The sequence below is a fragment of the Thunnus albacares genome, chromosome 9 (genome assembly GCF_914725855.1).
Source record: "Thunnus albacares chromosome 9, fThuAlb1.1, whole genome shotgun sequence".
Classification (NCBI taxonomy): Eukaryota; Metazoa; Chordata; class Actinopteri; order Scombriformes; family Scombridae; genus Thunnus; species Thunnus albacares.
Window position 1 is genome coordinate 9,117,310 of NC_058114.1, and position 288,358 is coordinate 9,405,667.

Below are 288,358 nucleotides of genomic sequence, written 5' to 3' on the forward strand. Positions count from 1 at the left end.
CTCCTCAGTGGCAAGGTGCCAGGTGTGGATTAGATTTGTCCTGAGATGCTGAAGGCTCAGGACATTGTTGGGCTGTCATGGCTTGCACACCCCTTCAGTGTCACATGGAGTACAGGGACAGTGCCTGTGAACTGGCAGACTGGGGTGGTGGTTCCCATTTTCAAAAAAGGGGACTAGAGGGTGCGCTCCAACTATCAGGGGATCACACTACTCCTACACCTCCCAGGGAAAGCTTATGCCAGAGTGCTGGAAAGGAGGCTCCGGCCGATTGTTGAACCTCAGTTTCAGGAAGAACAATGCAGATTCCATCCTGACCGTGGAACAGTGGACCAGCTCTTCACCCTTGCAAGGATAATTGAGGGTTCATGGGAGTTTGCACATCCAGTCTACAGCTGCTTTGTGGACTTAGAAGCCTTAAGACCATGTCCCTTGGGGCACCTTGTGGGCAGTGTTGTGGGAGCATGGGGTACCGGGGCCGGTGCTGCGAGCCATTCAGTCCTTATATAACCATAGTGAGAGCTGTGTCCACATTCACAGCAGTAAGTCAGAATTGTTGTTAGTGGACGTTGGGCCCTGCCAGGGTTGTCCCTTGTCACTGATTTTGTTTGTGATTTTCAAGGACAGAATCTCAAAGTATAGTCGGGGGGATGAGAGTGTCAGGTTTGGGGACCTCAGGATTGCTTCCCTGCTTTTTGCAGACGACGTGTTTCTGTTGGCTTCAATACTCTGGACTGCTCCTTGTGCGTTGGGAGTGAGTTGCTGCCCCAAATCAAGGAATTCAAGTATCTTGGGGTCTTGTTCACAAGTGAGGGTAAGTTGGAGCGTGAGGTTGACAGGCAGATCGATGCAGCATCAGCAGTAATGTTGTACTGGACCGTTGTGATGAAGAAAGAGCTGAGCAAGAAGGCAAAGCTCTAAATTTACCAGTCGGTCTACATCCCAACTCTCACCTATGGTCGCAGGCTTTGGGTAGTGACTGAAATAATGAGATCACAGATACAAGTGGCCAAAATGAGTTTCCTCCAGAGAATGTGTCTGGGCTCAGCCTTAGAGATAGGGTGAGGGTGAGGGGCTCGGACATCCTGGGGGAGCTTGGAGTAGAGCCGCTGTTCCTTTGCATTGAAAGGAACCAGCTGAGGTGGTTTGGGCACTTGGTTAGGATGCCTCCTGGACGCCTCCCTCTGGAGGTGTTCCAGGTACATCCAACTGGTGGAGACCCCGGGGCAGACCCAGAACACACTAGAGGGACTACATATCTCTTGTGGCCTGGGAATGCCTTGGGATCCCCCAGGAGGAGCTGGAGAGCATTGCTGAGGTGAAGGATGTCTGGGTTTCCTTACTCAGTCTGATGCCACCGTGACCCGGTCCTGGATAAGCGGCAGAAAATGGATGGATGGATGGATGAATGGAGGTATTTAACAGTAACAGTAAGTTGGTTTAGTTGGAAAGTTTTCAGTGTGTAGTTTTCTGTGTGAACCTACACATTAGCAAATTAGGCTGTTTTTTTTTTTTTTTTTTAAAAACTCTATAATATAATGAGCACAATTCCCATATACTACCAAATTACATAACCCTTTCAAAGAAATATCCTAAAAATGAACAGTTACACAGCAGATACTTTAAGGAAATTGCTGAAAAAAAACTAACATACACTGTGAAAATGGTGAATTTAAATGATATGAATATTTGCCAGTGTCCCTCGCACGACTGTCAAACATCTGGGCAAATATCTCAACATGTGTCAGTGTGTAAGTAACATGTTACTGTTGTAGCTGCTGGAGATGAAGCTAGTTTGAACTACTTTACATACAGTTAGCTAGTTTAGTCCAGTGGTTCCCAGCCTAGGGGTTGGCCTCTCCAAAGGGTCACCAGAGGAAAGAGGAAAAAACAAGGTTCTGATGCACAAATCTGTTTTCAGTTTTTGGAATTTTTCTCTAATCTTTGATTTTTGGTGAAATATTGGATCATTTGAACATTTATTGAAATGAAAACCATGTGAGAAGTTTAGAGGGAAAAATCACTATTTGGTGGAGCTGCGGACAACTCATAGACATCTGAAATGTGACCCCGACTACACACCGCTTTTTGTAAGACATCAAAAGCCAAAAAGGTTGTAAACCACTGGCTTCATCTTTAACAATGTGTTGTATTTTAAAAGCTTGTTATATTATCCAATGTACCAAATCTTCATCTGAAAATGAACTAAAGCTGTGAAATAAATGTAGTGGAGTAGAACGTACAATATTTCCCTCTGAAATGAAGTGGAGTGGCAGTATATTTTAAAATAGAAACACTCAAGTAAAGTACAAGTACCTCAAAATTGTATTCAAGCACAATACTTGAGTAAATCTATTTAGTTAATTTCCATCACTGCTTGTTTTTCATTGAGTAGTCACTACTCAGTATTTCCTTAGCCATCACCGGAAGACGTTGTAGTTCTACTCTACCGACACCGGGAGGCGCCAATGAGCAGCTTTCAAACCGGATCTTGTGTCCACGTGCTGCCGGCGGAAGTGGATTTGTTTTGATGCGGAGTTGAGCTGCTGTGTGTCCAACGTGTGGCCGCAGTGCTCTTGAAATGTGCTCTGTAATTTTACCAACAGCAAACATCATGTCAACTGTGGAGACTCAAGCGGACAACAGCGGTCAAGAAGAAGAGTCGAAAGGGAAGAAAAGGAAGATTGCTCTGTCCAAGTAAGTGTTTTAACGGTCAGAAACAAACTGCTAAATTAGTCAGCTAACAGGTTCGTGCTTGTTTTAATGTTTGTTTAAGTAATGGTCAAGCGCGGTTTTGATACTTATTGTAATTATAAACTGAGTAACAGATATTCTCCGCAGCAAGGCGCAAGTAACCGGTAGGATGCTATCAGACAGCTAACGTTAGCTACGTCAGTTAACGCTGCCGGTGTCTCGGGGTAATGAGTGACTGTGGGTACATCCCAAGTCTCTTAAATTTTATCCACGTTTCCCTTACTTGCGTCCTTTCGTCTTAGTCCCTCCCACCGTGGATACATGGAGAGACGCAAGGAAACCACGCGAGGAGAGAAGAAACGAGGAAATATGTTTTTAGATAAATGAGACGTTCTTTCCTCTTAAGCGTCATGTGGAGCGACGTCCGTTTCTGATGACGGCGGCAGCTGACCACAGCTGGATCAGCTGTCAGTCGGCTTTAACAGCTGTAGAGACTTTTGATGGAGTTGTTATCTGCCCATATGTGCACTCTGATAATACTAATAAAGGTGCACAGTTATCACTGCCAGCATCTGTTTTCTCTCTGTAGACTTTTACCTGTTTGACAAACACCTGCACATGAATGAAAATCTGCATTTTGTGTTTATATTGTGTACTGTGTCCTGCTCAGAGGCACATGAGCCATTAATACTGGCAGAATGTGTTTATATTATTTATTAATTATCTGTGTCTGTATTTAGTGTTGTTAGTTTGTTGTTTAATGACTCAGAATATGATTAGAGTGTCTTTTGAACACCGGAAATGATCTATTTGGCTAAATATTTCAGGGAAAATAGAAATTATGTAACTCATATCAAACTCGATGATCAGGAATTTTCAGCCTCACATGTGACTGAATGGAAATGACGACAAATTACGTACAATATAAATGTGTTTTACATTGTGTTTCTTGGTGACAGACAGACTCACTCTGACTTTAATTTCATCCATAATAAAAGTCAATAGGGGGAAACAACAGATCATGAAAAGAAAAAAATCTTTCTAATAAATGAGGAAAGTTGTTTATGGTTCTTTTGTTGATCAGATTAACAGATTTTAAACTAGATGATGAATCAGAAAACAAATAAGTTATAAAACCTGGAAGTGATATACTTGAGTTTAATCTGTAATCTGTCTCCACTTTTCTATGAGACTGCAGTGATGTTGTGATGTATCAGATCAGTCCGATCAGCTGCAGCGTCCAATCAATAGCTGATATCTAATAAGGGGGCTTGTCGGCTGGTAAAAGACTTCTGTGAAGGCAGCTCTCGTGTATCCTTGTCATGGCTCCTCAGAGATCCCTCCTCGCTCCTTGGAGCAGAAATAAGATACTTGAGTCAGCCTTCAAAATGGCGGACCAGAACAACTTCTGGTTCAATAAGAGACTTGGTGACAAGTGTCAAATTCCTCATAACGCTAGCTGCTCTGCTAATCTAAATTTTTCCCCCCATAAAAAGTAACTTCAATAAAGGAGAATGCTTCTTGTTGTAAGACAAAAAAAGACCGGATGAATACAGACAGGTGCCAAATTGAAGGAAAAACCAAACATAAAGTGTCTCAGTAAGCTGTTGGGCCACCATGTGCCACCAGAACAGCTTCAATGGACCTTGTCATTGATTCTACAGTCTCTGGAACTCTACTGGAGGGATGAACACCATTCTTCCATAAGATATTCACTCATTTGGTGTCTAACACATCGGTCCAAAATCTCCCATAGGTGTTCAGTTGGGTTGAGATCTGGTGACTGCGAAGGCTTTAGCATATGAATCACATCATTTTCATACTCATCAAACCATTCAGTGATCCCTCGTGCCCAATGGACGGAGGCATTGTCATTCTGGAAGAGACCACTCCCATCAGGATAGAAATGTTTCATCATAGGATAAAAGTGATCACTCAACAACTTTGTATTGATTTGCAGTGATCCTTTCCTCTAAGGGGACAAGTTCCAGTTCCAGTACCAGATCCCCTCATTGTAGGGGTCAAGCATTCAGACCTGTTCCAGTTTTTCCTTTCATTTGTCACCTGCCTGTATATTGTATTAAACATTCAATTAAGAGAATTTAATGCTTTGAGGAGGACGTTTTCGTGTTCTGTTTGTGTTTTCAACAGCTGCCGTCACTACAACAACCACGGACGCATTCAGCCGAAAGTCACCACTTAACACGGTCACTCGTTAAACCGAAACACCACCCCGAAACTCTCAGACTCTATGTATCTCTATGTCTAACTCTATCCTTTTATCTGTTGTTTCCATGAGTTGTGAGAGTAAGAAATTTCCATGTGTAAAGTTAACTTTTATTCAGGTGGCTTGTTAATTGTATGTCCATTTTGTACAGCTTTTCCTCAGTATCACTGTAAAACTGCCCACAGTCTGTGTTTGTACTGTGTTGACATTTTATCTTTCCAACAGCTGTGGTGTGTGTGGATCAGAGGAAGCCAAGTACAGATGTCCTGCGTGTCTCACACATTCATGCAGGTAAGATTATTGACCTTAAATCCAAAGTAATACAATTATTTTTTTATCTGAAAAGGTCCTGCAGCAGTGGTTCCCAACATGGGAGTCGAGAGGCCCCCCAAAGGGTTCCTAAATAAATCTGACAGGTCACAATATGATAAAATGTATAAGAGAGACAAATGGTTATCTTCCACGTTGTTCTGACTCTTCTTTGTGCTTTTTTTTATTGTAAAATATCGAATGCTTTCACCTCTTCAGGCCTCTAAATATCTAAGAAGTGAAACACTTGGTTAAACTGATCTCAACTGATTTACGCACTAAAGGCAATAACTTGTGACAACTTAATTTTAAAGAGTCACAAACCCTGAAGGAAATTTAATTTGCTTATTATGTCACTTTCTTAATGGTGCACAGGTCAACATCAGCATGTTAGTGCTATTTTCTGGAAAGTTCACTCAACTGATCCCTTTAATACAGAGACTTGAGGCTTTTTTGCACTAATAGAGCAGCCCATATCCTGTCTATAATTCTGCTGAAATCCTTATATTAAAGATTAGAAATGCTGTGAGTTCCATGAGGCTTGGCAGAAAGCACAGTGTAGCATGAGTATGTTGACAGAACTGTTGCATAGCTTTTGCAAAAACTCCCAACCTGGTCCAAAGCTTTACTAAACGATCTCCCCCAGGGGCTGTAAAACCGTTAGAGCTGCAACTAACAATGATTCTCATTATCTATTAATCTGACAGTTATTTTCATGATTGTTGTTTCAGCTTTAACATCTCCTGACTTTAACACCCCCCCCCCCCCCCCCCCCCCCCCACACACACACACACCACCACCACCACCTATTGAGTGGTATCATTTGCAAACATAAAGATATATTACATGGATGGTTATGGTTACATATCATGTTTAGTCATTGATTTGAAATCTTTGACTTTTTTCTTCTTCAAAAAGACAACTCGGTTGAACTCAGCTAAATTATCAACAGAAAAAGTTGAAGTTTGGAAAAAAATATCCAGAGTTATTATGCTGTAAGAGTTTAACACGCTAAAACAAAAGGTTTGATTGACAACAGTCTGGCAACATGAGCATAACATAAGCAAACAGCCCCACAGCTATCATCGCATTTTGATTCAAATACGTCACATTACTTTTTTTTTCCAACTTTCCAACCAAGACCTGCTCACTTCAACCCGTAGATGTTCTTACTTTGGCACGAAATGTTGTATTCATGCAGGACCTTGTTGCTCATAGTAAGAAGCTGATTAAGAAAATATGCTTTCAAGGCCCTCGAGTTATGTAACCTGTGAGCTGAGGGGACAATGGGATTGGTATTGCCAAACGATGTGGCTTGTGCAGTTACTCAAATAAGATATTTCTGTAGAGGAGAGCGAAAGTAAAGCAGGGAGAGAGAACGGGCTCCGAACAGATTTAAGGTTCATGGTAGATCTGATAGTCTTCCGTCGTATTGAGCACTCCTGGACTGTGTTTGTCCTGACTTGTCTAAAGGTTTTGGCATTTTTGTAACTGAGTCACAGATACATTTAATGTCATTTCCACCAAAACAATTTGCATTTGTTCTCTTTTTCCATGACCTTGGGTTTTGTGGTAGTTTGGAGCACAATTGCATACAGATTTTCCAAAAAAAATAAACCAAAACGGCCAAAACCCTCTATCATGCCAACAAAATAACAAATAAAAAAAATACTTGTTTATCACATGAATAAAAGTTTTTTTTTTTGTCTTGTGAATGGACTTTCACTTGAACCTCTGTTATATCTCTATGATGAGATCATATAATTTCATACTACATAAAAGCTGTATTCCATCTGTGTCTGATACTGCTAATAAAAATCAAAGAAATAGTTCTGCCTTTTTCTGATAAAAAAAACAATAATCACTAAAGAATTATGTAAGGTTGGTTATAAAAAAAAATATCTTCTGCCTTTGCATGCGGTAACATAATATTTACGATTGACTTGTGGCCATGTATTTGTTTTTACTGACTATTTATTTTGATTCATGGCCGGGAACATCATGCCACAGTTAATGGCAACAGTCCGTGGCCTATTCCTCGAATTCTGTGGATATGAAAACATTTACAACTCAACCTTTAAGGAATTAATGGCATGTTGATGGTCATATTTGACTTTGTCGTTAAGATTTATCAGTGGGCAATAGAGAACGTCTCTCATGGTTGCCTGTTGTTTTGGGCATTATTCAGCATTCCTTTTGCATAGTTTCGATGGATACAGTCTTCATCTGACTCTGGCCAAATACCTTTCTCTAGGTAAGTGTCTGAAAATGTGTCTTTCCATGCTGGAATTTATTTTATTCAGTAAGATCCTTCATAAAGCGAATTACAGGCATTTTGAATGATAGTAAGAGTTTTGGTAATATGCTAGTGCTCGAATACATTTCAGTCAAAGGTTTTTTTACTTAGGTAAAAGTAGCTAATAATACTACCATGTGAAAATACTCCTTCCCAAGTAACAGTCCTGGATTTCAAAATCTTATTTAATTAAAACTACATCGGTTTTATCAGCAAAATGTACTTAAAAGTGTGTTATTTTGAGCTAGTTCATCTTAGTTAATCAACAGAGTATTAATCGGCAACTTTGGGGGTCGATTTAACCACTTTTGTCCAGACCGAAAAGACTTCAGCTATTGGATGATTGCCATGAAATTTGGTCCATATATTCATGTTTCCCTCAGGATGAATCCTATCGACTTGATCCTCAGATGTTTTCTCTACGGCCCCCATTAGGTTGACATTTTTGGGTTTTATAGAATTATCACAAAGTTAATGGATTCCCGTGAAACATGGTAAATGATCCCCGACTTTAATCTAGCGCCATCCTCAGGTCAAATGACTGATGACATTTCCATCAGTCTCAGTATTCAATATAGCACTGTATATTTAGTGCTAATTAGCAAATGTTATCATGCTAGTATGCTAAACTAAGATTATGAGCATGGTAAACATTATATCTGCTAAACATCAACATGCTAGCATTGTCATTGGGAGCATATTGATGTTAGCATCATTATGCCTAAGCACAGCCTCAAAGAGCTGCTAGCGTGGCTGCAGACTCTCAGTCTTGTTTAAATAAAAATGCCAGTGAAAGCTTTAAAGGCCCACTGCTGTTCAAACTTTATTGAAAGTGCGTTTAGCTTGAGAAGGTAGAAGAGTTTCAGCTGGTAGTGGGAAAGAAGTGGAGCACAAATGTTCTCAGCTTCTTATGATTCTGTCTTTATTGTCTTGGCGAGGTGCCTATGGCGATAGTCCGCATAATCATGAATCAGGAAAAAATTGGTTGGGTTTTCTTTGGATCTTACTCCTCGAACACGGATATTGAAAATCATTCTGGAATGATGATAACCACTTTATATAACGAGGGAAATCTAGTAGTGTTTGTCCACCTGCGGTGCTAGTTATTTGTTTAAATTATTCAGGGGTTTTTGCACTGTTGTACGTCTGAGTTCAGCAGACCAACTGTCCTTAGATAATAGATCTTATATAACAATTGTGAAAAAAATCGAAGCCTTACTTTAAAAATCTCTTTTTCTGTGTCCTCCAGCTTGCTGTGCGTGAAGAAACACAAAGGCGAATCGGGATGCAGTGGAGTTAGAAATAAAACTGCCTTTGTGACCCTCTCACTGTTTGATGAAATGACACTTCTCAGTGGTGAGCATCTCCTTCATAGACACAGTTTTCAAAATCATCGGGTTACATCAGACAACATCAACATCAAGAATAGTTCAGCAGTATTTATGACAAAACACTTTTGGTATAATGTGACAGCAGGTGTGTGTTTACTATTTGTTCTCTACCTGTAGACTACAGGTTTCTGGAGGACACAGGGAGGTTTGCTGATGGTGCAAACAGGGACAATCTCATCCGGACACCCCGTTCTACTTTAAAAGTAAGCCCTTGATTCATTGATGAAATCATCTTCTATGACTAATGTTGGGTACTCTGCATCAGGAGTAGATTATGCTGGAACCACTTTAACTCTTAAATTTATGTGACCATGAATTAAGCTAGCAGTATAGTAGAAAAAAAAACAAAATTGGCCACCTCAGGATGAATTGTAATAACTTTAGTGATCCCTTAACTTTTCATTTAGTGCCGTCATCAGGTTAGAATGTTAATGTGTTCAGTGCTTTGTTTATTACCAAATGCCAGCAAAATAAATTACATTCTCATCAGTTGTACTTTCTGTTTTAGTGCTAATTAGCAAATGTTAGCATGCTTGCATGCTAAACTAAGATGGTGAACATGGTAAACATTATACTTGCTTAACGTCAGCATGTTAGCATTGGCAGTAGAGCACCACTGTGCCTCAGTGCAGCCTCCCAGAGCCACTAGCCTGGCTAGAGACCCTTGCTTAACTGGTAAATCTTATTCAAGAAAAACAAGGAAAAAAGCTTGTTTTTATGATCTAGATACATCCAATATATCTGGATGTACTATTAAATTTCACACACCATTAGGGAAGGGCATTCTAAAGTTATTGTCTCATTTTGTTCAAATAATAACACATGTATGTTCTTGATACATAGAAGAATTGTTTTGTTATTTAATGACTAAAACCAGATGCTGCTCTCTGCAGTGTTGTCACTACTGCTCATGTGTTAGCTGTGAAAAGGGCAGTGGTTCGTAGCTGTTCAGCCAGTTCAGCAAAGACTGTTCTCCTGAGTGTTGAAAAATGATCTTAGCATAAAATTATGGTCAAATTGAAAGTTTATACAAGGTAAAATTTAAAGCTTCTGGGTACTGAAAGCACTGTTGAAATGTATCACAAACGAAATCATTTTCATCCAAAGCAAGAACAGACTGACCCCAAATTCTGACCGTGTTATCTAAAGACCGGTATGTTAAGCCAATATCTTTATTGACACAGTTAATTACAGGCAGTTAATGTCTTTATCAGGATCACTTTTCAGAAATTACTTGAATAGAAGAAGAAATGATAAGATAATTAAAATAAATTAAAATAGCTTTTATAATTTTTTTTAAACCCTTAGATGCTTTTGGGAAATTACTTTTGGCCGAGTACAACATTGCTACTTGCATTATGTACATGTATATGTGTGTGTGTGTATATATATATATATATATATATATATATATATGAGAGAGTTTGTACCTCCTTGAATTCAAAAGAAGTAAACAATAATTATGCACAGTAATTCTAATAAAAACTTTACAATAGTAGGAACCAACAACACCTAATTGTTTTTCTCTTTGTGCTTTTATTGCTTCACTGGTCGTTTGTGGCTGCAGTTATGCAATGCTTTCTGCAGTTGCTCCAAACCACAGAAGACATTAATTTATGTAACATCCAGTGTCCCTGCCAGCTTTCACCTGTACTGTTACCACAACACAAGACAAGTAATATTTGATCGCTTGGATTAATACACGCTCTTTTATGGGATTTTTAGAGGATGTGACTGCTTCAGCGGTCACAAATCAATCAAAATAATGAGGCTTATTCTCAGCGAGAGATAAAGGCTTGGCACATGATGAGCTTTGGGATTTGGGTCTCCTCCAGAACATTGCAAGTACTGTGATCTGTTATTAGCCTTGTGTAGCCCTACCTTTTAATAAATCTCTTTTAATGTCTCTCACTACCCGCCAATATGAAGTCATGAAAGAGCTGCATGAGCGCCAGAAAGGAAAGGCCTGTCCTTTCAAATTTAGATGAGGGAAGTAAAGAGAAGTTCAGGTCATCTTTGGTTTAATTGTTAATGAAACTTGCACAGTCAGATTTATTGATGCAGAACAGATGTTTGGTATTTAGACCTATTTATTCTTGCAGAAGATGCCCCCCCCCCACCCTCACTGACTTTTCCACTGAACTGAAATGTCAGCCGGTCTGTGGTCCCAACAAATCTGTTCAGGCTCAAGAATAGGAGCTTTCTGTTACATCCTGTTTCACCGAACAGTTATTTTGTCTGGAGCAGTCTGCTGTGAAATCTTTATTAAAGGTCTTTAACTGTTGCGTTGTTCAGTTTGGTTGTATGAATCTTGATGTGCTCTTTTGGCCTCTATATAAATTCTTGACCATACCTTTAGTATACCTCTGTGATAACACTGTACACAGAATATGCTGTCTCTGTGTCCTAATTCCATACTACAATTTAATCTACAGGATGTACTATATAGTAATTATGACAGTATACTTGTTTTGCACTTTGCATACAAAAAATCGGCATACTTTAACAGGAAATTATGTAACGTGTGCTATTGGATGTCGACCAAACTATGACTTTTGAATAACAAATAAAACTTGACAAAGAAAAGAAAAATGTTTTTTCCAAAGAGTTAATACTTATTTTTTTTTGTTTCCCAACACCTGCAATCTATTTAAATTTTTTGTTGCTATGAACTGTTTCTTTCTCTTTGTGCCTTGCGTAGTGTCCATCAACAGCACTTAAGTGTTTTTTTTTATGCATACTGACGGTTTTGAGTATACCTACTTTAGTTCTAGTGTGAACACATAACATACTCTAAACCTACTTCAGATTAGCATGTAATATGTAAAAGGGACACATCTCTAGTTAATATTGTACATACTATATAATATCTTTACTTTTCTGTTGTTCAGGCAAAGAAGCTGGCAGCCAATGCCAGGAAAATGAACATCACGTTGAGGTTCCTCCCCATCACGTTCACCAAGAGCAGAGAAAACTCCACCTTCTTCCTTACAAAGTAAGAATACAATCTCTCTGATACAGACAACAAATTTAGACTGTGCACAGAATAATTTGAAACACAGGGCTGGCACTGTGTTATAGTATTTGTGTCATCCTTTGCTGAGTAATCTCAATTTAGTTAACATCGCAGACTTGCAGCTATTTAGTGACTCAGACTGTTTTCGTAACGTAGGCTGTGAGACAGTGAGTCTCTTTTCCACATTGGCACACTTAAATCAACATTCATAATGTTAGACTTTCACCGATTTATAATCATATCAGCGATTGAAGAGGAAATTGCTGATGATTTATTAGACATGCAACAATACAGACACTGATATCGGTCCAATAGTGACTCAAATAGCTGGATCAGGTATCAGTGACAATGGGCCGATTTATTTTTAATAAATAACTATTCCATAAATTTACATCCATGTGTTTATTTGTCACATTTTGTTTTACAAAGTTAGGAATGTTCAAGTCAAGTCTGATGTTGCCTTACACATAAAAGAAATGATCCCAGTCTCTTCCACACAGTGAGGCATACAGCTTATTAATAACACACTGGTATGGGATTGATACTCGGTATCGGCCCAAAGCCCAGGTATTGGTATCAGTATCGGGACTGAAAGAGTTGGATCGGTGCATCCCTATGATTTATTTATTTATTAGGCAATGGAATATAATAATGAACTGTATAAAACTGAGTACGTTCCGTAACTAATTCTAATGATCATTCTAATCATTCTAATTATTATTTATTGTTAGTGGCGGAGTCCATCGTTTCCTCACTGGATTGAAATTGCCTTCACATGCAGACTCTAAACCATAACCTACTGCAGGATTGGGTAAATAAAAAATATAGTTAAACCATTACTGCTGTATTTGTAACGAGTCTAAACTCTTCTTCATCTTCCAGCTGTTCATCAATAGACTTCTATTTAATTTTCAGGTATTGGAGATCAAACATAATGATGAAAGGATGATCAAAAAGTCTAGACAATAGCCCAAGCCTTTATGCACATGAAAAAAACCCCACAAAACATTCTTTTTATTTTGCCATTGGCATCTCGAGATAATGCTGACTGTGATGAAATATTTGAACAATTGTGGATTTTTTTATTTCCTAACAAGATAATAATCTTACACAGATGCTACAGTATCATAGAAAAATACAGAGCACAAACACAAGTAATACAACAGCACGAGTGTTTGGATTTCCATCAGAGCAGCACCACTACGGATTTTACCCAAACATTGTGAGACTGTTTATGATACGCTCCGTCACAGTCAAAGACAACACTTCACGGTCGTCTGGTGAAGTCCTGCTTAAGTCTGTAGCCAAATGAGCTTCTGATTAGTGATGTTTAACTTTGCCACAGGATGGCACTCTTGTTAAGCCCTAACAGTAGTTGTATCTAGTGCTGGCGCCTCTCAAGTTATCTCCTGACTCTGCATGGTGATGAAACATGGGGCATCTTACCTGTGTCTGTTAAATATGTGAGAGATAAGTTATCAGGAGTAGCTGAGGAATCGGCGATATTAGCATTCTCTTACAGACTGAATGAGTTGAAGTTAGAAAAATTGTCAAGGGAGATGTGGCCAGTTACATATGACAGATAGTGCAGTGATGCTACACTTCATAACAGTTCTGGTGTAAGCAGTGATGTATAGCAGGGTACACTCCTCCACACTGGACAGTTGTAGCCATTCTGTCGGCCCTTGTCAGATGTGTTGAATCCTGGATATGCAGCTTCTGTGCTTCCACCAGCACACAAGACAAATCCATACACAAATGCACACATGTAAATACAATAAACATTCGTTATGTTGCTCCAGGCAAACTATCATTGGGCATTTGTCTTCCATTATGATAGTAACCCAGTTAAATTTATAATCCTTCATGAAGTGAAACCCCAAATGTTATGCTATTTATTGTATTCATTTTTCCCAGCAATAGCTATTAAATGTATTCACATTCTGTAATTACTTCTTTATATGTTTATTTTGTATTGTTCGAACTACTGCAGGACTAGGTCAATTAAAAACCATAGTGAAACCCTTTACTGTATATGTAACGAGGCTAAATTCTTCACATTTATATCAACAATGTATTACATCTTCCAGCCCATTCATCAATAGACTTTTATTTAAATTAGTGCATATTAAACATGTCATTAGGTAAGTGTACAGGTCTATCCTTTTCAGCCTTGGGTTGACAAATAGATAAGTAGAGTCAAGTAATATCTCGCTCTGTACCAAATGCACAACTAGATTAGTCGCAGAGGATCCATATAAATTTTCAGAAATGGTTGGTCAGTTTTATTTGTATACTCCAATATCACAAATCACAATTTTGCCTCAGGGGGCTTTAAATCACCACCCTGTTGTGAGATCACTGTCCCACTGTTCCTAAGCTGTCAACCTCATCTGCAATACGTTGAGAGCCAGTTTCATCGTTATTGAAATGCTCGATATTTTCCTACATGTAAGTCATTTTCTAATGTGCTATCTCATGAAGCTGAGGGGTAGGCATGGAGTTATTGGCTCAGGTTAGTTATGACGATCAGGAAATGTGAAACATCTTTCACTAAGCATCGTCATGTGGGACGTTAGCTTAACTGAGGAAAAAAAAAAAAAAAGGAGAGACAAAGCATTTTTATGATTCGTGTATTGTTTAGATTACGATTAACACGCATCATTTTAAAGGCATGTGTTGTTATCTAACCTGTCCCTAGTGGTTTTGGGAGAAGTTATTTAAGTGTCGTCAACATGCATACTTGTTGTGATTTAGAGACTGCAGTCTATTACTTCTTTTAGACCCTGAAGTTGTGAGCAATTTTCCAATTTACTCAATTCTACTGGTGGTCTTGTCATGTCTGGCACCTCTTTTCCTTCTTGGACAACCTTCTGTCACTCATTTTCCCATTTCTTTTGAGGCTGAGCCCTGCCACTCTAATCCCTCAGTGGAAGAATAGAGGGGGGGAGAAGAGGGGAAAATGGTTATTGAACTGCATATTAAAGTTTTACAAGTCTGAAATGCCCAGGGACAACATTAGGTGCCAATCAGGATTGCCACTAAAAGAATCCTTTGTCAGTCTCTCCAGCTGGCTTTATGTTGTTACTTTCCCTCTCACCACCCTCTTTTCCATCCTTAAAGTCTACCACTCTGTCATGTCTGTCTCTGATGTTTTGCAGGCAGTGAGTTAAATGTGCACGTCACATCTCAGGATGAGGCAACATTATGTCAGGTTGTAGTAGCAGACTCTGCCCACCCTCCGACCCAATACATTTCCAACTCAACACCTGTGAAACGGTGACGGTTACAAGGTTTTTTGTAGGATGAGACCAGTATACCTTTTTAAGTTTTAGTCATTTCATACGTGAAATACACCTGGGGAAATGTGCTAAATCCCCACAACAGCTCCAGCAAAAGCCACACTGCAGCTGCAGTCTCCGTCCAGAAATCCCGAGCCAGCTGCACAGCCTCATTGCTTTGTTTAGTCTGGTAAGTTTCAGTATGTCTCATTGCGAAGATTTTTCAACTAACCACAACAGTGTCCCATTCACAGAGCAGCAAGCGGACACAAGGGATGGGATGAAAGGTGTACAATAAATTGTGAGGGCTAGAGAGAGAATGTGCTTCAGAATGTACCAAGTACATAATATAAAAAGCAGATGTGTGAGCAGTGTGACTGCAGCTGGTTAGCGACATATTCATGCTACGCACTCGTACTGCCAGAGAAGGATCATTACTGGCAGACAGCTGACTAGAGGGCTTTCATGCCTGGCAAGTGTGTGTGTGCGTGAGTGAGTGTGAGTTTGTGAGCATGTGTCTCTTTGATTAAATGTTTGTACGCAAAATAATGGTTTGCAACTATTTTCTTTCCACCTCTTGGCTGATGACTAATTTCAAAAACAAGGCACGAACAGTAAAGAGATTGATGAAAAATTACAGGCTGCCTCTCAGTCCAGCCTTTGGAGGGTAAGTATATAATAGCTGGCATTTGGCAGAACATTGGGAGTAGTTGTGTTAGGGTGGAATTATGTTTTCTACAGCCTCAACCTGGCATGGCAGGGCATTTTCCTCATAGACAGATTGAGTGGACTGGACAACATATTGCAGAAGCAGTTACTGTAGATAATTACTGAACATATTTCTGTAATAACTTGAAATAATTAGTAATATGAGCTGGTACATACTTTTATGCCTCTGAGCGGGTGACAGCCGTAGCCAGAGGCATTATGTTTTTGGGTTGTCTGTCTGTCCCATTCTCGTGAACGCAATATCTCAGGAAAGCCTCGAGGAAATTTCTTCAAATTTGGCCCAAACGTCCACTTGGACTCAAGGATGAACTCATTAGAATTTGGTGGTCAAAGGTCAAAGGTCACTGTGACCATACAAAACACATTTTTGGCCATAACTCAAGAATTCATATGATAATTATGATTTAAGTTTCACACAAATGTCTAATAGGATAAAATGATGAAGTGGTGCCATTTTAAATCCAAAAGGTCAAAGGTCAACTTCACTGTGATGTCATAATATTCTGCAAAAACACTTTTCTGGCCAGTACTCAACCCCATAACTCAGTAATAGAAGGGCAGATTGTGACCATTTCACATTTGGTTGGATACTGAATTGGTGACACTAATCTTGGGTGCCCACCTTGAAACTGTCATGATTTTATTAAATTCCTTCAAAGTCTTCACTACAAATATTATGAGTCTGGACAGACACGGTTGGAAACTGCAACTTGACTTGTTGGCGGAGGCATACGACCACGAGGCAGCATTTCCAGTTGCCATATGTGTCAGTTTCTCATATATTGGGTATCAGCCTCAGTTAACTCTACTCTCTGTGACAGAATTTCCAGATATTGACAGGTGTTCAATGATTGTGAAGTATTTTATTAGACAAAAATTATTGTTTTGCAAATGAAGTAGAGTCATAATCACCCACAATTAGATTCCTGGACCTGGTGAACTGGATGCATAGGCCTGTTGGAGCAATATCTGTGTTGGCGTGCCTTATTTAAGGTGCCATTTTAGGTTGTCAAACCTCCTTCCAGTCATCCTGAAATATTCAAAATGCACCGTATCATTCACCGTACACATTTGTTACACTCGCATGCTAAACTTTCCTTCTTTGTTTTCTGTTCGGCATATGAACAGAACATTTCCTCTTCCATTTCTCCAGCTTTACATGGAGCTACAAAAGAACCAAGATCATCGCCTCACTCCTTGTCATCATCCGCTTGTTCTTCCTGCAATTCTTTTATCCATAAAAGTTTTTCCTCAATATTATTGTGTGAAATGAAACGGATACATGTTCTCATTCTTTTTTTACTGGTTGCATGGTACTAAATGGCATGTTTCTGCCACCGACTGATTACTTGTACACAGCAGGACTACAATTTGGAAAAGGTACTGATACATTTGCCTGCAGAGAAGCATACTGAAGCCTATCCTATATACAGTAATGATAATTAACTGTAGAGCTGCAATGATTAGTCGATTAGTTGCCGACTTTGACATTAATCGCCAACTATTTTGAAAATTGATAAATTGTTTTGAGTCAATTTTTAAGAAAAAAATATCCAGCTTCTCAAATGTGATTTTCTGGTCGAGAAAATAGAGAAATTACATGCGATGAATAAAAATGTATGAAAGCAGACAGAACCATATTTTCTCCCCAGATTTCATCAGATTTCGACTATTCATCACCCTCCACGCAAACATGCACTACGACTGCTACTTTTCAATTTCAAATTAAGTTCACATAAAACAATCAGCTTCAACTTTAGTCAAATGGTTTTAGACTCCAACAGACAACCCTCTGGCTGTCATTGGCTTGATTAACCGCCGCTGATGCAGAGCAGAGTCTGTGCCAGCTGCCATCCGCGACAAGCTCCACATCAGAATGGCAAGCAGCAGTTTCATCACTGTTGCAAACTCTGTCATCACAATTGGCCACACAACAGAGGGCTACATGCTTCTCTCTGGTTCTGAGTAAAATTCCAAACTGTAAATTCACCAGAAACCTGAGTGTGCTGCAAGAGCTAGCGAGAATATAAACCTGTCATGTGTCATGTTTGATTGACTAATAATTTAGTTTCCATGTGTTTAAAATTAATTGCATAGTTTTGTACAAAGAAGAACAGAACAGAAGAACTCCAATGCGATAATGACTTTTGGCCATGAGACATTTCTCATTTTTAAGCCACACCGCTACTTTGGCTCCATCTGTAAATTGGCCTGTTGGTCCACCACTTTGGTTTTGAGCAAAATACTTTGACAACTTTTGGATGGATTGCCGTGAAATTTGGTACACACCGTCATGGTACCCAGACGATGAATTTTAATGACTCGATTATCTTCTGACATTTCATTTAGCGCAACACTGGTCCGTATCAGTTTATGACAGAATACCTAAAGCTGATGACCAGGCACATTAGGCCCAAATATACATTTTTTTTGTCCCTTAAGTGGTAAAATTCTTAGAATAGCAAAGCTGTCTCCACATTTTTCATTCTTTCAACATAACAGCAAGGATCATCACAGCCTCATTGAGCATTTAGCATGGTTAGTCTGTACGTTCACACACATACCTAGACCCTACAAGTGATACATCTTTGTGTTCTGGGTTTTCCAGGGATAGCAGGCCCATGTGTTAACATCTGTCCAGCAACTGAGGCTCATGCCAGAACTTAAAGAAGGATCTTAAGATGCAGCTGCCTATAATCTTTGTCTTCTCTCCCTTTCGTCCATCAGCCTCTCTGCCGTCCCATCCTCTTGACGTTGGGGATCCAACCGTGACTTTGGATATTGGCTTTATTTGTTGTATCTCAGTAGAGAGGCCCCAAAGTCCTGTCATCTCATTCTACCGGCACCCACTTGCCACCCAAATGCTGGCATCTGCCTCTGATGGGCAGATACACAGGACACACAGTTTCATATGTTACACCATTTTTATTGGATCTGTCCAATCCTTAATCCAGCCAGATGGAGTTTTGCTCTGACTGCCAGACCACCAGTCAGGCTTTCTGCTCTCTAGTGTTGATGGCACAAGCAAACTCCAATTCCGCGTTTAATCAACAGTGTGTGTGTGTGTCCTTGTTAATGAATTCATCTTTTCTTCTCGGAGTCTGCTTTATTTCTCAGTCTCCCTCAGGGATGCAGACAGTTGCTCAGACTTACTTCACTTAGTTTCAGTTTAGAGAGACAGCCAAAATTTGCATCCTGGAAGGCTAATGGGTTCAGTGTGCTTATAAAAAAAACTACCGTAAATTCTCAGATTGTGTCCGCGGTCTTTATTTACTTCAGTGGCCTTTAAATGGTAGGTTTAATTGCCTATATAAGAGACAGGCATTTATTTCTTATTTCCCCTGTTCCCCAGTTAATGCTCAACTCAAAACCTCCTCCATGTTGACCTGTTGTCTTGATAAACTGTTATTATTATTATGCCCATTTTCACAGCACTAACTCCATCAATACAGCAAGAGTCATGTCAGGTGTTCCACTTTTTGCCTTTTTCCCCTGAACAAAGTGAACTAACACTATGATGCACTTGATTGACCTAAATATTGTAGCTTTCATTTTTACAAATCCAGCGATTACTGTATTCAGGTCATGATATTAAGTTCTGCTCTGTAAGGCTGTAGGCCTACATTAAGGGTTTTCATATTTCATAGGAAATTCAGACTACTGATTTTTAACTTTTTTTATTGTTTAAACATAGAAGGTATCCAAGTGACGGAAACAAATAACCATTGCCAATTAAATGAGGAAACTGCAACCACTTGGGAAGCAATGAGAGATGACATCCTCTCTGCTCAACTAAGGTGGCTGAAAATTATTTGAAACCACATTTTTTCCCAGGACACTGGGGTTTCAGGCTCTTTGACTAAATTTAACTCCCCTCACAATGGGACTAAATAAACAGAATCTGAATCCGGAGCTCACAGTATTACTTCCAGAGCTGAAAATCCTGATCATTAACTGCCCCCGATACCCACAGAACCTGGACTCTGGAGAATATTGTTTCCCACATTTGTACAAATATAGAGCACACATACACCGTTACAGTTTTGACACTGTTTTAGTGGCTCAGTTATGAACAAAGAGATCTGAAGGAAGTAGTCCTGGAAATGAGAAGTTAATCAGTGGTACAGTATTAATAATGAAACATGTTTACATTTTTTCCACTCTATACTGGCTATATGCCAATCCTGTTTCATATAGTTAGGCTTAATTCTTTTGGTCCAACAAGCTGTTTGATGAATAATCCCACTTACAGGAAAGAATGCCCTTTAATGCAGGCCATGTAAATTAGCAGATTGTGTATCGCATGGAATCTTGTTGGGGTTATAAACCTTTCAACATAATCTTTGTGTGGCTTAAGCGCTTAATCGCATTTTCAACAAGCATGTTTTCAGGAGGATTTGTATTCCTCATATACACAATGACAAATGGGAGCTGCCATGCTTAACCAGCTTTTTGCTGTTTGCCACTGAAGGAGAGTCCTTTAGAGTTTAAATGTCTTGCTCAAGGCTCTTCAGTAATAGCTGTTGAAGGACTAAGCAGTGCGTCCTGATACTTTTCAGCAAGTTCTGGTATTCAGAGCAGCCGTCCTCTACTGTGGGTGCTTATGTTTTGACTTTTTTATGCTTCTCTCTCCTCTTTTTTCCCGACAATGAATGATGGCACTTATCCCAGGTATGCACTGTGGCCTTGCCTGAAATGATTGCATGCATCTTTGGGCAAGCCCCTTTTCCATCGAAAGACATAGTTTCCATTTGCTGTAATGACAGAATAATGGCATCACACCTGGTGCTCCACCCTCATTTTCTTGCACGTACAAACACATACACACCTGCACGCGTATACACGTGGACACACATTGACGCACCAAAGAAGAAACTCAGCCAAAACTAAGCAAACATATAAATTCCTGTGACTAAGGGGTTAGAGGTGTTAGGTACCTCCTACAGTTGCGTAGGGAATCCCCACCCAGCCCCTCGCCTACACTCCCAACACTGCCTGCACTGCCTGCAGCTTTACCCCTCACCCTCTCCTTACAACCAAGTGGAAACTCATAACCACCTTTCATTGGGTGTTTTGGCAGTACTGTGCGCATTTTTTCACTTTTGAACTCGTCCTACCCACCTTGTTTCTGTTTTCAAGGGAAAAAAAATGCCCCCTGTTGTATAATGCTACCATCTGGATCCGCAAAACATCACAAACATTAGAACCATGTCTGCTGTCCAGAGACACATGGAGTAGAGCTGAGTGGCTTGGGCCAGTGATAAGGGAGTTTCTCGGAATATGAATTTTATGTCTTTGCTTTTCTTTATTTCTCTAACCAGTGTTTCGTCATGTTAGTCCATTGCATGCTAATAGCTGTTAACAACAATAGCACAGGAGTGGTTCAACATAAGAACAATACATGTTCAGATCTTGAGCCAGTCTTTGTCAATAGGAAAGAACAAAAAACAAGACCTTATCAACAACTCTTGGCAAGTACTGTAACTCTGTTAAGCTTTCTCACTTTTTCAGTGGTAGTACAGTACATGGAATAGGGTTTCCTGTGTTTTACATTTTGGCAAAATTTTGAATTGTGGCAAAAAGTAGAATCCACCCACTGTTCTCTGCTCCCCTGTTTATTTATTTACTGTTGCTATAGAATGTTTCCATCAATCAGATCTTCCTCAGGCACAAACAGACTACAAACATCACATTATATATATATATATATATGTATATATATATATATCTCAATTCCTGATTCTGCTTTTTGCCATGATGTCTCAACTGGTGAAGAGGTTTTTTTTTGGACAGTACCAGTCAAATTTTGGACACACTTTTTTTATTCAAGTGAATGGGAAGGTGTGTCCAAACTTTTGACTGGTACTGTATGCACTTTTTACTTCACTTTTTTTTGGACAATTGGACATTTAAACAAAAAAGTAAGACCAAATACTTTGACAGACAAACTCATAATGCTTTGTCTGTCAGCCTGATGGTCCAACACATTATCCCAGAGGAAAAATATCTGCACCACTACTGGATGGATGGATGGATGCCATGACAAGTGATATCAATTAGACAGGATTGGAAAAACTGGAGAAGAAGAATGTTTGGCATTTTTGCTTGAAAAATTATTGAAACAATTAATCAATCATCGCAATAGTTGATATTCTGTCGATTGGCTAATTTTCAGCCGTATTTGAAGATTAATGCTAAAAAAAAAGCAAGCTAACACGCTAAACCATAGCATGTAACCACGAGTTAAGAAAAGAACGACACAAAAGTCTTTACATTGCAGATATCAAAAGAAACCTCCAAGTTGTGCTATAAATCTCTTTTGGCGAATACTGAGCCCTAATAACAAGGTCTTGTATGCGCCTTACAATTATGCTTTGCGTCTTTCTGAGGGTATGTTTCATCTTCATGCTTAGATCCATCAAGACCTCAGTCCTCATACTCTGCTGGAGGAGGGGCCGATGAATCAGCTCCGTCCTATATATGGCAAAGTCTGTGGTCTTGGTCAGCAAGTCCTTGTAGTTAATTTCAGCTCAGTATGTGGGGCAAACGACTCTGGTAGAGCACGAGTTATTGATGCCTGAGCCAATAGACTATACTCTATTTCTTATAGGCAGAAAAACTTAAACATTCTGTGACAAACTTTGACAAACTACTGTATATTCTGGCATTATTCAAATGACCAGTGAGACTGTGAGTTACTGGTAATCAATCCATTATTGTAAAAGCATAAAGAAGTAGGAATTACATCTTGTTAATCATATCTCCAAATTGATATATTGCATATTGTCGACTATTACCGCATAATGAACACATTAGGAAGCATGAACACAGCAGCTGTTTAGGGGATAAATGTTTGGTTGTAGAGCACGCCCAGCAACCCCGAAAACCCAACCACATTTAACAGTTACTGCCCAAAGCATTACCCCAGAATAAGTGATCATTATGTGATATCCGCCAGCTGGTGTCCGAGTATTGAGTGTATATGTCACGGTCTCCATGGCGACTCTGGTTTATTCATTTACACACACACGCACACACACACACACACACACACACAGTCACACAGATGGACAAGATCTTGGAAGCAGCCGGGCGTATTGTCTCGGACAGATTAAGGCTGAATCCATTTTATGCTCTGAATTTAAACAAGGGCATTTGTGTTTGACTGTGAAGGGAACAATGGTGACCTCATCCGTCTGTGGTGAAAAACAAAAAAACATCAAACACTACTGTTTTCGATAAGCTCAAACTAAAGATGAGTTTCTATGTTTCTGTGTCTCATTTAGAGAAAAACAGTTCATGTGGCACTTGAAGCTCATCTTTCCTCAGAGCAACAGCGAGTTCAGTCAGAGGAGGTGAGTTACACAATAAGATTCAATTTCTTCAATGATTCTGCCTAAGCGCTCAATGTCTTATTAACTATATCATGCATCTACCTTGTTTTATCATTTTTAATACTCAGAGTGAAGTTCTTGTCGCCGTGGAGAACATTTTAGTAAACATATCATGTGGGTGCACAATCTGCAACTTGGCAAGACTGAGCGTTGAGAGATCTGCATGTGTTTATCCAGGATTATAAAAGCTGCAAAGAGACATTATTCATTACCACATTGATTTGACTTGATTTGGATGCTAACATGCATCTGTTTTCTCCTACATTTGTTTCCTCCTCCACAATCTTTTTGTTTTTTCTTCTTCTTGTTTTAGAGTGTCCGACGGGAAAACCCTGGAGCAGATCTTGACCCCTTATATTCACCCTACAGAGTCGGACCCCGTGACACGCCAAAAGTGAGCTTTGTCTTCTTAACACTTCATTTCCTTGTGGTATTTTTGTTTATGTTATTAGAAGTGTTTGCCTACCTGTTTTGGAAAATGCTTCCATGTCCAGCTGTGTCACTGCTGTGTGGCTCTGCTTTAGATACCTACCGCAGAAGTTTTGGTTTACAGTTCGGTGATGATTTCACCCGTTAATAACACCACGGCAACGTTAGACAGATGTATCATACATGATCAAACCGTATCATGCTCTGAATATTCCCCACATTAACTGTTGTTACATTCTTCCATTTACTTTGTGATACTTTGTGGTTGGCACAGATACTTCTAGAACTGGGGTTATATTATTACTCATTACTTAATAGGAAATTACTGCCTACAATCATCATGCTTATGTTCTTTGTTGTAGAGAGATGATTGCGGTGAGCAGAAGGTTTGCAGTGAAGATGACTTTGCTAGATGTGTGTTAGTGAAAAGAACAAAATAGCCTTTCTTAAATGTGCTTAATGTTATTTACACTATCAACAATCTCCACCGGCATCAGAAACCTGCAGAAGAAAATACACGCAGCCCATGCTGACAAATTGTTGCAGTATCCACGTGGTATCTCCGTGGCTGCCGTAGCCCCGACAAGTAGTTACATTTTTGAGGAGCTGCGCGTCAGCTTTGGCGTGACTATGGCAGCTACACGTGTGGGCCACATTAGTACATCGTAAACTCTCAACGCACAACTATAACTCAAGCTTAAACCTGCATTAACCGTTTTTTTTGGCCACATGGGGCCAGAGTGAACAAGTCGTGAACACAGCTGAGGCATATCATAACCTTTTATGTTGATATGGGGGAACTTACACATTCAGCAGTTACGGAACAGTTATCATTCATTCGGAGTTGTGTTTCTGGCCACCTAGTGAATGTAAGTCCAATTTTCAATCTCCTTTAAACTCTGTTTCTGCTCTCTATTGACTCCTGAGGGTAATATCAGGCTCTTTAGCTGCTAAATGCTCCACTATGTTCGCTAAATGTGTCTGTTCACCATTTGGTGCTGCGCAGGTAGTGTACAGTGGGGTTTTTAGAGCTTTTTCTCTGAAAACAGCCGCCTGCTGCACCGAAAACGATGCTATGAGAGTGCTGAGAGTGAACCAAAACTGTAAAGTTGCAGCTGGACAGCTCAATAATGAGCTGAAACTGGCTATGAAGCTCTATAAAGCCAAGAGGAGCTGCAGAATCGGTTGATAATTCATCACCACGAATGACATGTCTGACGTTACACGTAGTCATTTGATACATTGTTATTATGAAAAATATCGATTATAGTCACTTTAAGGTTATGCCAGGGCCATGTATTGTATTCAGCGGTAGACGTTTCACTAGGCAGTGTTTTATTGTCATCGGACTTATGAATAGACATAAAAAAAAAACTTAACAATGTGACGATAGAAATCACCGCCATTATGGTTTAGAGAATCTCATTTAGTTTAAGTTTAAGGATAATAACTGCTGCTTAGCCCATCATTCTCTCTTGAAAAGTTCAAATAAGTTCAAATGAGCAGTTTTGCTGTGAAGCTGTGTTTAGTTAGTGGCTTCTCTTGTTCATAACACATGGGAGAGAGTGGTGAAAACAAAGCTAATTGAATTGCTCAGAATAATTGCTGTTGAAATGCAGATCCAGTGATATCTGCACTTCAGCAGAATAGTTTAGACTCGAACAGCAGCATGACGTAGACGCATTCATCTGCTATTACATCGTAGCGTCCTGGGAATATTACATAGCATGGAAGCAGCTTGAACATGCATGCATACTGTATATGAATCATGCTCCTATAGCCTGTTCTATTTCATGTAATATCATACCAGTTTCATCATTTTGTTCTGTAAAAAGACTAATTGTAGCCACGACTACAGTTTTGGTTTTGATGATTTGTAGCAGGTCCACTGTCGCCTGCATGCCAGACCAGAGCCCCTGTAATTGAGTTTGGCAGTGGTGTGTTTTAAGGATTATGCCTCAGTTACAGACTAACTACAAATCAGTCTGCATGTACAAGAGTCCTGTATGAGAGGGAACGGGTCAAGGAGCAAATATAGCTCTCAACTGATTCATATCATGTTTACGGCCACTTTGCTCTCATAACAAATTTCAGATCTGTTTTGCTATTTCCAATTGAAATAAATTGAACCTGTATGAATTAATTTTACAATTAACACTCTGTTGATCTATGCTCCCTACACACACTTGTCGCGGTCGTGCTGGTTTTGGTCAACACTCACAGTCGTGCGACTTTATAAGAAATACATCCTCTCAGAATGTGAATGTTTCCTATTGAGATCCTATATGAGAATGTACAGATTCTGTTATTCAAAGGTCATTTTCTGTCCTGACATTTCATATTAACCAACTCGATCCAATTTCAGTTAGAATTTCGTTGCGCTCTCTCTATGTTTCCCACCATAATTTTGCTCTCGCTTCACTTTCTTTTTGTACTTCCCAAGCTCATGTTTCTCCCAACATGCACTGCTGTCTTAAACAAGGCATGTTCTTTGATTGCTACTAGACCCACTCAGTATTTCTAAGCCGAACCTCTAACAGAACAGTGATCTGACTCCTCTGACTTAATGTTTGTACTGATAACAGTCAGCAGTAAGAAAGTCTACAGTGAGAGCATACTGTAGACTGTTGTATCTATTTAAATAGACACCTGACCTGGCCCAGTGCCAACCATTTAAACACAGCCTCTGCTTAGTCTAGTCAAGTGAGTGGGGTTTAACTCTCCATGGCCCATTAGCTCGCTGTTTACAGCAGGCTCAGGTACCATGGCCATCACTGGCATGGAGGATTGTCTCTTACAGAAACCTCAGTCAGAGCGCATACATATATCTGTCAGCATACACCAAACAAGTGTACATTTGGTCTCTGCTGTGCTACACTCAGTGACCTTTGCAGAGACCACCTTAAAATACCGCACAGCCTATGCACGTGTACCTTTTCTTGTCTTTTTTTTAGGTAAAGTTGGGAGTCGAGTCATTAAGCTCCTGTGCTGATGTGAATTTCTGTTTTTAGGTTGAAGATGTACGTGCACGCCTCGTTTGATCACGTGAAAGTCTTCATGAAGGCAGAGGGGAGAAAGGCAAACTCTGTGAGGTGAGATTTACTCTCTACTCATCTTTTTCATTTCCCACAGTGACTGTACGATTCTTTCCCGTAGGGCTGCAACTAAAGATTATTTTCACTATCAGTTAATCTGTCCATTATTTTCTCAGTTATTCATTTGGTCCAAGGTGATTTCCTAGCAATTAGTGTGTAAAACATATGCATGTCTTTCTTGTCCAGGTGATGAGTCCAAAAGAATTTGTAGTTACTCTGTATCTCTCAAAGACTCGCAACATTGTAAAATGCTCCTGTAAAAACAGAACGTACAATTTTTGAGGCTCAAACAAAATTCTTTTTGATATGTAATAAAGAAGAATATTTTTGCAGGAGCATTTTACGGTGTTGCGTGTCTTTGAGACATCGAGGTAACATCCTCAAATGTTTTTTCCCCCGACCAACAGTCCATAACCCAACTATATTTAATTTATTATCATAGAAGACTAAATAAACTAGACAATATTCCAATTTGAGATGCTGAATTAGAATTTGTTTCATAAAAAAATGATTCAGAACAATTAATCCATTGTCAAAACATTGGCTGATTAATTTCCAGTTGATCAACTAATAGATCAATTGACTATTTGTTGCAGCTCTACTTCCTTGATGCTCCTTCATTGCAAATGTGGGTGAAGGGTCAAAATAGAGATCTGAGTCTAGTAGGACTGAACAGCTCGGATGTTTTCAGACCTCGTGGCTAAAACCACATTCATACCGCAGCCACAGACACAGACTGGATATTTAAAACATATATTTATATGTGAGAGTTTAAAAAAAGTCTTATATGTCAGCCAATATTTTTTCCCAACATAAAAACATACAATACACATACATTTCAATGAGGGATCCCTGAATTTTTTCTACATTTTACAGTTGAAAAACAAAATTTTCAGTGGAAAAACTTCTCGAACATATTGTATCTTTGGCATTTCTGCACTGACATGTTTTGTTCCTTATCAGCTGACATACCCACTGATATGAATATATCCGTGATGAGCTAATATCAGTATATAATACTAGTATCTAATACAGAAGATGGAGTTATATTGGAGTTACAACTGTTGCCCTTCACAAAAAAACAAAAGTAGTAAAACAAACTATTATTATGGACAAATAAATAATTTAAAATAAGACACAGGGGTAATATTCATTTCATATTTTTGAACTAGTATAAAATGAAATGGAATACACTTCTATTATCTCCAGAAGTGTGTCAGCATCCTGTCATTTCTCAGGCATCCTTTCCGTGTGACCATTCTGACCATTTGATTAAGCTTGCCAGTCATGACAGATTTATTTGGTGTGTATGAAATCGACATAATTTATTTATCAACCTGACATCACTGCCTTGTAAATTCCTTCAGAGCTACTCAGACTTTTGGCAGCGAGGCCTCAACGGGAAGGTTTTTCTCTTTCCTTTTTCGCTTTAACTCCAACATTGACAGCGCCTTTGATCAGGAAAATTCTCTGGAACTTTTTTTTTATCTTCAACCTCTTGTCTCATCTTTCTTTCACTTTCTCTCTCACTTTCTGTTTCCATAGTTTATGTCATGTTTGCTCTCTCTCTCTTCCCATCCTATCTATCTTTCTTTCTTTTTCTTTTTTTTTTTTTTTTCATGGGGGTTGGTGGGTGGTGTCGATAGCGCCCGTTTGCCTCGCCTACTTTTGGATTCTTTGGCTGTCTTCCATTTCCACTTAGTCACGGAGTAAATGATGATCCTCGGTGCTCAAAATCATTACCCCCCCTGGCAAGCATGAAACGTCATGAAACCTCCCATCCCATCCTTCATCCCTGTAACACACACATGCTCCTTTTGTTTTGCCCGGTGGGCTGGGAGCCGACTCTAAGCAGATAAATTATATTTTACGGCAGCATATAGAGAGGAATTACTGAATGAAGAGTGTAAATATGTGACAGATTAATGCGAGCCAAGATTTAGCAGGAACTGTCACCTTTTACCCTTTTTATGAATCTGATGAGAGTTTGAATGCTTTAAAATGTACCATTATCTAAGATGCTGCACACCTTTACAATGTCGACTTTATAATGACAGCCATTACTAGGTAGTTTATAACGCTGCATAATCACAGATTATTAATACATAATCCTCTTCGGTCAGATAGTTCCTACAGATTTTCACCCCAAATACCCAGATTTCTTAAAAGTTGTAGATTGGTATAAAGTGAATTTCACTTCTCATGTGTCAAAAAGTTGGACTTCCTGCTGTTAGGAAAACCTGTTTCTCACCACAGCTGATGATAATCCGGTGATGAGAAATCCTCAGAATCATGTATGAAGAATGAAGAGAAAAATGGGTTAAAGTGACCAATATGCAGATTATGCTGCAGATCAGTCGGCTACTAGAGAATTTATACCACAGCTCTTTTGAGTCACTGTCTACTCTAATGCTTGATTGTCTCACTTTACTTGTAAGTTGCTTTGGATAAAAGCATCTGCCAAATGACAAAAATGTATACGTATATTGGGAAAACAAAACAAAAAGAAACTGAGAATCGTCGACAAACAAATGTCAATAAATACTGTGCATTTTTACAAATAATTACCAAAGATAATACGCCCTAATTGTACATAAACACGCAATTTATGATACTGATTGTTCCACTTAATTTGAATTTGTTTCAAAGCAAAAAATGTCGGTTGCTACGACACTGAATCAAATTTTGTGATTAATGACCTTTTGAATTGGGCATAGTGGCTCATTGTCCATGTTTTATTTATGCTTAGATGATATTCACTTATACATGAATAAAGACTTTGTTCCACACACACCACTAGGGCCGTACCCGAATCAGAATTTTCCAAAGACGACTCTGAGTTGGCAGTTTTGGCTGAATATTGGGATTAGTCAGCTGCTTGTGGTTCTGGTTTATAGTAGTTTTTAAAGTAGTTTAGCCGTCATCACTAGCATTCAGAGCTTCACAGTAGTGAACAGAAACAAGTCACTCTGCCCTAGATTTCCACCACCTTTCTCTATTTCCATTACAGTTAGTTTTTCTAGTTAGGTGATCTTGCAATATGACTCCGTTTGGAAAAGTTTACTGCCTGCCATGCTGTTATCCCGTGTTGCCCCGTGCACAATGACACAGCCGAAATAAAAATGTAGTGATTCGACTGAGGGGCTTCTCAGCTGATGATTCAAATCATCGATCTTTAAGGGGCAGCCCTACACACCACAGACAAACAAGGTGCACTTGTGCCCCTCCATAACGTTATATAAGTCTGGGCCAGAGAGTAGGGATTATGAAAGCCTGATAAACCCAGAGTTTTCTCCACATTCTTGTACACATGAATACTGTGTGTAGATTCCTCTGCTTTGGTAGTGGGCTCTTTAATACCAAAAGCCCCTCAGCTCTAACTATATTACACTACATTAAATCATTTTAAATTTATAGTAATGATACAGAAGTTGAGTTTTGCTAAGGTATGTTATAATAGCATCAAGCACAGATAGAGTGGAAATGTTTGTAGTACTGCAAATTCACACTTACTGATCTATACAAGGGAAATATGTGATATCACCCAATGTGGAAATTCCCATGGTCACTCCCACCAGGGTGGAAAACATGCAACAGTCAGCAGTTGGCGTCATGCTTTCACAGGGAAACATACATCACTGCTAAAACATAAGAAGCTGTTCTGCAAATCAACTGCGTAAACAGTTACAAAAAGAGGTTTTCACAGACAGACTACTGGCTAAAGAGAGGAGGAGTGCTAACCAAGCATATGGTTTTCTGAATAAAGTAATTAATAGAATAAAAGTTTTCCACAGACAACCAGAATATCATGTCATCATGTCCAAAATCCTACTTTAAGATTGGACCAATGCTTCGTTACAGCAGCACAACAAACCACTTCACTGTTCACTTTAGTTTCTACTCTGTATTGCAGCTCTCCCAATTTATAGTAGCCACCTGTTGTTGTTTTGTTTGGCCAGTCGGTGGTAGCATGGGGGGTTGTGGTGTCACATGAAATGGTCACTTCCAAGATGGAGAGGTACGTAGACAAAGGCATTTCCTGCTGAGAATTTCTGATAAATGAGTCATTTAGCAGTCAGAGATTGTTCCTGGGAAATGTTTTATACATGACTTGAACTGCTATTAGCCTGATATAGTCACAGTCGTTAATCAGAGGTTTGGAGAAAGAATGTTTGACTCTTGTCTTGTCAAGTTCGTAGAAATGAGTGATTCAGTGGCATAAATCTCTCTCTGTCTCCCTCTTTTTCTCTCAGTAACCTTCTCCTGTCATACCGTAATAGCTTTGAAAATGGGGGTTAAATAATAAGTGCTTGTCAAGTTCATAATTCAATTCTTAGTACGTGTTTATTGTCAACATTATATTGAGGGTGGATGAATGGAAGTAGGGCAAAATTAGGATGCTTGTCCAAGGGGGAATTACCTTACATTAGCTAGGTACAGTTACATAACAGGAGCATGGCAGACTATAGCTCTGATGAGAGGAGAGGGCCCCCACAGACTGAGGCCACATCCCATTTCAGGGGTCCCAAACAAGGTCAAAACAACGCAACCACAAAAGGGCCTCCTCTTTTTGAATAACACAGTCTTAGAGGTAAACCCTTAATTTTAAACTGTATTATTAATGTTATGAAGTCATAGCCAGTGGTAGTCATGGCTACGTAAAGGTCAAGTCTAACACAAAGGCTATGACTGCATGTTTTTCGGTGTTGAAAATCTACTGGAATATCAACCCGCTCCAACAAAAAAGCTCTTGTGCTAAACTAAACATAGCTGTGTAACCAGTCAACATCCTCTTACTGGAAAGGAGACAGTCTATGCATCAAGAGAACCATTCACACCCTTCTGGATGTTTGTTTGTGTTATTTTTTTTTTTCATGTTTATTTTTTTTATTCATGCCACTCCCGAGATCCAGAGGATGCCCTTAACTCCTTTCCCTTACCCCTTCTTTTCCTCTCAGTCAGCCGAATCCCGCAGAACATCTACGCCTGTTGACGAGTCAGAAGTAGAAATGCTGTTTTTACACTCGCAGCCAAAAAAGGAAGTCTGTGTGTTCATTGTGTTTTTTTTTAAACCATAAAACACTGATGTTTCTGTCCTTCCAAGCTGTGCTTTCTCTCACATATTTGTGGCAAACCCTCTCCTTAGCCCTACTGAGCCTGTCGATCTGCTCTCCCTCAGCTTGCCCTAAAGCTACGTTCAAGTTTGTTTCTGTGCAACAGATGCTTCCTCACTGGTCTCCTGCAATGCTTGACTAGTCTTGGGTATTTTTACTAAAATAGCAAGGCATTCATAACAACAGATATTATGTAATTGTTCTGTGTCACAGTGTTATTGTGGTAATATTCCCATTTATTTTGATTTGTGTTCATCCCTATTCATTGCAAGTTCCCGTCAGCCTCAGCTGTACTGAGATTAATGCTAGCGTAACAAGCTAAATGTTCATATGTTATCATTTAGCGGGTGTGTTCAGTGGTAAAGAGGGAGCTAAAGAGGACGGCTGCATGCCCAATATCAGAATCATCAGTGCGCACACCACAAATACATATCAATGTTCCAATGAAACAGCCATAATGTATCTGCCTTCATCGTCATCATAAAACAATGCAGGTACCAACTTTTAGATACCATTGTATATTGTATTGTATATTTCCACCAGATTAACCCAAGTTTTCACTACATCCACCACATTAACACTGCTATCTTCTCGCTGATGGGTTTCAGTAGTGCAGGGGAAAACAATAGGAACCTCCGTGGAGAGAACATCAGTCATGCCCTCTGTTCATTCACAAGAACATTATATAGAGACCAGATGTGTGCGTGTTCTTGGCCCGGCTTTCTAGAAATGGCCGGTGCCTTAACAATCCCATTGACACTACAGGGGGCTGCCATCTGCTTTGCCATCAAGCCATCTTGCACTGTTGTTTACAAACACTTATGTTTTAGGTTAGCTTGTATATCCACAAAATAGAAAACATCCGCGAATATTCATCTATTACAAACTAGACATAAAAACAAATTAAATGAAAGTGGCACTTGTCTGTTCTGCACAGTGCAAACTGATGCAGGCCTTCTGGAAATTCTACTCTATTGTCTTCTAATTTCACTGCTTAACCTGCGACACAATCTATCATACCTTTTTATTTTTACCCTAAAACCCATGTACCAATTAACGTTGTCCCTGCAACAGTTTTGTTGTGCTGTGGCAATACATTTTCCTGTGTGTTTTGAGACCCACAAGCTATTACTTCTTTCCTTGATCCTGTACTGTTTTATTTGTGGGATTATGTGAAATAATCTTTATCCCACCTAAGAAAGACTTATCCAAGAGGGAGGGCTTCTTGGAAGTTGGCCCACCGGTAAAGACCTGTAAATGTCACATTATAGCAGGGTGCTTTGATTGGCTTGAGGAGTGGGTGTCTACTTGGGCATTTCTAGGTCTCCTTGTGATTTTAGCAAAACAAACAACGAATGGCTCAATAACCCTTATTCTGTCACGGGTTTGAAAATTGGTGGGGATGGTGCCAGTTACTGTTCATATCCAGAATATACCGTATATTGCTTAATATGTTGGTGATGACAGCCTTAACTGGATGATTCTGAATCAGTTGAATGTAGAGATGAGCCATGTTTCCTCAGAATCCAGTTAACTATTTAGTACGGTTATTTACGACCATCCCTAATGCATGACAGGACAACTTAGAGACAAGACTAGTCTGATGTCATCTCATAGAAAGAGGAGGCGAGAGAGCTGCTTAATGTGCTCGTGAGAGATGTTGTTGATTCTCGGTAAAGTCACTTTCCATCTCTTGAGACGAACACCAAGCAGGATCTTCACTGTGCCAAGCTATGACTTAAATCTCTATCAATCCTCAAAAAGTTTCTCAGCCATCATCATGCCACAAGCGGCTGGCAATAAAGAGCTTTAGTCACCAGTTAAAAGGTTTCAACTACAATGTCTGTCTTTGTTGCACCTAAAAACTTGAAATTACCAAATATCCATAATTATGAACAGAATACCACGTAATATAATTTATCCAGCATGCTGTAATTGAGTCCGTTTTGTAATCTCCTGCTTAATTTTTTTTTAATACCTGAAATAGGTACCACAAGTTGGACCTTCAGAAGAGCCTGAGGGACAACCTGAGCTACAAAACACTGATCGAGTATCCTGTGCTGCATGTTGTCCTCAGAGATTATTGGAAGGACTATCCACTGAAAGGACCAGGTAAATAAAACAACTTTTTTAAAATGTGATGAATGTCAGTCCTATCCTTAATCCTGGACCAAAACTAACCCACTGATGCTTTGCTTCACTTTTCTACTTGTGGTCTAACACTCATGTTTTCTGTAAGTAAACAGAAGGCGGACATAGGGCATGAGTCAAAACCAAATGACAACCCCTTTGGACTCCCCTGATTCCAGCAGCATTGTATCATGTCCTGGTTTCTCCATCTGGGACTTTAAAAACTGCCTGTTCCCTTATTTTTCACTATGGCAACATGCTACCACAAACGGAAATGAGTGTGTTCTGCACAGCATCACACACACCAGCTCAACCTCAACAGCGACCTTGGCCAAAAAGAGGATCAAACATGGCTTACTGTTGAACAGTGACCTCATTAGTTGTGAAATGACAGAGATGAGAAGATGAGAAAACAGTAGAACAGGAGGTCTTCTACTTTTTCTCACCTGTTTGTCAGTCTCCTCCACTGTCGGGTGTTTGGGGCCAAGAGGTGTCAGTGTTGTTTAAGTAGAAGTGCTTATCATGAAAAAACATACAACTATTTGTTCCTGCATGTATGTGCACAGTGTGGTCAAACTGAGTATATCTCAGAGGGGTTAGTATGGTCACAAAAGACCACATTAACCCAGTATCATTATATTGTCATTCCCAGACGGCCTGAATGACGAATGAGGTCATTTTAGCCTGTGTGTGTGTGTGTGTTTTCAGTGATAAGGCCTTGGTGCCATGCTGTTTTGCTATAATGTTAGTCATAGAAACATCCTGATAATTTCACATGCCACGGCCTGGGAAGCTGGGCAGGATGTGATAACAAGCAATCGGACACTGTGGCAGCAGCGTGACCAGTGAGGATAAAGTAGCATTGAGGGCCTAGCAGGCTCCAAACACGCAGCATGCAGTCAGTCAGTGTTCTGGTTCAACTACATTTCTTGCCTCACTGACTCTGAGCCAGCATTTCTGTGATTACTTTTTTACCTTGCTCTGAACAAGTTTAAAATCCAAATGTTGTCACCCTCTTGTAGATGATCTGTGCTCTACTAGAAGAGAAAGGATTTAGGTTATAGGTCATGAACAAAATGTAAACAGAGAGTTAGACAATTAATCAAAATCAAAACACAATAACTTTGAGCTCTCTATTATAGCATTTTTTTATAGATGTCTCCTGATGGAATATGCCCATCATCAGAGTGTTTGCACTGAGGTGAGTGTAGGCTCCAGGTACCATTGGCTTGCTATGCGTAGCCAAACCAAAGCCACAGTACTCTACTGTTTGGAAACAGACCAGGAGTAACTTGCAGTGAAGACAGACTGACCCAAATCCCTGGCAGACTAGGGTCTGACTTAAAGAGGTGTTTGCTCTAGTGGGAGGAAAGTTACGCTACCTAGCCTTGGGATACAGGTAAAGAGAGTGTTTAATTTATGAGTAACGGTGCGTCGGCCAGGGTCTCGCTGTTGACGTCATTTCTCACGGCTAGCGTAATGGAATAAGTGTTTCTGTGAAAACGGAAGGGGCATTTAGTGAGACATCTCACTCGTTCTACTCAGAGAACCAGGGTTACACAGTTAACCTTAAAATGGATTGGATTTTTTAATGAAAGGACAAACAATAAATATAAGATAGTAATGTTTTCTGATCTTTTTTAGAAATTAGTAAACAGGATAGGGCTACAAACGACTATTTCATTATCAATTAATCTGACCATTATTTTCTCGATTAATCAATTTGTTGTTTGGTCTATAAAATGGTGAAAAGTGTTGAGCACTGCTTCCCAAAGCAAGATAACGTCCTCAAATGTCTTGTTTTGTCAGGACCAACAGTCCATAACCCAAAAATATTCAGTCTACTTACGGAAGACTAAAGAAACTGCAACATATTCTGGGAACAGAGAATTTTTGGCATTTTTTCTTAAAAATTACTCAAAACTACTAATCAATTATCAAAATAGTTGCCGATTCATTTTCCCTTGGTTTACAAATCAATTAATCGACTAATCATTGCAGCTCCAAGCACTAACTGATGTTGAGAATCCACATACTCCATCTAAAACTCACTCAAAACTCGCTTATATACATTACCAGTCAAAAGATTGGAAACACTTTGTCATTCAAATGAATGGGAAAGTGTGTCTAAACTTTTGACTGGTACTGTACCTCAATGAACCTCAAAATTATATGGACAAAAAGACAATTGTATGGCCTTTAAATTCTAATGGTAATGGTCCGTGGCACAGATAAATGGTTGACTGGAGGCAGGCATAGCTTTTTAATTGTGTCTCATGTTACAGCTCAAGGAAGAAAAGCTGAATTATATTAATTTTTCATCTTATAGGCTCAGCTGGATAACTGTTTTTTCAGATACAGGCGAGAATGCGTTGGCCAAAGCGTCTGAGGTTTAAAGTGAATTTTATACAAATGGGTACATACACATAATCACATGCATTTTATAATTCACCGGACTGTGGGGAGATCATGTTGGAGAGCTATTGCTTATAATTCACAATTATCATTACAGTTGTTATTCCACAGCCTTTCTTTCACACATGTCCACCCTACTTTATTGCATAACAACATTAATTGCTTGGCATGCTGCCTCCTCCTGAAACAAGCATGGGGCCAAACCATAGCGTCATCACTCCCTAACTGTCTGTAATGTCCCTGTCTTTCTCACCACTTCTGTATACAATTGACCCCAGCTGTGCTCATACCAATTCTCTGCACGTACTAACTGATCACTCTGATCACTTTTGTACATGTTTTGACATAGTTAATTGTTCTTCTGTTGCAACAGCTATGTTTCATAATGCTTTTTATGTACAAATGGGGTAATATTGTTTCAGCTGAACCTGCATCAGCCTGCAGTAGTTTCGCGAGAAAGAGTAAAGGGGTGGACCAAGTGGAGGAGGATCTGACCCAAGTTTCACCATCAGGATCTCACATCCCAGAAAGAACCAACATCTGGATGGGAACCTCAGAGACCAGTCCTGAAACTGAGCCCCCACTGGAGAAAAGAGCCAAGAAAGAAGCAGGGAATGGAGAGCTGGAGGAGGGAGAGATCATAGACAGTGGTGATGAAGAGGAAGAGGAAGAAAATATTGAAGAGAATACCCCATGTAATAAGAGCTGTTATAGTGCCAAAAGCCCCGCTAATGACACGGACTTTACGAAAGATGAGTTAGCAGACAGTGTGGATAAAGTTGTTGATGACGGTATTAATAAACACCGCGACAGCAGCAGGGATCAGTGTGTAAATAAGGACATTACTGGTACTATTGATGACAATAGAGCTGCCAGAGAGAGTACTGAGGTCAGCATGACTAAGGAGGATGTTTTGAAAGAGCCGGGGGCTGTTCCTACCCACCACTGTCATGATGAAAATGAGTCAGCTAAAACTACTGACAGCTGTGGATTGGAATGATAATGCCGATTTTGCAGATGCTCAGGATGAAATGAGTGAGGGGGCAGACATATTTAACAGGAAGTCAGCAGTCCTGCATCAGTATACAGCAGACCAATGGAACCCGATAGTGTTTTCAGTATTTTTATACAGGTTATTTTAAGAAATGGATTTACGAACTGTATCATTGTATATACATAAAATCACTTCAATGATATGTTTATAATTTAGGTTTAACTGATCTGTCATTGTAAGCATGTTTTCTTAAATAAAGGCATTTTTTGGAAATATTTTTGTATTTGTGTTCCATGACTGCACATTAATGGTGGATAATTAGACTAGTAACAAATCAAACACATATCAAATATAATTTTTTTATATATGTATTTAATAATTAGCATAGAACGTTTAGGTTTTATAGCTCATTCTTGACATTTGAAATAGCAGCTAACAAAACCATCTCACCTCAAGGCCCATCCACTAGCTATCCTGGAGCTTTTGACTATATCACATGATCTTCATCAGAATGAAAGTTGCTAATGAAAATGAAAGTTATGTTTGTTTTACCAAAATCGAACTTTTAAATCTTTAAGAAGAGCTTAAGAAGTCTTTAAAGTGCTCAAAAAAAAAAGTAAATTTGACCATATAGAATTCCAATTTACAATTAGGCAAACTGTGATGATTGTGTAATATCATCAAAAGCTTCAGATACATTATCTTGAGGTGAGATTGTCAGTAAATAGTTTGTAAAAGAAGTATGTATCCTTCTGTTTGTGTCCCTTTATTGACCATTTGTTTTAATTGAAAACCAAGGGGAACCATCCCCACGCTGTGCCTCCATCACCTTTCAAGTTCAACAAATTTCTCCACTCTGTCAAGCTAAAGTAAGACCATTAGTCTCATTTTCCATCAGCTAATAAAAGTTGATGTTGACATGCTCGTTTTTCTGACACCTCTGGGGTGTCTCCCTGTGTGAATGTACTTACGCATGTGGAGTCTCTACATACCGTATTCTTACCTAATGTTAGTTTATTACGACAGCAGAGTGCCAGTAATAACTGACAGTGTAGCCCATTGGTGGGGCCTGTGTTTATAGATGTGTTTTTATAACCCATGCTAACCTCTTTTGGATGTTAACCCCTATGGATCGGCTTTCTTTGATGTCTGGCCTGTGATGACGCATTTTCCACCCTTTTGCCGTCAGGGGCAATGATCTCACATCTGACTGCGCATCCCTCTACAATGGAGAACTTAGAGACCAGAGACCCCCGACTCCTTGTCCTCAATGAATAATGTAATTTTAATGTTAATGTTCAAATGTTCAATACATTTTGTTCATATATCCCACTGGGACCTGATTAAAATACATAGTTTGCTGAACAAACATCATCAGCCCAAAGCATGGGTTAGTTTTTGCTGCAGAGATGTTTCTTGCAGCTTCTTCTTGGGACTTTTTAATTTACAATCTCGAGAAAAATGTTGGAAATGTTAATGCAAAAGTTTTCTACATGCAAAGGGGATACCATGTCCTTTGGCACCATAGTGTGTTATCTCTTCAATGTACTAATCCATTGGTGATTGTATTACTAACGTTGACTACTGGACCAGTCTTAAATTTGGATAGAAGCATACAGTATTACATACAGTACTTTGATAAATGGTATCTTTTCAGCAGACTGCCATTTGCACTGCATAGAAAATGACGCAACATATCGCCAAGTGGATGAAAGTAGTAGTAACCATACGCGTGCCTTCTTTTATCATGGCTTTGCCTGTGTTGAATTACCACCCATTTTATTTTAGCAGTTCGCTTAATTTTCTATCTCAATAAATTCACTCATTGTGACCACACAAAAGCAGTGCTTTTGTTTCTGTTTGCTGTTAAAAGTAATTCTGAGCTGTTTTTAGTCTGTGGAGAACGCAGGCATTGGAAATAATGCCTCCAATTTAACTAAATTGCCCATTGAAATTTCTGAAGTTGGTTTGCACTTAATTAGTCTTGATTTGGTGGGCAGGGCTCAATTGTGCTGCGTGCAGAGCTGGTTTTTATGAGACCAGCTTTGGGACACAGCTCTGCTGTGGTGGCCTTATCCAGAATCTGGCTAATGTTGGCAGAACTCTGTATCAGGAAATGCAGGTACTGAAGCACAAAATCAAGTCTCCAGAGCCTGATGTCAGCCATTTTCTCATGACACATGGAGTGGTTGTCATTAGGCACACTAAGAATCATTTATCAAGAAGAACCTCCAAAAGTGCATGGAAAACATTTTGTTCAAAATCAAACACTTTTCATCTGCAACCAAGTATACAATTTTGCATGCATATTTCACGTTTTGAATTGACATTGAACTGATTTTTCGCTTACCTCACTGTTCCAAGCTTAGAGAAGTACCACTAAATCAGGCCATCTGCTTTTCCTAAAAATAAATGCTGTTCTGTGACATTTTGGAACACTCCACCATTGTGGTTTTCTGTTGCCTGTTAATTGTTGAGCTCACAGTTATTATAAAATCTAAACAGTTATTATGTACAGGTTATCCATGGTCAACAAAAACATTACCTTGTCATGATGCACAGGCACAATTTTTGGGATTTTCCCAAATGTTTCCCTCATAAATCCGTTCCCACGAGGTGGAACTCAGATGTAAAAATAAACCTTTTGTGGAAGGACTGCAGTGCAATTTGTACACTGCACAAGTATCACTAACATATTAAATCATCCTTTAGGACAGATTGAGGCCGAAGGCTCCAGAGCCTTCGGGTGATTGAACTCATCCTGCGTTAAGGATAAACAAACGTCACCACCACACTTCAACACACACAGACCAGTAATGTTGTCACTGCAGTCACCTCGGAGACTGGTCCCCAAAAGGTTGTTTAAAGAAAGTGATTCACTTGCTCCCTTGCACTTGCTTTTGTCTGTCTTGTATCAATCTGTCAGTCTAAATTAAGAGGACCTGCTTGTTGTCTGTGTTTTATTATCAGCCTCAAGTTATCATGGTGAAGTTTTTTTTAGCGCACCTGCTGTTGCCTCATGAAACATTCTGACCATGTTTCGTCTCTGCTATATTAGCAAAGCAATGTTGTCCTAATTTAATGCAGACCTCACCAAATAATTTTCAAATATAACAGTTTGTTGGTATGCTGTTCTGTTCTCAACTCTCACTCCCCATCTGCATACCTGATCATTTCATGGAGAACAGCATCTGGTGGATATAATGATGCAGACTTATTGCCACCTTTTATATTTCCTTGTGACCATGGGAGCCATATTGTCAATAGCTGCTGGTAGGGTCTCCCAAAGCAAACCAGTCTTGGATGAGGGGCCTCGCTAGGAGCGATTCAAAGACATAAATGATCATCATTTTTGAGAGGAATGACCATGCAACATCAGGGAGATCAGGACCAGTGGAACTGGGCCTGGGAGGGGTACCCTCTGGCAAATACCTGATAACTGGGCTGCTACCTGTGGGGATTAGTCAGGGTTCTGGTGTGTTGGCAGTTTAGCAACATGGGAAAGCAGGGGCTTTTGCAGCCTTAACTCTGGTTACAAAAACTGGGTCTTTGGATATGGAATATCACCTTGCTGAAAGGAAGCAGTGGGAGCTACAGCAGTGTGGGATTTAAGCATACCAACTAGATATATCTGGGCTTCCCACTGCTCACAGCACCAGATCTAACACCAAACTTGTTGATAGGCTGGACTGTCTTTGTTCCTGGAGATACTCATTAGCATGATGCACTTTTTCCAGAGAACAACAGTGTCACCACTGTCCGATTATGTGTGGCAGGGAAAAAGGCGCCATTCAACATTTTAAAGTATACAGCCTTCTTGGAGTCCCTGTGTAGGGATCTTCTTAGCTCTGTAAGAGGACTTGCTAGTGGATTTTTATGCCTCTTATGCAATGAACTGTCCATTACAAATTCCATGTTCAAGTATAATATCTCGTTGATTGTTCCACAACACTTTAGGCCAAAGATGATTGATGGCTGGTGATGATTTACTTTGAAGTCAAATCAATCTTTTTGGCTATGGTTGCTTTTTAGGTTTAGTCGGTGTGTCTGATCATGTCCTGGGGTGGCATGCAGCCGAATATGAAGCAGCTGGGATGATATTCAGTGCTGTCAAGTGTCCAAGTCGCTGCCCCATGAAAAGTAGTTTAAGTAACCATGAGATCAACAGGTGTATTGGTGCAGGGTTGGCATCAACAGGGCTCCGTCATTTATGTTGATGAACTTATATTAGTGACTCAAAAAATAAGGTTGCAGATAAAAGCAGCTGAAATGACGTTCCTTCTGGGCTCGCCCTCATTTGCTTTGAAGGAAGCCAGTTGAGGTATTGCAGGCATCTGAGCATGATGCTTCTTGAACAGATCTCTGTTGAGGTATTCTCGATGCGTCCAATTGGGAAGAGATGCTGGGCAAGCCTAGAGTATGTTGAAAGATATTACTATATATATCCTTCCTGACCTGGGATATGACATTTAAAATGCCTGATATGTGTTGAAAACCTAACATTCTGCGGTTTTTTATCTACTGACTCTGGCATGAGGACTACAAAATGTTAGGCCACATTTGATGTGAGTGTATGCGCTTCTTTACTTACATATATATCTTTTTATTTGTGTGTTTACAGCGGGGATTTTTTTTAGTGCATGAATCCAAGATTCACAGTTGCCACTCCTCAGCTACATTTTCATGGCACAACCATAGCTGGCTGCAGAGATCAAAAGATAGAAAAGAAATCAAAAAATGTGTTACTGGGGAAAGTGGGTGGCAATATATGGTCTTACAAGCCATTATTATCTCACAATAGTGGAAACCAGGCTGCAATTACCCAGCATGAGGGAGAAGAAAAGAGTAGGAAAATTTATCACTCTTGTCACTTAATGTTCCATAGGGACATCAGTAAAATCCCGAAGTCCACCACTGCTCAGGTCTTCAAAGCAAATTTAAATGCTAACCACAAAAAGTTTAGTGTGTTTTCTCAGGATTATTAAAGGCTATAACACTTACTGTTAAAAAGAAGAGTTCACTAGAGTCTGTTTTTAGATTCTAATGTTAATAAACCTTATAGTTATTAATTATATCAATTGAGTGTCAACAGGTGCGACAATATTGTGTAAGGCAGTCTGTGGATAGTCAACATCTGAGATATTCTGTATATGAAACATTGAAAGTGTATGGATTGAAAATGGATTGTAGATACAAATTAAGGCATTATTAAAAAGTTGAGGTTGACGCGCTGAAGTTTAACATGCCGCAAATATTAAAGTCAAACCTCAGTCAGAATTCACTTTGTCGCCTGTTTTCTGAGTATCAACACTAGACTCCTTATAAACTGATGTAATTTAATATTTACAGTCTTCTAATAAAACAAATAAGCATTTAAAATGTATGTGTTTTTTTAATACTTTTATTAATCATTGCTTTAATTTCGATCACTTTAACTGACAAAGAAAATAGTCTTGCATGAACCACAAAGCCAGTGAGCAGAAGTGGCATTCAATACCATCTCTGCAGGGAAACGGAAAATGAAGGAAAATGTACAGCTTCTGATTATGTGATCTCATTGGTCTACCCACGTCAGACAATAGCGAGAGCAAATGCCAACATTAGCTCAACTGTCGATTGTATATGCCCCCTTGAAGACTATTCAGTGCAGCATTGTCTCCATTGGTCTGAGATTCAAGACGCCCAAAGGCTCAATACCTCTTCCATCAATGCTCAGCTTGTTTGAGCAAATAATCACTCCAGTAGCCAGCGGCCCTCAGGGGGCCGACAGTACAATCCAACAGCCTGGGAGGGAATTGACTCTGATTTTCCCCTAATCCTGTTCATCAGTTATTCTTATGTAATTGCGGATGGGGATCTGATGGGTGTGTCAGAAGACTTGTTGTGTGTGTGTGTGTGTGTGTGTGTGTGTGTGTGAGAGAGAGAGAGAGAGAGAGTTGATACTGATTACAAGAGGGTCCCACACCCTGTCAGGATTTGGCAAACGGATGTCTTTTACATCACTGTTTTACAGTGAGAAATTTAAAATGTAAAAGGCAAATACATAATTTAAAATAGCATTGTAATTTTATAGCATTGTAACATTTTATAACGATGAGGCAGGTGCAGGTGTCATCAGGTGTGTAGATCTAGTTAAAAATCACACAGAATGCTTTTTCCTATTTTGTCCAGCAGATGGTGCTTTTTAAAACAAGAGGCTGGTTCTGCATTTGTACTTGGTGGCCAGCCTCTAACCCTTCTTGCTTCTTGCCACTGGGTTCCTTATAACAGTGAATATTAACCTGAGGTTATAGACAAGGGGGCTGTAAAATAGCTGACATCAGTGCTCAGCAGCTTCCAGCATGCTGTAATGGCCTCTCCCGAATCTGTTAGCTTCTGGTTGCACAGCATTACGTAGTGCTTGATGAAGCTTTAACGCTAATGTCTTTGTCATATAAACACATTTTGGGTTCAGGGAATGAGGTAGTCGCTGAGTGATTTAATTGCTGGGGCGCCTGTGTGTGAGAGCCTTGTTTGCCTGTGTGTCTGAGAGCGATAGTTTTTACAGGTTTGTGCACTGTTGGCCGGGACACCACAATTTATTTCTCACAATAAACATGGTCTTCGGGTTCTCCGAGACAGTTGAGGCTGAGGGATTGTGAACCTCGCTACTGTGCTTGTCTGTACGTTATAGAGGAATGCTACGGATGACCGAAAGGACTGCTCACATAACATACAAATACCATTACATAACCAAGTTAGCTGCATTGTGTTAACAAGACAAATGACAGTCTGATTGCATGGCACTTTCCAAACTATGAAGAACTGAGATGGAAATTTTCTTCTTTAGGAACCAACAGAAAGGGAAAGAGCAAAAACAGGACTCCCTGAAAGTGTTTTGACTGTAAATCATGGCTGCAAGGGGCAGCCACACATCTTTGTGATTAGGTAAACCTCAGAAGCCTTTCATGTGAGCAATCTGTAAAACCTCAGTGGGCACATCCTGTGCGGTATGCAGCTCAATCAAAGGCAATGTGTCCTGCTCAACCTCTTATTAAATGCACTCGATTAAGACTTATTTCCAGCAGCAGTGCAGGAAAGTTGTGCAGAAGTGCCATGTAGATTGAGATAGACACATTTTTATAGTTGTTTGTGAGGAGGTAAAATGCCCTTTGTGGATACAAGTGAGTACTCTGGAGTGTTTGTGTATATTTGGAAAATCTTCTTAGCTAAAGTGAACATGTTGCTCTGAAATATTTTCCAACATCTGCCGCCCATCAGGATGTCTGCTTTCTGAGCCACTGCTGCATTCCTGAGCCGCTCCCTCTACCTGGATCAAAAAAGAAACCCTTCCCTGTCGTTGCCCCTGAGCTCTGCTCTCACTACCCCAGTTCAAACCTTACTGTCGGTATTTTGCACCAGGTGCAAACCTTTGCCATCAGACCCTGTGTCTGAAATAGAAGAATAACACACAAGGGTAAACTCCATCCTTTTTAGACTGGTACTTGTTGTTCTTTAATTATAAATGTAATATTGCACTGGGTTTTTTTGCACTTCAGGGTCATAAAACTTAAAGCCACAAGCATACAGAACCAATCTGAGCTCAGGTAAACATGAATAATGAAAACGCCAAAACGGGAGTCAAGTGGTGTTTATGTGACAGTAGCAACACTGTTTCAGTAGCTGGAAAACAAAACTTGAAGTTTCTATGACCACATGAGCAACCATGTTACCCCTGTTTCCTGCCCTTCCCCTGTTTCTACATCATAATAGTATTTCTTAATGCCTGTTAAACTGAAACCTTAAAGGGAGACTTAAGCCTCCCTTCTTCGCAGGACTGTTTACAACTGTTTAGCAGACCCCTGCAGTTTAAGAGTCAGCAGAGGCCAATGCAGCTAATTCACTTTTAAAGGCAACTGCTAATGAATTAGGTCAATTTGGTAGTGCTATTCCACTGTGTGAAAAAAAAAGCATACCCGGGAATGCATTCTTTGTATACAGCTCATTGTGTACAATAATAGTCTTTGTCCTTGTTGCATGGTGTCTAATCCCAGCCCATTCAGAGCAGCACTTAAGATTCTTGGCATACTCCCATACTCATTGCTACTCGTGGACTTAATCTTTTTTTTCCCCCTCTCGGAATCAGTCAAGTGTATGGCTTAGCCAGATCAAATAAAAGAAAGCTAGCTCGCTTCAGAATGGCATTCCAAAGCACAGAAAGTCAGGGGAGAGCCTCCAAGGTTGTGTTATATAAGAGCAGACTGACCCCGCTCAGTGTCTGTCTGAGAATCTGTTGGGTCTACAGAATGATATAACAGGAGGATTTTCTCTGGAAATAGTGACTTAAAATAACTTCCCCCAGCTGTGTGCATGTGAGCATTGTACTTTGAGTGCAGGTTGAACATACTGAACTCAGGCAGTGTCATATTTCATAAATAAATCAGTTTTATTTGTAGCATATAAAATTAAATCATTTTACAATTTATTCCAGTATGACACATAATATCCAAATAAAGTAGCTACATTTTTGATAAATAATATTAATAACAATAATAAAAACATTCATTCATCCTTTGACATGTTTCGCTTTGTCTTTTTCATGAAGGGAGTTCAATAGCTGCCACAAAACATGAACAATAATGCCCACGTCAGGAGGGAAAGAAACCATACACTTGTTAAACAAGTCGAGAGGTGACATTTCGGTGTCTTGTTCTTAAGATACAGGATGGTATGCTAATTGATGTTGCGCATGTGCATATGTACATATACACACACAAGTCTACAGTCTGGGTCATGTCTGATGTTAAGGATCAAAATATACACAGTGAATTGATATCAGCGACTAACATAAATGTACAAATATTAATTACATCTTGCTCCATAACGAAGCTACCTTGGATGCTCCATTAATACGAAGCAGTTCTTAGTTAAGAATGCTGATGTAGTCACAGCAAACAGTGCACTTCATAAAGTCCTCATGATGTAAGCCCACAATTCCTTGGGAATCTAGTTACAACAAGAAGCTGGTAGTTGATTGGTGGTCTATTTACACCCCTGCATTCATCTGGACTGCCATTGGCTGCCATTGTTGCTGCTGATCTCTCTGGTTTAGGGGTTTGGGACGTTCACTTTCACCAATCAGTCTCTGAACTTGTGGATATCGTTGGAGAGGCGGTAGAAGGGGTAGGAGGCTTCGTTGGCATGGGGGCAGTTGTAGGTGCACTTGCAGGACTCGATCATCATGATGTTCTTGTTGAAGGTCTCGCCGTCCTCGCAGCGGAACTTGACACGGATGGTTCTGGTGTCGTGAGGGCTGCAGCAGCGGCCGTCCACGCAGGCTCCGCAGTATTTGGGCCTGTACTTCTTCAGGCTGGAGCAGCCGGCGTAGGTGAACTTCACTGGCTGGCTTGACTTCTTGGTTCTGCTGCACTTCTTTCCTTTCTGCAGACAAATGAACAGAGAGAGGGACCATCAGTCATGCACTCAGAGCCAGCAGGGATGTATTTTCAGTATCATGCATGCATCCATCACTTTCAGTCATGGTGGCTCAGGCTTACCTTCAGACTGGAGTAAGGTGACTGGGTGCATGGTCGCACTTCACAGATTCTTGTCTCTTTGACCAGCTTGCACTCGCTGTTGTTATTGGTGACTCTGGTGGAGATGCCTGTTCCACAGCTCTTGGAGCACTGGGACCAGGGTGTGGTTTGGACGATGCACTTCTGGCTGTCAAACATGTGGACCTCAGGCTGTGCTCTGAATGCTGTTATTAAAAGAAAAGAGGAAAAAAAACATAACATTAGCAACTTAGAATCTTCTATATTTTAAGATCTTCCACATAGATATCCAGAAAAAACAAATAACTTGCAGAATGAAAGACTACTTTTCTTACCAGGTAAAGACTTGAGTCCTCCCTTGACAACTGAGATGAGCTCGTTCCTGTTGGTCAGATCTCTTTCCTGCTCATCAGTCATTGTGTCTTTGCCAAAGATCCTCTCCAGGATGTCTGTCTCCTTGCCATCATCGCACACCCACTCTTCGCAGCACTGGCCTGCTACCTTGACCAGTCTGGGGTTGGCACATCCCAGGTTGGGCAGGGAGAGCTCCTGTGGGCACAGTGGGACACATCCCACTGCCCCATCGATGCATGTGCACTGGTGTTTACAGTTGGGCTGGAAGCTCTCTCCGTTCTGGTAGATCCTGCTGTTGTACTCGCAGGGTCTGCCCTCTGACTTGGCTGCAGCAGAGAGAAAAAACAGGAGGAAAGGAATGTTATTCTTTCCTGCTCTGCTCAGAGACTTCTGCTGAAGACATCACATGGCTGCCAGATAAGGATCAGTTAAACTGTGAAATTCTTCAGGCTGCCTGAGGAGTCTCTGTCCCCCCACAGTGGGCTGTCTGTGCTTTGAGGTTTAGTCTAAGTTTCCTCCTATCTGCATTCCACAGAGCTGAAATCACACAGGTCCCTATACTCCTAAATAAAATCCCCCCTTATTTAAAAAAAAAAAAAAACTACTTCAGACTGAGAAGCATGCACATCTGGAGCTGGAGTTTCATACATACCTCGGCAGATGCCACGAGTAGTAGCAGCAGCAAAGCTGGCCCCAAAGTTACACTCCAGCCCTTTAGTGTGGTCACACGGCTCGGTCAGGCTACAGTCCTCGTTCAGCTGCCTGGCGCAAACTTTGCAGCAGCTGCAGCCGTCCAGGACGACGCTCACGCCGGGTGCGCACTTGGGCATCTCCCGCGGACATTCACAGATGGAGGGGCAAGAGGAGGAGGCGGCGGCGGAGAAGACCTGTACAGCCAACAACAAAATCATATATTAAAGACTGAAACTTTTTAAAATCACGCCACACAGAATATCTCACAACTAGAAAAACCCTCTCGCTATTTTCATCTAGTTATTAAAAAGATTTGTTCAGCTTCTCCTCTTTAGGCCAAGAACAGATCATTATAACAGCATGCTGAAACTTTCCCCCTTCCAGAAAGATAAAATAAAGAAATAACTCACCAAGTTGAGGCTTCCAAGGAAGGTAACGACAACAGTAAGCATCAGCATCTTGGATAAATTTCTTGTGCGTGTTCAAGAGGAATCCTTTTCCCTGTTTATGAAAGGTTGATATAGTCTGTCTTCGGAAGAGTCCTTAGGTATTCCCTCGCTCAGTCGTCTGTCTCTCTTGATTTGTTTGCTGGTAGTCTCTAGTGTTAGAGGCTCCTTTAGAGTAGATGAAGCTCTCGGTAAAGCGGTTGCAGTCTGCTGAGGTCCGGCCACCTCCGGACTTTTATACCGTAGTGGGAAGCTGACGTCGTTCCTGGGCTGCCTGCTGAACTGTTCCCAAACTATGCCAGGAATGTTTCTCGGCGCATTTTCCATCCAAGACCTAAGCTCCACCCTGTCTAAACCTTTCTTTTTTTCTCTCTCTAAAATGGATTTTTCCCCCCTGGATCCCATCTGAACACACTTTTCCGTCTCACATTTTTCCCTCCTTGTTTATCCCCCTTTCATTTTCTTCCTCTGCTCGCTTCTCACATCTATCAACCCAAGTTCAAGTGACTTTTTTTTGTGGAAGCGTAGAGTTTAGGTGGTTTATTGCTACTTTTTTTTCCTGTTGTGACATTTCTCCTCTTTTCTTTATGTCAACAAAAATGAAAGAAATGACTGGATATTTTTACTTTTTTTGGTTTAAGTTGACAACTCCGACGTTTTATAATGAAGTAGACTGATGGTTTTACGCACTATTGCTATCCTGTGATTTAAAATAGGCCTGTCATAAAGAATGCATAGAATATTTATATTATATATAATAGCCAAGGGTATAGAAAACATGCCAAAAAGCATTAAAAAGTGACTTATTTAAGTGTCAGTTGTTACAGTGTCTGAATGTGAGAGTACTGCTGAGTTTTGTGTCAGTAATGCTTTTGCTGATTAAAGCACTTTGTTAAATACACTTTTATAGCTTGTTGCAGTGGTCACATTTAAAATAGCTGTAGGTTTTTCTATGTGAGTCTTAAAGGTGTGGGCAGAAATACGTTTAACAGCGTCTATTTCTGGCTCTCCAGTGCCTTTATTCAGAGGAGCTAAGCGTTTCCAGATGCGCACCAGAGCTCAGACGTAACAATATTGCCATATTTGGTATGGCAGTAGCCTACATTATTAACATATTTCTCTCCCTTTGGCCAGCAGACCACAAAGCATTCCTGACAGCTTAAAGGCTTGTTAAATATGTTCTTCATGCAGGGAAATTCCTTTGAATTCATTCCTTGAGGCAATTGAACATTTTCACGCAATCTGTCCATCACGTTTCGGGGGGAAAAAGTGGGTCCCGTTGTAGGTAAAGTGATCCAATTTTCCACAAGAGATGTTGTGGTGTTGGTGATGTTGGTGGGGGGAGACAAATACTTGGTCTTTGTCTACTTTTTACATCAGGGGTCTCAATAAGTCCACCGAAGTTTTCAAATTATTCCGATCGATGAAAACTCTCACCAGACGGAAACGAAGTGCGTAAAGACCCAACATAAACCATTATTATTGCCATGAACGGCTGGCAGATTCCAAAGAGGACATTTTGCATGAGGGCAGAGTGTTTATTTGTGTTTATGAGGATCGGACATTTAACCACCACCTCTCCCCTGTAACCTCATGTGTAGAACAATGTCAAGGCGGCTGAAGAGCCTCTCCGGTGAGTTTGTACATCTTTTGTTTGTCAGTTTATTCTTGCGGACTGTTGTCCGGTTGACTTTGACGGGTTGTGAATCAACGTTTAACTACAAATCCTGAATCATATTCGTATTCCCTTTATAAGAGAATAAATCATAGCAGCGGAAACTAACTCTTAAAACTGTCAATTCTGGTAGAAATACTTTTAATAATTTATCCAGGTCGCTCTGTACCTGAGGTGGACAGCAAGTTGACATTTAACACTTAAGACTAGTAGTAAGTAGTTTTTAAGTTTGTCCACGCCGGACTGTCTGGGTTTAGGTTGTGATTTTTATGGGCATATTTTCATACTTCCCGTTCAAGACACTAGATGGTGATGTGTAAAGGATAACTTTGTGCATGTTTTTTTTTTCTTTTTTCTTTTTTTTTTTAAAGAATGACCAATACAGAGATGCCAGAAATCCCTGCATACTTCAAATAGAATATTCATATGATTACATAGAGAACAGATCCAGAAAGCCTGTATCTGTCTGAGTATTTGAATTGGAGGTGTGCCTGTCTGTGTGCGCGCTGCATATTTGGACAGGGGGTGTGTCTGTGTGAGCACATGTGCATCGCACTGTTGTTTGTATTTCCAAACTGTATTATGCAAATGTGTGTGTGTGTGTGTGTGTGTGTGTGTGTGTGTGTGTACTTGCCTATGTAAATGTCAAATTGAAGTTATTAAAGGGGCGCTCTATTGGTTTTAAACATCGAGATCAGCTTACATATTATGGCAGGTGTTACTCAGCCTATGGAAACACTTGTATGCTATGGTTCTGGATGTTGCTTTTTGAACTGATGTCATCAGCAGCGTTATCCCGCTTTGAAAGACTGAGCTTGATCCATTCAAGGCACTTAAAAGTTAGGATGCTCTATACTTATTTTGATCACACTGTTTATAAAGGACAGGTTCACAATTTTTCAAGTCTTAATAATACAATAACAATCCGTAACCCATATGAACATCGATTGTAATCATTCCTCCTGTTCATATTGACCATTAGAGGATCCCCTCCAAATGTGCTTACAATGTAAGAGATGTAGGACAAAATCTAGTCCAATCCTTGTTTTGAGCAAAGATGTATGAAGCTAATATGAGACCTGAGCTGTCTGAGTTAATCAAATAAAGTGGATATCTTACAGTTACAATCTATTCAGTAAAAAATTCCATCTTTGGGTCTCGATGGACAGTGTTTTCCTGTTCAGCTGCAGTGGAAGGATCATAACAAAAAGAGGGAATTTGGCCTTGAGGTGACTTTAACTTTCTAAGATATTGACTTGATGTGACTAATATGGACGGCTGAAGCTTTATATTAACTTCAGATAAACTTCATTTTTTGCACAGAAAGAGGACTGTGGATTTTGTCCCCCATCATTTATATTAAACGTTCATTATGAAGGGATCTCAGTATGAACAGCAAGAAAAATGTGTTAATTGGACACCCGACTATAACAATTGTGAACCTATCCTTTAATATGTCTCTCACAAGTCCCCCCAGCTTTGTGGAAGCGCATCATTAAATCGCTGGAACAGTGCGTGTGAATATTTGAGTCTACTTGCGTGTGAATAGCTCCATGTGTGCATCCTACCATCTGTATAGGAAACACTGTTGCCATTTTACGTCAATGGAGAATAACATTCAGTAATCTTCATGCCATAATTACCCATTCAGTTCAGGAAACATTCCAAAAGCTGGACATGCGTCTCCGTGTTGTTATTTCCCTGGCATAATAGTTTCCACTAAGGCTGTCTAACGACCACCGTTTCTCACACGCATACAGTACACATACTCCCTCACCCCCCCCCCCACCCCCCCAAATGTCCCTTATAGAAATTATCACTGGATTATGCTTGAAGTTCTGTAATGTGGGTGCCTCCGCAGCTTCACAGCCTCCAGCTGGGATGCTGAAGCGATTTCACTGTTCACACAAAGTTTGAGGAATTGTGCGTCGTTTCGTGGCTCAATGTAACGGAAACCCATTGTCAGATCCCACCAGGAGCACTCACAGTTGAAGCGACAGAAGCCCTCAGAATCAGTTCTCAGGAAGTCTGTGGCGAGCTTCACCATTTATATCCAAGTGACAGATGGAACAGAACAGGACAGCACAGCGTGTTTAAACAACAGATTCCATTGTACTATATTCAAGATGAATGTCGTAACTGGTATGCAGTGTGTACTAGCAACACTTCCTTTCTCTGTCAGTTCATGGAGCAGCAGGAAGCCTGCTGAGTTATGGCTCGTTTTCATGTGAACGGGGGCAAAGATGAGGGCACTGATTAAAACACTGAGTGGAGTTATTTAGATCTGAAAAGACTGCAGGAAGGTTTAACTCTTAGGATCTACCCATCACAATAGTTTAATTCACTTTGTTTCACGTTTGTGAGTTTTGCTGTTTCTTTAAAGGGAGACAGAGGTTCTGTCTCGTCTTTGGCTCCACATGGTCGACTGTTTTGTCTTTGTTATCTTGATGTAAATAAATGTAAAGGATGACTGAGACATAATCTTGTTAGAGCACACTTTCTATGTATCCCCACTTGTGTAATCTCTTCCTTCAAGATTATTTTGGGGATGCTTTAAGTTGAAGAGTGCATATTTCTACTTAAATGATTATGAGATACTCTGCAGTTCACCTTACTCTTGGATCTTGGTCTACTGTATTTCATCAGTTTGTGTCTTCAGTGATTTTCAAGCCACTGAGGGACTTACAGTAAACTTTCGCTGTGGGCCTGTGGAATAGGATAGTGGCTAGCACTGACTTGATGTCTGATTTTAAGGCCCTGAGAGAGCCAGGCTAGCTGTTTCCCGGTTTTTATGCTACGTTATGCTAACTGGCTGTAGCTTCATAATGACTGTACAAACACGAGTGTGGTGTCAATCTTCTAAACTAAATCTCAGGAAGAAAGGGAATAAGCACATTTCCCAAAATGTTGGACTATCCCTTTAAGAGTTTCTGTAAGTTGAATTACAACAACCTGTGCAGTAGTGTCGATGTCTTCCAAGCTTGTTGTCATTTTCTCGTCGCCATTTTTAATGGCTATAGCTTGGTAACTAGATATGAAGAAAGATGACATCACCATTTGTAAACCTGCCTATAAAGCTCTTTTTGGTGGAAATAACCATCAACGTCCCTGACACCAGACTTATATAAATCACACAACTAATCAGAGAGATGTGGGTGGCACATATTGAGGTGAAAAATGTAATGCCTCCACCGCAGCGATTTTAATATCAGGCAGAACCTCTACTTGAGTGTGATGTGAAACAGAGACGAACAAAAGTAATCTTTGTGAAACAGGGTCAGTTTACATCCACATACCAATCCCTCACTGTCGAAGTCTGAAGAATCCGCGGCGTTGTCGAAAAAATGTAATCTGCAGCCATGATTGTGTGGAAACATGTCCGCCATTTGTGTCTAAATTAATTATAGTAACGACAAGTTCAAGGAAAAAATCCTCACTCTGATACTCTGACAAGATATCATCAATCTGCGGAGCTCGGCGCATTCCAGGAGTTATTGTGTGATGAAGTCTTGAATTTCCCTCAGCTTGTCATGTCTAGTTTTACATAATGGATGTATGTACAGATATTCTAGCCGCACACCTCCCTACCTACAGCGTGTCTCTCCTCTTGATTGTGGTTCCCTACGTTTTCGAGAATACTTTTTGGCAGCTCCGAGGTCCTTTTAAGATGTTGCTTTCACTGAGCATGAGTGCACCTAAATAGCTAAACTGCTAGTTTTGTGGAAAATGGTAAGTGGTGATAAATCTCACTGTATCCTTTCCCTCTAAATGAAACATGTCTTTCCATACAGTAGACTTCTGAGAGGCTTTATCCAAAAATTTCCTAGATAGCTGAAAAACCTCTTGTATCTGACAACAGTTCTAGCTGCTGTTGAAATGCCATAGCTTACGTTTTCTTCTTTTGGTCAGCTATCTACAAAAAAAAAAAAAAGAAATATCTGCTTTCATTTCATGTCATGTCCTTTGGTGGTAATTAGGCTCATGAATTCATCCGACTGCTCAGGATTAAACGTGCCCACCGTGCACCTGTGTAATTCTGCAAGTCTTTGTCACTTTAGAAATCTCATCGTGAGTCCAATCATAGCAGACAAATATGAGGTGCTGTTTTTGGTGCCGCTTCATCCACAGCTGGAGGATCGTGTCTGCTTTCACTCATTTCTTTTATAACTGCACAATGTACCAGCCAGGTGTGTCTAAAGTATGAGGGCTTTCCTTCATCTAAAGTAACCCAAATTCCTCAGCGTGGAGAGAGAAAAGAGAAAGAGAGAGGGTCTTTTCTTGGGCCACGTCCATCTGTGATGAGGAATGATGGAAAAAAAAAAAAAAAAAGACGTCTGGGTGGGGGCAGGTGTTAGTGTTGGGAGGGTGGTGGTTGGTGATCCTGGCTGGAGTGGAAAAAAAGGAATGTGGGGCTCCTGGAATGTTTAGAGCAGTCGGGGATAATTGAGTGAATCTGGAACAAGAAAAGACAAACCGAGGTCCCGCGGTGGAAGAATGTGCTTCTGGGACGTCTGAAGAAACATTCCATCCATTCAGACAGCTTCACCGGGCCCAGAACCTGCCTTAGATGGCACCATAGGGAATATAACCCCCCCCACCCCTCCCCTCCCCTTCCTCCTCCCATGCACACAAACACACACACACACACATACACTTTGACACAGCTCCTCCTTTCACACTCTTCTTGCCCTACACTTCACACACTGCAGGACAAGAAGAGATCCTCTTTTATATATTTTTCGCCTTTGAAGTTTGTATTGTATTTCAGAAAGTCTGCCAAGAAGAAACACTTACATTATGTCTCCAAAATCCCCCCACAAAGTTGATGAATTGTCACTTTTTTTTATTTTATTTATAGCCATGTAAAGATATTTCACAAAAGGAAGAAACAAACATCAACAAAGCATGGAGACCAAGTGGGATTTACATTTCTAAGTCCATTATGTTTATGTCCTCAGGTTTATCCAGATCCAGATGTGATAGCGTCTTTGTTGCTTGCAGTGAAGGTGATCAATTTCTCCCATTTTCTGGGGAAATGTCTGTCCATTGTCAAGGACCATTTTATACCAGTTGTTAGTTTATTTCCTCTTTGTAGGCAACCGGTACAGTTTCACAGAATAAGGTCGCCTCTTAATACTTCTCCCTCTCTTATCACATCAAGATAAAAATATCTTGCTGTCCTTAAGACCTTGTTTCCTAAACTGTCATATTTTTCCACCCAAAGTATGTTAATCTTCTGATGACCAGAGGATGTGGGAATGATTGCCATCCATGTTTATCTTTAATGTGAGGTGATGAAAAAGATGAAATTGCAGTCTTCTTGTGTTCAACTTCATCTGTTGAAGGTTTCTGTTTCTATAAAGCATCCTATATAAATCTAATAATAGCAGGCTATACAGAAACATTTTATGAGGTGTATTATAGATGCTCAGACACACCACTATGTGGACAAGGACACTTCTGTCTGTTGATTCCTATAAATATAGAAATATGGAGACATAATTGGATATGCATTTTTCTTTTTTCTTTAAGGGACTTTGAAAGCATCAGAGAGTTTGACTTGCAAGCCCTCTTTAATGGTTCAGTGTGAAATTGATTGAGCATTAGGTTCAGTGTGTACAGACTGTCACTTGTTGGGCTGAACGCCTCGCTGAGGGCTGACAGACTCGTAGGCTACACGTGATGGTCGGTGCGCGTCACCGAAGCGCTGTCGCTCGCCTGGAGACTGAAGCAGGGCTGACTGACACTGTATGTAGGCTACTGTAAATAAAGAATAAAAAGCAAACAAAGTAAGAGGGAATCAATAAGCAAGCCGGGCAGAATCGGGTTAGCTGACAGCACTTTCTCTCATTCATTCGCTGAGTTGTGTGTTAGGGTGTTTTTCGGTCCTTTTTTTTTTCTCCCAGATCTGAGCGTGCCAAGTAAAGGGAAAGCAAAACATGGCTGGTTTAATGGCAGGTTTTGGTCATTACACCCACGCCGTCGTCCGGGGAATCCCTGCGTCCCTGGCTAAAGAAGCGCTCCGGAGCAGCCAGTCGGAGGTGGACCTGGCCAAGGCGCGGAGGGAGCACGAGGCTTACGTCGAGGTCCTGAGGACGCGGGTCGGGCTGGAGGTGGTCGAGCTCCCCGCGGACGAGTCGCTCCCGGACTGCGTGTTCGTGGAGGACGCGGCGGTGGTGTGCGGTGACACGGCGCTCATCACCAGACCCGGGGCAGAGAGCAGGAGGAGAGAGGTAGGGAAGTGACAGCATATGCTCCACAGCATGATTCAATACGCCGAAAATAAAAAGTTTGATGTGAAAGTGGAGAGGAAGACGTCCTCCACTCCCCCCCCCCTCGTTTGCCTGTTCTGCTTACTTGGCATAATAGGCTGCAGAGATGCATGCTATAATGATAAATATCAGGTTGGATTAATTATGCAACATCCTGTCGGTGATTAAATGTATAGGCATTACAAATGTAAACAAAAATCCATTCTGTTCTCGTAAAAGCTTGATTTCCCCTCGGAGGCTTTGAGTTCATTCATAATTAACTAAACGTTTATAACAGCTCTCTTAGGACAGGTTAAATGTATGAAACCTTAGTTTTGGATGGGGGGGTTACTCTCCACTAGGCCTATATCTCAGAAAGTATATGAGCATCAATGCCAACCCAAGATTACATATGAATCATATTGTGCACCGTGCAACAGCCTACACAAAGAGATATGGTGATTAGGCACTAAGCAACGCCCATTTGAAGGAGGACAATGCTTTTTGTATACATTATGTGCCTTTGCTGCACCATAGATATTCTTATTAAGGTGACAGTTGGAAAAAGATTGAGTTTTTGCATGTTTTATGGTCTAGACAATGTAATTTACTTGGTAAAGCGTGGGGCTATATATTGTTAGTTGTCACTTCAAACTGTTTGTAGATTGTCAGTGGACTTGATGGGATGCTTTGGAAGCATCCCAAGAGGTCTCACTTTATAATTCACACAGTAATTGGCTGTTACTTAAAGAGGAAAAGATGAAAAATGCAAGAAATGATGTTTAGGAACTGAGAGGCTTTACGCTTAAATGAATGAATCCAGTTTTTGATTTTTTTGAAAACAAAACAACAGTATGTTTGCACTCGCAATGTAGGGTAGCCGTGTGCGTCTGTGTGTGTGTGAGTGAATGACAATGAGGGAAATGGTAGGACGGCTATGGTGAAAGCAGCTGTCATTTCACATCAGAGTCACTTTACTTGGCTCACTGGTGCTAATGGTCCCCACCCCCCACTGGCAGCAGGGTTATTGATTGAAAAGCTCAGTGCTGTTACCTTCACCCCACCACGTTTTATTTATGCTGAACATGGTGCAAGTCACATTAGCATGCACATGTGTGCACGCCATCAGCACTCTGCCAAAACCCTGTCTCACATTTAAATTGTGAAAGTTTTCATATTTCATATAGAGATAGCAGTGGTTTGGTTTTTCGCCAGTAGTCTGCTCATGGGAGATGTCAGCTGTGATAAATGAAAAATTGGCAAGGTCTGAGGTACAAGAGCATAAATAATATGTTTGCACAAACAGGACTCTATAAATCACAGATGGATTCAGATCCACAGATGGTTTCCAATGAATGACCTTTTATTGTCTGGGGTAGAATAACAAGTCATTCAGCTGGATAGGACACTTTTATTTATAGATGAGATATAATTTTCTGCAAAAATGACATTTCATTATCAATGTGTGAGCTAAAGCACTGTGGCCTGCTGGATGCACTGTGAAAAATCAACAGAAATGACTTCACACTGAAGTTAGAATAAAGGCTTTGAGGTTAAGTGAAGAGAGATGATAATTATCCTGTATATAATGGTTCTCTATGCTACAATCCATGTTTCCAAACTGATATTATCATTTGTGGCTGTTACCACTACATAATGTGTTGTTCATAATATACACAGAGTGCAGTATGATGCATCTTAAGCACATTCTTTAGCATTATAGTATTATGGTAATAAAGCCTGGGATGTTTCTGCCTGTTCCTTGTGATGTGGGAGCTAAAAGATGTAGGTATCTAAAAAGGGTTAGAGTTGCCAAAGTATCTGTAAAAAAAAACATCATTATGTTCTTGAGCTTTTATAACAGATCTCAGTGCGAATACAGTCTGAAAAGTTTCCTTCAGACTCGTAATTAGCCTTCTGTTTACAGCAGTCGCCACGGCAACAGATACGGTAGAACTATCAGTAATGCTGGAGCATATCTTTATGCAGTCAAATTGCTTGCCTGAACCTCCCTGGTGTGTAATACATTACTGCATGTCAAAACAATTACAATGCTTGTAATTTGATGTAATGTTATTAGAGTTTAAAAATAGTGCATTCACTTACAGTGTTTGAGCGGTGTCTCATTATTCACCTGCGAACAGATGGTACTGTAATTAGTTGGTGCATCTTCCTCTGACCTGAGAAATTATGGAAAATGGGGAACAGTAGTTTGCCTTTTTTTTATCAGCCCTCTTGGAATACGTTCTCTGCTCGTGAAGTGTGGAAGTGAACATTTTGTGATCAGTTACATCCTTGTAGTCTTGATGAATGCTTTTCCAGCCTGCGTATACGTGGTCAGTTACAATTGTAGCATCATGTTTGAAGGTCTCACATTCCCTGTTGATTGAATAGTGAGGGTTGATTTTCATCACGTAATTCCTCCTGACATTTCAAAAGCCTTGCATATAGATCAGGCTACAGCACAATGATGCATCTTAATGCTGTGTTGCTAGTTCAGTAATGGACTGAGTCAAGAGAATCAAGCTTGAGTCTCAAGAGTCAACAAACATAGAGTGTGACTTTGATGAGTCTGTTTTCTAAGCCAAAAGATTAATGAATGACTATCAGGAAATGGTTTTTCTATCTACTGCATAAAGAGCCAGGGCCCTGTCTGTTCTCTCTGCCTTGACTCTCATATTTTTCGCTTCCCATTTGTTGCTGCTGACAATTTACTGCCATGATGATCGTGGGAAGCTTCAGTCGGTTCCAGTTGCAGTCAGAAGGAAGAGACCAGTCACTGCTTGTCATTAATATGTCCGCTTATTTAACTTTTGTAAGTCTATTCGGAGTCATACAGACATTAATATAGAAGTAGAGGAGTCATTTTCTAATCTTGACCAACATAAATTTAGGTTTCTTTATGAGTAGCCAGGATAGTTACATGTGCTGCCAGTGAAAACTTGGACTTTGTCCAAGTCCTTTGGACTGTCAGGGGAGAACAAAACTTCTGAAGTAGTACTTAAAATCTTTTGATCAGGCGCTGGAGAGTGCAGGTGTGTAATGGAGCAGGACAATTGATGTGGGAATTCAGAGGAATTCTTATCTAAATTGGGAGGAAACATTTGTTATTGTTTATCTCTTTAGTGTATTCTGAATGCTGTGGGATTAGTTAGGGATTTAGGTTTTTTGATCTATTGGCCTTTTTCATCAGGTCTGCTGCAAGTTTTTCTTCCATACTGCTAATCTTCTTGCAGAGTCACTACAGGGGAGATGAAGTCATTGGTTTCCATAATTTGATATTTCACCTTCCTGCAATATATATATATATATAATACTGATTGTAAGCTTTGTAGAAATCCTCAATGTTCGATTCCGTAAGATGATATGGAATAAGTTAAGGTTCCGGGAATCTTATCCATTAGGCTGTGGCTTAAAAGCTTTATTATTAGGGTAAATGCTTGTCTAAATGGACTACATTATTGTGGACTGCAGACTACAGCATTGTCTAAAAACACTCCAAGAAAGAGTCAGAGTTAATTTTTCCATAATACTAAACAGTCTGATAAGCAGTTTAACCAAATCAAGCTTTAACTGTTCACCAAGCGGGATGCAGAGCTGCAGCTTGTAAGATGATCTTTACTTCCTTATTATGAACCCATTTAGGAATCACAATGAAGAATGTCAGCAAGTTAACCTGCTGTTACTGTATTTTATGCTTTAAAATTGACATTAAAAGGGGCTTTTCTCAAAGCACACAAGAATATGTTTCTTAAAAACTGTTTAGTGCTTTGAATGAATTGCATAACCCCCATATATCATTGCACGTTTTTAATTTAAACTTATTCAACTGTTGCAAGTTAACAAGATAAATATTCTAAACTCAAGGTTTATTACTAGATTTTTGTGCAGCTTTTGACCATATCCCACAGCCTTCTTAAAGGTATACCATGCAGGATTTGTCTGTCTGTGTTTGCTTTATGTTCTAAAGCACAAATAAACACGCCCACACCTCCGAATAACCCTGCAGGAGGATGCAGCATTTCTGGATTTTGTGTGAGTGCAGAGCTTCATCCTGTCTGCTGTGGCCTCTCTGCTCTGTGTGTGTGTAGCTCAGCCCCACCCTCAGTCAAGCAGGCACACAGACCTGCCGCTCTTTATACACCCATGACACCGACATAGAGAGCAGAGCGGAGCAGAGGAGAGAGATGGAGACAGCAATGTAACCCGGTCACCATGCTACGAGTCCTGACCTCACACCCTGCCCACTGTTATTGGCTGAGTCTATACATTGTTTTTTAGGGAAATCCTGCATAGTATACCTTGTGATGTATTCTGTATGCACAGAATGACTGACTTGAAAAATTCTCCCTGGCTTGCTAACTGAATTTTGATTTTTCTGTCCTGACCTTACACATTGTCTGCAAAGAAGCAGATGTTGCCAGACTTTCCTTCCTGTGATCTTCGCTCTAAGGCTGGATATTGAATTCAGTCAATTCTGATTCTGCCTATCAATTCCAGTTCTTATGGATCCCCTTTCACAGTACCAATATGGTAAAAAAAAGAGAGGTTAAATGTTTAGATAACAAAAATATCTTTATTCTTTTAAGTGATTACTTTGACTTTTATTGTCTCATTAAAATAAGTAAATTCAAAGTTTTTTTAACAGAACATTCATAAAGTTCATACATACAGTAAAAACGTGTGATGCAGTCAGTACATACATTTTCTTGTGGATGCTGTGGTATTTGCACACTGTGAAAAAGGTAGCAGTAGGGTTCCTATTGTCGGACGGATTCCGATGCTTGACCACCTCAAGTTTTGTTGTTCTATTAAGCATTTCCAGTGTGAAACTGAAATAAACTATTCATGTCTGTCACTTAACAAGGCCCTAAGGAACACTCCAGGAAAATAGAGCTATAGAAAGACATTGTGCTAGTTTTTCCTTGGTAGTGTATCCTTGCAATGAAACACAAAAAACGCAAAATGGCTAGGTATCCCTGGCTCTACTGGAGGTGCTGGCTGATGACACACTTGAGCTAAGAGACTGCAAGACATCAAACATTCTTTTAGATCAACACCATGCTGTCTAAAATGTTTGGTCTAATTTGATGTGGATCCTGACTTCCAGCTAATTAGCTTCCCACATGCATTGCACTTTGCCTTGTTGTTTTCTTTAATAAAGTGAAGCCACACTTCTGAGTGTTTACCGTGATCAGTCTTTCACTACTGTTGTGATGTTAGCCATGCATGCTCGTATCAATGAATCAACACACTTTTGGGTTGATGCATGAGGTAGACAGCCAGATAGCCACGTCTTTGTAGATATGTAGCTTTTTTTTGCAATAATAAAGGGTTATCATGTCTAGGAACTGATAAGCAGAACTGAAATTTGATTTCTCAACAGGCACTTGGTTCTTGGCATTTTGGATTCAGGTCTAATTTGGAACCGGTTTTCTGTTCCCAACCCTACTTCACTGTCTGAGTTACTTGTCTATAAATTTAACGAAGCGTGACTCAAACAGACTGATAATGCTCCAATTAAAAATGTCCTCAAGTATTTATGTTTGGCAGCGAGCAGTGTACAGCTGATCTTTATTGTAGCTCATCGAAGACTTTTGTATGAGTGTCATCACTGCTCTTTGTAGATGATCTGATGCATGTTTTGAACTGCCGGCATGCCAATTAAAATTCCAGTTTTTGCTCACTCACATATTTTATTGATCGTTTTTCAGCTGCAAGTCAGGTAAAGAAGTTCAAGTGTCTGGAGGTCTTTATAATGAGGGTTATTGGAAGAATTAAATATTCAGGGAGATAAAGGTACGCGTCGGTTGAGCCTGAGGGGCAGTTACCAAAGTCAGTTAAGATAACACATAGATTGGGGTGCCCAGCAGCAGTAGTTTTAGCTCTGCAACCTTCTAAAATAATTGGTATATTAGGTGGTGTATGGGTGGGAAGCTGGTGAAGGACAGATCCAAAAGTGGGAGTTAGCAGCAACAATGACTACAATACATGGGAATTGGTCATTCCAGATTAAGAGGGGAAAAAGCTAACACTGTGAGCTTCTCAATATTTTCTATTGATTGCATTTTTACTACTTTTGTACAACCAAGGAGTCAATACCAAAAGATGCTTCTTCTTTACCATTTTCTGATAGTAAGCTGAGCCAGAAAATTATGTTATCAATTTACCATTCAGTCTTCAGTCACTATGGTTACAAGCTTGTTGTAGTGACTGAAACAGATGTGATGGACAAAAGTCGCCAAAAAAGGGTTAATCACAGGATGTCTGGGTTTACTCTCTGTGACAGAGTGAAGAGCTGAGCAGCCACAGTCAATCTGCTGCTCCTCCACATTCAGACTAGGCAGTTAAAGGGACAGTTCACCCAACACACACACAAAAAAATTCCTACTCATCCTTAGTTATCTAGCATCTAGCAGAGCAAATATCAAAGTGAAAAAGGTGAAAGTCAACATACGTTTAACTGATCTTGTGATTTTGGAAATGTCTCTGTGTTGTTTTTGAAGGACACAGTGGTCAGAGCAGGCAAAATGCTCAAAGCTCAATTTTAAGCCAAAATGAGTTGCACTGCACTGCCTGATTGCATTGCATTGCCTGATTAGCATAAATACAGCTTTAGCTTTGCCACTTCATCCACCTTTGTGCATGGAAGTTGTTTGGAGCCTCAAAGTCCCAAGTAAATGCACCCAGCTTTGCGTCTGCATGTTAATAGAGCCCAGAGAAAACAAATTAGCAAGTTGTGATAGTGTTGGTTCAGCAGACAGGTAGTTCAGTTTTTTTGGAGAACAGTAGGCTACACCTTAAGTGATTGCTGATTATTGTTTTGAGGCTTCAAGTATTCAAGTTTCTCAGAATAGAAAGGTTCTCATCTAGCTGAAGATGCTCTCAGTACTGTAGAAATTTTAATCCGGTTGAGGTTCAGGTGAGGTTGCACCTGTCTGTTTGACTGTGCTAATTCTATTTAACTTCAATTCCATTTAATCACTTCAGTAAATAATATTTGCAAGCACATAACCTGGTCAATCAATTACATTTTCACTGCATTCTCAACAAGAACGTGGTAAAGTGACCTAACAAATGCAAAACAAGAATCTCCATCATCTTTTTGAGAAAGATGTGGTTTGTAGCTTCAGACCTTTGGAAAACTTTCAAAAATATCAGTCCACATGAATAACTGTGTCCAGACAGAGATTTACAGTACAAGAGCTTAATTAGCCAAGCTGAAAGTATTTTCTCTCAGTGTTGTTGAAATTGGACCAAGTACAGCAAGTTTTTCACCTGAAAAACACTTCTTGAACACCTAAATAGAAAAATGAACAGATTTTAAAGACAGAAGCAATAGTGCTGTCAGTCAAAAATGGACCTCAACTGAATCCAGCAGCCATGATAGTGTTTTTCTGGACTGATAAACAGCTTCATATAATCTTGGCTGTCCCAGTAGCTTGATGCAGTTGGGTGACTTTTCCTCTGTGTTCATTTCCTGAACTTCAGGTCGTGCTGGCGGTCTCTCGGTCTGACACTGAAGTCAAAGTTAATTGTGTAGAAAGAAAATCCATTTCTGATCCTCCACTCTCACTTTTCAGTTTTCCGACAGTGATTTACTGAAGTAAAGAGACCTTCGTTCAGAAAAAATGAAAAGGGCGGTGATGTGTGATGTGGTCTTATCAACCGAATGAACTTTGGTTTAAATCCTCCATAAGGTGATTGCTAAACCTTCCACCTTTTACTGATACTGCTCAGACACTGCTCAGACTTTAAGTGTGGCCATTAAGTGTTTTAAAAGTGCCAATTCTACAGTTGACACTGACTGTATCTTATAATGGTATACTGCTGTAAGCAGTTACTGTACGTTAAGCTTACTGTGCCCTGAAAAAAAATGCTTGTTAAAAAGTGCTAAAATCTGTCATAACAAGTGTAAAAGGCCTAGGTGTCAATTTAGGTCTGGAGACAGGATGGAAAATTCTGCTCCACAGACACAATATTTAGGTCATGTTTTTATAGACGTAATATTTAGGTTCAGTCCTCGGAGTTTATGTGTCCGTGTGGGCCCCTTTCCGGTCATGCCTCACGTAGCTGCCCCCAAACTAACACCACACAGCACAGAAGCCTTGTTTTGACTAGACGGCCTGCAGATGCAGATTCCTCGCCGTCCTCCCTGCTCTTATATGACTTCCCTAACGGAACCGACCTGGTTTCCTTCAGGGAGGCTTGACATCCATGTGTGAACGGGGGAGGAGGGTGAGACACCTGGAACCCGACAGTAGCATGTGGGACGGGGTCAACGTGCTTTCCCCAACTGTCTGTCACATTCCTACCACATTTAACCTGCCCTTCCTCTCACTGTTTGTCTGTCTGAGTCCTCGTCTGGCATGTTCATTCGTAACATCATGGTGCTGCTGCCTCTCCCATCCTCTGTCTCTCATTCATTTTCTTACAAAGGATATTATCAAAGGTCCTCTAAGGTCTCACTCAGAGGAACCTGGTTACATCGTTGCCATGAATCAACCACTCAGTGATGTAGAGTGGTCTGTCAGCGAGAAAGTAAGAATCTGTCTTTGACTGAGCAATATAGATTAGCCTACTTTCAAGTAATACAGGAAAAATAAATTATGATTTCAGTAATATGATAATAGCGATAGTAAATTGCTCTGCTGCCGAGATGTCTTTTGTTGGCATGAAAAAGTGCTCACATTGAAAACACATTGAGAACCAGCAGTGGAATAGAAATGAGGTATCTGCATTCCACAATAAACTGTTTTGCAGTTAGCCAGACATCTTAACCTAACCTCTCATAATTTTTTGTGACACAGGTAACACAGGTAAACACAAAAGTTTGTGTTTACCTGTGTTATTCTTACCAAGCAGTAATATTAACTTTCCCTAATCACAATGAGTAACCGGGTTAATAGAGGAACAAGAATGCAAGTCGAAATTCATAGAGAATAAATGTCAAGACCCTAACATAGTGTAGTTATAACATAATAACTTAATAATAATAAACTAATTGGAGATTTCCACATTATTAAATTAAAACAGCACAAGCTAGTCCTTACGTAGAGATTAGTTGTTACTAAATATTCATACCCAGTAACTGCCAGGTCAAACTGTTATGACCTAACTGAACTAACTGACAAAGCAATGACTTGTCTGACCTTACACTTGATCAAAACTCTGTTTGGTAATGTGATAATGTTTGACTGGTATGATTTTTAATTACTTTCACAAAAAACACAACATATCTCAAACTACAACATTTTATACCAGTTAAGTTATGACCAGATAGAGTTGATTAGGTTAAAATAATCCATCATTCTAAATGGCATGAATATTGCTAACTATGAAACACACATATTTCTCAGTGATTGCATATATGAATAAAATCAAATCATGCCTACATTTACAAAGGCTCATTCTTTGTAAAAAGTGTTAATTGTGGAAATTACGCTGCAGCTTGTGATTCTACAGTGACTTCCTGTTGACATAGTTGATCACAACCTGATTTAATCACTAGTTTGAAACTAGAGAGTGGTTATTAATAACTTAAGAGGGACTTTACACACAAATTCAGTGATGGATGAATGAATAGTTGGTGTTATTTTCTTGTGTGAGCATTATCACAGTGTGTTCTCTATGGGTCGGACATCACGTGCCTGGACTTTGCCTCTCGTGCGTACCAGTGAGTCTTGCGAAAAGACAGGGCAACATGACCAGACCAGGACCATGCCCTCTTTTGGCCCCGGGTTCACCCACCACAACCGCCTGCCTCCTCCCCCTCCTCCCCCTCCCAACCCAGCATAGCGCAGCAGCCTGCGAGACAGCTGCAGGAGACTTGCGAACAGGAACTCCTCACAGCCTTGCAGGATGACCCGGTCACGCTCAGCCGTCACCGTGGGTGTGTGAATGTCTGGTTTGGTATGTGAGACGGAGCAGTGGAACACACAGGAAGTGGTCCAGGCACGGTGGTGTTGAGAAAAGTCACGTTAAGGTCAGAGAGGGCGCCGCATAAGCTGAGACAAACCCCCCCCCCTCTTTTTTTCATGCAAAGGTTTTTGGGATGAAAGGGCCATTCATTTTTAATAAAAATATTATGCTTTCCTTCATTTTCTCCCCTCTTTCCAGCTTTTGTCTGCTGTCTGACACAGATTCATCATTGCATAAATGCAGTGAGGAGTCTTAGAGGAGATACCGTAGATTCCAGGAAGGTTTGATTCCCAGCAAAGCATTGCTTTTGCATAAATGGGATTTTGTGAATTTCAGAGCGAAGAATGATTTTTAAATATCCTGTCGTGTCGTGTCACATTAAACATAAATGCCACGCATTCGATTGCCCCCCCCCCCCCCAAGAATTTTGCAAGGTTGTTTGTGTTTTTCTCAAGAGGTGCCCTTTGCATTGTGGAGCAGGGTTTTTGGAAATGATTGCAGAAACTAGAGCTTTACAACTCGGGCTTTGTTATTTCATCATTTCAAGTCTCAAGTCTGAAGGACGGCCTCGTTGACCTTTGATTCCAAGAGTGTTGATGTGAGTAAATATATAAACCCACAACCCCTCTGAGCACCTGTATTTAAAGACTTAGCACCCCTAGCTACAGAAATACTGTTTTTTGATGGATTTTCACTGCATTAAAGCACATATTAGAACAGTAACAACATCTCTGAAATACTAAGTCTGTATTAATTTGTAATAGGTTGCAACGCCTCAGGAATGTTGGCCAGATTTATTCTATTTAAACAAAACTGACTGATGTTGTTTATAGGCAGAGTATGAAACAAACACCTCTAATACAACTCAGTGGATGCAGTAGGATTGCATTCGCGTAATTAGTAGTGGCCCTCTCTTAACCAAACAAATACTTCAGTGTTAATACCATGATTGCTTATGCCACATTTTGTAAACACAGAAGAAATCAGTCAAGACTAATTGAGATAAATCTCTCACTCTCACCCCGTCCATTTTGTTCTCACTCTTAAGAACACAACACACTCCCTGAGAGACACAAGCTGTCAACATCAATTTCATTGATTGCTGGAAACGCAGAGCCAAAAAGAATCTCTTACATCTCGCAGGCTATAACTATCAGTCTTGCCTGTCAGTCCAGTTGACAGTTATGGTTAAATGTCCAGCTTTCTACTCCGCCGCTGAACAACGACAGTCTTAACAGCCTTCATTTAATCTCAAGTCCCATTGACGGGAGTTGGCTGCCAACACTGTAATGGTAAAAATGAGGTATAGTTCTGTCTGATTTACCTGCTGGCCCGACTCCGCATTAAAATTCATGAACGTGATGAGAACGTTATGAGATGATGGAACCACAATGTCTAGTATCAGCAGTAGTACTATAGCTGTAGCAAGTCTATTTAAGTAAAAGTTAGTATTAGATTAAATGATTAGTTGATTGATAGATAGACAAAGATAGGGTGGTTCAACTCCTCAGATGTGATGATTTACTGCTTTTTTTCTTTGTCATATTATAATTTGAACACCTGTGGGTTGGAATATATCATCTTGAGATCTGGGGGAGAATTTTGATGGCCATTTTTCTCTATGATCTGACATTTTATAGACAATAGATTAATTGATAAATGAAATAATCATTAGTTGCATTCCTAGTCAGTAGTAAACAAGTCTGTACATATTATGGTTATGTTTTATTTAGGATTCTGAGATGCAGACATATGATTTGCTGTTTGAAAAAGGTAAATCTAATAAAGTAGTCTGGGATTATAATTGAAATGATGAATATGAAAATGATGAAATGTGTTGTGCCTCCACCGTTTGTGACCACAGGTGGGAGCCTGTCAAAAACCCTCTCATATCCTGCTCATAATAATCACCAGAAGGTTGATGTGATGGTGTTTTTTCCCCATTTGGTATTTTAATTTCACAGAATATCAAAGGAACCCACCATCAGACTACTTATTTAAAATGCTCTACTTTCCAATGAGCTCATTCAAGCTGAAATAATCCCAATACTGCACACGATCAAGGCAGTGGGCATGCAGACATGTAGTGTAGGCAGGGCTTATTGCAGTGTTGAAAGAACATGGTTGAAACTGTTTTGGTTTTGGCACTGTGCGTCCGTGTGAGACAGAACAGTGCTCCTGGCAATTTGGAGCCACATCAAGAGTGAAGTAAGCGATGAAAGTTTGAACACGATCAATTATACCATAATGGTATAAACAAGGATAATAAGGCACAAGTTGAAAGTTAACTAAATGATTTCAAGTTAATTTTAAAGAAGTTGTCCGTCGCACTCCTTGCGAAATTCCTCCAAGCGCTACTGTAACTTTAGGCCCTCCATGTCAGTTCCATTCGGGCTGTTTCTGAGCACACTGTCTCACAGACACTGAGCAAATTATAAACTCTTCACCCCTTCGCCTCACATTACGTGGAGGGCTGGGTTTTGTATTTACATGTCAAGATTAAGCCAGCGTGAACCAGACCCCTGACGCACAACTGCACATCGCTATGATGCCAACATCCGTTTCAGCACACACCTTAAAATAGACAGGCCTTTTTTCGTCATTCGCAGCATAACAACTCTTTGTATAAACCATAGAAAACAAAAAAAAAAAAGACACAGAGGCACACATACAGAGCGAACCCACAGCGGTATGCACGTGAATGTGTACTAAATTCCACACATAGAAAGGTTTTCACCTGCAGACATACCTGCATTTCACCCCCTGTCCTCATCTATCTTGTTCACTTGTACAGACAGCAGGCACACACTCAATCATGTCAATTTTATATCTCATTGTTGGACGGCGTCCTGGGAGGACAAGCTAAAGCAAAGCTCAGTCATATTTTCTACATCGCCGTAGTGGTGTCGAAAATACAAAGCTTCCAGAGCACTGCCCAGGCAGAAACACTGTTTTTATGGAGCATTTTCCTATCTTTATCCTATATTTTTAAGAGCATGGTCTTTCAGTTTTTAGAGCATGATTTATTGATTTCACGTTCAGATTTTGTAATTCTTTCCCTCAAATCCTGCCCTCACACTCAAATAGCCCCCTGCTTGCACATAGATTTGCTCTGCTTCTGCTCAAACTGTATGCTCGCACTCAGATATATTGTCGCTTGCACAGATTTCCTGCACGCAAGCTTCAGGCCTTCTCCTCACAATCAGGCTTCTTCTGTGTGCTTGTGAAACGTCTGCTCTCAGATTTTTTTGTGCAATAACCCTGTCAAAATTCCCCAACCAATAGAAGGCCAGGTGTAGCGTAGAAGACCAATGAAATGATCCCTGCCTCCTTGCGGGCGCATTCGCTTTACTTCTTAGAGCGTCCCGTATGGGCGGTTACTCTTTAACCGGGTTCATCCACTCCCACCCTCCAGGGCTTTATTAAATGTACTTCCCTTTCTTTCTGTATGGCTTTGGAATAAAAGAACAGTTAATATATATACCAGTGTCTATACTTTTTCTTTTACTATAATAGCTACATATAATATCCGTTCTGTGCACCCCGTTTCAGGAGCGCACAGAAGCAGCCTGAGCGAGATGGAGCAGGGTTGAAGCTGGAGTGGAGGAAATCTGTGCAAGCAACGATATATCTGAGCGCACGTATATACAGTTTGAGCAGAAGCTGAGCAAATCTGCGAGCAAGCAGGGGGTATTCGAGTGCCAGGGCAAGGTTTGAGGGAAAGAATTACAAAATCTGAACGTGAAATCAATAAATCATGCTCTCAAATTGAAAGAACACGCTCTTGAATAAAGATAGGAAAAAAGCCCCATATGCTTTCACATCTGCTCAGCTCTCAGAACACACAGCCAATATTGTTTCAGAATTATCTTTCTGACAGGAACATGAAGTGATTTGTCTCAGCAGCTCGTTCCAGTTTATACTTTATTCCCGTACTTTCTTCTTTTTCTCTTTCCCCAACAAACACGTTGTGGTGCTGCAGATTTATAGAGACTTAACCTGAAACTGACCAGGAATGCATTTTTTCTGTATTTGTTGACATATTCACTAATCACAAACTGATGATAATTCATCATCAATCTGAATACTTTGTCTTTGATGCATGCTTCACATGTCTTCTTTTAATTTTTGGCCTATCCATCACAGCGTGGAGCAAATATTCCAGTCACTGTACAGTATGAACTTCTGCTCTTTGCCTCATTGGAAAGGCCTACTCATCGGTCTTTGATAAAAAGTGATATATCGCAGATGTTGTTTTTGTTCCAGAAATGCCCTCTCTGACTTAGCATTTTTCTTTGCTTCATCATTCAGTCTGGCTAATGCTGTTTACAGAGTGGTTTTTAATTATGCCAAAGCGCGGGTACACTCAAATTGAATTTAACAGCAAGTGAATCTTGGCCAAAGTAATGAGAGAATCTCAGCTGCTGAACAATATGTGGTCCTGTTGTACCCATGTGTTTTATTTTCATGTTCCTGAGCAGGATGATGTGGAGCTTCTGTGCCTTTGTGGTTCTCATTCCCTTAAGAGAAATTACTGTCAGACTGCTGTATCAGTGAGTAATAGGTCACAGCTTTTTCAGTGAAAACTAACCTTGTCTGTCTGATGAATGCAGACAGAGGAAGTTAGCGACTAACTGACTCCTCTTTAGCATTTAGCAGATAAAGAGGCGTAAACAGAGCTGAAAGGAGAGTGAATATTGGACTTGTCGGCTAAAGAGACACACAACACCAAATGTATGTTTCTTCATGTCAGTTGGGTGTGTAAACAGACAACTGTTTGCTAACGTGTTTGCCAAGAGGGTTATTTAGCATCATTAGACTTGCTAAACATCTGCATGTTAGCATGCTGTTAGCATTTAGCTCAAAGCACCACTGTGCTGAAATACAGCCTCACAGCTCACAGCTTCAAGCATGGCTGTAGACTCTTATCTTATTTCCATGCTAAAGCAGATATTGTCATGGTGGAGTGCTTATTGATTGTTGGAACGGATCAATGTGTAAATGATGCCTGTTTTCAATCACACAAACATGATTGTGAGTCCAGTCATTCATTCATTCTCAGACGCAGGAAGTGAGACTCAGATGTCTAGTTTTAGGTGAGAGTGAGTCAGGAGACGGTATGTGTCGACTGGGCGCCACGATGTTTTCAGAATGTCAGGATCAGGCTGGAGGCTGGTCTGTCGCATCTTACACACCTACGTGTAATTTGTCCATGTGTACGGTACATTGTGTTTCAGTTACATTTGCTCCGTGTGTGGATCAGACAACCATAATAGGGTCAGTTCACCCAAAATCAACATTTGTATTCAACCTCAAGCATGTCTTTCCAAGTCTAAGGTCTCTGTTACTTCTGCTAATCTTAATTCTTAATTCAACACCAGGTCTTAAAGCAGTATTTTGTCATACAGCTACTTTATGCATGCAGCTACATTTGTCAGTAGACTAACAAATATAGCCTTTGCTCTCTGTTTTTGTTCTTCTGTGTTCTGCATATATATATGTACCCTTCAACAGCAGCCTGAAGCTCGGGGCTGCACATAGCTGTTATGCTGATTAGTCTAATAGCTTGCAGAAAGATTTTCTCACTATGTCTGTAATCAAATTCATTTTCAGTGGCTTATAGTCACTTGAGATGCCAGTGTTCCCAGCACATATGATGTCATACTGTATTTATCTAATTGAAAAGAGAGAGGTGCTCAGACTTGAAGACGCTATGTCAGCCAAAATAATCAAGTATCAGTCATTAACTACGCATTTCACAGATCTTTGATATGTCTGTAGCTTGATGATCCTTGTATTTGGCAGCTTTGGACATGTTCACAAATAGTCTATTAGAGGTTTCTTCATGTTCGGCTTATTGTGCAAAAGACCTAGACTTAACCCATACACGTCTAATATTTGAATCTTGCGTAAATTGTGCAGTTTTCATCAGTGATTTAAATGTACTGTATGTGTGTGTGCATGTACGCATTCATGTGTATGAGTTTGTGTGTGTGTATATGCGTGCGTATGTGTGAGAGGTCTGCTGCCGGGGCAGGGCAGGTAGCAGGGCTGGGCAGGGAGGTGTGTGTTGCCTCCCCCGTCTGCCCTCGGCTGTCACAGTGTGGTGTGATGTCCGCTCTCAGTCTGTTCTCACGCCAAGGATCACACTGAAAACACACACCTCTTCTCCACTTCCCATTCTCCTCAGTCACGCACAGAGCACCCGCAGAGCCAGCAGAAATGACTCATGCTTAAACCATTAGTCGATTATTCCAATAGTCAAATTTGATTAAAAACAAATTGAGCTTTTAAGTCATTTATGTCACCGGTTCCAGCTTTTAAAATGTGGGAATTTTCTGATTTTCTCAGTTTTGCATCAGTGTAAACTGAATATCTTTTGGACTGCTGGTCAGATAAAGCAAGAAATTTAAAAATTATACCTCAGGCTCTCGGATGTCGTTAGGGGCACTTTTCACATTTTTTAACTTAACGTATAGATTAAAAGGATTCAAACAATGGATAAATGATCAATAATTAAAATAATCAATTTCAACCTAGCCTGACATTATAGGATAGGTTCGACTGGCAATATGATATATTTTTCTTATTGACCTACATTTGTACTATATTGTTAATTTCTCAAAGAAATTTAGTACAACATCAAGAGGTTGTGTTATGTAGCACAACAAGCTAGCACAGTCGCGTCTGCCTCACAAGGAACTACTCTCTGGAGACTGAAAATTAGATTGCTGTTATTAATCTTTGCTATTTCTAAACAAATTACCGCAACCGTAATATTTGTGGCAAAAGAACACATCACCCAGTGCAAGGATTTGGCTCCTTGATGTCTTTTTAATAGTTTTTGGACAACAACGGAGGTCCACAACACAGAGGAATAAGATATATCAAGCTTTGGATACACAAACAATACTTGTAAGTAGGATCAAATCATTGATCACTGATCATCTGCAAGCGAGATTTGTTGACAATAAGAAATATAGAAAGCCGCCATATCCTTTAATGCGCTTTAGATGTAAGTGATGGGGGACAAAATCCACAGTCCTCAAAACATATTCAAAAGTTTATCTAAAGCTGACATGAGGCTTCAGCCATCCAAATTAAGTGCACAGTGGAAGCACACATAAAAAAGACTAAATTAAATAGATATTCAAAGCAAAAAGCAGGCAGACCAGCAGTTCACACAATCTTATGTAAGTGGGCTCTTCTTCTGAAGCTACTGTCTCAGCATGTGTTGTCTGGTCTTAACAGCTCTGACACACTGTATACTGCACTTCCACTGGCCTCACATACATTAATTTGTAAGATACCACACAGAGTGCAGGGATACTTATTTTATTGCCAGGACTTGATACTCACCAAAATTTAAGGTCCACCTAACAAAAGATAAATCACAATTTAAACCATCACTCTCCCTTAGAGACAATTTTCAACTTAAATTTCTGATAAATGGCTTTTGACATCAGATATTAGGGAAGTTAGGTAAGGCTTGACAGATCTTAATGGCTCCAGTAGCAGACAGTATCTTATATTAGCCACATACTGATTGGATAGTCATAGTATCATTACTACATCCCATCATACAGCAGTCAGTGTTGTTTACAAGACAGCACATAATGTTGTAAGTCCGGATTTCAGCCGGTGACGCTCTTCAACCATCATTTTTTTTTTCAGTTTAATTTAATTTTAGAGAACAAACTGTATCATCTGTATCAATTTTGTCTCAAGTATTGATTCTTTTAGCTGCACACAAAGTTCCCCCTCTACTGTGACTCACAGATATGCCAGACCATGTATCATGGCCTAAAAATCTGCAGTGTTGCTACATTTAGGAAGTGCAGCAGTGACAGATGAGGCCATTAGCATCAGATTCAACAAATGGCTTAAAATATCAACACTGCAATGTTTAGAAGTTGATAAACAGCAGATCTTGTCATTATTTGAATAGAAACTTAAGTAACTCTGACCCACATAATCTCAGTGTCCTTTATGTTGTCATCAAAACCACACCTCATCTCCAGGTATTTTTTTAGAGATCATTCACAAATCACTGCAGCATATACAACATGTGTGTATTTGCATGTGTGGGTCGGTGGGGGCTATTAAAGTACAAGGCCGTAAAAATTGTTAGATTTGGGTCACGGCATGGCTGGTCTTAGTTACATAAGACCCCCTTTCCATTGTGTAACTGTGTTTATTTAGTTTTCCAGCAAATACTTTGTTAAAGAGGTGAATCTTGCAGAGAGACTCAGGAGGATACACAGGCCTCAGAGGTGGAGCGGATGAAGTATTTTGTTGGCACTGCAATTGGAAAAAAAGACATCAACAGTGTTGGGAAACGCTCTTGGGACTGCACAGGGAGGTGCAACATAGATTTTTTTTTTTTTCATTCATGTAGGGAATGCTATGCTAGTGCTTTCACTGTTTATAATGTGCTTTTTTTACTCTTCATGTGGAAAGATTTCTTTGAATTTCACTCCTGTGTCATGCCATGGCAGGTTACCTCACTATTGTTTGATCTTGTACTGTCTTTTTAGCTTCTTTTGAAGCTGTTGTGTGTTTATACAGACTCCCTCTATAGCCTATGAATACCTAAAACCCTTCTCAGTGCCTGATTGTAGTGTAAGACATTGTAGCTCAGTGATTATGACAGGAGGTTCAGAGGATTATTATTTGGATTGGTGCACCTTTATTCTAAATGTATGCACTGTACTATATAGATATAACCATATATAGATATAATCTTTTGTTGATTAGAGCAGAAGCCTCGACGTTCCTTAGATGCTACACCCACTCAATGTTGTTCTGCCCTTTCCTACAAAAGTATCCCCAAATCTGCAAATCCCCATCAGTCCCTCTTTACTAGATGAAAAATATTTACGTTGCCAGGCATCAAATACAACCGCTGCCAGCAAGCATGGTTTGGCTCAAATTGCTTAGCCTGAAACGTAGTAACAGGAAGTAAAAACTGAATCACTGCAGGGTTCAAAAACGTTCCAGTATCCTCAACTCTATTTAAATACATGGCTGTGGCCCGCGTCCACCTTTGGCAACCCAGAGAGGTCGGCGTTTGGAGCGAGGGGGAAATCAGCTCTGACAGAATGACAAGCTTCTCCGCTTCTTAGCGCTTACCATAAACTCATCTAATTGCTCTGGGGCTCCAAACCCACAATAAGAACTCATCCGCTGGGGCCCAGAGCAGTGGGAGGCTCCAGCAGACTTCCGGAAAATTGGAAAGTGTAGAAAAGGCTCACACGTGTGTGCGCACACACAGCAAGCTTGTAAGTTTATATTTCGGAAATTCAAACTTCTTCTTCTTGCGCCTACTGACATACACGGATAAATCCACACTTGCTAATTGGCGAATGCTGCGCATGTTTCCCCTCAGCAGACGCTTGATAGTACAGAGCAAAGGAACATGTGTCTCTGTTTGTGCACGTGTGCTTATGTACATGTGCCATTGTATCTTTGTCATAAGATCAGGTTAATAATAAAAACACTGCAGGGGGGAAATCACACTCGCTGCCTGGCCTCACTGGAAACAGTCTTGGCAGGTGATCACAGGTCAGGGGCTGCAGGGTCAGGAGGCAGACTGGAGAACTGGAATCCTGTTGGCTGGTAGAGGATGTTTTTATCAGTTGGTTAGCAGACTGGATCAGCACATTAGCACTCCAGGAGACCTTATTGCCAGTATCAGCTTTACAGGTCAGCAACAGTAACTGGCTGGCTCTGTGTATACTCCAGCTAGAGTATTTGGCTTATATAAGGAATGATTGGTGTACAGTGGATCCAGGGCTGCAGCTAATCGTTATTTTAATTATTGAGTACTCTCTTGAATATTCCAATTAGAGTAACTATTGGGTTGTTGTATGTCAGAAAGTAGTTTAAAATGTCCCTCATAATTTTATATGGCCTAAGGTGATGTATGCAGAGTGCTTGTTTTGTCCAACCAAAACCAAAAGATATTCAGTTTACAGTGATATAAAACAGAGAAAAGCTGAAATCCTCACATTTGGGAATGTTGGAGCCAGCAAATTTTGCTTTATACATAACTTAGACTAGTAGTTGGATATCCAAAGTTTTGTTTATTTTGTTTTTTTTGGATGATCCATTAATGGATTAATTACTTTGGAATGTGCTCTTGTTACAAGGGCTGCAACTTACGATTATATCCATTGGAAAATGGATCACAGTTTTCTTGAGCTAAAGGTGAGTTTTAAAATATTTGTTTGTCCAACCAACAGTCCAAAATCCAAATATATTCGATTCACAATGATATAATACAGAGAAAACACAACACAAGTGGTTTGGGGGCATTTTTTCTTGATAATGGACTTAAGTGATTAATTGACGATCAAAGATGAATCTTTCATTAGTCAACTAATGGATTAATCAGGCTTCATAATTATCTATGTTGTTTTGAAGTTACCTCTGCTGGCCTACTGACAGGCTGGGCCATAACATGGGCAAATTATCCAATGTTGTTGTAAGAGATATCGAGTCATATCACACTCAGTCACTGTCAGAGGTAAAAAGCCATGCATGACTCAGGGGGATTTGTTAATGACTTGAAAGGTGGTGATGACTCAGATAGCCTGAAACCAGATAAGCTCTGAAAGGACTAAATTAGGCTTGTTGTGATCTCTTGTGCCCGAGGGTCGCCTTATCAGAGGCTTCACAACTCTCAGCAGAGGCACGGCTAGGCTGAATGATGGCCAAGTAGTTCCAGTAACGTTTTGGAGACAGTACAATGTCTTATGGATGCCAGGGACATTACAGCAAAGCTATTAGAAAGAATCTGCCATCCTTTCCTCGGTCTTAATGCGTCCATTTCCCTTTTAGAACACTTTGCTGTAAAGGCTGAAGCGCATGGAAACTATCGGGTCGAATAAATGTAAAGTTACATTGTTGTCACATCGTGGAAATAGTCTGAATCCTCTTTAGAGCAAAGTTTGCTTGACAGCTCCAAGATAATTACATAATTTTGGTGAGACGCATGGCAATAATTGCTCATAAACTGAAATGTCACACTCTGTTAAAGAGAATAAGTTTTCCAGCTGGTGGCATTTGTTACATCAGGTTCTGAATATGAAAGTTCAGTTCTGCTACAGATCAATTTATTTAATATGGAACATTTAGAAATCTGCTCACAAATTCTTGTCTCAAGCCATCCATCATATTCTGTAGTACAATGTGTCTACAGGGGGAACAACATGTGATGGGGAGGAGTGTGCAGGTCATGTTTTGGGTCTTGTTTGCCAGAGATAATGTGGACAAACCACAGTGAGAGGTTTACTCAGCAGTAGCAGCTGCAGAAATAGAACAATAACTTAATAGCGCAGGGCTAAATCTATTCCAACCCTCATTCTGTCTGCTTGTTTTAGCTCAGAGGACTCTGTAATGTGGCACCAAAATATACACATTACGCATAGACACTACAAAATTACACTACATTCAGAGACACTCATACAGTATAGACTACACACACACAATCCGAACATAAGCAGTCTGGAAGGAAGCATCGAGAACGTGCCGAACTCGAGTCCACGAGTCCTCTTCTTCACGTGTCCCGACGAGCCCTCCAGTCCCACCCAAACACATGCACAGACACACACAAAGAAGCTGACAGATAAATACACAAATATGTTCAGACGCAGACAGATACAAACACACAATTAGAGAAGAGAACAGAACAGACAACAACAAACAATGACAACATAACCCACGCCCTCAAAAGCTTGTCCCATACCTGTACACACAGACATCCCTTCCAGACGCACAGTGGTCGGTCTGTCCCAGCATGCAGCAGTGAACAGAACTCATCGTCTGTTTCCTGTTGGCCAAGAGCCGTGGTCACTGTCCAGCCAAAACAGACCACGCAGTTCCTCATCTCCGCTCTGGGATGCTATTGATTGACCTTTTTTAAACCGGGCCTGTCAGTTCAGCTTTTGTTGCTAATGTGTTGCTCAGACGTGTGTGTTATGTGTTTTACATGCTACTACACTGTTAACCTGAATAGCACTTTATCTGATGACTGGCATCTTATATGTTCCTGTCAGAGATTTTCTACATCTGCCCAGAGGCATCCGAGGCACTGATCCTCAGCTGCTTAATTCATCTGCCTCATTAACTCTGGGTGTGTAACAGCAGCGGCTACAGTATTAGACTGTCATGTAATTTAAATTCTTATGTAGTGCTCAAGGAAGCGTTGGAACAAAATTGGACAACTCATGAAAAACAAGATAATTTATAGACAACACGCAACAGTGGGAAAATAATAGATCAAAGCACATATGGAGACATTATACTGGCATTTTCATTCAGTAGATATAAACCCCTAAAAACCAGTATTTTGCTATGTGACAGTATTAGTAAAATTCATGTCGCTAAGCAATAAGCTGGCACACTTTGTGTTTGTCGTAGCTGTTGTGTCTGACACTTCTACTCCTCCTGATGAGGCGTTTTAAATAAAACAGCTTGAAACAGCAAATATGCTTATGTAATTGATGTGAGTAACTTTTCTTACTTTTCTCTAAGTCTTTTCTAATAGACTAGTAGGGACTAGTAGAGAGTTTTTAGAGAAAGGCTTTTACAACTTATTTTGTTGTGAATGGAAAGTCAATGGCGTGCAATGACTATTTTGTTGTATTGATGGAATTATAGATTATATTATCAGATTATACTGAATCTACCACAACAAGGCTGAAACATGCCTCTCAGGGCCGCACAGGCTTCGATTGGAGACGAGCACACGGCTGTTACTTTCTTTACGGGTTTTGAGTCTTAACATTTACATGTTTTCCATTTTAAACCTACCGCCTCCCAATAGAAGTCGGATCAGCCAATCAGTTTCCTTGACATGTTGTAGAGATTTGGGAAGAGTGTGCAGTGGCTTCTCTGTGAGCCTCTGCAACCTACATTTATCCATAGCCCTGCAGACAAGTGTATGTTCATTTGCATGCATGTATCCTCAGAGAATCATAATTCCAGCCTTAGACATTACACTGCAGATGCTTGGAAGTGGCGTGCGTTTGTCCGCCTATTTTTTGACTCATACTTAAATTTCAGCCTCTAATGCAGAGTGTCTGGGTTTAATTCATTGGGGTTTCAATTTCAAAGGCACAGTAAAGCAGAAACTCCAGATTTACACAATACACTGGTGACTATACAGCCTGGGTTGTCAGTGTTGTTTGGTTAGTTAGTCCATTGGACTGACATTTGGTCCAGAGAGAAAAACAATCTTCTCAATTTATGAGAAAGGTTGCCCTGAAATTTGGTGATCCTGATTTTTTCATTCAACTCCACCATCTTGTCAAGATTTCCACTTGTCCAACACTTAAGTTTATGACAAGATAAATATCAGCTGCACTTTTCAATTAATAACACAGAATGCTTTATTCTAGAAGCAGAGCTTAAGGTCTACATCCATCTAGTATTGACACTGTTGTCAATACTAATAATAGTAACTTTACTTTGTTGCTTTCATGTGCACAGGCCCAGTTCCTTGCCAGCGTTATATGATATATTTTCATGTATTTTCAGTAGAATCCTGAAGGATTTTGCTTGTAATGAACTGATATCACATCCATGGCTAGGTGTGTGTTATTAATCTTGCCAGATAAAAAAAAAAAAACATCCATTGCAGCTCCATTTTTCCTGCATCAGATCTCCAAGGAATTTGTCATGTGCCAGGTTTTCTTTCATCACAACATGATTAAAACCCTTAATGTGACTTTGCTCCGTCATTCATTATTCACTTTGTAAATCCACTATGAAAAGCGAGGAGAGTAAAATGAATATCTCTGGTGCCACTAAAGGCATTGCAGTCATGAATACTAAATGAAAACCGGAAATGTTTTGCAGCTTGTTCTGACATTTTCTGTAATTGAGGTTGTAGCACTCAGGGAAACTGGCACCAGTAAACAATCCTCTTATTTACTGAGATGTTAATGGATGTGACCCTCTCTAACTGCTGAGAATTAAAGTGAGAAAAATTAGTGATAGCGTCCTTTATTGCAGTGATTCATCTTCAACTTCAAAGCTCATCACCAAGTAGTTTTTCTTAAATGGTGATGTATCTTTGGTTCATCTGATCTTCATTGAATTATCAAAATGAGACACCACGACGGCAACGACTGATTTCTTTACTCTAATTACAGTTTTGTCTTAACAATCATTAATACTGAGAATGTTTTATGTGAATATGTCAGGAGGGTCTGCCTGATACATCTCACATCAAAAGTTGTCTCCATAGACTGTATACAAAGATGGATGTAGAGAGGTGTGACATCATCCATTGGTTTGCATCGGAGCCAGTTGGAAGCAGAGTTGCAGCTTACGGTCAACACTATCTTTTCCGTTTATTTTAGACCTTCCAAATAAGGAGTGCAGGGGTGTTTCTTTTACCAGAAGCAACCACTAGCTTGCTGGGAACAATTTGGGCTAACATTAGCTAAACTGTGATGACAGATCAGGTATAGTAATCGTGTAACATTAAACTTACTGAAATATTGCATGACATCATCCTGTGAGGGTCTTGTTAGTGTAACTCCTTCACCACAAACACAATAGAACTGTGTGTTTGCAGAAAAATCACTAAAAAGTCCAAGACAGCATGAGTCCACAAGTCAGGAAAAGCAGCTGTCAAAGCAACTGTCAATCACAGCTGTCAGTCAGCTCCCACACGGCAGACTTCAACCCTACTATAAATCTTATTGACGGAGCAATAATTTCCAAAATGACTACCAGCACACTTATTATAGGGCCTGAATTTAGCGATCAAGACCATAATGACTTGTTGTAAAAAATGATTGACTTAGTATTTCTAGAGAGAAGTTGACATTTTTTTAAATAGGAGTCAGTTGGAGCCAAGGAATCTTTTAGAGGTAGCGTCTAGCGGCCGTCGGTTGCATTGCAATTTACGATACTTCTGTATTGGCTTCAGCCTCAAGCCGGGGTAGTTGCTACTTGGTCCTCTCTTAAAAATGCTTATCTGAGCTGTGAACCTGGGGTAGGCATTACGTCAGCCCCTAGCACACTCACACACACACACACACACACACTCATAAACATTAGCATGTTTTTTGCATGCTGTCATCCACTTAAAATAGAGCTTCTCCTGGCATGCATATGTAGTAGAGGTCATTTAAGCCTTATCCACTAAACCATCAGGTAACATTAGTCTTTCCCCTCTGACCTCTGCAACCACCCTGACAGCCCACGTCATACTAACCCCAGCCCCCCCCACCCTTTCTCTCTTTCTCTCATCACCTCCTTGCCTCTGCTCACACATTGTTTCTCCAGCCTACTGTCTATGAGGAAGATGACATCAGCCCCATAACTGCTGGAGGACACTTCCTCCGCACACGGCGCAGACCAAATATCCCCATCCTCAGTCAGTCTCCTCTTCTGCTGCCCACACATGATAAGCAGTCTGAGCTGAGTCGGCAGGAACTCAGCTCAACTTATCTGCAGTGTGTGCGTATATTAACTGTTACGTTCAAGGTGAAGAAAAAGACACATTTTGAATAGTACTGATACATCTGGAAATTCCTTGATAAGATTTCTTCAAACTAGTATAAAAGGCACAAAATACTATCTTACCGTAAAATTAGTAAACAAACAACAAAAGAAAACTGAACAAAATTTGAAGAATTTAAGGTTATTTGACAAGTCAGCCCAATTTTTGTGCAAAAATATTAAAATAGAACCGCAATAAAGTATCTGAAAACCTTACGTAAGACAAAATCTTCTTGGCAGTCCACATTTCATTTTTTTTTTATATATCTATCTATATATCTATATCATATCAGCTGAAAAAAAATTTAATATCCTACTAAAACAAAAATTACGACCAAAGACTTTGAAATAAGTCAATAATATGATTCAAATGCAGCTTGAGAAGACGTTTTTGTACCATTTAAAAAAAAAATTTAAAAAAAGATTTAATTATACTGGAGTAAGTATGACTGTTGAATCAGCTTTTTTGGCAGTGTGAGATCTGTTAATGTGTCTACGTTACTAAAAAGAAGTCAAGGTGGACAAGAAACACAATCAGATGTCAGATGTTCTTACGGGTTTTAATCAAACGTATGTGTTAGCAAAACTTCTTTGGAACACAAAATACAGACAAAACATTACAAAAAAAATTTCTGCTAATCCATCACAGTTGACAGTTTGACTTCTGGTCTAACTTTGACCTACGTACTTAACTGCTCCCACACAGTTTTCCCGTGAAATGGGAAATTTTTACCGTCATTCGGCTTATTTTTGGTTTTATCTCGAAATCAAATGATCTAGATAATCTGGTTTGTTTATAACAGTCTGACTCCTCATTTCTCACAATGCCACAGATCTGAGCAATAGAAACAACGGCCAAAATTAAGACCCGAGTTTTAATACCTGTAAAAACCTGAATTTTCATTTTAATGTTCTCACTCGAGTCTGTGCTGCCATGAGGTTTCGTCGCCATTGTGCTCTCTGAGGGAAAACAGTTCAACTTCCCTGCTTTTGTCACTACTACTCTCTACTAGACATAAACACAGCTCCACAGACGGGTGGACAGACAGACCAGGGGTGTGATAGACTAAACCGACTGATCCGAATGCAAGGGGGAGTGGAAATGAAAACTAATCAGACAGGGCTGGGGTCTAGTGAGGGAAATAAGGTCAGAAAGCTCTCACTCTTTTTGTTGCTGCCCCCTCTTCTGTCTTTCTCTCTATTTGTCCGTCTCTCTCTTTTTTTTTTTTTTTCTCCTTCTCTGGCTCTAACGTAGCCCCAATCACAGCACCTGCTTTCCCCATCATCTCTTCGTAGCCATCCCACTCAGTGCAGAGTGAGCACTGTGCTGTTCTACGGCCCGCTGACTTCAAACATGAGCTACTCCAGGAATGATAATGACAGAAACATGCCTGGAAAAATAGGATTGTCCTCCAAAAATACACTCTGCTCTTTGTGTTGCTGGTCCTTTTTTTTGTGTGTGTAATTGGCATGGGTTGGTTCTCAGTGCACAGAGTGATTGATGGTTGTTCTCTTCTACCTGTTTACCAGTGTTTGGATGTGACTGGCTGGGTATGAAAGGCTGGCTAGGCAATAACAGGGATTGTTCTATCCCAAGAAGCACACCTGTCCCGTGCCAGAGCTTAGGAGTTTTACACACACACACACACACACACATATATACACACACACACACTAGGAGCCTGTGAGACATTCCCACTGTGCTCCATTTCACATTCCAATCCTATGACAGCATGTCTGCTTTTATATGATCATATTCAAGGTTTACAAAAAATAAATGACACCTTCACTTTGAAAGACTTGTTTGTTTTTGTTTGACGCTGTCCACCATTGGGAAAAAAAAAAAAGAATTGGCTAATGGTTGTTACTGTTATGCAGCCCTCCGGGGCAGATCAATGTGGCTCCATCACTGTGTCTCTATTGATCCTTTCATCATTGATTTTTTTTTTAAGAAGTTATTTTATGTCATCTGTGACATTTTGCGGCATTTCATTAGGTCATACACATAGAAATCACATGTGGACTAATGGGAAAATTGGAGAAAGCACAGCAATCATAAAGTAGAATTAAATGCACAATTTCACATTATAGACTCAAGCTCAATTGCTTTTGACTCTTTTAGTGCATAGTGCAAGTCAGAATCACTATACATTACATGATGACATGATTGGCAAAACTATATATTATGTCCCAAGGAGCAAAGTAGCCACAGTGTATCTGCAAGTGTTACGTAAAGACTCGACAATTATTTTTGCCATATGCTGATATTTCTATCTTCCACTACTCATTCTCAAGCCTGTGTATGAAACAAAACTCTCCATCCATTCATGTCCCCATACATTCTCAATTTTAAGTATTCAATGATGGAGAATCCCTATATTGTAAAAGCAACTTTAAATTTTCTGTTAATTACAAAGTTGTGATGTTTAAGTTAACGCTTTTGAATAAGATCATCTTTGCATCTTGGAAAACTTGAAATATCAGTACTCCTGTAAGCTTTACAGTTTGGATCTGTTTGTATAAAGTCACAGTGTGTGCTAGATCTATATATGTTTATGACATTATGATACATCATTCTTGTCGACATGCCAAGCACATTACAAATAAACCCACAAACAGATGGAAAGTCACACATTGGGTCACTGGAATGTTCTTGTTACAGTGGCGCAGCATCAAGGTCTCCTCAGGAATGTCCCAGAGCTCTCGGCAGTCACCTGCTTGGCTCTAGTCAGCATGACTAGCAGTAGACACATAAATGGACAGACTGAACATGTAATACTCTGGTGCCAGGATGGATCATGACGCAGTGTCTCATCTATGGCCTGATCGTACAGACTCATAGATAAAGAATGGAAAGAGAAGGCACCTGTTGTAGCCTGGGTCATTAGGTCAGTGGCTCCCAACCTTTCTGGCTTGTGACCCTTTAAAGGAAAGCTATGTGTTCTTGAAACCCCTTGTCACAACTTGCACAGGTTGGTTAAAGGCCGGAATAGAATAGAATAGAAATAGAATTATCCACTAACTCACAAAGCAAAGATTAGAAAGTGGAATTAAAAAGTCTGGAAAAACAGACACACTTTTCTATAGCAGATGTGTTTCATCTTTATCATCTAACAACCTTTCTGATTTAGGTTATGTTATGTGACTGAAAGACAATCATCATCAGCAAGACTTGGTTGAATATGAAATGTAGATTAAAATTTTTGAAAGATGAGGCTTGTAGTATTCTGTGTGTTTGATATTGTCATCAAATCCCATAGGCCAAAGACCAAAACTAAAAATGTGTTGGTTTTATGTATGTTGCTCTCTACCTGAGCCCATTTGTTTCTACTGTAGATGTATAGTCTGTATATCTGTAAAAGTAGGTCAAGATCACACAGTGTACTTCATTATAACAAAGGCTAAATAACCTCCTAAAATAGCTGGGCATTGTAGTTTTTAGCAATGTTACTCAATCAGGAGCAAATTGTGCATTTGTCGGGGACTATTTTTAGCTGCAGAGGCAGATTTGGTGAGCTAGCAAATCTTACATCAGCAGGACTGTGCATGTAGGATTGAATCAATTAACTACAGTTTGTGCAGTTCATGGTAATGAGGCAACATGTGCAGTGCAACCATGTGGCTCACTGATGTGTTTTTAATAGTATCCGGACAACAACAAAGCTCTATGGCACAGAGGAATTAGATATATTAGATATATCAGGATTTGGCTACATAGAAAGTTCTTGTTATGAGGTTCAACTTGTGTTTAATGGGTTTTGTTGACAAAAAAGAAAATATAGAATATCACCAAACCTTTAACTTATTATTATGTATTTACATACCTTGTGAATAAAATACTGGGTAACTTGAGTCAAAACAGCTGCATTGCTGAAGGTGTCCATATTATCAGCGTGCTGTCCTAATGACCAAGCAAGAATTTTGATTTGAATACTTGCACATCCGTTCAGTATCTAAGTGGCTCCCGGGTAAGGCCGTATTCAGACCAAATTAGGTGTTGTGGCGTGCAGCCACAGGGTTGAGCGCAGGTATGTGGGGGCGTGGGTGTGTTTGTTCTCTAGAATGTAACCGCTGTTAAACAATCAGAAAATAAAATTTTATTGATCTGATTCACCAGCTTTCCCGCTACCACCACTCCCTATCTTCTACCTCACTCAACCACTGCTGCTTTAAGCTTTCTCTCTCTTTTTCTCTTGTCTTTTTTAAAATGACTCGGGAAGCCGACAGCGAAGTCTAACTTTACTTTTAAGGTTATCAAACAAAGAGAAATGTCTTCCCCTACTCCGAGTAACGTCCTTGTACTCCCTCATGGCAGGATTGTACAGCTCTGATCAGTCTGATCACCAGCTGTGATTGGCCAATGCAGCGTGATGTCAGGTTGCGTTTCTCCAAAAGTTGACTTTGGATCAACTTTGTCACCACAGGCCACCACTGCAGCCAGACCCCCTGCAGCCCAAACGCACTACCTCCATTCAAATGAATGGGAGGACTGGTGTTTTCGCCACACTGCCTGGTTTGGTCTGAGTACAGCTTAAGTTAGAGGTCAAGCAGTAAGGATTTACCCTAAGAAGAGAGGAGGGACATAGGATTTGGCCATTTATGGAGCCCAGTGTTGTGATTAAGCAGAGGAAGAGGACAGAATGACTTATTTCACAACTATTTCATGATAACCCTGTTGTATGTCAGGAAAAAGCAACAGGAATGTTAAAAATGTGTTTTCCAGTTGAGCAAAAGATGCCGTCTTCGGTATTTGTCATACAAGGGCATATTTTGATCACTTACTTAGTCATCTGCGGTACTTTTTGGGAAATGTTTTGTGCTTTCAGTTTGTTGTTTATTGAAGTCGTAAATGGAAAGCAGTGTGTGTAAAAAATCTTCCACCTCAATTGTAATTCCCATTCAAGGACAATGACTAATGGAACACAAGAAGGCGAGCGCCTTGAATTGATTGTTCTGACACACAAGGGCATTTTTGCATGCACCCCCTTCCATTGTCTCAGACATTTTTTGTTTATTTCCTCCCGTCTTGAGGAGGAATTTACTTTTGTTAGAGGAAATATGACCACAAGGCTGAGCATTTACAATGAAACAATTTGGTGTCGATCCAAAACTTCTCCCTAAGAAAGAAAAGATTAATGTGAAGCCAAATTCCTTGTCATTCTTCCCATAGCTTGTCAAAGGAATATGCATTTTCCTTCGGCTAACCCACGGTTCATCTCTCCCACCATCTGCGTAATCCTCTCAGATTGAGTCCATGACATCATCGGGCGATAACAACATGAGAGCCACCGGCGTCTCGGGGAAAACTCCTAAATAGATTGGGCCAGAAATCATAACAAAGTTTAAGGGATTTGGAAAGGTTTTTCAATGATGTACGAATAGATTGTTTCTGTCAGATCTTTTTCCTCTATGGTGCATGAGAACATTTGGTCCTGATTTCCAATGCTTATAGCAAAAGGATAGAGCTGGTCATGCTCGACCCATTAAATTAGAGCCGAAGTTCATCTAGGGTCCCCCCAAGTCACCCATAGAGTCTTAGTCATACCCCTAACTTCTCTGCTGAATTTGTTTCTCCTTCGTTTGCAGTCCCAAGTCAGTATTTAAGAAGTTTAATTTGTTTTAAGTTCAAGCCTTTGCCTTCAAATGGTTAAATTGCTAGTTTACATCATGAGATTCAGTTTCACTTCTTCATTTTGTAATCTACTGTATTATGCAACTGTTTAGCAGATACCTCAAACCATCCAGCGGGGTTTTTGGTGTCTGTGGAGACACTGATGGAATAAGTGGAATTGAACCAGCGGGGTCAAAATTAGTCACAGAAATAAGCTACGGTCTGGACTTGTCAAGTAGAGCCTCGTTTATCCCAGTTTCAGCCATCAGAATTGAGTGTTTAGCTGGAAAGGAATGATAAATTAAAGGTGGAGAGGACAGGGCAAAAAATATGTGTAATTAATCCTGTGTGACAGATTTCTCATACACTCACTGTCCAGAGACCTTTAGACTGAATGCTTGTTGCATTTTCCATAAGCTTTGGCTCTGTGTTTTGCTGTCTATCAGTCAGATTATCCTCGCACTACTTCAGACCTCTGTTCCTGAGAGGTGCACATTACCAAGGCTCCACCGTAGAGTCTTTGCCACTTCTCAGAGTGTCAAGCTTTTTTAAGCGTCGGGAGAATTTTAATATTCACATCGATGATACTGCCAGCCACGACAGGCCTAATGCGATGTCAGGGAAAGGTGTTTGGTTCAGAGGCCAACACTTGTATGAGTTTTTGGACACAATGGTAAGTGTCGGGACATCTGCCTTTGAAAAAAAAAAGAAAGGTCTTCTTGGAAGCTTGTATTGATGATTAGAAGTATTTCCGAAGACTGCTTTTTTGTATTTTTTACATAATTCTGGTGAAAGCTCCACCTATCATCAGCTGTGAGAACTTGTCCGCTGCGTCTTCTTTTTGCCAACTTTTCTGCTTGTCTCCAAAACGCTGCTTATTGTTTCCGAGGGCTCATTTTGAATAAATCGCTACATTGCTGTTGATGTAAATGTTAAAGTCAATCTCTCCTACTTATAGCTGCTATTCATAATGTAGATAATCCCTCTTGTTTTCACTATGTTACATTAATCATCGGTGGTGTTGCATGGCAGTGGTCGGGTTTTTTTTTTGTAAAATAATGCTTATTACTGTACTGAATAGCTGTCTGTTATTGCCACTGTGGCACTGATGCATATTTGTGTATAGTGTGGAAATACACAAACCATATACAGTTCTACTTGGGTGAAATTGTTGAGAAATGGAATTATAATTTGTGGGTGTTTTTTTATATGTTAAGTCATTTGCAATGTTATTTCCTGATGTATAAACTATGGTAATTAAAAAAAATACTCACCACTGATCCACTCATAAGTCTGCTTCCACGCTTTTTTTATTATTTAACAGAGAAAGTGGTTACAGCTACAATCAGACAGATAGGAACTAAAGTCAGAGGAAGTTTTATAGATAATTAAGGAAGTTTTATAGATAAACAAGATAAATACATTTGCTCTTCAGCTGGTTGGTGCTACACTATGTTGTTTCTCATTTGCAAAAAGTTGAACTGTTCTGCTTGTTGCTAATATTTCTGCATTAGCTGTTGCTCCACTTTCTGCCTCCTATCTTTGTCACTCCAATCATTTGAAGGACCATGGGTCACTTTGTTTCTTGATGTCATTCCTACTGTTAAGGTACAAAAAGTGTGTCAAGAGTTTTACACCATGCATGGAGATTCTGTTTGGACCAATGACTGCATGCCCTGAGCAGGGGGCTAAAGATAGCCGAGGCCCTAAATGAACAGCCTTTGTTAAGCACTTACAAAGGTATTAGTCTTATCATTGGCATGGAGTCAGCACACAACAGCTGTTGATTAGACCATAAAGGGTCTGACTCAGCCTGAGTGTGTGCACATGCACGCTTGTCTGATTATATGCATGCATGGTTATGTGAGTGTGTGCTGTGTGTGTGTGAACTGCTGCATGTGTCCTCTTGACCTCAGGGTTAAACTTTGTGGCCTTGCCCCTGTAAGGCAGAACGCTGGGCATGGTTTACCCTGGCATGCATGCCAAAAATGAGCTTGTTCATAGTAGCTTGTTCATGTGTCACGTTTATTCAAGGACCTGGGCGTCTTTATCAGCATTCAGTTTCAGAAGTGCAGCTGCCATGATTAGGTCTGACATCCTGTATAGGTTCACTTTGGTCAGCTTTCTTTTGCCGCAGCACAGATATGACATCTGAGTTTCCTGACAGCTCCTTCCTATAAGAAAGATGCAATGCTGTTAGTCTAAATATAGAGATGTGTAGCAGTAAAACAGACTTCTTAAGTATCCGTCTCTGAGTTCATGTAACTGATGTGGATGTGATGAAGTAGCCCTACTCAAAGCTTAGCAGTGTTTACCCAAAATTATATTTAAAACCAGAGGAGACATTTTGAAGGCTCGTGGCAGTAATTTTGTTTTGCCTGTCTTCCTTTCGAAAATGTTTCAGTTTAATGTCACAGATATCAGGGGGCATTTACAATATGTGGCATCAAGTGAATATAAAGTAACAGTTAACATTTTAAAGGATAAGGCTTTACACCTTTTTAAATTTAGCAACTGTGAATAAAGTTTTTGCAGCTATTTGAAAGACTTGATATCTACTTTTTGATGATTTAATTGTAAATTGATTCTTTTGTTAATATTGCTATATTTTTTACAACTAGGTTTAAACTACATTAGCTGAGCCAATTTGCATCTTGATACGTGTGCGGACAGGCTTTTGTCATTCTCAGTGTTTTCCATTCTCTCAAACCGCGGTCCTTCAAATGAAAACCACATTTTTTCTTTTATCTTAACCTTTTTCTCATTCTCCTAAGGTAAAAGGAAGTTAAATTATTCATAGAGGCCGTCTCACTTTTAATCACCTGGAAGTGGCTGCATAGACATTCACAGCTCGAGCTAGAATATAATACATGCTCTTCATATTTTTAGAAAGACAGGAGGGACTTCTAATCAGTACTTTGAGAAGTAGTTTCAAAACCCACAAACATGCACCTCCATTAGTAGCAAATGCCAACTGCAGGTGTTCTTTCTTAGAAACTAATGCTCATGGAAATAACTTTCAAATAGGGGCTTGACTGCCGATCAGCAGGACAGGGTATTAAAAAGAAACACCTGCAAAAAGACCAACGTGTTGGTAGAAAATATCAGTGATCAGAGAGGTACATCACCTGTGATGTGTGGAGAGCTAAACAGTTTTCTCTCCAGCGGTGGTGGAGCACACACTGCTGTTCACATTAGCCTTAATGGTGCAGAATCTTCAAGAACTGCAGAGGAAGGGAGGCTTTGGAACGGAGGCAACTAGAATTCCAACAATGTTCCAGTTCAGACCTACCACCAGGAGGTTCTCTGTGTTTGTGTTTGTGTATGTGTATGTGTGTGTGTGTGTGTGTGTGTGTGTTGCTGGCATAGACCGGTGGAATGGAACGATGTTAGATCAAGTGGTAACCGTGGAATTTTCTCTTCATCTGCTTTAAGCTTTCCTAAACCACCGCTGATGCTGCCAGAGACACCATCTCTAGATGATAACAAAGGCTCACCAGCTGTGCGAAATATTCTCTCTAAAACTTAACCTAGCTACTCCAGCACGCCTACGCACAGACAGACACGTATACACATATACACACAACCTAAGGCACAAAGTATTCAAACCCTTATAAGGTAAAATCGCAGGTCGGTTTAGAGTGAAATCTGTTTTGCAGCGTCCCAGGCGAACTTTGGTATTTGCGGCTGGGAAAAGCATCAAGTATGCAGAAAGGACATCCTTCAGTGTTTGTTTTCTCTGCTTCCCTGTATGCATCCTGTGGTTCTGACTGACTGGCTGCTGGCATTACGTAAAAGCCAGACTCCGTGCTTATATATTTTTTTCCACCTCAGTTTTGGTAAATGATTCAGCAGAGCCTGACTAAATGAATGTTTTCAGAGCCTGGTTATTAGTATAAACAGCTTGCCATTTTTTCGGGGCTTGACGTGCTGATCGTTCCAAATTTGTGGTTTGTCTTTGTGTATGCTGCACATTTTATGCGACGTGACATTTCATGCACATGTGCCATTTTAATAAGCATTTGCAGATTTTCGGTATGTGTTTGATAAGGGATTGATTGATATTGATGCACTTTTAAAATGTGTTGCCTACTTTATGCAAGTGCATGTGTCCCTGTGTGTGTGTGTGTGTGCCTGTATGTGTGTCAGTGCATACCTGAGCTCCCAGCTATGTAGTTAATCACGTCCAGCTACCGTCATTCAATAAACCCTGATAGAAATGGTGACTCACGCCACAGCTATCCCACAATGCCCCCTTCTCCTCTTTTTATCACCAGCTAGTAATTATGTGCTCCAGTGAGAGGCATGCGAATCACACACACGCATACACAAACACAAACACACACACACAGGGACACACACTCAGCTTGATTAGTAAACCTAATGGATCGCCTCGCTCTGTATTCCAAGAACATTCCATAAAGCAGAGAGCCATATAATTGCTTTCTACCATCAGAACTGTGACAAGCATTACAGCTCAACCTCCTCCTCCTCCTCCTCCTCCTCCTCCTCCTCCTCCTCCTCCTCCTCCTCATCCTCCTTCATCTCCTCTTCCTCTGAATCCTCTTCCACCTGTTATTCCTACCTCATCCTGTTCTTTTTCGCCTTAAATCCATTTCCCCTTCGGCTCTTCGAGTGAAATTAAGAGATTCTGTGGAATACGAAAGGGTTCATTTTCACTTTCGGCTTGCACAGAGCCTGTATAATTCAGTCTCACTGCTGTCATAAACCCCCCAACTCCCCCGGTTTCTAGTAAACCCAGCTGTTTTGCAAAACAGCAAAGAGATGAAGGAGACCAAAATCAAAAGTCAAGAATCTAGCAAATGTAGAGCACCAACTATTGTTTTCAGGAGTCGGTGGGAACCAAAACGGAGCCAAATGGCCTTTCATTCCTCAGGCAGTCAGAAACTCCAATGGGATGCTCATGTTGCTCTTTGTCTTCTGGATTTGTAAATTGTTTGCCAACAGGTTAACCATAACATATTCATAAGAGACATAATGTCTGGCCTGTGTTTCTGGAAGCTTGTTTTGTTGCGTCACCGCCTCCTAGTGGTCAAAAATCCCTGCATGCAGCTTTAAGTGAAGTTTAAGTTCAATTATTTTATCATTTTATATTCAAATCAAATGCAACAACAAATGCAAAACCAGTTGACTTGAACTCCATCGGGGATTTTATATGTATAAATAAGACCTTTTTAACTGAATTTAATAAAGCTTATCATTTTAATATAGCATCAGCTTGTCAATAATAGGTATATTTTACTTCCCGAGTTGCAGAAGTTGTTGTTGTCTGGGTGGCAGTGGTGCAGAAAACAAGTGCTTTATAGTAACTTAGTGCACACTGACAGACAGCAACGTGAGGGTAGACTACACATATTGTGCTACTGCTATACAGATGTAATACCACTCAATTACCATGTACAGTCAGGCCACATGAAGCATGATAATAAGTGAGGTGAGGTAGTATTTGTATTTGGTGTGCACCTTTAATGCATTCAGTTTAATTGTCTATGAATATTAATATGCCTCGCTGTGGTTAGACTTTGTTTACATTTGTGAGGTTATCAGGTTGACGCCGGCGCAGGGCCTTGAAAGTCTCATAGGTGCAGTATATGTGTGTGTGTTTGTATGTGCATGTAATACTTCAAAACATTTCACTCAGGTGGGGCAGTCCTGAATCATACACGGGCTCACACTTCGGCATCCGGCATTTGCATTTACAGAATTATCCGCGCGTTGGAGTGAAAATACGCTCACATAGGAAAACATGTTGTTTTCACTCACAAGTACAAGCCACAGTCAAGTTTGCACATAGTCATGCATTCTTTGTTAGCTTAAGTTTCCATGTTGAAGCAAAGGCTCGGCCGGGGGCTATTTTCCTATCAGCTTCCCTCACCCAATGAGGTCACTCCATCCAGAATCCTGAGAATGTCAAGAATGGGGAGGTTTAAGAACTTCTGAACAGCGCTATATGTTATCAGATGGAAAGGGGCTGATTGAGCGGAGGGAGGTCGAAATGTGATCCACTTCTATAACAGTGAAATGAAGGAGGGGGAGGGGGGGGGATAACAGGTTTCTTCACCTTATAGCTGCTTCTCTAATCTGCAACCCACCTATTGCAGATGCCAGGACTTTACGTCAACACTGCTTCATTTTCATTGTTTTAAATTTGACATGGATATCAACAAGGACCCTTAAAGCTGGAGTATGGGACCTTTCTGGCAGTGAGAGTAATTACAAAAACACTGTTGACACATACTTACATCACAGGCTCTGCCATAGCCTACTCCGTTGCCCATGTTGCGGTTGTAAAACAGTGGATAAATTGTTTTGAGCGTCACACAACCTCTGCGAAATGACTCGTTTCACTATCAGAATTTGATCTATTCGATCCAATAACATTTGGAAAGTTTAGAGGAGCCGCATGATTAAATTATTTTTCCCCATTCAAGTTAGCAGAGCGCTAACCGGAAGTTTGTCTGCTCTGGTGCGCAGAGCATGCACAGTATGCATTCATCCGGCCAGCACGGGAATGTCAAATCCAACGCCAGATTAAAAACTCTGGTATACTATGAAATACAGAGAGATTTATCTGGCAGTGATAGACTTTATCAGCACTGGGTGAACTTGTTTGGCAAGGGCTTGAATGTAACATTTATATGTAAAAGTTCTGCACTGCAGGTTTGAGATTATTACAATATTCTGTCAGCAAAATCTATGTTCAACACTGCATTCCAGATCCTGAATTAGTGTAGGGAATTTAACCCTAGAATCGTTTGTAGATTAGTTTGGATTACTTTGATGAGATCAAAGGCTGTCTGAAACTGTACCCCAAGTGAACTAGTTTGTAACAAAGCCACATGCCTGTCACCATTCAGATGTATGTTCTCTAAGGTGAAATAGGGCATGTAGGCTAATTCTTTCTAATACTATACAATAATACCTCTGTAAGCTGAGCATTTGATCGGAGTCACAGTTCAGCCCCAGTCTCAGCGAAAGGATGTTTTCTCAGTAGTACATTATGCAGATAATGCCAATTCATATGGAGATGTTAAGACTGAGGATTTAAAAAATGACAGCCTTGTTATTCACTATCATAGCAAATGCATCCCTCCCTAAACTCTCCAGGTACACGTGCGAGGCTGCGAATTCAACAACAGACATTCAGTGGAAATATTATTATCATAATTCATTTTTTTTCCCCACATTATTTAAACTATCCTGTAATTCTGTGATTCTTTATAAAGTCTTCACTCCCAGGTTGTTAATCATCATAGAATGATCAGTTTTCAAAACAAAACACTCAATATGAGTCAGTATGATTCTTGGAAATGTCTGCTACCAAAGTGAAGCGTGAAGTGTAATACAGTGGAACCTTGTATCAATAAAAATAAGCAGGTACGTACTTGTAAAAATTAAAGCACACTGTAATCTTCTGCTTGTTTTTGAAGTGATGTGATGAGTCTCTGTCGAAATAGTTTTTTTTCATTGTTTTTGTTATCTTTGAGACATCCTTTCGACTCAAGGGTTAATCATCTATAATGTATTTCAATCATTATAAAAGCTGCCCAGTTATTTCCCGAAAGATGAGATGTCCCATTGTCCAGACGAGCAGAGAGGGTGGGGGGGGACAAGGGTTGGTAGTCTGTATGTTTTGTTTTTTTGTTTTTTTTCTTATGGGGCTCAGGCGGAGATGCTTGCTATTCCCTCAAGTGTCTGGAAAGTGTGCCGTTTCCATTACAGTCTGTCTCGTTTCACTGCAGCAGGGGCGATGTTTTTGCATGGAGGCCCGGGGGTAAGAGGCAAGCTCTGTGGCCTTGTGAGTCCAGGCCTCAGCAGTGCGGGGTAGAGGAGGGAGTGGCTGTGGCCCTCTTAGACACACGTGGGTCACATGTGGTGCTTCAAAGACATAGCTGGACGGGCCTGACTGCTGGCAGGCTGTTAGCAATGAGAGGAAAGCAGAGGCAGGCTACCAGGGACTAGATAGTTGTGGTGGCCAAACTAGAGGAATGACAGGCTTACTGGTTTGCTAGTTAGCAGACTTACCAACAGGCTAGCAGGCATGTGTGCTACATGGATGGCTGCATGTTTGTACCCTCTTTGTTAGTGCACAGTCAGCCATGAAGTTACAGTTTAATGTGCATTGAACTGAATAGCATGTGATTATGTAGCACAAATAAAGTCTTTGGCTCTCTGAAAAATGCACTGTATACTTTTTTTGTTCTTTTTAGTTTAAAAGTACACGGAGGCCTCAAAAGACATCTAGTAAAATATGCCACTTTTATTCCAGATTTTATCAGTTTAGTCATCCTCAAGCAGCTGCAACCTTGTATGATGACATCAGTAGTAGATTTTAATAAGCTGGACCAATGCAGACTGACATGCAGCCAACAGCCCATCTTCTGATAAAAGTATAATGAAGCAGTTAAGGCTTTTCAATGTGTCAACTGTAGTAAAATAGTCTTGACAGTAAATACATACATGTACATAACTGTGTTAACAGTCTCCCACTAAAATGATCATCATTATACACTGATATGATGAAATCTTGCTACTTTATTGACTGATAGTAGGATTGCCTAATAGTCTCTGTCCTAAAGGAAAACAATACCTAGAAGACATATTAAATTTATGAGTTGTCTCTGCTGTTTCTCACTGTCGGGACACTGCATCCTACATTTCTGTTACATAATTTTCAAATCTGACTTTGCACTTGCTTAATGTCTTTCCTGGCATCTCACAGCCATGAAATAAAAACCTTGCAAACTGTCAAAGAAAATAAAAAACTCTGCATTATAATCCTAGTTAAGTGATGAAATACTCATGCAGAACATGATACCATGATGTTTCAATTACAACAAAGACCAGACCTCTACCACCAAAACCTTTTATTAATATTTTTTTCTTTTAGCTTTGCACTAATCTCTATAAACAGATATCCGCATATGAATGCAGAATCTGTAGGCAACAGGACAAGATTTTGGTACCAGAAGCGTTCTGGTTTCCGTTTATAGTCTGTAGTCCGAGTAGTATTGACCAATCAGTTTTGAGTGGGCTTTGGTTGCATGCAGGTAAACAATCTGTGTGGCACTATCATTCACTCAATGCTGTAGCAAGTGTGTGAGTGCAGGTACACTGTGTCACTAAGGTTATTAAATGGGTTCTTCACAACACAGATGATTTGTTGAATTTGGCTTGCAGCACCTCCAGAAGATATAACAGTAATCTATTTTAAGACCTTTCCTTTCACACCAGAGCAGCTTCTTCTACCTTCAGCCTGCACTTAGACTTGTGCTTAATTGTTTCCAAAATAATTTCTGAAGAAGCTATTGATACAGTAAAAGGTAAATCAGAATCAACTTAACAGTTATGAGCTGCAGGATTAAGCTAGCTTTACACAGGCTACTGTGAAGATCAGAAACCAAATTGTATCAGCTATCCAACAAAGACTCTGAAGAATGAAAATAGAAGCTGCCATTCTACTGTATACCAGAACAGCCATGCCAGCTAGTTTGAAACAAACAACCTAAAGCTAAAATGCAAAGACATTAACCTCCTCAATGTCCACTTTACTGCTACAGCAGATTTCATTCTATCTGAAAGTATACCTGAGACATTATTGAGGTATACCTGTGTGCAAACTGTCATTTCTAAAGTTAAAAAAATGATGCGATCTTCTTGGATTTTCTCAGAATTTGTGTGCTTCTATCTACAGAAGGTCTGCTCAATTCTTCGAACACATCATCATGCAAAGTTAACTACCTCACTACTAAATCCCTGCAGTATGGTTAATTCCACATGGTTTTCTTCTATTATACTTTAAAGGCAGATCTCAGGATCCAGCCCTGCTGGTTAACATTAGCACCTGACCTCTTGTTTCATGCTGAAAGGAGGAAAAAAAATCTTTCTGGGAAAGCCCTTCATTAACATTTATGGGAAACCTTTTGGCCCATCTTGTTTTTTTTTTTCCTTTTCAAGATTAAAACACATACTCTTTTTCCTCATTTTTCCATACCAGCCCCTCCCATACATCTAACTGCACATGGCTGTTTTGGGAAATCCATCATAATGGGCAGTTAGTCTGTACTTTGCCTGGCAAACTCTCTACTTTTATCCCCTTTGGGAACACATCCATTGCATTCTTTGGAAAGCGTGGGTGTAACCGTGTGGTATGATGGTGTTTTCTTACTGCGGAACGCACTGTGTTTCCAGGCTCTTTTTAGTATTCTGGACAAACCAAAGAGGAACAACCGCTGGAACACCTCAACAATGAAAAGAATGCAGATATGAGGAGGCATCAAGAGATTTTCTACAATCTGGACAGTATGTGTGTCTTCAAAAGGTGGTCAAATAAAATTATATAAGCTCACAGCCAGATTCTGGTTTGCTTTTTCGCAGATATTCAGAATGTCAACAGCATGAACAAAAAATAACAGTATCGAGGGAACAACCTTTGCCAGTCATACTCCTCATATCCAGTGAGGTCAGAATTCTCTGACTCTGACTCCCATTAGCCCCCCCCTTCTCGCTGTGGCTTTCCTGACCTCTTAGCCGGGGGTTCCTCTCTCTCAGCCGACACCATACACTAAGAGGACTCCCTGTGTGGGAGGGGAGGGAAAAAGAGAGAGGGAGAGAGAGAGAGAGAGAGAGTAGGTGGGGGGGAGCCTTCCACAAGAACTTCATCTTAACGTGGCTTACCCCTGTCTGTGATTCTCCGCCTCCTTTCTAGACCATTCTTGTAGCTGTGTACTCTCTCTTCTGCACTGCACTCAAAGCACCAAACATATCTTTCTCCTTCCTTGGAAAGGCCATGGTAGGTCAGGCTCCGGGCCACATAAATTCAGACAAACCTTGCAGAGTGTGTTTGGTTGGACATTCCGTTCTTTGGCACACCTTGGGCCTCACAAATGTTGAAACAGATTAAATATGCTGCAGCTCTGGGTATTTTTACTTTGGCTTTCCGGGGGCCTCAACTCGTGGAACTAAAACAAACACAATGGGGATTCCTACTCAAATCGTCTCAATTGAATCATCTTTGGTACACGTGAGACGGATGCCAAGGTTTGATTCTGTAAGGGTAATAAGCATTGGTTAACCGCAGCGCTCGGAAAGCCTGACAGGTTATGGGAAATAACTTCTTGTGACAGTTGTCAGGCATTCCACTTTCCATTCAACATTTAGTCCTCTTTGTCAGTCCTCGACCATATGTACTTCAACAAAACCTCCCTGGCAGATGTTTATAGTTCATCCTGTTTCCGTATGTCATTCAGCGCGGTCTGATTTAGTTGTTCAACAACAGTTTCTAGACGTTCCAGGAACCCCACACTTTTTCCCCGGCTTGTTTAAAAACCATACCAGTGTGTTGGCAAGTTTCAGCTCTTTAAAGGGGACATATCATGCTCTTTTTCTGTTTTAGATTTTTTTACTATTATGATGTCAGATGTGTATGTTAAACACGGTCAAAGGTCCAAATGTGAATGTATGTAAAAATGCTCCTTGAAAGTCAAAAGCCCAAGCTTCAGTCTGTTTTCAATACCTTGTTTGCAATACCTTCGTTTGTTACCTCTACTTCCTCCTCGTGATGACATTAGATTGTTCATGCATGCCCACAAACGGCCGTCTGTTGGTAGCCTTTGTTGCTAAGGTTGTTCAATGGGTTTTTCACATTGTCCACTCACATATGTCGTATCGGATTCGGGCTTGAATATATTCGTTTGTATTTGAGAAATTTCCATTTGGAGTAAAGAACAAGAAAAAGAAATGTAATCCTACTACCACTGTTTGTTTATGTAGCCTCACAAGCTGCCAGAAGTCAGCCAAAACACAGCTTCCGGAAACTAACCAATCTGGAGGGGGTCCTTAAAGAGACAGGAGCTAAAACAGATGAGGATGAACTGCGGGGCTGCATAAAGGACCAGTATAAGATAAATAAGGAGTTTTTTTTAACTGTAAAAGCCCCCAGAACATAAACATACATAGACCTGGAAATGCGCATATGTCCACTCTAAAGTGTTGTTTCACTTGAATTGCATATTTTCTCCTTATGTGAATTACAGGTCTAAGGATAGACGGTGTCGTTTGAACAGATTTTAAAGCCCTATAAAACAATAAAAAATGGACTTCATTCAATCCAAGTACTAATTAGCCATACCGATAGTTTGAGATATCCTCGTCTGATATTTCTGCATTAATCCTAATACAATTAGGTTGATATGAATTTTGTTTGTCGTGTTCACAGCATTATAAAATGACTTTTGAAAAACTCCACAACAACTTTGTATCCCCATTGCTCATCATAATCCACAAGAACATGTAGTCAACACATCCTTCTTTGGTAGAAAGTGGTTCCAATAAAAACTGTTGACAGTGTGGTTAAAAGTTGCTTTTGAATGTTTAAATTGAATTAATCTGTGTTTGTGGCACCAGAAATGTAAATTCACCATCATTGTATCAGGTTTACCTTCCCAGATGTCCATTGGCTTCCATTCATTTCTGTGAAATACGATAAATCAATTAGCAGACTCAGCAGACTGATTGATTTGAAAGGTTTGTGCTGCATTACCTGATATTGATTGGTATTTGAACAAAAATAAAGGCAGACTTTAGTGTAATATGGCCCTCTGATCAAATGCAGACTTTGTAGTTACACTGTAGCACATTATTGAGTGAATGAAACACACTATGTGCTCACCTTGAACTCCCAGCCTCATCACCCTTTACCGGAGATGTGGGTGGTCCTGTGTCTGTCAGCCCAGGTAGGCCAAAGGTGACAACGAGTAGGGTTTCTCACTCAGGTTTCCCTTGAGGAAAAAAAAAAAAGAAAGGAAGAAGAAAGGCCATACAGCTCTGTACATTTTCAAGATAGACAGCCCTTACTGTCCCACACTTGCTATAATGGTCAAATATTACTTTTCACTGATTTGACTATTAGCATTTTATTGCTTGGGATAATAACATCAGGTGAACAGCTCAAGTGTGAACCTCAGTTTATCAGAGAAGAACTGACGAACTTTATAGCCCTGCTTAAAATGTTGGAGGAGAGTGGAACGACCTTTAACCAAGCCAGCACTCACAGTGCTGACATGAGGCCTCCAATCTTTGGAATATTTCACTTTTTCCCAATTGATGTCATACAGCACAGGAAATCTTGGTCGTAAAAGCATTTTATTAGCGCTGCTTGTCGGTGGTATAGAGCAGAGCAACCTGGAGGGCATGAAAGCTGTTCGTCCTAAGTACAAACAACCATTGTTGATGTCCAACCAGCCTGCATTGCAGCAGTGCTTGCCAGATTATTTCTTTTTTTAAAAAACAACAATACAGCATGGATAGTTGTGATTGTCAAGCATGGGTTTATTGAAAACGAGCAAACATGCTCCAAGACATAAAATTTTCCTGTGGCAGCTACATTTTTTCGTAGTGCAGTAATGTTTGATAAGACATTTTTTAGCAGACCAATGCAGCCAGGCAAGGTTGAAATGTAATTCTCCATGAGGTAGGCGAGTTTATTGGCTTTTCCCCCTTGTTTGGGTATAGAGGTCCAGTCCGTGGGGGTCAAGCCCAATAAACATGGAGGAGTCAGTGCCAAGTGGAGAGAATGTATTTACTGAAGCCCCCTAGGTTTTTCCCCACGGTGGAGGCTCATGTCCATTCGTAACCAGCGGCCTCCATCCCTCTGCTTTCCAACAGTTCCTAGCCTGCAGCTCTCCTGTATTTGTGGAGCCATCACAGTGAGAGGTAGGCAGCAGACACATTCTTTACAGCCCTGCTGATTGGAGTGAGCACTTTATTTGCTCTGGGATATACTTTGGACTTGTCAAACAGACTCATATTTCTGTTTATTTTTGCTGTGCTCTGGTCTGCTTGGGTGTCTTTCTATGTGAGCGTGCACTGTGACCAGCAAGGTGTTACAGTACAAGAAGTCACTCCTCCTTTCTTCTCTTACTGATGAAGTTTCTTAATATTCTTTCATATTTGATAAACTTATTTAGATTTTCTTTCCCTTATCTTTTCCTTGGAAAGGTGTAGGGTCTCGTTTTCTGACAATGGATGATCCCAGAGCTTAAGAGTTCCATCTAAGAAACTCCTTAATCTGTAATCATTTCCTAAGAACCTCTGTGGTTGCGATACTTATCTCAAACACACCACACATCATTGAGGGTTTGTAAGATAGGTTTTATGAATATCTGAGCTTCAAGATTAATTTGTAAAAAGGGACCTAGATCTCTGGGGCTTCAACCTCCTCAATCTCTTGGAGGTAGATAGATAGATTGTTTTATAAAATGACCCTTGGCTAAACCTTTCCTCAAAAATGAGAAATTACCACTTCTTTTTCTTGGTAAACAGACTTTTATATCATCAGCTCAGGACTCAAACTGAGACCCGTCATTTTGCTATTCCTCTTCAATTTTGGTTTTCTATCTAATAATAATAAAAGGAGTAGAGAATAAACAGCCACTGGAGCATTAATAGAAAACAAATTACAGAGAAGTCTTTGTTTCTATTTATTGAGTCTCCACAAAGCCAGTCATCAACACTTTTATGTATAATTACTGTACATGAAGAGTAGTGTAGCCTTTCTCAGCTCTCTGACATGCAATTATCTCACACAGAGCATATGCTTTTACAAAGCTGAATACGCCCCATTTAACAATCAGAAGCATAATGCCCTGCGCTTTTACTTTGTTCCTCACTATCTCTCCAAATGATTTGTGCAGTGCTGGCCTTGCTGCTATCTCCCACTGCTCTGACGGCTGTAAATGTGTCCAACCGGGACTATAGTGTAGCATATTCCTCCTTGGAGCCCTGATATCCTGGGAGCCCCAAGTGAAAGGAGTCTGACAGTGCAGTGGGTTTGGCTGAAACAGCTCTTTTACTGAGGCTGACTGCCAGATCCTTGTGGTTGATGTGGTGCAAGGGTCTCCAGAACTGCTACTGTTAACTGTGCACGCCTTCACATTGACCTACTTCTCAACATTTATGTAATCCTAAAGCTGATGGAGGGATTGCAAGAGAAGGGGGAATGTCATGGCTTGGTTAACCACAGGTATGTTCCAACATACACCAAGGATTTGTTTGGATAACGCAAGGACAGGCCATGGAGGGGTTGTTTTCTTTTGGCTGCTACTAAATGAGTTGTTGTCATTTCATACTTACGTTACAGGCTGTGACAGTGTTAACTCTCGCAGTTAGTTGCCTTTAGGAATGTACCGTTTGACCACCATGACAGCATCAGACTGGGCCCTTTTTTCCATGTATGCTTGTACCTGTGTGACTCATATATGTGTGTTTTTTTGTGTTTTTTTATCTAAGTTTATTTGTGATTACTATTCCTGCAAGGGGGACTGGAAAAAATCATTAAGTACTGATTTCCATTCAGCACTTCACATTGTCAGATTCATATTTTTTATGTGTGTATCCTGTGTGTATGTAGAGACATTTGTGTGTGTGTAGTGGGGTGTAAGATGATGGTAACAATAGCCCTGTCAGAACCCATTACAGCTTTTGTATTCTATTCTGATTTTCTCCCTCATGGCTGCCATTTATTCAAGCCATCGAACACTTATCCTAAAGAAGCACTCAGGAAAGCTACTGCAGTGGCAGACATTTGACAAATCTATAACTGAGCCATTTAATCACACTCGCTCCTTTCAACAAACAAAGGGAATCATCTTTCAGCTTCCTCCATGACGTTAGAGATTTAATACCTGAAAGGTCAGATAGGCTTATCCACTTTGTGCTTGCATAGCTAATGAGGTTGATTTCCCTGAAATGCAGTCATTATTCTCATTCTGGTCTTTGAACTTTCCTCTGCATTAGGCCTCTGCTATCTGTTACGATCATCATCTGTGTCCCGGATGTCCAGCCAAAGCTTCAGCTATGACGCACAAGATGCACTGTTCAAATTTGTGCCCATTTGTCCACACAAGCAAGTCACTTTTCCTCTTTTCCTTTGTTTTGGCACACAGCTCTTTGAGTCAGTGGATTCCTACTTTTGACCCACAGAGCATTATTACCCAACAAGCAGTTCTTCTCAGCTCTATGAGGCCTTTTAGCATCTTTCATCTCATTTTGGTTTTATACCTGCAACTCTACTGTTCTGGTTTACTTTCATCAACTCTGATAATCACCACAGTACTCATCTGTTTTTACAAAAAAGTTCTGATAAACTGACACTACATGCCCAACCCCAAATGGCACACAGTCAAAGCTAGCAACAAGCTGGTGAACATAGTGAAGCCTTCAGCAGTTCTCATGAGTTGGGGGAGAGCAAAACAGAGCTAAAAGGAGAGCAAATATTGGATTTAGAATCATCAGATGACCATAAACTTAACTCTAAATGAACGCTAATGCTGCTCTGTGTCTGCTGGATGTGTAAATAGGAAACTGTTCTCTGATGTTCACCTTATCAACTTTATAAGGTGATCATCCCGTATGTCAGTCTTGTGCTTACAGCTTTTTGTTCTGCTGCCCCCAAGTGGCATCAATATATGTAAGATTAAGATGTATTGTCTTAAAGTAAGGGTACAGAATAGTTGTAAAAATTCAATTTTGTTCTTCTGGATTGAACCTGCAAAACCTGACAAGCTCATTTAAGGCAAAACATTTGAGAACCAATAATTTCTGTTGTTATGCTAATATTAAGCCAAGTGCTGTTTGTCATTATGCAGGAACCCAGTTTCATTTGCATTGACATTGATTTTACATACTTTATAAATTTACAAATAGCTTCACAATTGATATCTGTTAACTTAATTTAAAAGGGTTAACCTCCTCTGGTGTGAGGCTCAGAGGAATGCTGTATCCCCATTATGTCGGAGCGTGGGACTCTGTTGCCTGGTGTAGGGAGGCTAGGATGACCCTCAGGAATGCTATTGTTGTGTACTCTATTCCCTTTCCAAATGCACCATGCTCTATCAGACTGATGGTCCTTTTTAGCAGAATGCGATATCCACGGGTACCAGGGGCGAGAGAAGGGAGAAGGGGTCCATAAAAAGCCCCAAATAAAAGGCTGTTCTCTCTGCTCCATCTCCCCTGTCCTGTGCTGGAACGGCAGGAATGTGGCAGGCAGACCGACTGGCCCTCAGAGCCTTCAGCCCCTAATGAATTTTAAAAGGCCTTTTTCATTCAAAGCAGGGTGCTGGCTAACAGCATGTCGCCTGGCCAAGCACTCAGGGGAAAAGGAGGAGAGAGGAAAGAAGAAGAGAGGAGCACAGGGAGAGAAGAAGGAGGTGCTGGCAAAGTGAGTTGGCACCTAGGCAGGATGGGGTATTGGATGTCCCTCACAATGGGAGATAATAGGCCACTCTGCATGGGAAGCCACTGCAGGAGCATTCTTGACCCTGTCACGAGGGTTTAGAGAGGTTAGAGGGAATGTGAGAGACAGAAAAAAGAAAGAGCATGAGTGAAGAAGGAGAGGTAAAGAAAAAGGGCTAGAGAGGAGAGACACAGTGACTGAAGACAGGGTAATCTGCAAAAACAAAAAGGTCTACAATGTATCATAATATGGCACTTGAAAGCACCCGTTAAGGCTACCAATTTACTGTTGATAATAACTGACTGTTACTGCAGAAAATTACTGTCAGCTTGAAAGTATATTGACCTATACTGTATGTGCACTATATACAACAGGTATTGACATAGACATGCCTGACTTAGTTATCGATGGACCTGAAATTGATGACTGTACCTCTGTGGGTAAATTTATTTTTCTGTAACTTCCAGCTTAATCTACTCTGATTAGCAGTATATCGGGGGCAGCTGTTGCAGTGAGTGGCATGCCAATTGTTTTTCCACTATACAGCAGTTAGCAGAGTTTTCTTTGTCCGTCATGATAACAACACTTACAATAATGCTCTGCCACAACCTACAGCATAACTGTGAAAATAACTAAGAATTATTGTCAATTACTGTACATTCACTGGCTGCTTTATTGTAGAAGCACACTTGCCTGTTTATGCTAACTATTCTGTTTTATTCTGACTATGAATAACATGGCTGTGACTCCAAAACAGCACATGTAGCAAACAGGTCTAGCGGTTCAGTTACCGTTTGACGTAATGTGTGATCCTGCCAAATATATGGGTTATTCGGTCCAATGAATCTCAGTTTCTGCTACAACATGCTGATTGCAGTGTCCAAAAGTGCAATAACCAACATGAAGAATGCAGGCAGGTGGAGGTGTGATGGTGTCAGATGGTGATGGTTTTTTTGGCTCACGTGAGGCCTTTTGGTGCCAACTGAGAATTGTTTAAACAACGCCCTATGGAAGCACTGTAGTGGAGCTTTGTGGACATTGTACTCTTTTGTTTTCAAATGAATACTTCTGGCATGAACAAGATTCCCTCCTATGACTCCTGCACAATCGCTGGATCTCAGTCTCACCGAGCATCATTTGGGATCAGATGCATGTTTGTTGACAGTTCGGCCTGAATTCCTTTTAGATGGCTTAGGACTTCGTTGAATTCATGCTTTAGAATTCAGGATGTTTGAAAGGCAAAATGGACAAATATTTTGTATATAAAATTATTTTTGCACTTTCTGTTTGGTGCCACTGGTGACAGTGGGCCTACACACCTGAATGATGTGTGCCAAAATCAGCCCAGGCTTACCAGTCTGACATTTGATGTCAGCAGCATAAGCTAAGCTAGCCTGGTATACTGCTAACTGGAGCTGATACACACCAACTCATCCAAGTCTGCACCCACCAAATGTAGCCAAATCCTGAAGCCAGCTGCCCAACTCAAATGACAACCTGGGAAGAATCAAGCCAAACCACTACATGGTGCTGATGTAAAATGCAGGTTTAAGTCATTGGAAACTGGTGGGGGAGTAGATTGGATGATACTATCACTTGGCTCTAAGATACTGTCTGTTTAGTGAAATGTATGCTGATTGAATGTGATTTTTACTTAATTTTAGTTGCATGACTTATGCAAGTTCTTCTTACAGGATTTTGGCAACAGTTTCTGTTTAATTAAAGTCAGTGATAAATTACAATAAGCCTGTAATTCATCTTAGTGTAGTCAGTGCAGTCAGTTTATGCATGACCATTCACAAATTGTATACACACGACCATTACTTCACTGCACTCAATCTTCTCCTCAGTGTGCACTAACTATTTTAGTGAAGGGAACTACACTTAAAAGTGGCAACATGATACTTATCCACAATATTTTTCTCCAGTTTGTTCTTTTTCTACTCAAGCATCTTTACTTTTTTGTTCACATCTCTTTTTCCACTTGCACTAAATCTTTCATCCAGTTTTTGGGTCCATGTGGAAAGACAGCCTAATTGATGTTCTGTACCACACGCACACACACAGCAGACAGAGCAGATACCATACTGCTGTCTATGTATAGGGGCCATTGCAATTCACATGGTGGTTGGTGTGGGTGGGGGGGGGCTAAACACCCTTTGGGTCACATCACCTCCAGTGATGTCAGAGGAAATGCCAGAGAGCTGAGGTAAAAGGCTCCTTAATGCAGTCCGGCAGATTCCTGGGCAGACAACCACTGTGATAGTGAAAGCTCCAGTGTGCCACAGCCAGGAGGAGAAAGGAATAAGCAGTTGCTGATAATGATGGTTGAGACACAGCACAGTATGAAACAATGGCTAATGCGTGTAGCCCAGTGGGTAAATATCAACTCACAACAGTCAAACAGAATCAATTCTCAGCCTTTGCGGCTAAAATGTGAAGTCACTGCTCTTCAGCTTTGTTGTGCAGACCTGGCCTTGCAGATGTGCACAGACTTGCAACAGGATTTTTTATAAACAATTGTCTGAAGTTTCCTCACATATGATGAATCAGTGATGGAATAACAAGAATAACTTTGCAAGCACCAGCTAAGACACCAAAGCAATGACACATTAAGAAAACATAACACATGACTTGAACAAACATCACAAGCATACATTGTCTGTCAACCATCTGGATTGTTTACTTCTTCAGAGCTTGACTCAACCTTATTATTTGCCACCCAACATATCTACAGACCTGACTAAGTGAAGAGCAGACAGTCCCTTGGCGCTGCCTTGGCTTGCCTCGGCTTTGCAAGAACAAAAAAATGAGAGGGATTAACTGTTACCTATACTTAATATGCTGCACGCTGGTGCTGCATTTAAGAAACCATTAATGAATTTGTGAACCCAGTCTCTTGGAAGGACACTGTGTTCCTCCTGGTTAACTGCAGCAGTAAGATGAGCAGAATGCCTGCAGTGAACATGGAGGAGGAAAGTTTGATTATCTTGTGGGATTCCACTGTCTCACTTCTGGAAAGTGAATCGATTGGGAAAGTGCCACACAGTTGTGAACCATTTGTTTAAAAGGCCATTTAAAGAATCAGTTATACAAAAAACAGCCATAAAAACTGAAGAATAGTAGCATGTAGTTACTAAATATTTTATTTACCGTTATGTATATGTGCATACAGATGTGTGTGCATATGCAGGAATCTATTGTGTTATCTGGGAAGTGCATGGCAGTCTACCTGGATGACCTCATGGTGCGGCCCTCCACAAATGAGTAGAAGCAGAAGCATTGTGTTCGCCAAGAAGCACAGTGAGCCGGCTGAGGTCATAGTGAGATAGGGCTTGTGGAAACACTGATGCTCTCGCTAACATGATTGGCCTTGGAAACTACTCCCGTAGGAACCCCAAAAACAGGACAGTAAAATCACACTGGGCGGTCAGACAGGAGAGCAGACCAGCCATGGTTCAGCCAAAAAAAGACCTGCTCTTTCCTCAGGTTTTGAGCCCAGCAGAGAGGACATGCAGGTGAAATGTGGATTTTTCAAATTTTCCATCCAGGAGATGGATTTCATAATATATGCTAATGTGTTCCGGGTGGCAGCCTTTCACTTCCTCCTATAAATATATGAAAGACAGATGACCCAGAACATGAGGACAGGAAGAGGCATTTGTAAAGTTTGTGTTGGTCCTTCAGTGTACTTATTATCTGGAGCCACTACCTCGTAAAAGTTTTAACATACTTCCTCCAAAATGACATCATTTCATGGCTCATTGAAATGATGTCATCCCAACCTGTTGGAGAGAAAAGGTTTCGTTTCATTGCACTCAATCTCAGGGACCTAAGCATTGCTTTAGGACTGATTTTCATCATCTTGTTTACAGATGTCTGATTAGAACTGGACCTTATATTACTAATTTTGACGATAGGAAATGCTGATTGCTTGGAGCACTTCTTTATGGTGTAGCTTACTGTATGTAATCATAATTCAGTCCATTGTTTAATATCAGCAGATGTTTTAAATGTATTTCTGTTTGTGTCCTTCCAGGCGGAGGCAATGACAGGGGCTCTGAAGGAGTTGAATATGAACATTGTGGAAATGACTGATGAGAACGCCACACTGGATGGAGGAGATGTCCTTTTTACAGGTAAGCTACAGTGTCCCCATCAGTCACTATATTTTGTTGATGTCCTATTACTTTCACAACATTAAATCAACCAACAGAACCCTGAGCCCATCCCCATGAAGGTAGACTACGAGTTCAAATATGAATTCATGCAACGGTATATTGCATCGTTGTAGAGCAGAGCTGTGAAGACCTTTATAAGCTATAAAGTCATTTAATAGATCCAATTGCAATAGATCAAAATTGTTTTACTTGGGTGGGCACATGACAACAAGAAGACCAAGGTCCATCATAAACAAACGTCCAAGGGTATTTTCATTGTGCATTGTTTTACTAGTTGTCAGTTCATAAATTAATGAAATATGTAGATGAAACCATAAAGGTGAAACTGGCCAACTTTGGCTTTTTAATCTAGCCTGAGAGGTGGCATTATGATATCTGAGTCAGTTCATACTGGTTGGAAATGTGGACATATGCTAGATTTAAATGTTTTGGAGGAGGCCATATGTTTGCTGTAGTTTCCTACAGATACACAGTTACTTACTGCGTTATATTTTAGTGGCACTTTTAATGTAGAAAACACTTCTAAAGTGTTTCATACATCCTTTAAAAACTGCAACGGACAAATCATCATTTAACTGGGATTTAGTAATGAAAGTCTTAAACCCTGTAGAGGTGTCAATGTTCATAACACTTCTCATATTAAAGTATTGAATGGAACAAACAACATGCAGATGATTTTGCTTTTCTTAGCGCTTTAGAGTTTGGCTAAAAGTTTTTTAAGATGGCTCTTGGAGAAAGGCCGATCAGTCGTTAAAGAGTAATCCTTATCTATTTCAAACCCCAGTTCACAATGTGATGACAAATAGCATGTTTTTAAATCAATCATCATACAAACAAAGTGAAATATTTTCTCTAATCTGAACAATAAAATGTTATACTTTGGTGACTCTGAGTAAACAAAAACTTCAAAAAAAACAAGTCCTTTCATCACCGTGCATGAAGGTCAGGAATGACGTGTTTCCTGCTTTAGATTTCCCTGTGAAGCCATAACTGAAAACAACAGAAATGTTCCGACCATTACTAAATATATTTTAAAGCACCAACATCCTAGGTATTGTGGTAACTTTAGTTTGAAATTTGAAATACTGTACATGTTTTTGATTGGCAGGTGTCTATTAAAATTGTATAACAGGATGCTTTATGTTGTGGCATTCTTCGCTTCCATTGCATCCATTATATTTGCATATTAAGCCAGCTAGTCCAGTGTTATTGCTTACATAATATACTAAAAATGTGTGTCTCTCTTGCTTCAAAACATAGTAAAGGATCAGGGAGAAGACTGACAACTGACCAACCACATTAAGACAGACAAGGACTATGTGTATCCTTGATGATGAAGTACAAATAAGAGTGGTACTGTAAGCAGAAAATCTTAGAAAGCAGTGAGATGCTGTAGCAGGGCATGAGCCTCTGCAATTACAGCCCATAGACAGTTTACTAAGCGAGCAGACTATTGCGTGTCTGTAAGTACGTGTCTGTGTTTTGGGATCCTCCACAAGACATTCCACAGTACGACCTTGGTGACCTGGTGCCTCAGCGCACTAAGCAGAATTTCCCCTGAAAATAATCTGTTGCAAAAAGTTGTTTACCATACAGCATAGTCCAATCAAATCAGTGGGAATCCAGGATCTCACCATGGGCCTCATACTCCTCTGGCATCGGGTAATAAAATTGATGAAGGCAGAGATTCAAGAACATGGTGGTCTTTATTAGATTTTCTGTACATTCTGTTACAGTCGTGTGGTGAGTCAAAATGTGGGTCAGTGTCTTCTACACTGTGCAGGCCACTAGGAAAAAAGCATAGTACACTTAATTGGGTTTCTAGACACTGGCTCTGTGCTCTCGTTCCTTCCAGCTGAAATCGGTTTCACATGGCAGGGCTAGAAACATTTCCTGTTGGCAGGGCCCCGGCTAACGGCTCATTTTGTAAAGGCTCAGCAGCTACATAAGGAGCCCATCCCTGGGCTCAGTGTGCTGCAGCAGCCTCGCCAGGCATTCAGGGCTGTCTGTTTATGCCCCACCATACTGACCACAGTTGGCTGCAGTGACTGCAGTGTTCAGCTTCTGTAGCTCCTCAGGCTCTCTGTATTTCTGGGGTTCAAGATTTTTAAGCTGAACTGCTCTAACGTTTATATAACTTTCTCGATGTGGTATGTGTGTTCATACTGTAGATATTTTCTTACTCAGCTTCAGTGGCGTCTGATTCTTTCTCCAGGTCGAGAGTTCTTCGTGGGCCTTTCCAAAAGGACCAATCAGAGAGGAGCAGAGATCCTTGCAGATGCCTTTAAGGTGAGTTGAAGTGGTGCAGGGGTGGAAAAAATAGCCAACTTAGAATATACACTAAAGCAAAAGTAAAGATATCTCGCTGGAAAATGACTCTGACCATCAAAAAAGCAGTAAAAGTATAAGCAACCCATCACACAATTTAACACAAGTTAGAGTATCTGAGTTTATGTACTTAACCCTCCTTGAAATTATTTATTTTTGCCACTTGGGGGCAGCGCAATATATATCTCCTTTTAAAGTAGATACATTATGGTGAAGGTCTTAGCTAACTTAATTTAGACGACCAGCAGACATAGAGCAACATAAGCATTCATTTAGAGTCTTGTTTGTGGCCACGTTGAATATAAGTCCAACATTCACTCTCCTTTTAGCTCTGTTTTGTAAAGAAATATCAGGCTCTTCTGCCATTAAATACTCAGTTATGTTCACCAGCTAGTTGCAAACTTGGTCTGTCTGCTGTTGGAAACAATGCTGATGAGAGCTGTAAGCAGCTGTAAGTAATGTTCTTTAGAACTGAGGGGAACTGCAGAGTGCAGTCATGATATTCTCTGTGGGTCACTCATTATGAGTGACTCCTTTCACACGAAATATAGTCATCTGACCCATTTTTCAGTATTTTTCAATCTGGACCCTATTTTCCCATCTTTTTGTGTCTAACTGACAAACAATTTTTGATACTAAGCAAGAGCACTTCAGTCAGCAGCTGCGAAACGGGCTGTAGTGTAATCTGACGGGGCAATTGCACCTCGTCAGTGTACATACACTAAAAGTGCTTGTTTTTGCCACTGACAGGCTCAGACTGTTATTGTAAGTGTCTGACAACATTATGCAAAGGATCATACAGAGAACTAAAACATTTTTCTTTACCTTTCTCTTGATCTCTCTTACCTCTGCCTGTTATTGCGTCTAACCAAGTCTCCCTCAAGGAGAAGTCTCATTCTGAAATCTCACGAGAGTTAAGTTGTTATCGAAATCAAACAAATATTCAACACAACAAACTCGTCCTGGCACTCCTCTCTCCAACTGTCATGGCTGAATATTTAGCTGATTTTGAAAAGAACTGAACTCTTGTGAGATATTTGTAATTGAAACAAGGAAGAACACCATCATTAATTAATGTCTTCTTCTTCTTGAAAATTGCATTCAAATCTCATTTTTGCATCAGCCAATTTCAAACTCAAACCAGTGCCTCAACAAACAAGGACAACTGAGGCAGGGTCTGGAAAGATGAGATCTAGAGTAAATGGTGAGCTTAGCAACTAACATGTCAACATGAAGTCTCTGATGAGGATATGGCTTATGTCGAAACGTTGGTTGCTGTACCTTATTAAAAGCAATTATGATAACCATGGGCCCCATATCTCATTAAATGACATATTTGTGACCTGTTTTTAAAGATCTTCAGTAGGAACTCATAGGTTTGGGGCTGAGAGCCACAGTCAGGGTTGGGAAGTCAGAAAGTATTGAACGACAGACATCGGTGCATTGTTGGCTGTGGTCTTTTCATGGGATTTGTTGACAATTCAAAGAAAAATATAAAATACCAGCCTTCTCCTTTAAGTAGAAAGCTATATTAACAATATGTAAGCCTAGTTTACGTCTCTTTTCAGCCTTTGTTAATGTGAATGTTTATGTATATTAAATGGTTTCACCATATTTTACTTTCCAACTACTTTCTGACTAATTTCCCTGTGCTGTGGCCTGACCTTCATAGCCACAACTTAGCCTTCCATCTCATAAGATGCACACATCCAAAGGAAATATTCTACAAAATATCCCAAACATCGCTGAAACAACAGATTTAGGCAAACAGGGAAGATTTAGGCATGCGGCCTACAAACAGGGTCACAGTGGGGGTCACTAACACAGACTGATCCTATCTGTCTTGTTTACTGTTATTGTAATACTGCAGACTTATCTGTATCGTTTTTGGATTTGCGCTGAGAGACCATGACAAAACAGAAAAGCCAGCTGAATCACAAGTTCATAGGTGGGTCATGGCATCAAGAGTTCAACACATTGCAGTAACCTGAATAGCCTTATTGCTATGTTTCCATCTTCCCATCTGTATCTGATTGAAGTCCCTCATGATGGATTCCTCTTGTGTTTTCTGTTATTTTTGATAAGACGGGCCTTAATGATGCATCTTTGGCAAATGACAATAGGAAAAATTGCTTGAGCGTCCATTATTGTTTTTTCCATTTTTTATCAGATCAGTACTCCTATCACTGTTGTTTTTTCCTATCATTATCAAATTAAGGATAATTTTGTTGCCAGGTTTGTTTAGCAGTCAACAACTACGTACAGATGTTTCTTTATGGTCCTTGCAGAGGTCAGGGGAAATGGTGCTGTTGATTGAATCAGTTTATTCAGGAAGAAGTAATGTAGAGGCCAAACCACTTCTTTCCTTCTATAGCAAAGAGGCGTAAACTCATACCAATGTGTTGTGCCAATAAGACATTGACAAATCAGCACTCACAAGTCAGCACTCGATCGCTATGTGTGAACTGTTCAAAGACGCGTTCCAAGAGCTTGCCAAGAGCTTGCCGATGCGACACAGACACCCAAAAGATATCAAGCAGGCTAATTATCTGGACTGTTAGGGAGTCCAAACCCTGTTGTGTGAAAAGTGTTGTGACTGGCAATGAAGGGGGCAACAACAGCAGCAAGCCGTTTTAACATTTAGCTGGACTGATTATGTTTTGCAGATATCCATATTTCTTGCGTATTCTAGTGATTTGATATAATTATTGAAAAATATTAAACATTTATAATGGAAAGTCTATGAGAGGAATGTTTGAAACATATTAAAGCAATACCAATAGCAATGTGGTCAGTTATTACATGTTTTAGGTTTTGGCTAATAACTCATGAACCGTGAGGCAAAGCAAAACAATATTGGCACATTATGTTCTTTGGACAATGCCAATTCAACTGATATAGGCCATGCCCATTTGCGCCTGGAAAAATTTTCCTCCATTTTGTATATTTTGGTAAACATATTTTTTTGCTTCTTTTGGCACGTATTTCATCTAATCTTCACCAAACTTAGTATATACCACATGTCGATTACCCTGAGTAAAACTTATGAGTTTGTTTTTGGGTATCACTTACCATTTGTTTGTAATTGGTTACCAAGATTTTGACGGTGTGGTCTGATGTACTCAATGGGCCATAACTCTCCAATGCTAAATTTGATTGCAACCAAAGTTGGGAATGTTGCACATACAGCTACACTGCACAAGTGTGTAACATTTGATACAATTCTACCCACAAGGGGTGCTACTGTAATATTATAATATGATATTTCTACAATTCTGTTGTCTTTAGTAAAATTAAACTTGGTACAAAAGTTCTCCATGAGAATGTGCACGACATATTAAAGCATGGCATCGAAAGCCCGACCATGTGGCTATTAGTGAAACACCACCATACTACATATTTACTGCCATATCTCTTACATGTAATATTCCATGGCAACCAAATTAAGCAAAGTTCTACATGCTGAACAAGTCTGTAGCATTTTCAGCTGTGCTTTGCAATTTATTTCAGCTGTCAGCATTCACGTGCATTTTCCGCAGGAAATGCATTCTTTAGTTCTAATTGTAGATATCTGAAATTGCATTTTAAATTACATCATTTGTCCTGGGAAGAATGTCATTGTGGATATCTGAAATCTTCTTTTTGACTAGGAAGAACTGAATTACAGATATATGCAATATATATCCAGTCTAGCTATTAAATGTTAAAACGGCCACTTATACTTTGTAAGGATTTTTAGATATCTTAAATTTAGTTTTGGCCAGTACAGTCAAAGTTGTAGATATCTTGAAATACAATTACAATAATACAATGCAGTTTAATAAAAGAACCATTCTGACTTCTGAGAATATAATTTTGACTAGGTATAGGAGTGTGGTTCGATTACATGTTAAAATGGCTTGCTATAGGTGATGACTTCTCGTGTGTTTTTGTGACAAAACGTAGTTTGGAGACCAGACAGACTCATCTGGGATTCCTCCTGAAGATCTTGTTATGTGTGATCCCCTGTCACTGGTCAGTCATGTAGTGTGCAAACCATAACGACTTCAAGATCCCCGATTACAAGACAGAAAGTTGTGTAGTGTGAACAGTACAGTACAGCGATCTGAAGACTTTGAAAGGCATGTAGTGTGATCAAGGCATTAAGATTTGACTTGATAACAAGAAACTTGTATTTCTAATTTTACACTGCAACAAAACTTCCTGTTCATGGATAAGGAATGCAGAAAGTTCACATTACATAATTCCCAATTGTGCTTCTGTATCTTCTTAAGAAGTGCCAAGACAAGATTTCGGGAAAACATCAAGGATAGGGTAATTTTTTTTTGTTTTTGTAAGTTTTTTTTGCGTGATAAATTGCCAATGACTATCCAGTTACAATAACTGTTTCAGTGAATCATAGCACTCTAATTGAGAAAATGATGCAGTACAAATATTGTGAAATGTGTTACCATATATTTGAGTTCACAATAGTGTAACAATGGAAAGTGGACACAATTCTTCATAGGGTTTCATGAAGCTAAGAGCTGGAAAAACCCATTCAAAACATATTGTGTGATTAAGAAAACACATGGATGTCAGTTGACAAAGTTATTTTAAGATAAGATAAGACAGACCTTAACTAATCCCAAAGGAAATTCTTGTGCCAGAGATCACAAAAATTACAACAACATAAGAATAAAAACAATAGAGTAATAAATGTAGAGTGTATAAGGAGTAAATGCTAACACCAGTGCCTAACTGAATATCAATAAAAGCAAGATACATTTATTAAAATAAGTAAACTAAAATAGAAAAGTAATATTGCGCATGATATTTATGACACAATATTGATATTATTGTTCTCAATGTCTGATGTTTCAGCTGTCTTTCCCACAGAATAGGGCAGGAGTTATACAGTTTGATGGCCACTGGTAGAAAAGACCTCCTGTGATGTTCTGTGGTGCACCTCGGTGGTCTCAGTCTACAACTGAAGGTGCTCTGATATGACGCCAGTGTGGCATGCAGGGGATGAGAGGCATTGTCCATAATACTGAGCATCCTCTTCTCTGATACCTCCACCAAAGACTCCATTTCCGCTCCCAGGGCAGAACCCGCTTTCCTGATGAGCTTATTGAGTTTATTAGCATCGACTGTCTTCACCCTGCTACCCCAGCACACTACAGAGTAGAAGATGACGCTGGCCACCATTGAGTGATAAACATCTGCAGCATGGTTCTGTTGACATTGAAACTTCAGAGTCTCCTGAGAAAGTACAGGCAGCTCTGATCTTTCTTGTACAGAGCCTCTGTGTTTTTACTCCATGCCTTATTGTCTATGTGGACGCCCAGGTACTTGTATTCCTTGACAATGTCTACCTCTTCCCCTGATGCTGACTGAGTTCAGACAGGTCCTTTGCTTCCTAAAATCCACCACCAACACCTTAGTCTTTGCGAAGTTGAGTTGTAGGTGATTTAGTTCACACCATTCCACAAAACTGTCCACCACACTCTTGTACTCAGCCTCCTGTCCCCTGCTGATGCAACCCACAATGGCAGAGTCATCTGAAAACTTCTGCAGGTGGCAGGACTGTGAGCAATATCTGAAGTCTGAGGTGAAGAGTGTGAGCAGGAAGGGAGATAAGACCGTCCCCTGAGGTGCTCGCCTGCTACTCACTATTACGTCCGACACATTGATCTGCAGCCTCACATACTGTGGCCGACCTGTGAGGCAGTTGGTGATCCAGGCTGCTAGTAGAGCATCCACCTGCATGACCAGAAACTTAGTCCTGAGCGCAAACATCTTAGGCGCCAACCATAATTTATATGGTCATATAAATATATTCACATGGAATCAGGAAGGAAAGGTCTTGGAAAGCAAGCTTAAAGTCTCATACCCTATCATAATTCAAATTACAGCTGAATATCACTTCAAGGTTTACAAATCTCAGTAGGGCCCAACTCTGGTTTTAGCAAATCTCAAAAGGCTCATAGTATGTCTAACTGTCACAAGCTGTGAGCACTTGTATCAAAGGCTCAATCAATCAACTTGAAAGTGGGAAATTCTTTCAGTCCAGTAAATCAGTAAATCAAAATCTAAACAGAGTCAGTGGTGAAATTATGTTGTTTCGACAGGCTATGCCGTAATTCTGCAAATATGGACTCCAGGCTTTAATTCTTGAAAAATAATGAGGTTTTCAAGTGACATTTTTATGAAGCAGTCATCAAAAATGAGCCGCAAAAGGCTGCGGATAAATTCAACACTAAAGGCCCAGATACAGTACTGTAGCAATGGTCCTATCCTTCACCAATTGGACAATATATCATCAGTCAGTATAGATGCATGAATGCTGCTTTTATTCTCATTGTGAAAGGTGAAGACATTTAAATGCATGGAATCCTACATAAACACAAAGCTTTCTGCCATAGTTTGCACAGCTTTGGTCATTTGACTCAAGAGATTTCTAGATTTCTATTTTTTCCTCGCTTTTCTCACTGGTTTAAATTGGGTGGGGATCAGTGGAAAAAGTAGATGTCATGTATTTGCATGTACCAGTCAGAGTTAACATTTCAAACTAAATGTGATGACAGTTGTAGTGTTGTTTGTTCATGTTGCCAGGCTACTGTCAGTTACATCTGATCAAACCGCACCCACACAGTCCTGATTAAGAGGATGAACTAAGCTTTTGATAATTAAACTATAAATAAATTATATGGGTGTTTTTTTCTGACTTTTTTCTTTGATTGTTGCTTATTTAGTCTCAAATATTTAGATACCTGAATCCTCAGTCAGCAAATATACTGAGGTGTTAATAAATCAGTAGCAGTGAGTTGTTTTACATGTAAGTACCATTTTGTAACACTTCTGATGACAAGTTTGGCATGCAAACATCCTGCAGTCAGTGAAAGCTTCTCCAATCAGGCTCCTACAAGTTTCTCTGTAATCGTCCCTTGAGCCCTGTGCTCACTGACATCATCTCCCAGACACTCCTGCTGTTTCCGCCCGAATTGCCCACTACTTTATTTTAAAGGCCACTTGAGACCTCATGTAATGGCATTCCACAAACCACTGCAGTGCCCTTTGAATGTTTTATAACAACTGTCGGCTGGTCAGTCGGTTCACCACTTTGGTCCAGACTGAAATATCTTCATTGGATGGATTGCCATGAAATTACGTACCGAAATTCCTGATTCCCACAGGATGACGCTTACTAACTTTGGTGATGCCATGATTTTTCCTCTAGTGCCACCATGAGGTTCACACTTTTGTTTTTTTTATTTAAATATCACAATAATTGGATGGATTGCTGTGAAATTTGGTACACTAAGATGGTGAACATGGTGAACAGTGCTCCTGCTAAACAACAGCATGTTAGCATTTTCATTGTGAGTATGTTAGCATGCTGATGTTCGCATTTAGCCCATAGCACCTCCGTGCCTAAGTGCAGCCTCACAGAGCCACTAGCATGAAGCTTATTACAGTTTTTACTTCCTATAATGATGTGTTGTGTCTTGCAGGACTACGCTGTGTCTACTGTGCCTGTGTTAGAAGGTCTGCACCTGAAGAGCTTCTGCAGCATGGGAGGACCAGGCCTTATTGTCATCGGGTCCAGTGAACCAGCTCAAAAAGCCCTCAAAGTATGGAACTTGTGTATGTGTGTAATATATGTACAGTCAAAGCATCATCCCACTACTATGGTTTCCCCAGCTGTAGTCATAGAGACCATTCAATCAGTACAGTGGGTTTTTTTTTTTTCTAACATTGACGCACATTGACGCAGCACATTCCTTTTTTTTTTTAATTCCTTGGTTGCCTCTTGGCTCAATCCTGTTGGTATGAACAACTCTGTCCTTTTTTTTTCTCCTGTTCTGTGAAGTATTCAGCAAGCATAACACTACAAGACAGGACATCACCCGTGTTGATTCAGAGCAGACTCTCTTACTTGCAGCTTAATGGCTACTTCCCACTACAAGCACATTAAAACCACCTGTCACCTTAATCCTTCCTCATTAATTCATATTCTCAGCTAATCTGTGGGGATTGCCTCTGGCGCTCACACTCCAGCTTCAATTACGAAGGTATTGTCCTTCCATTAAACAGCTTGAGCTCATTACCGCATAAAAGGCTTCTGAATCGATCAAGCTCCATTGCAGCAATACTCAAAAAATAAAGGGGGAGGGGGATGCAGAAGGAGAGGCAGTTTGCACCCTGACAAACATCAATATGGGAGACTGTATGTGAAGGTTTTTGATGGCAAAAATGACTGAAATGCAGCGGAATATATAATGTTGTATTTACACAGCACAGACATACAACATACTGTCTTATCTAATTACATAAGTATGACGAATCAAACACACACATTCACTCTTGGCCTTGACAGATCTTTAGATTCACTGTTGCCTCCTAGTGTGATATCTCCCCCTACTGGCCCAGCCCCTAAACAGGGTTACAATGAGTCAAGTAAAAGACACTCAGAGCATCTCAGACGCAATTAAAACCCAACTATCAGACAACACATCTTAACAAGGCAAAGTACTTGAGAGAGCCACAAGGTTATACTTGTTGGTTTGTATGCGTGTTTGCATTGCTAAAGTGCACGCAGGAATTCAAGACTGTATGCAGAAATACACACGTTAATGAATTTTTATATCCCAGCATCAACTCATTAAGATTCCTGCCTGTTTGATCACCCCAGTAATTAGCTACTGGGGCGAGGAGTAGCCGTTAGCGAGACTTAATGACAAACTGCTCGCTTTCAAATTACAGATTACGTCACCCTTCTCCTGCAGCAATTAGCTCCTGTTTTAAAGGACTTTTAACGACCCTGGATTTGTAATTAGGTAATGTTCTCTTTGTGGGGGTAGCGAGATCCTATGAATGCTGTTTAATGAATTCAAAGTGCTTGTTTTGGATGTGGATGCAGCTCTTGTGGCAATGAGGCTCTCTGTCTTTGTACCCTCGCACAAAGATACTTTGTTACAAATTAAAGTTGGAGCCTTACAAATTCTTATTGTCTTTATGGACCCACAATTTGCTGCTGTAGAATAGTAACTGACAAGAGAGAGGACCTGACCTGTTTGCAGTGTGGGTTTGAAGAACATATAATTCATTTTAATGCATGTAAAAGTGAAGCACGGTAGTATTTATCATCTAGTTCTTAAAGCTGTTAATTTTTAGTCTTGTTTTGCAGTTTGGTTGAGTCTATTCAGGATTTCTTGACCTCTCAGGGCTCCAAATGTATATATGTATGTGTATAGGCCAGGTGGGCATGCACGCAATCCCCTGTCTGTGTTTAGCTCTCCCGAGAATGAGAATGCATGTTGACCGGATGGGTTTCATCATCCATCTGCTGCTGTCACCGCCAAACTTCACTCATGAAGTCATCATCCCGAAATACCTCCTCTGTCAGAGGCTGCAGCACCCACTCCCTGTTCTCTCTCACACTGTTCCCATCAAAGCGGAATCACCAGCAGGTTTTAGCTCACTACTAACCCCTTTACCCTGTTTAATTCATGAAATCATCACTCAGGGTTCACTCTTTACCTCAAGGATGTTTACACGGGTTTATAAATATTGAGGAGACAACATAGTGAAGGTCGTGACTCAGAATGAGTTGTCTAACCACCGAATCTTGATTACAAAATTCCCATATACACATGTGATTTAACAAATTATCTGAACATGGACACTGCACTACGAGCAGGAAACTTCTAACTTTTAAAATTTGCTGAGTTTTACATGTTTGTAACATACTGTATGAGGAAAGGAGCCATATATGGCACTTGAGCACAAGACTTCCTTGCCTATGATGTTATCACTGAGTCCCTGAGTCAGCTGCAGTGTCAGACAGCAGCAGCTGATACAACATCATTGGTTACAGCACTGGTTCTCAACCTTGTTGGTTCATGACCCCTTAAAACAAAGCAAGATCTATTTATGACCCACCGTCACCAGTTGCAGACCCACCAGAGAATGATTTGTTTTTTTCCTGTTCTTGAATTTTATTTAATTTCAGAGGCCTGACGAGATAAAATTATTCACTTATTCTATAAAAAAGAGCAGTATAATTTTGTAGCATAAATATTTACTTGTGTTTTCTTATCTTGTTAATTTTCTTGGGACCCTTCAGATTTATCCTGCGATCCCATTGGGGGTTCTGAACCATTAGGTTACGGTATATGACGTCTGAATTCTAGCCTTGTGAAACCTAAAATAAGAAGAAAAATATATGAAATGAATCAATTCTGCTTCAGGGCAATGTTCTGAATTCTATTCTGTCCCTCAGTATCACATCAATGTTCTGCATCCTCCTCTCCCCTTCCTTCCCCCCTAGTCACTGTATTCAATACCTTAGGGTGTAGCAATAAACACTCCACTTAGACCAATAATATTTCTAGAGTGAAATGTCAACATCATGTCAAACATCAACAGGAAGTAATTTCAGCCTCATTTCCCCTCTGGATTTGAAAGCAGTCTCAAGTAGGATTTGTCTTGTACACGCTGCTGTTGTTCATCAGTGAAAAGAAGTATTGTAAAACTTTTAAAGGTTTCCTGGGAAGGATTAGTACAATGAGCATTATAAATATTCCAAACAAGAGCCAACATACAGTTATACTGATGACCATGGTGGAAGGATTCAGAGCCAGTAAATTGTCAGTGTTTTTGTTAACTGGGTGAGATTCTCATTGCCCGGGGGGGGGAGATTTTATTACCTTCCAGTAAATATTTAGTTTAAGCTACTCTGACTGAGCACATTCTGCTGCCCAGTTACCACACTGTGTATGAACTGGACCTCAGCCACCGTCTAGAAGTAAGTTGCTGCTGATTTGCTGTAGCTTTATGCTCGGTCCAGCGCCAGGATGATTATGTAGAGGCTTGAGTTCTCAATTTTTACATTTGCTGTTACACACTTGGAGAAGATACCCTTGCCCTAAATTTTGATTTCTGGAGACCTGCGCTTTGTATCCATGACAAACTTTCCATTTTTAAAAATACACGAGCCATTAATCTGGTCTCACTGTATATGATACTACTACACCCACTGACAATGAACATAGAACGAGCAGTGCCATTAGCCAAGTTGATTTTCTTCATATTTAATTATATTTCACGGATCAGAACTTTACATGTGCGCGATGAAATTTTGCTGTAGGACATTTTCCTTACACCCCGAATAGTTTTTCCTCACTGTTTTTACTGCGAAAATGAGATGTTTTAGATACAGAGAGTGTAGCAGTAACAACTGTGATCTTTGGTGGAGTCAACGTTTACTCTCCCCTCTACCACTCTTAATCCCCCTGTGTGTGAGAGACAGTGTTGGCGGTCACGCACATGGACAGTGTTTTCATTTAGGGCTGCTGCAATCACGTAACACACCCACAAGTGACCTGGGAATGTGTCTGGTCTGGTTGCACACACACAGATACTCACACTGCCTGTACTCCACCCTGCAGCCCTGCACTCACAGAAATCCCAATGTCAGCTCCTATAAAGTTAATTTAATTGATTTTGCACTGTCAGTCATTTGCATGCCTGTCAGTTTAGTCTTTATAAATCAAAAATGAATAATGGCTTTTAGACACAAAGTAATAAGTGATTCTGACAGTTCGATACTGCATTTTCAGTCCGTTTTTGATAGAGTATGATTTTCTTTTTCATTGTTTGTTTCTAACGTCGTTGATGTAAAAGGTTCATTACTGCGGTGATGAAAGTCAGTCCTGTGACAACTTATTCCTCGGGTTTTCTATTTAATGATAGGATTTGCTGCTCATACTAACTGCACAATTGTTCTTCTATTCATTACAACCAAGCACTGTTGCTGCTGCCAGAAACATAAATTGTGTCACTTCCTGTGTGCCAAATACATTTTCCCAGGAAAGACTAATTAGTGAACTTAGAACAACATGTTTGCTATTGGGTTGGATCAGTTGGCAAAGACATCTGTTTACATGAAAATATTATTATTTTTATTTTAATCAAGTACAATGAGTGTGAGTATATATTTAACATATAATGTAAGTAATAAAATGGAAAGTAATGCGTATTTGTATACAACTAATACAGGAAAAGGCCTTTCCCGTCTCAGTAAACGCCCTGGTCCTCCCTACTGTAGCAGACCCAGTCTGTGGGAAGTGAAATGAAAACATTTTCAGCCATTTCAATCCCATTGTGCTCACAAACCACACATTTTACTCCTACATTTGTAGTTGTGTGTCATCACTCATTCGCTCACAGCCACTCCTCCAAACCCACAGATACGTCAAGCAGACGTCACACGTTTTGGTTGCAGTATGACCCTAATGGTGATATTTGCTGAATTTTATGAGTAAAATCTGATCTAAATGATAACAATTTAATTTGTAATTTCTTATAATTTATAGTTTATGATGACTTTTTATGAGGGCTGTGTTCATTAGCAGACAACAAACTTATCCCACCCATGATTAAAGACGAAGGGTGGGGAGAACAGAAAAGGACAAATAGTAGAAAAGCAAAGCAACAGAGGAGGGTAAGGAGCAGTCAGACATACATGGATGGGGTCTATATCTGGTAAAAATTTCACTTCTCAAAATACCTTTTCTGAATGTTGATGCTTTGGATTTTTTTTTACTCGCTTTCCACCTCCCCTCCCCTTCTTGTCTCTGAGGTATCCGTCCGCAGATGTTCTGCTCATAAACATTAAGAGGCACCTGCCTCTCCTCTGGTCATAACATCCTCACCCCCCGACTTCCACTTGGCAACACGGGCCTCTTCTCAGCCTCTCTCCCCCCGCCGCCTGTCCCACCTTAAACTCCTTCAGATTACATAAATAACATGACATCTGCTGAGAAAGAATGTCTGTCTGCTCCTGTGTTCTCCATTAAGCCCCCCCAGGCCCCGAGAGTGGTTTGGCGTGCAGAAGGATGTGGTGCTGCCTTTGGTATTGTGGCCTTGCTTCTGATTCAAAGTGTCTGATAGTCTGTACAACTATTTTCTGTCTGTCTCTCTGAAAGTCATTTGGACTCTCACAGGCTGTTGTTTATTTGCTTCAATGTCCATTTTCTGTCTGACTCTTACCTGTGTGTGTGTAGATCATGCAACAAATGAGTGACCATCGCTACGACAAACTGACTGTGCCTGATGACCACGCTGCCAACTGCATCTACATGAACCTGCCCAATAAGGGACATGTGCTTCTGCACTGCACAGCAGAGGAGTTTCCAGAAAGTACAAAGGTAATACTTAGCCCATTTCACATGCACACACAGTTAATAATATCTCACATCCATAATCACACGTTCATCTACAATTTTGAGGTTACACCTTTGGGAGGAAGATTCACTAGCAGGACAGACAGAATGGTTTACTGGTTTGAATTTAAAGAGTGCTTGCCTTTGTTGCTTTTCATCCTGTCCAGACCTCTGAGAAAAACAACTGGCTAGAGAGGGAAACCCTGCAACCTCTGTGGTTGTTTTACACAGACCGCTGCATATCAACCACAGCCAGCGCTGTGTTTTAACAAAGAAACCCGCAGTTTGATGTGAAGTGACCTTTTTGGCTAACCACAGACTAGAAACCAGAGTTTTAAAAAGTGTCTTAGGAAAAAAGAATTTTTGTTTCTCAGAACATTAATTATTTTTTACAGTTGATCATCAAAATAGGTCTTAAACTTGCATTAACATAGTTTTTGGCCACTTCTGGGCCACACATCAAGCTTTAAACACAACTTTGACATTTTATCACCATTTAAGAAGATGTGGCAAAATTGTTGGCAAACAGCTGCCTATTTATACATCCAGCAGACATGAAGTAACATTTGCATTTGTTTAGAGTTGTATTTCCTGCCACCTGATGAATCCAAGTCCAAAATTCACTCTCCTTTTAGCTCTTGTTTTACTGTCCATCCACGGCTGAGGAAAATGTCTTGTCTTTAGCTGCTAAATATGTTCACCAGCTATCTGCTAACTTCTGTCAGGTAGCGTATAGTCAGTTTATCAGAACTTTTTAATGGAACACCTGTTTGCTGTGAAAATAACTCTGATGAGAGTGGTTAGTTGAGGACTGTAGAATCAAAACAATGAGCTGAAAGACACTAAAACACTCCATAGAGCTTGAGGTAAACTACAGAGTTGGGTGATAATTATCTCTGGGTTCCACACTACGAGTGACCCCTTTCACATACACATAGTGATTTCAGCCATGGTCAACATGAAAATATTGATTATTGCAGCTTTAAGTATGTTAAATTTCTTCATGTACAAACATACGCAAATCATTTAATCCTTGAATAAAAAAATGCAAATCACAAAAGTATACTTTTAATGTTTGAATGTTAGACAGCGACTTATGTCTTATTCTTTTTCTACACATTACATTACCTGTTTGTGGCATTCACATTCCCAGTGGCCTGTGATCCCTGGTTCAATTCTGACTGGGGACGTTTCTATGTCTTGCAAACACTCATGACACTTGCATATTGTTTTCCAGCGTAGCACACTGTGAATGACATGTTATTGTCTTACTTTGTCTGTTGGGGTTTGGAAAGGCTGAGCAGTAGCCGTGTTATTTAGATGCTTTGGGGTCCAGATCTAAAGTCAAAAGGATCGAACCCTGCACCCTACAATCTGCAGAGACAGTGCTCAGACCTCAAAATGTACTCTGTGGTTAAAACCCCAACCTCCGCCAGTTATTTTTAGAAGGAAGAATTCACAAAATTATGCGTCTTTGGACTTGCATCTACGGTAAAGGCTCAGTTTTTTTCCAGGAAGATTAACTGAGGGAATTCAACTTGAGCATAATAAAATCTATTTGTGTATCTCATGCTTCCTGCTTTGGTAGTACCTTTTAATGGACCATTTGGAGCAATTTTTGAGAAATGTATGTTTCTTCCATGATCCAGTTTCCTTTATAACGTTCAGACCTACCAAAAATTGGATTCAAACCCAGTTTTGGTCCCAAAGCTGTGTTTAAGAAGTGTTAGCTTAAAGAAAAGTGGAAAAATGTGAATACCACAAGACATAACACAATCAGTGAAAGAGCAGAGATAGTTTTATCAGAGTAGTCTCATCATGTGTTGTACAGTACAGTAGGTCTATAGTTGGTACATGTTTCCCAAGGGAACTTGTTGCTTGTCCCTCCAATGAGATGTAGAGATTTCTCAGCACAATCACCAAGACACTCTGCAAGACTTCTACTGCTTTCAAACTCTAAACATTGTCTGTCCTAATCTCCGGTCTATTTTTAGTTTGCTCGTGAAGTTACATAAGAGTTCCACATTAACAAAAGCTGGGGGTCATGAGAGAGGATTGGTAGGGTCGGAGGGGGTGGAGACAGGGCATCTTTAATGGTTAGCAGTGGCGACGGCTCTAGAGGGCTCAGTTTGGAGATAAAGAAACTGAGCAGACAAAAGGCCCAGTGAAATATAGCAGCCCCTACTGTGTGGGACCATGCCACCCCCAACCCGACATATAAATTTCAACCGCAGTAATGAGAACTCGACTGGAAATGATCAAAAAAAAAGAGAGACTTTGGAGGCGGAGATGCTATAAACAGCAGGGGATTTACTTATGTTGTTTTGGAGAAGTTATGCGAAAGCACAACCTTCCCTGAGTTGACCCTCTGTTTATATGACCAGAAATGAGTCTCAGACCAACTATAATTAGCCTAGCATGAGAAGAGCACTAAAAGATGCAAGGGGCCTCTCCAGAATGCCTGGGTATGATGATGCTACCAATTTCAAAATAGTGCAAAAATGTATGGAAAGCTACATTTAACCCAGTTTTAAGCATTATGATGGTGGTAGTGGTAGTACAGTATAATGATGCAGTGCCATTGTTCAATAGCTGTGACATCTAATGTACTAATGTATTAGTGTCCACACAACACAAAATGTCTTGGGTAGAAGAGAATCAAGAGTTATAATAAGGCACATGAGTGCGGTGGCTTTAAACATGGCATTTGGTTCACCAGAGGCTTCGTCAGCCATATTGCATCATGAGATAAGAATTTGTTTAGTTGGTCCCTCTGGCTGTGCTGCAAGGCCTAGCTCAGTATCACAGTGAGGTTGAAGGGAGAGTTTAAAGAGAAAAATATCCTGGTTTGGAAGTCTGGTAGGAAAACACTGGTTTTCTTCTGGAAAATGTCCACAGGGTGACACACTACTTTACGAGGGTCTTTGGAGAATGTTGTAATAGTTCTCACTCCCATTCTCTTTATATATATTTTGCCGAGAGACCAGGAAACCTTTTTTAATGCTTGTTCGACTGTATCCCTCTACAGGGCTTTTATATCACAGTCCATTACAAGTTGACAAGTAGAGTAAACAAGCTTGTGTTGCATAAGTTTTCCCTTTCAGTTTATTACTGCCAGTCAATCTGTAGTTCAGCTTTTTCTAGTGAGCTTGTGGTTGTGCTGGTCAATGCTTGCACTACTGGCTCACGGATCTGGTACCCACAGACAGAGTCAGGAGGCTGAACAAGAACAGCTGTTGTCATCACAATATCTATTTTGTATTCGATTATTTCTATAATGTACGTCAGCTTTTTAATTCCCAAATACATTGTAAGACTAATCGTTTAGAAAAACAGTGGTATTTTGTTGAATTTCACAAGATTTAATTATATAAATGTATATATTATATCAGTATTTCCATTGACAGCCTTGTCTGTGTGTCCCGCAGATGTTCGAGAAGCTGAAGGACCACATGCTGATCCCTGTGTCCAACATGGAGAAGATCAAAGTGGATGGAGCCCTCACATGCTGCTCTGTGCTCATCAACAAGAAGGCCAACATCTGAGCATGCTCACCAGTGAGTCTCTCCTAGTGAGAGTGTATGTGTATGAGTGTACCCAAGCGGAGCCTGTACCCAATCACAAAGGACCCCAAACGTTTAGTGAATAATCTTGGTATATTGAAAAGGGATAGGCTGGTTTAGTAAATAATATATTAATTGGAGGCAGTCATCTATTCTTCCTTTACTCCTCAAAACACTCAAATTACTTTAAAATGTCTTGAAAATGTATGAATAGTTGAGTTGACACAAAACAGAATTAGTTTCAGATTATCAATGTTTCTTGAGTTGCATTGGAGCAAAGACGATCCTGAAGTGCAGATAAATTGAGACTTTAGGGGTTATAGTATAAGAGTTAGGACATAATGTTGTAGTTTTTTTTTTCCTTTCCCTTTAATATTTTCTATAAAAAGCAGAAAACAAAGCAAAAGAACAAGCTGTTAACCTTTGATGATGGGTCATGAATTCTCCCCATGTTAAGCCATATATGTTTTTTCTACTTATTTGCTCCTTTACAACTAATCTAAGAACTGCTAAGATAACACTTATTTCTTTGATGAAGAAAGATCTGATCCTGAAGATCCCCTCTAATGTCCATTTGTAGACAAATCCTTGTGCTTGTAATTTGATGTTTACAATCTTTTAACAGAACCACACAGAACCGAGCACTGGACCAACAAAAACAGATGGATCTGTTTGATCAATAGTTTTTGTTGCCAGTGAGGTACAGTTGTACAAGTATTGCACTTCAGATTTATGAATTACATAACTAACAGACATCTACAGTCATAAATGTAAACAGTTGGTAGATACTGTTTACATTTGCCATCTTAACTGTGAATTAATTTTAAACATGCTTGGCTATGTAATAGGAATGGTACTTAGTTTGGAATTCATTTTTCAAGAACTGTATTTGTGAGTAAGATTTAGGACATAGAGCCTGCTTTTACTGTAATATGAAAACCTCAATTTCATTGTTTCAATTTAGCTGTTTTTAAACATATATGCTAAATAGCTATTGTCTTTTTACAATTGGTGCTGAGTAAATTTCATGAACACATATTATTTCAAAACCACTAACACACAATTAGTGTATTTTTTAATTCATGACCATCTATCTGACCATTAGGATGTTTTTATTTCTCACTCTGGAAATGCAATTCTTGAAAAACCCTTTGGAGATATGAGCTCCTTGTGTGATCGCAGTGTTATGATTGTTTTTTGTGATTTATTATGATTTTGTGATTGGTATTGAAAGTACTGCCATTGAGACCTGAGGTGCTCTTACCTTTCATAACTATTGCTAACTAATCATCTACCATCCATCATACAGTACTGGAGACAATTTTTGACTGATGCTCAATAATTGCCACCAGCTTGAGAAGCTAAAATTAACCTGTTAATTGATGCTACAATGATAATCTGTGGCCATTTTGTTAAAGCAAATTTGCATCCCTCCTGGTTAGCATTTGTTTAGATTCATGTTAGGATGCAAATTTGACAAAAACAAAGTGGAGACAACTGATTAATAAGCTGTGCCAACCCCGCAGATGACAGATAAAAGCTGTCTGTGGGGGAAATCTATGTTTTCATAATTGAAAGATGAACACCGCAGTTCCTTTAATGTACGATGCCTCTATGGAAAACCAATGACCTTACTACTGCTGTATGATGTCTAAAGGCTCTGTAGTTTTCCTCACTTTGGTTCTGCCTATGCTTTGTATTACACTGGAGTTTTTCCCCCCTGTCTGGCAGTTTCTACTGCAAAACTGTCAAAGAGCATGCTGTGAAAATGATGTTTGTTCCACTAAATCCAGTAGCACCAAATGTGACTGCGGTGAGAGTTTGCACAGTGTGGAGAACAAGCTAACTTCCCTCATTTGGTGTGTGTTTCCATGTGTGTTCATGATGTTTAGCTGCCAGCAGGAGTTTAAAGGTTGTGGATGAGCTCTGTTTTAGTGGCCTTATCACTGTTGTTGCTGAATTCATGTTTAAGGCCTGTAGATGTGACATCCATAAACATGTACACTGTGCATTCGTTATATACTGTACATGTTAAAGCCCATCATGTCTGAAACTGTGTTGTTTCTCAGTGTGATTGTAAGTGAAAGTTGGGGAAATGACATCAGGAGGTGATTCAACCTCCCTCAATAGACATTTGCGTATGGGCAAGCGGGCAGTGATGAAACATGGAAAGAATTCCTGTTGGGAGGAGAGGCTTGTACGCTAGTAAACACTGACTCTTAAACTTTCTCTGTCTTTCTCTCGACTGTCTTACTTGCTGTCTCCCACCCTTTGCTATTGCCTCATAGACAATTCTGGACTAATTTATGGTCATGATATCATACAGTCTGGCAAACACTGTGGATGTGATGGCCTGCCGTTAAAGTGTGACACTAGTAGTATATTTTACAGGAGGCGGCTGGCTGGATGCAGGGTGATCGCATAGTTGCAGAACATCCAGTTCTCATTCTCACGCAGTTGCTGCAGAAACGTGAGCCAGGCAGGACTATTCAGTCTCTGTCTGGTCAGTGTGTCAACCTTTTGGTTTTAGGGAAGCATAGTCATTTTACCCAAAACTGACATCCACCCATCTAGCAGGGTTTTGAATCACCCTTTGGTTGTTCAGCTCTGAAAACAGTCTTTTCCCACTCTTTTCCCATTCTTTGTTGAGGGCTTCCACTAATCCTTTTACTAATCTGCTCACTCATTCCAGTAGTCATGATGTTGTGATTGCCCATGTTCCAACTCAGGTCTCTTGGTTTTCATACAAGTTGTGAGTAATACTTATTTTAGTCATCTGAAAAACGAGCCTTTCGTCTACTTTATGTAATAAAGTAACATCTACCATCTAATTGTGTTGTGCTTTTTTTTAAATTCAAGTTTAAATTAACCCCAGTTTCCAGGTCAAGATCAACTTAATTGTCATTTCATGCCTATTAATGTCATTTTAACAGCTCTCGACGTCATATTTACAGATATTAACCTCAAAGACAAGGTTAGTAACAAATTATGGAGGAAGTGAAATGAGGGTTCATCAGGTGTGATGAAATAGAAACCTGAATCTGGCCACAATCTAGCTGTTCTCATTTTCACTGGTGTTGAATAACAAGTATTGTCTCAGTGATGTACTCACCAAATATACTGTAAATACACTACCACCACCTAGTGACTCAGAAATGCACACACCACAGTGCAGCTGCTGTTTGGTAGGAGACAGTCTGGAGAATGTCTCACATGTTATGGTTTGACATGTGCCCGGAAACGGCTTGCTTCAAAGAAAATACAGTCAAGAGGAAAAAAGGTTTTTTTATATTTATTGCCAAAAGCACAAACCCTCAAGTTATAATACAATGTATAATGAACTAAAAGCTTGTTTCAGCTATTACGTTGAAGAAAATGATGGTGAAGAAATGATCAGTAGTCCTCATGGACATCATCAGCCTCAACTTAAATTCTTTAAACTCATAAAAAAAAAAAAAATCCACAGAAAATATGTACAATATAAATGGTTGACTTATGTTATGTTATGACTATATGCTTATGTGAATGACTGTATAACAACAAACAATGAAAAAGATTTGAAAAACCACATTCAGTAAAATATATAACATTCACTCATGTAAAATACAGAAGACGCTACATTCAACTGCTAAATTTTAAAAAAACTGATACCTCGTGTGATTGTAATAGTCCCAAGCCCTCATGCCACCTCGTTTTTCACCTTTTTTTCTTCTTCTTTCACTTTACTCTAAGCATATAACAGCACTCTTAAAACCACCAACTATTGCTAGTTGTTACTAATTATTGCTAACAAACACTTTACAATACAGTTCTTTTGATAACCAAAGCCACTGAGTAGAGTCTTGTCTTGCGGTCTCACAAAAAGTATTTTGTGATCTACTGTTCCCTCTAGTGGACATAAAATATAGAAGTAAATACACACACCATCCACCCTGATATGGAGGAAACTTTAAGCACTTATGTACAAATATAAAATTAATATATAATCTAGTGTGCCTAAATATCTTAAACAGCATTTAAGCCAAAAGCTTGAACTGCCCTGGCAATGTCATAGTCTTGTTAGAGGCATGATACCATGTGACATAAGACATGATCACCACTAACACACTTTATACTGTGAAAAGATGGTAACACACCTTTGCTAAGACATGGAGCGCATTAAGTTTTAGAGAAATCTGTAAACATGGATGTATATATCCTTGTCAATTTGCAGCAAACTATCATTTCAATGTGTAAGTGCATAGTATACATGAAATCTGCGCCAGCGGAAAACGCGTACCTCAACCCCAACTTGCTATGCTGTACACTTAGCTACAGGGGAAATTAGTATAAAGGTTGCCTGGCCCCCTTGTAGCAGTGACGTTACAGTCAAATTTGTTTGCAAGCTCAGCCAGAGGCAAGTAGGAATGGTTAAGGAAATCAATGCTTAAGCAAGGTGGGACACAGACTGATCCATCACTGCAGTGACATGCTGTTTGAAGGAGCTCACCGCTAACCTCCGGGTCTCTTTTCTCTCCAACCTGCTCACAGACATACTTGTTTCCTTTTGGGCTAAGAAAGACACTGTCTCTGTTAAGGGTCACATAGTCTGGAAAGACTTCTGGTTGTGTCCCGATGCTCCCCTCTAACTGTCCTCCGCTGGAGCAGCTTCCCTCTGGTGTCAGGAGCTGGGTGGATTCCTCTAATGGCTTCCCCAATTCTGAAACCTCATCTTCATACATGATCTCCACCACAGATGCAGTGGTGTCGTCTAAGCACTGCTTTGCTGTGACTGGAGGATCCTGTGGCATGAGCACAGTAATTGTTCATTTGTTAAACCTGGGGGTACTGGCACTAATTTTACAATCTTATAAGCAGTAGCATGCATGAAGACCAAACCTTTTTTTATTCTGAGTGCCAAAGTGCTCTATCTACCCTTTGATGTCTCAAGTTTTGCACAAGTGTCATAGCAGTTGTTAAAGAATTTACCCATTTCTGTCTGTTGATCTCTGTCAGAAAGCCTTGTAGGACTTTGTCAAGGTTGGGCACTGGAGGCCAAAAATACTGCTTGAGCTTGCTATGAAAATATGTAAAAACAGACATTAAACAATGTAGTAAAGCCAGTCAGTAAAACAATAGGTTAAACTCTATGGTTATAATTAAGGTGAAATAATACAATAGTAATAATATGTCAGGATCGGCAGATTTTAAATAATATAAAATGTCTTCAAAAAAAGGTGAAGTGATAATATTGTACAAATTGATATCAATTTAAGAAGACATGGATGGAGTTATCACAGTTCAGAATTTCTATGACGTGTAATCTTGATTTCTATGACCTGTAAAAGAAATGACTAATTACCATCTGAATGTGTTGTAAAATGATTTTACCTGAGGTACGTGGAAAACAAGGAGATGAGGATGACAGCAGTAATCAGCATCATGACAGGGATACACACCATGAGCCAAGTGCCTGTAAAGATTATCCATGTTGCATTATGGTTTGATGATTGGGATCCAATAATTATGTTTAGAGTAACAAAGAACTGCATTTCACAGGTGTTTAATGTTTATATTTTGAATGACATAGCAGTGTTACTACTAATTTTGTTGTCACATAACCAATGTTGAATAAACTACTTGTTGAAGCTCTTATAAAACTCAAAAACAGCAGGACAAAAATCCACATTACATGTGGTGAAATTTTGCAACTGTGATTAATTTATACATGGGAACTAGTAAATAAATACTATAATGTGAACAAATATTTACCCTGATTTCACTCTCAGTGGGAGCTTACCTCTATCAATAGGGGTGTCTCCAGTGAGCACATCTGACCAGTCACTCCAGTGGCCTGAGTAAATGGATCCATTAGGTTTAGCTCTGACCTTAACACTGTACTTGCTACCTGTTGGAACCTCTAGACACGTGCCAGGCTCTGGACCCTTTGGGGATACCATCTGGGGACAGAATGCTTGTTGAGAATGATAATGTCAAAAACAATGCAATCTTAGTGATGACGTATGTCTTTTGCCTTCTTTCACAGTGGCTTTTGTGTAGCAGTATATACATATTCCCTCACCATGCTGCGTTTCCCTACTTCTTAAAAAAATTCCAGATCATAGCTGTTTTCACAAATTATTTTTCACATACACTCATGTTTTTGCATATATAATTATCTTGCAACATCCAGTGTTAAACCATGCATAATTTTTCTGATTTTTTACTTTGAACTTTTGGATTCCTCACTTTGGTGTCATCTGGTGGTAATATCAAGAATGACACTGTGGCAGCAGTGATGCTCACTGCTACACTGTATATGCTAGTATGCCACATGCATCTTTTTACAAACAAAAACTAATGCCTTCAGAATAATTTGAAAGATGCTATTTTGAGTGTAACTATACCGTGTTGCTGGAAGGGAATGTTGAAGTTTTTTTGCATGAACACTTACTACACGAAATGCAAAAGAAACAAAAAAATTCTAACATGGCTTGAGGGTCTCTTAACTATTGAAAAACAAACAAAGAAAAATATATAAAAGTGTGTGCCCCACTGTAACTGACATATTACCATCCATGCTTCACTCCCTCTAATTTGGTAGCCGACTTCATACTGTAGGTGACCCGACAGAGACAGAAGAGGAGTTTCCCATTTCAAGCACAACTTATCTTTCCTCAGCGCTCTTCTCAGATGAGCCGGTGGGGGTGTTCTGACTGAAAGGAAAAAAACCCACACAACAGGTTATCAACAGACAAAGCCACCATGGAACCAAACTTGAAGGAAAACAATCAACACCTCAAGCGAGAGAAGGTAATTGGGCCTCCTGGGCTCTTACTACTAGATTAACTAAAAAGTGCAGCCAGTTGTCAGTAATGTATTAGGTAAACATCTACATTCCAACTTTTCTAACTAGCCTAGAAAAGCTACAGAGCTTAACCTTAACCTTCTAACTGAAAAAGGTCACACAATTTTATGTGACCCAATGTTTTGACAAATGTTTTTGACATTTGATTCATGTATGAGAAAGGCAGACATATGAGCAATATGCACACTAACATAATAACCATTTTTAAATATCTCTGTTTTTTTATGGTACAACTGATCAGTAATACAGAGTTCTCTGAACATCTGCCTCCAAAAGCTATCTCCCTCTAAGGAAACTGTGATATATATATACAAAAAAAAACAACTACAATTTGACTGCTACGACAGGGTGGCATTAGAGTACAATTTTGATTCTCCTCCTTGTCAGATTTTAATCACATCACCAGCAGACTCAATAGCTAATAAAACAAATCAAAAAGTAAAACGACACAGATCCAAAGGATACAAAGAAAGGAGGAGGAAAAGTCACTCACTGCTCTTGTTAAGAGTGAACTCTTGAGTAAAGAAGGTTCTGCTGAGTGGAGCTGGTGTGTTGCTGAGCTTGACCCTGACTTTTCTGGATCCATCTCCATGGAAACTGCACAGGTCAGTCAACTCCCTGTCAGCCAGACACTCTGCCCATTCTGTCCAGCCCAAAGCTCCACTGCAATATTAATATCATCATGTCAACAAAACGCAGCCAAACAAAATGAACGTCAGTTTTGTGTTCAGGGGGTGTAACCCAAAGACCATAACACATTGGTTTATGCTGGCACTTATATACTTTTACTGTTGTTTTGGTCAGTAACCAATGCAGAATGAAAGGAATGATGAGAGGAAAAACATGACTACTTGCAACATTATGCCTTTGTTGCTCAAAGTAATGCTGCATATTAAGTCTTTACTGTGGAGGATAACATCAAAAACGAGTTGGTATTCAACTAAAACATAATAAAACAAAATGTTTGTGCAGAGATTTAAGTACTTAAATTGATTAATCATGGAATGAAGTGCAGATTTTGTGCTACCTGAGACTCATCTTGTAGGAAAGTTTGTACTCATTTTGCATGCTGTATCTGCTACCATTCCACTGACAGGTGATGTTTTGCAGGTCAGAGGTGTAGCACAATAGTGAAATATCATCTGCAAAGAGAAGAAACTTCCCATTGAAGTTTTGCATCTTTGATAGAAAGGGTCAAGGGATAAGATGTTGTGCTATGGATGACAATTTATTTGATCAAACTTTTGCTTAGTCATTCACCCAGGCATTCCTTTTCTTTTCTTATTTAGACACACCTGCACTTTGGGGAGCCACAGCTTGCACAGGGTGTGACCAGCGGCTCCAGTGTCCTGCATCTTCACTGTTGGCACACTTGACTGCGACCTGGACCTCAACCTCCTCCCCTGGTACCAGTGTTACCACTGCACCATCACACTTCTCTTTTCCTTGTAGAAAGCACTGTAGATTTGAAAAAAATATTATTAAAACTTTATACTGTAAATACCAAAACAAGCCTACAGGTGAAGGCATATCAGAATAATCCTCAATGAGCAAAAATGATATCAGTTAAAAAGTTAATTGCAACTAACACGTTTGTCCAAGTACAAAAAAATACAACAAATTATGTGTTTAAGTAATCACTCAATGAATCAATCCAGTAACCAACCAACTGATAGATTAACATGTTGATGGACAAAAGACCATCATACTAACTAGCATGCAGCTATAGCATGCTATATCAGTTACAGAAAAAATGTCTTTATGCTTACACACAGTATGTGCGAGTATATCATGGATTTATTTGAGAGTTCTCTGTACCTCTTTTGTCTTCTCTTCCAGCCCCTTGGAAGAGTATCGAATCTTGTACTGCACCTTATCTTCCCAGTATTTTGACACCTTTGTGTGCCATGAAACCTGCAGCTGTCCAGCTTGGTCATTTTGATGCAAGGACACATTGAAGGGGGGATCCAAGAGCACTAGAAACAATAAAATTGAGGAAAAAATAGGGAGTATATATTACAGAATCCAATGGTGTAAAAACAATCCCTGGTGTTTAGGCAACAGGTGAGGAGGCTACTTGGTGAATCATCTCAATGATGGGAGATCCTAGCAAATACCCAGGACATACTGGAGGGACCTAAGTCTCCTAGCCTATATTCGATAAATGGAAAATCTTCATTCACTCCAGCTTCTCTGTATGAATTTTGCCTGATGAAGGTCTGAGAATTGAAACATCATGTTTATAGTGACTATTTGTCCAGAGTCAGTATGGGCTCTAAAATGTCGCCCAGTTACACTTCATTTTATGTTGGATTCTTCGAGCAGGAGATACATAGATGACATCTTTTTCATATGGACCCCCAGAGAGACCAAGCTCAGAGACTTCCACAACTTCATTAACATACAGAATACACAACAGAGATTCACTTTGGCCTATGGCCCTTTGAAAAAAATTAACTTTCTGGACATTATGATTACGAATAACAAAGAGAACCTTAGCATTAGCCTATACAGGAGGCCGACTGACAGAAACTCTCTTTTACATGGACAGTCATATAACCCTACTCCTTTAAAGAAAAGCCTCACCATTTTTCAGTTCAACCACATACGCCACATATGCATCCGGACATGATTTTTTTAAAAAAATTGATAAAACATCTAGACTTCTCAAAAACAGAATTTCAGAACATAGAAATGCTATCAGAAACCATGACCATAAGAGCCCTGTGGCCAACCTCTTCAATACGATGAACCACACTGTTGCCTCCATCAGTTATATTAGAATTGAACATGTCCAACTCTCACAGGAGACATACACACTCTAAACACTATATCACCTAAGGGCCTCAGTGAGGAAATGAACATTCGCTCATTTTTGTGACTCCTGAAACCCTCTCTTTGTCAGTTATATCCTCTGTAGACTAGTCATCTTAGTTCTGGTTTTCTTTCTCGGTTTCTTTTTCTTTTTTCCATTTCTTTCTTTTTCATTCTTTATGCTGTTGGTCTGGTTAACCATATTGCACCTGTTATAAGACAAATAGAGACACTTCTCTTTTAGTTTCCCACACCGTACCAATGTTGGTCAGAGATACTCTACTCAGGGTCTTCCTCTTTACAAATATGTTTGTACATACAATATATTTTTGCACATATTGTTTTCTCTGGTAGTGATTGATTGAATGTTATCTTACCACAATGAATTCTGATCTTTATTAATTGATAACTACATATTTTGTACATATAATATATAGTACATGTACATATACATACACACAATATATTTTTATGTATATTTTTGTGTGTATTTATTTATGTATATATTGTTGTCCCTGGTATTTTTATGTCACACTGGAGTTTTGGGTCATGTGACTGCATCATGTCACTTGTATATATTCATGTATATATTTAATATTGCGTTGTGCTATGTCACTTTAGTTTGATGAAGAGCAGTAGTGCTTGAAATGTTTTCTTGGTGCAATAGATTCTAAGTGGATATTGGAGCCCTGCAGTGTGGGGGCTATTTTTTCTGTTTTTTTCGACATTTGCTCACTTTCACCCCAGCACCCTCTTTAGTCCGGATGTGCGTGGATACTCCTATTTCATTTAGTGATTATTTGCTGCCCTTAAAAAGCCACTGAAGAGCTGCTGTTGTGAGAGTTGTAGTTATGCATGCTTCTTCTCACAAAAATCAGCAACACCAGCAACACAAATCAGCAAACTGTCGGGTGTGGCCCAGTTCTGGCCCACACCCATGTTTTGACTTTTTCATCTGGCCCACATACCACATGGAATGATGGCACTTGGGTGGTCCGCCCCTGTTTCCCTGATCTGGGCCACAAGAAAGCCAAAGTAATGCCGTATGTCAACAAAGCAGATAAATCAGATAGAACAGAACTGGTCCACATCCAGTGAGAGCACCGCATCTTTACCAAAGAAGGCCCACATTTGGTTTGGGATATTTGGGCCATATTTGCTATTTTACATGTGGACCGTTTCAGGCTCACATACATTTTGTCCAGGCCAGAAGAAGGCCAGCAGTGCTGCATCATTGCCTGAAGTGGCCCACTCCCATACGCTATCTGGGAAACCCTGACTTCCTTGAGTACAACTCTCAATTACACAAAACAAAGAAGCGCTGCCTGGTGGCTGGAGGTGTAAACATAAACAACACAAATACTGTATGTGCAGTACATACAAGTAAAAACGGCTCCTACAGTCTTACTTAAGTGAATGCATATAGCTTCATGCGCATCTCTAATTTTTTTCTACAAGATAACAATCTATTTCCATAGCTTACAGTTTCTTTGTTGAGGAAGGAAACATTGTAAAATGGAGAAAAACAAAGTCTTACAATGGTCTTCCACAGAGACAGTCCGATCGTAGAGGCTGGTGTTGGTGTTGTGCTCCACCACTGTAAGGTGCATCTCGACGCTCAAGAAAACATCTGAGTCAGGAAACGAGCAGATGTGGAGGAAAGTTCTCTCTTCTGTTCTCTGGACAGACAGATCGCATCTTTTGTCTCTGGATTTTTTGATTAGACAAACACAACAGACATTGTGGTAAATTGATCAATCAATCAATCAAGTTGTACAGCATCTGTCAAACAAGTAAATGCAGTTCAGAGTGCTTTACAAGTGACTAATAAAAGCCAATAGAAGCCAATGATCAAATATAAGATAGTTAAAGTTTACACTAACACTAATGAACAAGAACATACAGTACAATGTTACATAAATAGTAGCAAGCCAAAGAGCTGAAAATCCCTGAACAATATGACTCAGTGAATTCTTAGGGAAACAATAGATTTACTGCATATAACTTACCTCATGTCAAAGTTGTAGAAAAAATCATAAGTCCTGTTGTTTTGGGTCTCAAAAAAGCAGGTGAAATCCTCTTCTGTGCGGGTGAAACATTTAGGATCCTGCTCATCCTTAAAGAGCAAAACATCTGCCCCAGAAATGACAAACGTAATAGATCACCACTTGTGGAATACTACATGTACCAACAATTCCAACAAGATAGTAAATGACTGCATTTATATATCAAAAGTGCTTAACAATTTGCCTCTTGTTCACACATTCACACACACTCAGACACCGAGCTACCATGCATGGTGCTGGCCTGACCATCAGGAGTAATTTGGGGTTCAGTGTCTTGCCCACGGACACTGACATTTGGACAAGAGGAGCAGGGGACTGAATCACCAACCATGTAATTAGTGGACGACCCACTCTACCTCCTCGACCCCCTGATTTAACTTGTAAAAGAAAGACGTAGCAACAATATATTATATTGTGGCAACAGGTGTATTAGAATAATACAGAATAATGTTGTGCAAAATATGTTATCATCTTGTGGGAACAAGGTGGGAAGATTGCAGGTAAGTTGATAGAGATCTTCATAAAATAAATATATTCATAAAATATCTTGTTCCCACAAAATAAGAGCTGCACAGTTCACTTGTTTTCACAGAATTATATTATTCACCACAAGTTAGAAATCTGTTGGGCTGAGATAGATAGTGTTGTGGTTGCTACAAGCAGGGTTTTAGCCAGAACATGCAGCGACAACAAAAACAACCAAAAAAACCAAACTGAAACTATAAACTAAAGTTAACTCAGCAGCCAAACTTTGTCATTAACCTAAGTAGTCAACTAGATAGTTTTCAACAAAAAATATTATATATTATATTATTATATGTTCCACTCTTGAATGTAATGATTAGAAGAGTATTGCAGTAATGTATACTAATGTCATTACTAAATGGTCAGATTTTTTAAATACAAATGAATTATCAAGTTCTTTGACAATGTCAAGCAAAATACTGATTAGAAGTTTGTCAGTGACACAGTTAAACCCTGATGAAACAAAGGGGTGTCTTTAAATAGTATTTTGTTGCACTCACTGGGTCCCCCCTATAAAACTACAACTGGGGCCATTTGACCCCCTCTCAGACAAATACTGTTCAAGATAATAACTTGCACCTATAATTTCTTGTTCCCACAAATTAACACATGACTCAAAAACACAACATATTCTGGGACTTTGGGGGCTCTGGGGGTTTTATATATATATATATATATATATATATATATAAATATATATATATATATATATATAGTTAATAGTAAACATTTTCAGTGTAAATAAGCAGTAAATGAAGAATATGCAGCTGGACTAATTGGACAGAATTGGAAGTGATTCGAATTGTACTTCACCTATACAAAAATAAGCTATCCTTAAGCCCTACCTTCCCTTGAAAGATGACTGACAGTTCCTTCCTTGCAATGTATCCCAGGCACAAAGACCACTTGTATCCACAAGCTAAGGAGTATCTCCCACCTGCAGGGAAAATTCATGGTATATGGAGGTATACTAAACCACCATGGCACTTATACTAATACATCTAAGACAGCACATACCTGTATATGTGCATTGTGTGGGTTGTACATGGTTTTGAGTGGGCATGGGTGTGTACAAAAGATAGAGGGGTGGGCTCAATGTGACAAGTGTGCTTGAACAGGAAGCATGCTTTGTGTACAGTGGAAGTAAGCACCAAAAAAGGCAGTGTGGGAGGCATGATTGAGAAGGGGAAAAAATCCATACAATAAGAGAAAGGGGGTGCTATAACTGATGAAAACTAGACTATGTGCATGTTTCATTCCATCATCTGGCCTTGTCTGTAGTTTCTTCCTTATTCTAAATAATGTTTCTCAATTTATAAGGAAGTTATTTTGATGATATTGATCAATGGCATGGAGAGAAACTAAGTACTAACAAAGGATTCATCATAAACTTCAGTCTAGGAGTGGAGAACACTCAAATAGAAACAAGCCATAAATCAGACCCCCTGTTGCTCTATCAGTGTCTCCTCCCTAAGTAAGACCACATAAGAGTATTTATACCCTCTGAGAAGACTGAAGAAAGGTTGCTTGCCCCAACGCCTTCTTATTTTCTCTGCTGATTTACCACATCCTGACCTATTGCATGACTGTAGGGCACACTATTCTTCGAACATAGCTCACCTAGACAGATAGATATAACTACATTGGTAGGGAATGAAAATCATGATTAGCACTTACTGATGCTGATTGCACTGATGATTAGCAGCCATTACTATGTGGTTGCAGACAGCACATTTTTTGCAGATGCACACATAAAATTGACAAACCTAGCTTACCTCCAACTTATACTAACTGTGAAATGAAAACCTTTCAAATGCTCTCATAAATCCCCCCCCCAAAACAGATTCAATTGTATGACCAATTTCCTGCAATTTAAGCTGTCTCAAATTAAATGAAAATATGTGTTTCATTCCAAGTGCATATGATGGTGAAATAACAAAAAATGCATTGCCAAGGTGCTATTAGTCTAATAATCAGAAACTTTTAAATGTATTGATTACAGTGTCTCACACTCAATTAGGATTGGTTCCTTTTGAAACAGATTTTATTTTAGTGTGTAACCTAATTTATTGTCAGTATTTAATTCTTAGTTGATAATAATTTACATGTTCTCATCTAAAAATCATAATTATACCAACTCTTTTCTGTTGATGCCTCTATGGAGGAGTCATTTAAGGGGTTATCTGTCTCTGAAGAAGAGTTTATGCAGAGGGTTCACATTGAAAAGACCTGGTCATGGTCCAAAAACTGCAAATAAGCCTGCACTTTTGCAGATTTGAGCTTGTTACAGTAGTTTTGAAGAACTGAAAAATCCAGGCTTGTATCAAATCATCAACAATCAAATCTGGCCAATATCCACATACAAAGAATAGGGTCCAGTGCTAGTGCTGACTGAGAGGCCCTACGGTATGTTCTATCCAACAGATCCTTGGGTCCTAACCACCAGATAATGCAGCCATTTATAACAACCAATTTCATGAGAAAACCCTCAAGATTGCCAAAGGTTGAAACCCACCACAGCCACTTCCTCTTTGGCTCGGCAAACTCTACTGCTCATCTGTTACCAAAAACTGCTTATGCCCCAGATACTATTCTCTCAGCTGGGCACTGCCTCCCACCCAAGGTTGTTATCTTGCCAAACAGTAGTCTTTAACAACTCCTCAACACCCCCAGCCAACACATCAAATCCCCCAATGTCATTTGTACCCCAACTCTGCTTGTGATAGGATGTTACCTCCAGCTCCAAGCACCACACTCTCAACTCTAGTTAAAATCAACCATAGACGCCATACCACATTGAAGACTTCAAGTCACCCTCTCTATCCCCAAGCAGCTTAGTCCCTTATATGAGGACTTGGGTTATTTGATGTTCTGCATACCCAAGAGAAATAACCTGTACACAAGACTTCCCAATATAATTTACACTCAGTAATACTCCTGTAGCATTTTAAAAACAATGGTTTTTGTTTTCTATACTTTAGGGTGGAATACATTTCTCCCATTGATGTGATATGATGATAGCCTTGGCTCTTCTTTCTGAACCTGCTGAAGTTTTGTAGAGGGCTGATTATTATTTTTAAGAATGCAGCAAACCTGATAAAATGCAGTTGTGACTTTGGCACATAATTATACTACTTCTGTTTCTTCTCCATAGAGTTTTCTATAATCTTACATATTTTAATGCATGGTATTGTAAAATTCTTCACCCTTTTGTATATAAAATATTTATTTGGCTTTAGTAGCACTCAACACAAAATGTCATTTATTGTAGGAATAAAATGACAGAGAAGAATCTTGATGTACAATGTAACTGATGATATTAACAACTACGAGTGTTTAGGAAAGTTTTCTTATGTGCGATTAAGAAATACACACTGTGTCCTATTTACACCACTATAAAAAAGTTGACTGCTACTCACTACTGTGAAAAAAGAAATTTCTGAAAACAGCAAATGTGTTTTAGCCCAACTGTACAGCTCTGGAAAGCTTTAACTGTAAACTTGAACAGGACTCAGACTGTATCACATTACGACAATACAATATTAATTTAAATTGGGGATTTTCCTCCTGTTTAAAAAATTGTGGCACACACAAAATGAAACCTGTAAGCATGAGATCTTTGTAACAGGAAAACACTTGAGTACTGACCACAGACTGATACAATCTCTATCAAAACAGCAGGCTTAGGCGGAAGCTGTCATATGTACAAGTTACACAGAAATCTGAATGATTTTTTTGACTGATAAAAAATAATAACCCTAACCTCAGCCCAACAGCCATGCAGGGAGTGTACTACAAATAACCCTAACCCTGCAAACAGAAACATTGTTCTCATTTCTAATCTTAAGTGATATTCTTTCCTTTGTGACTTTTTTGTTAATGTTTGGAATTGATGGGTTTGGAGTCCAGGCCCAGGTCCTTGGCTAACTGACATAGGTCAGGTTCTGTCTCTATGTGTTTCTCAGTCAGAACGCTCCCAATCACACCATCTAGCTCCAGTCATTTTCTACACTTTCATAACTAGACTGCCACTAACATGCAAATTAGAGGCATAACCCTCTTTAATTCCCTACCTGCCAGTTCAAAGCAGAAATCAGGATTTTAAAATGTTTTCTACAACAGTCAAGTCCTGGTTAAAACTGGGCCAGAACTGTAATCATGACACCAACTAGTCATTATTTGTGTACGTGGGTTCATGTTATAAATATTTTGCATAATGTTTTGGTTTGTTTTATTTGTCTTTTTGTATGTTTGTTTGTGTGTTGTCATAGATAGTTGTTGTTCTTGTTTTATTATTATATGCACTGATTTTAAACTGTTCCAATTTTAATGATTGCTTGAACTATCGATACCTATCAAGGGACTGGTGTTGGTTATATACATGTGTACAGTGCATCGGACACTGTTTCTGTAACTGTCAACGTTCTCTGCATGTGTCCCTTACAAATAAACTAATTGACAAATAATTAGTCCAGTGGTTTCCAACCTAGGGACCAGGCCCCTCCAAAGGGTCACTAGATAAATCTGAGGAGTTGTGAGATGATTAATGGGAGAGGAAAGAAGCAAAAACAAAGTTCTGATACACAAATCTGTTTTAAGTTTTTGGACTTTTTCTCTAATCTTTGATTTTTGGTGAAATATTGGATCATTTGAACATTTATTGAAATGAAACCATGTGAGAAGCTTAGAGGGAAAAATCACTATTTGGTGGAGCTGTTATCAACTGATAATCTGAAATGTGACCCTGACTACACACTGCTTTTTGTAAAACATCAAGAGTCAAAAAAGTTGGAAACCACTGGTTTCATCTTTAACAATGTGTTGTATTTAAAAGAGCTTGTTATATTATCCATTGTGTCAAATCTTCATTATCTTCAAGTAACTCAAGCTGTCAAATAAATATAGTGGAGTAGAAAGAAAGAAAGAAAGAAAGAAAGAAAGAAAGAAAGAAAGAAAGAAAGAAAGAAAGAAATAGCTCCCTCTGAAATGTAATGGAGTGGAAGTATAAAGTAGCATAAAATGGAAATACTCAAATAAAGTACAAGTACCTCAAAACTGTTCTTAAGTACAGTACTTGAGTAAATGTACTTAATTACTTTCCGCCATTGCTCAGAACATAGGCTTTCAGATGGGAGAAAATACATTTCATGGTGCTCTTGTTCCCTTCATTATATTGTTGTATAGCCAGTGTCTGTGCGTTGAAGTCGTCAGGAAGCTGGCCCACTAAAAGCTATATTTGACAGACAGTTTCAAGCCTGCGGTTGGTTTGTAGAAAAAGGAAACCTAGTGACAGATCAGCCCAGTGCAGCAGGAGGAGATCAGAGTTCCTGAATTCTCCACAGACACCCCGGCCTGTAGTTCTGTCATTACAACCATGCTCACTGTTAGCAGGTCAACAACAACAATATTTACAGTTAATAAACAACAATGTAAAAAAAAATGCATGCAACAAAAAAGTGTTACAGAAACTGACAAAACATGGAATTTAACTCAACTACCTCTAACTATTAGTCCACTTATCAAAAGCTTTATTCAATGAACCAATTAATGAAAACATACTGTACATTCTCATAGAGTGGATATTCTACCATACATTACGTTAGGTTGTATAGTATTAAAGGTACTATAATGGTGATAGCTGGTAGACTGGCTGTACATCTGCCCAGTATTAGTAGCATTTTCCAAACATTAACCCTTGAGGTGGAGCTTTCTTTGCATGCAACACATGGAACATCTACCATGGTTGCATTTGTAACAGTCTGTAACTTTAACTATAATGGAATAGGAGGCTTTGATATATCTATGTATTCTTTATAAAAGGAGAAAAATACATACAGTAGTAGTTACATTCACATGGCAGTGATAGGCAAAAAAGTAAAAGACACAGAGAACATGAATAAGGCTGGTTTTAAGTGCTACATTGTATGTTTTTCATTGATTTCTAAAAGTCTGAGAACCTGAATGTTTGTGATACACACTGTGTCCTTTCATTTCATCTTCATGAAAAGATTCCCCTCTCCATTTACAGCAACAGAGAGAAAATAGAGTCCAGCATCAACACCCCACAGACCCTGTGGTGTTTCAGCAAGCCACACAAGCAACTCCATATTTACCCCCTTCCCAAAGTGTTCAGCATTGTTAACTTCTGTAACAGCAAGAGGTACAATGTTGCATCTCTATTCTGGGACTGGTTTGTTGTGACGGGGGTCATATTTCCCAAAAGGTTGGTAGCAATCGCATCTCTCCATCCAAAGCCCAGCCATACTCCACATCTCCTAATGCCTCCAATACCTCCACACAGTGTCCTTTCACAGTCCTACATCTATAGCTGGGTGGTTTTGGTTGAGCGCCTGCTCCTCCTGTCTCGACGATGAGCAGCAGGGAGGTGGCAGTAACGTGGCGACCATCCTCGGGGCTTCCTCTTCAGGCTACGTGGCATGCTAGGGTCTGGGGGGGCTGGTAGTCAGGCTTCTTCGGCTGTGGCATCTATCCCAGCGTAGGTGAAGTTCTCAAAGAGAGCCATGTTCACATAAGCCTGGGAGATGGAATGAAAGTTTGTATATAAATATATACTTACTATATGCTAATACAATCGGTGCAGCTAATTTAAAAAAAATATCTGTAAAGCCAACATAGATTGTTGTGTCTGCTTTAACTCTTTAATGAAAGTATCTGTAACCTGATAAAAAGAGCTGTTTTAGGCTCCCATATATCTGGTGTGACTATGGTGCGAACAATGGGACAACCCAAAGAGTTTGAACACTCCCAGGTGTTAACAACAGGACGTTTTCACATTCTTCTTTTTCTGCCGACATGGAATGAATGCAGCATTACCTTCCTGGCCTCCTGCATCCTGTTGAGCTGGACAGAGATTTGGGAGAAGGGGGGCCTCTCATAGGGCCGATCCCTCCAGCACTGCCTCATCAGCTCGTAACTGGAAAGGGAGAGATACAGTACATGACTTAATATAGCAGAAATAAGAAAGAAAGACTGAAAGAAAGAAAGGGGGAAAAGAGCTACTTACACCTCATCATCACAGTTTTTGGGTTTCTCCATCCTGTAGCCTTGTGGCAGTTTTTCATAAAGCTCAGCGCATGTCATCCCACAGTATGGAGTGCCACCTGACACACAAGAAGGGAAGAAAAAGATTTATGATTGTGATAGTGATCATGGTGGTCAAGAAATGACAAAGACTATCACCATTATGTCACCGTGAGTTCATCAGTCAGCTGGTATTTGAGGCTATGAGATCTTTGCTAGTGCAACCCAGTATCAGTAATTTGTATATGTGGTAATAAATGGTAAAGCTTCTGTCCTGAAACCCACTCCATGTCAGGCTGTACTTACCCAAGCTTACAATTTCCCAGAGGAGAACCCCGAAAGACCATCTGGGAGAAAATATGAGACAGAAATGTTAGTAAACCAGGGAAGACATACAGAGAAAAGGAGGAGAAAATCCAAGGGTTTTATTATTAGTGGCTGAAAATATACATTACTTAATGTCTTCAACTTGGAATTCCTTTGTTGATCATATGTGAGGAAATATCTTGAATCCAGTATTTAGTCTAATCTACCTAATCTAGAATGAATGCATTTTCTAGCTAAAAATGCTGCCGTTGCACATAAAACATCCTCCTTGGTGATTTTATTTCCATGTTTTTCGTAAGTTGCATAGCAGAGGAAAATGCAATACGCAATTTAAAATTCATTTAATTAAATATGCACAGCAATAATATGATGATAATTCATTCTAACGGTGAAAATACTTATTTTTCTCAAAATCAAAATGGAAACCAACGCGTGTCTGAATGTCTCAATAACATAAAACCACCATCTTTCCTGCTATCTCATTGGCAACTGAATTCAAGAAAAATACTGCTAGTTTCACAAGTCACAGTGCTGTGTGGTAGATCATATGAGCAGACAAGGGTTGTTTGGGCTGTCAGACTGTCTCTTTGTTCTTCTTTATCTCCTTTTTGCACTATGTTTTGCTCTGTCTCACATCTTGTTCACTGTCTCTCCCCTACGCTCTGTCTCTCTTACTAATGTTTGCAACTCTCTCTGGCCCTACAGACAGCCTTCACACTTCTTCCGTTAGCTGTCTGACACTCTTCTAGCTTGTTCTTCGCTGTGTACAGGCTCGGTTGACAGACCAACGTCTCAGTTTGTCTGCTAAGTTGTACCCGAGGCTTCCTGGTTGTGCTTATCAGTTACACAGCACACTATTATCAGTCCACCAGTGACAGAGGGATGATTTGTTGTTTTCTGTTGGCAGGCGTTTTGTGGTGTGCATAATCAAAACATCACTAGAGGCTGAAATAATTTTAATAAGGTTCATGTAGAGCTAAATAAAAAACAGAAAAGGAAGAATCATAATCATTACAAGTTGTTGTTTAGTGATTGTTGATTATCTGAATACTTCAGGAAGTGGTCTTTAACCACCCATGTTTTCAAGTTTGCAATGTCAATAGCCTGCTATGTTACTCAGTAAGCCCCAAAGGTTCTCAGAAATATTTTTGCATTTAGGAGGAGTGCTGTTAGAGGACACTGCAACTTGGTCTGCTCTGATCCCCCCCCCCCACCCCCGCCCCTCCAACCCCCAGTTGCAGTCTTACTCTTAGATTGAAAGTTAGTATTTGTGTTAGTTGAACAAATGAGGTGACACTATAACTCACACATCGCTCTTGGTTGTGTATACGCTGTAGTTCAGGGACTCGATGGCCATCCAGCGTACAGGCAGTCTCCCCTGAGAGCAAAGTAAGACATTGATGTCTTCTGCCTAATGTATGTTGACACATCAAATGGTTCATATAAGAAGAAAACTGAAGTTGCCAGTGTCCTGAGTCGATGATGGGGATCAAGTTAACATTATAACAAGTTCATAACCATGGCCTATAAGAGCATTCTAGTACACTTCACTTGCACTACACGTATATGCTGCAGTTGATAGTATGAACACATGACCATCCTCTGCAGGTGATCTCAGTAAATCAAAATCTCTTTCTCTTTCTGTCAGCTATCTGAATAGTATAACATAGTAAAATTACAGTTTCTGGAACGCCCTTTTTTTCTATTTCACAGAAGAACTTTGTGTTCCTGTTTTCAAACCACTTAAAAGATATACATTTCAGTTGCAAAAACCACTGTGATTGCAGCAGATCGCAAGGGGAGATATTTTCCTCCAATTACCATAGATTTGCATCAACAGATATTGGGATACAAAGTCATCATTTCCCATAGCTAACGCCATCTGTTGGCTAAAACTGAAACAAAATTTGAATTTTCTGAGAACAGTGCAACTGTGCATGAATCCACCACTCACCATAGTCTTCTTAACATAAACTTCCTCACCACGGGACAGGCCAAAATCTGCTATCTTCGCCACAAGGTTGTCCCCTACAAGAACATTCCTAGCAGCCAAATCCCTGTGAATGAACTAGTGCCAAGACAGTGTAGAAACATATATTACTTACAGTATATTTGAACAGAAATTACATTTTTGTAGCAAAATTAAACTTCTAAAATGTTTTATTGAAAGTACTGCAACAAAATGCTGTTCTTATGATGGGCTAATATACAGTAAGTTGTAAAGGACTGCTTTTTTTTGTAAAAGGCAGTGTGGTAGCTGATGATAATATAATAGCTCAACCAAGCATTATAAAATGTCCCTCTAAATGGGCCAAGGATATATAAAAACTACTTTTAATATGATAACATACTGCTTACTATAATAAAATTACACCATTGTATGAATAAGCATTTATTACTTAACACAGGTTGTAATATATGAATTAAAATTGTTTGAATTATTGGATTCTTCTTTTGAAATGAGTCTAATTTCACTTGAAGATTTAAAAAGGCTGAATTTATGTATTTGCAAACCAAGTTGTAATTGCTTTTCGTAATGTGAAAATAATGTCTAATGTGCATCTGTGAATTATCTGTGCATCTCTCTATGCTTAAACTGTATATGTTTATTCTTGTACACAGGACTGTCCTGAAAGAGAGATCCCAACCTCAATCTGTTATAAGGATGCATAAAAGATTAAATAAAATAAAATAAAAATCATTATATTTTTATCAGTTTTATTACATCATTAACAAAATACTGTGAGCAGAAATTATATAAAAATTTCTAAGGGCAGTTCATGTAATATTTTCATTATGTTTCAATCATTTTTAAATGCATTTTATGTTTCATTTAAATACATGTAAAAACATTTTAGACAATGCACAAATGCATACACACAAAGAAATAGACAAGCAGCCACCCACATACACACTCTGTCCTCCTACCTGTTTGTCACTGAGGTAGTGCATCCCAGTTGCCACGTCCACAGCGAACTGCAGGAGCTGTTGGGAGGTGAGGGTGGAAGCAGTGCCGTGTTCCTTAGCAAAAGCGGGGTCAGTCTCCAAGACTCTGCTCTTTCTCAGGAAGTCAAGAAGGTTACCGTAGGGAGCGTATTCTATGGCTATATACAGGTAACCTGGAGAGGATGGGGAAGAAGATTAGGAAGAGGACAGAGGCTGCACTTCACCCTATAATATAGCCTATACCAAATAGATATGCTGGAGTTGAATCCCTTTGACAATTTCTAAATGTTTTAGTCCCTTTTTTCACCTGATAACTTATGAACTGTCTTTGGGAAAGTACCATGAACTCCTATAATCAATAATAAGGTCAGTGCCACTGCTAATAATCTTCCATATCTACAGCTGTTAGCAGCTTCCCACAAGTCTTCTTCCTCTCCCTAAAAACTGTGACTGTGGCCTTGGCTGGCCTGTCTGCAGCTACAGCTGGTTAATGGGCTCAGCCTCCAACAGTTCTGTCCTGACACAGGCAGAGGTAGACCAGGCCTTTCATGAAAGCCTCACAAAGCTCAACCAGATGGTTGACGCTTTGCTAATAGATGATGGCTTCCGGCCCAAGCCTGAGTTCCTACAGGTCATGAGGCATTTGTGCTTGTTGGAATGGTTTAATGTTGATTTCACCAAGACCAGGGAGAGTGCCAAAGAAGTGCCATGTGTGAAAGGAAAGAATAACAGGGTGACAAACCGGTCAAAGAACTGGACGCTATTACGACAATGTTCCTTCACAGCTACAAGAGGTTAATCCAGACATGTTGTGTTTCCTGTAGTAACATTTCTGCAAAATAATTTCTTTGCTGAAAATTAAACAGTAACAGATCTTTCCAGGCATATTAGCTAATGTGAAATGTAATATTCTGTTTGTATTATTCTTATTTCTCCTCTTAAAAATAAGGAAATTAACAGTTTAAAACACTCATTGCAGTGTGTCAGACCAAGACACAGAGGGTTTTATCCTTTTGTAGCCGATCTAGAGGATACTGACTATTGTGTTTTTCAGTCTTTATCATCCAATTTACTATAGTGTATTTATCAAATGTTTTCCCTCCCCCTCCCCCTGTCCTGCGGTTAAACAGTTGAATTCCTTCTGGACACACCTAATTCTCTCAATATGTTGATATATGAAGAGTGAATTTGTTCCAGATCTCTCTAAGATGAGAAAGTGTACGGGCTGTAAACAACACCATATATCTTCTATTTCTTTGAAAATGACACACAGATGCTGAGTGGATCGAATGAATTAAAGCAGAAAACTCCTATAATGCCAAAAAAAAGCAATTGAGTAACAGCTTGTTTTACCCCTGCAAGCCAGTGACCTTTTCTTTTGCAATAAAAAAGCCCTTTTAATTCCCTAGTCTCTCTCTTAGAAATTACACAAAGGTAGATGCAAGGCAGGAAGAACACATGCAAACTGTAAATCAAATAAATGTTGCTTCCCATCTATTTTCACATATAGACCTATATGTATTTCTGTGCTATTATCACTGAATAAAAGAAGTTAACCTGAGTTAAACGATAGATGTAAACACATTGGAGTGAAGGTTTGCAGAGTCAGGTGCTACTTGAAAGTGAGACCGGTGGGCAGACACGGTGAATTAGTCTGATGTTTATTTTTCAAGGCTGATTTGGTTTTTTAATGTCCTCACCAATACACTTTCCATACCAGACTTCCTCTCTCATATGTTATCAATCTTTGATCAAACACAAGCAATTTAATTATTCTACGTAAAATCCATCGGATGTGGCTGGGAAAGTGATACTTCATGGTAAGAATTGGGGCCAAGGAAACCTTACACAAATACATAAATAGTTTTCTTGTGAGGCACATGGACAAATCAAACAAATGTGTTCGTGTAAAATGCTCCTAGAAGGAAAGGATTATTTAGTTTGGACGCATTTTGGTGGTTTCCAGGTGCAGATGACAGATGATCAGACAGATGATGGGAGTATCTGTTTGGCTTTCTAGGAAGAAGAATTTAACCCATTCCTGTACAGTGCTACATACAGGATGTAATTACAGTAGCTGTCTGCAGAACAATAACTAGTATATCAGCATATATTCAGTCCTTTACAAAGCCAAACCTGACATATAGTGGAAAAAATGCTTTTAAAGAATGTATTTGGTCATTCTGATACTTGGAAAGACCCCTATATTTTGTAATACATGCCAATATATTAGTGACCATAAAACATCTATACATGACGAGAAGTCCTAAAAGTGACATGGATACAATTATCACAGCTACTGACCACATATGCCAACTGATTCATGTCCATGATATCTATGTTGGACCAGACTCGATCCACCGATAGACTGTCTGATACAGTTGAAAGCTCTGGAAAAAGCTAGTAAGTAGACCTTGAGTTCGGATTGTTTTGTACATACAATACTTCATATATCATATACTGTATATCCCACAATACAGCAGGATCTAAAAATTGTCCACCAAATCACAAATTGAATAAACAGATCACACAATTTATAGGGCCTGGACACTAGATTTTAAGGCCACAAACATGCAGCTTACTTAACAGTCTACAGTATACGTATGTATGACTTATGAGTCCTTATCCTGCCAAAAACAGTATTACACATCATAATCATCAGCATTTCCTCATTTCAAAAGCCAGAGCTTGAAAGCACATCAATATCCATAACAGCCACTAGGTGTCGCTCTCTCACCTCTGTTCTCACAGGCCCCTATCAGGTTGATGATGTTGGGATGCTGGCCTAGTTTACACAGCACCTCCAGCTCCCCTGCAAAGTCTCGGTGGTCATTCTCTGAGGCAAACTCTGCAGGAGGATCAGCACACACAGCATTGTTGAACAAAGTGCAAGCAAAGCAGCTTCAGCTGGCGACTTTGAAATAAAATGTTCACATCAGTCACAGAATACTCTGCACTGTGATTACACTGTCTTTGCTTTGTGCCTGTGAACAGTGTGTTTTCATGTAATACACATATCTGTATATATTTGTGAGAGCTTGTATGAATGTATAGAAGTTACCTTTCAGCATCTTTATGGCGGCGCTCATCTTGTTGCCGTCCTTCTTGATCATGGCTTTGATGACCTGGTTTTGAAACTGTTGTTAGCTCAAATGTTTAACTGTGTGCATAAAAGATGGCAGTCATAGAAAAAACTTATAGATATATAGATAAATATATAGAAAGTACACTAAGAGCCTAAACACCTGGCCAAAGTTGCCTTCTCCGATGACATCTTCAAACTTAATGTCCTCCCACTCCAGGATTGGATAAGTGAGGGGCTCTGGGGTGGGCTTGGGCCTCCGGGTCAGGGTCAGAGTGCCTGAGTTAAACTGCAGAATGGTCTCCTCACCCTTGGGATATAAACAGTCTTAAACTCAGCAATAAATACATGTATATTAAATGTTAGTATTACTAAAGTAGTATTTTCTCTAAACAAATTTGAGCATTATCAGGTCAGCTGTGATGTCAACCAGGATTCAGTAAATCCCTCAGGTTTCCTAAATTCTGATAAAAACAACTCAAACCTGGGTGCACCCTTACCGATCCAGACTGGTAGGTAAATGTGCGCCGACGATTGAGCAATGTCTTGCGTATGAAGAAAAGAGCAAGCAGTGCCAGCAGGATGGTCACACAGGTGACTGTCACTGATCCCACCACTGCCACCAACAGCTGGTAACTGTCCCCAGTAGGCCTCCCAGCCACCCCCTGGGTGGTCGGGGTTAAACTCTGAAAGCCTTTTTTTGGTAGAGGGGAAGAGCAGGGAAAAGAAGAGAAAAACCAAGTAGGGAGATGAAAATGATCTTGAGATGATGACAGTAGAGATAAATAGGCTATGTATTATTATCCTGTCTAAATCCCTCAGGACCCTCTGTGGGTGGTCCTGTTAAACGCCACCTGGGACAAACCCAAAATTGGAAAAGTACAGTAGTGTAGAGAATTTCCACAGAAAGCTGTTTTTAGCTTGACAGGAAAATAAATTAACTTCAAAGAAATCATAAAAAGTCACTGGACACTATACTTTTTGATCATTTCTTTTAGAAAAGATAACCCAGTCCAGTAATTTTCCAATTTTCCAAATTAGTCCTTGTTGTGCCACCAAAGGCAGCAGAAGTACAAGAAGCTAAACCACAGGGTATCTTTAACATATTTAGGTTCCAAATCTTTAAGTGATACAGAGTTTAGGTCCCTATTTTTCATGTTTGGAAAAGGTATTTTTATGATTAAAAATGTAGCAAATTATCATGTGAATTTGAATTTGAAAGCAAATCAACATGTCAGTCTCATAAATCTCATTTGAACACATCTGCATATAAAGAGGCATATTCAACCATTCTGCCACAGCACTGCTGTCTACAAGTGGGTAAGTAGACCATAAATTCCGACTCACCATCCCCTTGTGTCGTTGCCTGAACAAAGCTGCTCCACTCTCCTGGCACTTTAGAAAATGCCCTCACTCTGAATTGGTAGAGGGTACTGCCATTGAGAGCTGTCACATCTTTGGTGGTCTTGTTTCCATCATCTGTGTCCACCCAAGGGTGAGGGCTCCCCTGGCCGACCGGCTGGTACTCTATGATGTATTTAATGATGCCTCCATTGGGGTCCTCAGGGGGCTGCCACCTCACCTGGATGGCTGACATGGACAGAGGCAGGGCCTGGACATTGCGTGGGGACGATGGGCCTGAGACACAAAGACATTATCATTGTTAGGACCATCAGCAATGATTCTGTGACACTATATTGAGTGTAACAGTGTGGATGGATCTGTTTCTAACTTGTTGGTCTCCATTGACTGCAAACTAAACAGGATATTATTCTCAATTGTCACACTGGTCTTTGACAAATAAGTATTAGTTACTAAACTTTCCTTCAATTCACACAAAGTTTGTGGGCAGGGAGAGAGTCACCAAGCAACCAGCAAGCACCAATAATATCTACTTATCTAAGAATCTCTTCAACCTCATCCCCCATTTACCTTGTAAATTGATTATTAAAAGATAAATAAATCATGTTCGCCTATAACATACTGTATATTGTGTTACACCAAATGTTTTGCCACAAACCACTGTGAATATGTTATAAATTGCATTGAAAATCCTGCAACATTTAGGACATTTTCTTGCAGAGTTGCTTATTTCTAACCTAGCTAGAGGTTCTAGTTACCCTGGCTGTTGATGCGGAAGTGGTAGGGCTTGGAGGGAGGCCCCTGGCTGCCGCAGTTGATGAGGTGCACCACCACCTTGTAGTCTTGCTGATACTCCAGGTTGTGAAACTTTGTGGAAAGCACATTGAGCAGGGTGGTCTCCTCCAGTAGTTTCTTACTGTGGGGTGGTGGCCCGAAGAGCTGCACTAAAAAGCCACTGGCTGTGCTGGCATTAATGCCATTGTTGGCAGGCAGTCGCCAGTGTACAGTGGCATTGCGGCCTTCCACCGAGCTGATGTCAATCTCAGGTTGAACTGTGGGCTCTGCGGCGACAGAGAACACAGGATGAGCTGAGGGGGCTAACAGCTCGTTGTGCATTTCTGCTCATTAAATCAGTCACAGATCCCTCAAAATTGCTCCCTGAGGGACAGATAAAGTATTCTAAATTGAATTGGATGGTTCCCTCAACTTAGATTGCAATTGTTTTACCTGTTTCACTAGTGAGCAGCATGAATTAGGAGTTAGCTCATAAGAAAAAATCTTTAAATCTTGGACTTGGTCTTTTCTGTACTTCCCCCATGCTCATGTGGGCTTCCTAAAGGTGCTCTGGTTTCCTCCCTCGGTACAAAGATATTCTGGTTAATTGGAGGTCTGAACGTGTTTGAATGTCTAGATGTTAGCTCTGTGATGGACCTCTGCAAGGCCAGGGAGTTTCCTTGTCTTCAGCCCAAACGCCCAAAATAAATGGTAAGAGAAAACAGATCAATGGCTAGTGTATATATAGTATTTATTGATGCCACATTGCATTAGCATCATACTGTATGTTATTTTTAATACACCCTCTCACTCAGTGTCTTGTTGATGGACTTAAACTGCTCTGGGGTCCTTCTCAAAGATAAGATCAACACAATCCACTATTACAAATAGTTTGTGCTTGTGCAAGAAACAAATGTTCCCCTGTAACAGATAAAATTTGTTTCATTTCACACTTGGACCAAACCACATATTGCTTCAGAGTCAAACTCACTAGAACTATGCACTATTGCACTCCAAATCAGTCACTTTTCCATTTCAGGTTGTCCCATTTTCCTTTCTGTGCTCACACTCAGACATGCTCTCTCCCTCTGCACCACAATCATTGAGGAATAAAATCACAGACTCTTGCGTTTAAATACAGGTTGTTACTTTTCTGGAATGGTTTTGTGATTCCTAGATGGCTGATGACAATCAAAGGTTTATTTTTTTGCTATTTCAGTCTTGATCCCACATAGTCTGGCATCTCTCTACTTTTGGCCTAGACTTGAGTTATCAAGACAGATATGCTCACTAGGGAAAAGACAACAGGCTCCTTTTGGCCTGGGAATAGCACTGCTCAAGAAAATTCACTATTACTACTATTATACTGAACAGACACAATATAATTATGCTTGCTTAAGTTCTGTGGTCCAGACTATAGACATTTGTATTCCCAGTGAAAAAAACAGTTCCTAAGGCAAGGGTCCAGATAATTATCCTCATGCATGGTATGTGTGCGATCCCTACAAACTGGACAACCCAGTTATCAGTGAGTCTTACCAAGACAATCAGTCTCCATGATGGCCTCTGGCCCCTGGGCCCCCTCTCCTTTTTCCCCAGGACGACTTAGCTGGACACGGACACGGTAGCGTGTTGAAGGCTCCAGGTTCATCAGCGTGATGGGCTCTTTGTCACTGTAGACTGAAAGAAAGTGGATACAGGATAGGCTGATTACACAAGATTTTATGGAGGATTCACAGTGGGATTTCTGCAGAAGATTTTGCTTAAAACATATATCTATAAAGGCATCATAGATATACAGGATATACATATAAAATTACACACTCATGGATAAGATCTTTATACAATAAGTAGATGGGTACTTGGACTCAGTAAGGTATTATGTGCACTCTTTGAGAAGATCTTTTTGTTTACATAACCTACATTGTGTTGTAGAGGAATTGTGGTTGGGGTGTTTCTTGTAAATATGATTTATTCTTTTTGCCAGCTTTTGCATTAAGAATTAGTTTTATTATGATTTTGAGCAATGATTTGTTGCACTCTGTAACTGTAGCTAATACATCACAACCTTGGCTGATTTCATACTGTGTTGAAATAATGGTGAAAACTGGTTTAATGTAATGTTTGTTTTTGTTGCTGCTGCGCAATGAAATAAAAAAAAAAATCTGCATGCTTACCTATGATGGAGGACCAAGAGTCTTCATTCTCCACAGGCTTGTAGAGGATCCTGGTGGAGACAATAGGACCGTGTCCTCGGAAGGACTCCATCGGCATCACCAGCAGCTGCTTACTCCGCTTTTCCATGAGTTTGGGGGCAGTAATGGGCACTGGCGGTTCTGGGTAGGCACATAACAAGATTTTACTCACATATTTAAGATCTGTGTTGCTGTGATGTGCAGCACCTGTCACGATATGATATAATTTCCTCTCTTTTATATTATCTTAAATCATCTCACACAGACCTTTAATGGTGAGGTTGAACTTGCGGGAGTCCTGGCCTCCGTTGGTGGACACCCTGCACTCCCACAGCCCTCCTTGTTGAACACTCAGGTGATGGATCTCAAACAGGGCTGTACTCTTATTTGAATCCATGATGGTTTGAGTGGCCTGAGCGTAAAATACATGACACACAGAAGCAATATGCAATGGATGGTGAAAACCTCATTTACATTTCCTGTGCCTACTTTTGCTGCTTACTCTGAGAAATGTCTTTATGCCTGTGGGAAGGTCTGGTACAATTATTCTTTATCAGATTGTTTCTATTAGTAAGGAAAAAACACAGAAAGAATAACACAGAAAATCAACATGTCACTTATACACAACACGTGGTAACTGCTGCACTGATAAGTGATATGGCCTTATCTGGTCAGACCATTGTGCTGTTGACTTCCTCAGAGCTCGACTCAACCTTGTAATTGTCAGCTCAGTTTTAAAGGCATACTACTATACTGTTTTTAGTATTTTATTTAATAAATCCGTAATTGATTAGATTTTACACATTCAACTGGCACGTTTATGTGATTTGTTGTGAAAAGTAAAGGACTCAATATGCTTCGAGTAAAGTGTTTATAGGATGATTTAACAGAGTCCAAAATCCCCTTTCCAGCAGAAACTGTTTGGGGAAGACTGGCCATGTGTGCAGAGGTGAGAAAGTATAGAGACAGAAATTATCCAGGGATTGGGTTCTCCTAGAGCAGGATTGAGATCCACTGCTTTGGGACAATCAACTAGGCCGCCTTCTCTCTGTGTGTGGTCTAGTATTTACTCTCACTACAGCAAATATAGTTTTATCCTATGCAATACTATCCTTTATATATTTTATTTAGGCTTAAGTTATCTTGGTAGGATTGTTGCTAGCAAATGTTGGTCCTTCTACCTTAAGCACAGTGCTGTCCAACTTTCGCAGCTCAATGCTGTTGTGGCTGGGCAGGGGGTTTCCTGTGGCTGAACAAGAGATCTTGGGGCTGGAGTTCAGATTCCACTCTAAATTACTATCCAAGTCCAAGATCTGGGGAGCCCGGTCTGGTGAGGGAGAGAGTCATGGAACAGATATTAAGAAAAAGACAAGGTGGATAGTGAGGCAGCTGAGAGACTGATGATATAGAGAGAGGTGAGATCATTGGACGGAAAACCATAGAACTATCACAGTTGCTTTGCAGCAATTCCTGACCTGAATATCTTATGATAAAAAAACTGCAAAACATATTGAAAGATGTTTTAAATTAGTTGAATAAGTCATAAGTCATATTTTGTAATCACATGTCTCACTAGTTATGGTTTATGTTTAACTTGTGCATGAAGAGACAGGAAAAATTACTGTTTAAAGTGCAGACACAAGGACCATTAAAGCTTCAAAACCTAAAAAACACAGCTACACACTCCATGTAGGATTCCATGCAGTTTAATTAAACCAACCTTTTACCAAATAAGCTGTGGAATCCAGTGTGTAACTGTGTTTTTTAAGTTTTGTAACTTGTGTAAATAACCATTCACTAAATGTTTGCTGCAGTGATGAGGAAGAATGTGGTGGTATTTGGTGTGGAGGATGACATAAATGAAAATGTGCTGTGAACTGATGAAGAGAAAGAATCAGAAAGGATTAATATGCTTGTCACAATACCCACCAGATTTCTCACAGCTCTGTCCTCTCCACCCTGTGGGACACTGGCATCCACTAAAACGGTTGCAAACTCCTCCATTCTGGCATTTACAACTCAGCTTGCAGTCTGGTCCGTACATGTCATTATGGCAGGCTGACAACAGAAAACAGAAAACAGAAAACTGTACTGCATACTGTGGCAAGCAATAGGGTAAAAACATCTGTTATTTCATCTATATTCATATTACATATTACATGGATAGATTAAAGTGATTTATTGCTTACCCTTCTCACAGCGGCTCCCAAACCAGCCGCTGGCGCAGGAGCAGCCATAAGGGTCTGGTAGGCAGAAGCGAAGCCCCTTGCAGTTCAGCTCGGAGCCACATGACTCCTGGCAGTTTCGGCCAAACATTCCTTCTCTGCAGGCTGCAAGCCATCAGAGAAAGACAAATTTAAAAATGTGTTTATTTAAATTCTTTGAGTTTTGCTGTATCATGGCTCAACCTGCCTTGCAAAACACCACAGAAGACAGTGAAACTAGTCTGCAAGTGTACTAAACTGTAACCTGTAGATTTAATAGATATTTAATTCCATTTGATTGATTAACTGCATGCAGTTTGGAAGATAACATGCAGTATGTTGCTAACATGTGATGGTTAATGGCAATGTGATGTTGTCAGACCAAGACCTATAAAATCTGGTCAAACCTGACAGATCACAGCCAGAATTTACAAAGACTAACAGTTTAGGTATAGTCATTACCCAAATTGCAGTTCAGATGAAATGTTCTTTTAATGTCTGCCATTTAAATGCAGTGTATCTCACATGTGGTTTCCTCACAATAAATACTACATCCATGCATACCTACAATATGCCATACTGCCTGTGATATTATAGTCTCACGATACCAGACAATCGGAGATCTCTGCGTACTGAAGTCTGGGGATTTCCAAATGCACGTTAGTTGTTTGAATGGCGGTGAGAGCGGCCGCTGACGAACCTACGGCCCTTACATTTTGTCAAGGACATGCCTTACTGGAAATTATGCTCTCTCCCCATTCTCCTCCATAGTGAACTGCAAGTCACTGCCCCAATATGAAGGACTGCCCCAAAAGACTTTGAATTGGTTCCACAATGCAGTTTTTAAACTGTAATTGTTTTCACCCAGTCTTAACAACAAAACTTGGGAGCTTGTCCTCAGTCTCTATGAGCGAAGCGTTCAGAGACTAACCTGTGAGTCTAGTGATATTACAGTGTTGAATGCATTCTCTAATTAATGTTTGAAAAGAGGCTCGGGTATGTTTGCACAGTGTCAAAGTACTGTCCGTGGCACTGAATCTTGCTTGCAGGAGTTAACTGAGAAAATCTGTTAACCAGCCAATTGCTGTCACATTAATGACATATTAGGCCTTAAAAACAATGCTTGTTTCATGTCAGTGTTGCTTGATTGATGGGTGTCTCAGCCTATACAGTTGGCCATGTTGCTGTTTGCTGCTTCTTCAATCTAACTTAAGCTCCACTAAGTCTCTTTAATGTCCATTCAGACTATATCGATGGCTGAAGAGCAGAACCTCCTATCTGAAAAATGCACTTTTTTGTGAAAACTAAAAAAAACTTGTTTTCTTGCAGAATGCTATTTGTTAAGGATACCCGACACATAATACACTGTTTTTGGACTATATTATTATATTATGTGTTAACAATACCGACTAGATATTAATGCCTCACAAAGTGCAGATAGGAGCTTTTGCACTTGGTGCAAGTTGGAAGAGATTCTACAAAACAATGCTCTAGATTAAGTTAATAATTAAAATTAAATTAAAATAAAATTAAGTTTGTTTTCAGGTAAAAAGATGTAGTAAATATAATAGTTACTACATTGTAGTATAATAGGGTCAGAATTCCTTAAATTCAGTGTATTTGCTTCCTTGTCCACTGGGAATGAATGTTCAGTGATTGTGTAACTCACTCGTGCTGTAGCCTCTCTACACACCCAGGGACTCTGCATTGTGTTTTTGTTTCGTTGTGTGACTTTTCTGTCACAGCGAAGGGTGGGATTATCTTGCAGACAGACTGAATATGAGCAGCCTTCATTGTTCTCATCATCCAAAGTGAAATCCACCAAACAGAAAATTCTGCAGAAAGGAGGTTTTGTGCTTTGGCCATCGATATGTCTGTATGCATGTTTGTGTGTTTTTTGAACAGTCTATGGTGCACTTCATGTGCAGGGATCAAGCATTTCTCAGAAGGATAATTACATGTAGAGTGTATCCTTAGTGTTTGTAAGGGTGCTCAAATGACCAGTTATGTACAGACCGAAAAAAAACCTTATTCAGACACTTCTTCATGAGAATAATGGTGGAAATATGACTGTATATACATACTGTCTCTAGAAACTCTCTATCTCTGTCTGTATGGCTCTCTCATGCACACACACAAACTTGTACTTGTGAGGACATTGTCTTGAGTAGAGTACCTACCTGTCTCACAGTGTGTTCCCCTGAATCCAGGAGGGCAGATACAGTCTCCGTCAAGACCATGACACACTCCACCATTGAGACAGTCTGGACAGTCCTTGTCACAGTACTCACCCCACTTCTTACTGGGACAGTCTAGAGGGAAAAGGGAGTTTTCTGATTAGAGTGTAAGATGCTTGATTATGTGCAGTTTGTCTAAACCTGCTTAAAGTTGCAAGCTTTCACTCTATTCAACCCCAGATCATTTTCTGACTGCATCTGCTTCTTACCATCTTACAGAATGCAGACATATAGTATAATGACTTAAAATTTATATCATACTATTTAGATGTATTTTGGCCTTTCAAGAATTTGTATTGTATTTTGTACAGTTTTCATAGCGACATAGAAACATTTCATAGAAACATATAAAGAAACAATTTAATCCAGTGGAGGAGAGAGATAAGGGAATCTCATAGCAGAACAGGTGGAGGGTGGAGATGGTGTTAATACCGCTGGTGTTTCATTTCATGTTTTTCAGAATACTGAAGAACATATTTCATTTCATGTTTTTCAGAATACTGAAGAACATATTTCATTTCATGTTTTTCAGAATACTGAAGAACATATTTCATTTCATGTTTTTCAGAATACTGAAGAACATGAAATGAAACAAACGCGTGCACTCTCACCAAAGGAGTACAGATACAGCCTTTGGTGAATTCACAGTAAACTAAATGTGCACAAAACCAACTCTCAACTTTTTTATTTTAAAGGAATGTTTTGATACTTGGGAAAATGTGCTTATTGGATTTTTTTTTGCCAATAACTAGATTAGAAGATTACCACTCTCATGTTTGTCTCTTAAACAAGCTACAGCTGGTAGCCAATACATCAAAACTATACAAAAACTGAGAGTGTAAAAATAGCGTTTTGTGTTTTTATGCTATGAATGAAGTTTTCAACTTCCCTGAGTCTTGTCATCAGGAATTACTTTTTAGTTTTTTATATTTAAAATTTACTTTTCATGTATTTATTTATTTATGAGTAACTACACCAATATTTCTGTGATGTCTTCAATCTTGTCTACTGTTACTGAGATTTCTCTAGAATATAAAGGCAATTCATGCTCCTTTGCCTCACTACAACCTCCCTTTTTAATACACATATGCTATTTGTGAGTTGAGGAATTGCATGAGTCTTAGTCAAGTCAAGTGAATTTTATTCATGTAGTCCATTATCACAAATCTGACTCAAATTTGCCTCAACAGACTTTACAATCAGCACAATATAAGACAATCTCTATCCTTAGACCCTCACCTTATCATTGTAAATCTAGCAGAATGCACAGTGAGTCACCTCTATTGTAGCTCCTCCTGTACTTTGTGAGATTGCCCTTCAAATGCACAAACTTGTATATTTGCGGAGCAGAATGTATCACATCTGCGCCTTAAAAACTGTCATAAAAGCCTTGCAACATCTGGCCCCGGGGGTGTGAATGGTTGTGTGTGTGTGTGTTTCTGTTTCAGAGTAGTGTGGGGATGTTAGGATCCAACAAACCTCTGACAATGAGCCTCATCCAGGCGCCCTGGAGAGGGCTGTCTCCCACATAGCTGGCACTGTAGATGCCTTGATTGGCAAAAGCTGCGTCCTCTACTGTCAGCACAGCAGTGTGGTTGATCATATCATTCCAGTGAGTCATGTAATAGTAATTTCCTACACACAGGACATCAAGCGATTAATGGCACAGTTTTATGGCACAGTTTTTTGTTGTACGTTTTTTTGTTCATTGCCAGTTAGTATGAGTATAAGGTGTTGACAATCCCTTAATTGTACAATGTATTTAATCCCCATTCATCTGTCTTGAGCTCTACATGTGTAAACTGGTTTACCATTGTACTTCCAGGTCACATCCCTCTTTTGGGGGTTCAGGAGCTGCATACTGAGGTTAACTGTCTCTCCTTTGTTGGCGGTCACTGTCAGGTGAGTTGGTATAAAATTTGCTGTAAAGGGCACAGACACACACAGATATTTTCCAAAGATGACACACTATCCAAATTGGTTACAAATGAAAACTTTAAATCCAAAGTAATCAGGATGTGATGTAGGTTCTTAGTCATAACAGAAAGTTAAAATTGTTCAAATGAAAAAACTGGTCATATGAAGACTGAACAAACCTCTGGCAAAGTTGTTGATCATTGTGACCGTCTCAAACGGGGGAACTTCCTGAGTCGATTTGCAGTAATAGATACCAATATTATCCAGTAGGGTCATAAAGTCTCTGGCCACCACCTCCTTGTTCTTGGGCTTATGCACTTTAAAATTTGGCTTCTTGGAGAATCTGAGGATTTCGTTGTCTCTCGTGATGTCCAGTTCAACCGGCGCAGGGCTGCGCTCGCCATTGATACAAGAGATGTTGAAGTGATTGAAACTGGTGACCTCTGCTGTGGAGATCATAGTCAAGTCGATCACAGCATCTGTAAGACAGGACAATCTGTTATTCTCTGAAAAAGGGCAGGGACATTAGGGTCATTGTGAGTTTGATTTGTTCATCACAATACAACAGGGCTTCACAAACCTTGAGTCAGGATCCATTAGGTCATAAAAACACACATCTGGTATGATATCAGTTAAGAACATCATTGATTTTACGTATTGCAAAACCACTAACTCACATTTGTAATGTGTCCTTCCAAACTGGTGAATTTCCAAGCAAAATGAAAACAGCAAAAGTTATCCCATTATATAAAGCTGGGGATAGAAACCACTTTACCAGTTACAGGCCCGTGTCTTTACTTTCCCAGTTCTCTAAGTCACTGGAAAAACTCTTTATTGAAAGATTAGACATTTCATTGAGAAGCACAATTTGCTAACTGACAGTCAGTATGGATTGTGCAAATTGTGCTTCCAGAACAACATCTTTGGCTCTAACTGAATTAAGAAGAAAGACCCATAAGAAGAAATTACTAATTGTATAGACCAAAAAAGTATGCAGTAGGAGTATTTATAGATCTAAAAGCTTTTGATACCATTGACCATGAAATATTACCTGATAAATTGGAAAGTTATGGTATCAGAGGGATTGTGCTGAATTGGATGAGAAGCTACTTAGGAAACAGGCAACAATTTGTACAGATAAGTGACAACAAATTAACATGTCTGGATATTACTTGGAGTCCCACAGGGGTTATCATTAGGCCCTAAGTTGTTTATTTTGTATTTTATAAATGACATATGTAAGGTATCAAGAATATTGAAATTTGTTCTATTTGCAGATGACACCAATATTTTCTGTTCAGGGGAGAATTTGCAGCAGCTTTTGGAGGTGGTCACATCAGAAATGAGTAAATTAAAAATGTGGTTTGACACAAACAAATTATCATGAAATTTGAAAAAACAAAACTTATGTTGTTTGGAAATTGTAAGTTCAAGTGATGATAGATAATATTAATATAGAAAAAGTATATAAAAATAAAATTCTGGGTGAGATATTAGACCACAAAATCCGCTGGAAAACTCATATAAGATATGTGTGAGTGAAGTTGGCAAAGAGCGTTACAGTTCTGGGAAAAACAAGGCACATTCTGGATCATAAAGCACTGTACACTCTGTATTGTTCACTTGTATTACCAAATCTGAATTACTATGTGACGGTATGGCACCTTACCATCATTAAGCATACTGCAAAAAAGAGCCATAAGGATAGTAAACAATATAGGATATCGTGAACATATTAACAAGCTGTTTTTAAAGTTACACGCTTTGAAGTTCATGGATCTGGTGGAATTTAAGACTGCACAAACAATGTTCAAAGCAAGAAATAATTTACTTCCTCTGGCAACATACAAAAAATGTTCTTAGGCAGAGAGGGGGGTTATAACTTAAGAGGAAAATTTAATTTGAAACAACGTTGTGTTGGCACCAATCTTAAATGTATTTCAGTGTATTGCAATTTGTGGGGTGACTCTGCGGAATGAAGAAATCAAACAGAGTAAAAATATTGCACATTTTAAAAAGATGTACAAAAAAAAAAGCAATTTGTGATGTACAGAAATTTCACATTCTTGATTTGGTAGTGTTTGATTCTGTATGAAGTGGATGAACATAAAGGATTAGTTGTGTATGATGGACACTGGGGCAGATACTTGGACTATGGGAATCTTTAAGTTGATTGATTAGTACAGAATAGGGGTAGGACTAGACAAGCATGTTGCTACTTCCTACTGCTGCTGCCTTTGATTAAACCAAATTTGAGGGTAAATATTTTACACAGCACTGTAGCTTTTATTCTCTTGTTTGATCTGTTTTATTCCCTTTTAGCTTCTTTTTTCCCCCAAAAATTTAACACTTAATTTTTATATGTCTTTTTACTTGTGCTGCTTTTATATTCTGTTTTGATGCCTTTTAAGCTCTATGTAAAGCACTTTGAATTGCCTTGTTGTTGAAATGTGCTATACAAATAAACTTGCCTTGCCTTACTCCTTTTCAGACATGAAATATTATGTTGCTTATTGAAATTCTGTTGTATGTGTTCATTGATAATTGTATTCGTTATTTCTGTTTTATTTCTACTTATGTATGTATGTATGTTTGTATGTGTATATATGTATGTATATATGTATGTATATGTGTGTGTGTGTGCATATATATGTATATTTTTTTAAATGTTTGAAATAAACTTTCATATTTAAATCCAAATGAATCAAAGATAGTAAACTGTATATCTTTTGATTTTGAACTGAAACAGACAAAACAAGTCATTTGAAGACATTAGCTTGGGCTCCAAGACATTATAACGGGAATTTTTCACTGTTTTCTGACATTTTATTGACAAAACAATTAATCAATTAATCAAGACAATAATCTCCAGATTAATGAATAATGAAAATAATCATTAGTTGCAGCCCTATAGCTCACACATAATGGAACAGAGACAAAACATGTCAGAAGTTTAACTTCTGGATTAACTGATGCAGAATAGGTCACTTCTTCTCATACATTTTCCACAGTTTACACAATTTTTGCTGTAGACCATACAGCAGAAAAACGAAGTACCAAATCACAGCCAAACAATTCGTGGGAAAGCCACAAGAATCTGTTTCTGCCACATCTCATGATGTATTTATTACAAAATTGACTTCGTTTAACTTGAACGTTTTATACACTGACACCTTAGAAAGCATTTGTGTAAATGGTTTTGTTTCAACACAGACTTCCTTTGGAATGTAACTTATTTGAACAAAAGTGCCAAACCTAATAATATCAGTTTGTCCAGCATTCCTTCTCCCTCTGTATCTAAGCCCCAGATCCACAGAACAATGCCAGGAAACATGGATGAGCTCCTTTTTTTCCCTAAGGGTTCGGAGGTTGCTGGACAACCTGAGGGTTTCCACGACTTTAGCGAAATATCAATTATAAGCAAAATAATACATATCAAATACGTTAATGTTGGAAACTGTTCCTTCTTAATATACATCACATTTCTCGAAGATAAATGGTGATTTTAAACATTTTCTCCGTTTAACAGCTCCCCAAACAGCCTTGAAATACTGTTACTTCTTACCTGATAAATCAATGAAGCACAATACACACACCCACGCAATCCTCATGATATTTGTAATCCTCATTGGGAAAACGTAGTCCTTAATAAGTAAAGTCCCAGTTCAGGTTGTTGATCTACTGGAAGAGCTTTACATCCAAAACAGTGACGCTGCGTCACGACGAGCGGTGCGCTTTTTTACGCATAACTTGGCGAATCATCTAAAGCTCCAGTTCAGGTGTTAAATCTCTTCGGCAATGTCTACTGCGGTCCCGTATAGCTTTCAAAGATTGTATCACAGTCCGGCACACTAAGCACAGAGTTGGACTTGCTCAGCTTTCTCTGGGTGGGAAAGGAAGGAAGAGCGTCACCAGACAGCGGAGGACTGCTGGCGCTCCAGACCTCCCCGATCCAAATGTATTTATGAGTTTAAACTCCGTCACTCTGATTGTCTGTACATACAACTATTCCTGTAATATCGTATAATGTCTACTGTTTCAGCAATGAAATGTATCCCTATGGTTGTCATTTTTAATGTTCTGTTGCACTTTTACTCTGTTTTTTTAATATAGGATGTCATTTGTTTACAGTTTTGTTGCAATGTTTCTTTATTGCTGCTGAAATTGTTACATTGTTCTTGTAGTACTTTGTTGTGAGAAACATATTAGACACATATTCTTTTCTCGCAAAACATTAAGCACCATGAATTTTGCACATGTCAGATACTTTAAATACATTATTTGATATTTAACAAGACACCCCATCAGAATATACCATACATGTAGATAAAGATGTACTCAACAAAATACTTTATGTCTGCCCATACTCTGGACTTTGCGTGTCCAAGTTCTACACTCTGCATGCCCCATGTGTCCTCCAAGGCTGACTTCGCCTTTTATTGCTGCCCCTGATTTTCTCTGTAGAGATACTGTGGAACACCAAATGCAGCAGCAGCTGGTGTCATGTTTTGCCAAATGCAACAGCTTTGTTCTGTCACTTCAATGAGTTTGTTACAATCCCTGCAGCTTTTATGGTTAACCTCCCCTTCCCTCACTGTTACTGTAATCAGTCAGCCTCAGGAAATGATGAACAATATGCTTGTTGTGTCTGTTTTGTCATTTCTGCCCTAATCTTGTTTAAAGTGCCGCACTGTCTCAACATCCAGTTGGAACAACTGCACACGCCTTTTCTCATTTTCTCTGCAAAAACTGTCGGACTGATTTGATGTTTTCTTTACGTTTCCCTTCAGCTTCAGACAATCAACTTCAAGTTGACTCAACTTCTTATTGTTTGAGATTTCCTGTTTTCAATTTCAGCTTACATGGTTTTCTTTAGCCTGCAAGGAATATTCCATTGTATGCTAGATTCCCTCAAAAACAAAGGATAAAATAATATAATCATTTGCAAAGCGTTGGTGCATTAATGTCCTATCTGAATAGGTAAATAATGTTATATCCTACCCGGTACAATGTCAAATGAATCACAAACTGAAAACCATCATCAGAGGGAGGAGATGTCCTACTCATTCAATTAGTTAAGGTAAAAATTAAAAAAAGACTCAAATCAAAATGGAAGTGAGTACACCCAGGTTGGAAATGTTTTGTCTACAAATCACAGTGTTTCCATTTTGACTAATGGCAAACAAAGGGTCTTGGCGCCTGCGGTTGGCTCTGATATGTATGGTCCTTTTGACCTGTTAATGTGACCTGTTTAGCTCAGAAGCCAGAACAACTTTTAAAAGACTGTCTTATTTCCTCTACACATGCTTCAAAAGCACCCACTGAAGGGAATGGACTTAACTGTAAGAACAATGATACTAAAGCAGCACCGTAGCACATACACAAAGGTTAAAAACAACAACATGCAACAAACTATAGTCAGACTAAATTTGCACTGCATTCTAATTGAGGCAATTTCAGACTATTATGATAGATACAAGATCAAACTATAGGAAAACAAATGAGGAGGAGAGTGAAGGAAGGAGAGAGAAAAGATGAAAAAATGTTGCGTGCTGCAGATACAGCTTGGTGGAGCCTCTATAGGAAGCCAAAAGGGAAAAGACTGAAGGCTGGGTCAACACAGATGCTTCAGCCTCTGGCTGCATTAAGACTGTCAGGAGCCAGAGACCAGGGGTGAGCTCTTTTGTTTGAGGGTGTGTAGTGCATAAACATGTGTGTGCATATGTGTTTCTGCATACCCGCAAGAGGTATACCACAGATTCTGTGCATTCATGTGCAGTGCAAATAGACTGTGTGTGTACATACAGTAGAATGCCGTGTACTGTATGTGTGTGTCCATGCATATGTGGTTGTGTGTGTGTGTGTGTGTGTGTGTGTGTGTGTGTGTGTGTGTTTGTGTGTGTGTGTTCATGTGCAGGAAATTATTCTGGTGGGGTGGACATGCAGGGTGGAGGCGTCTATCTGTGCTCCTCAGACATTAGCCATTGTATCCAAAACTCTTTGTAGTCCTACAGTAATTACTATGAACCCTGTTCATTGTGAAGGTGTTTTTACTACTTGGCAAAGAGAGTGTGTCAGTGTGTTTTCTGGCCAGGTTCAAAAAACACTGTGTTGCTTTTCATGACAGCAGTACAAACGCAGATAATCACACATGTTTATAGATGCACAGTAGAGTGCAGCTATAGGTTGAACTGTCAAGAAAGAGGATGTGCTTTTTCTTAAGCTAGAGGTGAAATAGCATAATTGCTGTTCAGTGATTTCAGAGTTGGCTGCAGCTGCAGGTATGTACTATTTTATACTTGAATTGTTTTATAATAATAATATAAAGAACAGTATGGTGCATCACATCTTTTAATTGAAGTGAAATGGTTGCAATCAATTGGCAACTATCATGGCTTGAGGCTGAAGCCAATGTGGAAGTCCCTTAAAGTGCAATACCACTGATGGCCGCTAGATGCTGGCTCCAACTGACTCCCATTCAAAAAGCATGAAATTCCCTCAAGAAATACTAAGTCAATAATATTTTTTAACAAGTCATAATGGTCTAAATTTGGCCCTTCCAATAAGTGTGCTGGTGGTCATTTTGGAAATGATTGCTCCGTTAATAAGATTTGAAGACTTATAGTAGACTTTAATGTCTGCCATGTGGGAGTTGATTGACAGCTGTGATTGAGAGTTCGCCGACCTGCTGCTCTCCCCAGCTGCAGGACTCACACTGAGTTGAACTATCAGAGCTTCTGTTTAAAGAATAAATAGTGATGTTTCTCCAGACACACAGTTCTACTGTGTTTGAGGAGTTACACTAACAAGACCCTTACAGAATGCTGTCACTCAATATTTTAGTAAGTTTAATGTTACGTGATTACGATACTACCTGCCTTGTTAGCACAATTTAGTGCAAATTAAGCTAGTGTTCACCTCGGTCCGAGGTAGCGGGGGGCGTGTTTACAGAGCGTGAAAGGCAACACCTTGCACTCCTTATTTGGAAGGTCCTGGCTCAAAATGGAAACGATAGCGTCGACGATAAGTTGCAACTCTGGTCTTCAAACCAGCTCCAGTGCAAACCAATGGGGGATGTCACACCTCACTACGTCCATCTTTATATACAGTTTATGGTACAATAAATGCATGACATGATAAAAACTCATACTAATGCTAGCTTAATTATTGGTGTTCTTGGTGGCAATGGGTTATCTGTGTCAGGTATCTTTTTCACAGTATTAAGAATAGTCAAATTTTCCATTACACTGCATGATCTCATTAGCAAATTTGACTCATAATTTAATAAACTAATTTAATCAGTTGTAAGGGTTGATATTACCACCCTCCAATGTAATTGTTCACAAACATCATTGAGAAAAATCATTGTGGCCAGCCGAAAATTGTGGGGAAATGCCACCTAAACTGGGTCAAGCAGTAAATCTACAGCAGCATGCTCCCAGCATGTTTTAGTGGTTTCTGACATTTTGTTGTGGTTTTAGTGGAGGAGGTGGTGATGGCGAAGCTGGGGGTGTCTGGAAGTGAGACCGGCAACAGAGGCGGGAGGTCTCTGAGACTTTGTGAGAAAGTTTGTATTAAATACCCATTTCCCCTCATTGTGTGGCAAGCTGGCCTGGCTCCACACGCACTGATCCTGCTTGGCCCTGGGAGCCTAAGCAAGGGTGTCACTCACACCTCTCAGGCCCCCTATATCACCTCCCGTTGTCTGATGAAGGAATCAGGGATCATATAGACCTAGACCTAGACCTAGACCTAGACCATGCTTCAAAGAATGATTATATGGGTGTTTATGTGTGTGAGAAAAAAGTGTTTTAAGCGATAAAGTAAATGATGATCAAAGATGCAAAGAGAGATTGAGCATGTGCATGTGTTATTGTTATTAGTAGAATTGAAAGACCCCAATCTTACCAAGTCGGATTTCCCTTAAGATAGAGGGCCATTAAACCTTGATAAGTCTCCAGCTCCACTTCCATGTATGTGAATCTGAATGTGTTTACACTCTGTCAGCTTTTTTCTTAAAACAAGATTTCCAACACTACATGGTGACAGACTGACAGGTCCAAACACAAACACCCTGGCTACATTTCCCACTCAGTTTGGTGAAATGAGGCAGTCAGACACTCATGTTCCAGCGGAGTTGAGTTGTGTTCGGCCTTCATTTTTTAAAATAATAAACTTAGAGAGCTTCCCATTCTACAGACATTTATATTCCCATATACTCTGGCTGTCTGTGTGTCAAATATCAGTGCATGCATGCATTATATTAAGGGCATCTAAGTGAAGATATGCTTTGAGGTTTCATGCTTTGCACTGTAGAGTCCTCTATCTGCTAAAGATTAAGCCCATGAATGAATCAGAAGAACGGGACACCGTGTTCCAAGACAGCCCCCCTCTAACTCCAATGCTTCCTGTTAAGTAAACACTTTTTAATGTTAATTGGGTCAAATGGTTCAAATTATGATGATACAAAGAGTCATTTTGGAGTGTTTATGACACTCAGAAAAAATATTCATTTCTGATTTTTCTGATGGTGTAGAGAAAAAAAACATTTTTATTCCAGTGGGCATCAAATGACCTGTAATTCTGGCTTTGGCCACTATGTATCGCCACACAGCCCGATGCTGTTTCTGTTGGCTTTAGTGATGCCCTGGTTTCCAGTTCTTCCTGGTAGATTGATAAGTTTCTAAGTAATATATTCAAGTCCACTCCAAAGTCAATGTTATCATTGAAATCACAGCTAAAAAGGGCCACAAGCTGACACGTTTTCAGCCACACTATAGTGGCTCCACAGATGGAAATGTTGGTCAGTCGGTCCATCACAGACTGTGATAGCTTAACAACTATTTGATGGATTTCCATTGAAATTTTGTACATAAATTCATGGTCCTTGGTGAATAAATCCTAATGACTTTGGATTCCCCGACCCTTTCTCTAGCACTACCATTAGACTGACATTTTTATGATACATGATGACAGGTTTTAAGTGAAATATCTCGACAGCTATTGAATGGATTGCCATGAAATTTTGTACAGACATTCACATTCCCCTCAGGAAGAACTGTATTCACTTGGCTGATCCCTTGACTTTTCATCTAGAACCATCAGGTCAATATTTTAATTTGTGCAATATTTGGGTTTATGGCCAAATACCTCCAAAATTAATGGCATTCCCATCAGCCTCAACTGTACTTTGTGTTTGGTGCTAAGTTATGTTAAAACCAGGGTGCATAAGTACAGTCTCACAGAGACAGCAACATAGACTTGTGTTTGGATATGGGGATTTGCTGATTTCTGAGTCAGCTTAATCAGCCACTATGTATTCACTAACAGCATAGGAACAGGAGCATAGTAGTAGCAGTAGTAGAAGTAGCATGCAAATTCATATCTGTGAATGCCTTCATATAAAAGTATTTGGGAGGTGCAGTACAACAGTAATTATTGCACGATATTATTGGCATGTCATCGGTATCAGCCGATAAAAGCTCTAAAATGAAATATCGGCATCGGCAAATTCTGGTGAATTCTGCCAATAATGAGAGGCCGATATGTTGCCATCTCCTCCGCCGCCTGACTGTGCTTCCCTTGATGGACTGTGTCACCCTGACGGTCCTGATGCTTCCTCTGCAGGCTCCACTTCACCTAAGCTGCCTGTCAGACCCACTGCTTCTTCTCACTTTAACCCGAATAACAAACCGGGGCTCGGTGCTCCACATGGAGAGCCAGGGCTAATGTTAACTTGCAGACTAGCGAAGGCTAGCTGGCTGTGCTTCCCTACCGTCATGCCGCGGCTAACGCTCCACTAACCTCCCAGCTAACGTTAGCCCCAGCTCTCCATGTAGATCCAACCGGAGCACCGAGCCCCGATTTGTTATTCAGGTTAAAGTGGGAAGAAACAGTGGGTCAGACAGGCAGCTGAGTGAAGTGGCGCCTGCAGAGGAAGCACCAGGACCATCAGGGTGAAACAGTCCATCGAGGTGGTGCGGTGTTCGGCTGCACAGATAAGAAATCCCTCGGCTAACAGGATGTACCACTCTGTTTGAAAAATAAAAAAAAAACTTAATTTTCTTCTTTTTGGTTTAGAACAGCAGTTGGCAACCAGCGTATTAGGTGCATTACCACCACCTTCTTCTCCAGAGTGTGGACCAAAGATTAAATCCTACACATTTATCCTATCTGTCTAATAAACTCAAAGAAAACTCTACTGCTCCACCAACTTGGCAAGTTCATTAAATTTTTAATGCTGAGCATCTGAATCCAGTCTTCCTAAATTCTTCCTTCATATATTGTCTTTCTTGATCATACTTAGTACAATCTATGCTTGCATGCATAATAGTCTCCTGAGCTAGCTGGAAAAAAAAAAGTGCATATATCGGTATCGGCATCGGCAATCGGCCACAATGAGTTGGAAATATCGGCATATCGGATATTCCGGAAAAAATACAATATCATGCATCTCTAACAGTAATGTTTGGGGACATTGAACCACCTCCTTGGCCAAAGGACATGAAGACAGGAGTATGGCAACGACAAATGAGACTCTGGCTCCCAACCTTTGTCACATGCCGCTTCCTTTTCTCTCCCATATTTCCTGTTACTTTCCACTGTATACTTTCTCACAAAGAAGAACTGCCTCTTAAGTAACCTTAAGGGGAAAATGCCTCCAACAGATGGATTGGCACATGGAATGATGGGAAATGATTTGACAGTGGACAAAAATATACAAAGTCAGCATCATCAGGGTGAGCAGGATGTATATCGTTGATAAGAAGTCATAGGAGTTGTGGACTATGTGCTGCATCATCTTATTTCTGTGATGGAATTATGATACGAACACATGCTTGTAGACATGTATACACATTCATAATCCCTCACACACACACACACACACACACACATGCACATGTACAGGCACACGCATACACACAACACCACAGCACCAGAGTTTTGGGACCGTGATACGGAGAGACTTACTGACAGCTTTTAGGTGCTCATGAATCAAGTTTCAAGTTCCCCATGGAAAGAGCATTTCCCGTCCATTCCTCCCATTTCCTCAGGCTCCACCAGCAATCTCATCAGCATGCTGATGAGATTGCCTTATACAGACATGGTCAAATTCATGTCAATTTCAAGCCACAACACAGAGAGAAATTCAGTTAGCAAGGTTGGTGTTACCATCAAAATATTCTGGTATCCCTGTTAATTATGTAACCAGAGAACAGAACACTGCTATACAGACATGGACAAGACAGCAAGTGACTAAAATCATGGAAGAAAGAAAATGTAAGCTGTCAGAATATACAACTACCACTTTGAGAAGCTTTTAGCTCAGTTCACATACATGTAGCTTCCAGAAGTGGTTGTGAGCATGAACGACAGTCTACTTAGGATGGGCCAGTAGAAACATGCTATTTATTTGAATAATGGGTAGCCAGGAGTTATAGACAAAAAAAAACAAAAAAACATCTGTTTTTGGAACATATTGTGGCAATTCACATGTGGCAAGTTAAGTGCATTGCACACCAATTGTGTGCAATGCACTTAACTTGACAATTTTTCATTACAGTATTGTTAAACTTTCTATGGTATCAAGTGTGGCTCACTCACATTCACACCAACACAAGCTGCTGCAGAGGAGTGAGCCCTGAAGAGTGGGGTTAATATCTCTTTATCTCTTTCACACCAACCTCCAGGCGTAGTTGTGACTTTGCTAAGTGTGGTTAGACCCATACAGACATGGCAGGATATGCTTCAGCATGAACGGAGTATTCTTTGTTCCTCTTTCACACAGGAACATACTGTTCAGCTGCACAAACATGGTTTCTCCGTCTGTCACTAAGCATTTTTAACCTTTCAAAAGTTACACACAAGCATTTATACATATGCATACAATAATTTCCCTCACATTCCCCCCTTTTGATTAATCTTTATCAAATTAAGTCAGAAATGATTGTAGGCTGTGTTAATAAGAAATCATGTCAAAGCAAGAACACAAAAAACACACATCAGTTGACGTTTACTGCAGCGAAATCAACAGGGTGCATGTTCAAGTGGCATGATCAGGTCAAAGATACATAATACAAGTATCACAACAATATAAAAATGACCTCCTATCGAGCTGCATAGCTCACTAGATAACCATGGTTTACCTTTAGGTTTTTGAACCTCAGTGGGAACAGGTCATCTCTGCTTCTCTTCCTAGATTATAGGTGTGTGCCTGCTGTACCTTATCAGCAACTTCTCTTCCTGGTGTGGGCGATGCAAGTCTCTTACCCTGTCCTTCCTCCTCCACCTTCCTACTTCACTTCATCCCTCTACCATGACAGCTACAGGTGTGGTCAGCAGAATCTGATGCAGTCCTGTCCACCTGGGTTTCCTCCAGTGTTTCCTCCTCATATGCTTTACCACAATCCAGTCTCCTGCTCAGAGATTGTGTAGAGGCCCCTCAGTTGGTTGCGGGAACGCTGTTTGTGAATGTGTGGATAGAGCTCAACATTTTGTTTAGTGGCACACAGTAATTAAGCATCACAACTTCATGTCCTCTTATTACATTGTGAGCAACATATATATATATATATATATATATATATATATATATATATATATATATATATATATATATATATATATTATTTATTTTAGTAATTTGTGAAGCCTCCAGTGAACCAGTGTTTGTTTTCTGCATCTATCCCCCCCCCCCCCCTCCTCCCTTTGACACATGGTCCTTCCCATCTGCCAACCTAGCATAGAAGGGAAACAAACATTTAGGCAAGCATGGACGTCCTGCTTGCTCATCCTGAGATTGCCACACATTAGTCACATATATGCAGCTAGCTTTTTTCCAGGCTGTCTTCTCTGTGTCAGAGGCATGACCTTGTGCTTCTGCTAGTTCTGTGAGGGATGCAAGAGGAGCTAATGCTGAGGAGTTCAGGCAAAGTTGAAGCTCTCATGTCACTTTAAAAAAGTAAAATTAGGCTATCAGATGAGAAAAGGAAGAAAACAATCACATCTTCCTTGACATGCAAGTGATCATTTTAACCCTAACTATGATCTTTCCCTGACCCTAACCAAGTGTTTTTTGTGCCTAAACCTAACTAGACCTTAACTTTATATGGAGCTAAAATTAATGCTGAATTATGTTAAGTGTTCACCAAATGAATTAGTATCTGTTTATCAGTTGAAAGAAATCATAAATTATCTTTTAGAAGGAGTAGATGTTTACCGGTAAGCTTGGGTCCATTAAATTGAACAATATGTCAATGGGGGTTTTCCTCCAACAGTAGGAGACAGTTGAAGACTTTATTTGTCTCACTGTCAGCCAATTAAAATGTAAATTAACTTATTAACAATTCACTCAGCTCCTCTGATAACTTTGGCATCATGTTTCACAAAGCAAAACTCTGATTTAATGAAATCACCCTATAAAAATTGTGTGGACGTGCTGACTGGTGGTGTTTTGGAATGTCAAACAGTAATATTACACATTTTACTTTATTTCACTTAGTTCACAGAATAGCTGTTAAATATCACCCGAAATGAAAAGTCTTTCTTAAGGAGTGATACAAAGTCACATGATTCAAAGTTATGATTTATTTGTTACCTGTTAAATTGAGCAATATGTTAACAGAGTCTGGAAAGTAGTAAGGCTGAACTTCAACCCCAGAGTGTATATTTTTCGAGCAATAGAGCAATCTTGCTCATCAGGATCTAATCTAATGCAAATTCACACACACACTCACACACCATTGGCGCAGCCATCAGGAGTAATTTGGGGCTCAGTATCTTGCCCAAGGACACTTGCGGACTGGAGGAGCTGGGGATCAAACCACCAATCTTCCAATTAGTGGACCACCTGCTCTACCTTCTGAGCCACAGCCACCTAAATGTAAATGTAAATGTAGTTTATTTGGTTTATTTAGCTAGCCTCTTTGGTGGGGAACTCCAGAGTGGAGAGTCGGTGACATGCGGAGCTTCTTTTCTCGACTCTTGCCCACTTTCTGTGATATTAGTTCAAACCAAGACTCCTGCCTGTTGTTTTACCTGCTTACAGATGGAGATTTGATGTTGTTATTTTCCTTATTTGTTGTCAGTTTCCCTCCTGACAGAGTGTGTTTGGCTTGTTTGGCAAACTTCATGGAGGGATTTTCTTCACTTGGAGCGTTGACAGCTGGGGTTTAACTAGCAGAATAATCAATATAATGGATTTAAAAAACCCGTCCTGCATGAGGAGTGTATGTGACTGACACAGAAGTAGCTCCAAGCGAACCCAACCATGCCTGTCAGAAAGAAAGCCGCTTTGACCTCACATATTATTTATTTAATTTTCCACAATTGAGCACACGCTTCTTAACCTTTTTCTGTCTAAACTAAATATATTATCAATTATCAAAGTCAAACTCTGTGTAGAAAGATAAGGCGGGCATGTAGCAGCGCTGCAGCAGCAACACTGTCTATGTGGACACCACACGCGTGTGAGCTGCAGCAGTTCAGCAATGCACACACACTGCTCAGGTAGAGGTAGGCTATGTGGCTAAGGTGTAACAGGTTCTCCCCAGTCAGCGACACACCTGCTGAGAAACCAACTCTGATTAATGGCAGCTCCATCGTGAGAAACATGAATTTAGCGACACCAGCGACCACAGTCAAATGTATTCCTGGGACCAAAACGGGCAACACAGAATCCCATTTAAAACTGCTGGCTAAGGATAAGCATAAATATAGTAAAATTATTATTCACATTGGCAGTAACAACTCCTGATTACACCAATTCGAGGTTACTAAAATTAATGTTGAGTCAATGTGTACATATGCAAAGACAATGTTGGACTACATAGTTTTCTCTGGGCCCCTACCAAATCTGACCAGTGATGACATGTGTAGCTGCATGTCATCAATTCATCATTCAACTGCTGGCTGTTGAGATGGTGTCCAGCAAATGACGTGGTTATAGATGACTGACAGACTTTCAGGGGAAAACCTGGTCTGATTAGGTGAGACGGCATACGTTCCAGTTTGGATGGAGCAGCACTCATATCTAGAAACATAGCTGAGTTTATGAGACCAAAAGCATGACAACCGAGAATTGAGACCAGGAAGCAGAGCTGCATTCTTACACGCTTCTCTGCGCTTCCATTAGAGCAGTAACCCACCAAAAACCCCATAGAGACTGTGTCTGCCCCTGAACACTTAAATCAGTTATATCAAAAGTAAACAGAACAGGAGTTATACATAAAAGTCTAATAAAAAACTAACACCACCACTGTAATAGTACAACAAAATAGGAGAATTAATTGTGGACTCTTAAACATTAGATCTCTGTCATCTAAAGCTGCATTATACAATCTAATATCAGACTATAATATTGATTTATTTTGTCTTACTAAAACTTGGCTGTGTCATAAAGAATATGTTAGCCTGAATGAATCCACTCCCCCCAGTCATATTAATACCCACATTCCTCGAGACACCGGCTGAGGATGTGGAGTTGCAGCCATTTTCAACTCAAGCCTAATAATCAACCCTAGAATTTGGCATGACTCATTCGAAAGCCTTGTTCTTAGTCTCTCTCACCCAACCTGGAAAACTTCTCAGCCATTTCTATTTGTTATAGTGTACTGCCCTCCTGGCTCATACTCTGAATTTTTTTCTGAATTCTCAGTGTTTCTATCAACTTTAGTCCTTAGTACAGATAAAGGTATTATCTGTGTTTATCTCACTTTTTGACTCATGTGCAGTTTTTACCACACCCTTGACATTGTTCTGGCCTATGGCATCGAAACGGAACATTTAACAGTCTTTCCACAGAATCTTGTTTTATCAGACCATTACTTAATAACTTTTGAATTCCTATTACTGGGCTACACGCCATTAGACAAAAATGTCTTCACTAGGTGACTATCTGATAGTGCTGTGGCTAAATTTACAGAAACAGTTCCACAAACATTTAATTCAGTATCATGTCTCAATCTAACAGAGGTCTCTTATGCTAACTTTAGGCCCTCCCAAATTGATCATCTTGTTGATAGTGCCGCAGGCTCACTGTGAATGACACAAAAGAAGATAATAAAACATAAGACGTTAGCTCCATGGTATAACTCCCAGACCTGCCAGTTAAAGCAAGCAGGATATAACAGGATATGGTGTTCTACCAAACTGGAAGAATCTTGATTAGGCTGACAAGATAGACTTAAAACATATAGGAAGGCCCTCTGTAATACCAGAGCTGCCTATTACTCATCATTAATTGAGGGAAATAAAAACAGTTCTAGGTTCCTTTTCAGTGCTTTGGCCAGGCTGACAAAGAGTCATTAGTCTACTGATTCATGTATTCCTATAGCTCTCAGTAGTAACGACTCCATGAGCTTCTGTAATGATAAAACTCTAATTATTAGAGAGAAAATTCATCACCTCCTGCCCTCAACAGGCCCTGATTTATCCTTTAATACAGGAACCTTAGAAACAGCTGTAAAACCTGATATATATTTAGACTGTTTTTCTCCAATCTACCTTCCTCATCGGTTTTCTTCATCTAACCATCAACCTGTCTCTTAGACCCCATCCCAACTAGGCTGCTTTAAGGAAGTTTTACCCTTAGTTAGCATTTCTTTACTAGATATGATCAATCTGTCTTTATTAACAGGCTATGTACAACAGTCCTTTTAAGTAGCTGTAATTAAACTTCTTCTTGATGTTTTAGCCAACTATAGACCTATATCTAACCTTCCCTATCTCTCTAAGAACCTTGAGAAAGCAGTCGCCAATCAGTTGTGTGACTTTTTACATCACAATAGTTTATCTCATTATATCTTAAAGAGCTCATAGTACCTTATTACCCCACTAGAACACTGCACTCCTGGATTGAAGGCTTACTTGTGGCTGCTAGAGTCTCCAAAATTAATGTTGGGTCTCTGTAAATTAAAGAGTAAGGTCTAATGAATGGTCTATGTGAAAAGTGCCCTGGGATAACTTCTGTTGTGATTTGGTGCTATATAAATAAAACTGACTTGACTAGTTTTCTCTAGTTTTTAGGAGGTCTTTTTATAAGCTTTTGGCTTCCTGCCTCTTCTGCACCAGGTTTTTTCTTTATTTACTTTAAATTCATGTATAGCTGATTATATGTAGGCAAAAGTGTTTTCATATATGTTAATGTTTTTGTATACACATCACATGATTAATTCTTTTATAAAATTATACATTTTTTTTAATGTGAAAGCAAATAAATCAATAAAATCAATAACAAAAAAAAATCACAATAATTTATTAATGGACAAATCGTTTCTCTCTACTTCATGGTATAACAGGAAGACGACAAGCCTTGGCTGGTGTTACTGCTAGTTTTCTACTTTTTAAATATTTATTTCCACGACCTCTAAAAACTAAAATATTCATATATTTGGTAGCTTGAGAAAATTAGGTTGATATGTTTCATGTAATGTCCTAACGACAAGATACAACAGTCAAAGAGCAACAATGCCAGAAGTAATAAAGCTGAGAAAAATAACTAAAGTTTACCTCCTGTCTTGAAAAAAAATATATTGCTGGTGCTCAAATGGCGTGTTTATCATCTTATGACATTTATATGTTTACTTTACTTTATGTTGACAGACACATGTAAACTATCAAGTCTTGAGCTTTGACCCTGAAAACACAAAAACAGTCACTGCTGTAGCAGTAAAGTAAGCAATAAAGTATATTTCCAAAACTCTGCTGCACTGACTTAAAATAGTTCAAATGTTCATTTCTGGAGGATTTTTCATGTCACATGAATATGATTTAATGAGCCCCAAGGTGTCCAAATGAGAAGCTAAATATATTCACTTTATTTTAACTGTAACACAGTTGTAACTGGGATGAAGAAGCAACATTCACCTAAACTTTATTTTCCTATCCATTCATCAGTTCCACATTGGAAAGAAAACATGACCCAGAATTGAGGCAGAGTGACCCCCCCACCAACCCTAATCTCCCAGTCTGCCTCCTGGGGTGAGGGTGGGGCACTGGGAATGGGGATGGGGTGATCTGGGTCCATCACCAGATGCAGAGCAGGGTGACTCTCCAGTCTGACACCAAACAAACCCTCCATGTTGTCAGGATGTTGATGGATGTTGATGTTATACCCACTGCTGACCTCGGACAGGTAGGTGTACTGTATGTGCAGCCACACACTTCATTAATGGTGTTATGGAAAGCCTGTGGATCAGACTAAGGAAGCCCTAATCATAACAGCATGTAGTCAACCTATAGGTTTAATGTGAAAAAGCACTGAGGTTCCCCCCAGTACAGGATCATGTAGGATAACATAATGTCAGACGGTCAGCAGAAACAGTCAGATAAGAAAAATGAGAGGGGTGTAATATTTTCCAGAACAGGAGAACTGGTTTCATGACTATTGTCTTGTTTATGAAAGTGAATGTCACATATAAAGTTGAGAAACTGAACTTGTCTGTTTGTTTTACATATCAAATACAGCTCCCAGAAGAATAAAAGGCTCCAGCAAAGTAATCCTGTTTAGTATGATCCAACATTTCTCCTCATCCGTCTCTGGTTTGGTAACAGGTTTGGCTAAAGTGAAGCACTGAAATTGTTCTTATGTTATCAGAATAAAAACACAGAATCTCCTAGAGCTGCAACTAACTATTATTTTCATAATTGATTAAGTGCAATTTTTTTTTCATGATAAATCGATGAATTGTTTGGTCTATAAAACATCAGAACACAGTGAAAGATGTCTAACACAATACCCTAAAGCACGAGGTGACATCTTCAAATGTCTTATTTTGTTTGACATGCAGTCCAAAACTCAAAAATATTCTATTAACTATAATCTAAGACCAACCAACAACCTGGAACTATCAAATGTTTGACATTTTTACTTTAAAATGACTTAAACAATTATTCAATTATCAAAATAGCTGCCAGTTTTTTTTCGATTGACTAATTGTTGCAACTCTAAAATCTGTGTTGTGAATTTTTAAGGGATATTTTGGTTTCACATTTTCTGTAATAATGACCAAACATCCATTTGAATGAAGTGAAACATTGGCACAGCCATGACTCAGTCATACATTTATTTCTAACAGACTTTATTCTGTTAGCTGCAAGCTAAAGATGGAGCAGCAGTTTTTTTTTTCATCGCTATTATTATGCAAGTTAGAGCTGAAAATCCTAATTACAGAAATAGAATATCTGTCCCATCGGAACATGTATATCAAGGAAATTGTGGAAAGGGAGTGGTACTGAATCCAGCCAACACGTCTCTGGAATATTACAGGCGCTTTTTGAGGAAGTTGAATAACACCCTGAGAGTGCTGTACTGAAAGGAAGAAAAATGCAAGAGAGTTTGTGCACATGTGCATTGAGACTAATCGCAGAGGCGCCTGGAAGTACAATTCAACAGCGTGTTAACTTAGAAGAGAATGATAGAGTGAGAAAATGAATGAGAAAGCAGAAAGAGGGAGAGGGAGAGAAGGATAGAGAGAGAGAGAAAAAAAGACAGAGAGAGAGAGAGAGAGAGAGATGGATGAGCTGTTGTTGCTTGTCCACAGTGTCCAGAGAACTTGAACCAGATTCAGGAAGAGGTACTGCTGCTAGAGGCTGATATGTGTGTGAAGGAAGTGGAGGGAGCGCAGGGGCAGGAATCACCCTACAGGCAGGAAAAGGCCTGTGGAGGTGACGGCGGGGGTGGAGGTGGAGGGTCTCGGCTCCTGTCTGATACATAGCTGTTTGCTCAACACACACACACACACAGACACACACAGGCATGGTCACACGGCTCCACAGGCCATAGGTTCTTGTTCCCATCAGCCAGTGAGTAGGAGGGACACAGCAAGAGAGAGCTGGATAGCTGCTGGTGCCAAAGCATGCATGCACCCGCAGTTACCGAGGAAGTTTGTATAAAAACATACTCTTACATGCAACGGTGCTGGTGTGAGTATGGCAGTGCTGCCAACTGCAGATGAAGGAGATACACTTTTAATGCACATTAGGGATTTAATATTCGAGAAGCTACAACAGGAAATATCAGATAAGATAAGAAACAATGGGTTCTGTTGTGCAAAGTCACTTGATTAAGATAAATTACAAGTTTGGGATTTTTGCTTTATTTAAAATATGATATGTTTCAAGGAATTGTTCTGGCAAAAATCAAAAATAATGCTTCTATTTGCAGGTATGTCAAATGTATGATAAACAAGGACTTATCTTGAAACAGTCACTTTGAGTGATGGGTTTTATGTTACAATATGCTTTTGCAACAGTTTAAAATTGGAGAAAATTGTTTTGAGCAGGACTTGTCTCCAAAGATTTCCTACAGGTTCCAAGGGAACAAGTAGCCAACAGCAAAATGTACTGTATGTTTTGTTTTAAAGTTAGATTGTGTGCCCCACTGAATAATATCCTCAAATGTATACTGGATACACAGACTGGACACCTGCAGAGGGAGTTGCAGATACAGATCTCTTCTACAGGCCAAACCTGAATAAGTAGTAGTAAGTCTTTTATACTGTGTCATTATTACCACCATATGAGATGTTTCACACACAAATTCCTCGCTGAACTGTTCCTGCAGCACTCTCGCTTTTCACGCATAAACATTCTCCTAGCATTCACAGAGGGATTAGAAAAATGCACAGTTGGATTTTATTAACAATGTGTTGACATTTCCATGAATCTCTCAAAGTTACCAGATACAGTAAGGTATAACATACCGTAGTCAGCCACTGACATCTTTAATGCAGCTCTGTTTTTTATACTTCCACAGGTGGGGATATTTCTGTGCTGGTGGGGCCATTTTTCTACAGCAAGTTTATCAGTCAGCGTATTGTTACAGTCTGTTTACACAACCATGACAAAACACACAGTTAAGTAGTAGAAACTACTGATTAACACACCATTTGGATAAATCATTTTTCTCACAGAGAAAAGCACTCAGGTCATTAAACATGGATCTGAATGCATTTTAGGGACCATTAAAGAATATGTTAGGTATCCAGCCTTATGTTTTATATTGCACATACAGTAGGTGTTTTAATAAGTGGTGTTATTCACCTTGAAGAGTAAAAAGAGAATAAGACTGATTGCCACTGATAGTATCCAATTCTTCTCTTCCTATATAGTTAACTATACAGTATTACACCTGCAAAAGGTGGCAGAAGCTCAAGCCAAACAAATACAGTCTCTGTACTCTTCCTGCTGCATGTTAGTGCCAGTAAGGAATGTAATGTTACACCACTGAGCACATATAGTCAGGAAACTCTTCTATTAGATTAAATTAGATGAAACTTAAACGTCCTTAGTGCTGAAACTGGGTCATCACAGCAGCCAAGTGAAGGATATGAAGGAGAAAAAGACAAAAGGTACTATTAGTGTGCGTTTTACACGGCTGCTCGATGAATGGAATTAGACCGCACATGTTGATTATCGCATTTAATATACAAATCATTATACAACTTAGAGAATAATGCAACATTTAAATAAAATTGCAGCTGTTTCATTCACAGATGTACAGATTTTAAGCAGATGTGCTGAGTGCCTCACTCACATTATCGTATTTCCAGATGGAGACCACATATGGACTCACAAACAGAAAAAATGTGAACAATGTGAAGCTATCACCTTGTAAAATTTACACTTATGTGTCTGCAAATCACAGCGGTGCCAAGAAAAATGTGACAGTCGTTTCAGGCTGCTGAGCTCTGTGGATTGTCTTTTCTTGATGCTTAATAGCCAGTGGAGGGCTTGTTTGTCACATAGCTCTTCCTCAACTGGTCCAACTGTCCATTGTTATGTACAGTGCAGCATGTGTTGTTATTTCCCCCCTCTTAAAAGACTTATCAAGGCTTTCCTATCTTCCTTACAGATGGGGCCATGGCCTCAGACCTCCACCACTCCTCTGAGAGCACAAACAGTAAACATCCCATGGCGGCAAAAAGTGGGGAAAGCCCCTGGTCTCCTCCAAAAGTCTTATCCAGAATCTGAGTGCAGCTCCACTGGTGCCACTAATGACCTTGAGCCTATTTATATTTGCCTGTTGTAAATGGACTGACGATATAGCCAGGAAAACATATGACTTTAAATACATGTCCATGCAGTAGCTGCTATGTGCAACATTTTGATTAAACAATTACTACAGTTTTTTCTGTGCATAATGCCAAAAATGTAACTCTACAGCTTAGGTTGATGTTCAACTCCTGCACAAATCCACCTGTCAAATCCCTGTTTCACTTTTATATTTATAAACTTGGCTTTTGCTACATTCTGGACAGTAGCTGTAAGGTAAAATATGTTTGCAGACACTATAGTCTGACATCAATTATAAACAAGACTAGGTCAAAACCTAGTATATGGCTTGCCTGTGTATGAAATGCTAGAGGTTTGTTTTGCTTTTTAATTTGTATGTTGCCTGGTTACCATCAGACATGGACATCGCTTGTTGTCCATTGTTTTTATGCAAGTTTATTTATTTGTATAGCACATTTCATTCAGTAGTTGTAACTCAAGGTGCTGTACACATAAGAAAAACAAAAATACTTTGCACCAGATTTTGGGTGAAGACTATATGGTGCTGTTGTAAGAAGGGGTGACTTAAGATTTAAGCTATTTTTATATGTTTTATATATTATTTCACTCACACACAACCCGAAAAATAGTTTCAAGGCAGTAAATTTCAAGTTAATCATTAATGCTAAGTGTAAATGACCCCAACACAGTGTGTTTCATGTGTGTAAAGTTTGCATTTGTAAATGTATTTGACACTAGATGCATGTAACGTGGAAATTGACAGGAAGTTACACCGGCAAAGATGCACAGATCTTCTTTTCTCGCGTAAATGTCATATGACAGACTCCTTCGGTACGTAATTGTGACACTGTGCTTGCCTGAAAAAATATTAAAACCTAATAAAGTGACATATTAACAGTCCTACAGCGAAAATTACAACAGCTTAATCTATGCCATTGCTACTTGCTGTCAGTTAGTGCGAAATGCATTCTGGGATACTTAGTTTCAGCCGACCAATGGTGTAACTTCATCACTCAGTCTATTGCTGCATTCCGAATCACATACTTCTACTTTTTACTTTTAGTACGTACTGCAGCTGCCCTTACAAAGTATGTACTGTTGCATGCAGTATGCATGCAGTATGCACACAATTGGGACATACTACTGACTTCTGTCAGTGCGCTGCCATTGGTTTGTGCTCTCGTGGCCTCAGTCCATGTGACATATCTTTCGCTGTGCAGAGGATTGTGGGTCAGAATAGCCAGAAAAGCATGCTGGCTTGCATACTGCAAAGTGCAACCTAATATACTTAATCTTTTTTTTAGCAGAGTTAGAGGCAAACAAATAAATACAAAAAAGACAAGTGAATACTTTAATAATTTATAGAGTTGTTTCACATGCTATGACTGAACTTAAATATCTAAAATAACTTCATTACTTAACAAATTATTTTAATAGCAATAAACACTTGCACATTCATTTCTACATAACATTCACAATAAAGATGGTGCATATTCAACTGCTGCATTATTTACATGTGCGTCCTGTAAATACTTGAAGGTGTAGTGTGTAGAATTTAGTGGTATCTAACGGAACAGGCTCAGCAGAAATGGAATATAATATTCATAAGTATGTTTTCATTGGTGTATAATCACCTGAAAATAAGAATCGTTGTGTTTTCATTACCTTAGGATGAGCCTTTATATCTGCATAGGGAACGGGTTCCCCTCCACAGAGCCTACCATGTTGCACTGCTATGTTTCTACAGTATCCCAGAACGGACAGACCAAACACCGGCTCTGGAGAGGCCTTTGTCCGCAAGTTTTGCGGCCATCATAAGTGCTTGGAAGGGGAGGGTGAGGGGAAGGGTATTCAGATGGTTGCAATTTGCAACCTCACCACTAGATGCCACTAAATCCTACACACTGGTCCTTTAAAACAGCTATAACAACAAACAAACAATGAATGCAGAATTAATATAAAACCATTCACCAGTATCCACCTTGTTCTTATCCCAATTCAGTATCATTTAATTTAATTAATGATCAGATCTTTCTTTAAGATACTAAATAGATAAAACATGGCACTAACTATCATAGTCCAACAGTCAAACAGCGCTTTGTATCTATGGTGGGAAACCCTGCTGCTTCTTTCAGCTGATGCTTGCTGAGTTATCATTTTACTGTCCCAGCCCATCCTCACCCCTCCTATCTGCCTCAAGACATGCAGCTGAAGCATCCTGGAACATAGGGAGGGAGGGAGGTAAGGAGGAAGAGTAAGGGAGGGAGATAGAAAGATGCAGAGTGCACTGCCGAGTGGCCAGGAAGTGGCCCTATTGTTTTCAGGGTCACCTCGCTTTTCCTTTCAGAGCCACCAGAGGTCTATTCTCTCCCCTCAGGCGGTACGTCTTACATAAACAAAACTCCTTGTTGCCACAAACTGTGTCTTGTCTGTTTTCCTCCCTTATTTGAAAAGGACTGAGAAAAGGGTTGTACGGGGTTGTACATTTTAGATTAGCGAGGCAAGGTGTGGTGCCTGACACACACTTACACACACCATATCTGCAAAAGGCATACAAAGCATGTATCAGACAGGATTATTTGATTAAACTGTAATCTCATCTACCCTAGTGGGACATCTATTTGCAAAAAAGCAGGTTTGACTGGTTGCTTACATTTTCACCTATGAATACACCCTGGTAGTTAGACTGTAAATGATTGCATCATATTTTACCTCTTCCTGGTTTGGCACTTATGAGTGACAGCGTTGCCTCTGACCATGTCTGGTGTGCTATTGGACAGAGAGGAGGACTAGTAGGTGGGAGGGAGCACACCTTAGTTACAAAGTTATCCATTAACTTGTCCTTCTGGGAAGCAGCTGCACAGCACACCTCATTCAACCTTTGCACAACATTTCTCCATTTTACAAACAAAAAAAAAAAAGGAGTTTATGCTGATGTGAAATGCGAGAGCCCACAGACAGCAGGTGAACGCGCTGAAGCTAGAAGGAATTACACCAACAGGTGACCAGGTAAGACTTGAAATGCGATGTCAGAGCTTTGAAAGCCTTGTCTACAGACTATTTTGCGCTATGTACAGATCATGTGACTATCATGACTTGCTTGTTGGGCTATAGCTTATCTTGTAACTGATAATACAATAATTACCAGTTATTGTATCATAATGCGGTACAATATGCCTTAACACGGGTTGAAAATGGAGCAACATTTGTTTTATGTCGTAAATGATGAGATATACTCATAGATTCAGTTGACAAAAGGTAAAACAGACTATTCAGCGCTCATGCTGTAGCAGTTGATGAAGGCCATTTTCTCTCAATGCAGAAAAGACACATAATGATGATGTTTACAATTTAGTGGCCTGGTAGCTAAACTGTTTCCTGCACCTTGGCTAAAAAGATATTTCATCTCAATTTGGGGCAAAAACTGCACTGTAATCACATATATGTCATTAAGTAGTATGCCATAATATATATTGTGCATCAAAAATGATAGCGGTTTATATATTTAAGTCATGTTCCTATTGCGCCCTTTTGCTAATGACAAGCGCCGACCCACATGTTGATGTTGGCCACTTGCTGTTTTCACCCCAAACAGTACCTCATTCATATATAGCTCAATTTCTTTAGATTACATTTGTTCTTTCTTTTTTTCAATCTCTAAGAAGCATTAAGGCTCAATAAAGGAGCCAGGTACTAAAGCTGATTTTTAAATATCAAATATTATCATTTGTGGTCATAATGCAGGATATGTAGTGTGTTGTTTTGGTATCATAACATAACTAAGGTTGGCTTTTACTCATTGTGCCCCTGCAGCTTCTTTGTTGACACTGCCATTATTCCCAGGCTGAAAGGCAAAAACCAAACATGGCATTTAAGGGCACTTCGCTTACACTCATGTGACCTCAATTAAACTTAAGGCAAAAGCCACAACCACAATACAGCAGGTTAAACATTATTCAAAGGTGTAGTTCTCATGCCAGAGTAATTTACACAGTCTGTGGGCTTGATTTACAGATGAGAGTTTAATAATTACACTCATAAACAATGTCTCTGCCAGCTGTTTTTGAACTCACTGCATAATCAGCCCTTATGCCATTATCCTCGACAAACAATAGCACAGCCTGACTCCTCCACAGATTTCAAAGCAAGACAAAAATACATAACTTGGCAGGGGGATAAGAGGGAAAGAGGGAGGCTTGCACGTTGCTCTGTGGATTGTTGGGGTGAGGGTCAGCTGAAGGACGGATGTGTGATTATCTGTGCTGTATGAATATCTATGATTACTGCAGCCAGGCCAAGAAAGAGAGAGGTGTTTGCTTGATCAAGTATGATTTGTATGAGTGTCATATTTCATGTTTTTTTTAAAAAAAAATTCAAATCAAGCTCAAGCTGTATAAGTTGATATTAAAGACCCCGCCACCTCAACTGGCATAATCAAGTTTCTAACTATAAAATACTTACAGTTAATTTGACTGTTCAAAGGAATGTGATCACACTCCACGGCGGAACGCAATTTTGATGTATAATTCAGTTTGCTGACAGAAAGAACATTTGCAAGCCTCTGGCAATCATTAGTGTCTATAAACTGACACTCGGCTCACAATTTGGGGCACAAAAACCAAAGAATGACTTAGAAAAATGGACTCCTTGCTTTGAGAATAATGTTCAAACACTGGCATTCGCAGACAAAGATGCAAACACACGCTCTTATGCATGCATGTTCACATACAAACACAAACGAATATACAGCAGCACAGTAAAACTCACAAACACTAGTGCATCTGACACACATTGATCTTTCGCTCCCAGGCTTCTCTCCTTTAGCTCCCGGGTCCTGCGCTGCCTGGTGTGTATATTTTGTTGTGCTTTGCCTTTGTGAGGACAGAACAGGAAGAGATAAAGGCAGCCCTGTTGGTGTGTTTACAGCCAACACTGCTGAAGAGAATAGCTGTACGAGACGAAAGGGAAGGGGTCTAATGACTGGTGGGGCCCCTCTTGCTGTGAGAAATCACCTCGAGCCAAGAGACAGATATACACATCTTAACCTACCCTAAAAAATGAAACAATCACAATTTTGGGGAACCAAAAATTTTTATTTTTAACAGCGTAGTGTTAGCCTTGCTCCCTGCTCCTAACAAAGGATCAAAGAAAAATTAAATAAAAGAAACCAAAGAAACGTGTATTTACTTTAATAAAGCTTACAGTGAGTATGTCCTGTCTTAACAGGATGCCAGATGTGGAACATATTGTCTGAGTTCAATTACTCAGGTACTTTGAGGTATACTTGAGTATTTCCATTTCATGCTACTTTACTTTACTTTACTTTACTTTACTCCACTAAATTTATCAGACAGCTATAGTTAAGGATAATACATTACATCAGCTGGCTTAATAGTTCATATTAGTTCAATTTTTTGCAGCTACAGCATTACAATGTTATTTATATGTTTGTGCATCAGCAGTAAAAGACGCACTACTCCTTCCGCCACTGTTGGATGGTTTTTGTTTCGGTATGCTTACTTAGCAAAACAACCAGCATGTGAAAAAGGTCCTGACATGGAAAAAAAAAAAACTACCAAAGGAAGGTGAGGGAGGAATTAAGAGACAAATGAAACAATTCAAGGTCTTGTCTCAAAAACAAGACCTTGAACTTCTTAGGACAACATATTCAGGTCATATGTTACAAAAATACAGGTGCTAGCAAGGCATACTAAACATAAACTACAGTTAGTGAACAGTTGGTGACATGGACAAGAACCAAACTTGTCAGACTGTATCCTCACAGCTATACTGTAAATACAGTGATCCAACTCATGCATGCAAATATCTGGCAAATTTGCAAATATCTGTACACAAAGGACCTCTCTCTTTCGAACACAAGTTACTGAGGATGAGAGGTTTGTATTTGCATTCAGAACATAGTGAGGTTTTGATGTCAACTCACACAGACCACAGCGCGTGTGAAAGTGTAGCATCAGTACTCGGATACAATGAGATTGGGCCTGAAAACAGGTGCAAAATCTCTGAGAACAACAAACAAATGTATCATTAAAACTTAATGTTAGTCATATTTGATGACGTTTTTCTGTGTCTCCTGTGTTGGAAGCTGTGAGACATAATCACATTCTTCCACACACACAAATGAGTGTTTTGCCAGTATTTTGTGTCAGCTAGACCTTCGGAGGAAGGCTCTACAATTTGTGGGACTTCCTGTTTGCGACACACTTTTCCTGTTGTGGATGATATCCTCCAAGTTCCTGACAACTTGTACTCAATTATGACTTCTGGATTTAAGGGATCAAGGCAGCGTCTCCTTTTCATGATGACACATTAACTCCTCATAGATTCTAAGTGAAATATTTAGGTCATTTGATTGTTCACGTTCTTTTTGAATGATTTGGTTATGAAATATGCATTTCCTTGCACAAAGAATCCAAAAGAATCCAAAGCCACAATGCATTTGGGGTATTAGGGCATTATAGTTTACTGATTTCCCACATAAATGAAAAAGCTGACATTTTTTTTTCCATTTGCAAGATGTAAAATGATACTGATTTAATTTCCTACTTTTCTTTCCTACTTTCTCTAAAGCTTCATTTTACTGCAGCAAAAGGACTCTGGAAGGATAATGTTGCCACCACCTTTTACTTTTTACTGAACCGAGGACTCCCTTGTAACTCAACCTTGCCACTTAGTGGAGCTCTGAGGGTTCAGCTTCCTCCTGGTCAAGAGAAGTCTTCCAGACAACTACCTCCCTCATCTGGGGAGATGCCTGCTCTGCAACATTTCCGCCAGACCTGCTGAAGACAATATAACACCAACTTCCATCCCAGCTTCAGTTACAGGAGTTTAAGAGTCAGCTGTTGTAGAAAGAGAGGCTGTCACTAGCAGGTCACAGAAACAGTTTTTTGATTGACATATGTGTGATTTACTCCCATGCTCCATGATTTGATGCTAGAGTTAATGGTGCCCCAAAGTAAGAGACAGATCCCGTCCAACAAGCAGCAAATTGAGCCACACAGGAGAAGTCTCCCCCCAATAGAGACTTTATAGACAAAAGCAAAGCCAGATGGCACTATCATTAGATGTTACACTCTACAACTCTACTACAACAGCACAAAATGGTAAGAATTCACTTACATCTGCAATTTCATTTCTGCAAAATTCATTTATTCTCAGAAAAAGAATAGCTCAGACACTTGCCAGTCTTAGCCTAAATGTGACTTTTGGTAAAGACAGTCATCTTAAAACAGATGATAGACACTGAGGATTAAATGTCCACATTTGGGTATTTAGGTGCTTTCCACAAAGAGAAGGATGAAATCCCCAGTTTGTGATCAACATACCAGGCAAAGTAAGATGTAAAAATGTTCTTCTCTTACAGACACTTTGACAAACCAGACAGAAAAACCGAACTCTCACAACTGGGAGTTCCTGGTGGCCGTCCTGGTCACAGCCATCTCTGTCTCCATTATTGTTGCCCTTCTGGCTAAATGCCAGGTGGTTCGACGCTACCTGGCCAGCTACAGGCACACGCGGCTGACTGAGACAGACACTATTAGCCAGTGTGACCCGTCAGGTTTGTGTTTTACCCATTCAACTTTAGGAATAATGTAATTATTTTGCTTACACAGTGGGCAAAGTGCTGTTTGACATTTAGCAAGCGTATCTTATTTGCAATTCTGCATTGAAACCAATGGTGCTTCACTGATGATGAACATAAACACTTTTATTATTATGAATTATGAACATCAGTCTTGACGTTGAAAAATTATTTAGCAAGAAACAACAAATGTTGATGCTTTTCTTTTGCTATTCAAATACTTTTTAGTTCACAGAAGCTTTAACTTTAGCTTTTTTTTCCTGAACCTCTTCCCCTTGGTTGCATGGGATGTGATGCACTTTGTGTTTCAGAAGTTTCACAGTAGCACCAATATCAAGTCTGGAATAAATATTAGACAATAAAAACAACAATACAAAATCTATGGCAATAAGGACTATTGCGACTGTGTGTTTAGCGACTGCTTAAAGCTGCAATACAATGGGTCAGATGACTACATGTAATGTGAAAGCTGTCACTCATAGTGACGAACCTACAGAGAATTATCATCTGACTCTGCAGATCCCCTCAGTCTTATGGAGTGTTTATCCATCTTTTAGCTCATTGTTTTGGTTTTATGTCCCACGACTTTACTGTTTTGGTTCACTCTCACTGCTCTCATCAGTCTGGTTTCCAGCAGCAGCAGGCAGATGTTTTCAGCAAAAAAAGCAATGATAAACCTACTGTACCTGCACTAAATGGCAGACAGACAAGTTTAGCGACTAGCTGGTGAGAATACTGGAGCAGCTAAAAGGCCAGATATTTTACTTAAGAGATGGTGGAGACCACATAAGAGCTAAAAGAAGAGTGAACACTGGACTTATCAGGTGGCCAGAAACAAGAAATCAAATGAATGAAAATGTTGGTCCATACCTGCTGGATGTGTCGACAGGCACTGTTTGCTAACACTTTTGCATAACTTTAAAAGGTGATGTCAGTGTTGCATTTCAGCTCACTATCACGCCAAAGAGAAGTAATAGACTCACTGATTCACTTATGTCAGTGTCACATTTTGCCTGGCCTAGGTGTGAAAAGCACATGCATGTACAGCTTTCAAAGAGCCTGTCAAGTGGCGCAGTTCAGGTGACGTCAATATAAGGTGACACATTTCCATATCTGGAGGTGGTGGGTTGGGTGGATGGATAGACCATAACTTGCAAAAAGTAGACTTTGCTGCAGGAGACCGCTGTTCGCTTCCAGCTTCTAACTGTGAGTGTTGGGACAGTTTAAAAACCATAACTACGATTACTGTGGTGTTTACTGCAATTTTAACCCACACCATTTTTCAAGTGATCATTTTAAATCAAACCATGATCTTTCCCTTACCCTAATCAAGTGGTTTTTGTGCCTAAACCTAACCAGACCTTAACCACAGCATTGTCACACCATAAAACACCATCACCCCCCCACTGGTACTGCACCTTCATACACACGTGTACACACGAGTCAAAACGTGACACTGATATGGTCAACCGGCAGGTGTATTACACACTTTGGCGTGGTAGCGGGTTGTGCATTTACAGTTTAAATCAATTAAACAGGTTTAACACCAGTACAATATCACTTCACTGTGGGTCTTTTTACTTGCTTTTCTTTTACGCAATGTGACTGTTGCCTAAAAATGAGTCACGCTCACTTAAGGCCTAAACTGGAACAGGAAGAGGGAATGAACTTCTATTTCAAAATCTTTTTTTCCTGTGCTTTATGCAGTGTTGTCTACATTTGAATAAAACTTAACACACATAAAACATCTTTTCTGGCCAAAAATGATTGAGAACATTTTCAGAATGATAGAAAAGATGACAGCATCAATTACTCTTTCTGCTTGTCAGCTGATAAAACTACAATTAAAAGTTAATTTGGAAGTAAAAGTTAAGTCACGTACATGTAAGTTGATCACATAAATTCAGTTCATTAATCATTATTGATGGAGCTCCAGGTTTTTATATTTCACAAATACAGATGACACTGTCAGTCAAAATGACGTATTGGACTTACTTTTTAATGATTGTCTGGTCTTGTTTCCAGGCCTGGAGGTGCAATTTGCCATGCGAGAGGGACGTGGAATGAGCCCTCACTGTCTCCCTCCTGTGAGCGAGGAAGATGATGACGGCTTCATTGAGGACAACTACATCCCAGCCAGTGAGAGGGCGAGGGCTGAGAGAGCAGCGGAGAACATGGAGGACACAGAGGAGGAGATGGATGAGATTGAATTTACCATCGGTTAGAAGGAGTGGCTCTACAACTCCCCTGAACCACCAATTCCACTCCCACTTTTTCCTTTTCTTTTCTGTGTAAAATACATGTTTTGGATTACAAAACAGGCACTTATTAAACATTGGTTAAGTTTAGGTAAAGTATAAAGACATGTAAATGCCAGTGCTCAAGAGCCTCTTCATTTTAAGGACACACAGAATGACATATCAGGTCTGGGGGCTGTTAAAAGAGATTTTTAGAATATTCTCAGGACAATAAATACAAGTCAAACAGGTCATGCTTCATTTAGTTTAGTTTACTGTGTTCTGTAAGGACAGTAATGGTCATAAATGGTTTTTTTATTCATAGTGATTAACAAAGCCGTAAAACTTCTTCCAACAACTGTAAATATGAACCTTGAACAATCACCTTTGCATCTGTTGACAGTTATTTGCCTGAGTTGATTGTTTGGCTGATTTAATCCTTTATGATTTAGACTGAAAACCATAATTGTGCTAAATGTAAACAGAAATTTGTCATTTTTGTTAATGACACACAAGCAAAGATGTAGATATAATATGGAGGGATGTATAATATGATTCAAGACCAGTTTTTTACTGTAATTAATAAGTCGTGCTAAATGTTGAGATTTTTGAGTGAAAAGTTTTCAGACAGATCAATGACTTTATAAGAAGAAAAAAAAGAAATACAAAGCTATTTCAAATTCTTAAATTGTGCTGTTACAGCATCACTGATTTCTGCTTTTTCAAAAGCTGAGTAGGCTACAATGTGCCATAAAAAGATTTTTTAATTAGAAATATATGGTATGTATAGGAAGAAGATAGTGCTACATGAAAAATGTAGGCCGGCTCAATTATAGTAAAGGCAGTATCCTAATTGTAATTTGTTACATTCCACTCTTGGTTGCTATTTTTATGATGGCATCAATGGGCTGGGACTCTCAAAACTCTTATTATAAGTGCAAAGCAGCAATTTGTAAACAGTTTGATATGAATAAAAATCCAGTTGTAAGTCAAACTACGACATTTTGTCTGTCTGCAAGGGACATGTCTGTTTTTATGTTCAAAACATGGGTGCAACTCTCCATTCAGAATATTTTCCTCACATTTTGGTCTTGTTTGCCTCATTTGGTCACCAACTTAAATAACCACACTCACCTTTCTTCTTAAACTTTACAACACTGGTAACAACAACAGTGATTAAGCTTGACACAGCGTCTCGGAAGGAGGCCTTGGGCGTTTGGGATCCTCTGAGACCATCCAGCTGATGAGAGCGGTCTGACAGGTCTGTGTGAAGCTGTCAGGCGAGGCTCTACGCGGAAACACAGAGAGTCAAGTTCACACAGACTCGCCAGAGCAAAACCAGGAAACCCAGTGATTCTGCTTTCAAAATACAAGTAAAGACCTCAACGGTTGTTGTCAATGGCTTCGTCAACTGATACAAACACATATAGAGACTAAATTTAGGAACATTATTACATATTATTTAAAGCCCACCACCAATGTAAAAAGACTATAGAGTATGTATTATAAATGTTGGCTAAATATACATGAAGGTTATTAATCAGTGGTGGAAATAATATTTACGTCCTTTACTTGAGTAAAAGTACCAATACAACAATATAAAAATACTCTATTATATAAAAAAAGTACAGAAGTATCCAGCAAAACGTATCAAACTACTTATTTTGCATGTCTACCCCATTCAAAATACAAGGCTATATTTAGAGCTGAATGATACTCAGACAGAAAATTAATTGTAAACTAAAAATTTTTAAATTTGAATTAAAGTAATTAGACCATTAAATCCTCTACTGTGAGGATTTGCTGCATCTCTCTGTTTTATAGGCTCATTGTAAGCTGAATGTCTTTGGGTTTTGGACTGTTGTAAATGTGACATGACTTGAAATTGTGATGATTTTCATGATTTTCTGACACTTCAGAGACTGAACAATGAATTGATTTATCAAGAGAATAATTAAAAGATTAATTGATATTGAAAATAACTGTTAGTTGCAGCCCTAAGTTATACTGTTGAGTAGCTCTATGACAATGCATTATATTTTATAACATCACCATATGGTTTGGATGAAAATTTTAATCTGAAATGTAACAAGCAGCTGTAACTGTCAAATAAAAGTAGTGGTAAATGTACTGTCAGGTGCCCAAATGAACATTAAAATAGGGTTTTCTTGCTGTAATCATTCCTCCTGTTCATACCAGCCATTAAAAGATCACTTCATAATGCATTCACCAGGCTAAAAATACTGTAAATGTGGCAGATATCCACTTGATATGACTAACTCAGACTGTTGAAGCCTCAGCCCAAGCTTCAGATAAACTTTTAAATACATTTTTGCATAAAATGACTGTGTGGACACACTGTGGATTTTACCCCCCATCACTTACATTGAAAATGCATTTGAAGGGGTTCTTTTAATGCCCAGTATGAACAGGAGGAATAATTACAGTGAGGGAAGTGTTTCATATGGACACCTGACTGTTGTTTTAAGACAGACTTGGAAAAACTGTGAACCTATCCTTTAAACTCAAAAATCATCAAAAACCAGTGGTGGAATTAAGTACGTGTACTCAAACACTGTACTTAAGTGCAGTTTTGAGGTACTTTTACTTTACTTGAGTATTTCCATTTTATGCTATTTTATACTTTCACTCCACTACATATTTCAGAGATAAATATTGTACTTTATACTCCACTACATTTATTTCACAGCTATTTTACTAGTTACTTCAGATCAATATTACATGTAAAACATTATTTTTTGTTATTCATAATTAATTTTTGATCACTTTATAAAGATTTGTTTTCACCTTGACATTAAAAGGTCATGACAAGATCCAAGAGTGGTGAATACTTTTTGCTGGCACTATATATCTGTTGTACATAATAATATAGCCATTTTGCATAGTGAGTATTTTGAATACTTTAGGTATATTTTGCAACTAATACTTTTATAGATCAATTAAGTATTATTTATAATACAAGACTTTCAGTAAAGGATCTAAATACTTCTTCCACCGCTGTTAAAAACTCATAGCCGAGTCTCAGCGCCTCACTACGGGAAGTCGTCTTTTTGCACGTGCGGTAACTTGACACTCGGGTCCGGAAAAGCAGCGAGTTGCAGTGAAACGCAACGACTGAAGAGAGTGGAGGAGAGGAGGAAGGAGGATGATGGGAGCTAATATTATTCCATCTAAGTGACCCACATCTTAACAGTAGACCCAGAGATATTATCTAAGCGAGGATTTTTCTCCACTAAAGATGTCTGCGTCGGCGATATTTATCCTCGACCTGAAGGGAAAGGTAAGTTTGTTTCGACTTGTTGTTTGTTGTTGTGGGTGGAAGTTGACGTGGGGATTATAAATGAAGCACCTGCTGCAAGAAAAAGAGTATGTTAGCTCATCTTAAGTCCAAGAATGTCAGGATATTTTAGGTGACTCTAATATTTATCGGTGTACTGTTGGTACTACACATCATAAGCCAGATGTACTCGCATTTCCTGGCTGACTTACTACTGTATCTGTGCCCTGAAACCCGCATGTAAGCCTGAGAGCAGTCAGGAAGCGAAGCTCAACTTGTCAAACTCGTTTTACTAATATTCAGTATACACAGAGGACTTGTTCTTGTGCAGCCATGCAGCCTTTATTGTTCGTCATGTGTCCTATTTCATGTTAAAACTTTACTCTTTGTAATCTGATATTAACATTAAATAATATATCAGTTAGAGCTGCAACGATTAATTGATTGATCGATTGCCAACTATTAAATTAATTGCCAACTATTTTGATCATCGAAGAAGAAAAGAGGAAGCGGAAGGGGAAAAAAAGGAAAAAAGGAAACAGTTTCTTTAGTCTTCTGTGACAGTAAAGTATATTTGTGTTGTGGACAAAACAAGACATTTGAAGACCTTGGCCTCTGGGAAACAGTGATTTTCCACCATTTGCTGACATTTTATGGATCAAACAACTAATTGATAAATCTATAATGAAAATAAACATTAGTTGCAGCCCTAATATCAATATAGTAAAATTAAAATTGCCTAGCATTACTTTATTTTATCAGGAAATGTCACAAAAGGCAATTGAGGACAACACTTTGGGCTGTGGGAAGTAACATTTTTTCTGACATTTTATAGAACAATCAATTAATCAAGAAAAATAATCATTAGTTGCAGCCTTTACAGTATCTGAAAGTGTTTTCACTCTCCTGAATGTAATACTTTTGAAAGTCATGAGGCACATAGGCAAGGCGACACTTGCTATTTTGGTTAATTTCTTTACACATCTTAACACATTTCTTCTCTCATCTCTGAAAGCATTTGAATATTTTTTAGGTATGTATGCTGTAGAATGGGATGGATGAAAGAAGACACCGAATTTAGGTTTCTACATCAAAACCTCACATGGTTAATTTATTTGAGGGCAAGAAAGGGAATTGCTGAAGAATCGGTATATGCTTGACAATACCCATCAGGGAAAGGGATCAGTCCCTCATAGCCTGGGTGTCTGATTGTGCAGATTAAAGGTTCTCTCTTTCTCTCTCTCTCCCTATCTATCTATCCCTGCCCTGGGGCGAGTCAGTAGCTCTTCACCTTCAGTCCTCTCCCTCGTTCTCTCCAGACCAGGCGAAGTCCCCTGTCTTCCATTACAGCAGCAGAAATCAATTGTTGTACTGTTTAAAAATCCCCTAAATGCAGAAGACGGTAAGAATAATCGTATCGGAAATCTCATTGACAACAACTCGTCATAGATAGACAGTATACACATTTGTAGCAGCTACCACAGAAGGTTTCACACCTCTGCCTTTATCTTTCCACTCTCAGACCTCAGACCCCTCCCTCACTGTTGTAACTCTTGGGCAACAAGACCGCACACAGCTGGCTGCTGGGACTTGCTATGTAGACTGAAATGTCAAGCTCTTGAAATCAGCATGGCATCATTTGTTCCCAGTGCTTCCCAACTGAATTTTTTAATAAGTGAACATGTTAGCAAGTCAAAGTTTTGGGCTGTCAATGAGTAGCAGCACATTTCATCAGCCTGAAGCGCAAAAATGTGATCATAAGTTTAACATTTTTTATCCATGCTAGCGGTGTGGCTCAAGGTATGGACAGTCCAGGCTGAAATATCAACAGCTGTTGCATGATTGCTATGAAATATTGTACATTTATTGTCCCATGTGGATGTATTCTAATAACTTGGCCTTTCATGTAGCACCACCATGAGATTGGCATTTTTTGGGTTTTAGTAAGATGTCTCAACAACTATTGGATAAATTGCCATGAAATTTGGTTCAGATGTTTATCGTCCCCCTGAGGATATGTTGTGACAAGTTTAGTGATCTCTTGACTTTTTTTATCTAACACCATCAGCTGTTTTTACTTATTCAGTGAAATATCTCAATTCTACTTTGGAACTCCAACGATTAGACGATTAATCGATTAGTTGCCAACTATTAAATTAATCACCAAGTATTTTGATAACCAATTAATTGTTTTAAATCATTTTTTTAAGAGGAAAATTTCCAAATTCTCTGATTCCAGCTTCTCCAATTTGAACATTTTCTGGTGTGTTTGGTACTCTGACAGTAAACCGAATTGTTCACTGTTGGTCAGGATAATAAAAGGATTTGTTTGACATTTGAGGACGTCATTTTGGGCTTTGGGCAACAGTGATCGACATTTTTCACCATTTTCTGACATTTTATGGACCAAATGACCAATAGCTTAATCGAGAAAATAATCGACAGATTAATCAATAATGAAAATAATTGTTAGTTGCAGCCCTACTTTGGTTTATGACCAAATACCTGCAAAACCAACGACCTATTTGTGTTTTTTTCTAATGTTAGCATGCTAACATATAGAGCTGCAACAATAAATCAATTACTTATTGACAGGAAATTAAACAGCAACTATTTTGGTAATTTTTTGAGTTACTATTCAAGCAGAAATGCTAAATAATTGATGGTTTTCGGTTCTCAAAGGTGAGAATTTGCTTTCTTACCTTCTCTTATTTTGTGGAAAATTTAGTCTCTTTAGGCTTTGAACTGTCCTCTGGTGTTTTATAATTAATCAAGAAAATAATTAATAGTTGATTAATCAGTGAGTCATTCCACAGAAAAGTAATTACCAACCATTTTGCTAATTGATTGAAATAATTGATTGAGTAGTTGTTTTTTTTTTAAGAAAAAGTGCTAAATTTCTCTGGTTCCAGCTTCTTAAATGTGAATATTTTCTGTTTTCTTTAATCATCTGTGATAGTAAAATGAATATCTATGGGATGTGGACTGTTCGGGATGAGATTCTCACAACAGATTAATTTATAATGAAAATAATCTTTACTTGCAGCCCTGCTAACACATTAAGCTAAGATGGTGAACATCGTAAACATTATACATGTTAAACATCAGCATGTTAATAATGTTATTCTGCGTATGTTAGGATGCTTATGCTACCATTTAGTTCAAAGTACAGCCTCACAGAGCCAGTCGCATGGCTTTGGAGTCTTAGTCTTGTTGAATGAAGAATCTTGAGCTACAGTGAACCTCTAGTTGTCGAGAACAAGAAGCACTGTGAGCCTACACAATGTTAAATGGTTTCAATTGATGGACTATCTGAGTGGCGTCTTTTTGCATTCTTCAATGTACCATTATTTCACCTACAAGTAAGCTACTGTTAACTCCTCGCAACCCCGTCAGTCTAAAATACAATCTTATTCTGTGATATTGGTCTCATGCTATAAGATTTTCTGCTGTGATTACCATCGATGGGGGATATAAACTGTTTTTGTGCTGCTGTTTACCTCCATGTTATAGACTCCAGTGAGGGTTCTCCAGTTTCCATTTGCCTTTAGAGGTCAGCAGCGAGTGGTTCCAATTGATTTCACACATTGTAAACAGTCACTGATTGCTTTGTGTGTCCCAGTAACAAACTTCCCCTAAATCCCCAGAATGGTTTTCCCTTGATGATTTTTAAGGTCACAGTGGTTTTAAGAGAAATGATTTTGTCAATGTGGTTGTTGTGAAGAGTGGTGGTATAGGTTTATTGAAAAGAAAATACCACTTTAAATACTCACTACTGATGTTTTCATTCATTTCTGTTTTATATTATTCTTCATTGTGCCTTTATTAAATAGGTTTATGTCTCTGTTATTTGTCAGTTTATTTGTTTTTATTCCCTTTGCTGCTAAAACTTCCTTTTAAATATTTGTTCTGCTTTTACATGATATGTTTTAAAGCTTTAAATGTGAAGTATTTTGAGCCACTTGTTATATAACTTTCATGTATGACCACATTTGAAGAATGATAACAGAGAGATTAGTGTGATACAATCATATTTGTGTTAAGTATTGGTAAATGCATGACTTACCAGAATATGTTTTAACAGGCAATATGGCGTCTTAACTTGGAAATAACACATTCACAGTAGAATTTAATGAGACCTGGATTATTAAGTAGCTGCGCTCTGCTTTGGGGCATGAAATATGCTAACTGTTTGCATGAGGTGAGGTGATCTGTTTGATGTGCTCTGCCTCTGCTGAATATACTACGCTATCTGATGTTTTCCTTTTTAATATGAGTTTTACTCCGATCCAACATGACATGACAATGATGTGTTGACTCTTGAATATCTTAAAGGAGAAAAATAAGCTATTCCAAATCATGTCTGTGATTTCAGCTTGGCCATAATTGTCACAGCCTGCAGCTTCATATAATATGTATTGTAAAAGGATGAAGCAGAAAGCCAGCTACTCCCCTAATATCTTACTGTGTTGTTATCCTCACATCCAGTTATGAGCTGTAGGGGTTGGCAGACTGAAATGGCTCTGAAAAACAAGTGGCTGTTTGGCAAGAGAAAGTTATATCCTGACAGCGGGGAATTAGAGACAGCAGAATGGGGAATAGAGCAGTCAATAAGAACCTTGTAATGGCTTGTCATTACAACGTGTTTGATTTAATCTCAGGGAATTACTGAGACAATGTTACTTGATGACTCACTTACAGTATTTATTGTCTTATGCAGAAATTAACCATCTTCCTTACAAAGAAATCCAGCCAACAGTAAAGTCTTTCTCCACTAAAAATACATAAATATTGTTCCTTCATTTGGATGTTTGAGTTTCACTTTGCAGAATTGTATAGTAGATGCAGAGTTTGACACAAGAAGGCTGTTTTCAGATTCATCTACTGAAGGTGGAAACTTTCTCTGTGCTCACCTTATATTTGAGTTCAAGGTGTGAACCTGCAAACATGATTTTGTGACATCGCAGCTAATTTGGAAACCAGTTGTGGTCTAGAATTGCAAGTTATACAAGTGTGATGTGGAAACTTGAAGCTTCCAGCAGCACACATGCATTAAAGAGTGGACTTTTCAGTGAAGTAGGAGAGGTCTTGTGTCTAGTTAAACTTTTTAAATGAAAAATATTTGCATATTCATAGATTCTGGGTTTTTCAATGAGGGAAGAGTAGGAATAGATGTAATTTTAAGATTTTTATCCAGGCAATTTCACTTTTTTTGTAGAAAAAGACACTAATTATTATTCCAAGCAGAGTACTTTTATATAACTTAAAACACATCTGGAGGAGATTTAAAAAAAAAATCAAGTGTGTGTGTAAGGCTGAGCACTGCTAGCAACATCAAGGCACTGTTATTCATAGGTGGATAACTGCTATGTTGGTGGCACTATATTAAGTATGGTGTCATTGAATTGCTTTTTGACCCTTTATAATGCTTGTTAGGTCCTCATTAAGTACAAGATGGATCATAGATGTGCTTTTTGTTATTTTGGACCATTTTTATTTTAGAAATTGTGAATTTTAAACCAATATGAACTCTTTATTTGTAGATGAGATACACTATAGTTTCAGTTCCATCAATAATAACCATGTGTGTATAATGCATTGATAAGCATTGTGCAAGTAAATAGGTGTTTTTCACACCAGACATTTTGACTTGTCATAGTTGGAGAAGCAAACTGGTGTTTGTGCCTTAAGTGTGTTTTTATTTATGTAAAACATGTTTCGGTATCATTAAAAGTGCTCTATAAATAAAATGTATTAATATTATTGTAATTAATAACATGAATGATGGCGCCATTCAAGTGTCCCAGTAAGCCGTGACAGTGTGACAGTGAGTTAGCACGCACAACACCAGGATTCTCAAACTGAAGCACCTTAATCGACTTCAGCCATCATTAACTTTATTATTTATATCTATGTTTTTCCTACTGTGACATTTCAAACTTCCGTGTAAAAGGCCTATCTGCCGATCCTGAAGACAGATAAGTTGGCGGTCAAAACCGTAGTCGCTAACATGCAGATAAGACTGATTCAGAGAATATTTTTGCTGTTATGTTTTTCTATAAAAAAAAATGTTCTCCCAGAAGTAGTAAGGGAATTTCTGGATTATTTTCAAGGGAGCTTCAGTATTGCAGCTTTTTTTTTGATACAAAGATGTGTCTGCACCTCATTCTCTGTCTCTGGTGACCTCTGAACTCTTTACTCTGTGGTTTCCTGCTCTTCTCACAGAAGCTGCGCAGTGGCCTGTTCATATCCTTTATTCTTGCCCAGATTACTTTATTTTCCTGGAATTTCCTTTTTTTTATTTCTTATTTCCTCTTGTCTTTGTTGTTTCTGACCCCGTGTGACCCCTGTGCAACATAGACTCCTCTATTAAAGAAGGGGGGAAGCTGTGTGTGTGTGTATGTGTGTGTGATGTAGATTCCTCAAGCGTAGGAGCTTTGATCTCTTTCTTCACTCTGTGTGTCCGGACTATAGCAAGACTGCTGACTCATCTTGGTATGTGTGTGTGTGTGTGCCTGTGCATGTGCGCGTGTGTGTTTCCATTAAAATTAGTAGGTGTGGTGGTTTCTCAGGCCTAAATGAAGCGAATCTTGTCAGATGTTAATTAGAAATGTTGTAGCAGTGACAGATGGGACTTAGTGCTCAAATGTCAAGACACCACCTGATGCTGTTCCTGTCTTAGTCACATATCCTGATGCTGATCAGATACTGATGGGACCTTAAGTATTTTGAAAATGATTTAAAAGTAGATGAAGATATTGTAGTGCTACTATATGAACATGTATGTTTCTGGCAATTTTTGGTAAATGTTATTTTGCCATCACTTCAAATCTTTGACATGAAATACCAAGTGCTACTGGGAGTGTAACTTGAGTTTCTGGGTCATGTTGGAAGTTGTTATTGTTGTTTGGTTGTGTCTTTTTTCCTTTTCGTGCCTTGTGTTTTATTTTCAATGCAACCACAATGGAGTGTGATGGCAGAAATGGTTCAGCCATGTGTTCAAGTGAATGTTTTCAGTCCCTCAGAATCAGAGAGACGTTGTCTATCTCGATTCATCAATTTGTATAGATGTTAACCAGTCATACAGGGAGAAGTCCATTAAAGAAGAGGCAGAAATGTCAAGTTAGTGACAGTAGTCTCAAAAGACCAGAATGTATGTGGTAAGATGTGGTATTTTTTAGTAAAGGTCAAGGCTGCAATCATAGATGTGTTAATTGATTATCTATCTTCAGTATATGTAGAATATAAACCCACATCCACTGATTGCAAACAGGTTCTTTTAGAGGGTTGTTGGAAGACATTCTGAGAAAGGTAGGAAATTAAGTAAATATGTTCAGATACAAGTAAGGGAAGGTGTTTGGTTATGTATATTTTCGTCCTTACAGGCACCTCAGTTTGCATTAATGTCTCTTAAGTTTTAACCGGTATTTGAGTTTATAAGGGTGTGCACATCCTGATAATCATCTGTAGCCTTTCTACAGTCTGCATCAGCTATAAATCCTGTTTAATGTCGAAAGTGCGGTTGTTCATCATCAGATATTAATCGATCCATAGAAGCTACAGAGTAGAGGACTAAGTTGGAAACACAGTTTGCACATTTCCTTGGGAGATGAACTTGGAGAATCATGTCCATCCAGCAGGTTATAGCGTTTTTATTCAGCCAATGGTTACTGAAGCATCTTTAAGCTTGAGTGCTCAGGGTTGGTATCTCAGCCAAAAGCTATAAATATTTTATGACTGGATAGTGCCTCTATAATAGTGTCCTCTGCCTATGTTTATATGCAGTATATTTTTTTATGTGATGCATCCAGGTCCTGATCTGCCGTAACTACATGGGGAACATGGACATGAATGAGATTGACCACTTCATGCCCATCCTGATGAAGACAGAAGAAGAGGCTGAGATGACACCACTGGTCACCCATGGCTCCTCACACTTCCTGTGGATCAAACACAGCAACCTTTACTGTATCCAAGGAGAGTTCATGTCTGAATTATGTGCTTGGTTGCATCTTTTTCAAAGAGTTTTTGCTATAGTACACTGAATTTGAGTATTAAGACCAGTTCCAAGATATTTGCATCCCTATTTCCTACTGTATAGTCACAGTCCTCCAATAAATCATGGGTATTTATTTTCTTATCTTCAGAGGAATGGGTAAGTGGGAATGTAAAACAGAAAATACACATACCTGCCTGGCTTCTTCCAGCCTTAGCTGTCTCCAGCTCTATAGGAAGTTGTGTGCTTTAAGTCTCTGGAGCATACAGCTTCTGAGCTTCTTCCAAGCCTCTGTTTCCTCACATCATGTATCACAGCCAGTTGAAAAATTGAACACGGATTCACTGTGATGTGTTATGCACTGTTGTACTGTATATCCCCCTTTTTTTCACTGTGAGATTGGGTAGTCAGACTTCCTTACACATTATTATTTCAGCATGATATTGCAGTTGTGAGTAAGTGTTATTCCCAGTGCTCTGCATTAGACAACTGAGCTGTTTTACCTCCCTGTGGCCATGTTCTCAATTGCTTCCAAGTCTGATCCATTCTTGGTAACTTTTTTATTTCATTGCATTCATCTCATAATCACGCTCTGTATCTAAAGAATATTCCCTACATGTCTACATTTTGTCCATTTCTGATTCAGACAGTTTGTATGTTTTTAAATCAGATCTGTGATTCTCATTTGTAGATGTACAGTTATTTTCTTAACAGTCCTTTTTTCAGTGGTGGCCATGACTAAGAAGAACGCCAACGCTGCACTGGTGTACTCATTCCTTTATAAAATTGTCCAGGTGCGTCTGTTTTCTGTCACATTAGTCTAAATGTTGAACTTTTACTTCCTGTGTTCAAAATGTGGTTTCAACCCACTCAGCCTGATTCTATTGTAGTTTAATGATGATCAGAGTCAGGCTCTGTAATATTAGCTACAATATATGGCAAGGTGTCCTCATTAAAAAAAAAAAAAAGATTAATAATTGAAGCAGAATGGGCTTTCTTCCACCAACTGCATTACTTTCTAATTTAAGATACCTCAGAGTGCTTTACCACTTACCAAATGAAAAAAAAAACAAAGCTGTGTTCACATTGTCATCCATTTTTCCAAAGTTTGTTTATTGTCAGTTTAAACCCATCAATGATTAACTGGTTATCTTGCTTGAACCATAAATATTGTTCTTACTTACATGCAGTTCAAACTGTTGACCAAAACTTTGTTTGAGGATGATTTTATTGGAAACCTGTCAAACCAATCAGAAATTTGTATTTTTAGTGGTCATAGTAAGATGTTATTTGGGATTGTGATTGGATTATCACATGACCAGCCTGCTCTATCAAGCAACATGAGGTGCAACTACACCTCTTATTTTCATCTTCTCTACATATCTGGTCAGTGCTGTACCTTTTGGGAAAAAAAATATCTTTGTTGTTGCTTTGAATACAGCCAGCAGGTGGCAGAAATGTACAAGGTCTTTTTATACACAATAGAAAAACATGAAAAGCAAATTAATTTGCATAATACTTACCTTCTGTACTTTAACATACAGTGTATCACAGACTTTGCCTGTCTTTCTGTGTGTGTGTCTGTGTAGGTATTTAAGGAGTACTTTAAGGAGCTTGAGGAGGAGAGTATTCGTGACAACTTTGTGACAGTGTACGAACTGATGGATGAAGTGATGGACTTTGGTTTCCCTCAGACAACGGACAGCAAGATCCTACAAGAGTAAGAAACCTGTTACACAACATATGATAGTCCTCCATGCAGAAGAATTATACTGAGGATGGCTGTGTCTGTGTGTTCATGTGTAAGGCATTGACTTGGATACGACTGGTTAATGTTGCTCTGGATTTCTGAATGGCGGTGCCATTAAAAGGTAAAAAATGTTAAACTCAGATGCGATAACCCACATACGGCTGCTTCAATTTTGACAAAACTTGGGTCGATTATGTATTTGGGTATTGTGTTTTGGTATTTTATGATAACACAGTGAAGTATGAGAGAATAAAGTTGAAGTTTTAAATTCTCAAAGGCCATAATTGCTGGACCCCCGTCTGATTCTAATGCAGCCTGGAGTAATGGTGCATCTTTTTACACGTTAGCTTAAGTGGTACCTGTGTCAGCAGGCGACCAGCAGAGATGGGGATAAGAGTTCATGATGATTCTGGTTTTTTTTTGTTTTTTTATTTAAGTGCAGCTGGTGACTAAAGCTGCAATGAATGGTGGAGCTTTATTCAGAGAGTGAAATGAACTGAAGCAACTTCTATTCTTGGGCTCCACAAGTGTTTTGTGTTCTCGTGGACACAGGGTTGTTTTGCTTTTTCCCTCCTCTTGGCTCCTCAGAGAGGCATTTGTTTCCAGGGAAAGACTCAGTGTTCACTTTACAGCCAGCCTACAGTACCGCAGTAACACGGGTGCATATGATCAGCTTTGCTTTTAATTAACGGTGCACTTTACAGCATGTTTGAAATGTTCAAATTTGCATGCTACATTGTTTGTGTCTTAAATGTGATCAGGCGTTTTCTGGTACAATGTGACTGATGTTTCATTTCATAAGATGTGTTGTTTGTGTTTCACAGTTTGGCCGAGGTTGCAGTTGTATGTGTGTGTGTGCATGTGTGTGTGCGTGTGCGTGTGTGTTTAGTATCTGAATATGGCTCATAATTACCAGGCTCCTAATGGCACTCTAACACAATGACACCGTCAGCTGGACACACTCGAGACTCTCAGACAGAAAAGCCCCGCTCTTCTCATCTCTCCACACACATACACACACACACACTCACATTGTCCTAGGTCACTTCTGGGGACATTACATAGAATTACATTGATTTCCTGGAGACTTACCCTGACCTTAACCATAACCACTACTTGCCTAAACCTAACCCTTACCCTAACTGTAACCTGACCCTAACCTTAACCACCGCCCCAAAAGTCAGCTAGTGGCCTATGACAGACACACATGCATGCACGCACACACGCACGCATGCACATTGTGCCTCTCTGTCTGCAGGCTACTATAGTTCTCTGACCTCTTCCTGCCCCAACCACCACAAAATCACTGCTTTTCTTGTATGTTACAACAATACCTACCTGGTGAGACTATAAATGAGTGTGTATGTGTGTGTGTGGGGGGGGGGGGGGTTGGATGTAAGACACTGCAGGGATGCATATGAACATGTTCATGTGTGTCTTCATACGAACCTTCGTGTGTGTGTGTGTGTGTGTGTTTGTTATGATTGCTATTGTTATGCTAATCTGTCAGTTTGCTGCCAGCCCCGCTCGCAGATCCTTTCATTAGCATTTCTGAGGAGAATCAGGGCAAAACAGAATAAACAGCAAAGCAACAAAACAACCCAACGTCGACCCCAAGCCCACTTGTCGCTGCCTTTCGTCTCTCAGCACTTTTAGACTTTGCTATGTGTCAACATGTATTCAAGACCCTCTCTAGGTGGGAGGAACTGGAGCAGAAAACTAGGGAGGAAATGTTTGCCTCAATCTGTCAATCAATCTAAACCTTGTTTATTTAGCACTTTTTGTTGAAAGGAAGCGTACAGTTGAATTGAAAACAAGACGCTGCGGTTAGTGTTTGTGTTGTGTATTTGTTCAATAGGCTGTGAGTGGGTATCCAGTCCTCGTGGGTCATGACTGTTGGCTAACAGTTGAACAGTTTATTCAATTTAAAGTAAAGAAACGAAAACACAACAATGAGTTGTGATGCCATAATTTGACAACAGTCAGTATTTTGGGCTCATGTACTATGAACAGTTACATCAATGACACTGATGTTTCTGTAATATTAGAGATTAGATTTGACACAAATTTTCCAAATTTCTTTAGACCCTTGGTATTTTTCTCTCATGCTGACAGAGCATATTGGTGTAACTAAGTATTTTTTTGCAATTTAGGTTACCAGAAGCACGGCACAATCTGGAAAAGAGCTGGAGCAGGACTGATATTAGTACGCACATTGTTTGCATAACTAACTGCAGCCTGTTTCTCAAATTACAGTCTGCAGATTGAACACTCATTATTCTTGTTGCTGTAGTAAGTCAACTGAAAGGAAATAACCAGTGTATCAATTTCAATCCAAAAATAAGCACCGAAATATAACCGTGCCACCTTGTCTGCATAAACACAATTTCAGCAGTACCACTTCACCAACCTTGTTGCGGGCGGATATTTCGGAGCTGCGGAATTTCTAAACAGATACAGGCACATAAAAAATATATCAATTGTGAGATTTGAAAAAGGCATTGAGATTATGTTTGCTCTACTGCCTGCATCGCACTTGTTCCCTCTGTTTTTTTGGTAAAAGAGGAGTTTGAGGACAGAAGATTCATGTAGAACCTTAGGTCAGTAAGTCATTAACTCTGGGGGAAAATGCTCAAGCGTGAGGAGCAGAAGAAAAGGTGAGGGACAATTGAAAATAGGAGATGAAAATAAAGGAAGAGGAGAGGTCAGGGGAATGAACACAGAGGGAGAAATCGAATTTGCTTCAGAGATACTGCAGGTGTTCGTTGTAAATCTCTGTGTCTTATTGTTTGTGTAAGCAGTGCATATTATGAGTATACATTCATCATTGTTAAAGCGATTTCGTGAGTTTAATTCAAGACGAATCTCTTTCTTTGTATCTTGCCCTTGTGTGATTATAGGCCACTTCTTCACAGAAGGTTCAAGTACAGATCAGCAGCATCAATTCAAAATGTTTAAGCACCTACAGCTGCATTTCTTTTCTTGAAATCCTGCCCAGCTTAGTGTACAAATCAGCAATTTGTAGGAGAGTGACTTTTGGCTGTTTTACTGAGTGTTAAATAAAAATGAATCAATTTACTCTAAATACTTTTGATTCTTTGTTTATATTACACAATCCCTTCGGCTAAGTGCCAATCAGCTGGCCAAACTAAACTGGAATTGAAATATATTTATTTTATTTCATATACAAATACAAGTATTCATTATTCAAATGTGAAAAGAATGAATACTCCCAAACTGGAATAACTGCTCCAGACGTCATACGTATTCCAGGGAAAATTAGGTGGCATGAATAACAAAACGGCTCTGCAGTGGAAACAAGGCCAGTGAGAAGTGGGGTGCAGGTGCATGGGTAAAAACAAGTCTGGTCACATGTTGTTTATCTAAGTAATGCTCCCTCTTATTCTCATGACAAGTCATTATGTCTCCCTGGACACAGTCAGAGGATTGTTAAAACAATCTGGCTCTCCAGCTTGCACAATAAGAGACGACATGCAATACTGAACAGTGAAAGGAGGAGTCAGTTGATGGATGGATAGACAAATCTGAGATACATACATATATATATACAGTGCAGTGCAAAAGTTTTAAACACTTTAGGTGTTTAGATTCTTATCCATCATGAAATGCCATTAGAGGCGTCTGATCACTTCCAAATTTATTCTACAGCATGACATAGACCCCAAACATACAGCCAGAGTCATAAAGAAATATTTGCAGCGACAAGGAGAGCAAGGAGTCCTGCAACAGATGGTATGCCCCCCCCCCAACAGAGGCCTGATCATCTAGTCTGTCTGGGATTACATGAAGATAGAACCAACTGAGTCACCTAAATCCGCAGAAGAACAGAAACTTGTTCTCCAAGTTGCTTGGAACAACCGACCTGCCAAGAACCTTGAAATATTGTGCTTGTGCACAATAGCTTGTGCGTACTGAGAAGTGGTGCCATTTTTAAAGGCAAAGTGTGATCACACCAAATACTGATTTGATTTAGTTATTTTCTCTTCACTGAACTTTGTTTGAAGCCTAGTGATTAGTAAAAACTATACATAGCATTATTTTTGAAAGCATCCTCACTTGAATTTTGGTGCTTAAAACTTTTGCACAGTACTGTATATAATAATAATAATAGAGTAAATATATATAGAGTAAATTGCTTTGTTTTGCCACAATGAAGGCTAGACCTAAGTAAGAGTCATATATGGCACTTAAATTAATTTTTATTTTATCTATTGCTAGTTTTTTAAAGCTGCACCACTCAAAATGTTTATATTAACCATGGATCAAATTACTATGTGTATTGTGAAAGGAATTGCGCGTTGTGAGGAATCCACAGAGAATTATCACCTGACTCTGCAGTTCCCCCTCATCCCTATGGAGTGTTTTGGTGTTATTTAGTTCATTGTTTTGGTTTTAGTCTTTCAATTCTAATTGGCATCATTTCCGGTGAAAAAGCTCTAAAAACCTACTTTGTGTCTCCTGACCAGCACCACAAGCTACACAGACAATGTTAGCAGCTAGCTGGTGAACATAGTGGAGCATTTAGCAAGAGCCAGATATTTCCCTCAGGAGTTAGTTGAAACCAACACAAAGCTAAAAGAAGAGTGAATATTGGACTTAAATTTGTGTCCAGAAACACATCTTGATCCTTGGAGAATCTAAACATATTAAAACTGGAATCTCCTGGTTGCCCAGAATCTTTTTAAAACACTTGATGCTGCGGTTTTATTTACAAAAGCTATTCTTAAAAGTTCAGTATCATGTAAACAAATCTATGTAAGTCACATTATTATCATGCAGTCACAATAGGTTTATGTAAATCTCCATTTTCCAATTACATCCATGAATAATCTTCGTACAACACAAATATCGAGTTGCTTTAATTTATTCACGCTAGAGTTTATTTTAAGTCATGAGGTGTGATTAATACAAAAAAAAAAAAGCAGTCCTCAAGAGAGATTGGGTTCATATTGGTTTAGATTTTCCCATATTGAGAATCTTGTTTTGTTGATGAGACTAAAATGACATTAACACTCTCTGCAGGTGTCAATCTTTAAGAAGAGATAAGGGGATTAAGTCATAATTTAGCACTGCATCTCTTTCTTTAGGTTTTATCTCCAGAATGAGCAATTCAGTCTCTTTCTGACAAAAAAAAAAAACTGTGAACATTCTTGCTTGAAGCATCAAATCGAAGCCTGCTTGATTATAGACTGAAGGTGGAAACTGTTAAGACGGTGTTACAGTTTCTCTCTGCCTTTGTCTCTTTCAGGTACATCACCCAACAGGGTCATAAATTAGAGGTCGGGGCTATTCGACCTCCTGCCACTGTCACCAACGCTGTGTCATGGCGGTCAGAGGGCATCAAGTACAGGAAGAACGAGGTTTTCATGGATGTCATCGAGTCAGTAAATCTACTGGTGAGGACAGTATTTGTTTTATCAACATCATATATCTTAGATTTTAAGAAAAAATATTTTCAGGAAGTAAAATCAAACTCATCAAAGAGTCAGAAAGAGTTAAAGACATCCCAGATCTGCAGTTTTTAGATGGCATAGTTTGTGTCACCTTTGTCATTCCTGATCTACCTATTCACAATTTAAATTTACTAGTGATGTTAATTGAAAGATTGTACAGTATCAGGTCACTTCTAGTGTCAAAATGAAGTTTTTTTGGACAAGTGTCCAGTCACCATGCTGTTCAGAGTCACAGGTATTTTACTACCAGGTATGCAGTATGTCTATGAAGGTTCATCTCATCTTACAAATGATGTACTAGATTCTAGGGCTGCGACTAGCGATTATTTTCATTATCGATTAATATTCTAATTATTTTTCTTGGTTAATCGTTTGGTCTATGAAATGTCCGAAAAGGGTGTAAAATGTCAATCACTGTTTCCCAAAGCCCAAGGTGACGTCTTTAAATGTCCACAGTCACAAACGAAATAAATACAAAATACAAAATAATTGGTGATTAAATTTCTGTCTATCGAGTAATTGTTGCAGCTCTACTAGATATTTATGCTCAGATTGAATTATACACCTCACTATAGTAGATTTTGCACACAGTTACATGATGCAGAATACTGTAGATAATTGTTGCAGCATGCTTTATTTGTATAAACATTAAGATGAACATCATTGATCGAGTGAACATTATGGACTGACTGCCAGGATGTATTAGTCTGGTACTCACAGGAACGGAACAGGACTTCTATTTTTATTACCAGTATGTGGTGTTATTAATTCACTTAAGAAATCATTGCCCAATACTGATCCTCTCCATTAGCCTCTTGTACAGCCCTGATAAAAGCTGTACAGTGACACAGTTAATGTTAAGTGGTAATTTATGAGGAACTTAACCATCACAGGTCAAAAATTTGTTCCGTGATCCCAACATGTTGCTTTAAGCCTGTACAGCAAAGATTGACAGCTACAACAAGCCATACTCAGATAATTTAAACAAAGTATCAGTCCTTCCTTCTTTATCCGTCATCATCCATTGTTTTATCCATCATCTGAAACAGACAGATTTTCTAGAATAGTTCTGTTTAAAATAGATGGTGAAAATGTTTCCTTGAGGCTAAATGGTTGAGTCAGGGCTAAAATCATCTCTGTCAAAACCCCGCTATGTTTTGACTCCTCCAAACCGTTGTTCTCTTTCCTTGAATTGAATTGCTGAGGAAATGGGCTCTGTTTTCTCAACAATCCTCCATTCTTTTTGAATTTTTTTTTGTTTTGTTTTTGTTTTTTTGTGGTATTTATATTTCTTCGTTGTCTGCTGTAAGGAGAAATATGACTCCAGTCAGCACATGCCCCCTCAAAAACTTAGATAACTGTACAATATCCTCAGCCAAAATGGATATATTTCTGACTGTTCCTACACAACTTTTGTCATGATCTTTACCTACTAATAATGTTGTAATGGCTGCAAAATGTATTAGTAGTAAAATGTCCCCAAGCATTTGTTGAAAATTGAATAAAGTGGTAGGAAAATAAATATTACATTATGTTAAGGTCCAGAACTTTTCACTAATTATATTGACTCATAGTATAATAACTCGAGTTATTCCTCTAATACTTAATAGCTATTACATTTGCCTCCCCCTGATCTTATGTCTTCAGCTACTTTACTGCTCACAAAGTAAAAATCACTGATCAGTGTAGTAATGTGATGTTATTAGGCTGGATGACAAATCCAGAACATTTTATATTCCTCTATATATTATATTCCCTATATTCCAGATTTGAACATGCTGCTTTTTTAAACCTATAAAGAAGAAAAATGACTCTCATCTCAAAGTCCTTGTCCTCGAAGCAACACTTCAAGGACAACACGACACACAGTTGCAGAATTTTATGAGTCAAAAGGAAACTGATGTGGCGTAGTTATTAAACCGCTACTAGAATGCTGCAGTTGTCACTTCCTTCTCTGTGAACAGGGACTTTTTTTAATGTTTTCAGGGCTACTTCGTCCTCTTTCACTTCAATACCTTACTTACATTTCTCACACACAGCATGTTGAGAGCTAGTCAGTTTGTTTATTTAACTGATCATTACCTATGTAATTGAAATTATAGTTCATACTAACAAGCATTTGTCAGATAAAGCAGTTCTTTCATATCCTAGAGGGAAAGATTTGACCGTACAGCTGATATTAGGCCCACTCATAAATTTTCAAACATGATCACAATGCTGTTTGTCAGACATAAATTAACACTTTTATCGTTTCATGTAATGCTTTGCTCTTCTTCCTGCAGGTGAGTGCCAATGGCAGTGTCCTGCGCAGTGAAATCGTGGGTAGCATTAAGCTCAAAGTGGTCCTGTCAGGGATGCCTGAACTCAGACTGGGCCTCAACGACAAAGTGCTGTTTGAAATCACAGGCAGTAAGTAACGATGAATCAGTCTCAGTGCCTGCAGGTTTTCATATGTGTGAGTGCTTTTATTAGGAAGCAATACAGTCACATTTGAAGTGAGCTCGACCTCAATCACACTCAGCAAGACTACTGCAGTCAAAACCTAGTATATGGCCGGACCGTGTATGAAATGCTAGAGGACTTTTAATTTGAAACAAAGGATACAGGAAGTGGCGACACATGGCAACACCTGGCCGAGGGGAGTGATGAAGTTACAGCCCAATGGTGTAACTTCGTCATTCAGTCAGTCAGTCACTCACTCAGTCATGGACATTCACGTTTATAGGGCTTGCCCTGCTGTTGCGGTCCAGCCAAAAAAGATGGGAGAGGAGAAATCAGAAAAGTCAATGTGGATAATTTAAAGGGGACATATCATGCACATTTCCGGGTCTATATTCTGTGGCTCTGCTGGAATATCTTTGCATGATTTACAGTTCAAAAAACTCCTTATTTATCTTATACAGGCACTTAATGCAGCTCCTCAGTTCAGCCTCTGTCTGAAGCAAGCCGTTTTAGCTCCTGTCTCTTTAAGGCCCACCTCCCTCCCCCACTCTATTATGATTGGCCAGCCCCTCAGCAGACTTCCAGTGGTTCTGGGGGCTACGTAAACAAACAGTGGTAGTCCGATTTCGCTTCTTTTTCTTGTTCATTACTCGAAATGTCTCAAATCTCAAATACATTCATACATGTTTGAGCCTGAATCAGATCAGAAATATGTCAGTGGACAACATGAACAACCCATGGAACAACCTTAGTAACAACCTTAGCAACAAAGGCTGCGTAACAGACGACCATGGGTGGGCAGGCACTAACAATCTGACATCATTTTTTGACAGGGAGCATGTAAACTGTCAGCATGGGATGTTTTCTTGTATTCTGAATGAAAATATTTCACCCTAAGAATACATTTCCAACCTATGTTTCAAAAAACTGCTCGAGTAAAGCTTAATTGCCAAAAAGTCTTCGCAAATAGGCAATTCATCGGTGGAGGAGTAGTTTCCTGTTCGCACTCACCTTGAACTCATCCTCACACTTCTACATTTACCTCCTCCTTCTGTCTCACTCCTGCAATCCCACACTTAGCTTTCCTTTCATCCTTCCTCTTCCTTTTCCTCTCCCCCTACTTTCCCAATTTTCCCTCAGTGTCTCCCACTGCTACGTCTCGCCTTTTCTTGCACCTTCCCTTCTTCCTCCTTCTCCTCCCCCCCCTCTTTTGCTTCTTCTTCTTTTCATACTCCCCACCTACTGATCCTTACAGAAGGGGAAAAGGCTCCATCACTGTCTAGCCTTTTTTGCCTCTGAGTTAATCCTCACCCCAGGCTACAGCCGTGCAGATGAAAGGTGAGGGTCTGTGAATATCCTGTATATGCAGCCCACAGTCCCCCCGCTGTGTGTAGCAGTCTGGGAAATAACATATCCTCAGAAATAATGATCAGAAATAATGATCAAACAACCACACAGAAACACAGATACAGAAACACACACTCACACTGCATGTTTATACAAATATTAAAATAAGTTTTGTACTCTCATCCTCAGAAGTTACACTGTTTAACATATCATTTCACAGCCACTTGGTTGATTATCATGTTTGCATGAGCTGCACTTTTTATCACAGCTGGATGCAGCCAAAATGAGAGCATAAATCATTTAACACTGCCCTCTGCTGGCAGAGGCCAAGAACACAGGTAGCTGAGATAAATGTCATACTGCATGTTTTATTGATTGTTCAGATAACTGCTGATTAATTTCAAATTGGTAATTTTAGCAACATACTGTAGCTCACTAAAAGCTATTTTTTAGACATCATTCAGCCAAGTCTAACATTGTCGGGTTTTTTTTTCTTTTTATCTGAAATTTTGAGGATCCACAGCTGCTCCCATGTGACTTAGGTTAATGGTAACTATTTCAGATCAGATGACTTGTGTGTTTATTTTAATAGGTTGGTCAGTGGTTTGTGATTGTGGAAACATACCCCCCCCCCCCCAGAGATGATAGAGAGACATATTCAAAAGGTTCTCAGCCTGTATGAGATGAAATGCAGGCTATGTATTCTCTGCCCCCAACCTCCAAATGCTACGAATTGTTTATTAAATTGTCCCTTTGGTCATGTATTTTATTTGTCTTATACTCCTGTAAAACTTTTACCAAATGTCAATATAAAACAGTTTCCTGTGTTTGTTTTTGTTTTTTTTTTACTGTGCAACAGCAGACAGAAAATAGATTAGGTTCTCCCTGTCTGCTGCTGTGTATTAAAAGCACGGAAACAGGTGAGAGCAGCCTTAAAGGTGAACCACAGGGGACATTGCTGCATCTTCAATCCTCCCCTGACATGTACACACACTCACACACACAACCACACACACCTGTCTCTTCCTCTGGCCCCTCAGGTCCTAGCAATGTCCCACATGACCTTTCCTCCTCGTCTTGTCTTCTTGATAATACTGCATGCATGCGTGTATGTATGTGTGTGACAGTGACATAGGAACAAACATAAAGAGAGAGAAGCAGTTCTAAAGGGCTTCCCTGCTTTTCTTGTCCAGGAGCGATGTGCTCTCCCTAGACCTGACCTCAGCCAGTCCCCAATCACACATCAGGAAATGTTGTACACACAAACATGCACGTACGCACACATGCATGCATGCATGCACACATGCAAAAGCGAAATCAATAGAGAAGCGAGCAAGTTAGCCACATCTGTAAGCACTGGCATGCATAAACCTATGCACGTACACACACTCAAGAGAGAGAACAATGAACAAGGAAGCTGCATACACAAATACACACACACACACACACACAAACACACATTCTCTCAGACAGACCTTAGTGCTGGTCCAGGGCTGCATTCAAAGCAAGTGGAGCAGGCTTTAGCTGATTGTTGAATGGGGGATTTAGCTGAAGGCCCACAGGCCCACACTCATTACAGCAGTTTTCCACCACTCAGCACCCTCCATTAACCACAGAGGAGGAGAACGTTGGGCTTCCTCCAGCAGATTACAGATGCCACTATTAAAGCGGTTGCACTTTTAACTGCCTATTGCAGTAGAGCTGTACTCTTGCGCCACCCTTGAGAGGCATTGTCTGGAAAAGTCTTCATTATGTTCGCGAACAAAATAACACAGCAGACACAATCTGCTGATTTTTGTTTATAGCAGCCTCTGTAGCACTCCAATTAAGTATTAGAGATACTTCGCATGTTAAAAGGTTTCTTTCAACGTCCAGATCTCAGTCAGAACACACCAGTGCTGGGTTGATCAACAGAAAATTAATCAACATATTTGATCATCAATTAATTGTTTGACATATATCAAGCAAAAATGTCAATTTACATCATATTAAATTTAACATGTTTGGGTTTTTGGACCAAAGGTTGAATAAAACCAGCGATTTGAACACATTACCAAAGGCTCTGGGAAATTGTAATGGGCAACTTTAAATATTTATAGACTAAATGATTACCTGTATTTGATTAACTGTAAAATTAATCAACAGATTAGTTAAACAGATGCAGCCCTACTATAGCTTTAATTAATGCCTGCTTTAATTCATTGTATCATTATCTTCTGAAGATTAATATCTCCTCCTGAGTTGACCTATGTCTGGCACACTGATATAAATGGTTGTGTACTTTTCAGTCACATTATCAGTGATTTACTGTAGTGGGAAACACAGTGTGACATCTCCCACTGGCACATACTTCCTTGTAGATGTACTTCATGAAATAGGCTCATTATAAAGACCTTTATTTGCATAGTCGTTGGTTTGATTTAACGAACAATAAATTAGTGAGTTGAGTTTTGACAACAAATTAGGTGGTGATATTTTTTTTTTTTTGACAAGGTAATAAAAACACTTCTTACAGACGGTTAAATAAAAATCTCAGTAACAGATGTGTGCTTTTGTCACAAGTATTTTTTAGGCCGATTATACAATATTTATTTATTTTGTTGTGTGTGTGTGTGTGTGTGTGTGTGTGTGTGTGTGTTAGTGTAGGTGTGGGTACGTTTTTGTGAGGCAGCTGAATGAGGTTCAGTGGGGGAGAAGATGATGGCAGCAGGTTTTGAAGGCACACTGCATGTGTGCTTGTGTGTGTATGTGTTTGTGTGTAGCAACTAAATAATTGTACAGTGGGGGACAAGAGGAGGACAGATGGATTTGGTAGAAACTGTGTGTGTGTGTGTGTGTGTGGGTGAGAAAGACTGAGTGAATGTTTGTCGGTCATCATTACCTTGACCTTGATTTCCCCAAGGCTGAGTGGAAAGCTCTCAATCTTCTTTGTGTATTTCCGTTTGTGTGTTGTTTGCGTGTGTGTTTGTCAGGAGAGAAGAGTAAGACAGTGGAGCTGGAGGATGTGAAGTTTCATCAGTGTGTCCGTCTGTCACGCTTCGAGAACGACCGCACCATCTCTTTCATCCCCCCCGACGGCGAGAGCGAGCTCATGTCCTACCGCCTCAACACTACAGTGAGCAGGACACAAAAACAAATCTAAAACACACACACACACACACAAACACACACACCACCTGCATACCACCTTAACCAAGAAAATACTTCTTATTTTTCTCACGTTAAGTTGTCTTGAATGTTCATATGTCAAAAGTTTGACTGGCACTCTATATTTTTTTCCTCCTTTTCATTGCACAAAACATACCAATAAACACGTTTATGTTCATGCACACAGTGTACACACATTCATAAACAGTTGCATCAATCATAGACTGACAGGAATATTGGTAAATATTTAACTACACCCACTTATCAAAGATATATCAGTATCAGCTGGAAGCATATGCTGGCAGATATGCAAATATAAGTTGCATTATGTAAATATAATTTTTGTGTATTTTCTTAGTTCATGTTTGAAATAGTTTGGTTGCATTTTGTGTTTTTTGTGTATTTGTTGTTGATTAAAATTAAATTAAAATAATGACTTAACCTCAAATGACGTTTACAGTTCAGACTTTATTGTCATCTTTGAGAGCAAACTTTATTGCTAAGTTTCCCGCCATGATACAGATCTTTTTTACAACTCTTTTATAACCAAATTTTTGTTTTATTTTTATATTAATAAAAACACAAAAAAAACAAGACAAATATCTGCCAAGTGAGTAAATCTCATATTAGTATCTTGTAGTTGTGTAATAATTGAGTTAATGTTGATCGTAAATGTAGTAGTGGTAATAATCATGCTAGTATAGCTGTAATAGTTAAAGCATTAGCTGTAATAATAATATTAAAAGTTAGATAGCATTGAGAACAATAAGAGTTATCAGTAGTAAATGCAGTAGTATTGGAAATAGTGGGAATGATAATAGTGGTGGTAATACTGAGGTCAAGTGTCTCCAATATACAAACACAATGTCTCTCTCCCTCTCTCTCTCTCTCTCTCTCTCTCTCTCTCTCTCTCTCTCTCTCTCTCTCTCTCTCTCTCTCTCTCTCTCTCTCTCTCTCTCTCTCTCTCTCTCTCTCTCTCTCTCTCACCCCCATGTCCGCTGTGTGCCACATGGGTAAAGTGTGTCGTAGTGATGCACTTCAGCTCTGTGCCTGTGCCCCTCTGACCTTGTCCACTCTTTCTTTCTCTCTGACAGGTGAAGCCTCTCATATGGATCGAGAGCGTGATTGAGAAGTTCTCTCACAGTCGTGTGGAGATCAAGGTGAAGGTAATGATGAGTGACACGCAAACATAAACACACACATACAGAGTACCATGTCCTTACATCTACAGTAGTCCCTCCACTGAAACGTATTTAGTATTTATGACACATACTGTACATCTCAGGTGGATTACCACAAACAATCTGTCAGATGCAAGAAAGCCACACACACAAAAAAACCCCCCCAAAAAACAAAAAAACAAGCTGTGGTGTGCACAATCATGAAGACCTTCTGGATTTAAATTTTGATGTGCATGCTTTTCTTTGTTGTAAAGGTCTCCGATGACGTTTGAACTTTGTCTTCTGTCAGGCTCGGAGTCAGTTTAAGAGCCGGTCCACTGCCAACAATGTGTCCATTCTAGTGCCAGTGCCCAGTGATGCTGACTCACCCAAGTTCAAGACCAGCACGGGCAGCGCCAAGTGGGTGCCCGAGAAGAGCGTGGTGCAGTGGAACATCAAGTCTTTCCCTGTAAGTGTTGAATGTCAACAAAATATCAGAGATTATAACCCGAAATACAGTCACAGAACAGTGTTGTTATCTTGTTCTACCGCTATCAGGTTTTTATATCAACATACTTGAACCAGTTTTGGCATCAGAAAAATGAAGTTGTATTTTTACTATGACAAATTCAAGACAGCAGCCATTTATAGCATCATGATTGACCTCCCGCATACACATAAGCAGACACAATCACATCTCATCTGTCCATTTTTTTGTTGTTCCTGCCCGCCAAAAAGACAACTCAAATGCATTTTAAAAAAAAACGTATCGAGCCTTAATTCAGTCGAGGTTCCCTGTATCTGTCAAGTTCTGATATCTCCTCAGTAATTCATTATACCTCCAGCCTGTCAAGGAGCATTAAGAATTGCTCTTACTAGTGATATATTGTTATCCAGCTCCTGTGTGACTCCGCAGCATATTTTCCTCTGTCACTGTCAACCTTTGAATGCTATAAAATTGCATATTCTCACAGGAAGCCATATTTAACTTGTAATGTTTGATGGAGGTTCGAGGAAACAAACATGAAGCGGTGACTTGTTGTGATAAGGGATTGATAAAGACAGCTCATCCACAGTCCACCAGCCTTCAGCTTTTTACAATCCAAAGCTAAAAAAAAAACATTACACTCCCTAAGAAGGAAAAGTATGAAGTTTTCAGAACTGTGTAGATATTTAATGTAGTTACTGTTTCCATAAACTATTGTATAAGCATAAATATATCTTTTGAAGATTTCTCATTTATTAGTTATCGGTAATAATAAGAAATAGATCATTATGCTCTTTCTGTCATGTGCTCTACTGTAGGCAAAGGATAGGTATAATAAGGTTTTCCATATCAACTGTTAGTTGCAAGTAAAACTTTATTTAGACTTTATTAAAGTAAGGGTTTTTTAAAAATAAAAGTGTTGTTTTTTTCAGATTAGTAACTTATTCCAACCAGTAAACATGCAAACTCACTGCTCATGTGACGTGTTGTACAATTGCCAGCCTGAAGAATGATTTACCAGTTTTATGTTTTTAAAGTCAAGGTATGTTTGGCGTGGTTTAATTGATTCACTGATTCACCTTGATAAGACATGAGAGTTATCTTATGTTCCCATGGACATAAACTTTGTTTTGTTTTCTGACAAAACAGCCGTGTATTAATTGGAGTCTGACACCTGGGAACAGAATTCATCAGACAAACTAAACTAGACAAATTGTCTCATCTGAAAGGCTTTGTGAACAACATCACTCTCAATGTAATCAGATCAGATGCATTAACAGTGACCTCTTTTCTGTGTGTGTGTGTGTGTGTGTGTGTGTGTGTGTGTTTTGTGTGTGTGTGTGTGTGTGTGTAGGGTGGTAAGGAGTACATGATGCGGGCACACTTTGGGCTACCCAGTGTGGAGAGTGATGAGCTCGAGGGAAAGAGACCAATCACAGTTAACTTTGAGATCCCATATTTCACTGTGTCTGGGATTCAGGTACAGTAGGTCCCTTTGCTTACAACTATTACACAGTCTGTCTTTAAGCCTATTTCCTTGTTTTTTCTTATCTGCAGTGTCAACAATGCACTGCTTCACATTCACAAATAAGTGCACTGCAATGAGGATGCAAATGGCCGTTACTAATAATAGTGTGAATAAATACAGTAACTTATCAAGTTGTTGTTTCAGATCTCATACACTTTGGCACAGCTCACTCTCCACTGAGAGCTGCAGCAGACTGTAAATCTTATGATACAGGAGAATTTGCCATAAAATGATGATGATGATCAAATTTTACAGCAAATTGGAGTATAAAAAACTTTAAATGCTTAAATTGTTCTGTTTTGCATTTACATTTTCTGTGAGTGGGCTACTGGGAATACACTGAAGCACACAGACTATATAGTGTTCAGTAGATGTTTGTGTGTGTTTGTGTGTGAGAGAGTGAAATAATTATATTTAACCTGTCTGTATTCCCTAGGTACGCTACCTTAAAATCATAGAGAAGAGTGGTTACCAGGCATTGCCGTGGGTGCGCTACATCACACAAAGTGGAGGTGAGAAAATAACAGACTGAAACACTGTATACTAACACACTCATAACCCACACACACACACACACACACACACACACACACACTGCTGATTTTGAACTGGTCTAGAGAGATGTAATAGTTCTACTTATTTCTCCCCATACCAATTATGATGCCTCAAGTCAGAGGATCTGCCGATATCATCTACCAATCCGATACCAGTGCTCTCTTTTTACCATATTTAAAATCTGTATATCTGACTGTGATGAATCCATTGGGATCATTTTTCATACACTGTAACATGAGGTCAAGGACTGTGGTGCTAAAAAACAAAGTCGGCAGCCTGCATTTTATAATGGCTTTAACAAAGAAACAGTATGTAATGTGGATTGGTTGCTTCTAGCAGATTATGTTGTTGCATTTTTTGTTTTAATGCCCCATTATTTCTCTAAAATATTCCTGACTAAATAGGCAACAAGCAAAGTTAAAGTTTGGAGAGAAAAAAATCCTTATTATCATAATTATTATCATTCTTATTATCATTATTGATCAAGATTTAAGCTCTCAAAAACCTAATTGGTCTGCTTATCAGGACTGTATGAGTGTGGTTTGACCAGATTTGACTGACAGTGGCATCTCCCCCAGAGAAGAGCAAATTTTAAAACAAATGTTGACCAAAGCACTTTACTTTAAAGGTGTGAAGTTAATACAAGAAATATTTTTTCTTTATCTTGAATTACAAGTGTATGGTCCCTAAAAGCAGAGTTCTTTCAAGACCAAACCCATTAGCAACTGTGAGGTTACTGTGAGGTTAAATAGTTTTCCTCGTGAGATCAGTGTCAGAATTGGTCTTTCTGCATCGCTATACAGTTTGTGCCCCAGGAATGAACCCAGCTGCATAACATTCATCATATCCATTACCTGGCTCTATCACCATGAGCCATGGCCTCAGGGGCTTAGAATGACACCATGCCAAGGATAGGAACTTCACTAGCTTGTGGAGTACTGTATTAGTTCCTTTTTCAGACTAGTAAAATGTCTCTCAGTTATCCAAATTTGAATGGGGCTAGTGCAAAGTCATGAAAAGACAGTAAACTCTGTTTAACCAAGCTGGCACTAGGGATCTGTAGATTCAATCGCTGCCCTGGAAATGAACCCGTCTGCATCACTTCTGTCATAATCCAAGATGATACCAGGGGAGACAAGAACCAAGTGCTTATAAGTAACCTGAGTTTTTACCTTTTAAAACACATTACACATTCAAGAAGCAACATTTCTACCTCAAACACATGCTTGATTTTTGGACAGATGAGACATCATCACGTATAGTCATATTTAAGCCACCATATGTTGATGAGACTGCAGTAAAATCCTTACCATCTCACTAGTTTGAATGGGGAGGGGGGGGGGGGGGGGGGCAAAAGGAAATGATATGGAGATAGAAGCCCAATACCTTCACTGGACCACTGCCAGAAATCCTTAAGTTTCATACCTGCCATCCGCCCTAGGAATGAACCTGACTCTCTTACATCAATCATGTCCATTACCTGGCTTTGTCAGGTACGAGTCAGGAGCTGCAGAGATTGAATGATGCCACAGGAGGCTCCCAGGGTGGCACTCAGCGAATACCAAGGTTACTGTCGCCTTGCTGTAACATCAGCAAGAAGCAAAGGAGGAAAGGGGAAGAGAAAAGGAAGACAGAACATGAGTAAGAGTGAGAGAAAGAAGAGTGATGAAGTTAGGGGGGCTGGAGTGAAGGCTATCACCTTTCTCTTATTGTTACCATCAGCAACAGGGGGAGGGAGGGGGGGAGCAGACAGTAATGATCACATTTCACTCAGCACTACATGCAGACACACTCACACTGATTAAACAATACCTTGATACTGTAGACTTACTGTGCTGACTTATTAATGAGTGATGAACAAGCATTTAGCATTTAGCACAGGCATTTTCTCACTGGTTTGAATATGATCAGGCAGACTTAAGCTGTAAAGTGACACAAGGTGACACATCATTAATACTGGCGGTTATATGACCCCTGAATGCTCATGCTGTTTCTCATATTTCCTGAAATTCAAATACAGACTTCTACTTTTCAAGCGTCAATTTAAATGTGTTGAAACAATGCATTTGAGATATGTTCATAATTGGAAGTAATGCATTTTCAGGGGGTAATGTTCACCACATGGCCAGGGGTATGTGGCCACACATAGCACATAGCATCCATATTTGATTGTTTAACATATTAATCCACATACATGGGCGTTAATCTGTTGCTATAACAGCCTTCATCCTTTTGGGAAGGTGTTCCACAAAAGCAGTTGGGTGATAATTCCTGTCTCATAGTTGGTGTACTAGTTCATCCCAAAGGTGTTGGGCAGAGTTGAGGTCAGAGCTCTGTGCAACCGTTTCTTTGTTAGAGAGCCGAAGTCATAACGTCACCTCCAGGACAGTTTCTGTTTCACTAGCTTCTGTAACTCAATCTGTGCTCTCGTTGAGCTTCATTTTCATCAGTCTTTCTGAAAAAATGTGTTATGGGGGATTTCTTGTCTATATTCTAAAACAAAATTGACATCCACCATTGTACTTCCTATTAGAAGTTGAAACCTTTGTGATTTTGACAAAGTAAAAAAAAAAAATCATGAAGTTGTTAGCATACAAAAAACTACAGCTCTCACAAACATTTACCAGCACAGCAGTGCAGGTACTTATATCATCATAACTCAAGGTCATCCATAAACACTACATACACTTTCTTCTAAAGTTATTTTTTAAACTTTTGAGCTGTAATCTCTATTGTCTAAATGCTTCTACTCCATTCAGTCCTCTCTGTACTGCTGTTATCATAGACATGTCTGAACTAGCTGCAGCTCCTCAACACAACCAAGGACTCATTTTCACTTTTAAGGGGCTTATGGGAAATAGTATTTGATGAAAGCTGCTAAAACAGAAATATTGAATAATCAATGATATTAGAAAAAAAGTACCATAGGAGCATTGTCATGTTGAAACAAGAGAGGGGCTTCAAAATTACAAAGTTGGAAATGTTATTGTCTAAAATATAATTGTATGCTGTAGCATTAACATTTTACTAAATTGGAACTAAAGTGTTTTGTTCAAACCATGAAAAGCAGCCGCAGACCAAAAGGAACACAAAAATATGTGCACATCATTGTCCACACACTGGCCATGTAATGTTATGTTATTAGACAATCTTGGATACAAACATGATAATTCAGTACCAGATTTAGCTAATTAAAGACTGAGATTACGCTAATATTAATAATAATAATTGTAATTGTTAGATTGATGATTTTCTTTTGACGAGAGACTCTCTGCAGTAAGTTCAACCTACGTCTAAGAAATGACTATAGGTCATAAATATTGGTAATATGATTTAACAGAGCAGCTAATATTAGTGCAAATTTTGTTTAGGGATTTAATAGGGCTTATATTGGCAGTGATGTGATGTGCTGGGGGTGATGAGGGGAAGAAAGCTGTGTGTTAATGCTCCGCTGTTACATTTCTTGGCAGATTACCAGCTCCGGACAAACTAAAGGGCGCAGATGCTGCTAGACGAATGGATATTTTCTCTTCTGTCTGTCTTCCCCTCCTCTCCTCGCTCCTCTCTGTTTCTCCCCGTCTGCACGGGACAGCAGAGGACAAGCACAGGAGGACACAGGAAATTTCCCCCCTCTCAGAACAGAAACAAGACATTATCCCTTTCTCCAAGACACGCTCACCTCTAACGGGAAAGGCTTTTACATCACCTCTGACTTTTTTTTTTTTTTTTTTTTTTTTATAACGTTTTAATATGTGAATAATGAACTGATAACTTCATGATACTGTCTGCTTTTGGCAAGCTCTCATTTTCTCACTTTAAATGCAATATCTCTCGAGGTTAATTTAGAGCAGAATTTGGGGAACAAAACATAATTTTAAAATCTCATTTTCCTTGAACTATTCAGATATAACATTTGAAGCATCATCTATTTTGGGTACTCAGCTTGTCCAATAAGTTGTGTGACTTTCTTATGTGTAACATGTAAACCAACATATTTTACAGTTTAGTGCCAATATACAGTAACTGTGATGGGTCAATGTCAGTTTTTATTTCTCAAGAGGACATAATATTGCACACACAAAACCGTAATTTTCTCAAATTTGGCAAAACCACTACACCACATCTCTACACATCCGTCAACTTATGTAACTAAGAGGGATCTTAGTCTTTATAGGTATTGTCCTTAATATCCACTTCATTATATGTATACATTTTAACTTCGCTGATCCTCATCCCTCTCAAAGGCATATGTTTTACTGGAACCTCTATATTGTACGGTCATTGCCTTAAAAAATTGCCTATGTATCATTACCTTTAGCACTGTGAACATAATCCCCAGTGCACTGAAACTAACACGAGCGACCAGATCAATGATTAATAAGGCACAATATTGTCTGAGGCGTTGGCAGTGTAACATAATACCGTCGACACACTCTCATGGGGCCTGTAACCTTGTCCTTGTGCTCGAAATCAGCTTGCAGCTTTGAGGCAGAGACTGAAGGAATGAGCATGGTACAGAATATTTTGTCATATTTTTGCCTGTTGTTTATACTGTACTTGTTAGTCCCTTGTGGAAAATGCTTCAAAGGACAAGAAAAGACGGTTGAGGAGGGGGGGGGGGGGGGGGGGGGGGGGGTGAGATAGGACAAAGGTAAAATAACCTGAAGGGATTTCTTTGCAGAATCTGTGAATATTGACAATATGTTGAGGTAGTTGTTTTTCCCTGACTCTTTATTTTTTATATGTCGACCTCTGCAGGCCTCTATACTTCTTCAAAGCAGTTTATGGTGTAATTCATTCCCTCTCTTGTGCGTGCATTGCACCACTCACACATCAGTTCAGCTGCATTGCCAATAGCACAGACGAGAGTTGATTTATTGCATCTCTGCTGTTAAATACATAACTCTCTATTACAATCATTCCATTATCTTGTGTGGGGACGTATTTCGAACACCAATGAGGTTTTTAATAATTCTGTGTTATCATGTGTTTTCATTAATTTATCAACTACTGTTTGTCTATAGGAAGCAAAGGGATATATTTGGAAATAAAAACATGTTTTGTATCTTGTTTTGGAATACTAAGAGGATTTTTTTTGTAATGTCAAGACTGTTTCACCACATTGTAGTTGTGGAAAAAATAGTATGAGGTGCAGCTCTGTAATGTAGTTTGTCAACAGTATCATTTGACAGATCTTCTGTGAGCTCTCTAAAAATATATAATCCCAAATGGAACATATTAGCATACTTAGTTTGATTAACAAGATACCCTACAGCGATGCTAGCAGCTCTGTGAGCCTCTACTTAGGCACAATGGTTCTTTGAGCTAAATGCTAACATCAGCATGCTAACATGCTCACAATGACAATGATAACATTGTGATGTTTAGCAGGTATAGTTACTATGTTCATCATCTTAGTTTAGCATTTTAGCATCCTAACACAAATTAGCAGAATAGCACTAAGCACAAGCTGAGGCCTATGGGAATGTCACTAGAATGTCACCAAATTATGGCACTATGAAAAGTCATGAGATCACCAAAGTTATTACATTTCACCCTGAGGGGGTCATGAATGACGTGACAATGTCATTGTAATCCTTAGAGTAGTTGTCAAGACATTTCAATCAAAACCATAAATGTCAACCTCAAGGTGGCACTTGAAAATTAAGAGGATCACTACAGTCAGTAGGATTCATCCTCTGAGCACTATGGAGTTCTGTTCAATATCTGTTGGATTATTTTGTCTGGACCAAAGTCATGGACTACCAGGCTGAGACCAGACCGCGTGGTCTGGTCTCAGCCTGGCAGCCTATGGCAGTCATTAACATTAGGCTAAAAAAAATCACATCATGGGATTTCTAACATTTACTTGGAAAGCTGTGAAACAACTGTGATGCTTTGGAGTTCAATACCATTAAATAATGCTTGGCTTTTGCTTCATTTTACAGACAGATATATAGCCTACCTTTGACTGCAAACAAATTACTTAACAACACATTGTCCCAATCAAGTTTGAGTATGAGCAGAATACATTTGCATAAAATTTTTCCACCTTTACAAGAGAGATTAAGCTATTGGTAAATTGTATACTATTAAATAGGGGTAATGCCGTTGCAGATAGATACATTTTAATATGTACTGTATTTTAATATGACTTATTTAAGTGCTAAACATGTATGTTCACCTTTTATAAGAGTAAGATTAAGACTACACCTACAGAAGCTATATGACAGCCAAACTAAAACTGAACTTCAACATACTGAAGGCACAGAAATGCCAGATGGGTACACATTTCACATCCTAAAGATATATTTTCAGTAGAGAAAATATATGAATTCTTTTCTTGGACTTAGAATAAGTTATAGCAAAACACATTTGTCTGGTTTGTTGCCCATGCTGTTTGTGTTCACATCACATTTTCTCTGCTTTGGCCTGACAGAAAAAGCTTTGAATCCTTTCCTCCCACACAGTCTTCTCTCCTCAGTATCAGACCTGCCTCCTTCTTCGCTCTGCTCACCTCTTTTTGTTGTCATGCATGGATACACAACCTGCCATTGCTACTGTACACTGTAGGTCAAAAGACAGACTCATGTAAGTGAGGATTACAGGATTTCTGTGTGTTGTAAAAAATGCAGCGTGAGCCTTGCTTTTTTTCTCTGTGTGTGAGAGACTGGTGCTAGTCTATGCCAGCCCCTGCAAAACGCTGCCTTGTGCACTGTGCCTCCAGTTTGCTGTCCGTCATCACACCAACAATGGTTAACTGTTTGACCCCTTTTGTCTCAAGGCAATAGGCTGTGCGTATGTGCAGACTGATAAAAAGGCGTGACTGACTCAAACACACACACACACACACACGAATGAAACACAATGCAAGACCTATTTCTGAGGTTTTTCTGTAAGGCAATATGAGGGATGACTCTCAAAGGCTGAAAACATCTTACAAACATGAGTAACCTTCATTTGCTACTGTGCACACACTTTTCTTTTCACCTTTTAGATTAATTATTCCAACAGAAAGGGACTCTTTTTATTCCTTTTTTAAAGTATAAATGAATGCTTCAACACCTCTGGAAACAAATGAGATGCATCAGTGTCAGCATCGTGTGGATCCATGTGATTCAGTGAAAAATTATTAAGCATTTGACAGCCCAGTTCAAACTGTTGCAAGTGCACTGAAATTCTATGACAGGCCATGTTGATGTAATGGTTTTAATTTCACTAATTTTTTTGTTTACAACAGTTATTTCTCCTTCTCTGCTTTGTGGTGAATGATAATGAACTCTTATCTGAGCCAAAAAATGCATCTCATAAATCAAAAGGGCCAGGACTACAGTTGTCATCTCCAACTCCAGCCGGCACACATTTTTGTAAACTAAGAGTCATTTTAAATAACTCAGATTCTTCTATCCTTAAAAAAAATCAATAAAAATTGCTTCAGGGATTTATATAAATTGAAGTTACACTTTAAAAACATACAAAAAGAACTTAATGTGAGTGAGCTATGATGCTAGTTCTCTCATCCTACCCCTATTACTCTTTCATGAAATTTGGCCCTCATTTTAGATTTCCCCAAATCATCACATAAAAGGATGTAATTTTCTTAATGCACAATCTGTAGCTGTTCAAAATTGGTCATAGCTAGATCATAACTGTCCTCCATTTTGCACTTTTGCTAGCACGCTTAAAGCTGCATAATTTTTTTTTAGCCACTAGGGGCAGAAAAACAGGCTCACACAGCAACAGTACCAACCAGTTATGGTTAACTGATTTTGCACAGAGATCATTTGTTAGCAAACACAACACTGGCAGAGGTTTATTAAAACAGTTATGTCATTTTGTTCATTTTAATCCTCCAAATTCGTCCCAGAGTGCACCAAGGACAGTTAGGGACTTGATAACTATGACAACTGCAATCTGCTTTTTCAGCAAAGTTGTTGTGTAGGCTTGTGGCCACAGTTTCTGTACATCACACTAAACAAACAAAAAAAAATAAGAGGAGTCTTGCATTGAATGTCTAAAAACCTGTAGCTATAGCTGGGTAGCTCACTAGCTAGCTTGTGCTACTTACCATTGGACAAGATCAGGATTAATAGTAGTAGTCTTTGCCTTTGAAAATGTCACCTTTGAAGAGGAATAACATTGGGAGATACGCTTGTTCCCTTTTTACAACTGTCAGTTGCTTGCATGTTCCCTGTGCAGCTCTGTCTCTTTGTGTCTCGTTAGGAAGCACCGGTGCCACTGCTCTTTTTGAAATGACATGAGTGGATTGACGTGTCCGTGAACTGTCCTGTTCACAGCTGTGGGGAGCAAACTAGATTGACATCAAACTGTCTACAAATTTAAAGTTTTGTTCCTGTCCATCTGACAAATACAAGCCCAAATACTCTCTCATTAGCTCTGTTTAGGTACCCATCAATGAAATGTTTGGGTCTTTAGCTAACAAGATGCTTGGGTTCATCAGCCGCTTTGTAACTTTGTCTGTGTGCCAGTTAGGAAGCTGGTGTACAGTGGATTCATCAGAACATTTTTGGCTTGAAATGTCTGCCTACAGGGATGAATGAGAACAATGAGACTCAGCCTTACTGTAAAAACAATGAGCTAAGAAGCTTAAAAGCTCCGCAGACCTTGGTGTCAGTGATTTTTGCACTATTAGCAAACGTTTCACATTACACGGTCCTTTGATTCACTGTTAATATCAAAAAATATAGATTAAAGCAGGTTTAAGGAAAACAATGTGCTGCAAGATTCACAGTGAAGACAATACTGTGTTCATGCACAAAAACACAAATAATCCATACATTCAAAGTGCTGTGATATAATTCCAACAATCATGTTGTCTTATGTGTACAGGCAGCCAAATGTTACAGTGAAGTTTTGACAAAGTCTGTCACAAACACAGTACTGCATGAATTATGTTAAGTTATAGTTAAACTGAGAAAGAAACTCAAATCACAGGGTAAAGTCATTCCAATGAGCGAGAGTTTAGCCTTATTGAGCCTCTCACTGGTCGACCGTCCTCAGTTTGAACCACAGTCAAATTCATCAGCTGAATATTTTCATATCCTCATGTGAATATGGCCAGAGTGAAGGTGGCGCATGAATCATTAAGAAGATTTTAAAAGATTTTTTTTTTTCATATTTATGTTCTCCCATCTATTGCTCATTCTGTAACTGCCATTTACATTTTAGCAAGTCAGCTGGTGCTCTTATTCATAACATCTTACAATCATTAAACAGGTAGTGGTCAGATGTGTGGCCCAAGGACACTTTGACAGGAAACATGTTTTATAACAGATGGGATAATTTGAAAGTGTGATCCTACAATTTGTAAATGGCCTGTCTAACACTGTATGTTACCTTCGAGAAGACAGGTCTTTGTCTCCTCAGGTGTGTAGGTTTAAGATTCTCATAACTTGTTGTTTAAACATCATTTGGGAAAAAGAGCTTTATATACTGTAAATGAAATTTCATTATAGGCTATGCTCACACCACAGTCTCCTGAACCAGTCTAATAACAACATCAAAAGGAGTTCTTGAACTAACACTTGTCCTTTTTGTTTCAGATGTATTTGTGTGTGCTCTCCATCTCACTGATTCTCCCTCAATACCAACTGAGTTTTTCTTACAATTCTTCTTACTTCTTTTCCATTGTTGGTGTTGGTGACCTACACTACCTCAGCCAAACTGCCACAAGCACCAAGATTTTGGCATTTTGTCCTATGTGAATGGATTAACAGTACATAAAAAATACTGCGTTGAGCTTTCAAATAAAAGTTACATAGGAATTCTTTGCCACAGCATCTGACTTTGTATCTGCTCGCATGTGAAGAAACAAATCTGAATTGGGGCACTTTCAGCTGCAGTGTGAGCATTGCCTTGTAGTAATCAATTCTTAATCAGTATGTTACTCTACAGTCTTTTCATCCTTGCTGCTTGACTGAGATTTTACTGCTTATTGCTAATGAATTTGTCAAGCAGATATTACAATTCCACTCGTTTTGTTTCATACACACTCTAATCAGCTGGTGAAAAAGCTAGAACATGTAAGGGATGACATTTTTTTGTTTTTGCCAGATTTCTTCTTGAGTTTGGGCATGATTCCTGCTTTAGGTGAGACCTAAAGTTCTAACATTAAGAGCTAGGGGCCAAAATACACAACCTTAGTGTGGTTACATCTCATATGAGGTTAGCCAAACTGGAGGTAGTCTCTCTGCGAGCATGGCGGTCCATGTGTCCAGACACAGTGAAGATATTCAAAACCTGGTCCACAAACCGTCGTCCGTGCCTTGTCCTCTCAAGGAGGACCACCACGACTGAGTATATCCCAACACCCAAAACTGCAGCCCCCCCTCCAGCCAGCAAAACCACTCCAGAGATGTACATGTCATTAAGGGCTTGGCCAGGCTTCGGCATGTGGTTAGCCAGGGCCAGATGTAGTAGAACCCCTCCACAAATCAACAGTGACAGCCCAGTAATCAAAACCACAAGGAGGTCTGATAAACCGCCACTTTTTAGCATGTCAATCCGTTGCCGGCTTCGAACGCAATTCATGTCCTGCACAGCCGAGCTGAGCAGTTGTTTGAGCAGGACCCCCAGGGCTAGCAGGCAGAGGGCTGTGCCTGCACCAAGCCGCCATTCACTCGAGACGCTGGTGGTGGTGGAGAGAAGCCCAACGCCTCCGAGCCCGCAGCCCAGAATTAGAAATACAGCGACGCAGTAGCAGAGCAGAGACTTCCCTGGATCTCTGAACCACCACAGCTCCACCTGTTCCTCCAGGATGCTGTGCTGAATCTGAACTGGGTCGGCAGGACCATTGAGGCCCAGTTCAGGGCCTCTGTGTCCCCTCAGGGGGGGAAAGTTGTCCAGTTCAGGCATCCTGCTGCCACTCCCAGCCTGCTGAAAAAGGCCGCCACCACCACAGAGGAAGCAGAATCCACTTAAGAATCTTTTCAGCCCTTATTCCATCCACAAACACTGTCAGGTCCAGCAAACAAGTCCCGAGGTTTGAGAGAGGGTTGCTCCGTATGTTATCCTGAAAATCTTAAAGGTGGCTTGATTTTGTGGCAATGAATATAATGCAACTAAATCACTTGACTGAGCTCAGTGTTTTGTAGTTTTATCCACCCTGGTGTGTATACAAAGCGTTCACAAAGTCTGGCATACAGAGATAGGTCCAAATTCTCAAAACATCCACAAAATTTCCAGTCCTGATTTTGCAGAGCATCAGCAGTCACCTAGAAGAGAAGACAAATGTGAAGACTGGTTTTATATGAGCACTAAAATTTGAACTTTTAACCTTTTGTTCTAACCGCTTTCCAAAGAACACAGACTTTAAAAGATCTGATCTGTGCAAGGTGAGTTGAAGAATAACTTAATGACCAGTAGTTGATGTTCTTGCCTTGCTGTATTGATGTAGGAATGCACCCACGAGGGTTTGTCCAGCACACCCTGACATCACTTATGTTTGGTTACAGGTGCAGCAGAGCACAACCCTGACCTCACCTAACAGTGATGCATGGTGTGGCCAGAGATGCAACAGACTTTGAATTGGAAGAATCAGCGCTTGGTGTTGAACTACTCTAAGTTTATGTATCTTCGCTGTGAGTGGCTGATAAAAATCCATCAAATTAAAAGATACTCACACACATACGAGCACACACAGAGAGACAGAGTTTTGTACTTTTTCTGATCACCCAAACTGTGTAAAAAACTTGGTGTGCTGACACTTGCAACCTTTTCTATCTCTCATTATCACTATGCTAATGAGTTGCCACTACAGAGGCGGCTGGATAAAACAAGCATCAGCTGCCGATAGAATAAACAATGCCCATCCACACAAACACACACAATCAAAAAGCTAATGCAGATGTAAATTTTCTGTCTCTCATCTTCCCAAACACACACCCACACTGGCTCACTGGATAAATCCTCCCATTTGAACTCTCCAGTACCTCAAATCCAGTAAATCTTTCCTCTCTTGTGTGGGTGTGTATGTGTGCATTGTCTATACTGTATTGTTGTCTGTAATGTTATGTGTTTTACAACATACTGTACCAGGTAAAGGCTCATTACTCCTGCCAAATGTATTCTTTTCTATTACGTTTCTGTTCAATTCCCCCTCCTCTCTTCCTTCAATCTTTGTCTTACCTCAGCATATTCAATCTCTCTACTGTAGTTTGTAACCTCATCACATCCCTATAACACAAAACATATACAACACACACACACACACACGCTCACACAAACAAACATCCTCAAGGTTATGGCTGGCGACAGCTTGTCTTTTAAAACCTGTCAGCTGCTTTATTTCTATCAAAGTCAGCAGTGCGCGGCACAAGCCCACGCGCCCCAACACAGGCTGACAGGAGTTACAGCTTGTCCTTACCGGTCGTGGATTTCACTAACACAAACACTGCTCTGCAAAATAAAATAAAAAATATGTCAGTCTGAACAGGCGTAACATGATCGCACATTCAATCCTGAAATCTTGTTCTATTTAAACTTGTGACACCTCTAGAAACCAGTTTAAAAAAACACACAGATCTTTCAGATTTGTTTCTCCTGTTTAGAAAAGACTATAAACTAAAACGCAAGATCACATTTCATTTTAGTTTGGACATGTATTGCCTTGCACCGAGGCAGAGCAGCAACACCGTGACACAGGGAGATATGAGGTGCATACACAAGGTGTGAAATGAAGAGTGAGGTAATTACAGCAGAGGACGAGGGGTGTTTATTGGCAACATGCTGTTCTGGAAGCTTTTCACATCCTGTATGATTGTGTATGTGCTTATGTGCTTATGTGTGTGTGTGTGTGTGTGTGTGTGTGTGTGTGTTTTACGAGCGTGAACAGTTGTAAATTAGTCGTGAGAGGTGCAGATATGAAAAGTGCATGTGTGTTGGCATGTGTGTTTATGACATGCTTGTGTTTATTTCACTCAAAAAGACAGAGATGAAGGTGTATTTGTTGTGTGTTTGTGTGTGTGTATGTGTGCTCCCTCATATGTGCACGTGTGTGTTTGTTGAGTCACTAATTAATCCCAGCTGGTTTGAGCTCAGTGTCACTGACAGGTAGCGCCACGGAAATAGCACAGCAATTAAGGTGTGTGCCTGTATGTTTTTTGTGTGTGAGGTTGAGGCACCAAAGGTGTTAAGGTGACAAAAACAATTTATGTGATACACCACCAACATCTGACCCTTTGTCTTATAAAGCTTTTGAAAATATCACCTTCCTTTATATAGCACAAGTTTATGAAAGATTACTCTCTGATTCATTAAATAACACACAGTAAAGTGTAGCGGGGAAGCAACTGGGTGATAGAGCGAAAAGCGATGGCACGCAACAAAGATCATAAGATGAAATCGAACTTTAAACGACACAAATATATCTTACTCCACGTTGTGTTTCTCGCACTCTGATGTCCATTGACACGTACGCACACAGAACTGCTGGACTGTGTCTGCCTTTCCTCTTTTATCACTTCTATGACCTCTAGACTCTATCATATCAGCCGTGTCATATTGGCCTCATAAATATCTTTACAACAGCACTGACTCACTGCTTCGCTCTCCACTGGCCTCCTTTTAAGTAATAGCAGACAGGTACCGAGGTACAAACAATTTACACAACATCACGACTCAGTTTTTCCACAGTCGTCTGATCATCTAAAATTAAAATCACTGCGTCAGGAATGAGAAATTTTAGTCCGCTACACCTGTGCTCTAAAAACCTCCAGTACATTGTATGTCTAACGATCAATCCTCACACCTTAGTTGTGGATTTCACACAACTCCCACAATGTTTTTTGCATATTCATAAAAAAATTATCCACACGTGTACGTGTGCTGTATCAGACTGTGAAACTGGATAACAATCAACAAATAGCATTATTGATAATCCATTTTATCCCTTCATTTGGACCAATTAGGCAGTTTTGAATAGACTCTAAATTTAAGAGTAGGTTACTCATCACAAAGTGAGGTTAGTAAAATATGCTGGCAGAAGCTATATAATATCTGCACCAGTGATCATTACCACAATTTATTTGGAACAGAACTATAGATGACAAAGATTCTAAACGAGTTCCTTTTAAGTGACAGGAATAGATAGTAAGTGTGTCCTGGACACTCAGCCAGGCAGAGAAAACAGAAATGACTGAAGACAGGCTGACGCTAACAGTCCAAACATTCTCTGTTATGCTAATGCACTTAGAGTAATGATGAAAAATCCCAAAGATAATCATAAACCTCGGACATAGAGTATCTCTCGCTCTATATTTGTCTGCCTCTTCTAAGTTATCAGCCTGCAAGGTCACCAGAGGAGCTGTGCTTTGGAGTAAAAACACTATACTGCACTCCAATTACCTGTGAAGCTTTGGGACTCAGGTATTCCCCCCTCTGTTATGTTGGCCCGCTGAATTCATTTCACTGGCCATTAGTGTCTCATTTTATTGTTGATGCGTAGTTCTTTTAAAATTGGTTGTCTGCCATTATATGCTAATCAGAATGCCAGTCAGCAGAGTAGGTTAGAAGACAGCAACGACATCCAATGAACCTAGAGTAGCCAAAATCGTGCTTCATGTAAAATTTGCAGGGATGTTCAGGCAAAAGAGTGCAAAGGCACATTCCCTGATGCAAAGCAGATCTTTGACAAGTGCAGAGGTGTAATGCAGTGTAAACTCTGGCATACATGTAAATCTATGGAAGCTCTTACTGGAGTCGCACATGTATTTCTTTTTTTGCTGTCAGGGAAGGGCTTATTCTGCTTTATTCAGGTGGAAAGAGCAATAAAAGAAGTGTCTTGCTTACTGTAAAAAAAATCCATCCCGCATGTTGATTTGCATTTTAAAATGGCAATATTTTTGCCAGGCAATTGCAGCTCTTCTTAGGCCAGAGGGGAAAGGAAGCGTGGAGCTCAGAATGAAACTTCTGTGGTGTTGAGTAAAACTTCACACTTCACACGCTGGTTTTCCTTTGGCATTTTTAGACTTCTTGTGATTTCCTGTGTCTTTTAAATAATGTCTCCTATATTTAGAATTTTATCAGTGTTCACATCTTCTCTCCACACAAGCACAGAACAAGATATCTCCGCCAAATAATCAAAGCAAGAATATGTCAGGCACAATTTAGAGGAAAAAAACAACAGAGGTCCTTCTGGTCCTGCTGTTGAATTTCCTGCTGTGTGCGTTTTTATCCTAGGGCCTTGGGTTGGGCTGAAGGGGAGTCCACGGGAGACTGGGCGATGTGTTGCCTTGGTGACAAAGCAATACTCTCCTCTTCGCCTTCCTGTCTCCCCCCTACACACAACTCACACAACCCCCTCTCCTCTAGTCAGGCGTTGATTCTCTTGGCGTCCCCACTGGCGAGGAGAGGGGTCAGGGTTGGCTCCATCTGTCTATGTGATGGGCATCGGTGCCAAGCGCCATGGGGGCTGGAGGGAGAGGAAAGAAGGCTCGTGTGGAGTGGGAGGGTAACGGATGTTTCTGAGCTGTCATCTGGGACTCCGTATGGGGTAGAAGCTGAGGGTGAACCTGGGGCAGCGGAGTGGGAAGGGGCTGAGGGAATGGGGTAGGGATGACGGGGTTAGAGGAGAGGGGGCTGACGGTGGAGAAAAAGGCTTGGGGCTAGGGATAGTGCTGAGACTTCAGTGCTGTTGTAATGGTTGCAAATGTGGCTGGCAAAGAGAAATGATGCTGAATAGGTCTTTATGCAGACAAGCTGGATCTTTCTTTCTTCTCTACAGTCACAATGGACAGCCGAGGCAGCCCGGGAGCCACACACTGTCCAGAAACAGTGAGGAGACAATGGCCGAGTCACTGTCACAGTGTCACTGTCCTCGCTCTGCCAGGGCTCGCAGGGGAAAGCCTAAGACAAGAGAGAAAGAAAGAACTCTTTATCAGCTGTACATACTGCACTGTAAACCCACCTCTATGGCTCACCTTAGCAAGGCTTACCTATTATTCCCCTGTACTGCCACTGAATTACAGCTTATATCTCTCTGACAGCAATTGCATCTCTAGTAACAGATGTGTGATTATCATACTGATTTACAAGCTCAATCAAAATGAGCCACTTAGACATAAAGAAGGGAGAGGATTCACAGATGTGCCCTTCAACTGAAATTATATAGATGCAGTTATTTTTCCTCACAATCCAGTGCTTTCTTTTTAGCTGTGCTAGCCATGTGTGGCTCCAGGGATGGCAACGTCGGTCAGTCCACCAGATTGATATCGAAACAACCATCGGCTGGACTGCCATGAAATTGTGCACAGACATTCATGGCTCCCAGACAATGAATCATCAATAATGACTTCTTTAATCCTGTGAGTTTTCATTTAGCGCCACTTATCCAGTGAAACATCTCAACATCAACCTGTTGGATTGACACAAACTTTTGTACACGTTCATGGTTCCTTGATGAATATATCCTAATGACTTTGGTGACCTTTCCTCTAGCAACACCATGATGTCGACATTAGTGGTTTCGAATGCAATGTCTGGACAACCATTGGATAGACTGCCATAAAATATTTTACACACATTCATGGATTTGGTGACCCCCTGGCTTTTCATCTAGCATCATCAGGTCAAAAGTTTAGTTTGTCCTGCAAAACTAATGATATTCTTATCAGCCTCACTTTTACTTTGTGTTTGGTGCTAATTAGCAAATGTTTACACTGAAAATAAGATGGTTAACAAGGTAAACATTATTATACATGCTAAACATCAACATGTTAGCATTGTTACTGCAAGCTTGTTAACATCCTGTCATCGCCTCACAGAGCTGCTAACCTGGCTGTAGGCTTTAAGTCTTAACAGACAGTGATATTACTGGAGACTTAAAACAGATCCCACCAATTTCATTCTCATCCTCTTACTCTCTGGCTCCTCTCAGATGGTTTAATTCCACTCTTTCTGAGCGAGCTCATTTCTCAGCTTATGGCACGGCATCACCCCGACCGGCACAACCAGCCAAGACCTGCCCCCCTGACACCTTATCCACACGCAAACACACTCTCGTCTCCATCTGTTTTCCCTCCTATCCTTATCTCCCCGGTCTTCCACACCTTTCCTTTCTTTCCCCGCTCCCCTCCTCCTCTGTCTCATCACCAATGCTCTTTATCTCCCTAACTTCTTATCTCTCCTGTCTGCTGTCTGCTCTGGCGTTTTGGTGTCGGGGAGAGAGATGTGTGTGTTGGGTGGGTGAGGGGCTGGGGGGGGGGGGGTTACTTGTCTTTGCCACAGATCCCCCTCTGGCTCCAGGTAATACTGCCTGACTCAAAGCCCTTGTGGCATAACACATGCACACACACACACACACACACACACACACACACACACACACACACACACACACACACACACACACACACACATATACACAGTGGGCTGCATCTGTTTTCATGTTGTGGTGTTTACATTGTTTTCTCAGTGAGCTTCTGGCATCATTACCCCCTCGTAACATGCTGTATCACTTCCTAGCATCCACCTATTAATCAGCCTTAGTAAAATTTCTCAATATTGTTAAACACACATTAAACAACAAAGGCACAGATAATCAGAACCTGATTCAGGAAAATGCAAAGAAAACATTTTCAATCTGTTATCTAATGTGGCATATGGCATTTCCCTCTTTTTAAATAGAGCTTCCTCCTCTCGGTGGTACACACTGCTGCTGCTGACAAAAATGTAGCCCAGCCCAGTCTACAGGCTGTGGGCCCCATTCAGCCACTTTTCTACAGCAGGAGTAAAATATGGCTCTCAAATGCTGGGTCCGATTCAAAATAGCTTGGACATTTCCACTTCTGTCAAACAATCTACATTACATGATTTTTTTTGGGGGGGGGGGTAGGTTGAGGAAATTAACTGAGTGACATGCATAATGACTAAGCTCTGTGATAACCCCCTTGATCCCTGCATTGGAGGAGTGATTGTTGATTACAAAAAAAAACCTCTGGGCAGCCACTTGCTTTTCTCTGTCGTGCACAGCTGCAATATTAAAACGGTAATCAAATCAGCAATTAACATGCTGGTCCCCTTCTGCTTCACTCCTGCTGACGATGGGAAAGAGGCTACCTTTTTTTTTCTTCAGTCTTTGTTTCTTTAACCCTCCTTCCCTCCACTTGTGGGTTCAGAGATGATATTCAGCATATTCTAATTTGATATTGGCTGTCTGGCAATAATGATTGTAATGAATGAGAGGCTGGCTCGATGTCTGGCTGTCTATCTTGTTTGCTGACTACCTGAAGTGACAGACTGCAGCACCACCTTATCTGTAAGGCTGAGAAACTGCTGCATTTCTAGCCACAGATGGATTTCCATGAAAGTTTGTGTGGACATTTATGTTCCCCATAGGATGAATCCTACTGACTTTTGCTAACCCTTCACTTTTCCTCTAGCGCCACCATGATGTTGATACTTTTTTATTCTAGTAAAAGGTCTTGACAACTACTGGATGGATTGCCATGAAATTTTATCCAGATATTAATGTCAAGATGTATGTATGGATTGTAATGTACTTTGTGTTAACGTGTTTAATGTTAATGTTAGATGTTAAACTAAGATGCTGACGTTACACCTTCAACAACATTATATCTGCTAAAAATCAGCATGTTAGCATCGTCACTGTGAGCATGCTGATGTTAGCTTTTAACTTTTAAAGCACTGCTGTACCGTCTCACAGAGCCCATAGCATGGCTGTAGACTCTTGGTCTTGTAATGAAAAATCTTGCATAAAGCAGGTTAAAGGACATGGATGGTGATTTTCTATGTTTTTTCTTACTGTCAACCAATCTCAATGAATTGATCCTACTTACAAGTATTGTGTGTGTATCCAAAGCCTGATATATCTTATTACTCTGTGCCGTACATCTTTGTTGTTGTCCAAAAGCTATTAAAAAACACTTCATTAAGCCACACTGTTGCACAAGGTGACATATTCCTTCACCACAGAGTTAGGGTGATGGTAGTTTGTTAAGAAACAGCTTCCAAAGACTAATAATAGCGTTCACGTTTTCAGTTTCTAAAGAGTAGTCCTGTTTATGGCAGACACCATTGTACATGTGCAGAACGTGGTTCCATTTACAGTGTTTCGTGAGCTTGTTGTGCTTTACATCATAACCTTTTGACTTTGTATTACATTGTAAATTTCTCAGAGAACTTAAGTACACGGAACTGCTCTCTGGAGACTAAAAACGTGACTGCTGTTATTAGACTTTGGAGCCGTTTCTGAACAAACTGCTGTCACCACCACTGTGTGACTCATTGACATGTTTTTAATAGTTTTTGGGCAACAATTGAGGTCTACAGCACAGAGGAATAAGATGTATCAGGCTTTGGATATGCAATACTTCTAAGTATTATGAGTTCATTGTTGGTTTGGCTCTGCACATGAGATTTGTTGACAATAAGAAAAATAGAGAAAACCGCCAGTCATAACCTTTAATTTATGATTATCAATTTCAGATGGCTTCAAGAGAATTTCCTCAACACAAAAATAGATAATGTAATCTCACACCAACTCTGAACTGAACTGTTTGAATTGGATTGATTGTCTTATAGGTGAATGCATAATACATCCAGAGACAGAGGTGGACGTACAGCTGCTATTGACGACACACTACATGCCTGACTCTGTGTATCTGCTGACTGTGAAACAAAATGCCTCTCGGGGATATTTAAGATTCTGCCCTACTCTCTACTCCACTCTGTGTCTGGCATCCATGTCACACAACACACACACACACACACACACACACACACACACACACACACACACACACACATACCCATACACTCACCTCACCTACACACCTCACCTATACAGAGCTCATATAACTCCACCAACACTCAACCACTTTGAACGGTCATCTACAGACTCAATCACCAACTCTCTTTGTTTTTCTCCTCCTGTTCTTTCATCCAGCACTCTGTGTTGACTTGAGGCTCTTTTCTAATGAGGTCTCTATCACATGTTGTTTTCAGCCTGACTTGTTTTTAAGTAGTAGACTTCATGCTAAAAGATCTTTAAAGTATTTTTTTGGTATAGTGAGAAAGACAGCATGTAAACTCATTCAGATGGCCCTCCATGATTCATCGTCGGTGTTAGATTATTTATAACAGAACTATATGAACAAAGTGACACAGGGGGTTATGCCTGGATAGTGTATTGATCTGTTCCAATCGCAATAGCTTGAATACAGCATCAACAACACTTCCTCTCTTTGTGGTTTATGGATTTTCCACAATGCAGCAAAACTGACCTCTAGGTAGACAGTACCTAGAGGACTGTACTTTGCACTTGGTAATGTTGGGCCATCCCACTGGTGCAAACGTTAATGTGTGACAACATATTTTACTTCCTTGTTTTGAATGGAAACTGAATATGTAAATCATTCTTCCAGGGAAGTCCCGAACCTACAAACAAAATTATACACACAAATTATATTGCTGCTACAGGGGAAAGAGTGGCACCATAACCCACGCTCAAATTATTTATTAATAATTTTTTCTTGGAAGTCATAATTGAATTCATCAAGGACAGATGTCTCTGAAAGCACCATCTTGTCTGCTAACATATCATTTTATAAGGAATTCATATCCAGTTACAGGTAGAAACACTGAACACTGTGTGCTCTGTGAACAGAATACAACTTTTGTGTTTGAAAATTCTATCAGTTATTATTTTAGTTTGTCCTTCTAGAAAGTACTAACAAACAGAAGCTGCTTTTCATTTCAACACTTGTGATGACTCTGAAGATCATTAGAAGGATATGATAGGGTTAGAAGTTGATTAAAATAACAAGAAAACTAATAATACCATACGAATAAAGGAATACTACATGGAATTGAGCAATACATAACCAATAACTTATTGTTATTTTATTGCATTATTTTTTATTCACTAAAATTATGAATAAAATTCTTAGTAAAAAAAACAACAAAAAAACAATTACAAGTAGCCTACTACATCAAAATCATCTTCATGTTCTCATGTTGACCTTAGAAAAAAAAAAAGAAAAAAGGTGATGGAGATTTTGAAAGACACTAACACATACTGAGCAGTAGGTAGGTTTAGATTTTTAAGTAGTTATTAATAATTATTTTGTCACGGTAGCTTAAATAACTAAAAAGATCCAGCTACATTTAGGCTACTATTGCAGGTTTAAGTTAAATATGAACTCACTAGACTATTGATTACCAAACATATGCTGCATGATTTCATACATGAATGCTAATAACATTGTAATTCAGATTTTTTTTTCTTTTTAATATATTTTTAGGGGGATTTTAAGTCGTCATTGTAGTGACAGTGGACCCACATCCCACGCATCCCACATAACCGCAACGTCTGCGGTTATGTGGGATGCGTCTTAACCAGTATGCTACCGAGACGCACCAGTAACTATCATTCTCACTATTATATTTGGCTAATTGGTGTTTCTTCATTGGGGAATAACGGAGATATGGAGAAATTACCACCTAAAAATTCCTCACAAATAAGTTTAAAATTAAAATAAGAAAAGAAATGAAAAAGCTGTTTTTTAAAAAAAAGTTGTAACGGGGCAGCTGCTTTCTTTCTCTATCTTGTTTATCAGCAGCCTTTCTTACCTGTGCGCTCAGCTGCTCAGACTCGGTCTCTTCTATCCGGCAGGTCCGTTTCGTCTTTAATCCAAATTCCCAGCCCGTGTCGACGGTTTCAAAGTGTCAGTGCCACCAGTCGGTGCAAGCCATTATGCCTTCACCCCTTCTTGGATCACAGGGGTCCAAAGCAATGCGATGCAGGCTGCTGAAGGTGCCCCGCTTCCTGCCTCAGCTTTCTGAAGCCCCACAGTCCCTCTGCTTCCTCACCGGACGGACTTTCCCCGTTTAATGCAGGTGTGGCCGCGCACGGCGGCAGGGGACGCCGGTGGGAGGGGACAGAGAGTCGGTGGATCGACCTCTGCACCGCCGTGGGTCCCCCGTAGGGAACCGCAGCACATGACACGGGGTGTGACAGCACTAATAAATAAAAGCCACTCTGTGATTGCGATATCAACCGATGAGCTGTGGGCTTATCGCTTTTACAGAGCAGAAGTGGTTTAACCCATCCAGTCCCTAAGGAGAAAAAAAGCAATTTGTCTTTGTCCTAAGCTCATCAGTAACGGTCATCATTTAATAATTGTCATAATTGATTACCAATAAGGTCACTGCATCAAGTAACCTTAATGTTTTTTCATTTATTTATCACTTCAAAGGCACATAAACTTTATTTGAGATTTTGAGATTGAAAGTTCATTCTTGACCTTGAAAACAGTAGTTGACAAGACAATATGAACACGAGGTCCATGTAGTAGCTGTACTGGGGATTTTTATCTCACGTGATCTTCCTCAGCAGATGGAGTTTGCCCAGTTGTCATGGAGATGTAGATGTTCAAATTTCCATTTTTTCTGGGCACTTTAAGAGATTGTTTTGTCGGTTTTGTTTGTGATATTCTTGTCTTCAAGAAGAATTAATATCTTGTCTGTGTGTTCATCATATATTCAACTTTGTGTGTTTCCATTAACTAACCAGCTTGATAAAAGAAGTAATAAGAGACACATTTTAGACACATTTGGTCTTAAACCAACTTTATTCTATTCTCATATGTCTAATTTGTGTCATTTTACCGCATGGTTTCATAAGCAAAATTCATTAGTGATTTTGCCTAATAGTGACTGAAAGACTGACTTTTTAGATGCAAATGTGAACTAACAAGTTGTTCCATCCATCCATTTTGCAGGGGTTTTGAGTCACACTGAGCAGTGGTGGAAGTAAGCCTACTCAGATCCTCTATTTAACTAAAAGTAGGCCTACCGATACAGCAATATAAAAATACTCCATTACACTTAAAATCCTGCATGAAAAATCTTCCTTAATTAAAAGTACACAAATATTAGCAGCAAAATTTACTTTCATCCCTCTGACTGATCAACTATAATATATGACATCATTAGATTATTAATACTGAAGCATCAGTGTGTCAGCCGCATGTTAGTATTGTAGCTGCTGGAGGTGGAGCTAGTTTGAGCTTCTTTATAGTAGTTAGCTAATTTAGTCCAGTGGTTCCCAACCTAGGGGCTGGGCCCCTCCAAAGGGTCACCAGATAAATCTGAGGGGTCGTGAGAGGATTAATGGGAGAGGAAAGAAGAAAAAACAAAGTTCTGATACAAAAATCTGTTTTCAGCTTTTTGAATTTTTCTTTGATTTTTGGTGAAATTTTGGATCATTTGAACATTTATTGAAATGAAACCATGTGAAAAGTTTAGAGGGAAAAATCACTATATGGTGGAGCTGTTAACAACTCATAGACATCCGAAATGAGACCCCGACTACACAAATCAAAAAGCCAAAAAGGTTGGAAATCACTGGTTTCATCGTTAACAATGTGTTGTATTTTAAAAGCTTGTTATACTATCTATGTGTCAAATCTTAACTAAAGTAACTAAAGCTGTCAAATAAATATAGTGGAGTAGAAGAAATGTACTGAAGAAGTACTGTATGAAGTAGCATAAAATGGAAATACTCAAGTAAAGTACCCCAAAATTGTACTGAAGTACAATATTTGAGTAAATGTACTTAGATAAGTTCCACCACTGATATTGGGTTAGCGGTGGGCATGCTCATTGATAATTTCAATAGACTGAAGGAGGTAACCACAGTACACAGAGGAAATAGGGATAATAAACATGTACAGTATGCTTGCATGGTGTTGGTAGTTAGACAGATTTATTTGACAACAATAAAAATACGTACAAGACTGCAGTCACTCAGTTCTGACAGATAATCAAATTGAGGATAAAAAAAATAATAAAGCTAAAAGCTTATTTCTATTGTGGTCCTCTAAGGGTAAAAGGGGTAAGATGGCAGATATTCAAGTCAGGCAAGACCTGGTTAAAACACATTAAATAACGGTACACACTCAATCAAACCAACAGAATAAAAAGTGGGTTTTTAGTTGCAGTAAGCGATTCATCTGTTGATTCCTTAGAGTCTGGATCATATTCATTATTGTCCTCTATTTCAGTACGCTGCCTCCCCCGCCACTTCTTCAGGTTCGATATTTTCATTCTTATCAGGGCCACGATCCAAAATTAGATCAAATGCTTCATTCACATTTAGTCACTTGCTCGTTGAGGTGCTACCACAGAATGGCATGTGCAGACAGAGAAGTCTTATTTATAGACCAAAGCCAGAAAATCTGATTGGTGTAGTTGTGTTGGTTGGATGCATTATTATATATGTGAGAGAGAAGTTTTTCTTCACAGATGAATTTCAGTTTGCGTAGCCGACACTTAGTATACATACCTTCTCAATTTTTAGAGAAAAAAATGCCTTCACAGTTAATTGTTCATTCTAATAAATAGCCTCCCTGTGGCATAACACATTGATCATGGCATCTTTGACACAATGGCTGTTATTGATTGATTTTTATTTGACTGTGCCAAGAGTACCTCACATCCATTTACCTCCTCTGTAGCCAAGTGATGCACCATAACTGGGCTAATGTAAAAGATATATATTTTTGTCCCTAGCAAATAAACCTGCAGAGTATATTCAAATATGTTTAAATTCAAAAATGAAAGTGGAAAGAGCAATGCACTAACATGAAGGGTCACATTCCCAACATCAGAGCCAACAAGAGTTTGTGGCTCTGCACATGAGATTTGTTGACAATCATGTAATGTTTATGGCTTATAATGCATGTGATGTTTCTTATATTGTAATTTGATAGTGTTTTATTTTGTCGTAGTATGCTTGGAAAAACCTTGAGACCAGTGTTGCCAGTTGTACGATAATTATTGTGTTGTATGATCATTTTTCCCTCTGTACGATCAGTTATGCCAGAAGTCCCACAATGTATGATAATTTGATCATTTTATGACACTTAGTATTAGTGCAGGGCAACCTGTACGTGTTACATCCCACAAGTTGCATCAATTGCTGCCTTCCAGTGCTGTGGAACTCACATCTACAGTGTAGAGGAAAGACACAACAAATTGGACAGTAGACTAGATGTCTAGAATAACATCTAAATATTGCATCTAACATGCATGTTTTTTCTCTTATATGCCTCATTTAATAAGATATTTACATTAGTAAAGTTTTTTGAGTCGTATTTGTTACCATGCATTTTCAAAGTGGGACTTTATGAGGTGTCCGTGAACACAGCAACGTGTTTTCTGAAATTATCTACACATTTATGCCTATTTGTTTTCTTGGTTATGACTTGCGTATGATATTTTTTCTCAAAATACGATAATTTTAACTATAAAGTCATGTCCCTACCATCCATACACAAATCTACACCCATGTGTAGAACTGCAACGTTACAAAAGACTGAGTTTTGGAGTTTCCTTGGCTGCAGAGGTGTTTCAAAATGCCATTCAACAAGCCCCGGCTGGCATCTGAGGGGCTATCAACCTAAGTGATGAGATTTTGGTTTTTGGCAGAATGACGGCTGCCCATGATCAAGCTCTTAGGGCAACATTTCAGCGACTGAGGGAGATGAACCTGACTCTCAACAAGGCAAAGTGCTCATAAGCACAAACCACTCTGGACTTCTTCGGGTTACACATTGTCAGATGGAGGATTCTCTCCTGACCCCAGGAAGGTTCAGGCGCTTCATGACGCTGCTTCCCCAACAAATGCCAGTGAGGTCCACAGTTTTCTTGGCATGGCAAATTATAGTGCCCATTTCATCAAGGGTTTTGCCACAATAACTCAACCTTTGAGGGAACTTACAAAAAAGACTACTTGCTGGACTTGGGCAGAAGAGCATCACAGGTCTCTTAATGAGATGAAACAAAGCCTAACAAGTGATGCTGTGATGACCTACTTTTACCCACACAAACTAACTGAACTAGTAGTTGATCAAGTCCAGTAGGTCTTGGGGCTGTATTGACACAAAGAAATGGCCCAAATGAACTGGCTAGTGTGATAAGTTATGCAAGTAGAGCGCTGTCCCCCACTGAACAAAAATATTCACAAACAGAATGTGAAGCATTTACCATTGTATGGGACTGTGAACATTTTCACATATACCTCTACGGACCACCATTTACCCTTGTCAGTGATCACAAACCTTGGGAATGGATTTCAACAACCCCAAAGCTGGGCCACCTGCAGAGTCTATGTCTGCAGCCTTACAACTAAACAGTCCATTACGAGTCTGGTAAGGACAACCCGGTGGGCTATACGTCACGCCACCCTGCACAAATATCACATATCTCTCAGGACACTTCAAGCAGAAGAATATGTGAATTTTGTTACTGCAAATGCTGTCTCTAAGGCAATGACACTGGCTGAAATTCAGTATGCAACCAAAGCTGACCCCACTTTATGCAAAGTCATTCCACTCATCAAAGAAGACTTGTGGGGGTCACTGTCTGAGCAGCAGGATTTTGCTGATGGACTTGATGTTGCTGCTCCAATGTAATTCAAGAAAATCAAGGATGAACTGACAGTGACTGCTACTGATGACACTATGCTATGGTGCACAGGGATTGTTTTCCCCCATTCTTTACAAATTAGGGCAATATCACTTGCACATGTAGGCCACCAGGGGGTGGTCAAAACTAAGAAGTTGATCAGAGATAAAGTCTGGTTCCCTGGCATTGACAAAACAAGTAGAAACTATGATAATTGGCAGCATACCATTTCAGATTGTTGTGCCCAATCACACACAACAAACCTCTATGCATGTCTGAGCTGCCATCATCACCATGGGAAAAAGTTGGTGTGAATTTCTGTGGTCCATTCCCCTCTGATGATTACCTATTGGTAGTCCAGGTATCCAGAGTTAGAGATTCTATGGCAAAATATTCTCTTCATTGGGAATTCAACTTGAGGTCAAAACAGCCAATGGCCCATTCTTCAAAAGCTCAGAATATGCAGACTTCGCAACATACTTGGGTTCCAGACATAGGAAGATAACTCCACTGTGGCCTTAGACCAATACAGAGGCTGAATGTCTTATGTGTACCCTTGAAAAGACTATACGTGCTGCCCATGTTGAAGGTCGTCCATGGAAACAGACTTTGTATGTGTTCCTCTGCAACTACCGTGCCACGCCTCACTGCTCGACTGGAATGGCTCCTGCTAATGTGCTATTTGGTAGGCCCCTCAGAATCAAACTGCCTGAATCTCCTGCCTGAATCTACCTGCTACAACAACCAGATGCAGTGGCAAAGAACAGGATGAAACACAATACTGACAGGATGCGCCATGTTGCTCGGTTGGCTCTGAAAGTGAGCGACATGGCCCTGTGTTGTCAAAAGAAGGAAGGGAAGCTATGCCCTGGCTTCAATCCCTGGCCATAAATGATCATTGCTGTCAAAGGTTCCATCAATGACCATGTCATCACCAGAAACTCCTTCCACTTTAAGACTCTACCAGTGGTTGAAAATCACCATTCTCAATCATATGGGTTGAAAGTCTTGGATGGTGGACAACATGCCATGGACTGGGCTAAAATCCATCCTGAACAAACCCCAGAACCCTTAGCCTCTCACCCCCCAGGTCACAGTCACCTGTTCATGGATACCCAGTCAGGATAAACAGAAGACCCCTGCCATACCTCACTGACTTTGCATAATGTGAATGGACTGAAAGGTATAATGCAAAAGAAAGATTTGGACTGGCTAACAGCTATTGTTTAAAAAATGTAAGGAAAAGAGGGTTGTGATGCTCGTGACTTATAATGCATGTGGTGTTTCTTATGTTATAATTTGATTAGGAAAAACCTAGAGAGCCCAGAGCCCAGAGATGGCTGCAGTAGCCAAGAGAGAAACATGTACCACTTAAGTTCAATAAGCTCAATAAAGAATTTAAATACTACTTTGCTGTGTTGGAGTTTGATTCTTGAACTTTACAAATCACTTTACAGAAAAATCTATAAAATCGCCAGCCTGATCCTTTAAGTTCATGTTGTACGCTGTAAGCTGGAAAGTGAGTTTTGCAAAACATTCATCCTGCACCGTGTATCCACTGGTAACTCATTTGTCATAATAGACAGATTGGTCTCTCAGTCTGTATCTCAGATGACAGTTCATTGCCTCTTGTGCTGCATTTGGTTACTGAATGTCTGTTTTTGAGGAAGTCATGAAGAGCAGATCCCTGCTCTGATGTAGGCCTTGGAGCAAGGCCTGGGTTGATGGAGCATGTTAAGAAGTGTCAGGTGAAATCCCTTTTCAAATACAGCTAATGTTTTAAGTCATGTTAAACAAAAGTTAAATGTACAATTGTATACAGAAGATCTGTTTAAAAACTGTGAACATTCAGAGAATTCATGCTGTGTCCCTGGAGCTGGATGATGCACTTCTATTTTTCCTCTGTCAATCCCGCCAGCACACTCTCTCAGAGAGATAAAGAGGGCTGTAGTGGGGGGGGGTTGGTGAAAAAAAACAAAGACAACCTTTCGTTTGGTTACATCACTAATTTACTTATTGGTTTGCTTTTTGGGATTTTTTTTTAAAAAATCTGTTAATTCCAGTTGCATTACATGACCCCCTACTGGACAAATATCAGCAATGACCAAATTTAAAGTGGCTACCTTAAAATGGACCCAAAGAGGGGAGCTAAAACATCACTGGGAAGCAAAATGTTACTGATGTATTCTCACAGCGGTAAATTTTATTCAGATTTAAATGAAATAGCGAAAAAAGTCATGTTTCCTTCAAAAAGCATCTCACACAACGACTGGTTTTGATCACTTTGGAACAACATGAGAAGTTATCATTCACATCCCATAAAAGTTCATGTACAGCAGTAAAATGTTCAGATTAAAATGCATTGAAATATGTGACTTATGTATAGCTATATCAAAAAGGGCTTTTCACTGTCACCTACACAGTTCCGTTAGTCTCAATGACTTGTTTTTCATCATGTTCCTCTTCAGAGTCACCATGTTTTTCTCCAGGTGATCCCTCTGGCAAGAAAACTCCATCTGTGTTTATTATACCTCCTAGGTCCAACTGGGAGAAAAGGGGAGTGTTCTCATGAACAGATGTACGACAATTTGTTAATAGTGATGATGATATTTTGTGAAATACAGGGAGATGATGTATTCTCATCCTACAACACAATAAAGTAGTCCTTTATTTTAAGAATATGTGAATCACAGTTGTAGATGTGCATATTATGCTTCAAGACAATTGGGGTAATGTCTTGTGTCAGAGGGTAATTTGGTTCATCTTCTTCTAACTGTTTAGGAGATAAGATAGTAGAGGAGGAATGAAAGCAGAGGAGGGGAGGGGAGAGAAGAGGAGAGGAGAGGAGAGGAGAGGAGAGGAGAGGAGAGGAGAGGAGAGGGTGACCTGGGACATAACCACTGATATATGGAAGCGGTTAGTGATGCACGCAGGAATAAATACAGTCACTTCAATAACTCTTCATTTCACACACATGAATGCACAGAGGCCCAGATTCACACCCACACACCTGCACACACTTTGAAATTTTTGGCAAGTGAAAAGGTGCATGACTCTGACGCACAAACACACAAAAAATAATTTTCATCACTTAAGAGAACATTGCATTTCCTTACATTCATTCCCTGGAAACTAACATTAACCATAACCACTACATGCCTCACCCCAGCAATAACGTTAAACATTAACCTTAATCCTAAAATACAATGGTTTACATTTTCTGCATCTGCTGTTTGTCTCAAAAAGGCATACAGTCACAAGCACACATACATAAAATCTCAACTCAACTCATCTTGCATATTTATCTCATCCAGATAAATATACTCTCTCTTTACCTCCATCCCTTGTTTTTAAACAAAATACTCATATTTGGTGTCACCCATGCAACAGAAAATGCATCTATCTGATGTTAGGTTGAAATGTAATGTTTTTCTGCAGTCTTTTCCTTGATCATTTTATTGATTTCAAACCTACCTTTTTAAAATAAAGGATGACATGTCCTCTGATCTTGCTCTGAGACACCATATATTCACTGAAATACACAATAACCTCAATGCTTAACTTTAAAACTAATCCTTAACCCTTAAAAAGACTGGCCAAAATGTCCTCACTTTCCAAGACTGTCCCCTCTCAAGTTCTAAAACTCACAAAGACAGAAGTACAAGAACGCTCACACACACACACACACACACACACACACACACACACACACACACACACACACACACACTTACCTAAACACACATGCACACACAGAGGAGAGGCTGATCTAGCACTGACCAGGCACCTGATCCTCAATCTATAAGGACCAGTGTCTCATTTCCATTTAAATTAAAGATATCCCAAGTTGGCAGGACGATACAAACCATCAGCAATGATGGGGGGAAGCAGAAACCTTTCTTGCAACTAACAGCCACAAAATGAGCTCTTTTAATCAATAACGGTTTGTTTTTCCTTGATCGAATGATCTAGCAGATGTTTACCAAGAATCTAAACCTTTCTCAGTAGTGGGAGTGAAAAATTCTTTCAAGATGAACATACATTATGTTCAACCATAGACTTTTAAAGGGGACATATGCTTTTTGTGATTTTCTGTAATTTATATTATTTAATAATGTCGGAGGTCTATGTTAAACATGGTCAAAGTTCCAAACTTGAGGTGAACATATGTAAAAATGCTCCCTGAAAGTAAAAAGTACAGGTTTCAGTCACCTCCGAATGCTCCGTTAGCAAATCCGATTGTTTGTGTATACTCACACACGGCCGTCCGTTCCATAGCCTTTGTTGTTAAGATTGTTGCTAAATTTGTTCCATGGGTTGTTCACATTGTCCACTTCCACATTTCTGATCTGATTCAGGCTCAAACATGTTTGGATGTATTTGAGAAGTTTTTATTTTGAATAAAGAATGGGGAAGAGAGACCAAATCCAACTACCATTGTTTGTTTATGTAGCAGTGGGGAAACAGCTAGTCTAGCCCTGGCCAAAGGTTTACTGACAAAAAGTCTGTCTACCACCTCTAAAGCTCAGTAATTCACACATAGCATTCTGTTTGTTTAACCGGTACACAAGCTGAAATGTAAAAATGACAAGTTGTGGTTTTAGGAGTTAGCAAGAAAGTGAAAACACGTACGTCCCTTAATTTTTAACTGTTCCTTTAAGTAACATTGGAGATTACAGCCTTGTTTCACTTACATGTCAACTTGATAAAAATCTTGATGTCTACCAAGACTGACTCGCATAAGGTAGGAACTGTGTTTTTTTTAATCTCTTTGATGTAACTCTCTTGGGTGTTTTCTTCAGTTCCTTGTTGTTGTACTCTGAGACAGCCTTGAGAAACTCTAGCTCCATTTTCTTTTACAATGACTCATCATATCATACCTCACCTGTACGTAGGAATCAACCATGATAAACTCATTTTTGATATCACAAAAAGTAAAGTGCATGCACATAACCATCTGTATGATTTGTGCTTTTTATCCTGTCTGTGGTATTTTAGTTATTTTAGAAATTAAGATGAGGAAACATATATCAAATCAAGATAATGCTAGAAAATTCCTCCATTAACTGTACAAAATGTTCATTTAAGCTGGATAACTATATTCTTTTGTGTAGTTCAGCTGTGTTTTTGGTCCTTTTTTCTACAGATATAATGCTTTGATATGGCATGAAAGAGAATTAACATCACTTCTGTTTTACCAACACAGCTCTCGGCAGGTACAATGATGCTATGATCAAATGAAATTGAAATGTGAGCACTACTGTTCAAATGGATTATAATTAGAGAGAGCCACAAACCAATCTGACAACAGAGCATGTGAGCAGCAGCTGCTGCACTCCAAGCAAATCTTTATTCATGAATGGGCGATAAATGTACAAACACAGTCACATACTCATAAACACATACACACACACACACACACACACACACACAGACGCTTCTTCTTCATATTCAAAACAGAAAGTCAAATGTATTTTTTCGTCCAATTAGTTTTCAGATACAGAGCCTCACTGTAGCTAATCTTTTCATAGTCAGAATCTGTGACATTTTACATAAAAAAACAACTTATCAATGACCCCCCCCCCCCCCCCCCCCCCTCCTTCTCCCCTCCTTGGCTTACAAAGGAAACCACAGACACACATGGACTGTGGGACGTGATGTAAATTTCTGTCCGTCTGCTGGACTGTAGCATGGTGGTGATGAAACATGGACGTGCTCTTTCCTGGGAGGGCAAATGCCAGACTGTCACACACACTGCTGAAACAGACAGTAGAGAGCTTTGTTACAAGGGATCTGACTTCTACAAAGCCTGTGATGAATGGGTAAAGTTTTGGGACAATATTAATGAGCTGTATCGAGCAAGGAGTCTGCACAACACCATTGCATTGCTTAAAGAGCTTGATTAAATGGACTTCTTGATGCCAGAATCAATTTTAACCTTTTCAGTGTTTTTTTGTTGTTGTTTTTTTTGTCTTTCTCTCTTTTTTCTCATTTTTTTCCTGTCAAGTCAGATATCCTTTCACTATGCACACCACATACCGTTTTGGAACATATAGTATTTGGCCCCTTACCTTTAGGCAAGTTTTGGCGTGCAAAGCTGAACAAATAAAGAGGAAGTTAGGAATACAAATTAGTTTACAATAAATCCATGACAGAGAAGGTGCACCCCCCAAAAAGGGCATTTTTTTTCCCACCTTTGTGTGCATGTCTTTATGTTTGTGAGATGATTCAGTGTGATCATTCATGACCCAGACTGTAGCTCAGTCACCTTGCCCACTGTGATGTATGTGACTGTGGCTCATTGAGCACAAACAAGGAGAAAACTTTATGGAGAATTTAGGAAGGCTTGTGCAAATGTGATTTATGATGAGATGATCCAAAGAGATGAGATGAGATACTTCTTTCCAGTCATATCTATTCAAGAAATGATGGCTTGCATCCCAGACAACTTCATCTAACAGATAGAAAAGAGTTAGAAAATGAAACCAGGATTACCATACCTTTGATTACTATTCTTTCTCAAGAAAAAAGAGAAATAAAGCACTTCTCAACCTCATTAGACACATATTGCAGTACATTGACACATATTACAGTGTTACAGCACTTTAGAGGCATCATAGACCATGCCGGCGTCCAGGAAATTCTAAAGAGTTCGGAAACTTTATGTCACATAAAAGGTCTCATCTGTCTCAGTAAATCTTTTTTTGCTGAGTCTGGTGCTCCTCTCCAGAGACTGTCTGATATTTTGCTGCTCAGCTTCATCTTGTCAGTCTCCATGTTTTGATCCTCAGTGTCCTTCTTCATGCCGCTGACCTGCAGCATGGACAGAGCTCATGTCAATATGTTTCAGGCTGAGAAATGTGGCCAGTGACTATGGAACAAAAGTTCTAGTCATTTTGGGTTAAAATAAGAACAGTGACTGTTAAAAAAAAGTGTTCACACCAGACGTCTAGGCTGAAAATAACCTGATTTCTATCAGATGGTTCTCTCTATCTTCATATGGAGTTCCAGTATTTTGAAGTCAGGGTCACTTGTCTGAAGTGAAGGTGTTTTTCAGAGTCTTTCACATAAAAAGGCTGAGAGTGTGTGATGTGAGCAGCACTCATGGTATCCATGGTAAGAGATCTTCATTAGCACCACAGCTGGTATTGCTGTCTGGCATTCACCTGGAACTGATAATTACAGATATGGATTTTCTCCAAGTAGAGCAATGTTCATTTACACTTTCTGCAACATCTCTTGGCTTCTGAACCCTACAGGGGATCAAATACACATTGTGTGAAGCAGCTGAGGTCCTCCTTTGAAACACATAAAAAGTACACTAAGTACTGTGGATTACTCCTTTTCTGCCTGGCATAGTATATGAAAAATAAATGCAAGTTTGCCAACAGAATTGGACAGAACTTGTGTGTTATTTAACACCATTTTGTCTGCTTTTTTATAAAAAAAAAACATCACAACCTCTCATCGTATTCACTGTCTTATAAATAATATGGACTAAACTAATTCCAAAGGTTGGTCATGGAACAGTGTAGAAAAAACATTCACTTTTCTAACTTTGCCATAAGTGTGTGGGAGTGACTATTGATTCATACCAAAAGGGATAACTTCCAAAGGGACTCACATAACATTGTTAAACTTTGTGTGTCTGTCAACAGACAAAATAGAGGCAAACCCTCCATTATTGGCCAAGTCAAACAACAATGGGACACTGGAGAGCTCATTTCCAGTTTAAATACTGTGCCAATTTTTTCGTACATTGGTACATTAGTATACAGGCAGCCCTAAATGCCACTGCATAAATATGGAGCTTGACCTGCTCTATGTGAAAAGTGCCTTGAGATGACTTCTGTTGTGATATGGCGCTATATAAATAAAGATTGATTGATTGATTGATTGATTGAATTACCACATGTATAAAAGTGGCTGAAAAGCAGAAACATCATTTAAGGTTTCTCAGTTATTCTGCCTAAATAGTCCTCTACTCGAGTTGAAGATACAAATGCCAGGAATATGTGAGTTCTTCAAACTTAAAGAATTAGTAAGAATTAAGTAATTAAGGTAATCAAAGTGTAAAATTTCCCATCCTGCCCCAGGTGCACCAAAACTAACAGGGCGGCAAAGAAGAAGTAGAAGAAGAAGAAGAAGTAGCGACCAGACAGTCCTGAAGAGGTTTAATCACATAAGTGAGAACACCTGTGTGAGTTCATTGCATTGCAAACATGCAGTAAAAAAAATGTTATGTTACTTTTCACAAACTAGACCTTCTGTGATTTTGATAAAATGCCACCAAAATAATGTTAGCTACTGATTTAGTTAGTAATATATATTTTTTGTGAGTAAGCTGCTCACATTTTACAAGCATGTACAGTAGGTGATACGCATTTAGTTTAATTATACACAGAAAACACCCAATCATGTTTTAGCTAGATACACTCTATGCAGAAAATAATTAGGAAGTAAGCCTAGTGAGTCAAAAGCTAAGATGAAAATAGTACAAGATATCAACTGCCTGTATGTCTAAAGAATAAGGTTATTTGGATCTTTGTACTCTATTATTGTGAGGATGGGCAGATAGTTTTATTGCTATGCCATTCATTATACTATATGCACAGTAAATGTCTTTATTTTACAAAAAAATACGATATAACAATACATCTCTTCTGGATATATGGTATAATCACAAAAAAAAATAAATGAATATAACATACAAACAGCTAAATCGACATAATCCAAAATGTTGTACCTGCAAAGTCCAGGAGCCACACAACAACAGAATAGAGAAGGTGCAGGAGGCTGCAGGTATGACACGAAGGGATGGAGAAACCTGATTTGCAGAGCGGTAATCAGAGAGACAGGGAAAGGGGAGATAAATGAGTGAACAATGAGTCAGTGAGGAAGGCAATTATTTAGAGGGAGGAACACACTGAAGGGAGGAGAGATGGGAAGGAGAAGAGCGGGCTAGGAGAGGATGACAGGCAGAGACAAAGAGAGGCACAGAGAGGATGAAAACAAAGAAAGAGAAAAAGGTGAGGAGGGGACAAATGGAGGGACAGATGAGAGGTACGAGTGAGAAGAAAATGTCATCGGTGGCTCCCATAAGTCACACTGTCAGTTAGTGCTCCACATACAATATCAGATATATATTTCATTCTGATCTGCAGTAAACACCCCATGCATATGCAGTATTGATGGTAGAAACCAGGCTACTGATGATAGAAACACCAAACGACTGAGAATGAAGAGTATGCAAAACATAAAAGGAGGAAAAATGCAAAGAAAAGCACACGCACCTTCTGATTAGTGTTCATGTGGAGTGTCAGGTACCTATGTGTGTGTCAAAATTTGCTGCCAGGACATGCATTCAAGTTATTCCCCATAAATGAAAACGAGCTATTAGGCTGTTGTGAGAGAGTTAGCGGAGCACAGGAGGCTTAAGTATGGCCAGATGGACTAACTGGCTGGCTGGCAAGAAGTAACAGGCTGAACGCTTCTTTTTGATTGGCTCTAATTATGATGTACTGCCGTGCCTCCCAGAGAATCGCTGACTGGGTGATGTGTGTGTGGGTTTGTGTGTGCGCACACACGTATCTGTGGTGAATCCAGAGTTTTCAGAGGGAAAATAGGATAGGCTAGATGCTTGTATTGATGTAAAGATGTATCCATGTGGTAATGCAACTATCTGAATTATCACTGTGAAATAGTTGCAATTCCGCAGTAGTTCCTTATTGTCAGTAAGTTTAATTTTACAGGCACACCATTGTCTAGAGTTGAACAGCTCCAGGGAGCCAAATTAAGACGGAGTGAGATCATATTCTTCCCAGCTCTGTATTTCTGTGTTCAGGTGTCTGTGTGAGTTAATGTACCCATGAACTACTGTGGAAAAGTACTCTCTTGATCTCTTTAACCTCACTGACTGAGTTGTGGGCTAGTTAGTTCAAACTCCAGCTGTGCATCCAAACACAGAGCCTTATTCTAAATTGAAGTGGAGATCCCAGTGTTTCCAAAAGAACCACATATGTCAGGCTGAATTCTGAGGAAATATGAATCAAATTATACACAATACATGTAGAATAATTACATTACATGGTGGAGTGAGGCAAACTCCATCTGGTCTTGTGTTTGAATATTCAACTCAGTGTGAACATCATATAGCTTCAATGAAGAGCTGGAACAAGCATATGCTGCACATATATGATACTGTCAGACAGTGTGGAATTAGATCTTTTTCTAATCATGAACTCAAGGGGGAGAAATTAGGAAAATTGTTAAAGTTAAGGAATGCTGCTGTATAAGGAATTAAGGGTAAATGCATTCATGGAGGAAACATAGTGAGGCAAGGTGCTGACTAACTGATGCCTCAAATTTTGATTTATGCTCTCTGCTATGTTGAAAATCCAATTTTGGGCAACATGGCGCATCTCGGATGGAGCTCAAGTTTGGTGAGCAAACTGCAACAACCACAGCTGTAGCCCACCAGACTTTTCAAAACAGGCAAACATGTCACCTAATAGGCTGTCAGTGAAACACAAATGGTCTCGATTGCCTACCAAGGACTTAAACAGAACAGGGAAAGTTATGTATGGAGAACCTGTCTTCTTATTGGAAAAAAAGTTTTTTGACTTGGTATTCCGGGAGAAATGTCTCTCACATAAAGTCTGAATCTGTTTTAGTGTCCAACAGCAATCAGAAGAGCTGCATCATACTTCACTTTCTGATTGTATTTCAAAGTTTATTCTTGCCCTTTCAAACAGCAGTTGATGCAACTGTCTAAACTCAAGGTACATTTAGTAGCTGTTCTGAAGCTCTTAATTGGACCACACAATCCATTCCTCAATTCACACAAATGCTTCCTCAACTTTGATTCTCAACTTACTATTCAAGTGGGCAACTCCATCTTCTGAGCAAGATTGTGTGATATGATCAACAGCTACTAAATCAACCTTAAGGTCTTTTTTTGTGGTTAAGTCAACCACTCTCTCCTTGGCTTCAACACTTAGCTGGTGGTTGCTGTTTGGGTGAGACAATAAGAAAAACTGATGAAAAGATTGAAACTGATATTACTGACCAATTGATAAAATGACAAAAAAGGCAATCAGACAGAGAGCAAAGCAAATAAATTTCCTCTTCTTCCCTCTTGTCTCCTTCCTCCTTTGCTTATTGTCCTTATTTCTTTTCCTCTTCTTCCTCTCCTCTCTCATTCTCCCATACTTATGCTCAGCTTATTCTTCCTTCCCTCCTTCCTTTCTTCCTTCCTTCCTTCTTTCTTTCCTTCCTCTTCTTCTTCTTCTCTCTGCCTGGTCCGGCTCTCCCTCCCTTCCTCCACTCCACTTTCATCCTCTTTCAGAGGGAGCTGCTCTACATGCCAGGCCTCTCCCCTTGCCTTCTCTTCTCCTCCAAACTCTAATCAGATCAATTCACTATTCCATTCACAGGGATATAATAAGGTGATTATGCATGGGCCCCGAGCTGCTTCTACCCATACTTTCACTCGTGCACACACACACACACACACACCCTGTCCCTTTAGCACTGTTGGAAGTTGACGTCGCATTTCCCTTAAAAATTCTGTGGATGTCCTCTGTCAGGGAAAGCTGGCAACCTGGTGCCGCCCCCCCCCCCCCCCCCCCCCTCCCCAATTAATTTGTCTCTTCACTTCTAATCAGTGTCAGGATAGAGGAAGGACGCAGAGATGGAGGGAAGAGGGAGAGGTAGAGGAAGCCAGGAGAGAGGAAAGAGAGGAACGAAGTGAGGAGAGGAGGAAGGTGCAAATGTGCATCTAAACATTTGATTAGAGTACACAAAGAGACCTCTTTGCATCAAATACCAAAAGCTTCTAACAGGGATGACCTCTATTGTTGCAGTGCAGCAGCCACCTCAGTCTGTGCTTCTTTACCCACCTGTAATACATTCATCTTAAAAGAATACATCAAGTTTTGTCAGATGGTTGTTATCTGTGGGGCATTGATAACAAAATAATCTCTGTATCACAGTCTGATTGCTCCATACTTATATTTTAGCACAGAGCAATGTTTTGTGATATTGAGTCCGTGTTGAGTGATAGTAGTTTTGATAAAATGTGACCTTAGGTGTTTTTATTATAAGGTGTGTAGATCAATGCGTTTAAAAGGAGAATTTCATAATGTCGGGGTAACTGATACTGAGATATTTGTGAGAAACTACAACTTTATTCACTGGAAAGCAGAGTCTAATTCCTTGTGTGTTCAAACATGCTTTAAAATTATTTCCTCAAGCCAACATGGATAAGATGTCCTTAAAATGCTTAGAAAAAATGGAAATCTGAAAATCTACATCTGTAGCTGAAGATCATGTGATATGATTGAAAGACTAAATGAATTCTGAGGCGAGATTGTTTTTAATCAACTGCTGTTTTCAAGGTCAAGAATTTATATATTTCATGTAAATTGTAATAGTTGCTTGGACAAAATATGCCAAAAAGATTCCACATACCAGTATATCTGAAGTTTCCAACTCGTTATAGAACATTTTATTAGAAAGGAGATAAAGTTCCAATGTTCAAGTTGTTAGTTTCAGATAATGTCTCCAGTGAAGCCTCCAACAACTTTAAGATTTTAATGTCTTCTTCATAGAGTACTAAGAGGATGTTACACTCATCCTTGTGAGCCTATGTCTGGAGCTTTTGTTGTTTCTTACAATTTACACATATGGACACATAGGTATGCATGCACATAGATGTTTTTTAATGTATTCAATTAGATGCCTATTTTCTTATTTTTTCACACTCGGATATATATATATAAAAATATATATATCTTTTGCATCTTATTTTTTTAGTGAATGTCAAAGCAGTTTTATATGCTGACTATCCACAAGACTTTTATACAAAAATGCATAAGAACATTGTTGAATTTGTTAATAATCCCTATACAAAACTAATTTTTATCTACAGTATCTTAATATGTTATATGCTTAAAGGTTATTGAATGGTACATTTTCAGTATAACTGACCAATGAGCCAATCTCCAATCATCTAAAGCTCTTAGTTAGATAATTCAACTTGGCTTGTAGCCCCTTTACCAAAACCTGTTTAGTTGTGAAAAAAGAAAAAAGCAGAGAAGCTCACATTGACAGTGAGGAAAAGAAACAGACAGTGCTATTGAGACAGAGAGAGAGGGTGTTATTTTGTACAATGTCCTAGTCCAGTGATCCACCAGGACACACCTCAATGCAAGTATGCAATTTTCACTTCATTTAGACAAGGGAAAAACAGAGAATGGGAGGAAAGCAAATAAAAAAAAGTCACAGAGAAGTGCTGATGCATAAAATGCCTCAGTTGGGTGATAGAACACCTGGCCATATATGGGAATAACACACTGACTGGCTGGAACGTCAAACACTCCCATGAAAGCAAACCATGCAGCCTTATGAAGCCTATTATCTCTCTCTCTCTGTATAGTTATATTACAGCTCCTGTAAAGCATTAGAGGAGGTAGATGGTGGATACATGACATGACCACAGAATAAAAGATGTTCTGAATGATGTTAACATTACTTCAGAATAATAATATTAGATTAGATGAAGGAATCAAAAAAGCTACCTGGACAGACTGGTCTACTTTTTAAAAGACTGGTCTACTTTGTAAAAACTGATGCTAAAACACAATTTTCCCCACCTGTTTGTGTACATGTGATACATGTATCAGCTCCAGGTAAGTCCTTATGAGAGCATACTCATCATCAGCAGTAGCAAAATCATCAGGATGTTTGTTTGATATTGTGGGGTGTAATACACACTGCAGCCTCTAGGGGCTGCTACTGCGCCTTAAGAATTCTTATCTTGATAAACCACAGGTCCTTTTAGTTTTCTTATCAAGGAAAAGTGGTTCTTCTTGTGTGTACATGTTGTATGCAACTCACTGGCAGTGGTCAGCTTGCATTTCCATTATTGATTTAAAGGAGCTGTTATCGGACCCAGCTTAGAAGAAGAGTACACCATTAGCATACAATAAAAAGGCTCCGAGAGCCTCACACAGGCCTCACACGTCAAACATATCAGACCAATGCAGTTTGGTAATGAAATGTGAGTAAGAAGGTCACAAAACAACGTCTGATTTCTTTTACATATGTTGAACTTCCCCTGCAACTCTTTTCAAATGCAGATGCACCATAAAGACTAGAGTTGTTTTCACCAATGGTACTGTTAAGTGCTTTGGCTTAAAGATTCCAGGGGAGAGGAGAGGGATGGTGGTGTAGAGGAAAATTCACAAAAATAAATACTGTTTACAAATCTGCAGCTGGTACTGGTTGCTAGAGCCAGGGAATTTCCCATTGAATACAACCCAATAATAGATTTTCTATGAAGAGCGAACTGATTTTACAGCCAGGGAATGTGTACACAATGCCAAAAAGGAGACCATTTGGAGAGCCCCTGATTAGAAAATGATGTCTCTTGAGATTTGGCTGTAGTCATTGCAAAAATTACTCCCACCCCCCAGTTATAAGAATTATATGAAATCCATCTATTGACTACTGCCATTTCTCCACTGCACCATCCCTCACAGTATGTTCTTAATGTGTCCCTGTACTGAGACTGAGTGTTGTTTTTTTTGAGTGTTTTAGATTAAAACAGCGGCTTTTTCAGTGCTTGCTTGCTTTTTCACAATTGCTTGTGATTTGGTCCTCATTATAGAATATTCTCTTGTCTCTTTTCCATCCTGATCACTTATTGTCATTTAACATATTGGCTGCACAGCTGCTCTCTGGGTAACAGGCAGAGGCTGGGCCAAGGAGGTTGTGAAGCATGCTGGGACATAACATTTGACTGGTATGATGGCTGAACTTTGAGGTGCATTTAATTCCCGGTCTAAAGAGGGGAGGACATTGAGTTGTGAACCCACAGAGGGACCACTTGCTCTCACCTTGACACTCAGTGTCGTTAAGGCAATCTTGCACCTGAGGGTCTATAGACTGAATTCTGAAGCACCTTGTCACCTGGCCAGGGTACACTATGTTTGGCTAATTGGCCACAATAGGGATCACAAGGTGTTAGGAGTTAGTATATTTGCACAAATGCACTTTGTATCTCCTGACTCCCCACCAACTTGTCTAATGGTTTAATGAGGGGATAGGGGGGAATGTCACAATAGCATTTTGAGTAAAGCTTACCATCATCTCATTGTCAAACACCTGTCCAGGATTTCACAAATATCGTCATCATATACATTTTTCGCAAGGTCTCTACAGACTACATATTTCATTTATGGACTGCTTGTTTTGGTCAAACACAAAATCAGAGAGACGTTTCCTGAAAAATCTAGAGCGAAGTAAATATCATGCACATTAATCAAATAAATCTGCAATATGGTCGTAGCAACATATCAATGATTGGATGCCTTTCACCACACCAGAACTAGACAAGGAACTGAGGTACTATCAGAAACACTCAGGAAAGACCAGGAAGGCCATTCCTAAATTCACCAATTCTACCTGCTCTTGAGCTAAAATATTGTATATACTTTGTAAAACCCAAAAATCTCAGTGTGCAATAACAAATTAAGCCAGTTTTTTGCCTCCTTTGAGCTTTGATACTCAGCCTGGGTACTTGATACACAGCCTGGATTGAGCTTTGATACTCTACCCAGGCTGTGGAGGGAGTTATAGCTCTGTTTGTGGCAGAGAATGTCCCGGCACACAGCACATACATATACTCTGGGCCTAATCCTCAGCAGTCATGTCACGGATCATTTGATGGAGGGAAAGGGAATGAGCAGCTACTCAAGACAGAACAAATCAGGACTAGAAAATAACCTAAAATTGTATTCCCAGTAATCTATTGTTTACTTGCCAAATCACCATGTCTCTTCAAACTGATTGGATGGCATAGGAGGTAAACCACTCATCCAACTTAGACCCAGACATTCATGACTGTGTTCTTTTTTTGTCCCAAGCTGCAGCAGCCAGGAATAACTTTAAGAGAGGAGCTTGACAGAGTGAATCCAACTTATTTTCAATCTGTTGTCAGGAAGCGGCCTGTCATTCTGAGATGAAGAGTGACAGCGCAATGTGAATTCAATGGACTGTATTTCTGTCTGGCTCAAGCGATTATAATGACAGAAATGGAAATGATGGTATTTTTCCTTTTGAAGATGTCACAAAGTGGGAATCTGACCACACAGAGAATGGAGGATTTAAGGGTGGTGATCGTAAACATTGATTTCCATCAGAATAGAGAGAAAGTCACTCTCGTGGGGATCAGTCATTTTCTGCTTTGAGGACTAGGGGGATAAGCCAGTGAAAGAGACTGATGATATCTCAAATAAACAGTGGTCATCATCACAGAAGTCCCCAGTCCTCTGTCTATCTGGTGTCTATCTGGTATTAGTGTTAGAGTGACTACTGCAGCCTGTTTTGCTCCAGCATGAATAAAATGTGCATAAAACTAAATGTCTTCGGAATAATCCTGAAAAGAAGTGAAAAGATAATTTTCTGTGTGTGTATTTAGCAAACGTTTCCCTACATATCATGACTAGAAAAACTAGAAAACAACTTAACTAGCATAAACTTCTATCATAAATAGTTTAATTCATGTTATAATCAATGACTATTAATGTTTCTCATTCCAAGCAACTAATTTTAATGTTAAATGCAGGTTTTAAGACTATTTAATGCCAATCTGTTAAGGAACCAATCAAATAAATGTGAGAATAACATGAAAAATGTGCTTTGCAATACAACTAGGAATATATGGCAAAATGGGTCTGCCATAATGAAGGCAGTGATACAGAGCAGCTCCACACTCCTTTCTGGCCAATGTGGTTCTGACCAATCTGCACCGAACAATACCTGAAAACCAGCCATCAAAGAGAGGATGAATCAAAGTGTCAATAAAGCAGATGCAAGAGCATCAGAGCTTGGTGTAAGAGGAAAAAAGTCAATAACAATCTAACACATTTTTGCAGAATGTAACATCTCAGACAGTTATTTGATTATCCATGCATCTATTTGATGAGAAACTCTAGATGGTCTGCCCTGTTTTGTATAACAAGAAATCATGACAGTATCACATGTGATAATATAACACAGTAGGAGACATCAGCATGGATTTGTAGCACTCCACAAACAAATGTACACATAATGCAGATGTGTGATTTATACCTACAGACTAGATAGCAAACACCTCTTGTATTTTTGTCAAAATTGCCTGCATTTTGAGAGAATGTTCTATCTGAATTTTAAAACCCAACAATTTGCCTCAGTGGCTCAGCTGCCAAGATGAACATCGACAACAAGGGGAACACAGCAAAATGGGACATTATTGTGTGATGCTAACTGAAGCTGACTTCCTCCTTTTTGGTTAAAGCCATTACATTTTAAATACTGTCATCCATTATTGTAGTCTTTGGTTGAAAGGAGAGCCTGCAGATGCTCTGCCCTGTGTTTATATCTGTTCTCTAGTATTACAAATCATATTTAACAGTGGTTACTGTCTTCTCTAACTAAACATGATTCTTCATACCTCAAATGACTATCTTTTGCCACTCTAAAAATCTAATAATCTATAAATGACCTCTTAGTCAGGGAGTCAGTTTTATCACATTGCTGTGCATGCCCTTGTCTTGCATTACATGATATGTCTCACAGTAAATGTCTTATGCAAAAATGTCAGTGCATATTGGCTGTACCAACCCCAACACTATGTCTTATGGATGTGCACAATATCATGGTTGACAGCTCTTAATATAAGCCGTCAGTGGGGTTAAGATCCTTGCTTGACCACTTGAGATAAATCTTTTTCAAGTGACATTTTGAGTAAGATAAAGTTACTCTCATGGTCACTGGCCAAAGCACACCATTAGCATTCAGCACGTGCACACCCTGGCTCTAACTGCAAGCCCTCCACTCATGACTGCTGTGTGACTACAAAGGATGAATACAAACTGTCTTTATGCAACATAAAAGTGAAAGATTGTAATTCCTACATGTCTCTTGCTACTATGTATAGCGACAATGTTGCAGGTTGTACACAATAATATGACCTTCTTACTGTGGCTGATGGCCTTTGCGTACATTCCTTTACTTCAATGTCATCGAAATGTGTGTAAAGTGCAGGGATTTCTGTGCAAGGTTACAATAGATTACAATAGGAGATAATAAGTTTGCAGACATAAAAGTTAAAAGTAAAAAACATTAAAAGTAGAGTCTATGAAAAAGAGAAAGAGGGTAGACACAAACACACATAGGCCTACACACAAATTACACATAATTGATGGCCGGTCTGCAAAGAAGTAAACATCATATCCTGTATCTGTTATGTGACAAACTCTGATAGATGTATGCAAAGATGACTGTTAGTCAAAGGAGCTCATGTTACTAGCCACTCCTGCCAAATCTATTGTGACACTGGGCCAACACTGCAGACATCTGTCTCAATTGTGCCATGTCAGAGTGACAGAAATGGGCTCAGGGAGAGAGCTATGGAAAAGTGATGTCAATAATTTCTTTCATGATGAGGTGGCAAGTGAAAGTCATGAGGCTTCGTTTACACAATCATACTCTTAATGATTTAAAGCAGATTCTTGAAGAGAATTGATTCCAGGCTTGGCTTTGATCTACACAATAGTCTTGGCAACACTGGCAAGTTATTGGCAGCTCCTTGAATATTGAACCAAACTATCTATCTATCTATCTATCTATCTATCTATCTATCTATCTATCTATCTATCTATCTGTCTATCTATCTATCTATCTATCTATCTATCTGTCTGTCTGTCTGTCTGTATGTCTGTCTATCTATCTATCTATCTATCTATCTATCTATCTATCTATCTATCTATCTATCTATCTATCTATCTATCTATCAATCCATCACTTATTGTAACAGACAAGGTTTTGAGTAACTTCTCTACTTACAATCTGCTAAGGTGCATAACAGCACCATCAGATGGTTTCCCTCAGTATTACATGCTGTAAATTACTATCATAAATGAATACATTCATTTATTCCCAAGGTTTCCAAAAAGTATTTATTTGATTAGAGAAATGTGGTGGGACTGCATTCCTTCTCAAATTATTTAAATCGAAGATTTAAAAGGGAACGTATTAATATGATTATTTCTGTTTTTGATCTTAACGTTGCATTAAAACGAATATATTGAGTATAAACGCTCAATTGTTTATCATGTGATTTATTTGCACACTGGGAAACACACTGCGGTAGGCTACTTGACATTATCAATAGATGCTCTTACTAGTAGGAACCTTTGATCGGACACGTTTGTTTTCCGCCGGCGCACTGTATTAGTCAGACATTCAACACGGGCACTTCCTCCCCACGTGAAACGTTCGGTACATGTGAGGAACAGCACAACTACCACAGCTTTCCTTACGTTTTAAGGCCACTCATATTTGCTCATATTTTTTTATGGTTATCCATAGTGAGACGATGGAGTCAGTGGAGGAGGACGAGCTGCTCAGCGAGGAGTCAGAGGAGGAAAACAGCGAATTATCAGACAATGAGGTGAGTTTACTTTTATCAAGTCAACACTGGCTAACTGGTTAGCTAGCCCGCTGCCTGTGGAAGCTAATGAATTAAGACATTTAATTATACAAGAGTCGAACAATATCGCTGTCAAGTTAACTTCTGTAAAACTAACTGCGTCTTTGTTGTATACAGAGTAGGACGGAGACATATTTGCACTTACAATAGTTTAAGACAGTCACGTCTGTCTTAAAACAACAGACAGGTGCGCATGTGAACACTGAGAGATGTTTTCCTCGCTGTAATCATTCCCCCTGTTCATACTGGCAATTAAAAGATCCCCTTCAAAATGCGCTTTCAATGTAAGTGATAGGGTGTAAAATCCACAGTGTTTCCACAGTCATTTTGTGCAAAAATATATTTAAAAGTTTATCTGAAGCTTATATGAGGTTTCAACAGTCTGAGTTAGTCATATCAAGTGAATATCTGTCACATTTACAGTCTTTTTAGCATCAAATTCCCTCTTTGTGTTGCCCTGTGGAGCTGCGGTGGGATATAGTAACCAAAAGAGGGACTTTGGCACTAAAAACACTGTAACGTCGAAAGATATCTGCTTGATTTGACTCAGTTGGACAGCTTCACATACACTTTTAAATACGTTTTTGCACAGGAGGCTTGTGGATTTTGGCCCCCATCACTTACATTGAAAGTGCATTATGAACAGATCTAATGGTCAGTATAAGCAGGAGCAATGATTATGTTAAGGAAAAAAACCTGTTTCAATGTTCATTTGGGCACTTGAATATTGTTTTAAGACAAGATTGTGTCTTCAATTGAAAAGACAGTGAAATCGACATATTTATTTTATTAAATATCACTTTGTTGTGGCAGTATGTGTGTTTGGTTGCATTACATAATATGAGTGAGTATATCTAACCAGCTATTGTTTTCTTCAGCTCCAAGAAGCCTTCTCAAAAGGGTTGTTGAAACCTGGGATGAACGTCCTGGTGAATAAACCCAAAAAGTTTGTCAACAATGTGGTGAGTGAGATGATATCAATAAACCTGAAAGGTGAATCGGCTAACATGGACATCTAATAATACGCTTCACATGTGTGTTGTCATGCAGGAGGGTCTGAAGCAGTGCCTCGCTGACTTCAGAAGAGACCTCCCTTGGGTGGAGAGGCTGGACATGACCAACCCACCGGCTGAAGACGTTCTCGCCAAAGCTGAAGGGAAAGTCCCCAGTGTGGCCAATGGAGAAGTCAATGCAGAAGATGATTTCCAGAGGGAGATGTTCTTGTGAGTGTGAACATCATGCTTTTGAGGATAACAACAGAATGCTTTTTGCTAAAATACATCCACCTCCACAGAATGGACCTGTAACCCCTTCATGATACATGTGTTTGTCAACTCACAGCTATCGTCAAGCTCAAGCTACAGTTCTTGAGGCGCTGCCCCTCCTAAATAAGCATGGCATATCCACCAAAAGGCCTGAGGATTACTTTGCTGAGATGGCCAAATCGGATCAGCACATGCAGAAGGTGAGCAGTTTGTTCATCACAAGGGTCTGGTCTCTTACATGATTACACATATGTAGTTCACTCAAAATGTATATAATTTTATGAAGAGAAAACTGAAGGTTTTTAACTGCAAATGATAAAGCTACAGCTGTTTGGGTTTTTTTTCTTTTTCAAATCTGAACCCAAAAATCCTTCTCAAACCTTCTCAGCATCACATTTTAATCAAATATTGAAAAATAAAAACATATTTCTGTTCCTCTGTCCAGATCAGGCAAAAGCTGATTTCAAAGCAGGCGATACTGGAGAAGTCAGAGAAGGCAAAGAAACTCCGTGAGCAAAGGAAGTTTGGCAAGAAGGTCGGTCCCCGTTTTCTAAGTGACTTTTTTTTGTATTCTGTGTTACTGTACTTTGTTCATTGGGAAGTAGCAGCAAAGACGGAGGTTGGAAACAACAGTGTCTAGCTTAGATTGCCCTGGTACAAGTCCTCAAAAAACCTTTTTTGCATGCCAGGTCCAAATTGAAGTGATCCAGAAGAGACAGAAGGAGAAGAAGGCCATGATGTCGGCTGTAAAGAAATACCAGAAAGGTGGGTCCTTAGGGGTTTGAGTTAATTCCAACTTTGAAAATCATTTGTCATTTGTTTTCACTGCACCAACAGAGGTGAAAACTGTGTGACTGCCATTTGTTCCGCACTGGTAAAAAAGTGGCAAACAGTCTCGAAGGTTATTGATGCAGAATACCTTACAGCTCTTTCCCTGCTGTTCCCCAAAAACTTCATGTGTGACTGTTTTCAAATTCATGCTGAGGTTTAACATTTCTTTTCCTCCCTTCTCTTAGGAATGACTGACAAACTGGATTTCCTGGAAGGAGACCAAAAGACGGGTAAAGACTCTGCTCAGGGCTCCAAGAAGACATTAAACAAAAAGGGGTAAGCTGTGTGCTGTAATAAACATCAAGCTTGGTATTTGGATTTTTTTTTGTTATGTTGTTGTGGCATCTTCGCAAAACCCCTAAACATGACTGCTATTTTGACAGCCCCAACGCAAAGAGAAAATATAAGGACCAGAAGTTCGGCTTCGGAGGCAAGAAGAGCGGAAAGAAGTGGAACACCAAAGAGAGCCATAACGATGTTTCCAGTTTCCGCGCCAAAGTGGCTCACGCAAAGGGCGGAAAAGGAGGAAAGAAAGGCAAAGGAGGGAAACAAAACGTGAGTCACGCACACAGAAACACCGCTGACTGATTTAAGAAATGCAGAAATCGTTCTCAAGGGAACCGATATAGTTAGGATACGTCAACACTAACTCTTGAATAACATTGGCAGGAAGGAGCGTTTGTGTGTTTTTCATGTCGGTGGCTAAGTGGAAAGTCTCTGCTACAAGAGTCTGGATGTGTTGCACTACTTTGCACTGTATAATATAAAGTCTATTTTAGCCAAATTACATTTTTTTTGGGAGCATGAAGCAATGAGGAAATGTTAACACAGAGGAATCAGAACATTTGAATTCTAAAGTGTGTTTTTATTTACCTGTTTGCTTTGGTGATGTAGTTCAGAAATATAGGCTATGCTAATTTTATTTACAACTTATGTTACTAATCTGTTAAAACATATTTAAATGCATTTAAACTAGACATAATTACTACACTGTATTGATTCAGTTTCATTTTGGACAGGCTAAAGCAAAGTTCATAAATGTGCACGTTAACTCTGACGAACACAAAGTCAATAGTAGTTGTTTAAAATGTAACTAATCTAACTAACTCTGTTGTATTATCCTTTGGTTTGAAATATTTTATGTGGTTAAATATTCACCCTGTTGCACCAGTGGGTGGGTCGGACCACCTGCTTTCCACCCACACACACACACACACACACACAGCATCCACTTATAATTAACTATTGCATTAACCTCAATCACAAGTTGTAGTCGTTGCAGGCCACAAATAGCGCTGCACAAGAGTTTAATACATCACAGCATCCACCCTAAAAATAGACGCTGTCTATTTTTTAAACGGGCAAAGTGGAACAGTGAGTAATCTCAAAAATGTAAATTAAGTGTGCCAAGGGGGTTTTGGATTTGTTTAGGCACAAAGGATCTGGGTTGCTCGTGTGTGGCACAGTTCTGATCTCCTTGTGGCTGTTCAAACAGAGACAACAGGAGAAAACCTGATTGTCTTCAATAGAGGCAATCACAAAAAGATGACTGAGAGTCGTTCAGAAAGTCTGAAGTCAGACATAGAAAAAGTTTCTCCGCATCTGAGTCCTGACGGTTCCTCTCAAATACCAATGACAGACAAAAAGAAAAGGATAGACGGAGAGTAAGAGACAGTGAGTGTGCTAGGTATACTAGCATATACTCTGCAGGCTGCTGAGTCACCTTTCAAACCAATGCAGTGACCCCAGATTAATGCTGTTGTGTTTGAGTGGTCTGAAACTCTGGACATTTGAAACTTAACTGTGATCACAACCTAGTCTGTCAATCAAACTGTAAAAACAAACAATAAGATCAATGTCATCAATTGGATAATGAGAATTTGGCGACAACTAAGAAAAAACAGCTCTGTACTGTAGAGAAGCTAATTATTTTTTTTAAACTTTTGCTTTCAGAAACGTCCGGGCAAGTCTGTACGCAGGAAGATGAAGTCTCGCTCATAAAAAACAGATGGAGGCTGGTGAACAGGCTGGACTTCGGACTTTGCTTCTAGACAGGAACATGGACTCTTCTTCTTCACTTTTGGTACAATATACCTTCCATAAAAGTGTGTCTGGATTGATTATGGAGGACTATCTTTACCCCCTTCAAGCCACACACAGAAACGGAGAGAGAGAGACGTCCTGTCATATCGCTAAGGAAGCTGTTTGATGGACATGGTCGCAGACTGGACTGCATAGAGCTACCCAACATACAGTGTTTTCCCAAGGTTCTTAAAAAAGTGAGAGAATTTAATAGTTAAGAAGTTGTCTTTTTTTCTTTATTAGTTGTCAGTTTTTTGTATATGCCTCTTTGATAAGGTGGTTTAAAGCTACTTTCTGTGATTATGCCTCTATATATATATACACACCAACCTCCTTGCCATATAATTTAGTGTGTGCTCAGTGGAATTTGGTGTATTCAGTTTTATTTTTTCTAACTCAGCTCCTTGACATGATTGATTCTCTCCCATGTGACATGACATTTTATAATATTGAGCAGCTGTCAGTTTTGCCCTTTCCCATTCATTAATATGATTAGTACGTGATGGCCAAGTTTGCTTTGTGTAGACCTGTGCAAATGTTTCCCCCCGCAAGTGTTTTTCTTAGGTCTGCAAAGATGGAAATACAAAAGGGCAGCTTCTGGCGATGACAACTGTTATGTTTGTATGATAAACAAATAAATCTGAAAAGAGGTGTTCACTTTATGGAGATCTCTAATATGTCTTTCATGGTCTAACTCGATGCACGCAGGGCAGATTCCTTGTATTTGGTGACGTCAGTGGTGAATCGGTAGAAATTGAACCTCTCGTCGTTGCGGCTGGATGGAATCTGGGGGGGATAATAATAATGGACAGATATGAGTAAGATCTGGAGATAAAGGTGGATTTAAAGTACCATTATATCAGACAAGAAAAGACTTGCTCATGCTTGTGTTGTTCCCTCATGGGTTTTACTGCTGATTATAAAAATCTTTTGCAATATTCAAAATTCTGAGAGCAACACAGAACATGGTTTTGCTCAAAAATCCGCTAATACTTTTGGGTTCATAGCTTTTACATTTTGAAATAGAATCAATAATCTGTTGTTCATGCATAGAAGTAACCATGAATGTAGAACTGAACATCATTTTAAGATGATTAAGACTCAGTTGTATTAAATCATCCGCAGTTATAGACTGGCCAGCTGAAATGTGGATTTTTTTTTTTTGCTTTTTTACAGTCCTAACCAAACAATGATTTTAAAACAAAACAAATCTACCTTCTTTCTGTGAGGTGACAGTGAAAATCCCTGGGACTCTAAAAAAACTCTCATATGTTACTCTTACATGACCTTTTGTGACATCTTTCATATTCTCACTGATTTGTCTCCCAGTCCATAAAGCAACATTTTCTAGACTCTTAGATCAGATATGGTCAGGGTCAAAATTTTACCGCAATTCAGAGACCGAAGGACGTGTGCCTGAATTCAGGTCCTCCAACTTAAGTACACACTCTCTGCTCACCCTGATACTCTGCAGTTTGGTTATTAATTCTAACAAAATGATAAAGAAATGTTTTCCTCACCAGTGGAGTGGACACCCATCCAATCTCCTGACTCTCAGTCATTGGCATTGCATATTTCTTGGTGGGTTCCTCACGAGCCTTGTGGAAGGCATTGATGAAATCCACTTGAAAAGAGGAAAGCACATGATCAGAAATTCATTCTCTCCCAACTCCATTCTGTTCCAGGATTACAAAGGGCCGAAGTTGTGACCCAGGAAGGTTAACCCAGCATGCATTTGACACAGACGGACCACTCGTAGGTCATATTTAAATCCAACAAAGCAGTAACACAAAGAGATAACACACCCATTCCTGTCTGCATTTTAATGTCTCCAATCAATGAACCTGTATCACTAGAATACATGAGGACTGTGATTTAGGGAGTGCAAATATGAAACATCACAAATTCTGATTGTGCAAGCATGCTTTCCCTCCCACAGTCCACACTAGATATGCAAAAAATGCGACTGCCTTTTTCTCTTTATTCACTACTGAGTGGAAAGCTATCAGCATGCTGGGACAGACTGCAGTTATGTAGTGACCCTGAATGAGAATAAGTAGCTAAAGTGAATCAGTTGACAATTACTTGTTGTCATGTTAAGAGGGTTAATGTCCAATCAGTATTTTTTACCACATAAATATAAAAAAATACGGTATATTTACAGCAGGCTACATATACTGTCCAACTTGTAGGGAAAAATTATTTCATGTTTGTCACATTTGATAAGAACTGACAAAATATTCAATGATGTACACAAACATTTTAAGCAGAAAAGGAAGCTAATAAATTTGTTGTTGACAGTGTTGTGCATTAAAAGCAGGTTCCATGCACTTTATCCCTTTTAGTTTCTAGAGTAAACTTACAGTTTTCTGCAATCACTTCGGTTGGTTTCCTGGACATGGGTTTGTCTGGCAGGACATGTACTAAGAGACAATGGAGACACATTGTGGAGGAAAAGAGGAAAGCAGAGAAGGAAGTGATTAAATACAGTGTAATACAACCTATATACAGGTACCACAATGCCACAAAAGCACATAGAGATGGTTTAATTTTTATAGGCTATCTAACTATCTTCATATAAGCAAATTTTCACTTTTTGTCAGGAAAGAGCTCTAAATGTCTTCTTTTTTGTTTGCATTTGAATCACAAATTGTACCTTTAATTGACATGCCTGTCAGCAGCTTCTACCAAAGAAATAGTCCCATGGAAAACAGTGATTTGAATCATTCAGAGTATGTGAACATGGTTTCTGGAAATCACATATTGCTGTTTACCTCCTCAAAGTTAGCTAATATCTAGGTAACAGTAACAAGCAATTATCTTTTGTGTTATAATTAAGATAAGAGGTGAAGAACTCACGTTTCCTGTGTGGATTGATGCTGAACTCCGTGTGGAGTTTCTGGTATCTTTGCTCTTTCCGAATCGTCTCCACGTGAATCTGGTTTTGATGGACCAAATCAATTTTATCCCTTCCTGCCATGGTGTAAAACCAAACAGCACTGATACTGACAGAGCTGATAAAATTAACAGGCTTTGGACGAGATGCAGGAGTTTATGTTTGATTTCTATGCGCGTTACCTAGCAACGGTAAACACTGCCAGCTGCAGTAACTGGACTCAACCACACGATGGCGCAACACGCTCAGCTTTGTTTCGTGATGGAGGAGCACAACAGCTCCTCGTGGTACTGTATTATACAGACATGTTAGCTACATTAAATCATAAAGTAAAAACTAACATAGCCGATACTAACTTAAAACTAAAATTCTAATTAAACATTGTAATATATAATTCTAATTTGTTCTCAAATAAATGTTATTCTTATTTATGGCCTCATATAAATATACCAGTAGTTCTCAAAAGTTTTCACGTTAAGGACCTCTAAACTGACACAAATTAAACTACAGGCCCTCATTTGGTAAGATTTTGTCCCAGAGCCCCCCCATCAGATAAGATTTTTGTTTTTAGATGTTTTATTATGGAAAATGTATGAAACTCATGACCAAAATAGTCATACATTCTGTCATTGTGTTACTTATGGATGGAATTATAGTGTGTACGGTGCATTTTGCCTTTGCTGTATTTTGTTACAATAATAACATAATAATAATAAAGTTTATTTATATACCACTTTTTACAATCAGTGACTACAAAGTATTTTACAAAGGGCAAGCATAAGGTAATATAATAATAAAATAAAAAATAATAAAATGAAAACTGTAACAAAAAAAAAGTAGATCAAATATTAACAAATAAGGGACCAACAAAACTAAAGATTTGACCGAAATTTTAGGAGAAAATGAAAAACCAATTATATACACTCTATGTGCACATAAATTTCTTCATATACAGTATAAACGTATACAGTACGTACATGCACAGAGACATACACAACCTCACACACACACACATGTTTGCCAGATTAAATAGGATTATAGGAACGCCTTACAGTAAAAGAGAGCTTTCAAGAGCAACGTAAAAGAAGGCTTATTTTGTGAGTCTGAGTTCCTCGGGCAGGTCGTTCCACAGTAGAGATGCCTTGAAAGCTCAGTGCCCTTAATCTAGTCCTCGACCTTGCCTTTGGAACAGCCAGGAGGTTCCCGCCCAGCAAAATCACTATGTGCCTAATTCTATAAAGTGTCGGGCACTTTGCTCTGTTATTGCTAATAGAAACTCTTTTGAAAAATATTCTCAGAAATGAAAAAGATGGCCTAACATGACAACAACTACAACAACTGTTGACTCACTTGCATTCGATAGGAATGCAGCACCACTGGAATATTAAAGTGATTGTTTTTAAGTGTTGTTACAAAGGAGACTAGAACTCCACTAAAATATTTACAAATCACTTACAAATGAAAGTTTTAGGCAAAATTATATTTTTTTCTCTGATCAGAAGAATTATGTTTCTTCTTATTTGTTATTTGAACTGCTTGTTTAACAGGGATTCAGTCTGTGTTCATTTTACCCATAAAGCCTATTAGATAGTCATAACAGGATTATCATTGCATCACATTACATTTTAACTACATTTCTTTAACTTTGTCCTACAGTGTTCTGGTTTTCTGACTAATTGCCCTCATCAGTAAAAAAAAAGTCAGTGTTATTTCTAGAAATCATGCAACCTTTGAACTCAAAACTTGAGAATTGATTGACCCAAGGTCCCCCAAGGACCTGGGAGCCATTTGTTAATCCTAGTATACACTATATTTCACTCAAGCCACATATTTGCTCCAGGCAAACAAACCCAACAGAATGTAGTGGAAGAGTGATGAATGAATGAATGAATGAATATGTCCAGTCTGCATGGAAATGTAGCCAGCCTGAGTACAGTGTGATTTTTGTTTTTGCTTGCATATGTTCTCTTAGAGGGCGACAGATGACAGTTGAGGCATTTTTCTCAGTTCACTCACCAGGACTGTCTGCTCTGAGTCTGAATTCTGCACACACTGACACTTTCACTGAATGTGTACAATCCTATGGGGTCTGTTTGCTTAATTTAATGGCTTTGAGCATTTCACACTAACGAGAAACAAACTTTTGAAGAATAAGAAGAACTACCCAGAAGACCAGTGACCTCATGACAGTGCAGTGTGTGTAAAAAACAGCGGAGTGGCATTTCTCCACATTGTCTTTGAGTACACTTGACTTCCTTTGTTCTCTGTGGTGTAATGGATCACACATAAATAACAGTGCTTTCACATTTTGTAAATAGTACTTACAGTTGGGTGGTTGCTGTGCAATGGTACACTTTCAAGGCTGCAGTGACAATAGCTGGCTGCCTGCTGGGTTCTCGCCACTTGTCTACTCACATAGGGATATCTTATTTCATTTCCCTTTCATTTGGTTTCCCCTTCTCCTCCAGCATTCCTCCCTCCACACTGTCCCCATCTGTTCTTCTCGGATGTAATCATTTTGTTTTTACGCTCTCCTGGTCCTGTCTTTGTCGGTGGTGTGAGCTTCTGTGTGATTGTGTATGTGTGTGTGTGTGTGCGTGCATGCTTCCTCTCATAGTAACAGATAGCTTAATAAAGGTTGAAATGTTCAGCTCTGGGTTTGTGTCTCATAACCTGATTCAAGCTTTATTGGCCCTACATGAAAGATATAATAGAAACAGGTAATAACTCTAACACAGGAAAGGCTGAGGAGGGGGATGATTTCAGCGTGGATGGGCGACAAATCCCCTGTGGTGTTTGTGTTTGTGTGTGAGGAGGAGTGAGCAATATGTATTATGGGAGGATGGAAGGCCTTGTGGTGTCAAGCTTTGTTCCCTGGCTCCTGTCACATTGTCGGACCGTGTTATCATCAAGGCAGCTTTTGAGTTCCTCAGGCTGGGAATAGTCAAAGGCCAGTTTGTGAGTTTGTTCAAACTCTACAAGCCAGGGAAACGATTACAGATGGTGTGTGAGTTGACTAAATATGACAAGGTTTCAGCTATCATCTATAGTTAAAGAGGATGTGTTTTAAGCCATTATATGTGGTAACAAGGGGGGAACTAATATCCATCATCCCCTGAGTGTTAGTGGGAAGGAAGCAATTAGTGATTGACTAATGTGAGGTGAAGTGTGGTGAAAGCGTTATCTTTTGAAGATTTGAGAAGGTGGTAACAATTTTTTTTTTACAGTTGGTTACGTGCATGGTTCAATACTGAGTATGTACCTTGAAAACTCTTCACACAGTCAAAACAACAGCAACAATTATGGACCAAACTGTGACAACATTTGCATTGCTTTCACACAAAAAACATTCAATGACTACAACCTTAAAATTTCCTGAATATTTTTCTCATTCAAACACAAACAGCCAACAAAACTCTGTGGATCTGCAGAACATTTCATTTTACGTTCAAAGACTAACATGTATTCATATGGACAGCGATTTGCCAAATCATAACCACACTGAAATGCATCTATATTCAATCAACCTTCCACCAAAAAACAAAAAAACTGTCACAAATAAAGCTTATTGAAACCTGCACTGTTGTACATTCTATAGAGAGGTACAAATCTGACAGTATTTTGTAATGAAAAGTTTGTTTAAGATGCATCATGTGTTGCCTGTTGTTAATGTTTTTTGGATTGACTCGACTTGTTGTCAGTTGACATCATGTGTCTGCTGGAAGGATTTGCTTTTGTGTGAAAAATGAGCTCAGTTTTGACCCACGCATGTAACCAATTGTGAAAAAACTGTAACTGATATGCCATTCACTTTATTGTGCCACTTTATCAGCTCACGTCATGATCACAATTTATTCAATCAAACATGTTTTTCATTCTTTTTTCTTTAGTTTTTATCTTGTCTTTGTGTTGTGGGTCACAGTTAAAGTAACACATATTCACTTTTATTCAGTAATTATTATTGCAATGTGTAATGATTATTTAGTTTCATTATTTTCTTGCTAATTGTTGATCGCATGATTCAAAAAAGACAACAAATGTGCATTCCAAGGAGAGAATCTGAAACCGTTCTCAAAGTAGAGCAGGTGACTCACCATCAGAGCAGTCGACACATTAAAACATAACTTCGCTTTTGAGTCTGCGCCTCTATTTGGATGTGACACACCTGCTGGGGATTAGGTCGCTGCCATGACTGTCTTGCTATTAAACACTACTTGTACTCTGAAGAAAGTCTCTGGCTGAAACGCATCGGAAATGATATTCTAATTTAACATAAAGCTGCACGGACATTGACCACTTTGATTGTGTGCCACTTTTTTTGACTTTTAGTGTTGATTGCATGATGTGCCCTTTAAACCAAGAAGCTCTGATGAAGGCTTCACACCAGGACGCATCAGATTTGACTGTTGTAGCTGTAAAATAAAATTAAGTCACTTTTTCTGTGACTAAAAAGTATTTGGAACTTAATATAATGTTTGGGGAGAGCAGACATATTGCAGTTCTTGCAATTTAGATTCTATTTATAGAAAATGAGAGGGCAGTATATACGAATACGCTAAAGTCCAAGAGCAAAGATAACTGTAATGAAGTTAGTTTTGAGAAGATCACACTATCAAAGCTCACACACTTTGATCACACTATCAAAGCTTTTTTTTTCCATGACAGAAATCTTTTTAATTTTAACAAATCATCCATAAAATATCTTAACATCCAGACCCCATGAAGAGAAGAAAGATCTGTTTGGAAAAGTACACAGAATTAGACTTACAGTTTGAGCGTGAGCGCCTTTTCCCAGGATCCTGCATTATCCCTGCACGCCACTTGCACCCTCTCAAGCTAACTCCATGCCACAGCACCAGCTGAAATCTGACCTTTCCTAACACAACTCTGTTTTAATTACCATGTGCCCTTCAGCGCCTGCTAATTAAAACACCATGTCATGTATTATTCAGCCATTTTCTCCACCATTGCTCAAACATAAAACAAACGAGAGGTGCACACTTTTTCCCGTCACACTCCATCTATTCCACTAACATGTGTATGATGGCTAATGAAAGCTTCTGATATTTTCTAAGAGGAGGAAATGTTTGCTGAGATTTTTAACCCTAATGAAATCCTTTTGTTTTTTTTTTTTTTTTTTTTTTTTTTTCATTTGTGTATCTGCTGACCTTTGCCTGGAGTGTCTGTGACTGAGATTCAAAGGAAGCTGTACCATTTTCAATCAAGAACCACTTAATAAAAGTGTAAATTGATTTTCTGTCTCACAAATCCAGTCTGGAATTAAATTTTAAAGAACTACTTTAATTGAAAATGCACCAGGATAACCAGTGATAAGTAGACAAAGGTGTATGGTAACCCCCAAAACAAAAATAAGGACAATATATGTTTGGTATATATATAGGTATAAATATATAAATAATAAATAATAACTCTGTTGCAGTTTTTGACTTAATAATATTAATAATATTAGTTCTAAATATATGCAAACATAACAAATTGAACTGGCGGGCCAGTCTTGACCTTTGAAACAGCAGTTTGAGAAAAGATTGTTTACTCAAGATCACTTATTAGTTTTTTGCAGTGCTTTCAACCACATCTTGATGCCAACAGAGCAAACTCCATCTGTTGAAGAAGACTTGACTGTGTGTTTCTTTTGGTGTCTAAATGTAACAAAGAAAGTAGACTTTATTAATGTGTTTTGTTCAGATAGCGTATATTTCTTATTTGGGAAAAGACATGCTTCATTTCCTGCAAGATGAATTTAGGGTGGATTTTCTGTTTCTCCACCACCAACAAGTCCTTGTACTAAAATGACTAAATTCTTCCACTGCTATGGTTAAAGTATGGTTAAGTTTATGCAACTGCAACAACAATCCTGTCCCCTAGAAATGATATTTACATACATACTACTAATTATCTTTGGGCACTAAAAGCTCTTGGAAAGGTTAGGGAAAGATACTGGACTTGTGACAAGTTTACTTTAACATTTAACTGAAACCACAATCTTTCCCTAACCATTATGGATAAGGCTGGCGATTTTATATATTTTTGTAATAGTCAACTAATCTCATGTAGACCTCCATTGTTGTCCAAAAACTATTAAAAACACTGGGTGACATATTCCTTGGCCCCAAAGATTATGGGTATGTTAATTTGTTTAGAAACAGCTGCTAAGACCAATAACAGCGATCATGTTTTTAGTCTCTGTAAATGGAATCGCATTCCCATGCATGCGCAGTGGCTACATTACAAGGAACAACTCTCTGGAGACTGAAAATGTGATCATTAGTCTTTGGAGACGTTACCAAACAAACTAACGTGCCCCAACGCTTTGGGGCGAAGGAAAATGTCACAAAGCGTAACGTCATGGCTCACTGACTTGTTTTTAATAGTTTTTGGACAACACCAGATGACTGCGGCACAGAGGAATAAGATATACCAGGCTTTGGATGCACACACAATACTTGTAAGAAGGATTCATTCATTGTTAGTTTGGCTCTGCACATGAGATTTGTTGACAATAAGAAAAAACATAGCCATACCACCATATCCTTTAACCAAGGTGCTTTTGTTGCCTTTACCTAACCACATGTGGGACTCAGTGTGTGAATCTCGGTCTTCAGTATCACATCCCTACGACTTGCGCGTGGTGCCGCTGAACATAATCCAGGCAGGATCACATTTTCTGCAATATGTATTTAACAAAATAAATTGGTATATAAGTATAATTTTCAGGAAAGAGGGTTTCCAGTGTAACTACTTGGATTAGGTCAAAGAAAAGATTTTGGTAATGGTAGGAAATGTTTATCGCAGTCTCCGGTGTCAAAGCCACACTTTGTATGCCCAGTCAGAACGCCTCCGTTCACAGTCTCCTCTCCACCATAAAAATCAATCAAATTATACCATGGTGCCATATGAACCTTTAATTAGGGGGGGAAAATGTTGGTTTGCACACGCTAATGAAATTAAAGTTTCTCACCAGACAATAAAAATTTTGAACTTTACTCAAAGTACACATTAAGCTGTGCAGTGATCTCCAGTGAAGACCGTGAGAAAGTGGTTTTGTGGTTTGGCTCTGGACCCCCGTGTCTGCTCTGTCTGTGGCTGCCAGTCAACCAGAACACTAATCTAACAGCAGATAGAATCCCACCCATCTCAGCCCTTTGTCTCCTCACGTACTGCGATAATAATTTATCTCAGCTTTTTATCTGATCATTTTTGTTTTTGACCCCAGTAGAAGGACTGTGGTGTTTACTTATCTGATTATGGATTTTTAGTCTCCTCTCATTTTAAACAACACATGTTTGGAGAAGCGGGGCACCTTTGTGCAGGAGCACACATTTACATTCACATAATCGCACGCCTCTGCATTGTGACTGTTCCAGCTGTTCACCTTGTGCTGGAAACAACAGGTGAGACCAGTGCACATGTACTGGCACATGCACAAACACACACATACTGTATACACACACTTCTCCCTTCCAGTTTGTTTTGATAGTCTTGTAGGTGTCTGGGGCTCACTGGAGACATCGTAGTCGTGGGAAAGATGTCTTGCCATCAGATGGTAGCCCCGTGTCACCATTGCTCTTGTCTGTAATCTCCTGTTTTGTCTCACTGAAGGAGACTTTCTCAGGTGGGACAGACCACAGCAGAGATTACTGCAGCACAGATTAGGATATAGACCTCACTGCAGGTGGCTTTAATGCAGTGTGAGTACCTCAAACATAGCAGATACACAGAAAGTGTATTCAGCATGCCATTAGATATGCACACGTAATGGAAATGACAGGGGGAAAATTAACAATTTCCACATTAAAGCTGTTGTTAAGTTGTTGACTGATGCTCGGTGGTGGAGCTGAACACTTGATGATCACAAGTGTTTCGTGGCTGTGAGGCTTTGTATTCTCTTTTTCACCTCAGTTTTTTTTTTAATGTTTACTGCAAAAAAAGGAAGTGAAATTCCCAATGGAGGAGGCAATGTTTTTGCTTTTGGTTCGAATACAAAGAGGAGGTGGTGAAAGTTGAAATAATTATCTTGTTAATGATTTCCTGCAGTTGTTTTGTTTTGTTTTTTTCAGCAGGAGCTCAGACACCGTATGGCTTGACATTTTGAGCACTTACAAAGATTTTTTGCAAGCATATCATTTATATTTTGAGGAGAAATTAGTATCACGCAAAAAGTAATTAAATCTGAGCAAACCAAAATCTATAGTTATTATCCACATAATAATAATAATAATAATAATAATAATAATAATAATAACCTCTTTAACTCAGTTTTAGCTCACTTGCACTATCTCAAACCTCCCATTGTGTGTTCTCAAACTCTTGGACACTTGCTCACAATGCCTCTCTTGATCTCTCAACATCTCTGCTCTGTGCACTCATGTTTGCCTTTGTGCTCGCTCAACTTGGAAAGCACTGGACAAAATGGGGAGGCACAGCAAAAGTGACAACTATCACAGCTTGAGGCTGAAGCCAGTGCAGAAGTACTAAAAACACCAACAGCTACTAGATGCTGGCTCCAAAAAAATGACCCTGACTCCAACTGACTCCCTTTTCTCTAGAAACACTAAGTCAATAAGTTTTTTCTATGAGTCATTATGGTCTCAATTGCTAAATTTGGGTCCTCTAATAAGTGCTGTGGTGGTCATTTTTGAGATTATTGTTCCTTTAATAAGATTTGAAGACTCACAGTAGGCTTTCATGTCTGCTGTGTGGGCTCACCTGCCACACATAAGTCATTTCTACAGTGTCTGTTACATACTTCATGAACCTTTATGAAATTCAGCTTGGACGTTAGTCTTTACCTAGCTATCTTGGCAGCTAACTTCTGCCAGATAAACAGTAGCTCGCTAAGCTCGATGGCCAACTTGATAATTGCTAGCTACACAGTCAAAGGATCATAATCATTAGTGTAGTAATTTAAAAAGCTGAACTGTGTTCCTCAAAATGCTCAAAACGTCCCATAGCATGCTCAGGATTGAGACACAAATATAACACCATACCCAGGCTGCACTGTGAGTTAGGCGTGTCCAACAATGCTTGTCTTGTGCTGCATTTAAGGGGCACATAATCTAATTTTTCCTCATATTTTCCTCCCGACTGCAGTAGCTTGTCTTCATTAGCAGTGATGTCCTGGAGTGTGCGTGTCAGGTTGATGGGTTTTCTCTGCCTTGCCCGCTAGCACAAGCAAGTGATTAGCTCAATGTTAGCTGAGTAAGTGGTGGCGAGACAGGACACCCCTGGGTTAGTGTGTGTTCATGTGTGTCCGTATGTGTGTGTGAGAGGCAGTGTGCATGGTTGTATGAGATGAAACATGAGCGTTTTTGCACGTGAGAGATTGCTCGCACACCCTGACTAACACTCCATCGATTTGCTGAAGAAATTGTGTTTTTTTTCGCTCGCCGCCCCGATGCCTCACTTAGCACCCAGCTCAGTAATATGTGTGTTTGGCCTTCTGGTGAACACAACATCACCAAGGTGTTCATAACACATGCAGAGTTGCGCATACATACACATACAGACAATACAAACAATCACGCTCGTGCAAACTCATAACAATTCATCTGTTTTCATCACAACTCCAGATGTGGCCTCCCCTGTATGTGAGCAGGTGTGTGTGTGTGTGTTTTGACAATAATGTCACAATAGGAAAAGCACAGGTGTAAATAATAAAATTAAAGACAGCTGAATTCTATTTAGCAGCTTCAGTTTTAGGGTCCTACTATTGTGCATGCTGGCTCACTGTCACACTGCCATGGCTTACTGGCACATTTGAACAGAATAGAGCCATTGTTAATGATATTAGTAACACCTGTGCTTTTCCTACTATAAGACAAGTTAAAATATCTGCAGTGACAAAGGACAATT

At 39.5% G+C, this 288,358-nt stretch overlaps 10 protein-coding genes and 3 long non-coding RNA genes across 19 annotated transcripts; 6 read left to right on the forward strand and 7 right to left on the reverse strand.

The window, feature by feature from the left end:
• Window positions 1-2,500: 2,500 nt before the first annotated feature.
• znhit6 (zinc finger HIT-type containing 6) lies at window positions 2,501-37,786 on the forward strand. Its single transcript, XM_044361683.1, has 10 exons — window positions 2,501-2,694; window positions 5,144-5,209; window positions 8,773-8,879; window positions 9,032-9,117; window positions 11,806-11,909; window positions 23,227-23,295; window positions 23,648-23,728; window positions 26,775-26,855; window positions 33,960-34,084; window positions 36,940-37,786. The coding sequence occupies exons 1-10, from the start codon at window positions 2,579-2,581 to the stop codon at window positions 37,515-37,517; spliced, it is 1,413 nt and encodes a 470-aa protein (XP_044217618.1). The 5' UTR covers window positions 2,501-2,578; the 3' UTR covers window positions 37,518-37,786.
• Window positions 37,787-46,028: 8,242 nt separating this feature from the next.
• ccn1 (cellular communication network factor 1) lies at window positions 46,029-48,757 on the reverse strand. The gene is made up of 5 exons (XM_044361684.1): window positions 48,502-48,757; window positions 48,051-48,285; window positions 47,380-47,724; window positions 47,048-47,250; window positions 46,029-46,931 (listed from the first exon to the last, which is right to left on the reverse strand). Exons 1-5 carry the CDS (start codon window positions 48,547-48,549, stop codon window positions 46,629-46,631), a joined length of 1,134 nt encoding a protein of 377 aa, XP_044217619.1. The 5' UTR covers window positions 48,550-48,757; the 3' UTR covers window positions 46,029-46,628.
• Window positions 48,758-49,945: 1,188 nt separating this feature from the next.
• Window positions 49,946-130,882, forward strand: ddah1 (dimethylarginine dimethylaminohydrolase 1). 2 transcript variants are annotated; one of them, XM_044361685.1, is made up of 7 exons: window positions 55,115-55,960; window positions 56,119-56,445; window positions 108,808-108,907; window positions 111,165-111,238; window positions 118,774-118,893; window positions 124,330-124,473; window positions 127,917-130,882. In XM_044361685.1, exons 2-7 carry the CDS (start codon window positions 56,152-56,154, stop codon window positions 128,031-128,033), a joined length of 849 nt encoding a protein of 282 aa, XP_044217620.1. In that variant the 5' UTR covers window positions 55,115-55,960; window positions 56,119-56,151; the 3' UTR covers window positions 128,034-130,882. The 2 variants fall into 2 exon arrangements, with proteins under 2 accessions (XP_044217621.1, XP_044217620.1); XM_044361686.1 differs by lacking the exons at window positions 55,115-55,960; window positions 56,119-56,445 and adding an exon at window positions 49,946-50,170.
• Window positions 130,883-131,328: 446 nt separating this feature from the next.
• mpl (MPL proto-oncogene, thrombopoietin receptor) lies at window positions 131,329-142,356 on the reverse strand. Its single transcript, XM_044361682.1, has 12 exons — window positions 141,149-142,356; window positions 139,722-139,845; window positions 139,250-139,419; window positions 136,717-136,874; window positions 136,194-136,356; window positions 135,926-136,040; window positions 135,392-135,561; window positions 134,604-134,746; window positions 133,831-133,990; window positions 133,422-133,503; window positions 133,020-133,107; window positions 131,329-132,832 (listed from the first exon to the last, which is right to left on the reverse strand). The coding sequence occupies exons 1-12, from the start codon at window positions 141,255-141,257 to the stop codon at window positions 132,359-132,361; spliced, it is 1,956 nt and encodes a 651-aa protein (XP_044217617.1). The 5' UTR covers window positions 141,258-142,356; the 3' UTR covers window positions 131,329-132,358.
• On the forward strand, window positions 134,753-136,822 carry LOC122989006. Its single transcript, XR_006404926.1, has 3 exons — window positions 134,753-134,843; window positions 136,188-136,304; window positions 136,738-136,822. It is a non-coding gene; the product is annotated as an uncharacterized LOC122989006 (long non-coding RNA).
• Window positions 142,357-145,804: 3,448 nt separating the features above from the next.
• On the reverse strand, window positions 145,805-168,282 carry tie1 (tyrosine kinase with immunoglobulin-like and EGF-like domains 1). Of its 4 annotated transcripts, none has more exons than XM_044361843.1 (24): window positions 167,954-168,282; window positions 164,568-164,867; window positions 164,283-164,393; window positions 163,951-164,106; window positions 162,415-162,546; window positions 160,220-160,360; window positions 159,960-160,088; window positions 159,212-159,357; window positions 158,298-158,442; window positions 158,013-158,171; window positions 157,375-157,515; window positions 155,820-156,122; window positions 155,047-155,337; window positions 154,200-154,393; window positions 153,863-154,009; window positions 153,679-153,742; window positions 153,355-153,465; window positions 150,600-150,790; window positions 149,626-149,739; window positions 148,979-149,049; window positions 147,651-147,691; window positions 147,328-147,424; window positions 147,138-147,237; window positions 145,805-146,838 (listed from the first exon to the last, which is right to left on the reverse strand). In XM_044361843.1, exons 1-24 carry the CDS (start codon window positions 168,015-168,017, stop codon window positions 146,767-146,769), a joined length of 3,420 nt encoding a protein of 1,139 aa, XP_044217778.1. In that variant the 5' UTR covers window positions 168,018-168,282; the 3' UTR covers window positions 145,805-146,766. The 4 variants fall into 4 exon arrangements, with proteins under 4 accessions (XP_044217778.1, XP_044217777.1, XP_044217781.1 ...); XM_044361842.1 differs by having other exon boundaries at window positions 148,979-149,082; XM_044361846.1 differs by lacking the exon at window positions 155,820-156,122.
• Window positions 168,283-180,007: 11,725 nt separating this feature from the next.
• On the reverse strand, window positions 180,008-193,098 carry LOC122988814. The gene is made up of 3 exons (XR_006404892.1): window positions 193,019-193,098; window positions 192,674-192,683; window positions 180,008-180,019 (listed from the first exon to the last, which is right to left on the reverse strand). It is a non-coding gene; the product is annotated as an uncharacterized LOC122988814 (long non-coding RNA).
• A 16-nt stretch (window positions 193,099-193,114) lies between these two features.
• On the forward strand, window positions 193,115-197,663 carry c9h1orf210 (chromosome 9 C1orf210 homolog). Its single transcript, XM_044361438.1, has 3 exons — window positions 193,115-193,526; window positions 193,787-193,981; window positions 196,031-197,663. The coding sequence occupies exons 1-3, from the start codon at window positions 193,472-193,474 to the stop codon at window positions 196,228-196,230; spliced, it is 450 nt and encodes a 149-aa protein (XP_044217373.1). The 5' UTR covers window positions 193,115-193,471; the 3' UTR covers window positions 196,231-197,663.
• Window positions 197,664-199,346: 1,683 nt separating this feature from the next.
• On the forward strand, window positions 199,347-230,496 carry ap1m3 (adaptor related protein complex 1 subunit mu 3). The gene is made up of 12 exons (XM_044361435.1): window positions 199,347-199,543; window positions 207,352-207,508; window positions 208,263-208,330; window positions 209,126-209,256; window positions 214,556-214,703; window positions 217,043-217,169; window positions 221,522-221,664; window positions 222,791-222,862; window positions 223,167-223,325; window positions 224,698-224,823; window positions 225,308-225,383; window positions 228,897-230,496. Exons 1-12 carry the CDS (start codon window positions 199,502-199,504, stop codon window positions 228,917-228,919), a joined length of 1,272 nt encoding a protein of 423 aa, XP_044217370.1. The 5' UTR covers window positions 199,347-199,501; the 3' UTR covers window positions 228,920-230,496.
• Window positions 230,497-234,178: 3,682 nt separating this feature from the next.
• Window positions 234,179-247,444, reverse strand: LOC122988812 (transmembrane protein 125). The gene is made up of 3 exons (XM_044361436.1): window positions 247,036-247,444; window positions 240,235-241,290; window positions 234,179-236,660 (listed from the first exon to the last, which is right to left on the reverse strand). The coding sequence occupies exon 3, from the start codon at window positions 236,299-236,301 to the stop codon at window positions 235,603-235,605; it is 699 nt and encodes a 232-aa protein (XP_044217371.1). The 5' UTR covers window positions 236,302-236,660; window positions 240,235-241,290; window positions 247,036-247,444; the 3' UTR covers window positions 234,179-235,602.
• A 9,781-nt stretch (window positions 247,445-257,225) lies between these two features.
• On the reverse strand, window positions 257,226-260,768 carry LOC122989300. Its single transcript, XR_006405006.1, has 3 exons — window positions 260,621-260,768; window positions 258,840-259,046; window positions 257,226-258,687 (listed from the first exon to the last, which is right to left on the reverse strand). It is a non-coding gene; the product is annotated as an uncharacterized LOC122989300 (long non-coding RNA).
• A 10,346-nt stretch (window positions 260,769-271,114) lies between these two features.
• ebna1bp2 (EBNA1 binding protein 2) lies at window positions 271,115-276,251 on the forward strand. 3 transcript variants are annotated; one of them, XM_044362211.1, is made up of 10 exons: window positions 271,115-271,200; window positions 271,291-271,372; window positions 272,290-272,373; window positions 272,462-272,634; window positions 272,753-272,876; window positions 273,122-273,211; window positions 273,366-273,441; window positions 273,693-273,783; window positions 273,891-274,062; window positions 275,461-276,251. In XM_044362211.1, the coding sequence occupies exons 2-10, from the start codon at window positions 271,298-271,300 to the stop codon at window positions 275,506-275,508; spliced, it is 933 nt and encodes a 310-aa protein (XP_044218146.1). In that variant the 5' UTR covers window positions 271,115-271,200; window positions 271,291-271,297; the 3' UTR covers window positions 275,509-276,251. The 3 variants fall into 3 exon arrangements, with proteins under 3 accessions (XP_044218146.1, XP_044218145.1, XP_044218144.1); XM_044362210.1 differs by having other exon boundaries at window positions 271,128-271,206; XM_044362209.1 differs by having other exon boundaries at window positions 271,165-271,372.
• Window positions 276,231-278,666, reverse strand: fam183a (family with sequence similarity 183 member A). Its single transcript, XM_044362213.1, has 4 exons — window positions 278,449-278,666; window positions 277,953-278,012; window positions 277,110-277,213; window positions 276,231-276,375 (listed from the first exon to the last, which is right to left on the reverse strand). Exons 1-4 carry the CDS (start codon window positions 278,567-278,569, stop codon window positions 276,280-276,282), a joined length of 381 nt encoding a protein of 126 aa, XP_044218148.1. The 5' UTR covers window positions 278,570-278,666; the 3' UTR covers window positions 276,231-276,279.
• Window positions 278,667-288,358: the final 9,692 nt, after the last annotated feature.

Coding starts and splice junctions, on each gene's coding strand:
- znhit6 (XM_044361683.1), top strand. CDS start 2,579: ATGTGCTCTGTAATTTTACCAACAGCAAACATCATGTCAACTGTGGAG. Junction 9,118..11,805: donor CACCCCGTTCTACTTTAAAA/GTAAGCCCTTGA, acceptor TCTGTTGTTCAG/GCAAAGAAGCTGGCAGCCAA. Junction 34,085..36,939: donor CTATCCACTGAAAGGACCAG/GTAAATAAAACA, acceptor ATATTGTTTCAG/CTGAACCTGCATCAGCCTGC.
- ccn1 (XM_044361684.1), bottom strand. CDS start 48,549: ATGCTGATGCTTACTGTTGTCGTTACCTTCCTTGGAAGCCTCAACTTG. Junction 48,286..48,501: donor TCCTTGGAAGCCTCAACTTG/GTGAGTTATTTC, acceptor TTGGCTGTACAG/GTCTTCTCCGCCGCCGCCTC. Junction 47,725..48,050: donor TACTCGTGGCATCTGCCGAG/GTATGTATGAAA, acceptor TCTCTGCTGCAG/CCAAGTCAGAGGGCAGACCC.
- ddah1 (XM_044361685.1), top strand. CDS start 56,152: ATGGCTGGTTTAATGGCAGGTTTTGGTCATTACACCCACGCCGTCGTC. Junction 56,446..108,807: donor CAGAGAGCAGGAGGAGAGAG/GTAGGGAAGTGA, acceptor GTGTCCTTCCAG/GCGGAGGCAATGACAGGGGC. Junction 108,908..111,164: donor AGGAGATGTCCTTTTTACAG/GTAAGCTACAGT, acceptor TTCTTTCTCCAG/GTCGAGAGTTCTTCGTGGGC.
- mpl (XM_044361682.1), bottom strand. CDS start 141,257: ATGAATTTTCCCTGCAGGTGGGAGATACTCCTTAGCTTGTGGATACAA. Junction 136,041..136,193: donor TGTGGCTCCCCAAAGTGCAG/GTGTGTCTAAAT, acceptor TTCTCTTTGCAG/ATGATATTTCACTATTGTGC. Junction 132,833..133,019: donor AGATCAACAGACAGAAATGG/GTAAATTCTTTA, acceptor CTCATGCCACAG/GATCCTCCAGTCACAGCAAA.
- tie1 (XM_044361842.1), bottom strand. CDS start 168,017: ATGAGGATTACAAATATCATGAGGATTGCGTGGGTGTGTGTATTGTGC. Junction 158,172..158,297: donor GTTCAACCTCACCATTAAAG/GTCTGTGTGAGA, acceptor GTGCCTACCCAG/AACCGCCAGTGCCCATTACT. Junction 157,516..158,012: donor CTCTTGGTCCTCCATCATAG/GTAAGCATGCAG, acceptor ACTTTCTTTCAG/TCTACAGTGACAAAGAGCCC.
- c9h1orf210 (XM_044361438.1), top strand. CDS start 193,472: ATGGCACTATCATTAGATGTTACACTCTACAACTCTACTACAACAGCA. Junction 193,527..193,786: donor TACTACAACAGCACAAAATG/GTAAGAATTCAC, acceptor CTTCTCTTACAG/ACACTTTGACAAACCAGACA. Junction 193,982..196,030: donor TAGCCAGTGTGACCCGTCAG/GTTTGTGTTTTA, acceptor TCTTGTTTCCAG/GCCTGGAGGTGCAATTTGCC.
- ap1m3 (XM_044361435.1), top strand. CDS start 199,502: ATGTCTGCGTCGGCGATATTTATCCTCGACCTGAAGGGAAAG. Junction 208,331..209,125: donor TCCTTTATAAAATTGTCCAG/GTGCGTCTGTTT, acceptor GTGTCTGTGTAG/GTATTTAAGGAGTACTTTAA. Junction 209,257..214,555: donor GACAGCAAGATCCTACAAGA/GTAAGAAACCTG, acceptor TGTCTCTTTCAG/GTACATCACCCAACAGGGTC.
- LOC122988812 (XM_044361436.1), bottom strand. CDS start 236,301: ATGCCTGAACTGGACAACTTTCCCCCCCTGAGGGGACACAGAGGCCCT.
- ebna1bp2 (XM_044362209.1), top strand. CDS start 271,277: ATGGTTATCCATAGTGAGACGATGGAGTCAGTGGAGGAGGACGAGCTG. Junction 271,373..272,289: donor GCGAATTATCAGACAATGAG/GTGAGTTTACTT, acceptor TGTTTTCTTCAG/CTCCAAGAAGCCTTCTCAAA. Junction 273,212..273,365: donor AAAGGAAGTTTGGCAAGAAG/GTCGGTCCCCGT, acceptor TTTGCATGCCAG/GTCCAAATTGAAGTGATCCA.
- fam183a (XM_044362213.1), bottom strand. CDS start 278,569: ATGGCAGGAAGGGATAAAATTGATTTGGTCCATCAAAACCAGATTCAC. Junction 278,013..278,448: donor CATCAATCCACACAGGAAAC/GTGAGTTCTTCA, acceptor ATTGTCTCTTAG/TACATGTCCTGCCAGACAAA. Junction 277,214..277,952: donor CGAAGTGATTGCAGAAAACT/GTAAGTTTACTC, acceptor CCTCTTTTCAAG/TGGATTTCATCAATGCCTTC.